Source organism: Lampetra fluviatilis, chromosome 5 (genome assembly GCF_964198595.1).
Source record: "Lampetra fluviatilis chromosome 5, kcLamFluv1.1, whole genome shotgun sequence".
Classification (NCBI taxonomy): Eukaryota; Metazoa; Chordata; class Hyperoartia; order Petromyzontiformes; family Petromyzontidae; genus Lampetra; species Lampetra fluviatilis.
This window is the reverse complement of record NC_136279.1, coordinates 15,845,933-16,056,736: the sequence shown is the minus strand read 5'-3', so window position 1 is coordinate 16,056,736 and position 210,804 is coordinate 15,845,933. Positions and strand designations below refer to the sequence as shown.

At 47.3% G+C, this 210,804-nt stretch overlaps 10 protein-coding genes across 19 annotated transcripts in view; 4 read left to right on the top strand and 6 right to left on the bottom strand.

Moving 5' to 3' along the window:
* Positions 1-8,310, bottom strand: part of LOC144932268 (bestrophin-2-like) — a 21,421-nt gene extending 13,111 nt beyond the window's left edge. Inside the window, exon 1 of the mRNA XM_078856212.1 lies at positions 7,523-8,310. The gene's annotated coding sequence lies outside the window, so the exon portion shown is untranslated. The remainder of the gene's footprint in view (positions 1-7,522) is intronic.
* Positions 8,311-14,326: 6,016 nt separating this feature from the next.
* On the top strand, positions 14,327-71,889 carry RRAS2 (RAS related 2). The gene is made up of 6 exons (XM_078856972.1): positions 14,327-15,042; positions 50,576-50,663; positions 54,798-54,900; positions 64,687-64,795; positions 68,425-68,543; positions 69,942-71,889. Exons 1-6 carry the CDS (start codon positions 14,944-14,946, stop codon positions 70,027-70,029), a joined length of 606 nt encoding a protein of 201 aa, XP_078713098.1. The 5' UTR covers positions 14,327-14,943; the 3' UTR covers positions 70,030-71,889.
* Positions 71,890-73,313: 1,424 nt separating this feature from the next.
* COPB1 (coat protein complex I subunit beta 1) lies at positions 73,314-93,087 on the bottom strand. Of its 5 annotated transcripts, none has more exons than XM_078856967.1 (22): positions 92,963-93,087; positions 90,654-90,789; positions 89,734-89,963; positions 88,880-89,049; positions 87,986-88,100; positions 87,598-87,690; positions 87,020-87,157; positions 86,187-86,306; positions 85,454-85,561; positions 84,825-84,971; positions 84,347-84,492; positions 83,448-83,544; positions 82,851-83,011; positions 81,442-81,562; positions 80,581-80,808; positions 79,726-79,905; positions 78,651-78,795; positions 77,626-77,745; positions 77,169-77,314; positions 76,544-76,633; positions 75,146-75,313; positions 73,314-73,675 (listed from the first exon to the last, which is right to left on the bottom strand). In XM_078856967.1, exons 2-22 carry the CDS (start codon positions 90,742-90,744, stop codon positions 73,616-73,618), a joined length of 2,874 nt encoding a protein of 957 aa, XP_078713093.1. In that variant the 5' UTR covers positions 90,745-90,789; positions 92,963-93,087; the 3' UTR covers positions 73,314-73,615. The 5 variants fall into 5 exon arrangements, with proteins under 5 accessions (XP_078713093.1, XP_078713097.1, XP_078713095.1 ...); XM_078856971.1 differs by having other exon boundaries at positions 75,146-75,301; XM_078856969.1 differs by having other exon boundaries at positions 90,654-90,771; positions 92,963-93,080.
* A 2,457-nt stretch (positions 93,088-95,544) lies between these two features.
* LOC144932662 (uncharacterized) lies at positions 95,545-113,959 on the top strand. 3 transcript variants are annotated; one of them, XM_078856962.1, is made up of 16 exons: positions 95,545-95,623; positions 96,176-96,342; positions 97,024-97,110; positions 97,739-98,127; positions 98,665-98,749; positions 99,568-99,622; positions 100,404-100,593; positions 101,698-101,734; positions 102,314-102,416; positions 103,337-103,486; positions 105,248-105,360; positions 107,522-107,612; positions 107,822-107,892; positions 108,383-108,440; positions 109,508-109,676; positions 110,396-113,959. In XM_078856962.1, exons 2-16 carry the CDS (start codon positions 96,194-96,196, stop codon positions 110,590-110,592), a joined length of 1,944 nt encoding a protein of 647 aa, XP_078713088.1. In that variant the 5' UTR covers positions 95,545-95,623; positions 96,176-96,193; the 3' UTR covers positions 110,593-113,959. The 3 variants fall into 3 exon arrangements, with proteins under 3 accessions (XP_078713088.1, XP_078713089.1, XP_078713092.1); XM_078856963.1 differs by lacking the exon at positions 95,545-95,623 and having other exon boundaries at positions 96,112-96,342; positions 100,407-100,593; XM_078856966.1 differs by lacking the exon at positions 95,545-95,623 and having other exon boundaries at positions 96,112-96,342; positions 109,511-109,676.
* Positions 113,960-117,376: 3,417 nt separating this feature from the next.
* On the bottom strand, positions 117,377-128,456 carry LOC144932267 (bestrophin-2a-like). The gene is made up of 9 exons (XM_078856211.1): positions 128,305-128,456; positions 127,363-127,457; positions 126,116-126,349; positions 124,293-124,447; positions 122,340-122,417; positions 120,610-120,762; positions 119,872-119,952; positions 119,447-119,598; positions 117,377-118,571 (listed from the first exon to the last, which is right to left on the bottom strand). The coding sequence occupies exons 1-9, from the start codon at positions 128,454-128,456 to the stop codon at positions 118,085-118,087; spliced, it is 1,587 nt and encodes a 528-aa protein (XP_078712337.1). The 3' UTR covers positions 117,377-118,084.
* A 1,034-nt stretch (positions 128,457-129,490) lies between these two features.
* On the bottom strand, positions 129,491-133,731 carry LOC144932661 (DBH-like monooxygenase protein 1 homolog). Its single transcript, XM_078856961.1, has 2 exons — positions 133,349-133,731; positions 129,491-133,119 (listed from the first exon to the last, which is right to left on the bottom strand). The coding sequence occupies exon 2, from the start codon at positions 133,074-133,076 to the stop codon at positions 131,277-131,279; it is 1,800 nt and encodes a 599-aa protein (XP_078713087.1). The 5' UTR covers positions 133,077-133,119; positions 133,349-133,731; the 3' UTR covers positions 129,491-131,276.
* A 4,746-nt stretch (positions 133,732-138,477) lies between these two features.
* Positions 138,478-166,892, top strand: LOC144932659 (guanine nucleotide exchange factor for Rab-3A-like). 4 transcript variants are annotated; one of them, XM_078856956.1, is made up of 12 exons: positions 138,478-138,568; positions 143,743-144,140; positions 152,938-153,460; positions 153,773-153,868; positions 155,482-155,559; positions 156,133-156,360; positions 157,622-157,750; positions 160,663-160,775; positions 162,287-162,310; positions 163,349-163,451; positions 164,039-164,105; positions 165,061-166,892. In XM_078856956.1, the coding sequence occupies exons 2-12, from the start codon at positions 143,752-143,754 to the stop codon at positions 165,141-165,143; spliced, it is 1,833 nt and encodes a 610-aa protein (XP_078713082.1). In that variant the 5' UTR covers positions 138,478-138,568; positions 143,743-143,751; the 3' UTR covers positions 165,144-166,892. The 4 variants fall into 4 exon arrangements, with proteins under 4 accessions (XP_078713082.1, XP_078713083.1, XP_078713084.1 ...); XM_078856957.1 differs by lacking the exon at positions 162,287-162,310; XM_078856958.1 differs by lacking the exon at positions 164,039-164,105.
* TMEM258 (transmembrane protein 258) lies at positions 166,868-170,128 on the bottom strand. The gene is made up of 4 exons (XM_078856960.1): positions 170,062-170,128; positions 168,111-168,220; positions 167,489-167,643; positions 166,868-167,150 (listed from the first exon to the last, which is right to left on the bottom strand). The coding sequence occupies exons 1-3, from the start codon at positions 170,062-170,064 to the stop codon at positions 167,517-167,519; spliced, it is 240 nt and encodes a 79-aa protein (XP_078713086.1). The 5' UTR covers positions 170,065-170,128; the 3' UTR covers positions 166,868-167,150; positions 167,489-167,516.
* Positions 170,129-176,763: 6,635 nt separating this feature from the next.
* Positions 176,764-179,319, top strand: LOC144932332 (calcium-activated potassium channel subunit beta-4-like). The gene is made up of 3 exons (XM_078856272.1): positions 176,764-177,223; positions 178,272-178,488; positions 179,099-179,319. Exons 1-3 carry the CDS (start codon positions 176,839-176,841, stop codon positions 179,268-179,270), a joined length of 774 nt encoding a protein of 257 aa, XP_078712398.1. The 5' UTR covers positions 176,764-176,838; the 3' UTR covers positions 179,271-179,319.
* Positions 179,320-182,438: 3,119 nt separating this feature from the next.
* SPTY2D1 (SPT2 chromatin protein domain containing 1) lies at positions 182,439-205,443 on the bottom strand. Its single transcript, XM_078856954.1, has 6 exons — positions 205,241-205,443; positions 199,950-200,064; positions 197,198-198,841; positions 195,732-195,894; positions 187,526-187,603; positions 182,439-186,803 (listed from the first exon to the last, which is right to left on the bottom strand). The coding sequence occupies exons 1-6, from the start codon at positions 205,298-205,300 to the stop codon at positions 186,698-186,700; spliced, it is 2,166 nt and encodes a 721-aa protein (XP_078713080.1). The 5' UTR covers positions 205,301-205,443; the 3' UTR covers positions 182,439-186,697.
* Between the last annotated feature and the right edge of the window lie 5,361 nt (positions 205,444-210,804).

Sequence of the window (210,804 nt, the reverse complement as noted above, 5' to 3'; positions counted from 1 at the left end):
GCGGCTAAAATGCAGAGATAGCACGGTTGGGAGCACAGGTGGTGCATCTGCCAGTCTTTTCAGCCAGTCAACCCATGGCACCTGGGTCTGTTCCGTGACCTGCCAGTGGGCCTTCGACACTTCACGTGGCTCAAGTGCACCTAGCATGGCACAAACGCCAAGGTCATGTCACCGCCACTTAGTGGTGAACGGCGGTTGTTGTTGTAAGTGCATGTTAGTGACTGAATGTGGGTGTTTGTATGTTCGATCGCTGCTCACAGCCAACATCAGTGGTGAATATCTGAACCAGTCCTGGGCCTCTCCTAGGTCGACTCAGCTTGAAACGAGTAGCTGCTGCAGTGTGTAAACATTAGCACTGGAGAAACAAAGGTGGTTCTGGCCACACCACCACCTCGTGCTGGCCTTCATAGGTGCTCGCTAGCAATCTTGTGTAGGTCACATGAGACCTTTGTCTTGTTCGTGACTTGGTATGTCGTGTGTTGGCTAATTTGTATTCGTGAGTATTATAATATATGTTAGAAAATGTGTGTTAGTATTATTATGAGTGTATTTTTGCAACTTAGTGACTGTTAGTACGAGTGAATATTAGTGACTGTGTAAGTTAGCGAGTATGTGACTGTGTGTAAGAGAGAGGCAATTCATCGTGGAATGTGAGTGCACGTGTTGGAAAGAGCACGCGTTTGTTAGTTATCGGCTGCGGTATGCTTGTGTGAGCCTTTTTATTGTGCTTGCTTGTGTGTGGGGAAACAAAGGCGTTCGGGCGTGCCTCTGGCTACACCACATCCTCACAGCGTGTGCGTGTTGTACCCTACACACTCTCAAGGCCATCCCACAAACAGGCAAATCAGTCCGTGAATAATAATGGGAACCATTTCCTGGGCTGGGTGACGATGGCATCACCACGACAATTAAAGTTCAAAACGGGAGCTTAATTGGGATTGAAGTGGCTTTCCTGCGCTAATCCTGGGTGTGAGGTCACAACACTGGCCGATAAAGCTTTTGTAACGCACGACGGCATACACGTGCACAGGTCTGTTCTCCTGTCACGGCGTGTTTTCATAACGAAAATTGGATGTAATGCGATTAATGTATTCGGGAACACGTTTTCTATAACGTGGATGCGAATTGGATATAACGCGATTGAGTGAACAGAACTACGTCGTGCGACAAGGAATATGCGGTTGTGCGGCTGCCTCGGCGTAGCATCACACAAGGCGGGATGCTGCTGGATACTTCCAGATGCTACCCACGCAGCTCGGTCTATGTTCAGCCTTCGTACGCTTCTCACGTGTTATCGTGGACTGTGCTTTACCCCCTATATTATAACGCGCTTTTTCCATAACGCGGTGTTCTTCAGGAACGCAACTGCCGCGTTATAGGAGAACAAACTGGACTGTATACACGAACATCCCTATTGTCAATCCACTGCTGGATGAGGGCCGATACACACGCCGTGGGGTTATTTGACCATACTTCGCCGCGCTGGTCAGTGCAGGCGGTGCAAACTCCACCGGGGCCCCAAGGCCAGGGCCCATACCAACAACGTTACAGAATGAGAATACTGTTTGTATTCATACTGGAAGAATCTGATGAGCTATAAAGCTCTTTTTCACAGATGTGAACAACAAACAATAACAAAAACACGATAGGAGTGCAAAGTATAGAAAAAGCAAGCAAATAGATTGTTTTTATACGATGAAATGTAACTTTGTATTTTACCAGGTAAAGCCCACTGAGATATTCGCTTCTTTTTCAAAAGCCACCTGGCCACAAATCATATCTCAACGAAGTGGATCATTGATGTGCAGCGTTGTGGGATGCTGTTGCATAAATTACGCTATATAAAATGAAATTGTTATTATTATTATGTAGGAGGATATAAGTGGGAGCATAGAAGCAACTATTAACTACGGATTTTACTTTGGCCACGTAGTCGCACAGCAGACTACATAGCACCTGGTAAACATGGTGGTTGTAAATCCAAACACTATCTAGGCTCAAAGCTGCCGAGCTTCCAAGATCTGACGAGATCGGGCCCATTCGAGGTCCCAGGGCAATACAGGGAAGCATTCACAGCGAATCACTTGGTGATGATGCTGCTGCTTTGGCAGTTGTGCACAAGCGCAATAAACAATACACACTCGTTAATAACATTGTGGCCTTTTAAATATCATTTATCGTAGGTGACGTTTTGGGCAATGGCCCTTCACAGCACGTGATTTTGTTGTTGTTATCCATAACAGTGTTGACATGGATCTCTGCTGCGAGACGGGAGAGGTGGCACTGCCCGGGTTGGTTCATGATGGCCGTGTCACTGTCAGAAACAGCTAGCAACCACTGAGAACCTGAGTTCCAATCCTGGTTTCAGCCGCCCGCGATGAAACCGGATTTTCCAGTGTTGCGATTTGATGGTCTCATCACAGTCACTCGCGACTGCACACAAAATAAATCCGCATTTGTATATTTTTTTTATTATTACGACTGTGAACTTTGTTTTTAACCCGTGGTTACGCCACGGTAAGGGGAACAGAGTCGAGGTTATAATGAATGGATATACAAGCATGAGGAACGCGAAAGGGAAGAGAGAGGATGTGAAATATTTTTTATTACATTTTTGTAAGTAAGGAGAAAGAGGATGGAAGGGCACGGAGATGTGGGTGAAAAGGGTCAGGCGAGATGACAGAGAGGAAGATGCCGGCCTCGACGCTGCTGCACAGATGAGCAGCGTCTGTTTTCACAGAGGGCAGGGGGAGAGCAGTGCTGTTTAGAGTGCGAGTGGCCACACAGCAGTGGGTTACGGGAAAGCTTGAGCAGATTGTTTTTGATAAAAGATTACTCGACCCCCCTCCCATACTCAATGGCTGAATTCATCAGGCCCAATCTCAGCACTGGAGCATCGGAGTTACAAGCTCAGAGACAAGGAAGAGGAATGCACCACGTGCATGTGGGGTCAATTCCGAAACCTTAGAGCAGTCTTAAATACCTGAGTCGAGAACGGCAATAATCTGGCCAACCCCCCTTCCCCTAACAAAATCCTTTCCTCGCCTCCTCCGATGAGTCCGGTATGCCTAATACAGTCGATGTCCCTGTGAATACCGTCCAGAACTTCAGGATGTTGCAATGTAATGACTGTATGATGCGAGGGAGGATGTGGAATAAAACATATTTTATCTACATAAAAAAAAGATTACTCGAGGTCTGACATTTCAAAATGTTCGGTTTGACTGGCATGCGACGAACACTCTCTGCAAGGCATGCAAGAATGTGTGCTCCGAGTGAGCTTCAGGGACCAATGGAGCAAACAGCTTGATGAGCTCTCGACATGTGTGACACACTGTGGTGTACTGCTCGCCACGAGAACTGCGAACGCGAATGGGTTCGTCTCGCGAAAGCGTGACGTCAATGGATTGGAATCTAATTGGAGAACAAAATCAGACCCCGAGTTGTAACACGAGCATTGCGTGAGATTTATTAGCAGCGGTGTGAGGCCAGACTGAGGCAATACAGTACTATACTGTGCAGGCTAGTTTCTGAATAATATAATATGAAGGTAGACCTAACGACGACATGAGATTGGTGCAAGAAAGATGTTGGCACGAGACAGAGGAAAGTGGAAACAAATGACGAAATGTGCAGTGGACACCTACGAGCTGTCTACCCATGGATCGTGATGATGATGATGACATCAAGTAAATAACTATATCGTTCGTCACGCTCGTGACATGCGATAGGCAGGTGGCCGACGCGTCAGACTTAGAGCTCGGTGATGCCGGAACGAGTCAGTGTCTCCCTCCTCGAAGGAGCGGTGCTCATGTATGTTGAACTTCTTTCTCACCGAACGTTGCCAACCATGCTAATCAGAGGTGCGGGGGTGGGGGAAGAAGAATAAAATAAACACAAAAAGCAGTTCTAAAAGAAATTAGTTTTCAGTCTAGATTTTAAAGTGGATAGCTCCAGTGGCTTCCTAATATCGGAAGAGCGTTCCAGACGGCCGCAGAAAACGCATCTGAAAGCACGCGATGCAGTGGCCGTCTTTGTTCGATGGTTATCCAAAAGCCACGACGAGAATGACCGGAGTTCGCGTGATCGTTTATCCTCCTTGACAATATCATCAAGGTATTGTGGTTCATTTGTGGTAATTACTTTGTGTCGTCCTCCATTGGCCCACGGCGGAAATTCCACATTGTCATGATAGGGGCAATGCCATCCAGAGAACGTCCGTTGTTGACTTTCCACAATTTGGTACTCGTTTTGTCTACCCCATTGCGGATGATACTGCAATACATATTGTCTTATTACGTGTTTGCGTTTGTGATTGTGTGAACATGGGTGAATGTATGTCTGTGTATGCTGACATGCATGTCCGAGTGCCTATATATACTGAATTTGCGCGTGTGCTCTGCGCGTTCAATTCCTCGCCACGACTAAGATCAATTGTGAGTAGTGTCATATCTAAACCTACCAAGGGGGGTCCTTACACTCGGTGTGCGGTGCCGACAAGAAAAAAGAAAAGCTTTGGCGAGATGCAAGGCCGTAGCCATGGAGTCAACATTGGGGGGGACCAAATCTTCCGGCGGGTCTGGGGTCCCCCCTCAGAAAAAAAAAATCTGAATTTGAAAACGAATTTCCTGCCTAAAATATTTGAAAAATTCACTAACACATAGGATGGACTTTATTTATTATTTTTTTACAATAATGTCTAGCAGTGTATTGTATTACATTGCTCTGTTTTTTTTTACCTTTTCTTGTGTCATTGTATGTAATGGCAGAGATTAGGGATTAATAAAGTACAACCATAACCACAATCATATAAACAGAAATCTATAGCAATATATCGGGGGGGGGGGTCATTTTTAGCATATTTGAATATTATATTATAATTACGGCCTCGGCAAGATGACAGGGTGGGCTGAGCGTTATTTTCTCACAACCGGCATTTGCCTCGCTGCAGCACTTGCTGCAGCAGTGATCGCGCAGGGCTAGACGGCCACGACGCTTGGTCGGGGGTCTTTGTCGTCAAGTGAGCGAGCCCCATCCTGATCCAACCAGCCTCGACTCGCCAACTCCGGGCCGGAGCGGTGGAAGAAGCTTGCCCCGCGAATGCAGTGGATTCGCCATCCCTGCGTTCGACTAAGAGCTTCTGGCAAATGATTGCTGTGATTAACACTGTGGGGTTTCGTTGGCTTTAGAGTGTGCGCATTAAAACAAAAAGTGATTGACGCTCAAACTTGGTGTTGACTGGTTTAAGACAATAGCATGACAATGGGGCGCGTGCGTTTGAAAGTGGAGTGCGCGTGCGTGCTGTGTGTGATCTCGGCAAGAGCACTTAACGCAAACGGCACGTGTTGGCTACACGCGGGGATCTTTGTCTTTGTGTGTGTTGTGGGGAGCGGTAAGTGTAGTGGTTAGCGCTACGCCGCGCTAGGAACCCCAGCGAACCCAAGTTCGAGACCCGCTCACGGCCAACATCAGTGACGATTATCTGAACCGGTCCTGGGCCTCCCCTAGGTCGACTCAGCCTCAAATAGTACCTGGTGCAATGTGTAAACATCGCCACTAGGGAGACAAAGGCGGCCGGGCGTGGTGTTGGCTACCCACCCCCTCGTGTGCCGTGCCTGCCTTTATAGGGGCTAGCTAACAGCACTTGTCCTAAAAGTAGACTCGGTCTAATACGGGGGATATTTGTCCTTGTATGTGTAATAGGGCTGACCGATTAATCGATTTCAAATCGAAATCGCAATTTGAAACAATGCGATTAGCAAATTGCAAAGGCTGCGATTTTATGCGCGTCTTAATTTATTTAACTTAACAATTGTTCTATGTTTGATTGTTCTATTGCAATTAACATATTTGAATATATACATGTTGGAAGCAATTAATATATTTTAAGTTATCATCCTTGCATTAGAATATATAGAGGAGTTCATATTTTTCATGGTATCGTGTGGTAATGCTCCATCACATGTTTGAAATCTATTACACAGTGAATATTGAACTGAAGCTTGAATAAAAAAAAATTAATCGCAAATCAAATCGCAATATCTGTCAGAAAAAAAGCAATTAGCTATTTCCCCAAAATAGTTCAGCCCTAATGTGTAATAGGTGTTCGCAAACAGTCTTAAAAGCTATGGGGGGGGGGTATGTTTTTTTGTTTGTTCGAGTGTTAAACCCAGCGACCTGAGTTCGATTCCCGGAACACGGCTACCATCAGTGGCGAGTTGATAACCCCAACTCAGCTCAACATCAGGAGCAGTCGCTATGCAAGGGCCAAGCACGGGGAGACAAAGGCGGCCTGGCGTGAAGCTAATTGACCAACATCAGCCCCGTTGTGCGCGCCGTGCTGCCTTAAGAGGTGCTCGCTAACTGTGGTTGCCCGAACTTGCTGTGCAATGATTTTTTTCTTTTGTTAACGCTTCGCGGTGGCCCTTGCTTCTTGTGTCGGTACGAAATGAAGTTGTCAACGACAGAACATGCTGAGAATAGATTAGACTCACAAAGACAAAGATCCCCCGTGTAGCCTTAAACTTGTTGGGGCAAGGCCAGCACCACGCCCGACCGCCTTCGTCTCCCCCCGGTGACGATGTTTATACACCGCACCAGTAACTCGTTTGAGGCTGAGCCGACCTAGGGGAGGGCCCTGGGACCGGTTCAAGATATTCGCCGCTGGTGTTGGTGGCCGTGAGATAAGAAATCGAACTCGGGGTAACCGCTTACACCACCGCGCCACACAAAGACAAAGATCCCCCGTATAGCCTTAGCAGACTGGAGGGGCAAGTGCTGTTAGCGAGCCCCTATAAAGGTCGGCACGGCACACGAGGGGGTGGGTAGCCAACACCACGCCCGGCCGCCTTTGTCTCCCTAGTGGCGATGTTTACACATAGCACCAGGTACTAATTTGAGGCTGAGTCGACCTAGGGGAGGCCTAGGACCGGTTCAGATAATCGTCACTGATGTTGGCCGTGAGCGGGAATCGAACCCGGGTCTCCAGGTTCGTAGCGCAGCGTAGCGCTAACCACTACACCACCGCTCCCCACCGCCCCCACAACTAACACGCTCTCAAACTCCATACAAACTCCAAACTAAAAACTCCCCCACATAACCTTCACAGCCTGTTGTTGGCGGTAAGTAGTCAGCGAGCACCTATTTAGACAGCCGGTACGGTACACGAGAAGGTGGTGGATCAGGCCGCACCAACCACCCAGCCCGGCCACCTTTGTCTCCCCACGTGCACGTACAGTCTAACACGACACCACATCCCGGCATTTTCAAACTCCCCACGAAGACGGAGAAGCTCGCAATTATGGAACTTTGGTGGGGGTTCTTTTTTTCGAAACCGATACAAATCTGTAGTTACATTACAGAACTCTGTACCCCCGTGTAGGCTTCCACCACGGGTCAAAAGACAACAAATCGTTCAACGTCCCCCCCCCTCTGCCTCTCGCATGACTCAGAAGCACGCGAAATCCGCGGTCACCGCATGGAAGCTGTGATGATGACGATGATGATCGCGGGAGCGGCTCACCTGTCCGTTGTCTTTGTCTCTCCTTCGGGTACGAGGAAACATCCGCACGTGTGGTGTGGCTCCTTGCCCTGTGTGTGTGTGTGTGGTTGAGACTGGATGGAGCGAGGCTGGTGAGATCAGGTATACTCGGGAGACACGTGGCTCTTACTCCGGGGTAGGCTGGGGGATGGTGCGATTAGTGATGCGACGTAATATTGGGTAAACGCACAGACATTTCGATAAACACGAGACAAAAGTGGCTTAGCGCCACGCCCGACCCGCACCTCGGTACAGATTTAAGGCCGAGTCGATCTAGGGGAGGACCGGTGCAGATAATCGTTACCGGTTGTTGGCCGTGAGCGGGGATTTAAACTCGGGTAGCTGAGTACGTGGGCACGTAGCGCAACGCGCCACCCACTCACCCACTACATATGCATACACCGACACACGTACAACTATACTCCTACACACATACAGATAGATATACACATGGAGACGCATACAGCCACAGTACACGCACAAACGATTACAAATTCCCACACACGAGAGAGAGAGCAATGCTCGCAATACGCCAAACAACCCTGCTAAAAATCTGCTGGCTCACAAACACATTGGATTTGGTAGACAAAGACAAACACACACACACACGCGCATGATCCCACAGACCGCCAGACAGACACTCTCATATAGCGTATACTCTCACACACACAAAGATCCCCGGTATAACCTTAACAGACTGTCGGAGCAAGTGCTGTTTAGCGAACACCTATGAAGGTCGGCACGGCACACGAGGGGTGGGTGGCCAGCACCCACGCTCGACCGCCTTTGTCTCCCTAGTGGCAATGTTTACACACCGCACTCGGTACTCATTTGAGGCTGAGTCGACCTAGGGGAGGCCCAGGACCGGTTCAGATAATCATCACTGGTGTTGGGAATCGAACTCGGGTGGTCGGTTCCGTGGCGCAGCGCGCGAACAACTACACTACGGCTCCCCAACAATACTTACACATACAGTACACTGTCACATACAATCTAACACACATGCATACCGACACATAGACTCGCGCACACGCACCTCTGGAGAGACAAAGCGAAAACAAGACCGGCGAGTGATCCAGCCAAGCCAGACTGCGGCTGTTATTTCAATGCAACCACTCAACCATCCACTCAAACCCACCCATTCACCAACTAATTCACCCACCCACTCACCCACCTATTCACAGAAACATCCACACCCCCCTACCTTTAATACACACACACACACATCCCTATTCATCCACGAATTCAAGCACAATTGACAACAACTCAACAAGTTCGCCTTAAAAGGGAAGTTATATAATCGACGTTTCGGGAAATTGCCCTTTTGTGTTGAGTTTTTATTTTATTTTCGCGTATTCACCACTGCCAACGCAGGGTACCCGATAATGAAGTCACCCACCAACTCCCCCACTAATTCATTCACGCAACATTTAATTCGCCTATCCACCCACTCACGCACCCATCATACTCCGTACGCCGTCCACACAGCTCCATTGTTGGGATTCGTGTGATTTGTGGTGGGGCGTAGGTTGATTTACGTGATTGTATAATCCACAAAAGTTTGGGTGTGTGCTGTAGTCGAGTCGTGTCATGTGATGGCAGTACTGTATAGTAATGTATCGGACAGTGTTGCAGCTTGATGTTTTTTTTAAAACGATCATGGCTTGACAAAGTTTTATTTATTTTTTTGGTTTGGTATTCGAGGAAGCCGCAAAGTCAGGAGAAAACCCCTCACCACAAACAAAGGAGATAAACCACTTAAAATCAGCAGCCCCGACAGCTTCGCCACCTATTTTCTCTCCTGCCTATTCGCTGTGCTGTGCCCTGTGGGGCTGAGGTTGTAGTTCACACACAGAGACGGAGATTCCCATTATGCTGATATGCAAAGTGAGATAGACACCTGGCGTTCTGGTAAAGATACGCCACCTCTAGATTACAGGACAGAGAAAGTGGGATGTTGACTTTTATGCGTGAATTTTAAGTAGTGACCCCTCTTATTGTGTAGGGTTTTTGCAAGACACCGGTTTCCTCGAGAATGTCGGGACAAAGGATACTCGACAAGGAATTGCCCAAACATTTCAATGGACCCTCGTTAAACAGTCTTCAGATTAAGCGAGGCTTTTCTTGATAAATAATTAACCTTTTATCTTAGTTTGTCATTTATCCCCAAGTTTATCCCCATTGTCTAATTTCAAGGGAGGAAGTGCCCATTTAATTATCGCACAGAGCAATGGATCCTTTTGTGTTAAAAATGGACCATGGAAGCGGATATCACAGAGGTACATTTGAGGATCCCACATTTGTATTTCTTGTGTAAGGCTGTGCCCCACTCGGCACGCGGTCTTGAGTCATTGGTGGAAATTGCACATTCCTATGACGGAGCCAAGTTCGTCCAAGTCCGTAGAAAGTCAACGACCACTTTGACCGTTTCACCCAACGTTTGCGGGTTCTGCGCGTGTTCACCTTGCCCTCCCTGTGAAACGGAGCTGTTCTCGTATCTGATTGGAAATCTGAAGAGAGAAGTTGGAATTGAAATAAGTGAGGAGCTATGGAGCGTGGCAGTGTAGGGCGTGGCATGGGGTGACGAGTTCATAGTTGGGTAAACAACAACAACAACCACCATCATCATAATCAACCGTGATCGATCCACTGCGATACGAAGGTCTCCACATGGCACCGCCACCGTTCATGGTCTCGTGGTGCAACAATTCATCAAGCTCCTGCAGCTTAGTCGATTGAAAACGTAAACAATTTTTAAAAAATAAAGCCTAAATCATGTGAGATGACCTCCTGTAGGTCACCTCAGCCTGAAATTAGTTCCAGGTGAATGGGTCCTCCTGTAGGTCACTTAAGATTTAAATAATTATCGTAAGGCCCTTTGGCTATTTCTTTGTTTAATGTTTACCACTCACATTCATGTCGAACGAGGGTAATGTAATGAGTAACGAGTATCGCGAGCGAGCACCGATTACAGAACACATACCAATTGTAGAAACTCTTTTGCACTACAGTATCTGTATGTTAGTTAAACTTGGTGAATGGGTCTCCAGGACGTCAACGCAGAATAAAATGTGTACCTGAAGGTGAGCTCTGCCTTGAATGTGTATCCGGTTCATGGGGCTCTCGTAGGCCAGCTCACACGAATTTTTTTTTTATATAAATGACCTGTAGGTCCACTGAGGCAAACATTAGTACAGTACTCGGTGACCGGACGTCTTTCAGGCAATGTTTAGGAAAATACCATGAAAATTAGACAAAATATACCTCAATGGGTCGTGACCTGGTGACATTCGGGACAATGTAATGATTTGTATGTGAAGTTGGTGGATCATGCACAGATCTTCAGACACCAAACTTGCAGGGTTAATAATGTAATTAGGGCCCGTGAATGGTAGGATTTTTTTAAATATGTTACATGCTGTCTGTACAGATTTCATGAGTGTCCATGCCTCATATCCATGGAGTTTCTCTTAGCGCCCCACTTTCTTCCCACAACTCATTAATTGCTCAATAAGGAAATTGCCAAAGTCATTCCAATGCTAAGACCCTCCTGCAAATGTCCTTGAGTCTCGGTGAGGCTTTCCGACCCTCATTGTTATCCCTGTTTTAGGCAGTGGGTAGCGACATACCTCTCCGTTCATATGAACTAAGATGATATAAATCTAATACATAAAATGCATTTATTACTATGTAACCCTTTCTAACACGCGTTTGTCCTTGGGAGTATTTAATTCGCAGCACATAAGTCGACGGGCAGCTGATAGGGCAAAATGCACTTGCATATTTGGCATGAGCAGGCCACAAAAAAAACCTCGGCACATTCATCAATAACACTCCTTTAAATGAAAAGATATATATTATGCGACGTTTCAGGCAATGAATATTTTGTGGTAAAGTTCCAATGAAAACAGATGCTTGTAGGAGTTGACACCCGAGAGCAGTGGTTCTCATCCAGGGGTACATGAGTTGATTTATAAATGTGTGAAATTATACAATTACGCCATGTAGGAATGTTGAACTTCTTTCGCACCGCACGTAGCCAACCGTGCTAATAGTTGTTTTTTTAAATATATTCGCTTGCAGTTACTAGCTTGGTAGGATACCTCACAAAATGGACAATTGGTTAAAATATCGATGTTCATTGTGAATACATTTATTTCTCAGAACCATGTTGCGTCAGACAAGGGGGTTACTCGGTTGAAACTAAATTCAACAAAGGGTTCAAGTAGCCAAAAAATGTTGAGAACTACCGTCCTAGAGAGTAGGATTTCTACCTTTTTCACAGACCAAACTCGAACATGTTTCTTAGTCAGAATTAGGTTTATCACACCTATACAGTACTGTATGCTCTAGTCAAGTTTAACACAATGCCATGTTATAGATCTTGGTATAGATCAATCTCTGCCACAAACAAAAAAACATGTCAATTCCTGGATCCTGGATTGTCTGAGCCGGTGGCAAGCCGAATGGTAGAGCCACTATTTAGTGTTTAGAGAAATTGTGCCACGGTTGGACATGGTGAAGAATTTTATGATGACAAAAAGATAAAGATTTAATTTGAACTGCATTAATATTTTTCGAAGGGATAAAGTATTATCAAAATCTATTGGCAGTTTTGTTTTGGACTTCATCCACAGGGAAGGCAGGTATGTATAACATCACATCGTCAGCAGAGAAGGGGATTTGCAAGTGGGTTAACGTTGAGCCGACATTGATCCTGCCGATGGAGAACAGCAGCATGCTGACACCGAACCTTGTGCGAGTGCTTTTGAGATGAGGGAGAGGTCTCATAAATATTTCAGATAGATAGCTTGCCACTAACTCGATTAAGTTGTGATTAACATATGGTTAAGTTGTGTTATTTCTTGAAGCTATGATATCCATATTAAGGCATATTTGAGATTCTTCGGGTTGTGTGTTAATACCCCAGGCTCGTAGAGCCAGACCAATACACATTTAGGAATGTTAGGGTTCAATGATAATTCTCAAGGCTCATAAGAACTAGACCAGGGATCAGCCACCTTTAGCTCTTTAAGGATTGCTTAGTGACATTATTTATTAAGGACCGTCTCGTATTCACATGCATTGCGGCTCTTGAAATAGAGTTTTGGAATGGCTGTGGCTAGTAGTGTGGTTAGTGGTTGTGTGGTTGGTGAATTATCTCGGAGGTGGATTTTCCCACACACCGTGCAATGAGATTGTTTGATGACCGGCAAACCAAGATGTATATTTGCATATACTGTATAATTCTCAGAGCCAATATTTATTGAAGTCAAGTGAAAACCCCAATGTAACATCGCTTTGTGTTCGTATTGGAACCCAGACTTTCAGCGCTGCTGGCTCAATGTCTCTGGCCAGTGGGCCAACAAGGGCAGCAGCAGCAGTGGGGCTCTGTGCCGGTTGCCAGAGTTGATTCAAGCCCGACTCCCGATGAGACACTGACTGTCAAAACCGGTAACAATGCTGCTGAAATGATTCACCCCTGGAAGGCCATGCGGTTGATAGGTTGTGTAAGAAATACATATATTTTATTTTGTAAGTGGAACGACGGATATATGAAGAAGACAACTGCTTATTTATTTTGTTAATGATGTATTCTCTATATCGACGCTAATGCTTATTTTGTGGTTATGTCCAGGGGCCTCTCTGATGCAGTGCCCTTGTGACAGACCCAACGCAGAAGATCTCAGATTTTGATCTTCCACAAAGCTCATGGTCCACCCTAAACCGCATCCGAACCATGGAAGTAGATGCGGATACCTGATGCACAAATGGAACATTTAAATCTCTCCAGTGTGCGACTGTGGTAATCCAGAACAAACTATACAACGTAGAACGACGCAATTACCGATCCGCAAATACAAATGAGACATCACAGTGATACACTCAGCTACTCCTGTGATGCAGTGTTAAGGCTTGACCACCTGAATGTGAAATTGTAGTTGTTGCCCTACATCAGTGGTTCTTAACCTGGGGTGCAAGCACTCCAGGTTACCCTTTCTGGGGGTGCGAGACACGGCCAGATCTTTTGTTAGATGGTAAATAATCGAAAACACAAACTAAGCACTAGCACGTAAGCACAATTACTTTGTTTCATCAAACCCTCTATGTATTTATTAACATTATACATTTGTTTAACGATTGAGAACCAACGGGATACAAGGTTACACAGTTTAAGGTTTAAGAACCTTAAAGGTTTAAGAACCACTGGGCTAAATCTACATCAGCAGCCGTACGGAAGAAGACCATCAGAGGGCGCGCAAGGCCCTTGCGGGATTCGTGAACTCCTGGGGCCTCCCGCCCACACAGCCCCGCCCCTCACTTTCCCTGCAGACCACGCCCCTTAACCCCGCCCTTCTTGACCCCACCCCTCTTGACCCCACCCTTCCTCGGCCCCTTCTCCTCACAGCCCCCCCCCCCGGCTCTCGACACCGCCCCCTCATCCCCCTCCGCCTTACCCCTCTCTCCTTCTAGACCCCGCCCAAGTGCCCACCCCCGCCGCCAGCGCCCCTCACCCCCCCACCTTAATAAGCCCCGCCCCTCTATTTCTTTTATCCCGCCCCATCCGATTTCCCTCCCTCCCCAGCCTGCCCCTCACCTCCCCTCTCCCGCCCCGCTGATCACCGCTCCAAGCCCCGCCCCTTACTTCCCCCTAACCCCGCCCCTCGTCTCCCCCCATCCCCGCCGCTCGCTTCCCCCTAACCCCGCCCCTCACATCCCCCCTAACCCCGCCCCTGGCTTCCACCTAGCCCCGCCCCTCGATTCCCCCCTAGCCCCGCCCCTCGCCGTGGTCTCCCCCGCGACGGAGTCGTGCTCGGTTCGGCTCGTAGCGGGGAGAGAGATCGCAGAGGTCCCCGAGATCCTTGCAAGGGACTCGTCGCAACACGGAGACGTCAACTACAACAACGTCCAGAGAAGCGGCAGAGACACGGCGGTGAAGAGAGACCCCCACGGCGACTCGTGGAGACTCGGAGAAACTAACGGAGACGCGGGGAGCGGGGCGAGGGAGCGCGGGCCTGCTCGCTCCGCGCGGAGCCTGACGTCTTGCCTGAGCGGGCGGCCCGGCAGGGACACGCAGAGGCCCCCTTGTGCGCGGGGGCGGAGACTGCGGGGGAGGAGGTTAAAAGGAAAGGGGGTGAAGGGAGAGGTGGAGTAAGGAGGTGAATACGGGGGGAGGAGTAAGCCTCAAGAGGAGAGCGAGGCGGAGGAGGAGGAAAGAGGAAGTGCGAAAGACGAGAAAGAAGAAAGGTGAGAGAGCTGAAAGACAATAAATAGCGGTAGCCGTGAGAAGGACGAGGTGAAAGCGGAGGAAACGGAAAAAAGAAGTGAGGAGGTGAAGGAGGATTTAGGAGGCATAGGAAAGAGCAGGAGAAGGAGCAGGAGGAGGAAGAAGAGGAGTGACCATGGCGGCTAAGGACGGGGCGACGCAAGACAAACACAAGATCGTGGTGGTCGGCGGTGGCGGCGTGGGCAAGAGCGCGCTCACCATCCAGTTCATACAGGTGAGGGGCATGGCCAGGTACCCTCACGCCTGATGCGTGAGTCTCATCCTCGAGTCTCATCCTTCACGACGACATCCTGTCTCTTCATTCTCCCCATCACCCTGTAACATGCTGCTGTATACTCCTCGGCTCTCACGCCGCCGTTCGTCAATCTCACGAAAACTCGCTAGGACCTCTCACGAATTAGCCGCCTTGTGTGTTTTTTTACGTTTTAAGAGTTTTTAGTCGGTCGTGGTGCATAGGGGAGGGGGGTAGCCGAGGCGTGGTTGAGTGCGGTCAGGTTTTGTTCAGTGTGGCTGGGTGCACCTAGCCTGGCACGGGGCGTCGCGTTGACATGACCGCTATGTGCAGTAGTAGCGGGACTGGCGGAGAGTGCTTGTGTTGTGGTTGCGTGACGGATACCGAAGATTGTTTTGGTAGTAGAGGTGGTTGTATGATGTATATACATTCCTATGCTGTGTGTTCTGGGCTGTCCACACTTGAAGTTTTGTTTAGGATTTAAAAAACATAGTCACGTTCAGGAAGCCGTTATTCAACTTTTACGTTTACAATTACAACACTGCTATGCAGTTTAATACCACACTGCATCGAGGTTGCTCAAGCGCCTGATTTTTTTTTGTTTTACGAAAGACAAGCCCACAGCACGCAACCTCGGCTCTCGTCCACAAGATCGCAGCTGTTTGTTTTGAGTGGCGTCTTTAAGGCATGGAGAGTTAGCGGATTTGGAGGAAAGCGGATACTAGGGAAGTCGAGAGCCGGGGAGACACGTCTTCCTCGGCATCTGGGAGCTATACAGCCCTTCCTCCTCTTGCCCTTTCCAACCATCGCGTTTAAATCCACACACCTCTCTCTTGAAGATGTTTTGCTACTGTGGTCAGAGGTCGACATTCACAAAGTTGCGAGTTCAAAAGGCGGGCGGTGAGGGGAGGGGGGTCTCTTTCTCGTCATCATCATCATCACCTATCCAGGGTTGCAACTACTTTGTAAGAGGTCAACAGTGTTCTTATCTATGGACAGACCTGCCCTTGCCATGTGAATGTGGAATTTCCTCAATCAGCGTAGGGTTGCAATTAGTGAACATCGCTCAAGCGAGGAGACATTTTAATTGTTGAATCAATAAAAAAAGATGTGTTATGTTGTAATGGTTATGCGGTGGGTGGGGGGTTCGTGCCTTGCATTGCACTACGAATCTCTGAGTACCTGAGTTTGATTCCTGGCCAGTGACATCAGTGGCGAGTAGCATCCGAACCAATCGTGGTCCCCTCTTCATTAATCCCCACTGACCTGGTATCTATCTTTTCTTGTCTACCATGCAGCCCATGCAGATTATACACACGTAAAAATGCACAAAAACCTAACACTTTTTGAATCAAAATACAGTATTACCGAATCTCAACGAATCAAATAGCGAGATGTGCAAGGTCGTTACGAGCCGAGTGTGCATCACGACTCAATGCTAAGCAGTGACCCGTTTCCGACCCAGCAGATACTTTTAAAATAAAAGGACGTTGCTCTTTGCGTTGCACCTGAAGCTGAACGCTTCACCATACCCCACATTCCTTGCTCTAATCTCAGCCCAGAACCATAACACTCGAGTCAATGCTTGTTGCCGATTCACGAACCCTGACCTACATCTCTAATTTCAGTCTTACCTTGGTCAATGTTCATTTTTTAATTAAATAAAATCTATAATGCATACAACTGATTTCATTCCCCCATTGCCTCGTTTTAAGTCCTCTTGGATGCTTTTCCTTGGCTGTCAGGATTGGAAAATGCTGGCTGCTTGGGGTGGCTTTCATCCAGCAGTGGATTGACCACGGCTGCTGATGATTGATTCTTTAGTGTCTTATTTTTTCACTTTCCTTTTTCCCACTAACCTGGGGGTCTGGATTATTTGTATTCTCTCTCCACTCAATCTTGTTCTGAGCCATCACCTCTATTCCACAGTTTTTCATATCCTGGCTCGTCACAACCACTTATTTCTCGAGGTGTGCGTCTCGGTCTGTGCCTTGCGGCTTTCGTGTTCAACACTCTATACCGTGTAACTTGGAAAAACAACAGTAGTAATAGGAAGAGGATTAATACAGTAACCTTTATTTTGTCAAGTGAAAGCCTGTATCGACAATGTCACTTGCAAAGGAGACTTTGAATACATTTGAAGGGCAATCGGGGATGAAGAACAAGTGTTATATTTTAAAACGAGAGATGCAAATGTTGCGGGAATTCTACTTTCCCATGGCCGAATCCAGTCTCTCCATTAGGATGACCAGTGTTTTGGTCCAAACCAAAGAGTATCACGTTGTCGACCCCAGAAGGACGAGGATAGAGTGGGTTACTCCCATGCCCACTGACCCAGGATTTGAATTCACAACTTCCTGACTGCGGAGTCGAGCGCTCCAAAACACACGCTAAACGGGGGGGTGGGGGGGGCTTTACACGGGAGACCTGTAAACTCATGGACGCTCAGTTCGGCCGTACCTTTTACACTCCGCCCTGTTTGTTAACGTGACTCATTCACAGCAGGAGAGGCTTGAAGCAGGCACGTCTCCTGGGAGCTGTGATCCGAGATGTTACCAATGCCTATTAACCTCCATTAACCCAGATTATACGCAAAAGGACGTTCCTATTGATTTTGAGATTTACCGAGTCAACGCCCCGCTATGTGCGAGCTGCTTGAGTGGGTCCCTTTCTTCTGTCTTGACGCGCTGGGCGATCATCGTTATTACCGGAGTAGATTCTTTACCAACCGTAAAAGTGCGTCGTACATTTGCTGAGCTTCTGACGTTGACAGTGGTGTGCGCGCACACAAGTACAAATGACTCGCCACCTCTGTCATTACTAATTAATGTGGAATGATTCCTGCTGCCCACCAACAATGAGAATTGTAAAGATTCGCGGTTCCGGTTGGATGCAAGCGTCTCTTTGTCTTGCTTGGGACTGCCTCTTTGTTATTTTTTTTCATTTGTGCCATCTCGTTTGTTCTTTTATCCTAAATATAACTTTACGAAGTACATTTGCATATGTTATGATTGATCATATGTTGTCCAGATGCTTCATTGCATGTATCACGAGATTAAGATTATAATAATGAAATTGTAACATGTCTGCTTACAACAGCAACATTGAAAGTATATGTTATGTTTATAAAATCGATTCCTCTGCAGAATCAATCTTTTTTTATCAATGTTTTTTTGTGATATGAAAAAAAAATCTCAAATCATGACAGTTAATCATGGTAATTCATAAAATCATAGATGAAATTTATTTACAAATCTATTACATATTTCTAGGCTGATATTTTGGAAATGGCTATTCTTCAGAGCAGAGTGAGAGCTCAAAGATTGAGTAATAATAATGTAGTTCCCTCTCAAAGAGATTGACTGAATTATAATTGGAGATGACACTTTATGAATTGTGTTGATTCACTCAGGTATACAAACCATACATTATTACAGATGCATACTTATTGAATGGGTACGTAATAAACCATTTTTACGGCAACTGTCTACAAATTACTCAGGTCTACGGCACCGCATCTCCTTCTGTAAGTCGGTTCATGTCTCTGCCCCTCTCAATCTGCTCTCAAGAAGGGGTGTGGCTCCAGACGTCAGCCTACCACTGTGCAAATATTTAAAGTCCTTTCCACCAGTCCACTGCTGGATGATGCTTTATCTGTCGTGGAGGTTTTTGATAATTTCACCGTGCTGATCATTGTGGATTGGTGAAAGGAAGAAGACTCAGAACCAGATTTCAGATATCACTATCCACTGGTGTTAGCCGTGACCAAGAAATAGAACTGAGATCATTTAGTTCATGGTGCTGTGCACTAACCAATGCTCCACCCACTGCTCCACCCAGGTCAATTCACTGAATCTACGGTCCAATGTATTCGATCTTTACAAGCCTCGTTATACGGTAGCGTTAGTCACAGGAGGCGGTGCCATGTGATTAACAACTCCACCGCTTCGGACGCTGTCGTTTGGCGCTCGACCTCTGTGTCGGAGCTGGCGCTGGCCGGCACTGGGGTGTGAGGTCCCATGGGACGCGCAGCGAGATGATGCACGCGATGCTGGCCGCGGCGCTGTCGATCGGAGGGGGCGGCCGAACGGACACGTGCACTGCGGCATGCGTGCATTTATCCCCGCAGGCCTCCGCATACCTCTGCTTTTTATTGTTATTATAACTTGTGCTTTATTTCTCTCTTCTCTATCCCAAGTACATTCCAGTTGTGTTGTTGGTGTCATGTTGCCATGAGACAGTAGAGAATGGTGCCCAGATGATGCTTCTCCATTATTTCTCATTGAAACCGTTGCATTAAAACACTCTGCGAAATGGAATTGGTCAAACATCCCATGGTAAGAACCTCAATCGTTATTTTACGTGGCAATATCGCCCTCAATAAAGAAGGCATCAGTGCATATTACAGCATAACGGGAACGGTAGAGGGGCATAGAGCAACAGGAATAAAAAAAAACTGTTATGCCCTCAGCAGCTAACACTGACTGATTTGTTGTTATCTTTAATATAACTAATATAACTGCCCTCTGACACGACTAATAACGTGTTAGAACACTGAGCTGGCACAGCTGAGGACCTGGGTTCAAATCCACGTTTCAGCAACCCATGATTTAACAGGATTCTCAAGAGTAGAGCGTTGATGGTCTGAACCAATTCAGCAATAACTGCACAAAACACTTAATTACATTCAGTGTTTTGCTTAATTTGGGAACTGGGAATGTTATTGCAAGGGCATGTAATGATTCCCCCCCCTTCCCCCCCGATTCAGTGAATTGTCACGATTAAATATTTCTGGTTTTATTAACATGAAACAAACATTCTTTGGAGGATGTAAAAAAGTCTTTGCTTGCATGGATAAATATGCCTATTTAAGGTATCTTGGAAGTAGTAATCATCTCATTACCTGATGCTGAAAGCACAGCTGAAACCTAACCGGGGACAAAAAGCAACAAAGGGAAATGATGTAGGGGAATATATTTTACGTTGTATATCGCACAAATTAATTAACGTTGCCGGACTGTTGTGGCGTGATGCTGTAACAAATTTTCAGCCAGCAACAGCAACATTCAAATCCCGCAAAGCATGCCAAGACCTTTCAAAGTATTATATAAACACAGCAATGAAACTTTTTATTTTTAATAGAAACAGCCGAAACATTCTCTCGCACAGTAACACTGCCTGGAAAGAGGTGGCGGAACCTTTTCCTAGAGGCCGGGCCTGGCTGGCAATGTTGCCAGAGCACCTCAACTCGACAGTTGGAAGTTTGCAAAGTTCAAATCCTGGCTATGGGTCATTTCAATCGTTCGCCCGGGAATAATAAATTCAATACCACTTAACTATTTATTAACTTTTTTTTATTATACCAGGTAAGGTCCACTGAGCTCTATATAGCTCTTTTTCAGAAGCGGCCTGGCCACAAATGATAGCTCAAGGAAGTGGTTTATCATGTGGAAATTTATTGCAGCCAAATACTCTAAATGCATGTTTCTAAATGTGCAGGGAAAAATCGCAACACCCAGAGAAAAATCCACACGACCTCAGGGAGAACATGCAAACTCGAAATATAAAGACATCAGGGTCGGGCACGAACCCACGACCTCCTGTATACCTGGCGAGGTAGTTAACATCTCACAACGTTGGCGCCCTTTGTGGAATGTCCACAGCTGTAGTCTTACAGAGCGACTGATGTCTAAATAAGAGACCCAACAGACCTGGGGTCAAGTACAATTGTACAATTGTACAATTTTACTTGACCTTGTGATTGCAATTTACACAAGTACGTGTACTTGTGTAAATTTAAATCACAATGTCATTGTAAATTCGGCAGTGTTTTTGTAAATGTTATAATTGACCGCAGGTCTTAGGTGGACAGATGCTCGGACATCCCCACCTCTCTGCCCACATTCTCATGGCAACCGAGCCCACTCCAACCGGCCCGGCTGATCCAATACCACGGAGTCGCTGACCCTGGTGTCGACTCTCAGTTATTGACCCACGGTGCATGCCGAAGAGCTGGACCGTCTCCATTACCAGCCATGACATCACAGGGTCAGCGTCAAAGTGAGACCTGCTTGTGTGCCATGATGTCACTCACTTAGTTTAGCTTCTCGGCTGTGTTCGTGTTAACATCATTGTCATCACCATCACCAGCTGTGATCTATCCACAGCTGAATGGATCGAACATTGAATGAAAGACCGATAGGAACAAAAGTGATGTGTTGCAGTTGTGCTGAACAAGTTAAAATATGTTGATGGAGGTGGTGGTGGTGTAGGATGATGAATTCAAACGAGGAATTCTAGCGATGTGTTTGCACAAGGCCTGAGGTAGGAGTGGCCTCTGTTTTCCCAGAGTTGGGGACGGCAATGATAATTATCCGCCTGCTTGAGATAAAGGCATGTTTGTGGTTTTGTGATTAAAACCCAGATCATTTGTTTTAGCCACAGCTCAAGAAGTTTATGAATTAATTAAAAATGAAGGAACTTTAAAGTGTATTTAAAATATAGTTTTAATGGCATAAAGAGCAAGTCTGTTTGTGTAAACTCAATGTATTTATAAAAATGATTATTCATTATTAATATATACTGTACACATGACTGCAGTCATTCGTTCATAACTGAACAAATGAAGTAAATACTTATAATGTTCTAACAGGCCTTAAAAGTTGACATTTTCCATGAATATAACGAAATGTACGCTTCATCAACATCATGGCTGATGACGAGAATGAGTACCACTCTGTGGGAAGACAATGGAATCTGCCATAGTGGCGTGCAATTTACAGCACTGACTCAGAGCCAATCATAGAAGATGAGTGTCACTGAATTGTTTTATTGAGCAGGGGGAAGCACTTTGATGCGATTTCCATTTCGGGGAAATATATTCCGAGTCTGTGACAAATCAAAGTGTAGTAATGTTATGATCAGGTATTCTATGGGTCTTTCGGTAAAGCCACGTATAATAGAAAACTAATAAAAATATCACGATGTTTCTATCGCAACACAAGCAAGTCTTGGGGGCTTTAGAGGCCAATTGCCAAATAACAGTAAGCTGGTCGTAGGTCTTGCATTATGATTAGCTGGTTGTCACCCACCCCCTGCAAATGGCATGGTAAGAGTGGCCTTTGGCCCCAAGGTGCGATTGGTGCCGAGGTGGGTCAGCACTGGGGGGGGGGCGGTTCCTTGCAGCTCATTTCCTCGACTTCGCCGGTAGGGTTGCGCAGTGGGAACGCTCATGCCTCTCAGCAAAAGGGGGCAAAGGTTCGATTCCTAATGCAGACGCCTTTCTGTGAGGAGTTTGGATGTTCTCCCATGTTCTCTCCATTGGTTTCATCAGGGTTTTCCGGTTTCCTTCCAAAGCTAAAAAAAAACCCTCATACAATGCAACTGGTATTGGGAAAATTTCCCAATTCTGAAATATGCAAATTATGAAATTATCACGACAGCAACATCGCCCCCTTCTGCAAAAGAACTTGGCAGGACCCTCCTGACTCTGTGCTGAGACTCGGCGAGGCTTTCCAGTGTAAAAAAGTGACGCAAATTCATCGGTACATGGCTGCAGGATGTGGTGAAACTTAACGGCAGTTGCCATCTGTTGTGTGGCCCAAGCTGCCTTTACCTGGCCCGTGCTTTATCTAACTGCAAAGTAAATTTTCCACAACTCTCACTTGTAAAAAAAAAGCAAATATGCACACCCACGCAGTGACCCACACACAGTGTGGTGTATTGAATAAGCACGTAATACTTCACGTGCCTCCATCTGCCGCGATTCAACGCATTTTCACTATTCAATTACGGTAATCGATGAATTTCAAGTCTTATTTGGATTGTCTTTCACCTCTGGACTGTCTCGTTTGTATTGTTTTTTTAGTTAGCATGCTTATTTGTACTGCCCCTTCTGTTCTTGCTCGTTCGTTTCATTATCTTAAAAGTTTGCAAATAATATTAAAACTTATATAATATATTTTCATACGCACAATTCGGTGTTTGTATTGTGAGTGCGAAGAATCAATGTTAGTGGATGAATCGTTATCTTCTAATTGAAGGTAAATACCCTGCTAGAGTCACTCGATCTCGCAATTTGTATTGGAGTGCTCACGTTCTCGGTGATGGCTGTTGATGGCGTTGTCCCAAATACATTGTTGTAACCTCGTATAGCAAACCGTCTCATCGCATCCTGGCATATCAGCAGTCCAAAAAATCAACAGCTCCTATCTTTTTATTCCTACATAGTAGAGCTATTCAAGGTGTTTAGATTCATCGATTTAACGTCGATTATCTTGCACACAATACATAAATGCGTTGACGTGTATGTATGTTGAACTTCTTTTGCACCGCACGTCAACAACCGTGCTAATCAGAGGCGTGAGAAAGGGGAATGTTTTAATTTATTTATATTCTTTGGGTCTTTCGGTCATGTCACGTAGTAGTAGATAGGTTCAAAGAAAATCACCGAAAATCACCGAAAGACCCAAAGAATATGATGAATTCCTGCAGTCACGAAAGCTTTGAGTCGAGATGTATTCATATTGTATGTAATGGGGGTGTCACGCTTGCAGCTATTACTGGCTGCTACGTTCACCAATGTTTAAAAAAAAAATCTGGTCGCTGTTGCTGTGACTCATAGCTTGTCTCGCTTCACTGGTACTCGTACCATGATGACGTTTAACAACGTGCGCTTTGATGAACTTGACAGGCACCTTGTCAACGTGACTGCTGTATTGAGTGGGTCTTTCTGGCATTGTGCAAAATGATCGTTAGGCTTTTGACACAACATTTAGCCATGGACCACACTCTGTGTAAAAAATGCACAACTTTTTTTCTTCCTCGTGTTCCCCCAATGATCAATCGACATAACTTAACTCGGGACATAACTATCCACTAGTCTAATCCTTAAAATCAACCTTTATGCTCACAGTACAGTCATACCTCGATATGGGAATATTCGATATATGAAGTTTCGGTATACCAAACTTCGGGTTTATTATCATTATAATAATCTAAAAAATTTAGTAAAATAAAAAAATAAGTACGCTGGAATGTATGTAACAAAAACATCAGTCTATTGTACTATAGGAAATAAGAGTGAAAGTATAATAAGATCTGTGTCTTAAGCGTTGCGCATCGCGATAGGTCATAGAATGTTTGTTTACATTCGTTTCGGTCAATCAGTGCACAGCAACGCGCACGGTGTTATGGAGCTACGTGGTGTTTGGAGGGTAATGCAACGTTATGACTGCACCGACGGCTACACTGAGTGAAGATATTTGACAGTACACAATGCTTCTTTTATACATGTAAGTTTAACATTTTAATCCTGTACACTATACACTTTTTTACGTAAATTGTCCTTGTTTACAATATGAATGCTAATGTATGAAGCGTTTATAGTATTAAATTTCGATTTAAAGCTTTCGTGACTGCAGGGATTCATTTTCTTGGTTCTTTCGGTAAAGTCACGTAGAAGGGAGGTAATAAAATAATAAAAATAAAACATAATAAAATAATCTTCACGACGTTTCGGCCACAACGCAAGCAGCCGTCCTCAGGTGAAGACCAGGTCTTCTACGTGACTTTACCGAAAGAACCAAGAAGACGTTTATAGTATGATATGGTAAGTTACGAAGGTTATGAATGCATCCTTCACAGTAGTCATGTTAGAAGTTATTCAATAAACAAAGTTTTGATATACGACTGAAGCTCCTGGAACGCATCTACTTAGTATATATATTGAGTTATTACTGTACACGCATTAAAGTGTGCGCGTAAAGAATGCCTTATTTATGGCTTGAGAAAATTCGGTAGAAACAATATTCTAACGTTACATTTAGGCTAATGACGATACAAATGAGATGGAACAGGAAACCATACAACAAACAAATCTATTATTGCATTGGACCATGACCCTCGCATCGTGACTGAAACTCTAAAAAAACGTCAAGATTCTTGCAAAAACATTTATTTGCTGTAATGTCGTTAACGCTGTTTGCTGAAATACCACCCCGGGCTTGTAAGTGGCATTACATTCCTTTCTGCTCTCCTCTTTAACCTGGTGGAGGGGGGGGAGTTGCTTGGTGTGCAATGTTTATGCACCGTGGCCACCAGCTCCAGCTGATCTCAGACCCGGCAATGCTCACCCCTCAGCCAAACATGGAACCTCAGTGGCCCGGGGTTCAATAGCAATGACTCTTAATAAAAAAATGAAAACGCATTGTACAACAATAAACAAACGGCGTTGTGAATAACCGCATCCGTTGTGAATAACCGGTGTGCAATGTGAGGAATCCAGCCGCGTTCTTTTTTTATCTCTCCCGATGTATCGCGGCACGTGCTACGCCGGCACAAGATGAATCGCTGCATCGTTTAAAACGTCTACGCGTCAGCGCGCTACAATGTGGAGTTACGCTTCGGCCAAATGTCACTGCATCTCAAGGCACCCTTTGCTTGCGTCGTAATGGGAGCTCAGGATAGAGGTTTCTACGGGCTATGAGGTAGGTGAGTAATGATTCACTCCCCGTCTCTGCACACCTCCCCACGTTATTATATAAATTGTCACAATTCAGGATTGTGATTTGGTTCTAGATTGGATTCCTTTTCTTTGGTTTATTTCAGTTTCTTTTGCATTTTTTCTGTACAACGTGGTTTGTTCTCTTCGCCTCTGTTTAATATTAGCAAGTCATTTAATAGATTCAATGTCACAGCCCTTGTAGGAAGCGACAACGCACCGTGGGAAAAGAGATCGTCGTAAGTAGATTGAGGCGAGGAGCACCATTGTAAGGCGATACTTAACGGGGAAGAGTTACCAACAGCGTGGACAACATATGAAAAGGAGCAACACCAAGGCCTTGGTGAAGTATAGAGTGTAAGGAGGGTACTAGAGGGAGATGAGAGGGGGTGGATAGTAGCGTGTGTGGAGTAGAGTGAGATGAGAGGGGGAGAAGTAGATTAGAGCAAGTATATTTCGGATCTTGAAGAAGATTTGGGTGATCTTGTAGTTGTGTTCAGATCCGTTTGGCAGCCGGTTGGGGGATCAGATGATCAGGGGTGATGCAGTCTTGTTTGCAAGTACAAGTGAGGAGTTTTTTTTTACTTTCAGAATCCTTCACTTGTAGCTGGGTTTACACATGAACAACCTTGCCGTTGTTCTTGAGCTCGTTACCGTGTTAATGGAGAAGGGGCGCAGGCTCGGATGGGAAGCAGTTGTTGCCACGCACGTGGGATTTCCGCCTGGATTTGTGTCGGAGCAGGACCTTCCCTGTTGGAGGTGCAGGGGTGGGCGTTGCGCGTTGGGCGTGTTGTGTTGCATTGGGCGGGTGGGATGTGTTAGGGATGCTCGTTTGGGGATGGTGGGAGTTTGGGTGCCTGCTGTGGGCTGCCCAAAGCAAATAAAAGTTCAGGAGTTGGCGGCGGTGGTGTTGAACTCGAACAAGTCGAGGCAATCTCCGTCTTTAAACGAGCAACGGTGCGTCAATCCTCTTCATTGGTGGACCTGAGCCAGTGATGGAAATAGGAAATTCAATATTTTCATGGCTTTGGTGAGGATGGCCACTGACTGCTGGCTTCCAGCATAATGCGGTGCTCGTTTCATTAGCCTCTTAACACAACCACTGTTGAATGTCCCAACAAATTGGTACAACATTTGTCCAACCCTGGAGAGATGATGGGCTCGGCCGCTGCTTCCTCACAGAGATTTAAACTCCATACCTCTCACGTTTGTGAGTCAAGCAATTTAATTGCAGCGCCGCTGGACTGAGCAAATATTTTACTGTCACTGGCATCATCATCTCACCGCAGTGCAAAAACGTTGGCACCCACGTAGAAGTTAGAATCTGCCGGAATTCCAGCCCCATGCACTATGACAAAGGCCCATCACCCGGAACGTTACCTCACCACGCAGCCCGCAATCTCGGTTTGCATTTCTGACAAGGGCAGCCGAAGTATTTTCAGCCTGTGCCCAAAACAGTTGTTTCACAGCGAGCGAAAGGAGAGAGAGCTGAGCGAGCGGGGGCCCAGTGGGGTGGGTGAGCGGCTGGGAAAAGAATTTGCCGCGGCCTCCCTGCTCGTGCCTCCTCCTGCCCCCCCCCCACCCGCTTCGGTATGCACGGCATCCTACTCCCATGTGGGGGGCGGAAAAGGGCCCATTGCACAAGGGAGCCACAACGTCCTATTAATGATAGTACTTCTAATTTGTGCTGGGCTTATCCGGTGGCTCAAGTAATCGATTACTCGACAAATGATCAGTTCAATCACTTCACTAATTGGTGTGCACCGAAGGAGTTGGGAAGAAAACAAGTCTACCTCTGTTCCCATGTGTGCTGCTGGATGGGAGGTGATGATGGACGCATAGGGCTTGGTGACATCGCTCATCGGTAACACCATAATAAAAACTGTAATATTCATGAAAGCCTCGCTCTTCAAGGAGGGTCCTACATTGTGATGTTTGACCAATTCCTTGCACATTGGGAGATATCGGAGGACCTTGAGAAAACCAACTAACACAAGAATAACACTCAAACATCTATATGGGCAAGTCAGCCCAAGTACTATACTTGGCCCTCACCTTAACACCTCCTCTAGTTCTGCACTGGCCACTTTAAATAAGATATAAACAAGTATATTTGCCGCTTGCGCCATTTTCATAGTGCAAAGGCTACGGCGGCAGCGCAATAGTTAGCCTTTGAAGTTTTACAAAACATTTCCTGTCTTGAGTCTTATTGCAGAACAGGCCGAACTTTATTGACAAATAGCGGACAGTGAACGTGTACCGCCAGGGAGAGAGAGAGCAGGGTTAATTATCTTAAACCTTAGTCCAGGCTGTGCTTTACGAGTGCACGGAGCTGCTAAGGAGAGCGGAGTGGGCATGTGACGCGCTGGCGGTGGCTGTTCTGCTGGGATTTGGCACCTTGCGCCGATGGTTAGCTGTTATTTTCTTTACAATGAATCATTTTACGCATTCAGCCAGTCTCTTCCTTTTAAAAAAAATGTTACCTTTGGGTTTGTAGCACTTTCTTGTTGGACTTGTAATGCTTAATCTCGTCCAGGGTTATGTATGTGATGTGTAACTATTCAGAACCACGATTCAGCAGAATAACTTATTTGTTTTTTTCAACGGTTTTACTTAACTTGAAAGCTGTGTCATGGTCAAATCTTGTAATCAAAAGTTCGTCTATTTCCTGTTGTCCAATCAATTCCACATTTTGCACACGTACTCAGATCCGGTGACAATGCACGCCTGTATGAAAATCGGCATCAAAACTTCAATTAATTGCATCCTTTCAAGCAATTACAATTTTTGTATGGACGGCATATTAATTATATCTTTTTGTAGGTCAAAAACGCCGTGGTCCCTAAACTGTGGAATCGGCTCACGCAAAAAGCAGGCGCTCCATGTCTCGATTTCACACTTCCCGTTGTACAATCGAGTTATTTACTTTTTAGTGCACTTCAAAATAAAACCGTTGTTTTAAAAAAAAACTTTTTAAAGGAGTTTTTGTCCTTGTGATGCATAGTGAATCTTTAATGGCCGCCGTGATTTCGCGAACCAATCGCAATACAGTATATCAGCATCGTCAGCCATGATCTATCCCCTGGTAGATGAAGGCCTTCCCAAGCTGTCGGCATCTCCCAATAGCCAAATACAACACATGTATACGAATCGTACATTTTTTTCACACATGGTTCCATGCATGTATCATGAGCTGATTTATTTATTTAAATTAATGGATGTGTCCTTTATTTTTATTCTAGTTGTATGACTGTTATTGGCATATTCTTGGCATACAGTGCAGGATTTTTTTTGTTTTTATCTCTCCTGGGTGTCTGTATAGGCAGGTAATGAACAGAAAGAGACGAAAGATTTTGCCTTAAATCCCTCAAGGGTCTCTTACCCATTATCTGTTCGGCTAAGCGATTGAGCAAAGTAGTCCTCTGTTTTTTTTTTCTATAACTGCAATCGCAGTCTTAACTTCTTACTTAAATTAAAACCACAAAACTTACTGCACATGGGAACGTGGTGCATTGGTCACGTAGCTTGAAGCTGGGTATAAATCCAGATGGTGGTAATGATTCTTTAGAAGCAGAATTTGGAGTTTGGGTGTTGACTGCAACAGCTGGTGGGTCTGGCAGAAGGAAGGAAGTGATGGCCAAGTGTGGTGTTATTAGCAGAATGTGCCACTGACTTTGAACGAAGGTTCTCATATACTTTTGGCTTGACATGGCCATTATGAGCCAAATGGGCAACTGTCTGTGTTTCAAGCCCTACTGTGGAGCAATCAGTCATGAGAGGCCCCCTGCAGTGACTAATCACTGGGTGTGGAATTCGAGTCCAGCTTGCCAGACTTTCACAAGCTTAAACTTTCATGAGACTCATCGACTAAGTGAGCCGCACTTCACATTTTGAGGAACTGATTCAATTAAAAGCGCATGAATTTTGTTGTCGTTGCAAAGTTGTGATATTCCCCCCCCCCCCCCCCCGATGTATTAATGGTACCATCAGCTTTCTGTCTCCTCCGAACTCCATGCTGCTAAACTCTGGAACTCTTCACCCTTCTACCTAACCCTTTACTGCTAAACTCTGGAATCCATTGCCCCCTTCCTTGCCTTCATACCCGATTACAGGTTTGCCGGTTTATTTTAAATCTAATTTTAACCACCTACCACACTCGGATCCACCAATGCCGACTGTAATTAGGTTCACAATCAATAGCCGCAGACATTTCATCAGCAACTTTCAATTACAAAGCGTCTGAGCCGTTTGGCTGGCCACCGAGCCCCGTGTGGAATCGTTCCATCCTTGCCGAGGCACCGCTATTGAGTGGTGGGAGGGCTCAGCGCTAGATCCCGTTCGCTGCTTCCTGCAGAGGTTCGTGGTTCCATCCCAGCGACCGCCATGGTTATTACTGTGGGGCTATTAACCAGAGAGACAGCACGCCATCTGCTTCGCAGCAGACGTTTAAAAAAAAAACATAACGTTATTTGAGTTTTTGTAAAGGTTTAGCACGTGGAAACAATACCTGCAAATTACTGAATTTTGTTAATTATCACAACATCGCCCCCTGCAGGCAAACGATAATTCTCCTGTGGCACTTAGTGTCTTTGTGATCGCCTTGTGCTATATTAGAATCGAGCGAATATAGGCTCTAACAATTGAGATGTTGGTAAACTCACATTCTACCCTGGTCTTTTAACGGTGGCTGATTCTGATGCATGAGGTATCCCTACACAAACGTAATTGGGGCTCTCTTGCAGGCATCACTGTCATTGTTGGCTTGATCTTTTTACTCCAGTGTGTTCTTCACTTATCACTCATTTTCTTTCTTCTCTTTCTTTTTTTCTCGTCTCCTTTCTCTCTTTTCCCAGCAACTCTTCCCTGCCTTAGATCACAGCTAGGTTCTTCACTCCAAGACCCATTTTTCCGTACCAACCGCGGCGCTCCTCTATCCTGGTTCTGTTTTTCGAACGTTACCTTGGTGAAAACATGAATGAAATCAAAACAAGCGAAAAGAATTAAGCGAATACCAAACGACCTCGCTAACATTGCGGGAGCGCAAGCCCTTAGCTCTTCCCCCGTGTGTGCAGCACGGCTCTGCCTGTCACGGCGCGTTATTATATAACGATGTTTCCTGCTGTCCTGCATGTGTGCCTTGTCTGTGTGGGCGGCAGGTATGAGATTGGTTCTTGTGAAAAAAAAACCTTCACTGTACATATGTGCCGTGTTATGAGCACATTCCTAGCAAGTCGACTGGAGAGGCTTTACACTTTTTTGGAAATCTCATTCTCCACCCGCTTACGCTCAGGCCACGTGGAGCCTCGGCCTCTATGCGTGGCGCTAATCATTTAAATCGGTTGCTTCTCAAATTTTTGGCCCGCGGACCACTCAGCCGATATAAACATTTGCACAGACCACCCAGCCCCCCCCCCCCTTCGTGACAAAATACATTCACTTTTTTTCTGCACCTCCGATTGGCACGGTTGGCTATATACGGTGTGAAAGAGGACCACCTTGAGGACCGTTGTGGACCACTGTTGGTCCGTGGACCACACTTTGAGAACCACTCATTTAAATGATTGTGGTTTTGAAGAGCAGTTTTTTTATTTATTTTAACCATTGCCATCACTGCCTCTGCCATCGGTACTGTCAGTGCCACGATCGCCACCACCACTCCAACCACTATCAGCACTGTCGTCACTACATCCGCCACCACTACTGCCGCCTCTGTGGCTGTTCCATTGCCAGAGTACAAGTGCTATCTCGGTCACGACTCTTTATCGAGTTGCATGCACACACGATCACACGGTCAGATTTTCCACTCCTCCGCGCCGTCTGCAGACTCTACCTCCGAGCCATGCCTGCAGGGCCGTTCACCCGAGCATCCGTCCATATATCCATTTGATAATTTCTCCCGTTTCAACTTCCGTTTGGTCTTCTGTCCGTCTAGTCCCATAGGCTGCTCGTGGAGAGTCGATCTGCATGTGGTGATGCCTGTGCAGACGTCGTTTGCAGAACCCGGAGAGCATCGTTAATTTCATTTTTTTTGGCAAAAGCCTTCCATCCATCTCTCACTGAATCTGTCTGTCTGTCTTTGTTCATTCATCCATCTATCCAATACTTGCTTTGTCCTTGTGTCCATCTGTATCTTGTTCTCCTATCTATTCATCTGTATGTCCATTCACCTTTCTCTCTGTCATTCATCCATGTTGTGTTCATACTTTGTCAGTGTTGCCAGTGCATTGTGCACCTCAACAAGCAAAAGTTGTATCCCTTCACAAATGAGCAGTGGGTAAGCATTAATCTCCATTAGTGACCCTAAGCCAGCAGTGGAATTTCCAAATTCGAACGGTGGGGACCAATTATTCAACAACATGGAACAACTGTCAAGTTTCTTTTTAAACCTTGTCTTATCTCAGAAGTAACACTGTAATATTTGCTTCTGTGGGCCGTTTTGTAACATGGAAATAGGAGAAAATAAAATGCTGCCCGAATTTCTTGTTCCCTGACATCGTAGAAGAAACTCGGGAGGTGAGAGACCTTTCATCTGTCGACAACGAGCGTGTGTGCGTGTGTGCAAGTGTCAGCTGGTGCTGACTAACCCACTGCGTTGGGCACTGGCACGTGATGACTCACCGCTCGCACGGCGTGGGGCTCACCGAGAGGGTGAGTCAGCGGGCCCAGAACCATCAGCAGCGCGGCGCAAGCCAATCTCGCTGGTGATTATTGATACCGGCAACGCAGAATGGAAATTGGTCAATATGTCCTTCCGGCCAAATGCTACAAGATGTCGACGGCTATATAATTTGTTTTAAATATTTGCCACTCGTCATTAATTAACGGTGGCACTGTTTACTTGAAAGGATATAATCAGGTTCAGTGCTACCGGTTTAACCAAAAAGTATCAAACACAACCTGCCTTGTTCAAGTGCGTTGTAATTTTCAACATTTTGAAAGGCATCTCATTTTAACATCACACAGTCAATAAGCGCCATCCAGGAAGATCACAGGTAATAGAAATGTGGCGGTGGTTGAGCTACACCTGTTACACTGGCCTGGTTGATTTTATTGTCTCTAGACATTCCACAGCACATCGGGTTTGATATTTTAACAAATATTTCAAAATCCACAAAAACCCAACATCCAATTTATGGAGCATACGAAGAATATAACACCCACTATATACCCGAACTCTTCGTCCAACAGATATATGAAAATGGAATTTTCACCACCGACTCAGGGCTGCCAACACATATGTGTGTCGAACTGGGAGTCACTTTGACTCCAAGCGCATCTGGCACTGAGCGATGCATGGAGGACGATGAATGGAGAGGGGCTGCTCTTTTTAAATATCCGGCTGCTCTGAAGCGTGCCACGCCTCTGGAAAGCCCCCTCACCCTATCGATCAAACAAATGTATGTATGTGTGTATTCAAGGTCCCCTGATCCAAGAATGTACTCGATGAATCAACATTTCGTTTACTCGAGATTGTGGGGGAAACAGATGTCTGTTAATGGTTAATCGCATGGTAAAGGTGACTAAAACAGAACAAATAAACCATGATATTGACGTGTAATTCAAAGGTATACGGCACTTACGTGTACGCCACGGTGGCGAGATGTTAACCACCTCGCCTGGTATACAGGAGGTTGTGGGTTCAATCCCAACCTGACTCTTGTATATTTACATGTCTCTCCCTGTGTTCGTGGGGATTTTTTGTCCAGACCCTCCTGTTTTTCCCTCCACATTTAGACACTTGTGTTTAAAGTATTTGGCTGCTATAAATTTCCACATGATAAGCAACTTTGTTGAGTGATCATTTGTGGCCAAGGTCGCTTCTGAAAAAGAGCTTTATAGCTCAATGGGCCTTACCTGTTGAAATAAAAATAGTTTATAGTATAATATGGAATCCTGAGTTTAAATACACACGCACATATAAGGCATGGAAGATCACAGAGTGAGTTTATTCAATCCTAGCATTGATGTGAAACTTTTATCGTCAAGTAGAACCCAATATTGTAATAGTATGCTTAAATGGGTACCTCCATATGGCTTTCAGTGTCGTAATTGGTTGCGTGATGAAAGTGGATCAGGGTATGGGATAGATTGGGGTTAGGTTTAGGGCTGGTCAGGGGTAAGGTGGATATCATTTAGATGATGCATGCCTGTGTTAAAGACAGGCCCTTTGTGGAAGTGTGCTTTCAGAAAGACAAATGTGCTATTAGCATTCAGACGAAAAGCGCATTTAAGAAGACTAATCGGTGATAATGTTTCATGCTAGGTGGCGCTATGTGCAGAGTGCTTGTTTAAGTCACAAGCTTGTGAGTTGAAATACCGGTCAGAGGTTGACTCAGTCTATCATGTTCAAGCGGGTAATAAAATCCGTATCACTTTGTTGGAGGGGTCAATTGTAGTCAAACAATGGAGATGCTGGCTGGATAGGTGGGTAGGTGATTGGTCAGGTGGTTGGGTGGGTGAGTGACTGGGTAAATGTGTGGGTGATTGTCTAGGATAGCGGTCCCCAACCTTTTTGGCACCAGGGACCGGTTTCGTGGAAGACAATTTTTTCATTCACGGCCGGGGGGGGGGGTCATCATTGGGTCTTTCCCCCTTTTCAAAGAAGCTCTCCAGCGACGTTTGTTTTTAACTCATTCTGGCTAGGGTTTGCTTGTGGGCTTACCAAAACTGTGACTGAGACAAGTGCGCAGTGTGGGAAAGAGGCGTGGACGGAAGCGGTAAATACAATAATGGGGGCGGGCCACGTGCAGACTCACCGCTCACCTCCTGCTGTGCGGCCCGGTTCCTTACAGGCCACGGACCGGTACCGTTCCGCTTCCTGGGGGTTGGGGACCCCTGGTCTAGGTGGCAGTCCTGCACGGATGCCATTTTCTCTGTCCATATGGTACAGCAGAGGTGTAGAGAATTTCAACAGGATGTGCATCTCTACTTTATTCACCTGGTCAAGGCCTATGATACCATCAATAGGCCAGGACTCGAAGTTATTATTATGCTTTTGGAGTCACAGACATTAAGGATTTTCATAATGCTGGGCCAGCATGGGTAAAGTTTCAGGGGTGGGTGTTGGAGCCATTTTCTGTTATTTTTGGGATGCGACAGGGATATCCTCTGGCCGATACACTATTTAACATCATCTTTGACCATGTAGTTCAAGAAGCTTTGCATGAATGTACCAGTGGAATTTCCATCTGGTATAGTTACGATGGAAGGCTGATCGATGCCCGGGTGCAGTCAAAGTATGGCTCTCTATTAGTCAACCATATTATGTATGCGGATGATCTAGTGATTTATGCCCACTCTGATAAGGAGTTGGAGATGCTACTGCTTAACCTGGAGCATGCTACCAAGAGGTTGCTCCTGATCATTGGCCCCACAAAAAAGCCCCTGTCATCAGTCGCTCCCTCCCTGAACTCTCTACGAGTAATGGGGCATTTGTGGAAAGAGGGGAGAAGTTTCCGTACTTGAGCAGTGTGTTTATGACCAGCACTAGTTGAGCAGCCGAGGTCTCATTCTGAATAAGCAGAGCAGCATTATATTTTCATTCGCTGCATAACGCTGTGTGGAAGCTACCTGGCCAATCGCTCTTTACAAAGCTCTGGGTCTTCTCGGCCACAGTTATGCCCTCCATTTTTTATGCTTGTGAAACATTGTGCCCTCTAAAGGAACATCTGCGCCGGTTTGAAATATTAAGGCTAGTCTGTGTACGATCCATCCTTGGTTTAACCAGACTTAATTGTGTAAGGAGTTCACAGGTTCTTGAATGGTTTGGACACAGTCCCATCAGTGAGCTCCTTCGGCATGTTGCCCTTATGCCCAGCCACCGCATGCCCAAGCAGTTTCTGTTGGGCCTAATAGATGGGGCTAAACGGGTGTGGCACGGGCTCGAGAAGAGATGGGCTGATGTGGCAGTGTCAAGATTGTCCTCTGTAGAGGAGGTTCATAAAGGAGACTGCTGGGGAGGTAGTCACCCTCCAACAACAACGGAGGGCAGAGGCACGACGCTCACAAACAGCAAGCTGAGCGCTGGGCAGCTAAAACGCATATAGTTGACACAGTTGGGAGCACAATTGGTGCATCTGCCATTCATCTCAGTCGGTCAACCCATGGCACCTGGGTCTGTTCCGTGACCTCCAGCCAGCAGGCCTTCAACACTTCGCGTGGCCTCAAAGTGCACCGAGCATGGCACAAGTGCCGTGGTGACGTCACCGCCACTTAGTGGTGAACGGCGGTTGTTGTTGGCTGGGTGGCTGGGTGGGTGGGTGGCTCGGTGGGTGCAGGTCACACATTGCTGCGGCATGTGACGCTCAGTATTTATAGTCACGTCTGGGGCCATTGCACTGGTTTTGGAGTCCATGCCACGTGCCTGCTGCTGCTGCTGCTTTTGTCGTGGTTTATAATTGAGTGGCACATGATGCTGCGACCCCCACACTCTGGCTAGGTGCCCTTCGACCTGTGACCTAGCGCCTAGTGTCAGGAGCCCTTCAGATGATGGCCGCGGTCATTGTGTTTCTAAACAGCGTTGTGAACAGAACCATGTGTGGACATTGCGATGGATTCATTCACATGTATGCACATGCAGCGCTTGGTGGGCATCACTGCTGGTAATGACAGATATTGTTGTTGTCTACCTATGCGCAGAGCCTGTTCCCATGAGCCTCCCTCATTGATTCCTCCACCCATGTTGAGGACTTGGTCTTCCAAACTGACTGTTTCATCTCATGCACACTGTTCAACCACCACACTTGCAGGCCACATCACTGCTCTTGCTGCTGCTTTGCTTGCACCGCACCTATTTGGAATTCCCTCTCATTTTTGCCCCCCCGAAGTTATTAACAATAACCGTGCGCAATTCAAGAAATGTAGAGACTGACCTATTACACTTTCAACCGTGCTGCTTCTTGCTGGCTGTTGTGGCAGTTTTAGTTTATTTGCTCAGCAACTGTGATTTAAAAAAAGGATGCCTCTGCCTCACGCTCATATGGAATATCCACCACGTAACAACGTCTGTAATCCTCAATCATGTGAGGTTGTTACTCGGTGCATCTCCTCCCCCGTGAGCCGAGGAAATGCTCCTCCAACCACGGCTCTTGTGGCCCTTCACACCCCATTGGTCCGCCCCCGTCACTCAATTTTCCTCCCCCTCTCCACTTGTTGACTCTCTGGGAGTGGAGGATGTGTGATGTGCACTTGACAAATCAATGAATTGTCACGTTTGGACCTTTGTACTGTACTTGTCGTTCGTTGGTCCATGACTTGCAGTGAAATAAAAACCTTCTCGACCTGAAGGTAAACACTCTGATCTGGTAACCGTGAACGTTGGTGAGGAGAGGACATGCGGGCGCTGAGGAATGTCCCTGCGAGCGACGGGCTCGCTGTGTTGGAATTAGTGGCACTTCGCGAGTGCCTTGGGCCCATCTTTGTGTTTACCAGCCGCCGGTGGGATGAAATAGAGCTAGGGTGGCTCTATTGTGTGGGAGTATTTGAGATGTTAAATACCTCGCCTGGTATGCGGGAGGTTGTGGGTTTCATCCCGACCCTTACACCTATATTTGGAGTCTGCATGTTCTTCTCCCCGCGGTCGCGTGGATTTTTCTCTGGGTCCTCCGGTTTTTCGCTCCACATTTAGAATGATTGCGTTTAGAGTATTTGGTGGCTATACATTTCCACGTAATAAGACACTCCGCTGAGATATCAGTTGTGGCCGGGTCACTTCTGAAAAATATCTATTTAATTCACTTGACCATATGTGGTAAAATAAAAAGTTTACTCGAGTTTGTACATATACAAGTGTGTGTTCTCACAGTGGGGAGCGGTATTGCCGTAGTTAACGTGATATACAATGAACCAAGTGATGTGCACTTGATTCCCGCTCATGGCTAACATTAGTGGAGTAGATCTGAACTGGTCCTAGGTCTTACCTATGTGGACTCAGCCTAAAACGAGTATCTGGTAAAGTGCGAAAACATTGCCATGGATAAGAAAAAGGTGTCTGCATGCGTTGCTGACCACACCACCACCACCTTCTCGTGTGCGGCGCTAACCTTAATTCGGTGCTCTAACAGCACCTGCCCCAAAAAGTATGTAAAGGCCATATGGGGGATCTTTGTCTTCGTTTACGTGAGCATGAGAGTATATGGGCGTGTGTGTACTTGTGCGAGTGTGTAGCTGTGCCTTTGTTTACGTGAGCGGGAGGGTACGTGTGTGGACGAGGAGTGGCGTTGTATTGGTTTTCACACTGCGCTCCCCCCCATCTCTGTGACTAGTGAAAATCCTGAACTGTGGCCATTCGGGATGAGCGGGAATTGCTTTGTGAACTTGTCTTTGGACTTCTTTAGGTGGGTTCCACCCAAACCTCGGGGTGACCAACACCAGCGCTTGGACTTCAGGGCGTGGTGCTTACTGCACCACTCCCCTCACGGGCCGTGCCTGCCCCTAAATCGGTGCTTTCTAACTTCCCCTAACATTTTGTCCATATTGAAAGGAAGTGCTTTGTCTTGAGTGGGCGTGAGAATGTGATATTGTGCTTATGTGAGAGAAGCTGGGTTGTTTGAGTGTGTGAGAGAGAGACTGGGTGGCTGAGCGTGGGAGAGAATGGCGAGGTGAGTGTATGAGAGAGAAACTGGGTGGCTGGATGGGTGAGCGACACTGGCTGCGTGTGGGAGAGGGACTGTTCCCCGTGCATGTGTGTGAATGAGACTGGGCGTGGGCATGTGTGGGAATGAGACTGCGTGGGTGAATGTATACCCATCCATGTGTGCGCATGCCAGCGCACGTGCACACCAGCACGGGGGAGAAGCAAGGAAAGTTCCGACAAATGAATGGCTGGGTGTTGGCTGGGTGTTGGCTGGTCGTGCCGAATGATGTAATGTCAACAGACCGCGGGCCCTCTCCCCTCCGGGCAGCGCTGCTGCTCTTGTATAACTTCCCGACAGTAACGGAGCGACACAGCAGCCCCTGGCGCGCCGGGATGTTCATTTGGAATCGTGACACTTTAAGTGGCTCAGCACTCTTTGGACACGGCGGCAGTGTCTGAGCGCTGGCAATCCTGGGTTTATACTGGTAGGAACCTCCTGGTTACACCAGCCCACAGGGGATTGTTGTGTCCGTCCGTCGTGCAGGGAGGGGCTGGGTGGGGAGGGTGGGGAGGGTGGGGAGGGGCTGGGTGGGGAGGGTGGGGAGGGGCTGGGTGGGGCTGGGTGGGGCTGGGTGGGGAGGGGCTGGTCACCCCGTGGTGCCCTTATAAAACTCAACGTTTAACCTACTCACGCAGGCTTGTGCCCCCCCTCACAGTCGGGCATATTTGCGGAATACACCACGCCGCCGTTGACCCTGGCCATTGACCGAGCAACCCAACGTTCCTACCAGCTCCCTCTGCAGGAATGTGTTTCTAGGTGACACTTCCGTCATGCAGACTTCGACTGAGCGCACAGTTGTGCAGGTGCCTTTCCTCGAGCACACAGGCAGCTACCCACGTTGGGTGCTCTTTGTGTGCGCCTATTAAGTAGTAGGATAGTACAAAGGGATGGTTAGGCCAGTACTGCACAAGCCCAGCGAGATCTATATGATTACCTCCGACCTGTTGAATTTGAGTGAACTTCCCAATTGCATTGTTTCTGAAATGTATTGGTATCCAACACTTAACAGGGATGCTATCGGTTTTACTAGTCCTCATTGCCTAACGTGTTTTTATTTATTTGTTCTGGTCACGGGTGTTTGCTCGTGTTCCTAAATAATGTTACACCTCCTCCATGGAATATTTGAAGACGCTTTTTTCTTCAAAGTGAGTAGCAAGTGTTCTTTGAAAGGTGTACAATCTTCCTGGACTTAGCGGGTTACAGTTGCTTTTACAGTAGTACTTACGACCGCATCACGTGTGTATATGTAAACTGCCTTGACATGGGGGGAAAAAATCCCAGGCAGTTTGTTTGCACGTGGGCAAGCTTCTGCTGCTCATTATTTCCGATGATGGCCTGTAGCGAGACAACAACACACGATTGCTGCATGCTTGTTGTTTTAAGTCAGTCTCTGCGAGTCCTAGTTACATCTCGGCACAGTCCTAAAAAGTTATAAAGTGGCTAGGGTTCGGCGTTATCCTGCCTGTCTAAATACTTTCTCTGCAGATGGTTTAAGCCAGTCCGAAGGCAACGCATTTTCGTACAGCTTTAAAATGCTGTGGGTGCTGAAAGTAAGAAAAATAACTGGCCTTCACCTGGTCGAGAATCTTTTTCAACAACAGGACTGCCGCCGGTGTGAGGTGGCACACCCCACCTTTTTTCTTTAATATGCTCGCTCGCATTTGAGAGTTGGAGTTAGAGGTGTAGAGATGCATAGATTCACATCAATTCTTCGGCTCGTGACACATGCATCAAATCGCGGGTGTGAGAAAAATAATTTTTATATTCATGTGTGTCGGATGGAACTGGTTCACATGTGTGACCGCTACATCCACCTCATTGTGGTAATGTAACAGCAGAAATGTAAGTGGCTCTTGCATCGAATCATCACCCTGAATTGTAACAATTCATAAAATTGTCAGCAGAAGGGGTGAATCATCACACCTCCGGTTATGGTCACAGTTGTGGTCGGATAATTTGCTTGGGCCAGTGCAGGGCTATGTGGGGCAGAGCAGAGAAGGCAGGGCCTGGCTACACTGTGACACGTCTTCATGCTTCGCCTGTGATTTCCCCCTACGCTTCGTTCCGGAGTGCGGTTATTGGTGCTGTGTGCACGTGTGTGTGTGTGCCGACTTTGAATGCTTTTGGGAAAAAAAAAACAATTCCGTTGGCAGGAGGAAGTCCACTGGTCCTGTTTGAGCTCCGTCGCCTAATTTCTGTTTGCGAGCAACCCTGTGACATTTTGTTTTTGCTTTTTTGGGGAGATACGTGTCTGCCGTGAGGAAGGAAGAACCTCTTAAATTGCTCTTGAGTGGACACTTTAGCCTGTGGTGGTGGTGGTGATGATTGTTTTAGTCAACCATGAAGAACATGAATTAGAATATAATTACTTCAAAACAATGAATTATATTCACACTTTTAGAGGCTTTGAAACGAGTTTATGGTCTCGGCACATTCAAGAATAATTATACAAACACATACACAATACAACGACAGATATCCCCCATATAGACTTGTAGACTCTTGGAGAAAGAGCTATTAGCGAGCACCTACAAATCATGGTATGGTACAAGTGGGGGTGGTGTGGCCAGGTTGAAGCCCAGAAACCTTGGTTTCCCTCATTTCTGATATTACCATCCCACACCAGATACTCATTGATGGCTGAGTGGACCTAAGTGAGGCCCAAAACTGGTTCATATACACATGTATGGCCAGGAATCGAACCAATTTTGCCATAATCAGCTTAGTTCACCACACACTGCACCACCACATCCCACACAAAACACAGACACCAGCGCACTCGTACACGTGCTCTTACCGACTGTGCTTTTTTCACATTACTGTGCTATGCAATAAAACAATGATGCCCCGTATAGCCTAAATAGACTGTTGGGGCAAGTGATATTCACGAGCACCTATGAAGGTCGGCACGGCACATGAGGGGGTGGGGTGGCCAGCACTACGCCCGGCCGCCTTTGTCTCCCTAGTGGCGATGTTCATACACACAAACACGTGTACACACTGCAGCCACAATTTGCCGCTAAGTGGAATATGACGTCACTATGGTCCTTGTGACATGCTTAGGTGCACTTTGAGCCCACATTAACAGGTGAAGGTTTGCTGATTAGCGTCATGGGATCGACGCAGTTTTTTATCACTTAACCGGCAAGGTTGTGTGGTAGATGCTTAACCAACTCTTCATACTGTGCTAACTCCAGCCAGCCCCTCTGCTCGTTGTTGCTGAAGGGCGGCTACCACCAGCTGCCCAGTAGTATCTTTCACAAATCCCCTCCATAGAGGCCGATCTTGACACCACTGGTACCAATTTTTTGGCAAGTCCAATAAGCTGGAAGTCTTCCTGTAACACAGCAGCCAATCTTTTGAATAGCCCATGTGCCATGCCCATTTAGCTCTCTGTATCAGAGTAAATAGATGTGTGGGCATGTGGTGCCCTGGGCATGCGGGTTACATGACCCACCCCATTCAGCATTGCCTCCCAGAAGAGATTTCTGATGGAACTGTCCAGAACTCTTAGGTATCTGTGAGCTCAGATATTCACAAATGAACGCAGACATCCAGACAGACACAGATCAAACGACAACTACTTTGAGGTCACATGGAGTGTTGTGAAGGCTGGTTCGCGGGTCACAGGCTTTATCCAGTTGTTGTGGTTGAATTCGTACATATGTGAAATACATACACTGCTGTGGTGACCGCACCAAACAAACAATTACAACCCTTATAATACATATTTCGCAAACTGCGGTCATCCTCGCAGCGGCTTTTGGCTAACCATCGAACAAAGGCGGTCACTGCATCGTGCGCTTTCAGATGCAGTTCTGCGACTGTCTGGAATGCTCTTCCTTCCAATATTAGGCAGCCACTGGAGCTATGCACATTTAAATCTCGATTGAAAACTGATTTCATTAAAACTGCTTTTTGTGTATAGTTTGTTGTCCTTTTCCTGCAACTCCTATAAGGATGGTTGCCTATGTTTGGTGCTAAAGTAGCTCAACATACATACATACATGCACCACCTGTGCTCTCCACTGTGCTAACAGAGACCCCATACACTGATACAGACACTTACACACCTCGACACACACATTCAACACACACTTGCATATACAGACACAGATACCTCCAGACTGACCCCAAAGACATGCACACATACTCTAGACAGACTCGCACTCCCCTGCACACAGAGCTCCCATACATACACACACACAAGAGAAAGATTCCCCATATAGCCTTAACAGACTGGGGGCAAGTGCTGTTAGCGAGCACTTATGAAGGCCGGCATGGTCCACGAGGGGGTGGGTGGCCGGCACCACACCCGACCCCAGTGGCGATTATTTTTACACACCACACCAGGTACTTATTTGAGGCTGAATTGACCTAGGGGAGTCCCAGGACCAATTAAAATAATCGGCACTGGTGTTGTTCGTGAATGGAAATCGAACTCGGGTCACCAGGTTTGTAGCACAGTACGCGAACCGCTACTTTACCGCCACACACATGCACACACACTCACAGAGACAAAGATACAGACACCTCCCTCTTCCCCCACATTCACTCAAGCATAAATTCACACGCACCCACACCAGACACATACCCACACTCTCCCCACGCCTATACACACATTCCCCTACACACCCACACAGACACCTCCCCCTCCCCACACCCAGACACACTCCGACACTCCTCCCCACTCTTGTGCACGCATGCACACGGTCGCCCATAACTGTGCCCCTCATCTGGAGACGCGATAGCACCCGCACGCCTCACAGAACCCCCCATCGGTTTCACGGCACCCATCGCTGCTGCGTTCACTTCACCTCCATCCGTCGCCGCGCCAAACGGCTCCGTGCTGACCTCATCGTCGGTAACTCTGGCGCTCATCGCAATGCAGGCTGCATTTTTGCGATTCCAGATGGCTAGCCTGATTTGGGCGCGTGCCTTTGTGTAACGGCTGATGAGACCTGCTCGGCGGAGAGACTGGGAAGGAGAGAGGAGGGTTCCTTGGTTAGCTCTGGAGGTAGTCGTGGCGAGATGTTAGCATGGGTTCGATCCCAACCTGATATGCGTTTAGAGTATTTGGCTACTATAAATTTCCATGACAAGCTACTTGGTTGAGCTATCATTTGTGGCCAGGTCTCTTATGAAAAAGAGCTATGTAGCTCAGTGGGCCTTACCTGGTAAAATAAAAAAAAACCCGACGTCTCTTTCGCATGTGGGTTTGGCACGGTTAAAGGAAGAAATAATCTGGCAACAAAGAGCTGATATCTTGTGGATATATGTCCGGCCTGTGTGGCTATCTGGCACAAGTATGTTTGATGCTTTGTAGCTGTCCGATGTGTTGTCTGGATGTACCGAGCGATGTCCGATGTTTCTATCAACGTTTTAGGGGTTTCATTAAAGAAACAAAATTCCTGCCACGTGGAGCAAATTTAATTATTACGATACTAGAGTAAAAAAAAATACTTGTATGAATGAGACAGAAAAAAAACACGTATGAGATGTTAAAAATTATATGACAACTAATTAATTATGAAGTCATATCGTGACCCTGAATCATGACAATCAAATTGCCGATACCTAGCTACTTGATGGACAATGTATATAAAGCAATGTCAACATCCATGTTCTGTGATCCATCTGTCCTAGCTGGCTATACGCACCGATTTAAACCGTTCTTCTTACATTTTATTGACACCTAAAGCTTCGGTATTGCCAGCGTGTAATGCATTCCTGTGAATGTGTCGACAACATACGTGGGTGACTGGCTCGTGAGTGTGGGCGGCAGGTGTCTCCTTTTGTCCATCGCACGCCCACGGGGCCTCATCTCTGTCAGCGTGTCATCGCTAACCTTCCGGTCGGTCGCTTTCCTTTGAAAAATCCGAGCGACTTTCCCTCCGCCTCGCTCCGCTTGTCGGAAGGCCTTACACGGTTCACGGGAAACTCGCCACCGTTGGCGAGATGTTAACGCCCTCATCTGGTATACAGGAGATCGTAGGTTCGATCCTGACCCTGATATGCCTGTATATTTGGAGTTTTCATGTTCTCCTCGTGGTCGCGTGGATTTTTCTCTGGGTCCTCCGGTTTTCCCTCCATTTAGTAACATGCATTTAGAGTATTTGGCTGATATAAATTTCCACATGATAAGCCACTTCGTTGGGCTATCATTTGTGGCTAGGTCGCTTCTGAAAAAGAGCTATATAGCTCAGTGGGCCTTACCTGGTAAAATAATAATAGTTTATATGTTGATTTAGCTCAACCGGCAACTTCTAAGCCACCCGTGGTGTCGGTGGCTTATGGGGTGGAACTTAAGGGATTTGCTGTGGGGCCCATCCAGCTCTGTAACTCGCAGGTCGACTAGAGAGAGGGCGGTGACGGGGAATGGAGATTGCGCCCACGTATGGGTGGAATGCTGCCATCAGGGTCAAAGGGTAGGATTGTCGGCGCTGATGGTGATATGTGCTGACTTAACGATTGCTCACCTGTCAGTATTGGATAGGGTAGTAGATTTTTAATATTTCTAGGTATATAACAATTCATCCTCTCTTGCAGCGATTAATCTCATGACTCTAGGGTCATGATTTTGATTCAAGAATAGATTGTTGTTGTCTCATTTGTATTGTCGCTCTCGTATGTTCTGTATTGTTCATTCCATTAACCCAATAATACTTTGGATCACCATTTGCATAATATTTGTAGAGATAGTAAATAGTGCATTGTTAGATGCTCAAATTGATGCGTTGAGCACAAGTGCAAGAATGGTAGTTAGTTGATGAATCGTTACATGCGTAGACACGGTTGCGCTAAATTAAAAGTTAATTCTCCAAGATATGGAGTCAAACAGCAAATAGATGTACTTACATATGATCGTGTACCGAGCATCTGATCGGGATTCATAGCTCCAGAGTGATTGTGAGCTCTACCACTGGGTGTGTTGCAGAGACATGCACGAAAGTCGTGTGTCATTGAGAGACTGGTTCCAACCAAAATTCATTGAATTTTCTAAACTGGCCCCAGGGACTGCCAATGGACATCAACACAGGCGAACTCTTGTGTGACCTTTGCCTCCACTCGGAGTTTTCTGGGAGTTTTCTGAGATCGGTCACGAGCTGCTTGCATTGCACTTTAAGCACTGAAGTTCAAGTGCACGTTTCCCCAGAGTCGTGTCCTGGAATCTGATTGCGTCGCGCGTGAAGATGCCAATGCTGTAAACGCTCCGAGTCCTTTCCCTGCCACGGCGTTGCCAATGCATCCCTCCCAGCGTTGACGTCGGCAGCACCGCACGACCACTTTCCCTGCACAGGCTTGTCTTAAAAAATACAAAAAAAATTGTAAAAAATAATTAAATGCTGCGAGCAGGTGCACCATGCGCATTTATGCTGCTGACAATTATCTCTTTGTGGTCCGGGCAAGCGTGAACGTGGCTCCCGCGTGCCTCGCGGATTCTTGCGGTCGCAAGGACGACGCTCGCGATTGCGTTCTCAGTAGACGTGCGTTGGCACTCGGCGTGTCTGCGTGAGTCCGTATGCATTCATGCATCGTGCCCAGATACGGGAGCTGTGCCCCCTCCCCCCCCCAACCTTCACTGCTGTTGGGGTAAGATGTTAACTTTCTCGCCTTGTATACAGCAGGTTGTGGTTTCTATCCCCAACCCTGGCGCCGGTATTTTTAAAGTTTGAATGTCTCTCTCCCTGTGGCCACGTGGATTTTTCTCCGGTTCTTCTGGTTTTCCCCTCCGCATATAAAATCAACATGCGTTTAGAGTATTTGGCTGCTCGCAATTTCCACATGATAAGCCACTTGGTTGAGCTATCGTCTGTGGCCAGGTCATTTCTGAAAAAAAGCCATATAGCTCAGTGGGCCTTACCTGGTAAAAAAAAACAATGCTTTAGTTTTAGCTCTAACGTCTTGTTCCTCCCCACAATCTCATATCCCACCCCTTCTAAACATCCCCTTCCCCACCATCTCCTCCCACTGTCGCTTCACGCTAACGCATGCCTCTCCGGTAGGTACTATGTAGTGATTCATCACCCCCCCTCCCCCACTACCCATTCCCCTAGCGGTTTGATGAAGTATCAGTTTGGGGTTGCCATTCAGTTTTCAAGAATCTCCCCAAAAAATTTGTCTCGATTTCACAGCCTCGTCATGCCAGGATCTCTCGACTCTTGATGTCCTTCCCACGCCACATTGGTCACGGAGATTCTTTGACGATATTTAACCATGCTGGTCAATGTGAGTTGGTTGAAGGTTGGGGAGGGGGGGATGCCTGGCCCGTACAGATATCACTTGCTACTGACATTAGCCGCAGCCTGGTATCTAACTTGGGTCTCTGTAGAACACAGCGCAGTGTGTTAGCCACTGGGCCACTGCTACACCCCCCATATGTCGAATCTAGAGAGTGGTGAAAATACAAAAAATCCTGTCCAAGTCGTAAATAATAATTTTATTTGCCCAACTAAAGTAATGTACTGTGAGCGACAGAATATATTCTTTATGTTCGTGAATCAATGAGTCGTTACTTGCCTGTCCCGACAGTGATCAAAACCACTACCAGTATCTATGCCGTTGACCTTTAAAGAAATGCTACATTTTGTGGTACGTTGCATTAAAAATGTGCAACCGCTGACTAAATTAGTGGCCGCGTGTTGCAGTGGGCAGGCTGCCCAACTCATAAATTAGAAGGTCACGGGTTCAAATCCTGTTTGGTGGTCAACTTACTCCATCATCCCTTCATCCCTTCATGGCTGATCCAATGTGTTTCACTTGATTGAAACTCTACAGTGGTTGTCATATGGAAGAACTGGCCCTGACCATACAAAAGTGGAATTTACAACACTGCCTCGGGGCCACCACTGAAGATGATATGGGTTGTTTGAGCAGGGAAACACTTGAAGTTTTCTCTCCCAAGTGGCTGCTTCACCAGCACTTTGGCACTGCGCTTAGACTCTTATCATCACCCCACGAGTGGCCTGCTCGTGCAGGGGACCAATATGGTGTCAAACACACTAAGCCATCCCCACAGAAATACGGAGTTCAAATCCTGTGTTTGAATCCGGTTTGTTGCCATACTTAGGCAAGGAGACACAGGAAGATGGTGATTACACGGGAAGAGATTTTTACCAGTGCTGCCTCCTCACACTTGAAGACAGCTTGCGTTTGAGGCATTGGAGTTTTGCCCTCTGGAAGCGGGTTAGGTTTTACAGCGTACAGTCAACTTACAGCATCGACTCACTCATGGGGCTCATCATGATTATGTCATAGAGCTGAGCTGGCACTGCTGAGATCCAGGGTTCCTGTTAAGGTGTTCAGCGTGTAGTTACTCTCTGTGAGTTCTTGTTCAACATACATGTCAGGCGCACTCAGCCAGAATGGCTGATATTCTGAATTCAAACCTCAGGGCTGTGTGTGTGTGTCTTTCACTTATTGGATTCATAGTGGCCGTGTCAGAGACACTGAGGCAGCACCGCCTCGGTCCAGGGTTCTACTCCCAGGCAGCGGGATGTTGAAGTCATGGTCTTCTATGCAACACGTTTTATCTGAATTATAAATGCGTTTTATCATCCACTGACCTCTCAATTAAAGCATTGAAAATATTCACGATTTTTCCAAGAAGGCCGAAGTGATGGTATTTGTCTCACGATGAGGCACTTAACAGATGGGCCATGAGAAGGCTGCCATCTCCGACCCCAACATTGCTCCCCCCACGGCTTTGATCTGCCGAAGAAAACTGGTGCTCCATTAACTGCTTCAGAACAGCAACTGGGTCTCTGCACCACACCTCCTCCACAAGTGGAGAATTAGACAACCCACAGTGTGACTACGGCCACCCGAACCAGACAATGGGAGCATATCACGAACGACTGCATCCCTATGGGCCGCTCTCCGGCGGACTGAGCGGTATTAGTCGCATGGCTCACGGACTTCAACTTGGACGTGTGATTGGCATATACTTGCCATACACGCTAAAAGAAGAATGAAAGCATTTCGTGAATTATTCGGTGTCGCTATCCCCCGTACTCGGTTAATATCAAATTTCACAATTCCCTTCGGGCTTTGATTTTTTATTACTTCCCAAAGTGACGCTGCACATACATCGCAGCTGAGTTTTTAAGTTAGTGTGCTTTTTACAACGATGTTTATTGTGTCTGTAACCTTTCCGCATTATTGTGGAAAATGCCGTGATATCTGCATGTGCGGTTTCACGTGTAAGGTCATCAGCACCTTTACACTTTAACTCGGCACTTTTCAATAAACTTCACCCTTCGCACTTACAGCATCATTTCGCTGTATTTCCGCTTCATGGTATTTAACCTTCCCTTAGCGCCTGCGAGATCTTTAACAATGCATTGATTCATTGATTAATATTGATTGTTAAGCTAATGATAGATGCTTAAAATCACGGGGGTAAGAAGAAATGTTATTTAATGTGTACATGCCACGTGTAATAGCTTCACGTGACGCCTGCCGTAGCTGGTAGAGCATGCGCTACATTCACCACACTGCTAAAGAGATTATCGAAAGACTGTTCATTCTTATTGATGAATGCGTTAAGTGTATTGATTCTCAAATCAAATCGTAGTGTTTTGAATCAAATCGTCGGAGAGATGGGGAAAATTGCATAACCCCTATTATATACATCTCATTTCTTTATTAACAGGCATTTGACTTTCACCATCTTCCATAGGACTAAATTTGTACATAACTTAAATAGCACAAACAAACACGGCTTTGTCACTATTTCCATTAAACGTCATCAAACCTGTACAGCTTCGAATGACACGCCAAGTAAAATTTCACCTCTGTTGTTTTATGCGATCGGCCAATGGACTTTTCTCAAGTTGGCAGAAGAGCACAAAATGGGTTTTTTCCCGCTAAAAGTGGCGCTGCATTTGCTTGCGTGTACCTGAGTAAACACACTACATCTAATCCCGCACAGCTTATGAACATCACTTAGTGGATTTATTTACCTAAGAAAGCTTCAACTGGGCTTTAACTGGGTCTCCATACACTTTCACGAGGGTCCTGGTTGGGATATTTGAGCAATTTTTTGGACGAGCATTTTTGCTTTTGAGAGAAGACCGCAATGGTCATACGTATGTAGAGACAACACTGAAAAACAATCCAAGCAGATGGCTGGGCAACCTACTTCCCCTCATGCTTCCACAGGTCACCTTGTCTCCTCCGCAGAGTGGTGATCAAGGCCAGGCGTGTAGCACCATGTGTAGAAAATGATTTGCTTGTGCAGGACACTCCGCAGGTTACCAATTTGATTACTACGTAAAGCACGAAAAAAAATGTGTATTTACCAAAGGTGGAGTAATGAAGGTCAAAGTTTTAGTTCTCGGCAGCTGTTGAGAAATGCTTTTTGGCCACACTGGATACACACCGGGTCCACACTGGCATGCACGGGTTCACACCCAGGCCAGTCGGCACCACCTGGGTGATTTGGTTCTTGATAACGGTACCACTTGGTTACTTTTTAGAATCCTCATGTGCAGACCTTTTGAGCTTTAATTCACTTTTACGAGTCCCACGTGGGTTTACCCGGGTACTCTGGTTTCCTCAAAGGGGCCGTCCATAAATTACGTCGCGCCATTTTGGACGATTATTTTACAAATTTATTTAGAAGAAAAAGTCAGACCACCCTCAAATGCGACGTCACAAAGCTCTGCCTCCCCCCCCCAAAAATATTTCCATTTTGAAAATCTTTTTAAACTATTGTCATTGTAGTGCGTATTTAATGTGGCGCTGCACTCTGATGTTGTAGGAGTGTTGTTATAACAATTCTATATTTATTTAAAGTTGCGCATTTTTACGTGACGTCACATTACTCAAACCCCCCCCCTCGTCACACATCGTCACAAATGTCTGACCCCCCCCAGGTGCGTGACGTCATTTATGGATGGCCCCAAACATGCAAAACACTCATGAAAACAATGGAAGTGACCAAACATCCCGATTTAGCAGCCTCTGGTAAAAGTCATGTAACTCGCTGAGACTTCTAAGATCAACAAGTAGCTTTACTCATGTTAGTTTTGCAAAATTACTTATTAAATTGAAAGTGAAGAGTAAGTGATTTCCTGTTCAAACAAGTTACGTGGCTTCACTCATTTCTATTGATGACTTTGAACCAGTGGTGGATATTTCACAGTCACATGGCCGGGCACAGTCTATGGGACACCGCCTACCAAGCAGTACTTTATTGGGTCAGCTTCCGAAGGGATGAAGGCCTTGGAGACCGTCTCCGACTGGGCGTTAAACGCGCAACCTTCGTGTCGCAAGTCGCGCGTGTGCAAGTCGCAGCGCCGCCCGGCTAGATCGGCCATTCGGCGATCTGCATGCGAACGAGTGTATGACGTAACCCCACCCTTGTCGTTGGCAGTCGTACTTCGTCACGGACTACGACCCCACCATCGAGGACTCGTACACGAAGCAGTGCGTCATCGACGACCGGGCTGCACGCCTCGACAGTGAGTTCACCCCGCGGCATTGTCAGCTGCCGACGTCGGTGTCCACTGGACTCGTGAAGATCGACTTCCCTCGCTGTTTGTCCCGTTTGTGTACTCGCTGTCTCGTCTGTCTTGTCTGACTCGTCTGTGCTTTCAGTCTCATCTGTACCACCTACTGTGCGCCGTTTGTCTCGTCGGAACTGTTTGTACTGTCTGTCTTGTGCGTGCTGTCTGTGAAAATTGCCGGGAGGTGACAGTATGGCAGGCGAGTTTATGAACCCGTCTGAGCTGAACTTTTGTGTTATCACCTTGCATGCACGGTGCACTTTCTCCAGATACTTCCGTTCCCCCCCCCTCCCCACATACAAAACATTCGTAGAAACAGAATTGGCCAAACATTCCAATGCAAGACCCTCCTGATTTATTTACCTCGCTTCACGTGGTAAATAAATCCCCATTATTCTTATTGTACATTGTGACACCACACCCAGCATACCGAGCTTCCTGCCACCCGGGAGGGTCACGACCTGCTGTCACAGTGACTTTGTGCGAGGGCCGAAACTCCTAACTCGAAGGTCCCTCCCACAAGCCGTGACAAGCTGCAGATAGAACACTCTTTTTAGCTTGAATCACTTGACACCCCACGGTACACGAGACACATTTTCAGCGGACATAAGGGATACGATTGGCACTGCGTACGTTTATGCGAGACAAAACACTCTGTTCTCATGCGCACCAGTCAACGCGCGCATCCTGGGCATCCGTGAAGCCTCAGATACACGGGAGCATTGTGACTCGCTTGACGCTGTGCACGCGTGTCAAGTCGCACGCGCGTCAAGTGCGCATTCTCTCTGGGCTCGCGACTTCCCTCGGCAACGTCGCCGCTACACCGGCGCAGTTGCGCCGGGACACACACCGAGCGATTCAGCCTCCCGACCGAGAAACGAGCGTCGGCCCGTGCACCACACGCGTACGTGCGTGCGCCGGTGCACGCACGGCAAGTGCGTGCGCTGATGGTGTACGTGGGGGCGGCGTTCTCCGTCAACGTAATGAATGGGGTCTAGCAAACCTGCAACCTGCATACAGTACAAAAACCCCCCAGCGCTCGGAACCACACGGGCATTCCTCGGCTAACTCCATTCTGTGGCTGTGACTCAAAAGCTTAAATAACTTCGCTCGTTCCCACTAAGAGATATTTTTATTTTATTTCGTTACTAAGGCAACGTAGATTCATGGCAATGTGGCAAAAAACCCAATTCGCCTGTGAAATCCTTGAACGCCACTAATGCAGGCCCGCTGAGCTCCATAGGCCCATCGTGCACCGCGCGCCCATGATGTTAGCTGCGGTAATGGAATTCTCACCGTTCAGCATAACTTACAACGGGCCTGCAGAATTATACATAACGTAACAGCTCTCCGTATAGATTGTGAAGATCATCCCGTTACCAGAAAAAAATGTTACATGCACCAAACCCTTATTCACTTTTATTCCTTTACGCTGCATTCACATTGAACTTGTTTGAAGCCCACAACACCTGGCAAACTAGTGCCGTGTGAGAGAAATAACAAGTGGGGGGGGGGGGGCACGCCCAGCTCACCCTGTGTCGGTTAAGGAGCTTGTTTGACCACCATAGTGCACAAAGCTAACAGTCCGGGTTTGGTGAAGTCGGAAGACCCAGTACCAGTGCAAATATTGCTCGGCACTCGTGTTAATCGTGGCCGCTGGGAATCGAACTCGGCTCGTCAGGTTTATCGTGCATTGCGCTAACCACCACTCATTTGTTCGCACCTCTCCACCCACCCCACTCCTTCAAATTTTAACGAACACTTTCCGGGTTTTAACCTCGTCGGAAGCTCTGCCTAAAATGTCTCGTGGATGCTGCCCGCCATGGGAAAATGGTCATGCACCTTTGCTCTAAAGGGTCGTGCTACGTGTTCGCTGTCTGAAGCCCGTGGTATTACTGTAAACTTGATGGCGTTAGTGTCTCCGCAATGCCGGATGACTGGGTTAATTATTGCACAGGTGGAGGCTTTATTTGGTTGCAGTACAGAAAGTGTTCTGAATATGCTTTGCAAGAAAGTGCACACAGTGATGTCATTTAACGTTTTCCGTTTCATGGCCAAGTCAGGTGGAAAACTAAATAATAACTTTATGGGGGAAGGGAGACGGTCGTTCTCATGAAACATCAACGACCTTTCTTGTTTCGCACTGCTGCCTACGCTTGCGGTCTCGTATTCTCAGCCAGAGCTTCTGTGGATTTATATCGGTGGTGGAATCGCGTGACTCGATGGAGACGAGTGCAGTGGGTGAGGAGTTGGCTTCAAGGGTAAAGTCTGAAATAAAACACCTTTTGGGGTTCCTAAGCAGAAAATTGCCCATGCAAAACACGGAGACAAAAGTTAAAGAGAAGGCACTAATCTCCCATCAGCTACTCGAAGCCAGAGCTGGAACTTCCGTATTCCCATGATAGGATTGGTCTGTTCATGTGATGACCACACCGTTGACGTTTCATAAATTGATATTTGTATATTTTGTTGTGACCCCCTGATTTGGATGTTGAACTCACGACCTTCTGATTTCAAGTTGAGTAACTTCTACCACAGTGACATATGGCTCGATGGGTGATTAACAAAATCAATATGCTTCTTATTATTCTTTGGGTCTTTCGGTAAAGTCACATAGATAGGCTCAAATAACATAACAATGTTTGCCACATAGTTGTGTGCAGGGTGAAGGAGGGTAGACATGATAGTGGCACCCAAAAGTCGGCGACCGAAGGAGTGACCTGAAGCTCGAGGGTGGTGGTAATGAGACTAAGTCGTCATTTACTTAAAGCTTTCATGACTGCAGGATTTCATACTCTTTGGGTCTTTCGGTGAAGTCGGTAAAGTCACTTTACCGAAGACCCAAAGAGTATAAGTAGTCATTGAAGCACATGTGGCCTGTGTAACAAGTGGAGAAACAAAAGCCAGTGGTGCTGAGACTGTAAGATCCAACCTTGTGAGGTTGGGTGTCGACTGTCCAGCAGGTCCAAGGGGGTCCGACAGAGGGAAGGACGTGATAGCGAGGTGCATTGGTATCGGTGATATTGGCCATGATGCCCAACTGCACATTGGCCTCGTTAGTGAGATCCACCCCTAGTGGGTTTGACCAGCACCCAGCCATGAACAATCCACTGCCGGACGAAAGCCCCCTCCCCAAGCCGTCGCCATCTCTCATGATCCTGTGATGCTGAATTCGTCAAGGAGCGGAAACTATCACGTCAACTCCGGTCACTCTCGCAGCAGCTTTAGCTGGTCATCGAACAAAGACGGTCACCAAATCCTGCAATTTCAGATGCGCTTCTGCACTTTCAGATGCGCTTCTGCAACCATCTGGAACGCTCTTCCTTCCGATATTAGGAAACCAGTAGAGCTATGTACTTTTAAATCGAGGTTGAAAACGAATTTCTTTAGAACTGCTTTTTGAGTTTAGTTTCTCCTTTTGAGTTTAGCATCTCCGAGCACGGTTGTCGATGTATGGTGCGAAAGAAGTTCAACTTACATACAATTCAACTTTTCACCCACACACGAGCTGATTTCATTCCTCCATCTCTGCAGCGGACATCTGAGGCTTTGCATAATTCTTTAAGTCTGAGTCACAACCACCGTAATTTCCACCAATTGAGTTTGGCATGGTTTCCAATCGTTTTCCTTGCTGTAGCGAACATTATGTTTGTAATTATTCACCCCTTAGTAATTGAATGGACTGTTACAATTCATTCAGGAATTGGTTTTGCTTTTTCTCGTTTGTAATGTTATGATTGTACTGTTTGTCTTGTCTGTACCGTCTTGTCATGCTTGTACAGCCTGCACGACAGGGTGATTGTAAAGAGAGCACATATTGACGGACTTGTATCATCCGTATATAGTTCAATCTCACTGCTTGACCAAAGAGAGCACAATTCGTTTCCCGCCCAGGCTAACAACATCTCAAGTGGTCCTCTCAGCCATAAACGAACATCCTTTTGCTGGGCCAAGTGTGGTTCAAGTCACACTGTCCTGTCGTGTGTGCCTTACTGGCCTGAATAGGTGCTCGCTAACAGTGCTGGCTCCCACCCCCACAGTATACATGTATTAAACCGAACACTGGGTGTCTGTTGCTTTGTGGTGCAGTCCTCGACACGGCCGGTCAGGAGGAGTTTGGGGCCATGCGTGAGCAGTACATGCGGACAGGCGAGGGCTTCCTCCTCGTCTTCTCCATCACGGAGCGCGGCAGGTGAGCGGCGCGTGACATCTTGGGGAGAGACGACCTTGTCAAGCGTGAGAGCGTGCACAGAGGCAGCATGTAGCGTAAGCCACCCTCTGGCACCAGCCCCTAGTCCCTCCTGGCAAAGCCCCCAAGTGACCCCCTTCCTAGGGATCCCTCCTGGAAAAGCCCCCAAGTGATCTCCCATCCTAGGGGTCCTCCTAACAAAGCCCCCAAGCAACCCCCCTTCCCAGGGGTCCTTCCTGGCAAAGCCCCCAGGTGAGTCCTCCTCCTAGGAGCCCTCCCGGCAAAACCTCCAAAAGAGCCCTCCCTCTTCGGGGTCCCTCCTGGCAAAGCCTCCTTCCTATCCCCAAGTCTCGATAGCAACGGTTGACTTACAGCCGGCCCCTCAGCCTGCTCCTCCTCCACCCCACGATCTTCTCCAGCACAGAGAAGCTGGCAGGCAGCGTCAACCAATGGGAAGCGAAGAGCCATGTGCTCAAAGCCGTTCTCGCATCGTGCAGGTAGCGGGCCCCATCTTTGTGCCCCACGCATAGCCCATGGTTACACACGGTGTTGTGCGGGAGAAAAAAGTGAACCCACAGTGCCGTTCAAGTATCGCAGCCTGTGAGCGCGTGGGCGTACGTTTAAACATGCGGTGTGCACATGAGTGCTTTAGCGAGTGCGATTGTGTGCTAATGAGTAGGCGAGTAACAATTTATCGATTTAAAATTGATTCTCGCCTGACGCACGCATCAGGCCGATGAAACAAAATGGAGAGAACGCACAGGGAAGACAGCGTACGGGACGGAGTGAATGAGACAAAAAGAAACATATTCGTGACAAATCAAATCGTGGAGCGGTGGGGGTGAACGAAGGGGGGGGAGGTGAATCGTTACATGCCTATTAATGAGTATACTACAATCCCAGAAATATTGGTTAAGCTCCTGGCTATCGGTAACATTAGTGGCACATTGAGTTTGGGATGATCTTTTAAAGGCTTTAATTGATGCTGTGTTCATGGTCTGTGCACTGTGTGGGTTCAAATCTGCACCGAGCAAATGGGGTGGTGCTCCTCCCCATTGGCAGCCCCATCATTCCCATAATGGGGCTCACTGTGCCCATAGAACAAAAACTGTGGGCAGTACAATGAAGCGGTACTTGCTTTATTGATCCCGTAGGTATGAAGGCGCTGATTTGGATCCTTGCCCGGGATTTGAACTCGTAGCCTTCCAGTCGTGAGCCGGATGCTCTGACCACAGCATCTAAAATTTCAATATATAGTGAAGCAGTGTCTTGAGGAATGTATTCTCAGACAGATTAAAGTGGACACCACTTAGCTTGATGAGTACAGAGGGATTGCGGGTGGCTCTTGGCTTGGCTACTCGTCCCATGCCGCATAAAATTCTCGCGATGACGTCGGCTACCAAGGACGGGGAGACCTCGAGCCAGTGGTGCAATTATCATAAGAATGACATTCTCTACGTGGCAACGTTAATTCTGAGCAGAGTAATGCATGGATTAGAGAACGGACACAGGTTAAAGACATCGATCTGACGGTTTATAAAAGTTTAAGTGGGTTTTGGCAAGACACGTTCACCGGCAGGGATTGTGACCCATGAGTTAGAATAATGACAGGAGTGGTGGCCAAGAGAGGGAATGCAGCCAAGAGGACGTCACCGACCGTGGAGATGGAGTGATGAAACCAACTCTTGTACAGGTGACGAGTGGCTTGTTACATCGCAGGAGGGCGATAAGAGCTGCCCGATGGCTTGGGGAGACCTTCATCCAGCAGTGGATTAAGCATAGCTGATGGAGATGGATAAGTATTTTTTTGAACAGTAAATAGATAGTCGACTAACAGAGCCACAATTAATGGCTCTGTCCTAAGTGTAGGAATCCAACTGAATGGATGAACCATGACATGCCCCGATGGTGCCGGTGTTTATGATGCAGGGCGGTTAACATTGGTGATCGGTGAGAGAGCGGTGATTGGTGAGAGAGCGATGAGCAGTCCCAGGCAGCGCACTCATGGAAACTTTGACTCAGCGTCCAATTCGTGCTCAATGGGATTGGGAACATTTAAAAGAATGAGATTAATGCTGACTGTTTCTTTAATTCTTAGAAACTGTGGCATGCTTGCGGAAAGCGTGGCCACGACAATCACAAAGGAATCAGTGGCCGAACTGCATGTGGCACGTACAGTACACACACACCACGTGACTCGTGCAGTGGCTCGCTGCTGATGAGGACCGTGACGATTTGTCGATCATAATCGATGCTGGTTCACATTTCCTGCTTGCAGCTCAGCCAGTAGTGGAAATTCCACATTTCCTCTGGTCGGGCAAGTCTATCCATAGGACCACCGTTGACAAAATTGTATTAATTTCATCGACCTCCGAGAAGTTATGGGCTGAGTCAATCCCAGAGCCAAGATTTGAACTCGCAACTTTCTGTTTGTGATCGCCGCTCACGATGCTGCTGAGCACAGAAGAACATGTTACACAAACCACTGGCCACACGTGTGTGTGTTACAGAGAACATGTAACACACACACACCACTGGCCAGACGTGTGTGTGTTACACGGAACATGTAACACACACCACTGGCCACACGTGTGTGTGTTACACAGAACATGTAACACACACCACTGGCCACACGTGTGTGTTACACCGAACATGTAACACACGTCTAAACACTAGTGTCGGTCACCTTTTATTCTTTCTCACAGCTAAACACATTGCAGGTTGATAATTGTTTTTTTACCCTTCTATCTGGCAACAAAACTGACACCTTTTTTTTACAAGGAGTCATGTTTGCATAGACCACAATACCTGCAGTCATAATGCAAACAAAAAAACATAACTCTGATAATGTATGCACTGTCCTTGAAGTTGATTGGTCCACACCCGAGACAGCAGGTATTGTGGTCTATGCAAATATGACTCTTTGTAAAAAAAGGTGTCAGTTTTGTTGCCAGATAGAAGGGTAAAAAAACAATTATCATATTTTTTTACTGGCAAATGAGGTTCCAATGGTGTAAACATTGCAGGTTGTGAAGTTTCCATTGAACTGTCGATTACCTAGTGCTGCGCACAGCTCAAACGTTCAACATTAAACATTTCCTTCCTGCCCCGCGATTAGATAGGGTTAGGGTTGAATGCTCTCACACACACACCTGTTCCACATAAACTCTGAGCAGCGTGTGTGTGTGTGTGCCTTGCTTCATATGTATGTAGGGAGGAGTACTGTAGCGTTAGCGAGCTGCGCTACGAACCCGGTGACTCGAGTTCAATTCTCACTCTCGGCCAACACCAGTGACGATTATCTGAACCGGTCCTAGGCTTTGCCTAGGTCGACTCAGCCTCAAATAAGTCCCTGATGCGGTGTGTAAACATCACCACTGGGGAGACAAAGACGACCGAGCATGGTTTTGCCTCCCCTCGTGTGCCGTGCCGATCTTCATAGGTGCTCACTAACGGCACTTGCCCCAACAGTCTGTTAAGGATGTGAAGGGACATCTGTATTGTGTTGGTTTGTATGTATGTGGGTGGGTAGGTCTCAATGTGCATGTCCCTGTGTATCCGTGTTTTTGTTATCCTTGTTTGTCTGTATCTGTGTATGTGTCTTTTGTTTATGAAAATGTTACGTTTCTTGTGATACTGCATTGGCAGTTGTGAATAAGCACACATAACATCAACTCAGCATATTTGTCATAACGCTGCTCTGAAAAGAAACATGTAATTAGCAGTATTTCTGGCAATGGCCCTTAGTGTGTGATAAAGAAGGGCCGTTGGCGAAACCCTCATGTCATATAATAATGAACAATTTATAATGCACACATTTCGCAAATCGGGCACAATGTTTGGTCGAGAACTCAGAGGTGTGGAGTCAGAGCTCAAAGTCCTTAATATATGTGGTTTTTCCTTTTCGGGTTACTGTAATTTTTAAGCGAGTTTTGTGTATCCGTTTACCTGTTTGTCTGTGTGTGTGCGTGCATGTTTCCTTTGCGTATGTGGCTCGTGTGTCTTTGTGTTTGCATCTTTTTAGCATTTTGAAAAGCGATCACATGTCGCTGCTGTCCAAAACCAAGTCGTGTTTGTGAGTGCGCGCATACTTTTGATTTTATGCGTGCGAAATGCAGCAGCGTGTCTCCAGAGCGAAGTGTGAGCAATTTCTTCCACACATGGGTAACATTCTTAAGTGGCACTCTCAGAGCAATAACACTCGCGTGTTTATGTTATATACAGTATATAAATTCTAATTTAATGGTAATTTTCCACTCGCACATCACGTGGACAGGACCCGGCAAACACGGGCCAAAATCTCTCTTTCGCACAGAAGTGTTTATTCATGAGCAGGTGAGCGAGAGTTTTCTTGATAATGAAGTTTTCCTTTTTTGCAAACGAGGTCTGGGATGAAAACAAACCAGTGGGACAAACATACTTCACTGCATAAGATAATGATAATAATAGGCGATTGTAAATAGAAAAGCACATTTGGCAGAGATCTGGAAAATATGGTGTGGAAAAATACCCCAAAATATAATTGAAAGCAATACATTAGTAATATTTTATCACTTTACTTCATCATCCATGGTCTCTCCAACGCTGGATGAAGTCCTTCCCATATATATTACACATACTATAAATAGTCTCTCACCAATACATGTCAATGCAAAGTTGCACTTTAACTTTGTAATCATAAAATATATTTTTTTCCCAAAAAATATATTTTGTCGTTGTTCATGCAACGTTCTAAATTAGGTAAATCGTAAGATCAGTCACATGCGTGGAATTTGAAACGTGCGCGCATGTGGGTGGCTTGGCGCCCGTAGGTCGAGGAGATGATTATACTGGTAGGAACCCACTGCTTACACCAGCCCACAAGGGATTATTGTGTCCGTCCATCGTGCAGGGAGGGGCTGGGTGGGGAGGGGCTGGGTGGGAAGGTGGGGCTGGGTGGGGAGGAGAGGGTGGGGAGGGGCTGGGTGGGGAGGGGCTGGGTGGGGGTGGGGCTGGGTGGGGGGTGGGGCTGGGTGGGGGGGTGGGAGGGGGGATGCTGGGTGGGGAGGGGCTGGTCACCCCGTGGTGCCCTTATAAAACTCAACGTTTAACCTACTCACGCCAGCTTGTGCCCGCCCTCACAGTCGGGCATATTTGCGGAATACACCACGCCGCCGTTGACCCTGGCCATTGACCGAGCAACCCAACCTTCCTACCAGCTCCCTCCGCAGGAATGTCTTTGTCCTACACGCGCGGTGACGTCGCCTTTGAGAATCCACGCTCGTTCATTTACATACAGATGCAGAACGCGCAGTACTCTGCCAACTTTAGTCAGATGAGCTGCGTTACGAGTGCGTCGTGAACCTCCGGTGTCACCGCCTCGTATTCGTGGGTTTTCTCCAGGCCACTCCGAATTCTTTCCACTTGCCAAAACTCCCATGAGTGGAATTTGCCAAATAATCTAAGTGCAGGACCCTCCTGAAAAAAAAGTGGGCCTGGAAGACCTCGAGGTTTTCGTGAATAACATGAAGCACATTGTAATTATTATTATAATATAAAATCCATGAGCAGACGAGAAACGCCTTCACATATCTGTTCCTCCATGTAAAATGTAAAAGTGTTCTTGTTTGTATACATCACATGAGTCACACGGCATTCTGGGAGTGCGTTAATTGAGCATAGTTGGCCCAACGCTAGCGCATTCGGCTGATTCTAGATTTGAAGTTTTCGTGACTGCAAGGATTCATACTCTTTGGCTTTTTCGGTAAAGTCACGTAGGCAAAAAATACATAAATGAAAAAACAACTAAATTAAATCACGACGTTTCGGAGGCAACACAAGCTTCCGCCTTCAGGTGGACCCGTTACAGCCAAATTCACTGTAATAGGTGAAAGCTTATTACAGCTTATTACAGAAAGCTTATTACAGCTTATTACAGTGAATTTGGCTGTAACGGTTCCACTTGAAGATGGAAGCTTGTGTTGCCTCCGAAACGTCGTGATTTAATTTAGTTGTTTTTTCATTTATTTGTTTTTTACCTACGTGACTTTACCGAAAGAACCAAAGAGTACGCACTCGGCTGGTTTCCATGTTCAGCGTCTCATCAGCAGTGGAACCAATGATGGTGATCTGCAAAGTGTATGTAGGCAAGGACCCTTTTTGTTCGATATTGGGCCTATATCGACGCAAAACTATATAACCCATAACCACAATATAATCGTGAGCATCACTGATAATTATTATTGTGTGTGTTTTTTATGCGGACTGGTACAGCACTATTCAAGGACAGTGCATACATTATCAGAGTTGTGTTTTTTGTTTGCATTCCGACCGCAGGTATTGTGGTCTATGCAAACATGACTCCTTGTAAAAAACAAGGTGTCAGTTTTGTTGCCAGATAAAAGGGTAAAAAAACAATGATCATGGTACAGCACCTTCAGTCTTGACTAAGATGTGAACTGACGCTGCGCCATCTCGTGGTGACGGACGAGAACAGCGCTTTTATTAAACAAATCACAAAGTCTTTTACGTACTTGGTTCGTAAAGGCTATCTTCGGCAGACAAAAGTTTTCAATAAATATAATAATTGACCTGATATGATTTTTTGTACAGTTTTCATCTACGATCAGACACTAACAACTCCAAAAATGTGTGTTTTTTCCGCTAAAAACAAATAAAATTGTTGACGACTTGATTAAACTTATTATATTTAAAGACGTGCCCATTGGAAACCGATCAACTTAAAGATTTCGTTTTTTTTGTTATTAGAAAGAACAAAAATGTATTAACTTTTTGAACATCATAAAATGCGTATTTTTTTTTTCAAAATCACTTGAATCGGAAATATCTCAAACAATAAGATAGAACAATGGTTCTCGCTTTAATTGTATTTTCTGTTTAGCATACTATCTAACGAACAAAAAACGCAATCTTACATTTTTAACGGTTTCTAAACGACACGCATATACATGTTTATGAGCACCTAAAATTGAGTTTTGGTGGCCTTAAGTAGAAAATTCTCAGTTTAATATTTTTCTCCCTGTCGCGTGTGTCCTAAAAGCTACCTGTGTAAAACAAGTTCAGCTTTTTACCTTGTCGGGAAATACCTTCGAGGTTTTTGAGACATACATACATACAGATTAAGGTGTTTATTTATATAGATGGTGGGTAATGTATATTCATTCTTTAGTCATATTTATTACGCCCAGGATACATGCAGCAAATGAAGCGTGCGTAATATTTACCTGCATCATTTATGATTCGCAGTGCTATGCAAGTGAAACTAAACTAAGCAGGCCTGCTGAGCTACATGGCTATTTTTCAGAAGCGACCTGGCCACAAATTATAAAAGCTCAACCAAGCGGCTTAAAATGTAGAAATGTATAGCAACCAAATACTCAAGGCATGTTGATTCTAAATGTGGAGGGAAAAACCGGAGGTCTAGGAAAAAATTCCGCACGACCACAGGGTGAACATTCAGACTGCAAATATACAGCAGGTGTCAGGGTTGGGAATGAAACCACGACCTCCTGTATACCAGGCGATGTAGTTAACATCTCGCCACCATGGCACGTGATTGCTTCATGGGTACCCTGCAGCCACTGTGGTTTCGACAACCACGACAATGTCAAAATAACGATTTGAATCTGGAAAATAACCCTGACACCATATCATGACAATTAGGTAGGCAGGTGTGTCGGGATACAGGTAGGTGGTGGGTAGATGGGAAGGTGTGGAGGTATCGTCTGTTGGAGTTGTGGAGAGTGGTAGCGCAGTGATTAATGTACTTGCACTATAAACCTGGTGGACTGATATTCGTTCCTGATAGCGGCTAACATCAGAGTGGTGAAGTATGGTCATACAACTCCCATGACTGACAAAGCAGGGGTGGAGGTCTCCATATAGCAGTGGATTGACAAAGGGTTGTAAAAACCTGCCCTTTATTTAAAGCAGGTGATAGTCTAATGCCATCTTGTTTATAATGATACAGACTCTTTTCTGTGTCCCCCTGCCACATGTCTGATGAACCTAGTCACGAGTTAATACTGGTAGGAACCTCCTGGTTACACCAGCCCACAGGGGATTATTGTGTCCGTCCGTCGTGCATCCAAAAATGGGACGGGTGGGGCTGGGTGGAGAGGGGAGGTTGGGGAGGGGCTGGGTGGGGAGGGTGGGGGGTGGGACGGGTGGGGCTGGGTGGGGAGGGGCTGGTCACCCCGTGGTGCCTTTATAAAACTCAACGTTTAACCTACTCACGCCGGCTTGTGCCCGCCCTCACAGTCGGGCATATTTGCGGAATACACCACGCCGCCGTTGACCCTGGCCATTGACCGAGCAACCCAACCTTCCTACCAGCTCCCTCCGCAGGAATGTGTTGGAGGGTTCAATCCATTGATCAAAACAACTGTTTAAAATATGTGCCTAGGCTGTGTGTTAGGGGCTGTTTGTCACAAGTTTGAGGCTGTGTGTTAGGGGCTGTTTGTCACAATAATGAGAACATTTTAATGTTCCGGTCAAACGTTTCAGTATTGCATGCTGATGACAGCACGAACATGCCTCTCGCACATTTTAGCATGTCAAAGCAGCAACGTCACTGTAGTGGTATGATGGAGCCACCTGACCATGATTTTAAAGTATTTTTCTTCTCATTACCGAAGCTTAAAACTTGCGTCAGCTGCCCAGAACACAGGCACCTTGGCAACAAGATGAGTGCTGATCATTTGTTTTGGTCGTGACTTTGTTTAGCAGGTGTGACACTCACCCCAGCAGGGTCATGCCTGCCTTCACCATTGCCTCTCTTACATTATGGGTTTTTTTTCACCGCGTAGCTCTGGGAAAATAAATTGAAATAACATAAAAGAGAAGAATATATATCGGGAACCCGTAGCTCCCTGCTTATTCGTGTGCACTCATCCGGCACACGTGCGATCAGGCGAGAGCGAGTTCATAGCTCCCCACCCCCTCTTTCGCTGGCCCTCACCCGCTCGCCCACCCTGTTGAGACAGACGTGACATCACACCATTCCTGTGCCATTAATCAGGTCTCATGGATGGGGCAGTAGGGGCCGGGGATGGCTGTGGGTGGTGGGAGGGGGCATTCGAGGTGTGGTGGCCACTGGGAGTTAAAACTATTTTTAAAAACTAAACTTTTTATTTTACCAGGTAATGCCCACTGAGCTATATAGCTCTTTTTCAGAAGCGACCTAGCCACAAATGATAGCTCAACAAAGCGGCTTATCATGTGGAAATCTATAGCAGGCAAATGTTAAAAACGCATGTTGATTCTAAATGTGGAGGAAAAAAACGGAGGACCCGGAGAACACTCGATTACAGGGAGAACATGCAAACTCCAAATATACAGCAGGTGTCAGGGTCGGGCCAAACCCACGACCTCCTGTATACCAGGCAAGGCAGTTTACATCTCGCCACTGTGGCGCCCAGGGTTGCGAGATGGTTAAGAGCCAGGTGTACGTGCCAGGTGTACGTGCCAGGTGTATAGAACAAGTGGAGGAAGGGGCAGCCAAGCGGGCAACAACTGAACGATTTGTAACCGGGACATTAAAGTAATGTTTTTACCAGTGGAGTTTGGGTAAAAATCATTATTAATAAAGTCTGCAAAATCGATTTGTGTATAACATGACTCGTGCAAAAAAATATTGATGTGCGTATCCATTTCATTATCTGATGTTATTTTTGTGCAATGTGCAGTTTTAATTGTGGTTAATAAAAAATGTTGTATTGACTTCCGTGTATACTTTTAAATTTCGACGTATATTTCACCCTATTATGAATGTGGTCCTTGTGCCTGCAGCTTTGATGAAATCTACAAATTCCACCGGCAAATCCTGCGCGTGAAAGACCGGGACGAGTTCCCCATGATCCTCGTCGGCAACAAAGCGGATCTCGATCACCAGCGCCAGGTAGCACACCGTACAATGACCCCCCCTGCCCTTCCTGGCTCCCCACCTCTGAACTCTGACCTATGTCTGCTCGTCCACTCCTTCCTCCACATGTTTTGTATGTACACCCACCTCTTAACCATCTCGCCACCATCGGCGCCATGGTGTCGAGATGTTAGCTACCTTGCCTGGTATACAGGAGGTCGTGGCTTCGATCCAGACCCTGACACCTGTATATTTAGAGTTTGCACGTTCTCCCCGTGGTCGTGAGGATTTTTCTTCGGGTCCTCCGGTTTTCCCACAATATTTAAAAACATGTGTTTAAGAGTATTTGGCTGACATACGTTTCCATGTAAACCACTTCATTGAGCTATCATTTGTGGCCAGGTCGTTTCTAAACAATATCTTTATAGCTCCGTCGGCCTTACCTGGTAAAATTTAAGTTTTGAGTTTTTTAGTAACCTCCATCCTGTACAGCTGTGTCATACGACGTCTGCTATATGCGCCTGTACCATTGCCAAATGTAATTGGTCAATTGTAAGTGTCTTCGAAAGAACATTGCACGGGTGATGTTATACTCGGTACACAAAGTGATGCAAAGTCCACGATGTGGTATGTGAGGTACATTGGTGTGGTAGCAGGGAGCGTATTGGTGCGGTGGTAAGAATATTGGAGTGGTGGTGGTGGCAGTAAGCACACTGGTGTGGTGACTTTCAGCACATTCGTGAGGTGGTGAGAACTATGGTGTGGTGGTGCGCAGTGGTGTGATGGCAGTGAAGGACGTTGGTGTGCTGGCGGTGAGCACGTTAGGGTGGCGTTGTGCACGCAAGTGCGGTGCACGTGCTTGCGCTCTGCGTCACCCCACCACATCCACGTCTCCTTGGTGATCATGTGCAGCTCGGCATTCTTGCGGTGTGAGCTGGTGCTGTGCCAGAAACGCCGGATATTTCCGGGGATCACCTTTCACTCGACACCACCGGAAAAGGCCCACAGAGAGCCGTAAGGCGGCGCGAGCAAAGCGGCCGGCAGCTGGAAGCCCCAAATCTGTCCTTTTCACAAATCTCACCCCCTCGTATTGTTTCCGTTTAGTTTGTTTTGGTCGTTTATTTAGCCCAGCTGCATCCCATTTGCTTTGGCAGACACTGGCCAGTCATTGTGGTGAGGCGGTCAACTCAGTCGTAAGGGTTCGGAGTTCAAATCGCAGTTGGTGGTTGAATCGGCAAATCATCTCTCTCTGATGGAGAAGATGAGCCTGACTTTGTAACAAATCATTTGTGTTTGTCTTTTGGGGTAGGCTGGCTTACATCATAGGAATGTGGAACTTACACCCAGTGTGGTGGCTCATGACTGCGATTGGTTGCTTTGGGCTCAAAAAATGGGTGGCTGGTTCGTGCCAGTTTGTGAAACAACCAAACCCCCTGCTGCTCTTGATGTGGCCATTCGATGGCAGTGGAGCAGGTGCATTTTTTAAATCCATCTGTGCATCTCTCTGGGTGTTATTCCCTTCATGCATGGATTTACTCCGGGTAACTCTGGTTGTGCCACAAACTAAAAAAACACATTCATATTTACTTTGCCAAACATATGAATGCAAGATCCTCCAGGAAGAGTTTGTCAAGAAGTTCCAGGCTCTGTGATTGTGATGGCCATTATGAGCTCCATGGTGTAAGTGGGCACCTCCCATCTCAATATGCTTTACAACCTCACTTCCGTAACGTTGCAGTCCTGACGGTAGTAGAACGTATCGATGTTAAACCTCTTTTGTATCGTACGTAGCCAACCGTGGTCATCGGAGGTGCGGGGCAAGGACAAGAAACTAAACTAAAAAATCAGCTCTAAACAAATTGAGTTTTCGATTTAGATTGTTTAAAAGTGCATAGCTCCAGTGGCTTCCTCATATCTGAAAGGAAGAGCTTTCCAGACGGCCGCAGAAGCGCATCTGAAAGCGCGTAATGCGGTAACCGTCTTTGTTCGACGGCTGCTTGCGAGGATGACCAGAGTTCGCGTGATGGTTTATGCTCCTTGATGAGATCAGAAAACACCGTACACACATTTTATTTTTGGAAAAACAGCACAAAACAACGTCAAGCGTACCACGTTGGACTGGACGGCTGCAAGTCCATGTTTGGAGGTGCTGTCTGAAAACCATTAACTCCCTTTCCTGCAATTACAGCTTTTTAGGTAGCTCGCAATTAGTCCTGCTCCACCAAGTTTTGTGTAGCGTTATTGTAAGGAAAAATTGGGCGCGTATAAATAAAACGCAGATGTACCTCAACGCCTCATCAGACAGGGAGGCATTGTGTTAAACCTTCGCAAGCCACGCTGCGAGGCACTCGCCCCTGGCTGGTCGAGCGGTCGCATTTCCTGCCCAGCTCTGTGGTGGAGGCGCGACATCGTTTCCCTCCACCGCCCCCATCCGTGTTGGCTCCGCGTCGGCGGTGCGGGAGCACGATGAGCAGTCGGTTCTGGCCGACTGTAATCCCAGACCCGTAAACTGAACTGGCACTGAGTGATTAAAGGACGCAACCTAATAAGGCCAACAACAAGTTTTAAGCTTCATTTACCAGAAAACAAAGAGCTTAATGAGATATTCGACTTTAAAGTTACAGGCGAGTGTGGTGTCTTGAGCACTCCTGATGTTTTGTGTTCAAATCTGGATTCCAGCCACCCAAACTGAACCCAGATCTTCAAGTTCACCGAGTTGACGGTTATAACTGTCAAGACCTAACTTAGATGCCCAACTGTTTTACACCATTTCTAGATTTGAAGCTTTCGTGACTGCAAGGAATCATACTTAGTTTTTTTTTCGGTAAAGTCACGTAGGTAAAACAAATAAAATAAATGAAAACAACTAAATTAAATTACGACGTTTTAGAGGCAATACAAGCTCCCTTCCATCAGGTGTTAAAAGGGCACAGCAAAATAACTGTAGTGAGAGTTATTTGTGATGAGACATTGTTATATAGGGTAAGAGGAGGGGGAGGAGCCAAGGAGGACGGGCGCAGGATGGGGGGGGGAAGCTTGTGTTGCCTCCGAAACGTCGAGATTTAATTGAGTTGTTTTCATTTATTTTATTTTATTTCATTTATTGTTTTACCTACGTGACTTTACCGAAAAAACCAAAGAGTATTTTACATTACTTTACGACCCATTGTTAGGCCAATTTCTGTTCAATGAGTGTGTTTTTGTCTGGAAGCCCGAAAACCCAGAGCAAACCCATACATATGATGGCAATGACGTTCAACATTTCACACAAGGGTGGATCACTGTACTCGTACTTACATCTCCTAGCCACCCTCGCAGCTTAACAGGTCTGTGTATTCACAAGTCTACGTGATCCGTCAACCCTCTCCTTCAAAGTACTAGGTGCGGACCACCATGCCGGCACAGCACATCAGCTTGTAAGCGTCATGTGCCTGTGCTTATCGAGTCTCTATTTGCCCAAGATAATTATTATATTCTTTGGATCTTTCGGTAAAGCCACGTAGAAAAAAAAATCAAGATATTACGAGGGAAAAGCAAGGAGACGCATCAGTTGGCAGGACGATGCGAGTAGTTGAATGGGGACTCTACACAAGAGAAGCTGAAGATCAGGAAAGGTGACCGACTTTTGGCTTCGGTGCCTCGCGTGTCGTGTGCTGCTGCTGCAGGTGACGCAGGAGGAGGGACAGCAGCTCGCTCGCTCCCTCAAGATCCCCTACATGGAGGCGTCGGCCAAGGTGCGACTCAACGTGGACCAGGCTTTCCACGAACTCGTCAGGGTCATACGGTGAGGGACACCGCATGCGCGTGCACACCGCCGTACACACATTCACGTTCGTACGTAAGCGTGGATGTGTTTAGTTGCACTGGGACTTTCAGTATGCACATGCACACACACGTGCACATCGCATGCAGACACGGTTGAACATGGGCACACGTGGTTATACAATCCTGCAGTCTTACGCCCGCATGGTCATACATGCGCTCACATGGTATTATAAACACATGCATGGTCATACATACACTTAGACGTCTTATACACACACACACGTGGCCTTACAGCTACACGTACAGTCCCATGTACACACACATGCGCTCAGTGCTCTGTTCACCCACACTTTTTTTTACCACACCCACATGACAAATTCTGCATCTCATGAGTTGCAGATAAACAAAGTACTGTAAGTTTATTTTTTAAGTTGCTACTTTAGCACCAAGTGCAATGGCCATGTGATCAATGTCTCTGGATGAAAACATGTGAATTACCAGGTGTTAGGATTGGGGATCCAGCGGTTGATATGGTGGCCAGAGAATGGGAAGTGACAGCATGGGAATACAAACCATTCTCTATGGGTTTGTGTAAGGATCCTAACAGCAGCATTCCACGTGTGACAGCTGGAGATGAATGACTGAGGAATTCCATGAAGGGAAGAGCGGGGTGAAGGAGGGATCCAGCAGTGCCGGAGTTGAGTTGTCATGAGCAAGGAGATGATGTGGAGGTCGTGGCAGGAGGATTAAGACCTGACAAGCAAGGGACAAAGAGAATCAGAGTGGAAAATGGCAGCATTTCAAATCTTCACACAGCATTTAGAGGTGGAATATTTGTACATAAATCAAGTTTAAGGTTTGCTGGGCTGCTGCAGAATGTTCGAGCTTCAGACAGGAAGAAGCTGCTACGAGAGCGGAAGAAGAGGGTGAACGTATGTGATCGAGGAATATGTAAAGCGGAATCAATGATGGGCTACTGTTTGTGCGTCTGTGACACAGCATTACATAGTCCATCATGGGTGAACTTAAATGGAGAAAAGGTTTAGAATATCTAGATGTTGAACTTTTTTCTCATCGTACGTAGCCAACTGCGTTAATCAGAGGTGTGAATGCATATACGGTCAAAAACTGACACCTGTGGGATATCTTTGCTTAGATGTGTTGTTCGAGGAAATCTCATTCGGCAAGGCAAGGGGAGACCGAGATGGAAGTCATCGATGGTTTTAGAATGTTGTCCGATTTTTACAAATGAGTCCAAATGAGGAGGGACGTGGGTACTGGTCATCCCTGCCTGTGTTTGAAGCAGTAGAGCAGGGTAGCCAATCACATATTTATGGGATTTAGAAGAGATAAGCGGATGTGTACATGCAATGAGAGGGGCAATAGTGAACAGTCGCGCACCATCTATGACCCACAGGAAGTTCCAGGTGGACGAGTGCCCGCCTTCCTCGGAGCCGCCCACGAAGGAGTCGACCGAGAACGGCTGCCGCTGCGTCATCCTCTAACGGCCGGGCGGAGCGCTCGTCCACTCGCCCACTCCTCGCCCAGCTGTCCTCTCACTCGCCCGCACCCCTTCCCAGACACCGACCCCGCCAGTCGACGACGCTGCCACCACTAAGCCGAGCTGCCCCGGCAGCGCCGTGATGGGAGTAGGGGGGGGGCTGGAAGAGTGAGCGGGTGTGGCGCGGGAGCGGGGAAGCGGTCTCTCTGTTTTATGCAATGCCTTAGAGTGAGGGCCAGGGCCCACATCATCCTGCTACCACCGCGCTCGTCGTTTTAATGAAAACTACTGGGAGTGCATGCTCCATTAGCCATGCCCACCGTGTCCCTAACACGTACCTTCACCACGCAGAGTAGACGTGTAAGACTTAGTGACCGTTGTATTAAGCCTATTGTGTAATGTCGACCATTTTGGGGGGGGTAGGGTAGAGGTGGGGGGGTGTAAAGAGAACCCAACACGGGTAACTGTCATTAAACATCCTCCTATGCCAAAGTTGTAATAACTTCTTAAGCCCGCGTACCAGAAGTGCCCGTTTGTGATGAGGTATATATGGTGATGTTAACCCACGACAGCATTTGCTTCCCCGCATTAGGGTGAAGCAGTGCTCGTGTGGTTCACACACGCACTGCGCTTTTCTCCCGGCGTCCCAGGTTCGACTCTAGATCGGATTTGTTGTCCATTTGGCCAAATGGTTATTTGAACGTATCTTGAGCCTCCTCCCTGGGTCAATCTGGCATAAAATTAACTGTTGCGGTGGTTGAGCTTCACTGGGGAGACAAAGGTGGCCGTGCATGTGTGAGTGGTACTGCTCTTACTGGCTCCTCAGCCGTGTTGCCATGGCAGCCTTAATAGCTAACAGCACGTGCCAACAAAGGCAGAGTGGAGGTGGGCTCCTTGTTTTACCCTTAAGCCGTGTACATCCCCCATATGGGCATCGTCGCGTGTACGGCGCGCTCGCCAACGATGTACGTGGTATTGAGACACAGTAGTCATTGAAGCGAGAAGTCGTACAAACTGAAGGTGACAGGCAACGTGTAGGCGAGACTGCCGGGTGATTTTGTGAAGAGGTGGCGGGGGGAGGGGGTTGTCAATCTCTCCCCCGCTGTGTAAAATATAACGAACAAAAAAATCAAAAATCGGTGGAAAAAAAATTTACGTCAAACTTAAAAAAAATTAAGTATATAGTTGTGACTGCTTGCTAATGTTAATTGCAATATATTACCAAATAGTGTGCCTGATTGCATGGTGGATTTTTTAAAATGTTTTTTTATTTTTACTGTTATCGGTTTTTTTCAAGACTTGCAAGTTCATTGTATCGGAACGAGTGGCGTTCGTTCTTAGTACAGAAGGCAGGGGTCGGATGGGCGCGGTATTTCATTATTTTCTTTTGTGCCTGAAATAATGCGACTAATTTAGCCATTAACGGTGTAAATCGACCGAAAGAGGTTGTGCGTTTCGGTTCAGATTCAAATGACAACGCAAAAAAGTTCAAGCATAATTCTGTTGCCAATGGTTTTATTTCATTTTCTTAACACTGTTTTAAGTCCAGCAACTACTGTAATGTCTTTCTGTTTTTAGAGTGTGTTGCCCGATTTTTACATTACCCTATAAATCTGTCCACCTGCTTCTGCTGTGCTTCCTTAATGTTGGTCATCATTGCCTGTTGTTATTTTAAGGTCGTCCACTGACCTGCCTTTTTAAAGCCGTTGAAAAAAAAAATCTGAAAAAAAAAATAATTGTAATCCTATTCCTTATTTTCATATATAGCCAACAAAACTGGTATTTTTATATGTTTATAAGTCCAATGCTTTCACAAGTATACGTTTGTGTATATGTACATAAAGGACGAGTAGTGTGTGCCTGCCATGCGTCGTTCAGTCTCGTGGGACGAGAACTGGGTGGATTCACCATTGGGAGTGAATGAACCCTTACCCTGCCATTTCACCGTAACTCGGTTGTCTGGTATCCCCCACCTCCCCACACTGTCCTGTTTGGGATAAGTCGCAATAGGCTACAACCATGGTGTTGGGTTGATGTCATGTGGCATGAAATTGTCTTGGCAAGGGTGCAACGAATTTTTATTTGGCAAATTATTTCATTAGGCTGGTGCCACAATTCACATTTCCGGACAGTGGATATATCCTTGTCGCAGTCTGGGCCATGTGACTATGATGAGGCACGTGTGGTCAGGGTCGTGACAGTAATGGCCAAGCTGCCAAACGTTGAAATGTGCTCCGAAACTGAGAATCGACTCCATAACTGATAACAATCCTACAAACTTTGTAGTCACCATGAACCATAAACACACGCTTGGGCAAAAGTTAACAATATTTTAATGCACAATTGGGGCATAACAAATTCCAGGCAGGTGGGACTGGTTAGAGCTCACCTCATTAAAATATCAATTGGGGATGGAGTCCATCAATGTGCCAGAGTTGTACTGGGAGTTTAACAGTTGTCTTCTGGAGAAACGAACTATTGCCATGGGAATATGGAATTTTCATCACTGGCTCAGAAACTTGATTGTGGGTATGGAATGGTTCTGCTCACTGCAACAGTGGAAGTGACTTAAAGCCCAGGTTGTCAAGGGTGGGCGGGGTGTGGTTTAGTCGGATGATTGAGGTGGTTGCTGTCAGCTGGTCCCATGAGGTCACATCACTGCTCCTCTGCTATTCCCCAATGCACCTCAGTTGCCGATTCTTCCTGTTTTAATTTAATCCATAGCTTCAAGGGATTGTCTGCAAGTCTTTGTGCATTGTCCCAAGTTATCCATAAGTACACTTGTTAAATACTAATAATAGTTAATGGGAAGATGGGGAGTTCGTTATATGAACCTTCCAAATAAACAAAGTATTAATGAAATGCATTGGCGGTGGTTTGCGATCGGAAACAGCACCACATTTGTCATCGACAGCCATAAGAACAAAGATGTATAATAGGCCAACTTTTAGACAATGGCCCTTACAACAGAGCCCCCCCTCTCCTTTCAGGCCGTGGCCCTTGCTTGAAACACCAGTAAGTTAATGACAAATGCACAATGATATTTGAAAGCCTTCCATTGTGAACCTTGAATTACTCTCAACAACCCCACTTTATACGAATGGAAATAAAATGGCTTCGTCAAATTTAATTTAGCAAAATGTAAAAAAAACGTGCAACAGACGTAGATCATTATTTGAGAATTCGATGAATGATAGTTTTAATGCACAAATTTATTTTCCCCGTTTATAAAGGGCTGTTATAACATTGCCGATTTACCAACAAAAAACCACAAGAAACAAAATATAATCGTTCAACAGATAAGTGTATTTCATAAAGTTACTCAAAGGATCGTTTGCCCTAATAATGCAAACCTGGAAAACAGTCACTTGTACAAATTCAAAAGCCACCATCTATGGGCAGAACTTCCGAACGGCGTTTAAAATGTCTACACCGCATTGGGCCAAGAGCCACGGTAATCCCGTTTTTAGCCAACAGCAGCCAATTCACGTGGTGCTAAGTACTCTATTGGTGGTGGTGTTAGCAGTGAATTGGCAAAACTCCGGCAGAGCAGTGTCATCCACTCCCTTTCTTCGTGCCCGTGCCAACTCTCACACAGCAGCTTTCTTCTGGGACAGGTTAATCTTGTCTCCCAGGCTGAGTGCCATGCCCTGTGAGGTGGAGGGGAGGTGGGAGGAGACAGATCTGCAAATTAACAACAAATATCGGCAGTGTTCCTTCAGACACACCCAGGGAAGACTTCGCTGGTAAGGATTATCCACAGCTGGACGGCCACCGACAGAATAAAAAAACCCAGCAAAGTGAGAACAAAGATTGTCGTGTTGCGGACCGATTGTATATTAAAGCGTGATCAGCATGTGCATACGCGAGGCTGTGTTGTGTTCGTGTTGAGTGGACCAATGTGAAACCCTGACAGGCATGCATGCGTGTGAAGAAATTATTGCGTGACCTAATGATATATATAGAGCGCCTTCATTTGCGGTGCTTGACATAGTTTAAAAAACATAATAGAATTAGTTACATGTCAGCGGAGTGCACGGATTGCAGAATGATTGACGACGAGAGAGTACTAATGGATCATAAGGATAGGGGAGGGGCGGGAAAGTGGAGGGATGAGAGAAGAGGAAGAGAATGAGCAATGGAGAATAGGTAAGCTTTAAGAGGAACCGAAGGAGGTTCATCATCGCATTCCAAGGATAACAAATCGATCGTGACTTCTATAAATTATTCTAAACTCGACACAAAGTACACAATTTGTGAATCAATTATTTACTAAAATGCATGACTGCGTTGTAACAATTCATTGAGCACACTCTTTTCGGATCGTCACCTCTACACGGCTTCATCAGCTTTTACTACTCTGGGAGTGCCGAAAGAAAATATGAATTGTAAATATTAACACTCAATACATGAGATCATTTTACCGTGCCTCTATTATAGAAATTATTTATCCACTAAAGCCTTCCTGAGTCCGAATATTTTTTCAGGAGGATCTTGGGTTTATGGCCATCGACATTGAGAGGAAACTGGAAAATCTGGAGAAAACCCACCCACACTGCCATCTCCTGGCCACACGCCTTCACTACTTGCCAAGCCCCGGTGGTCAGCCATCCAAGCACGAACCAGGCTCAACCTCACATATCTTCTGACAAAAGGTTCTGAGTTTAAGCTGCAGTTGTGGTAGAAAAACACTGCGGTGGCGACATGTTAACCACCCCGCATGGTATACAGGAGGTCGTGGGTTCGATCCCAACCATGATGCCTGTATATTGAGTTTGCATGTTCTCCCTGTGGTCGTGGATTTTTCTCCTGGTCCTCCGTTTTTCCTTCCACATTTATAAACATGCGTTTACAGTATTTGGCTGCAACAAATTTCCATGTTATAAGCCACTTCGTTGAACTATCAACCTGTGGCCAGGTTGCTCCTGAAAAAGCGCTATATGGCTCAGTGGACCTTACCTGGTAAAATAAAAAGTTTAGTTTAGTGTGCACATAACCAGGTGCTTGTTCTCACAGTGGGGAGCGGTAGTGTCATGGTCAATGCAATTAGCCTAGCGATGGGCCTTGCATAGGAAAATAAAAATAGTTTAGTGGTGCTTGTGGTGGTTGGGACGCCGTACCTGGCTTTTGGCACGGATGCGGATGTGTCCGGTGACGGAGGCGTCGGGGCCCAGGTGCGTGGGCTTCTCAATGCTCACGTTGGCGAGCGCGTCCTCCCCGAAGATGGAGCGTGCGTACAGGTTCGCCGCCATGAAGCCACAGTTCCCAAGCAGTGCCTGCGGCGAAAACTGCTCACTGTAAACACGGCTTTACCACCACCTTAAACTCACAAACACAATCCCCTAACGCCACTCGGGTACGACAAGATCCAACTACGTTTGGCCACGCCGGGAAGTATCTAAGGGGGACGTGACCGAAGGTTCGGGGCTGTCGTGGGGTCCCGGATCTTGGCTGCCATCGCAGTCTTCGCCGTCATCTCTCTTCAACGTCAGGTCGCATGGCCGATCCTCTGCACGGCTCCCATCGTCGTCATCACTATATTAGTTAGCCAACTATATAGTTTAGACTACGACGACGATGGGGCTGTGTAGATGAGTCGGCTATGCGTAGCCGTGTATATATATGTCGCCCGGTGATTATGCCAGAAGTGTGAGAATAAATAGGAAGCCCTCTAAACGTTGTGTCTCGGAAGTCACTCACTACACATGTACACAACTTTGTCAACCCACTGCTGAATGAGGGACCTCTACCATGCCATGAGGGTTATCAGAAGATAATATACCACACTTGTCGAAAGCCAGAAGTACAGACGTCAGGTCATAGAAACACAGTAACATCATGGATATTTCTGCACTGCTCTCTATTACCAACCATGTAGCCAGAGACCTTAGAAAAGCATGCTTTGTTCATGGGTGGTCACCCAACCAAGCACTATCCAGGCTCAAACCTACTTAGTGTCTCGGATCTGACAAGATCAGGCACATTGCCAATGATTGGGTCATGGATGAAACTGGAGTGCCCTGAGAAACCTCACACACGAGAGATGTAAACTCCAGCATGGTAAAGCAGCACGCACTGCCCCATGGCTACAGCATGGGCAGCAGAGGGCAGTGCAACAATAACCATTGTTGTAATCTACTTCTATGCTTAAATTTGGAGCTTTTCGTGACTGCAGGAATTACTCTTTGGTTCTTTCGGTAAAGTGACTTTACCGAAAGAATCAAAGAGTACTTCTATGCTCCCACATTTACACTTCCCCCCTTCAGTCACCCACACAGACCGGTGTGGTGTAGCATGGTCAAATAACCTAGACCAAATGCATGGTGTGGGGAGGCCCCTCATGCAGCAGTGGATAGACAAAGGAGAGAAAGTGTTTTAAGCTTAAGCTGTAGTAGCAGCGGTGGTGGTTGTTTCCGGTGTTGGACATTGCACCGAGCGTTTGCCGTGGCTTCAGCAGCCCATGTACCAAGACGTGTACCGCCCGGTTTCGCGTGTTGCCCCTAAATTGGTGGACTGACCTTTTCTGGAGTGAGGCATTTCATGTTGGTGGACTTGAGGATATGCTTCAGGTATTCCATGAGGTCGAGGATGTTGGTGCTCACGGTGACCTGCACGTTCGCAGAACGTGGGCGAAGACAAACGTGACCGAGTCGGCCAGAGACGCAGGCTCGCGATCCATTGCCGGTTACCAAATTTAGTGCTCGGTCACTTTACTTGACAGTGACCATTTCATATTCAGTCCCACTTTTAAAAAGGGAGACGGGTGTAACGGTAATGAGGAATGCAACGATGCATTGATCCATCGATTAAAAATCTATTCTTAATGCTCACCTTACGTGTCAAAATGTTAAAATATGTATTATTGTGCGTATAAAAAATCTTTCAAAATCGATTAACGTATGACTTGCTCGATGCCTATTTATTGCCCGTTTAATCAAGTATGGCCAGGATGCTTCGGGTAACCATCAAACAAATTGCTCATTCACTGGCCGACACTATGGCCAGAGATGCTCTGCGTTGCTCTGCAACCAAGCGCAGGCTGGGGCTCTATGTATTTTAAACTTCTTTCGCAACGTACACAGCCAACCATGCTAATCGGAGGTGCGGCACGGCGAGGTTCTGGAGTGGCGGTGACTGTGGTACCTTATTCTCCCACTCGAACTCTGCCCACATCTGCCGGAATTCGGCATCAGAGCAAGTGGCGGGCTGGATGTAGTCCATGATGTCGATGTGAATGTCGTTGAGGACGACGCAGTTCCTGTCACTCGCCGCGCCCGTCACGTCGTACACTGGGCACGTTGTGGGGGTGAAGAGGGGGTGGGGGGGGGATTTGTTTAACCAATGACCCATCACTCATTAAATGCATCAACAAAGACACTTCCGGTCCATCGTTATGTCAAGATGACATCACCAAATTACTTCTAAAGTCACTTCAACAGGCTCTAGGTCAGCAGTGGAAATTCCATATTCCTTTGGCAGAAGCCAAAACCCCAAAAACGAGCACTGCAGACTTCTCTAAAAGTGGTATTCATTTTACCAGCCTCTAATGGGATGATGATGATGGGACGAATCGACTCCCGACTCGCATTCCTCGCCTTACCAATGTTGCCGAAGATGATGCCGTTCTCGGTGGAGGCCACCTTCACGTTGGCCTTAATGTTGGCAAAGTCGTAGGGAGCCAGCGTGAGCGGCGACGGCTTCTCCACCAGCTTCAGGTCCCCTGTGAGTGCCGCCAAACAACGATATTAACATAGAGGCAACGACGACGACCAGCGGACCGGGAACAGACCTGCTTACAAGTCAAGCGCAGTGGCTGCATCACTGGACTATCAATCCTACTTTAGATGAGTGTGTACAGCCCTGGGCCAATCCACTGATAATACAGTCACTGCTGGATGATTGGATGAGGTTCTCCCATGCCACAGTCCACCTTTTGGTAATGACCGATATATAGACATTATGAGAATCAGAATCTTTATTTATACTGGAGGAATCTAATGAGCTATGAAGCTCTTTTTCACAGATATCCAGTCGGCGTGGGTCAGAAAGTTACAACAATACGAACACACGATAGGAGTGCATAGTATAGGAAAGGTAAGTAAATCAATAAACAAATAAAACGAAACTTTTTCTTTTACCAGGTAAAGCCTATAGAGCTATTAGCTTATTTTTCAGAAGCAACCTGGCCATAAATGATAGCTGAACAAAGCGGCTTACCGTGTGGAAATGTATGGCAGCCAAATACTCTCAATAATTTAAAAGCACGTTTCTAAATGTTGAGGGAAAAACCAGAGGACCCAGAGAAAAAATCCACACAACCACGGGGAGAACATGCAAACTCCAAATATATAGGCGTCAGGGTCAGAATCGAACCTCTGACCTCCTGCATACCAGGCGACCATGCAAGCTCCAAATGATGCCACTGCATACTGCAAGTGTACCTGATGGTTTGGTAATCGCAGAAAGCGGTACCGAATAGGGTCACGAGGACTGGAATTGAGAATCATTGCTGCAGGGCGTACATTATGAACAAGATGTGGGCACCTACATGATTTTAAAAGGAAGATTTTATTTAAGTGAAAAATCTATCTGGCCACAGCAGTCAACGCTGGCGGCGGGACGCACCGAGGGTGGCGAGTTCCAGCGTGCAGTTCTGCAGGGTGTCGCTCGTCTGGTTCACCACCAGCACGTCCAGCACGATGTCGTACTGGTTGATGTGGATGTACGCCTCGGCATACACAGGATCCGAGAAGCCCGTCAGCTGTGTCACCTTGTACCGTCACCACCGCAGCAGCAGCAGGCGTCATCGGACGGCGCGACGGGAGAACAGGGGTGAGGGAGGTGGTGCGGGGGGAGAGGGGGGAGATGCACGCGAGCATGACGATGGGCACACAGCAATGGGGAAAGCGTAACTGACGCGGTCGTGCTGTACAGCTCTGTTGGGTTGTGTCGCGCGTTGTTCAGGCTGGTGTCCGACGCTTCAAAGCTCCCGGAACGTGGAGAGAAACGTCGAACATCAAGCTGATCAACACAGTCTACAACCCCTGGAAACACGCCGGAGAGCTTTTGAGGAGTGCCATTTTGTGGGCGTTGTGCGTGACGAGTGAGTGAATTGGAACCGCGAGGTGGCAATCGGGTGGGGTCCAATTGGGGCCGGAGTTTAAATGGCATGAAATAAAAATGTGAATCAGGGAGGGGTTTCGTAAGAAGAAAAGTCAAAAGTACATTCCTGCTCCAATGAACACGAGGCACTTCTCCACTCCCCTGGCCCCGAGTGGAAAGTCCATTTTATATGCTCGGCAAATAACCGCATGTTAAACAACCCAAATGCTTCAATTTGGCTTGATTTGGAAAAGTATAAGAAGTTATAATATTCCATGTTAAGTTGAAAATTTTAATCTAACAATTTTTGTGTGTGCATTCATTGGTGACTGGGCCAAGACCATCAACTCGCTACACTTGAGAGCCTGGTTTAATCACGAGCAGCCGAAATCCAGATGCATTTCCAGGACGTTAACAGTGTACCGGCTCTGTGTCCGTGACCCCGCGTCTCTATGGCAGCATGAGCTCCCAGAACTCCCGCCACCTTCGATCCCCACCGGCACAACCGCTTTCCTGCCTGAAGCAAACTTCACCTCCGCCCTACACGTGTACGGTGCCCCCCCCCCCCCGCCCTCCCCCCTACACCCGAGCCGCTGACCTTGCTGAGCTTGGAGGAGAGGGGGTCGGCAGCCTCCTTCTTCTGCGAGTGGCCCGTGGCAGCCAGCAGGCTCAGTTGGAACTGGTCCTCCTTAGAGGAGTTCTCGCTCTTGGCCATGAGCTGCATGAATGTGATCGGGTCGTCGGCCTGCACGCTCACCGTGCGTTTCTCACTCTCCTTCTGTATGAACAAAGAGACACACGCACACAGCGTGAGATACGTGTGCACTCATACCAACAGACAAACCCACAGAGATGTGAATGCACATATAGAAACAGACACGCAGAGGAAAGAAAAGATGCACATACAGTGTGTGTGTAAGACGTATACACTCACACAAGCAGACAAAATAACACAGATATAAACACATACACAGGGACGAGACATTCACAAAGGGAGAGACACACAAAGCAAAGCATACACACAAGGAAAGACAACTTTAAAAGCAGAGGCAAATACATCGACAAAGACACAAGGAGATAGACACACCTGTAGAATGTGCAACTAGTGTGCAAACAACACTGACACACAGCGGCTTTTGTCTAACCATCGCAAAAAGATGGTCACTGCATCCTGTGCTTTCAAATGAGCTTCTATGGCCATCTGGAACACTCTTTCTTCTTATATTAGGAAGCCAGTGGAGCTATACACTTTCAGCTCTAAATTACGCAATTTATTTAGAACTGCTTTTGGTATTCAGTTTGTTCTCCTTCTCCCGCACCTCTAATGAGCAGTGTGGCGACAAACGGTGCGAAAGAAGTTCAACTTACCTACGTACACACGCGCACTCACAAACATCACATGCGACAGATACCGCGCGTTCGAGCAGGAGACTGCCACTGCCTGGCTTGGCACCTTGAGCGATCGCTTCTCCTCCTCCAGCTTGGCAGAGAGCATGTTGGAGAGCGAGCGACGGCACTCCTTGTTGAAGATGTCGGAGAGCAGCGGCGAGAGCTCGGACAGCACACGCAGGCACAGTGCAATGCGGTCCACGTCGTCCTCGGTGATCGGCTTCTTCGGCAGCGACGAGCGGCCCAGGTGCAGCACGCTTGACATGAGCAGCATCGCCTCTGCCACAAATGACTGAGGAGCAGCAACAAAAACACAACACACACGCAGCACAGGGTGAGACGTACGCAAAGGACCAGACGCACGCACACGCACACAATTTCAGACACACACACACACAGGGTGAGACACATATGCACACACACACAGGGCAAGACACCTGCACCGGGTGAGACACACAGAGCGAGGCGTGAGACACACACACTCACCCTTCCAGACACACAGTGCGGCATGCACACACAAACAGCGTGAGACACGCTCGCACAAGGAAAAACATAATTACGTATAAATGTAATGTATAGACACACGTAGAAAAACTAGCACACATGCACACAAGGAGTACACACGTGTAGGTTGGCACTGCACACTTGGAAACCCAGATAGGCTGCAGTGCCAGCTCAGTGCTCGAATGAAGCAACAGACCCTTGATCGAACCAACCCTCTGAAGCAATGAGCAGTGCACCACCCCGTGTCAGGTACAGAATCAGCCCCCTGAACCACCCGGTCACCCTCTGCTGTGTACCACTTTGAGCAACACAAGAACGTGCGAGTTTGTGGCTCGGAGCACACACGGGAAACGTGACGAAGGCCAGGGAGTGGTGAATTCAGGCAAGTGGGGGGGGGGGGTGTGGAGGTGGAAGCTCTCACATTCTGCTTGCGCTTGTCGTCCACCAGCGCGATGTAGCGCAGGGCCAGCTTGGTGAGGGTAGTGGCCATGGCTGCGCCCACGTAGAAATCTCCTTCCAAGAGGAACCCACGCAGGGGTGGCCTGAGGCACGGCACAGCAGAGCCACGGGGAAAAATATACACGCATAAATGTCGAAGATACAGACACACACACACTGCATATACAATTACATAAGTGCACACAAGAACACATGCAAAATTATGCAGCAGCTCGCATAGATACACAGATATACATACTATATATATATCACCGAGCACAACACAAGAAATAGTTCATATACAGATGCACACTCGTGGCACAGAACATACCACACAGGATGTGACAGCACAACACGCCACACGTACAACAAAACACGCAAAATCTATCACGCTCACCACAGTGCAACACACAACAGACTGCCCTACACCACAACACGTACAACACATTACACAACACAGCAGACACAAGACATAACAGCATGCACAGATCATAACAGCGATAAGGTCTGTGGTTTCAGCCCTCATGAGGTGTCAGGTTTCTATCCTGCATGATTTGTCTCAGCAGTCACCTCTGCTGACCTTTCCTTTCCTCTGTGTTTATCCTCAAAAGGCAAAAGCGGTTTCCATTTCTACTCTGGCCTCCACTTTCAAGCCACGGCTCAAATTAACAGCTTCCATTACTCATGGAATTAAAGGAATGCAGCTGTGCTTGGCAACAACCCATTGCAGCAGAGCGCCACTCATTCTGCAAGCATGCTCAGTTAAACCCAAATTTAGTCAAGGCCCATTTAATGGGAGCGCCGATTTGGCAGTGGGTCGCCTGGCCCTGGCAAGCATTGCGCCACATTTTTGCAGAGGCGCCGGCTAGCCGGCCCGGTTCATTTGACAAAGAGCTCAGTGACGTGCCGAGCGATTACGTGGTGAAACACAAGAAACATAAAGCAACCAGCAAATTCAAAGGCTGCTTCTGCAACAGGGAAGATGGGCAAGCAATTTGGAGTGGAGTACACTACCCTACAAAACAAACAATCCCTAATTCCAGGCCTAACCAACTAGCTACCCAGTCACTAATGTAGCCCTTTCACTGACCCTGACCAATTAGCAACCTAAACGTTAGTACAGCCGCTCCCACTGATCCTAGCACTACCACTAACCAACCAGCCAACAGTCACTGAGCTCTTTGTCAAATGAACCGGGCTATGCCTAACTATAACCATCACCTCGCTGCATGGGTGGCGAAAACCCGAATTCAAACCCAGGGTCACAGCAGTGTCGGCTCAGTGCTGTGACCCCTGAGCCACCCGTGAGTTCTCCTGCACCACGAGCTAACAGCAGAGCGTCGCCAGCGACAGCCTCCATAACCCGAGAGAGAGCAGTGAAGTTAACGCCACCTCTCCTCCTCCTTCTTGGAAGGACGAGCCGTGCTGAGAGCGCTCTGCGTGGCATAGGTGCCCATCTCGGTGACGAGCTTCTGCGCGGGCACCATCGACACCTCTTCATCAATCTTGTTTTCACCCGCGGCCTTCTTGATCTCCGTCTCCACAATGGGGATCTGCCACGAGTAAGAGACGAGGGGGGGGGCGACACCGAGATGAACGTTGAAGCGGGGAGGAACTGGAGGGTGCCATTGTACGCTGCGTGAATGTCTCACGGTCAGTGCCGCCGCAAACCCTGGTCCTCTCCAGTCGCTCTGCCGGTAGTGGGTTTTGGAGAAGGGTGGTTTTAAACGAGAGCTTTAGCCGTCATCCTAGCGGCATTGTGGGGGAAAAATGTAAGAGTAAGATGGTAATGCACCAGTATCTTCTCTGGATTCTCCATCTCCTCATCGTCCGGTGGGTGACAGGGCATGCATGCGAGTCGGTAGAGGTAGTGTCCGGGGTAGAGCTGTGTTCGGGTGCATTAGATCATGGGCGTGTGCCCACCACGCACTGCGATTGCGAGTGTCACGGTGCCAAGGCCTTCTTGAGGTTGCCAGTGGGGCGACTCACCTCTCCGATGGAGCGGCGCACCTCCGTCATGACACTCTGGATGTCTTCCTTGGAGTTGCAGTACTCGCCTAGGATCCACAGCGCCCCGCGCTGGATCCTGCACACAACAGCACCCCACACACAACAATTGACCTTCTCAGCCCTACCATTCAATCACAAAGTCTCATGAGCGTGGTCACAATTTGATTCAAGAGTTGCGTCGCGTTTGGTCTCATTCGTATCATCCGTCTCATTCTCAGTATTGTTTGTTTTATGACGCCATAGTTTAGAATCACATATAATTGGCACAAGTACATGTAGATTAATATTTTAACACATGTAGATTAATAAGCACATGTCCAATTGTTATTACTAGGTTAACAATTCACTTTCTTAAGTCCTGGATATTTTTGCTGAATAATGGTTTCAGAAAGTGAATAAGCCAAGCTAAAATTAGCTCTAAGTAATGGATTCCATCTAGATTTCGATTTAAAGCTTTCGTGACTGCAGGGATTCATCTTCTTGGTTCTTTCGGTAAAGTCACGTAGAAGGGAAGTAATAAAATAATAAAAATAAATGTGAGAATTGTTTTATTATGTTTTATTTTTATTATTTTATTACTTCCCTTCTACGTGACTTTACCGAAAGAACCAAGAAGATGATTCCATCTAGGTTTAGTTATGAGGAAGCTACTGGAAAAATTAAGTAATAATAAAAGTACAGAATGTCAGTATTTGCTGTTAAAAACACAATTTCATTTTGGAAAATGAGAAGTTACTCAACTCACTCGGCTTTTTGAAGGAGACCCAGCACACGTGTGTGCACGGCATTAAGCGGATATGTGCAGAGTATAAATCTGTCCAACGCGGGAGTGCGGTGCCTCTCCTGCCGTTCTTCCTGCCCTCGTCCCAGCCACTCACTTGACAGCCTTGATGGAGTGGAAGACCTCGAGCATCTTTTCGATGATGAGCGGCCGCAGGCTCTCGAAGAGCTGCACGGCCTCCCGCACGAACACCAGCACGTCGCCCGCCGCCAGCTCGTTAGTGTCGCTCAGGAACTCCATCAGCTGGCACGGGGAAGGTGGAGACGGGTCACCGTGGGGAAAAATAAAGTGGAAAGACATTTGAATGAAAACTATCAATTTCTATCTTTAAACAATTGCATTCTCCGAAAACTCGATTTATACAAAAACTTAAAAAGCAAATTCAACTCAAATGAACAATTGCTACCGATCTTAACCGATAAGGCTGTAATGTTTCACTCCTTCCATGACAACCTTTTTTCTTTCCCAACGCTCGCCCAACACCCGTGTTAGCCGAGTGACTACAAGACAAGCGGGGTCAAACGAGAGGTCATAGGGGCTACAGCAGAGTGGGGTCACAAGAAAGGCAGCCGCACCACGGGGATAATGCTGGCGGCCACGTCCGGGAAGCGCACGCTGCACGAGTGTAGTGTCCGCACGAGGAGCTGGCGGAACTTGTCCGTGTCCTCGTGCTCCGTCACGTTGTTGGTCTTGATCACCTCCTTCTTCAGCACGATCACCAGCTGCGTCGGCATGTGTCCCGGGTGGTGGCGGGGGGGGGCAAGGAGGACACGAGAGGATCAAAGGTGGTGGCTGTGAGCAGTAGCTTTGTTTCCATTTCGGTGTCCACACCGATGCCTGTCCATGTTCCCAAAGTTGGGATGCCCTATGCTGCAAAGGATATGCAGCGTGTTCTTGAATCCAGGGAGATGCCCCTCAAAAACAATGTTTGAACACTGGCTTGGGGCTTACAGCTGCAATCAATATCTCCAGACCTCCATAGCAGTTTAAATGCCCATTTGACTTCCCAAATCCCGGCTCCCAGATACAGGACTGTGAGTGTATGCAATTTAATTTCCCCTCCATGTGCCAGTCTTCCTAGGTTAACATGGAAAGGTTCTCAGCATGCACCACGTGCATCGCGATGGAGCTATTCATGGGCCTCCAGCGTGGCTGACATCACTGGTGGACGCTACTGCGGCACCGCTACCAAGGGAGCGCTCACCTCCTCGACGTTGCGCGAGGACACCAGGTCCAGCGCGAGCTGCAGAGTCTTCCTGCGCACCTCCAGGTCGGGAGTTCCCAGCACACGCAGGATGTCCATCACCAGGTCCTGCGTCGGGTCAAAGGGCACCCACCGATTAACCTTTACCTAGTCAATTATTACGTTGGTTTTTTTCTGTTTACAGTTTTTCTCCAAATGATATGCCAATCGTGTTGCTAAGAGCAGCAGATTGTCATGCACTCGTCTCAAACAGTGTTAAACCAGATGACGCCAAAAGGCGCCAAAAGGCGTCCTCTGGTCTAACACCGTTTGAGAAGAGGCTCAAAGAAAGCTGTCTCTGGTGTGGACCAATCAGTTTCAAAGACAATGCATATATTATCAGAGTATTTTTTTTTTTCATTTTGACCACAAGTATTGTGGTTAATGCAGACACGATTCCTTGTAAAAAGTTTCAGTTTGGTGTATTAACAACTTAACACCTATTTTGTTGCCAGATAAAAGGGAAAACCCTATTCTCACTCCAAAAATCTTCTATAAACTATTGATTCTCACAGAAAGTATCGAAAGTTTTACTGCCAAGTGACATAAAATAGGCTTCAAACGCCCTCGTTCTGCAAAGTGTATACTAGATGTTGGCTATACCGAGTGCCCTACAATGCATTTCGCTCCCCTACCCTCTACTGCCCTTCCCTTTCCCTCTGCTGCCCTTTCCCTCCCGTTCCCAGTTGTGCACCTGAAGCACTCGCTCGTGGCTCGGGTGGTCCTTCAGCTCGATGAGGCGATCGAGCACAATGAGCTTCACGTTGTTGTCACTCTCCTTGATGATGAGGTCAATGTAGCACTGGGCCGCCGCCTGCACACACACACACACAGACCATCCCTCATAGCATTAACAGACTGTTTGGGCAAGTGCCATTAGCAAGCACATATGAAGGCCGGCATGGCACACAAGGGGGTAGGTGGCCAACACCATGCCTGCCCACCTTTGTCTCCCTAGCGGCAATGTTACACACCACACCAGGTAATAATTTGAGGCTGAGTCGACCTAGGTGAGGCCCAGGGCAGCTTCAAATAATCATCACCGGTGGTGGCTGTGAGCGGGAATGGAACCCGGGTCGCCGGGTTTGTAGTGCAGCGCGCTATCCGCTACAGTAGGACAAACGTTTAGGCACGATGCGAGAACTTTGTTTGTGGTCAATTACTCTGAGCCCTTTAAAAAAGGTGGTCTCCCCCCACACTCTCTAAACTATGTTTGGGTTATCCGGTTAATCAAGTAACTCAAGCCAACACTTTGTAGTGTAATCCATTAGCTAATCGGATAGCCGAGCTCTACAAAGACAACTATTACTGAACATTTTTAAGAAGGATATTTGGATAATTACATTTTCTCAATCTATTACACAGACTTTGCTATCATTCATATCTGGAACGATATGGGTAACATTCCAAAAATATGTGTTGGTGCCATTTGCCAACCCAGGTGGTACCGACCAACGGGCTTGGCTCATGGGGGCCGCTTGACAACTGGTTTGCCGTGTTCCCGGCGAGAGGGGCCCGGCCCCGTACCTTGACGGCGGTGGGGGCGCTGGAGAGCGTGACGAGTGTCCCCGCCGCCTCGTACCGCACCGCGGGGCTCGACGACTGCAGCAGGTTGTAGATGCAGCGTATGAAGCGGGCGCGCTCTGTGGGGTTGGCGTGGCACACCTACGATGGGCAGCGGCCATCGGGGGGGGGGGAAAGGCGAGCAAGGTGAGCGAGCATCATCAAGCGGCCAGAGTGCAAACGAGATTGAGGCTTTTCTGCGGCACTTGTTCCTCAAGGCCATGATGCACAAGGACAATTGTTGCCGGAAATTGTCACGTGCAACACATTCACTTACTATGAACAATGGCATCATGTGGCAGAATTATGTATGGCCAGTGAAAACACATTGTTGAAAAGTGGCTTTGATAATTTAATCAATAATTGGTCTTAGGAATGTACAGTTGAGATTACAATCAAAGTGAACAGATTTGTCCATTTTGGAAACCATTTTGTTTTATTCAATAGAACATGGTATCACCACCACTGCTGGTGACAATTGCATGCAACAATAGCCCTAAAAGTGCCTGAATGCATCACAGCTTGGCGTGGCGGAGACTTACCTTGTAGATGAGCTCAACAATGACGAGTTGCAGGATGTCGCCAAACGTCTGCACTTGGTCGATGCAGGTGCTCAGATAGTCCAGGGCACGATCCTATAGTGGTGCAATAAACAGGCCCCGGTTAACGTGAAGAAAGTTAATGTAAAATTTAAAGACACACGGTGGGTGCGAGATATGCGCTGCAGTGCTTTATACAGCTGCTTTGAAAAATAGCGCTGCAGACGATCAGTAGCCATTAATTATCCCTCCCGCCAAACTCGACCCGTCCCCCTATTCCCCTATACGTGGGGGTATGTCACACGCAACCCCCCTGGGCTCCAAAACCAACAGCGATCGACGGTAGCGTTTCTTTCAGAGCAGTGCTTTGTTTATCTCCGTGGTGCCATGCCTGGTCGGCGTGGATGAGCATCATGAAGGCGTTACGCTTGCAGCTCGCATCCTTCTCGTTCACCAGGAAGTCGTGGATCAGCTCCGGGGCGTCCGGGATCAGGTGCTCGAAGTTTCTGATTTTGAAAAATGCATGAAAATATTTGACGCGTAATTACAAGGACTGTTTTTGTTGTTGTTTGTACTCGGAAAAGAGCGAATATTTAAATAAATTCACCCCACCCCTCTGTCTCCTATGAAAAGGTAAAATCCCACAAAATAAGGCCACTTGCTCAATTGACCTTGATGCACATAGCCCTTGTTAGGAGTCCTGAGATGCAGTCGCATTAGACACTGTAAAGACCAAAACTGTAATGTAATACATCGTAAACAGAGCATCAGGTCATCATTGAACTAAGGGTATATATATATCACAATGCCTCTCATCAAGACAAATAAAATGTGGGTGGCCAAAGTAGGTGCAGAGGGGCTTTGATTAGGGAATAGGGTTGGAGATAGTATGAGGGGCAGCATGGCTATTGTGTTTTGTTTGGGCTAGTGCTAGTACTAGTGTACGGAATGGCTAGTATGGTTAGGCTTTGGGGTAGGAACACATCTAGAGCAGATTGGCAGTAGTTAAAGCTTGTGTCTGGTTGGGTCGTGTATCAGAATTAAGGGTGCAACTGGTTGAATAATGTGGATAGGGGTATGGGTAGGAGAAGGGCCTGGTTGACCAATCTGAGTAATGCTAGCATTAGGGTCTGGTTTGCAAGTGTAACTAAGGACAAGTCTTAGAGTCTGGTTTGATGGTGTGCTTCACCTCTAAGGTTTTGCCCCGCACCTTGAACACCAACTAAATCCCTTATTCTGCTGTTTGGTTGTTGTTGCACTCGTGCTGCAGAGGGTGCAGCCTCACCGGTAAATGGTGTAGATGGCGAGCACGGCGTTGCGCCGCACGTAGTTGTGCCGGTGCTCCAGGCACGTGCGGATCGCCGGCATGAGCGGCTCCAGCAGCTCCGCCTCCTTCAGCTTGCACAGGAAACGCAGAGTGGAGCCACGGATGAACTCGTTGGGATGCTGCAGGTCCTGAGGGTGCAGGGAGCGAGGAGGGCGCAGCAGACGTCAGCACGAGTCCTTTAACGATTCGCCCGTCCCGGCCCAGAGATTTGATTCGACGCAGCGTGGAAATTTATGGATGGGATTCGATCAAAAATGTATTTGTTTCGTGTTGTTTGCACTGTCTTATTTGTATTGTTTCTCATTTTATTCTGTCTCGCTTTAACAGTTGTGTTAATTATATTTGCCTCAATAACATGAAAATATGAATAAATCGGAAAAAATGCATTCTTATATGTTGCATTCAATGGATGTAATATCAGTGTTGAAACCCATGTTAATAAATGCATCCATACAACCATGTATGTCGAGTCAGCACCTACACCTGTGCGCCTCTTGCCCCAATGGACAGCAAAGAACAGCTCACCACTGTCAATATTAACAACACTGCTTCAGAAAAAAAAATGTAAGAATTCAAGCAATGGACACGATTCCTTCCCAGAGATCCAAATATAAAGACATCTCACCCATGTCTACATCCAAAAGTCAAGATGAGCATATGAGTATGTGGGTGGGTGAGTAATAGACCATGCGCAGATGGCTAAACAGGTGAGTTGATGGACGAACTAGCAGGTGGGGTGGGCATGAATTTCAGTGATCTAGTGAATAGGTGATTAAGCAGTTACGTACGCATGCACAAACACATGCACGTACCTTCCTGTAGGCATCGCACACAAGGATCATCTCTTGCAGCAGCTTGCCATCGGGCGTCGTCTTGGGCACAATCTCCCAGAAGACAAGCAGCAGCTTCTTCAGTGTGTGGTCTTGCAGAGGCAGCACGAAGCGGATGATTGTCATGAGTAGCCCCGGCAACTTATCGCCACTCAGGATCATCACAATCACCTTCTTCAGCGCCTCTGTCTTGGCACGGATATCACCCTTCTCTGTAAGTCAAAGGAGTAAGGGGGAAAAAAATGTATTCCTTTTCGAACAAGAAAACTGCATCTGTTGTTACAAACCATTCACAATTTATAGATATTACATGGATTTCTAATAACCTTTTAACTTTCTTGCCAACAGGTGGTTGAATAATATGAAAGAGATGGCTCAAGACAGTAAAGACCATTTAAAGTTAATAAGCATAGTGAGGCTCATGGGAGACATGCCCAGGCTTAAAAATATAATTTAGTTTTCTCTATAATTTTTGCATTATTTTAGTGGGTTATTTTAGTGGGTTATCTATAAATCGATTACCCTGTATATTAAGTATATTTAAAAATATAAATGATAAACCATAAAGTAATGTGTCCCTTTGTATTTTCAAATTACAAGTTAAGCAAATTAAATATTGGCTTTTATGTGCAGTCATTAGTGACTGCTCAGACCATCAACTCACTACATTTGAGAACCTGGTTTTAACAACGGGGCGGCCGATACCTGGATTTGAACCCAGTACACATCAGCCGGTGCAAGCTCGGTGTCTGACACGGCCATTATGAAACCTACCCTCTACACCAGAACCACCGGGCAAACATACACAGGTCATTTTTGGGACTAAGATCTCAGCCGGTGCCAACTCGGTGTCTGACACGGCCATTATGAAACCTGCCCTCCTTTCTCCCCAGCCATCTTACCCAAGTCATTCTTGAGGCTGATCTCAGTGGGAGGCTCTGAGTCGCTGGGGATGTTGATGAGCGTGTAGCACACATTCTCGGCGGCCGTCATGTCTCGTGACGAGCCTGCAGCGCACGTCTGCGTGCCAGACACAACCTGAAGTTGGATGGGACACAAAATTCCTTATTACTGTGACAAAAACCCATTGACTTGATACACACTGGAAACTTCAATTGCAATTCGATAGATGGGTGGGAATTACAAATACATTTTAGATTAATAAAGTATGCAAATGTGACCTAAAGTCTCAAGATGCTGTATAAACAGGGCACACATGCCAAAATATTACATGGTTATTTACTGCTTATAGTTATCATTCACACAGAAAGAGTATTTATGGGTAAAATTCTACATGTCAGAAGGAAATTAGAGTGCATATGAAAAGATGTCATAGACAGAGTCATCGGTAAACGTACAAAGTCTTGATCATAAAATTGAAAAGTGGGAGTCTCAGGTTGTACAGTTAACAATGGGAAAGGTATTCAAAACAGTGGTCGAAGCAACAAAGTATGAGCAACTCCTCATGAAGTAAAGATTGACAGTGCAAATTAAAGTTAGCGAGCTTCTTTGCCGAAGTAGAACAGCCCTTCAGAAGCCAGAAGTCTCAGTGCACCTCCTCGTTCAAACATGCATGTGGTAGCGCACATCTCTGGCTGGTGGCTTTGAGTGGTGGAAATTCCATAATCCTCTGGCAAGATCCGTCTGTCCACAGTCCTACAACTGTGTGGTGATGTTCCTCGAAGTGGTACTCATTTTATCGACGTGAAAAGTCAGCCCCACACTGAATTATCAGCCCATTACAAGGACTCTGGGTAGTGGGTAGCAGGGCATGGCTCACTCATTAAGCCTAATATTTATGAAGACCAACCTATCACTCTTGGATATTCTGGACAGTTCTGTAAATGGGTATTGCGAGAACTGATGTAATAATGAGCTTTTACTGGCAGTCTTTAGCAGGGCATTGAATTGTTGACGAGACCTTCGGAAGGCGACATTTGCTTATTCTGGACTGTATATGCCAAAGTGTAGTATGGCCCTCAGCGGCTAGTCATAGCGATGTTCCTTGTTAATAATCGTTCAACGAAGAACGAGTTCAATAAGTGCAACACAGCAAGCTATAACTTGTATAAATATGGCCACTGCCAAACAGAATAAAGGAATGCATAGAAGCAATAAGAGACGCATTATATAAGGTTTCATTTGGAGGAAAAGGGGAGCGCTTGCAAAAGAAACGCAAAAAAAACGATAAATGTTAAACTCTTTCCGATGCGGTGGCATTTTAGCGAGCATGTGCCCGGCACGGCGTCGCCACGAGAACGAAAATGAGCGAGACTGGTGGTGGAATTGAAGCTAAAGGAGGGGAAACGAGCCCGACAATACTAGCCCCACACGGCGAAGGAATTCCACGGATTGAGAGGATTGTGGCATCGCAAGACTCCGAAAGATGGCAAAGGCGTGAGAAGGGACGATACGTCGCGACGATGGTGATGTAAAATGTGGTGGTGATGAAGACGATCACGGACGACTGCTGACACAAAGGTGATCACAAAACGACGATGGCGATACAGCTGTGGAGGTAATGACGTCCCGTTGTTAAAAGATTGTATGAAGACGGTGAAAAAGCTGACGATAATGGCTTTTTAACTTATTTCGCACCACCAACCGCGCTCACCGGAGGTGCGGCGGCGGGCGGGGCGGACAAGGCCACAACTTAAAACACAAAAATCTATTTATATAAAAATTAAGCTGCGACGACGTTTTAGTAGATGAAGACGACGATGAAGATGATGATGGGAACGACGACGACGAAGTGAAGGCGCACAGCGCCTCCGTGTGGAAATCTCGTGAAACCCGCTTCGCACACGACTGGCGAGCGGCGTCTTCCACGTTACACCTCCAGCCCCACCTCCATCGCGCCACGAACACCACCAACACCACCACGAACGTGACCCACACGATACACACGTTGGGTGCCTTCGCCGGGTGACAATCCCACCGCAGTGCGTGTGCCCGCTTTAAAGGCTCACGACGACGACGAAGATGATGATGAGAGTTGAGCGACGATAAGAAACGTCGTATCCGAGGGCCTAGCACCACCACCGCCACCTCGACTAGCCGCCCTCCCCCCCTCCTCTCGCTCGCTCCCTCCCCGCCAACGCGGAACGGACCCCGCGCCTCCGATCGCCGCACAAAAACGTCGGCGGCCACCGCGAAACGACAACGTCTCGGGCCACGTCTCTCCCGTGGGATGAGACGCGGCCACCCCCACCTGTTCGCGGCGCTTTCACCTCTCGCCCGAGTGGATTTCGGTGCTGCCCGAAGCGCCGCCAGCCGCTGCCGCCGCTTCCCGTGACGTGGAGGGTGCCCGACGGCTCGATTAGATTCCGCACTGCGCTTAGGCGCGGCGCGGCGTCTACGTGGGGCGCGGGGGTGGGGGGTGGGGGCGTGCACGCGCCGCGCCTATCCGCGCTAAGGAATTTGAAGGCGCGATCAGCTGACCTCCCTCCCCCCGATCCCCATTCGATTGATTCAGTGGCCACGCCCCTCGCTTGTCCTCATTTACATAACCACGCCCCCTTGTATTTACATAACCCCGCCTTCATGTATTAATCCCGCCCCCTTGTATTTACATAACCCCGCCTTCAGGTTTTAACCCCGTCCCCTAGTATTTACATAACCCCGCCTTGAGGTGTTAACCCCGCCCCTTGTATTTACATAACTCCGCCTTCAGGTCTTAACCCCGCCCCTTGTATTTCGTTAACCCCGCCCCTGGTATTTACATAACCCCGCCTCCTTACATGAAGCTGCTCAAATTTCGATTTAAAGCTTTCGTGACTGCAGGGATTCATCTTCTTGGTTCTTTCGGTAAAGTCACGTAGAAGGAAAGTAATAAAATAATAAAAATAAAACATAAAATAATTATCAGGTGTCTCCCCGACAGACCTGGTCTTCACCTGAGGACGGCTGCTTGCGTTGTGGCCGAAACGTCGTGAGAATTATTTTATTATGTTTTATTTTTACTATTTTATTACTTCCCTTCTACGTGACTTTACCGAAAGAACCAAGAAGATGAAGCTGCTCGTTTATTTGCAAAGCCTCCGCCTCTAAACTGCATCTTCCCCGTCGTTAATTTACAAACACAACCAATACCCGCCATTCGCCACTGAGTGACGGTGATTGTCAGGTCAGGTGCACATTGATGCCACGTGGTGCTGTTGGAAGGCTCGCTGACAGGGGAGGTCACGGGACAAAACGCAGGTTGCCCCAAGGGTCGACTGACTTGAGATGACTGGCAGGCGTGCAACCAGCTGTTGCCCCTCCCCCCCTTACTCTGCCAACTTACTGCGATTTAGCCGCCGGGCGCCTCCGCTCGTCCCCCCCCGTTGTTGTCGGAGGGCGACTGCCTCCAACTGACCACAGTAGTAGCAGCGTTCTAGATTTGAAGCTTTCGTGACTGCAAGCATTCAAATTCTTAGGTTTTTTTCGGTAAAGTCACGTAGGTAAAAAAATTAAATTAATAAAAGTAAAATAATAATAAAATATTAATTTTAATTTTTTACCTACGTGTCTTTACCGAAAAAACCTAAGAATATAGTAGCAGCGTTCTTCACGAGCCTCCGATTCATTTACATAGCCCCCGCCCCTAAACTTAATCTCCGCCTTCGCTAATTTATATAACCCCGCCCTCTTATGTTAATTACCCCCCTCCCGCTATAATGTACATACTCACCGCCCTCTTCCTTCCATGGCTTCTCCCTCTCACTTCGCTGCCCCCGCCCCTCCTCCTCTCCCCTATTTCTATTGGGTGATTGTGCTGCGTTGGCAGTGGTTGCCACTGGCACGCAATTAAGCTGAAGGACTATCGTGCTATGGATAAGGGGGGGCCATCGCCCGAAACTTCGCCGGTTATGTTTTTTTTTCGTTTAAAGTAGTTTTATTGACGAACGTGTTGAGTTTCATAATACAGTTCACCATTTTTTTGCGATACTGAATTCGCAGTCGTGCAAAAGCGCGGAGCAAAAATTCATGACATCCGTTCCTCTTCCGATGCCAATTTAAAATGCATTCATCAGGAAATGTAATTCTTATCAGGCCCTATGGTGTAAAGTTTCCAAGTTTTTCACAATGGCCAAAGTACTATGAACAAGGGTAATTGCCAGAAACGTCGCTTATTATACACTTCTCCCTTTAAGGCGGTGTTACTGACGAATATATTCAGTTGTATGTTAAAGTGAGTGGTCAAAAGTCTTTAAAAACCACCTATCGAACGAAAAACGAATGATACGGCCGAAAACAGGTCAACGCGACGATGACGTCACCACCGCCACGTCTCACCCAGCCGCGATGACATCACCCTCAACAACCCGTGTCAGCTCCATTAATGACGTCACCACCGCCACGTCTTACCCAGCCGCGATGACATCATCCCCAACCCATGTCAGCTCCATTAATGACGTCACCGCACAGCATTTCCACGTGATAAACCACTTCCTTGACCTTTCATACTTTGTAGCCAGGTAACTTCTGAAAAAGGAAGCTAATAGCTCAGTGGACCTTTACCTGGTAAGGTAAAAAATAGTTGGGTTTAATGGTTTTATATATGTCAAGTGATTTGTTTACTTTTCCTGCACTTTGCACTCCTATCAATTATTTTGTACTGTTGTAACGTTCTGAGCTGCCCCTACTGGACATCTGTGAGAAATACAAGCGAAAGATGACGTCACGGATGTGACCGTTGTGCGATTCGTTTTCCGCTCCGATGACGTCAACTATCAACTCTCGTGATGACGTTCGCTCGGCGCGGTGACGTCACGACCTTTCTACGTTCTCATTGGCTGAGCCGACCCAGCTGCTGAATTTAAACTTTTGTTGCCGTGAATAGTCGCTATCGACAATACGGCTCCCGCCTTCGGTCTACCTCAACATACAAGTTACGTTTTATATTTCGTTTATATTTCCATTACTTTTGTTTTGCGCCACCATCGCGTCCACCGCCAGCTCGTTGAGAGTTAAAGTAACGACACGATATCGAGCTCTCGTTTGAGTAAGGCCTGAGCTAGGCCTCACAAGTTTTAATGTATCGTACGTTCGAGTAAATTCGCATTATTAATGTTAATCTATTGCTGTACGTTGTAAGTGTTTGCCGATGCTTCATCTGCTTTGTTCAAAGTTCATTTGCCATGGTTAAATCTACATGTTTCTGAAAAAAATGTTTTAAGCACACGCTGGTGATTGTGAAATCGGTGAATGTGTTCGTTACGTGTTTACTTGTGGAAACGTGGAGTCGCTCTGCGATTTCGGGGGGAAAAATCACCGCTCCCACACTCGCCTGAGCAAATTCTTACAGTGGGAATTCACAATCGACTTGTGACCACACAACAAAGTTCAACGCGTGTACTTGCGGTTACGCAGGGGTCGATCGCGATGTGCATCGTCAGGTTTCGCTTTAACGCGTCGCTTTTTCGGGGCGGCGTGACTACAGGCGGAGGAGGAGCACGCGATGGACGCCGCGGCTTCGTTCGCGGAGTTGCTGACCTCTCTCAATGAGATGGTGGAGCAGCGGCTGCAGGAGATGGTGCGCGAGGTGGAAGAGAAGCACTTCGTCTGGCTCGATGAGATTCTGGGAGAGGCCAAAGGACGCTTCTGCTGGTGCGACCGTAATCCTGGGTTCTGTGTGTCACTGAGCTGCGTTATTTGTGATCCTAACACTAACCCCCTTAAAATCGGCACGCAATTGAAATGGTAAACATTCAAAAATAATTTTTATCAATTATGTAGATTGTAGTGGAGCGTGTAATTGCATTTGTTCACTGGAATCTTTCGATCGTGATTCAAGCTTTGCACTTGTAAATATTCGCAATGGTTTTTATTTTCAGAAAAACTAATTTGCCTTCTGAAAATCAAAGGTTGCCGCAATTTATCCAGGATGGTCTTTTTTGCGGCATCCATCTTTGATGTTGGTGGTGATGTTTGATTTTTTGGTGGCTAAGGTGTCGAATTTGATGAATGTATCACCATTTTGAACGAATTATGTTATCTGTTCCACTGGGAAGCCATCATTGTTTGCCGCTGAAGGCTTAGAGGATGCTTGGACTTCGAAGCAGCTAAGTGTTTTTATAGTATGGTCGAGTGACTGATGCGTGTGTTATTTTATTTTTTGTCGTGGGCATGTGTTGTATGTGTGTGTTTTTGTAGGATGTGTGCAATTTTTATGTTGTGTGATATGTGTATTAGATGTGTTTGTGAGGTTCTTGTGTATATAATGTGTATTTGTGATATGTTTGTGTACATTGTGTCTGTGTTATGCATTGGTGTGTGACACGACTACAGCGGAGAGCCTGAGTTATTGCCAAAGACACCGTCAGCCAAGAACCGCCAAAAGAAACGCAAGTCCCTTCTCGTTAAAGACCCCAGGAAGTACGTACCAATATCGTTTGTCTGCATTGCCAAAGCCTACATAAATGAGTAATTCCAGTTGTGTTTTGTTTGCCAACTACAATCCGCTCTGGTGCCATTGTGATCAGAATGCCCGACTCCCTCCGGGAGTCTCAAATGTAAATCCCAGTTGGGGAATGACTCTGCATATCTTTTCTCTGGGGCTGGCAAATTGAGTACAGCTTTGCTTCTTGGAAAGCCAGGACTAATTGTTCTGTGTTGTGATTGGCATGTATCAAAGAACGTGTAATTTTTTGGTCTGTATTGGATAGATTCACAGAGATTTATTCTTACCATCGAAATTAAGTAGATTAAATCATACACGTGAGAATAGATTTTTCAAATTGATGGTTTAAAATCATTGTATGTGGTATGTAGTAGATTCACGTGACACCTGCATTCACTTGAGGGCATTACAATTCAGAAAAAATAAATAATGTTTAAACCTTCACACTTGAAGAGGTGAGCTTTGCCCTACTCGTTGGAGCATGGACATATTTGCCGTTGACTGTACGAGCATAACTGCACGACACAATGCACTGCGTTGAGTGCACGTATGTGCATTTACATGTATGCACGTTTGCATGCTTCCGACTGTCCCTGCCTCCAGATGCTCGTGGGGGTCCGGCCGCAGAAGCAGTGCTCGCCGCTCACTCCTCAAGACACACCCTTACCCGGTGCTTGCGTCCCTCACAGAGAGTGGGACAGCAGCACCCTTGGTCAAAGCTGCCACACAGGCCACGCCGCTGGGCGAGCCGGTACTAGCCATTGTCACTGGCAAAGTCGAGTTGGCAGTGGCATCTGCGAAGGAGAAGTTTGTCTTACAGTGTAATGACGGTAGTGGCAGTAGTGACTTGGAGACGCAGGTGGGACCTGGAAAAGTCCACAAACCAGAGTCGAGTGAAGTCGCAGCGGTGGAGCCTGGCTTTGACAATATCTGCCGCACCCTGATGAAGGATTTCACCAGCCTGACTGATTCACCTACCCCTCAGCCCACAGGTGTGGCTGTTTGTACACATATCACTTGCAACTGCTGTTTATTATTTGCTTTTCGTTTACATTCTCCATATGTTATTCTGATTGTGATCTGCGATACCTTCAAGCGATCTTGGTCCATTGCGAAGGGGGTAACACTGTTGTTAGGTTGATGGCTCACACTTTTGATCTAGCACTTTGACAGTTACGGTTGGTGGATAACATGAAGATTTGTGAAATCCCCAAGCCTCCTGGGCTATGAGGTGGCCAGTAGATATCGGTACAAAGTGAGTTCGTTAACCTGCCTTTAGCTTTGAGTGATATGCTCTCATGCACATGGTTGGTTTGCTCTAGTTTCCTCCAAAAAGCAAAACAAAAGCTGTTAAATACAAATAAATAATGCAGCATCCTACTAAAGAGGTGTTTTGAAACTTTCCTAGATAGATAAATGGCATTTAATGTTATCTAAGCAATGGCCTATGCATTGCGTCGATGGATGCTGCTTTAATCACCAACCTTTCGCCCTATGTTGCTGTGTTGGTACTGTCATTTGTCATTTAGAAAATGCTGACAAGGTCCCAGAGCGACTGCAGGTGAAGAAAAATGAAGTGAAGCAGGAGGAGAGACCCCACTGCACCCTGACGAGGTAGGCAAGTGGGCTATGCACAGTGTCCATGCCAGCCAAACTCTGTAGAATGTCTTAATTAAACCTGGATAACAGGGTGAATCTGTCTGCACTGTTAGGTAACTATTATTCGTGAAAACGCTTGCATAATCACCTCTGGTGACCAACCACTTCAGGTAGTGGACAACATGAATTGGATCAGTTTGCCATGTGACTCATTCGTAAAACAGGTGAATACTAAGGGTTTTTATATTCATGAAGAGTCGTGTATATTTACTCAAGCCAGGTGTGATGGTGCACACCTGTAATCCAACGCTTAGAGGCAGGGATGTGGATTTCATGAGTTATCGTATGCTGCAATACTCAAACCCATGGGTTTCTAAAGTATGTAAGAAATGGAAATATACCAAATTGGTTCATGACCCATCTGTCAGCCTTTGAGTTACCTCCTCATGTGCACGGTAGGTATTCTCTCTGCACTGATTGGGTATTGATTTCTTCCCACATGAAGTAAAATATTCTATCTCATGTCAGACAGTCCTGGACAGCTGGGGGAAGGGAGTTCCAGACTGGTTCGCAGAGGAGATTGAGTGCCTTCCTACTGAACAAAGGTTGATTGGGGGCTATGTTGTTTGTGTTGTGCCTTCCAATAAAATGAATTGTCCAAACATCCTAATGTACAACCCAACTGCAATAGTCACGCAACTTCCTGGATAGACAAATAGCTGTAAGTGCTCTAATAATGTATTACATTAGTCAGTAGGGTATTTTCGTCTTTCAATGCTGTTGATCTGTGCTGTTGATTTATGATTGTGTGATCCGAATGTGTTACTGCACAGGTTGCAGAAGAAGAAATCGGAGAAGAGTACAGCAGAGAAAGAACAACCACAGAAGGTGCGTGCTTCTCAAATGTGTGGTGTGAAGCCTCCATTGAAATGACATCTTGCTATTAAAACCAAAGAGGCTCGTCAAATAAAGGACGCTCTTTCGATTATGATGTGCTTGTTAAATCGAGGACATTGAACTTGACACACTGGTTAGGAAAAGGTTATTGGTTTTGAACATTGGTTACATTTATTGAATGTATCGCCCTGGTTAAATGAAGGATTTAATTGAATGTAATGTTTAATACAAAGAAATTCAATGTGACACTGGTTAAATGAAGGACAAATAGAATCCGACTTTTGGATTAAATAAAGGACATGAAAGTCGATATGATCCAATAATCAAAATGGGAACACATTTTTATTAGATTGTATTGGTTATATAAGGTACATTACATTTTACAAATTGGAGAGGTGGTCGCATGTCCGAGAATTGAGCTTGAACTACTGAGATCCTTACTCTCCTGTATTAAAATCCAGGTTTCAGCAGCCCATCATTAAAATGGATCCTTAAATGTGGAGACGTTATGGTCTCAATGGCTCCACACAAACACCTTAAGTTTTAGGAATCCATTTGATAAATTTCTTCAGTTTTTTCTATAGAGTAAATACCATACAGCAACACAGTTTTATCCTAAAAAAGCATTTATATTTGATCATCTTTACCAAAATTAACATGACCCTATTTTACAGGCAGGCAGACGGACTCGACAAAGCTAATGGATTAATACTTTACATCTTTTTTGGAAAGCATTAATAAAAGTCACTGAACTGACTGTGTACGCCTTCAGAAGCTGGCCAAGGTTTTGCGGAACGCATCCATGCGGTCGATGCGCAGGAACCCCACGACCCCCACCGGCAAGGACATCGTTGCAACCCCCACGAAGACTCCACTAACGAGCACACGAAGCAGCCCTGCCGTGATGTCCACCACCCCTTCGGCCCACTGCTCTTCAACCCCCGTATGCTCGAGCGCGAGAGGTGAGAAAAGCACCAACCTACACTAGGGGCCACGGATGGGGAAATTGTGGGACGGGGTGTTTGGTGGTTGTTGTATGCACTCACTGCCCACGCCCTCTTGCTTACCAGCCTAATTCATTCTGGAGACCCATTCGTAAGTTGAACAGTTCGTAAATCAGAACACTAATGCACTGTATTTAAATGACAATATGGTCGGTGTTATTAAATGTGTTACGGTTCAACAAAATGGGAAATATTGTTAAACTTATTACATATTGTATATTTGCACGTAACACTAAAAAAAATACTGTATAGTAAATAAAACTAAATAAAGTAACAAATAAAAAAAAACTGTTTTATTTTCACTTAGCTTGAGTCCTGATGCTGGCTTGCATGTCGGAAGTGGGGTCAATGAGAGGTTACAATTGCACACATACAGGGCACGTGCACACTCACACATATACACAAATGGAAGCATGCACACACATCCCAACAACAACAATCCCCCTTATGGCCTTAACAGGCTGGTGAGGCAAGTGCTCTTAGCGAGCAGCACCAATGAAGGCCCGCACGGCACACAAGGGGTGAGTGGCCAGCGCCACGCCCGGCTGCCTTTGTCTCCCCAGTGGTGATGTTTACACACCGCACCATGTACTCATTTGAGGCTGAGTCGACCTAGGTAGACTCGGGAACAGTTCATATAATCGTCATTGGTGTTGGCCGTGAGCAAAACTCAAACTCAGTCGCTGCTTTCGAAGCACAGTGTGCTAACCACCACTACCGCTCCCCAAACACACGTTCACACTCATTTGCACACGCAAACACTCCCAGTGCGAGGCCACCTCGTTACATCTTCCGGAGGATCGCTCTTCTGAACAAAATAGTTCCACGGTTCAGTTTGCAAGTGTGAGTTGGCGTTTTAAGTCAATGTTATATTTTTATCTTTCATGGATGTTGGTTCGTAAGTATGGGTTTTAGTAAGTCGGTTGTTCATAAGTCAAGGATTGTCTTTATAATAATTGTGGATCACATGAATGTAGGTGTAACACGGTGAGCACGTCAAACTATCGTGGGGTTTTGTGTATGAAAGTTTTCATTTAAAGCAAAGCAATTTGTTTGTTACAGAGACTGGAAACGATGCAGATGCGATGCAAGTAGTAAGGTGAGTTTTCTTGCCAGGCAAGTGTGAGTTTCACATTTAAGGCTCAAGTTAAGAATCGGAACTAAAAACAAATATCAGGTGAGTGCTGTACGTGGTTAACATTTTACTACAACCAATGTACTTTGGTAAATTTGGTAATGAATGTTGTGATAATGGAAGTGATGGTGACTTCAAAGGTCATTGTAACAAGGGCCATTGTGTTGAGGATGGTAATAGCATTAAATAGTAATGTTGACAGTAACATTAAAAACGGTAATTTATATTCGTTTATTCAAGTAACACAGAGCAGCGGACATGCTGCGGCTTCATACATCAATTAAATAATAGAAAATAAAATAATATATAGGGGGAAAGTGGTGAGGGTAGCAATGCAGTGTTATAGAGGGGAGAGGGAAAGATTATGATGGTAGTGATTAATGGTGATGTGGTCAGGGTAATTCTGATAATGGTAAAGCTTATAAGTGGTGATGATAGTGATGGTAATGTTTGTGATGACATTGGTGGTGTTATTGGTGATGGGGGTAGTGATGGTATAATGAAGGTAGTAATGTTGCTGATGATATCCTCCCTATGATGCAGGAGACTCAGCCTCAAGCGAGCCCTGCTCATCGGCTTCAACACCACCCCGATGAAATCACCGCCCAGGAAGAGACTTCAGACCATCCCAGCCAAGGTGCTCAAGGTATAGCTCCTGCGCTTGATTGTGAAAGCACAGCAGTTGTCTTTGTATCGATTCAGTCATCACCATCATCAGCAATTATAAATTCTCTGCTGGATTCTTAAGGTCCCCACCCCCAAGTCCACCGCCACATCCCACAGTCCTGTGATGCCACAGTCCACCCAGCACTTGCACATGAGTTGATTTCATCACTCCTCTCGGGAGCGTTATCTACCTTCGCTACCACACCATAGTTATTTTCGACCACTGGTCATTATGCCTTCTAGAGACATTGTACCTAAGGTCACTTTTGTTAAGTCAATATATCTATGATTTTCATATGTGCTTTAAGCCCCATGTGTCCACCTTCAGGTCTTTTAATGTAAGATGATGATAAATTGCAGATGTCCAAATAACCCTTGATGCTCCTTTTCTCGGATCTTGGAAACTTATCAGGTTTTTAAACCTGAGTAGTGTTGTACAATAGGAATAACAGGCGCTGTAAGCTTGGGCTGTGACGTAGCCACGAAATGGCAGAGAATTTAATGAAGGGGGTATGCTGCATGCTGTATCATTCTGCATACTGTATCATTCTGCATACTGTATCTTACTGCTCAGCCGTGTAGCTCACGAAAGTAGCTTGTCGACCGCTCAGAAACCGCGTGATAATGGGCGCGTTCCAAGTTGTACAAAAACTGTTCCCGAATAGAATAACCATGTTATAGCAATAACGCGTTGTGCGAACACACATTAAGTGAGGACTTGCCATACTCCAGTTTCCTCCCACACAAAGTAAAACACGGATTGAAAAGGAATTGGTGAAACATACCAATGCATTACCTACCTAAAACAAAGGCATCTTAAGACTCATTAAGGCTTTTTAAATAAATGTGACCATTATTGTGATGACATCCCCTCCCTACCCCCCCCCCCACACCGTGAAGCGTGCAGTGACTTTTGCAGAGACCGGGCCACGCAGCTTCGTGAGCCAGATTTGCAAGGTTTTTTCACCAGGGAGGCCACTGCTGGTTGGGCATCCCGCAACCCCCAAGGCCATTGTCAAGCCCGACGCCCTGCGCAAGGCTGACTCCAAGGTTTGAGGATGCCGGCCCCCTCATGCGGGGGTGGTGGAGATAGGAGTTGTGGATTGAAATGAGGAAGCTGGCAGGATTTCCTGTTACAGATTGCTGTTGTTGATCGTCTATAACCAGTTCATTTGGATTGTGTCCAATCTCGGGAACGAAGCAGGGTTGAGCCCTTTGATAGGTGATGACCATGCATAAAACAGGTGCCATAGATGGTTACATTGACAGCAGAGTGGCATTGCAAAAACATGCAATATTTTACTGAACCATGCTGCAACGTCTACGCTGTCCGCCTTCACCAACCCACACTGACGAGTGGTGGTGAAGTATCGTCAAACAACCCTGACGATCCACATGGTGTGGGGGAGGTCCTCATCCAGCAGTGCAATGCCAAAAGGAGCTGTTGAGCATGTGACAAGAGTTTTAACAAACTGCAAGGTAAAACAAACTGAAATGTCAATTTCATCATGAGTAGACCGCTATAACGATGAACAACTAGATGTTTTGGGCAAAGTGGAACTCGCAATTGGAGAGTTGTGAGTTATGTCCTGGTGAGGGAAACTCGGTCTGTAATATTTAAAGTGCCAATAAAATGAGAACCATTTTAAACGAGAACCATAGAGTAGACAGCCATTTTGTTGGAATTGAATAGTTATCCTATGGATAGACTGACCCACACACCTTGCAAAGGTGGAATTCACATCACTCGCTCATGGCCATCAATGGAGACAATAACTACCTCGTTTCTCACATAAGCAGGGAGGGAGACACTTAGATGTTTCACTTGGATTTCCAGTTTTTTTTGTTATGAACAGAACCAGCCTGCCCTTAATCACTGTCATTCCACGTGTCTCTCCTTATCGTTTTTGGAGGAGTTTGTAAAAATGTTAATGAGTAACGTTGATGGATCTGAATGTAAATCGGGGGTATTTTCGTAAGTCATTAATTAATGCTCCTGGTATTCCATTGCTTGATGGAGGCCATCCCACAGTTAATCATTGGGATTATTTTGTCATGCTTCACCAAGCTGGTCAGTAGAGGCTTGCCCGACAATTGTTCATAAATCATTCACCACCGGTTGCCAGGTTCATAGTGCAATACGTTAACCACTGCACTACCGCTCCAACCCACTCTGGCTTGTGTGGGTTGCTTTGTCAGTATATCCTGCTTCGCTGTACACAATTAAACCCAGGTCTCTCTTTTTAAAAGAGACTTCCCATCTTGGTGAGCATTACTTGGTTATTACTCCAGTATTGTTTTTTCACGAAGTTATCCACGATTTTGGCTATCTGCGAATCGCATTTGGAACTCTACACAACTGCATCAAGAGAGATAAATAAAGTAATAAGATAATCTTGATTTGAAGCTTTCGTGACTGCAGGAATCCATACTCTTTGGTTCTTTCGGTTAAGTCACATAGGTAGAAAAAATAATAGATCACGACGTTTCGATCGCAACAAGCAATCGTCTTCAGGGGAAAAGAGAGCAATTGCTTGTGTTGCAATCGAAACGTCGTGATCTATTATTGTTTCTACCTACGTGATTTTACCGAAAGAACCAAAGAGTATAGTGATGAGAGAATGTGATGTGAGACAGTGATGGGACAAAGTGATGGCGTGTTATGATAATTTTCATGGATTTAATAGCTTATTTATGTGTTTAAGGTAATTAATTAATTATCCACAAATGTTCGATTCACGTGCATTTCTGGAACGTATCCCTCACGACAGGATACTGTAAACATCGTCTGTTTTGGTGGTTGTGGCGCAGGAGAGTGAGCGGCAAGCGTTGGCTGACCAGCTGAAAAAGAAGCAGGAGATGGATGAAGAGCGCAAACGCAAGGCCGAGGAGACCAAGAAGCAGAAGCTCGAGGAGATGAAGAAGTGAGACCTCAAGTGCTACGGCATTAATCATCATTAATCATCAAGAAACCCCCCGCCCACCTACGCATTTCCCATAAATATGGAATTCCTTCATTTCCCATAAATATGCTAAATTCCTTCTAGATTTGAAGCTTTCGTGACTGCAAGGATTCATATTCTTAGGTTTTTTCGGTAAAGTCACGTAGGTAAAACATTAAAATTAATAAAAGTAAAATAAAATAAAAATCACGAGGTTTCGGAGGCAACACAAGCTTCCGTCTTCAGGTGGAACCGTCACAGCTGTCGTGGCTGTGACGGTTCCACCTGAAGACGGAAGCTTGTGTTGCCTCCGAAACGTCGTGATTTTTATTTTTTATTTTACTTTTATTAATTTTAATGTTTTACCTACGTGACTTTACCGAAAAAACCTAAGAATATGCTAAATTCCTCTTGATATGCAAATTCTTTTGTCAAGGTGCTCTTCCCCCTCCAACCCAGCTTAAATATACGCTCCAAGCTTGGTGGTGTTTCATTCTTCACCTGAGGACGGCTGCTTGCGTTGTGCCCGAAACGTCGTGAGAAATATTTTATTATGTTTTATTTTTATTATTTTATTATTTCCCTTCTACATGACTTTACCGAAAGAACCAAGAAGATGAATCCCTGCAGTCACGAAAGCTTTAAATCGAAATTTAAAAGTTGCTCAGTATTCAATGCAATACACTTTGATTTGCACAAATCCTCAGAATTGCATTGCGATACTCGATCAGGAATTTCCCGCATCCAAATCAGAACCCTCCTAAAAAGTCTCCCCCTCAGGGTTGCTTTACTTGAATCAATAAAAGGTATCGGTATTATTTTTCCAAGGTCCCCGTGGAAAAATGTAATGTGTATACCGTGTTTGATTTCATGATTACATTGACTGTATACATTTGTACTCTTTGGTTCTTTCGGTAAAGTCACGTAGGTAGAAAAAAAAAATATGACGACGTTTCGATCGCAACACAAGCGGTCGTCCTCAGGCGGAAAAAAGAATCCAGCAGTGGAACTCTTGAACCAGTAAGAAACACAGCGAGAGAGCTGTTACAACAAGACGTTATTTATGTGGCGAAGGGCAAGAAGGTGGGGTCTGCTAATCTCCCTAATTTCTCTCTCCCTAATCTCCCCCATTAACACAACCGACGTGCTTTGCGTGCTTTCCAGCTCAGACCCCGCCTGCTTGCACTTCGCCACATAAATAACCTCTTGTTGTAACAGCTCTCTCGCTGTGTTTCTTCCTGGCTTAGCAGTTTCACTGCTGGATTATTTTTTCCGCCTGAGGACGACCGCTTGTGTTGCGAACGAAACGTCGTGATATTTTATTATTATATATTTTTTTCTGCCTACGTGACTTACACCCGAAAGAACCAAAGAGTATGGATTCCTGCAGTCACGAAAGCCTCCAATCAAGATTATACATTTGTAATTCAGAAATGTTGTCTTTTAGATGCTTTTTGCCACTCATTCCCACAAGGAAAGTTCATTTTTGTTTTGTATTATTATGAGTTAATACCAGGAGCCTGGTTCATTTAGAAAGTGGAGAGGTAAGATTCCACATTTTTGCCAGAATAACAAGGTTGGAGAAATGGAGCAGTATTTTGTTAATGTATCTGTCAAACGTCACTGCAAACTGTCTTTCCGTTAAAACCGTATCTATGTGGATCAATGTGGCTATGTATGTATGTATGTTAAGCTTTCACAATGCGCGTAGCCAACCATACAAATCGAAGGTGCGGGCAAGTACAAATTAAACACAAAAGCAGTTGTAAAGAAATATTTTTCAATTTATATTCCGAAGTGCATAGCTCCAGCAGCTTCCTAATAACGGAAGAGCGTTCGAGATGGCCGCAGAAGCGCATCTGAAAGTGCACAATGCGGGGTGACCATCTTTGTTTGATGGCTAGCGGCAAGAAAAATGCTATCATCATCATGAGGCGCAAACCGATCGACGTATCGGTCCCCCCCCACGAGACACCAAAGGGCGATCCTACCCTGCACTTGCCGCCACGCTGAGTAGACACGAAGGGCACGGTGGGGAAGATCGACCTCAATTGACAGTGCGGTATTGCGTGGCATTGCAGTGTATGGCAAGTTCGCCGCAGCAAGCGTTTTGCATGACGTGCCGGTGTCTGGGAGCGTGCAGGAAGCGTGAGGCGCGGCAGCAGAAGGCTCGTGAGAAGATGGAACAGCAGGAGCTCAATAAGAAGAGGAAGGCCGAGGAAAAAACGGAAAAGGTTCTCAACGCCACGCACGGCATCTGCATTGTTTAGTCTCTTGGCCACCGTATCCTGAGAGTTGCAACGATTCATCTCTGCGTCTCGATCACATTGGAATGTTGGAATGCAATTACAAAAACATTTTAAAAGGAATATATTAACTTCGGATGCTGCGCAAGTGAACGTTGTGTTTCAGTGCCGTCGTGACTTTGCTTCCACGTGCGCAGGAGGAGGAGGAGCGACTGCGCAAGGCAAACGAGGCGAAGAAGCTCCCCAAGACTCCCGTGCCCCTGCTCAGGTAACGGTGATCACATTGTCAACAGCACTGCTCCGATCTGTTTCCATCCTCTCGGTTTTGCCTTGGGAGAGTTTTCCTGTTCGATTGTTTTGTTTAGTGCCATACCATGCTAACCACTCATGCATCCGGTGACGCGAGTTTTATTCCCGGCCATGGCTAACATTAATTCCGAACGAGATCAGAACTGATCCAGGGCAACCCTCTTTCAGCGCACCGACTACATTGGAGAAGTACGGTTAAACAACCCCCTTGACCAACACGGCGTGGGAAGGTCTTTATCCAGCTGGTAGATTTACAGGAATGAAAATTGTTAACGTAAAATTAGGCAGCCCAGGCATGGTGCTAAACCCACAGCACCCCATCATGGGGCATGAGTTTCTTAGTAGGTGCTTTCTGATTGTAATTACCCTTACTGTCTGCAAAGCTAAACAAGGGCTGTTTGTCGTGTGTGTGTGTGTTGCCCAACTGTTTGTGATGCTGGGTTTAACAGGGCTGTCAAGATCACCTTAAATCCTGGATCCAAAATTCTTCTCAACCAATCGATAAAGGTGAATGCATAAGCAACCTCGTGGCATTGCGTACAAGGCTGTGCCCTTGTGTGCACGCACGTGTATGCGAGTGCATGTTTGTGTTCGTGAGGAGATGGGGTGGAGTGTTTGATACAAAACACCAAAAGCAGTTTGGTTTGTTGTCCTTCCCCACACCTCAGATTAGTACGGTTGGCTACATATTGTGCAAAAGAAGTTCTACATACATACAAAAGCACGTACAGTAAACCCTTCATATTAGCGGGGGATACTTTTCTGGAGAACAGTGCAAATATTACATCCGCGAATATTAATACTTGCAATTGTATTCATGTGTGTGCATGTGTACCTGAACGGAGAGCGGTAGTGTAGCAGTTAGTGCCGTGCGCTACGAACCCGGCAACCTGAGTTTGATTCCCACTCATGGACGACACCAGTGTGACGAATGTTTGTCACTGGTACGGTGTGTAAACATAGCCACTGGGGGAGAAAAAGGGGGCCGGGCGTGATGTTGACCATCCCCCCCCCCCCATGTGCCGTGCCGGCCTTCAGGTGCTCACTAACAGCACTTGCCCCAAAAGTCTTATGGCTATACAGGAGATCTTTGTCTTGTACCTGAATGTAAGTGCATGTTGGTGTGTGAATGTATGTCTTGCGTGTATGCAATTGTATGCATGTGTACGAGTGCACTTTCATTAATGCACGTTTGTGTACCTCTGCGCATGTGCTTGTGTGCACTTGTGTGCATGCGTGTGTGCGCACTTAGACCTCTGGTTCTCCTTACCACCTCTGCTACCCTCAGTCTGAAATGTTCTTCCCCCTGCCATCCATGCTGTCTACTCCCTGCCCCTTTTCAAGACCGTCCTATGAGTAGCTCCCTCCACCTATAAAATATGCCCAGTTTCTCTACAGAATCTTGAGATTGGTCTTCCTTAGACACTATATAAATGTTTTGCTTTGTATTATTGATTGCATTTCCCTGTTTAATTCATTCCCATATGTTGGCATGCAAGCTCATCATCGGCTAGCAAGGTCCTGCTTGTTAGGTTCTCGCTCACCCATGTCCCCCCCCCCCCATCTGGTGGCAGCAGCCGCAGATGGTGGACAGCCCACAGACGTACGAGATGACCCCACAGTCCGCCACGGTGCCCAAGCCGCCTCAGATAATAGGCGAAAACTACGGCATAGACCTGGAGAGCGGGGACTCGACAGATGACGAGCGCTCGCCCAAGAAGTCCATCCCACTCTGGGCCACAGGTAGGTGGGGCCGCAGGTCGGCCAGAGGGAATGGCAGGAATGTTCTGCACTAGGCAAGCAACTGGGGCAGCATGAGGATGCTAGTGGGGGGGTTACATTTCTTTGTACACAGTGGCCATCATGCATGCAACAATGCATTGATGGATTAAAATCGATTACCATTTATTTCCGTGCTCATGATACACACAGAAAATGATGCTCATTATAATTATTTGTTTTATGCAAATTATGAGCAATTTACATAATACATTTAATTTAGGCTAATATAGCTTAGAAAGCAATGTAAACAAGACAAATTAAGTAATAAATACAAACTACATTAACAAGGACATAAAAAATTACAGTATTGAATCTAATAGCAACCCCGAAATTCATTGAATCACCAGGAGGGGTAAATAGTTACTTACCTAGTGCATGCGTGCATGCATGAAAGTGTACACGTGCACCGCATGTGGAGTTGTAAAGTAGAGAAGCATGCACAATGAGCAATGCGCCGAGCGGATAAATTAGAGCAAGGCAGGACAGGTGGGTGCGTCAGCCGGTTATCTCAGCACTTGGCCAAAAACACTTGGGTCTTGTGACCTACCGACAAGCCTTGGACACTTCACATGGCTCTCAAAAGTGCACCCAGCTTTGACGATGCCACCATCACTTATGGCGGCGATAGTTATTGTTGTTTTGCGTGTATGCGTGCTTTTGGCGCTCCACGCCACCTACAGACAAGAACCTGGCGCATACCCTCCAGGAGCAGTACGCCACCCCGCCCAACCTCGACGAACTGTTTGATGTGATCGAAGTACCTGACCTGGAGGTGATCTTCAACAAGCGCAAGAAGTGTTACGTCAGTCGTTCCAGCTCGGCCAACTGGAACTCACCCCCGCTCAAGAATACCAGGCTTGGCATCCTGGGACACTAGTGGGGAGCGTGGGCTGTCAAAGCGCAGCACTGCGCTCGCGACAGCGGGGTGGTTGGGCTTAGGGATAGGGTTAGCAGTAGGGGGGCTGCTGATATCACGTCTGGTTGGCTGGCAGGCGCAGGGGTAGGGTCTGGTTTCGGCATGTGACAATTCACCCGCCGGTCATGATTAGATTTCAGAAATTATATTTTGACTGTTTGCCTAAGTGTAACACTGGCCTGTCAACTGCATATAATAAAAAAATGCTTTTTTTAAATCCTAAGCTTCATTTGTGAGCATAATAACATTTTAATTGATAAATCGGTGCATTGTTACTTGCATAGTCTGGATGGCCCTTTGGGTGTAGTTTATGACTTGGGATACTGCTAGGGTCTCGTTGACTATTATAACTGGGTTAGAAGTAAGGTTAGTGCTGTGGTTAGTGTTATGGTTATGGCTAGTGTTGGAGTTTGAAGGTCTAGTTGGATAGGATCAGATCCGCTGGTGTGCTCCGTTCCTGTAATAGGTTTCCCTACCTCCCCCTCCTGTTGCCAAGCGTGCACTTTTAACTTGTGTTCTCAGCACCTGCTAATTGTCCCATGTTACTGCTGCCCCCTTGGAGATCTCCTGATTTACACAATGAGACTCTCGTGTACATTCACGAACATTCGCCAATACACAGTCGCTACTTGGTGATTCACATTCGGGGGTTGTGCTGTTAAAACAATATAAATGTGTGATCGAGTTAAAACAATCTATTTCTATGATGAATTTTGCTGAAGCGACACGTGTGCACGTGCAATGCGTGAGCCCGGGGACTCAATTGCGACGGTTTTTGTGATGTTTTCCCCTCGTTTTGTGACACCAGGCCAGTGTCTGTCTTGCTTTAGAACTGCAAATGAAACATCGGACACTGTTGGCAGTTGCACAGGAGCCACTGCTTGAAAGTATACACCACTGTGATCCTGCTTTTACAGATTATTTTGGGTGATGCTCGTTCTTCAGAGCGGATGGTCGGAAATTGTAATTCTAAATGCAAGTCACAATCTTTTGCATGCCCTCTATACTTTGTTCAGAGGGGCCATTGAATGAAATGTTATCTGAATACAGATGTTTCACTTGTAAGCCAGTGTTAATAACAGTAATTTTAACAGCATCTTCACTCACACTGGTTCTTGCCAATTGATAGGCAGGCTTAAGGTTTGAGCAGTCACATGTAAGTAACTGCCTTAAATCACTTGTGCACAGAAATTAGTCATGGTCATGAAGGATTTTTGTTTATTAATGCTTATGCCAAAGTTAAATATAGAAGCTAGTCCAGTTTCCCAGCTAAAAATATTCCAAAATTTACCGTTTCACAATCACCATTGAGATAAATAGGGTTGTATTTTCATTGCAGACTCAACCCGTACCATTCTGTGCTGCCAAAATGCTTCCAATAGGCGTAATTGGCCTCTAGACTTTTAGACGCAACAAAAACTGCAGTTCTTTAGAGCAGGAGGTGGCAGTTTGTGTCCAACGTTGACGCACAATGCACTGCTGTTGTTTGACGTAGTTTTAACTTCTGTGCTGGCATCTTAAGGTTAGTTTGGCAATGCATATTTAGATGTATTCCACCTTGACCGGGTGCCTTATACGCAGGGTATCGGCAAAATCCAAAAAACCCTTGCTCGCTCTGAGCTTGGGCTTAGGCCCTGTGCACAACTAGACCGTTTATTGGCTAACAGTACCAGAAACTGATGCGCATTAACAAATAATGCCATTACTGCATGTCAGAATTGAGCATGTAATTAATGTTCTCGCTTTGCTTCATCTTTGGCAAAGTTCCTAAAACCCTTCTCCGCCCCCCCATCCACCCCCCATTATTGCAGGAAGGAATGCGATGTACTGTATTACTGTCGGTGTGCCTCTAAACGCTTGCTCAGGGCTTCCCAGACTGCACTGCTTGGTGCGAGACAAATTTTCAACAGTATTAAGGTCTGTAATGTGCAGGCTTACATCGCAGTGAAGGTTGGAGGACATTAAAGGTGAAGTGAGAACTGGAGTTTGGGCAGCCCTGTCTTAATCACTGCCTCTTATGCAGGATTGTGGTGAATATTTAGTTTGACGTTTTGTACAGAAATGCATAATGAATGTGTTGGTGTAATGCTTTGCTGCAATGCCTTGTATGGTACTTTATTTACCCCTAACCATGGATACGTTGATGTGCCATTGGTCACTTGGAAAACCTCTTGTCTGTAAAATTATTACTTTCAAAATATATATTCGCAATTGTAAATTGCATTCATAGCAGCCTCGTTGACAGGTGTGGTCGAAGCAGTCTACAATTCGAGATTTTTGTTAACCCACTCGTGTTCATATATCACCTCGCCATGAGAATTATGTCTGTCACAGAAACTGCTTTTGAATTTCTCTAACGCCGTGTGCCACTATGCTCAACCTAGATTGCATCACCCTTAATCCTTCACCCCCCCCGAGCTGCTAAACTCGCCACTCTCCGGCCTTGCCGCCTCACGACAACTCAGTCTTTCAAGTCTCCTCCCAATCGATTAATGTGAGCGGCATTGTCAAAACGTTTTAAAAGGAACCAGTGCCAAAGCAACAGAGGTGATGGCAACTGTTTGGGCATTGATCATCACAGCAGACTGAATTTGCATCTCTCATTCACAATGTGTGCCACGGTTTTTTTTTATTTAATTCCCCCACTTGCACCATTCGCAATCTTCGTTTGTATTTTTTATGTATCGTGATATTTAAAATCTCGACTGCCATGTATAGCGAGTTTAATAAAGATATCAAATTTTGTTTTTGCTAAAAGGAAAGCAATATGTTTTTTGGCCAAAAAGCCTCTTGAAAACTAATTTGTTTAACTGCTTTCTGTGTTTAGTTTGTCCTTCCCCTGCACCTCCGATTAGCATGGTTGGTTCCGTACGGTGCGAAAGAAGGTCAACATACATATGTAATGAGGGAGCGCCATCCGGGGGCTACCAGGGGGTAACGAGTACGGGCACGATGATGTCATCGGGGTCCAATCCGAGAGGGGGGGGATATGATTGGGGTGGTGAGGCGTTGGGAACCCTCGAGAAGGTTCCCTGAGGGGGTGTGGCCAGATGCGGGGCTTTGCTCCGCCAAGGGGGATAATGGAGAGCAGGGGAAGGTTCGGGGTCAGTGTGGAAGCCTGGGTTGCGTACGGTGGCGCTGCCTTCTCCTTGCCACGGGCCACGTGGCGGGTCTTCCCTCGGAGCTTGCCTCCGCTCCCAGCGCGCCGTCAGCCAGCGACGAGGCCGGAGAGTGGAGTGAGCCCCCCGGGAACGTGGAGAGAGAGAGGCGCCTCGTCCACGGGTTGGGAGAGTAAAACCATCGGGAGGGAAGTAAAGCTGTGTGTGGTACCGTTTTGAATAAAGAAGCATTCAACAAACTCCCGTTGTGGAAATACTTTATTACACGTACAAGAAGTTTAAAACAATCCTTCAAGTTTGGTAGAGAGGTTGGGTGGAGTCAGATTGATTTTGTGGATAGAGATTGGATATGGATTCATTGACATTGTATGTGTAATCGGTGTGAATTCATTTCTAAGTAAAATGACTAAATGTAATAATTAGGCATGGTGTATTGGGGAGAATTAAGAGCTGCTGGATGAAGTAGAAAAGATATCCCACCATTGAGGGATGATTAAAATGATGACGTCTTGTACAAAGTAGAAAAGGCAATAAAACGTCTGAAGGAAAACAAAAATCTAGGAGTGGGCGGTATAAGCGGAGAAATGATCAAGACTGGAGGGAAGTAACTTATAATGTATATCCATGAGCTATGCAAATTCCATCCTTGTGTAATGAGCGACTTCCACGCCACGTTGTGCAGAGGGTACTTTTATTTCTCACACTGGGCATAACACAGGCCAACACTATTCCTCACACCGAGTACAACACTCGATATTAACGTCTCTACTGGCGACACCACCGATCACTCGGCGTGGTCCCCTCGGCCACGCCGCTAGCTGACGACGACGGCGATGGAAACCACGCAGGAGATCTTCCACGTGGCCAGACGACGGAGAGATGTCGGCGAGCAGCGACACAGCCAGGACCCAAGACCCCACACACGAGCCCTGAGCTCTGGGTCCACTCCCTCTTATATCCCCCCAGGCGTGGCTCAGCCCCGCCTCCGGCCACGCCCTCTCGTGGAACCTTCGAGCAGGTTCTCGGAGTATCGCAGCTAATTCCACCTGTTACCTTTGCCCCAGATACACCTCCTTCCCTGATTGGTTGTTACTTCTGTGCCCGTACCCGTGAATCCCTTCCCAGGCCAGCAGGTGTCACCCTATCATTACACTTGTGACGATACCCCGATTGTAAAAAATACACAACCGTCGCATTAATGAGCCACATGGGGGAGATACGATAGTACTATTAAATCGATTAAAAGTGCATACTGAGGGTTATTTGGCAGATGAACAGAGAGAAATTTGGAAAGATAGAAACACAGTAAAGCAAATATTGATGTTAAGGCTTATAGTAGAGAAAGCAAAGAGAAATAATAGACTGATCTTCAACTGTTTCATGGATTTCCAGAAAGCATTTGGTGTTCGACTAAGCAAGCTAACGTCGGAAACATTAAGACCATAAAACACTGCAGGATATAGGTGAAATGTCAAGAGTTGACAGTAAAATTTGAACAAGAAATATGAGAATGGTTCCCAACAACAATAGATAGACAAGGAGATCCACAATCACCAAACAACTTCGTCACATGAAAAGAGTGATAGATGCCATTCAGGACAACAGCACGGCAACATCTCTGCAAGGAGAAGGAATAAGTAAGCATAGATTCGTGGACGACATAGATCTGATGGAAGAAAGCGGCGTAGTATTGCAGGAAAGTGCCCGTACACTGTCAGGAAAGGATGCAGGGCTGAAGATTAACGTGGAAAAGATTATGGTGTTCGGAAGGGAGGACATTGAAAAAGAAGTAATAATATTAGCAAGATTGTGAATGTAAAGGAAAGTCTTCTGACATGGGACGACTGCACAAAAGATGTAAGAGCGAGAATCGCAAAGGTAAAATCAGTAATGGCAGAATTCAATAACATCTGGAGAAGCAATAAAATCGGCTAAAAGATCAAACTGAACATCATAAGAACATGCGTGTTCAGTATAGCTTTATGCCTTTGAAGAATTAAAAAAGACTAACAGAGGTAAGATATTTCGATTTAAAGCTTTCGTGACTGCAGGGATTCATATTATTGGTTCTTTCGGTAAAGTCACGTCGAAGGGAAATAATAAAATAATAATGACTACCGAAAGAACCAAGAATAGGTAAGATATTGGCATCAATATTTCTACAAAATGATGCTGCATCTAAGCTGGACCCAAAGACCAATGTCTAAGTCAGAAAAAGGTTTCAAATCGAAGACATGTTGCAGGCAGTAATGAGAAGGAAACTGGAACTATTTGGACACTTAGGATGGGTAACAATAGGAAAATGTAAAGTGTGTTTGGAGAAAGGGGCCGTCCATAAATGACGTCACGCGATTTGGGACGATTTTGACCACCCCCCCTCGTCACATGGCATCACAAAAAGTCAGACCGCCCCTCAAATATGACGTCACAAAGCTCTGCCCCCCTCCCCCCAAACCATATTTCCATTTTGCAACATGCTTCAAATGGCTTTAAACTATTGTCATTGTAGTGCGTATTTAATGTGGCGCTACACTCTGATGTTGTAGGAGAAAACATTTATTAAAACGTCTATTTAATTAAGTAGAACGTGTTGTCTATATTTATTTAAAGTTGTGTATTTTAATGTGACGCCACATTTATCAACCCCCCCCCCCCCTCGTCACACATCGTCACAAATGTCTAACCCCCCCCCCACCCCCAGGTGCATAACGTCATTTATGGACGGCCCCAAATGTAAAGAGAGGAATACTTAACAGAATGGTGTGATGACGACAAGAGATTGGTACCAGAAAGATGTGCACTACTTGAGCATATTGGCACAAGACAAAATAAAAAGTTAAACCAATACCATCACTTTACCATACATAGCAGGGGTTACCAAAAAGATTTCCAAAACCTTAAAAAAAACACAAGATCCAAGTTCGTTTCAACACAGTACACAAAGTCTGTGATTTGTTCCCATCTGTAAAGGATGTGATTCCTGATATGCAATACCCTGATGTCTACAAACTGAGTTGTGGTTGTGGCAGCATTTACATTGGGGAAACGAAACGACATGTCTCGGACCGTGTTCGCAAACACAAGGCAGATCTGAAACACGGTGGGACTAATACCTCTGCCATTGCTGATAATTGTTTGAATGCAGTGGGCTCACACGAAATTTACTTTTCCAAGACGAAGGTACTTTGGAAACCCACCGGCTATTATCAGAGATTTGTTCATGAAGCCATCCAGATATTAAAACACAGACACAACTTCAACCGAGAAGATGGGTACAAATTGAGCAATCATTGGAAGGACGTTATTAACCAGGTAACGTCTTAACTGACAGTGATGTTTCCATCCTACCTGCCTATGTCAGCTGTTATTTCCGACTCTCTGTGTGTCTTTCTCTCTCTCTCTGTGCATCTCCCTCCGATCTCTACTCCAGTGACCCGGGTGCTGCCGCGGGCTCCACTTTTTGCCCCGCCTCCTCCCCCCCACCCCCCTTCTCTCTCCCCCCTACTGCCGAGGCCTATATAACCTCGTGCCACGGCAGATCTCTCAAGACAATGCATATATGATCAGTAGGCTACTTCAGCAGTTTTTTTCTTGCTGTGGTTGACCCACCTGATGACGATTGCTTGTGTTGCGATCAAAACGTCGTTATCTATTCTTTTTCTACCCACGTGACTTTACCGAAAGAACCAAAGAGGATGGCTAAATGTGCAGTGGACACCGACGGGCGATCTGCCCGTAGATCGTGATGATGTCGTATTGGGGACGCTTTTAATGCGAATTATTCTTTGAACATCAGAAGACAAGTTCTGCACGGGTGTTTCATATGCCTAATATATGACAATTGCACACTGAAGTAAGCTCATGCAATTAACCCGTATGTTTCATTGTGATTCGAAGCAGGTATGGGATGTATTCAAGTGGGTGGCTGGTTGGATGAAATCACCTTAAGTAAAAATGTAGTATCATTTAAAATATCTAGATAGAGAATTCATGTAATGTTTTAATTCATGAATCGACACCAGTCCTATTTGAGCACTGCTCTACGTGATGTGTTGAGCGGACGTCACTTTAAAGAGTGGACATGTCCACGTGGCAGCTCCCATTGACCTGCCATGGGGTAGAGCAGTGAAACGCACAGGGTTGTTAGATACGAGAGCATTCTGTAACATATGGGTTGTATTGTGATCGCAGGGGTCAGTTCAACATACTTGCTGTACTGCTAACTGGCCAACTTGTATCCCATAACGACCCCGAGTTCCGCAGATCAACGTGTTATCCGCCAGCGCACATAGCATTCGTCTCATTTAGATCAACCCATTCCGCTATAATGCAGATTACATCATATTAATGATGGTGTGTGAGCCACCAATCCTTGTCTCCATAGGTCTTGAACACGCATATATATCTACACTGTCCCACACCTGTGCGTCGTGCTTGCTCCGCTGCCCTGTGCGGAGCGGGACGACGAGGCCATCGGAGTGGCCGACGGCACACCCGCAGCGGCGGCCCCTGGGTGGCGGTGGCGGCGGCAGCGGCAGCAATGGCTGCGTGCGTCTCAGCACGGGCGTTTGTGGCGCGCTGCTCCAGCCGCGACGATCTGGCGCTGTCGGTGGCGGCAGGGTGGCCGCAGCCAGCATGGTGAGCAGCGAGCGGGAGCGCGACGGGCCTCCCCTCCCCGCTGGCGGCACTGCCGGTGGCGACAGCAGCAGCGGTGGTGTGAGGCTGCCATCGCTGGTGCCAGCAACGCTTGGAGACGAGCATCGCTCGGCTTCCTCCGAGATGTGATCCAGTCGCTGGAACTCCATCTCCTGTGCAGGAATGCTGGGGCGGACGGCAAGGGGGTTGCTGTGTGATGGCACATCTCGTCATGATGTGGTTAGGGGGGGGGTGTTGGGGGTGTTGCCCATGGGGCGTATGTATGTATGTTGAACTTCTTTCGCACCGTACGTAGCCAACCGTGCTAATTGGAAGTGCGGGAGGGAGGCTGGTGTGCAATTAGCAGCAATATTTTCTGACCATAATTTTCCAGGATTTAGTTGGGAGATGGTCATTTACAATGTGAGGAGTCAAGAAAATCCATAAGCGGCTCGTATGAAGTCAGTGTTTCTTTTCTCAAATAGACATTGAAGTGGTGCTCCTTTCCATTGACTTTCATAAGCCAATGATCGCAATTCCAAATTGCAATGTCAGAGATCACACTTGACATTACAACCACGACTAGAGGTAATGTTGATGTCGAGTAATTAACATTTTCAATCCTGCGTCTGACTCCGTGAGTAAAATAAACGCGAGCGACCGATCCACGCTTTGCAGTCGAGTTGAACTATAAACTTTGCTATTTTTTATTTTACTAGCTAAGACCCACTGAGCTATATAGGTCTTTTTCATAAGCGATCTGGCTATCACAAATTATAGCTCAACGAAGCCGCTTATGTGGAAATGTATAGCAGCCAAATACTCTAAACGCATTTTGGTTCTAAATGTGAAGGGAAAACCGGAGGACCCGAAGAAAAATCCACGTGACCAACCGGGAGAGAAAGAGATACATGCAAACTACAAATATACAGGTGTCAGGGATCGAACCCACGACTTCCTGCATACCAGGTGATGGAGATAACATCTCGCCACCATGGCGCTTTAGTTCTAGTTGCCAGTGCGAGCCCCTGGGGCACCTAATTCTAGATTTGAAGGGGCACCTGATGTCAAAGGTGGAGCCCTGGAAGGAGGCTTTGTGGTGGACCAAGCTGGCGCCGGTGTAGGGCGGGCACGGTGAGATGTCGTCCCAGTACACGTCGTGCTCCAGGGGCGGCAGGTCCCGGTACATCTCGTCCACGCCCATGAGCGAAACCTGCGGCCACCGCGTTGTGCCCGTTAGGGGAAAATGCAGCCCACAACAAACTTTCAGGCCAGCTCATGGGGAAACGTGCAACTGCGTGCACCCACATGTGCTTGCATTATTAAAACAAACTCGCTCACAGCCACCTAATAATCATGCTGGTGTGCAGCATAAGGTATTTACTTTAAATAATAAAAGATTTGATGTTTGCCAATCATGTCCAAAAAACTCAAGTGGACAGTTGTGCAGAACATTACAGGGGTCGTGGCGAGCGCTACTCCTTACCTGCAGATTCCTGTCCACGCACCAGTTGGCTTCAAAATCATCATCGTCCTCACCAAATGGGTTTATAAGCTGCTCTGCGACCTGCGGACAGAGGCCGTGATGGAGGGGAAATCATCATCACCATGAATTTCACAGCCAAGAATAAACATGAAAATAACCTTGCATAAATACATTGCAAAAACTAAAGAACTCCAACATTCCAAGCGGTTGATATGGTTGGCTGTAAAATAACTTAATCACGTCGAGGGAAGCCTCCTCAATCCCACGTTCCATGGCAGTTGAACCTTCACATCCCGTGTTCTCCCCCACTCGATACTTCTTCTTTCATATGGTTGATGTAGATGCAGAGCAACAACTACAATTTCACATTCAGGTGGTCAAACCAGACAACCACGTTAGAAGCAGCAGAGTGTATCGCTGTGATATTTCTGGATTGGGCATTGTATCGTTATATGTTGTATGCTCTGTTCTGGATGACCACAGTAGCACACTGTAGAGTTTTATCAGAAATTATTTATACACCAAGAGAGGAGCACCGCACTATTGCATTGTGGGAATATGGAATTCCCACCACTGGCTTAGTGTCATAATTGTCAAGGAGTACCGCACTATAGCTCGACTGAGCAAGGAGACACTTTGATTCTTGACTCATTGGACAAGGACAACTCGGCTGAACAACACGGCTCCTCAGCCGTGGGGTCGAGGGTTCAAATCCCGGGCAGCGTGCACCTCCCGAACCTTGAGCCAGCCGGCGTAGAAGAAGAACTGCAGGAGGGTGAAGACGGGGATGTAGAGGTCCAAGTCGTGGCCCGGGTAGCCCTGTGCTGGGTCCAGGAACTGGCGGCCGATGAGGCAGGCGAGGAAGAAGCTGTACACTGCCACCGTGACCACCTGCAGCACCACGCGCACCACACAGGCGAGTCAACTCGGCACCACACAGATGGTTCATTGTCGTGCCACCACACACATTGGCGGCACACACCGCACATGCCATGAGCACCATACAACTTCATGCACCATACTGCACAGGCAACATGCACGAGCCCACATGGTGTGGAACAGCATTGCACATGCTGAGCAAGGTATAGCATGACAGTACGACAGCACAGGGCAGCACGATCCGTCACAAGGACGATACGGGCATGCAAGTAATGATACACATTACCTAGCAGCCACCAGGGTTGGACTGGACCGCTGAGCAAATGGCACTTGCCCGTTAAGCAGGTCCTGGACTCGGGCCATGAAAGCTTTTAAACCAAATGTTAAATGCATCCACAGTCAGCTGGTGGAGATATAAGTTGGGCTGAGTGTGTGGTGGTCCCACCTCCAGGACAACTTAAACGACACATTATTGGTTGATCGATGTGAAATTGTAGTTGTTGCTCTGCATCTATATCAGCCATACGAAAAATGAAGTGCGGTGCAACCGATGTGCCGTTAACACGTCTAGGTGTGCTGCAGTATTTTCTTTTGAATTGATCGGCAGAAACACGGACAATGAAGTAAATGAATGAACAAGCACGTAAACACACAGGCATCAACAGCAAGCAATACGCACACGGTCATTGAGACGAGCACAGTAGATCAGACGCAGAGATCCAGATGGACGAACAAAGGCCAGCGTATTACTTGAGAAAGCAGCGTGCACACACACACACAATGACCATCATCGTCATCAGCCACGATCAATCTACTGATGGATGAGGGGCCCACTGTGATGTGTGTGGTTGACTTTACCGCGTGAAGATCGAGCAAGCACGAGAGGTGTGTGTGCGCTGTGGAATGTTGAACTTCTTTCGCACCGTACGCATCTAACTGTGCTAATCGTAGGTGTGGGGGGAAAGACAACAAACTAAACACAAAAAGCAGTCCTAAAGAAGTTAGTTTTAAATCTAGATTTAAAAGTGCATAGCTCCAGTGGGCTTTCTAATATGGGAAGGAAGAGCGTTCCAGACGGCCGCAGAAGCGCAATGGCTCGCCAAAAGCCGCTGCGAAAAGTTAACCTTGGCCGTTGCGAATACTACCGGTATACTGTCATGGCCACACAGGTCGAGGCAGACGGGGCAATAGCGTTTGTGAATGTGAGTGAAGCGCAAGGCACGTGGCAGCCTTTGCGTGGCGAGGAAGAGCACGGGGGGAAGGGTGCAGGTGAGAACGGTTTGCGGCAGGTGACATTACCTGCGTACAGTAGTAGGTTTTTACCCTTTTAAACTGGTACAAAACTGACACCTTTATTCAAGGAATCATGTTTGCAATAACCACAACACAAGTAGTCAAAAAAGCAACTCTGATAATGATAATAATATGCACTGTCAGAGTTGCTTCTTTTTGTTTGCTTTTTTGACTACTTGTGTTGTGGTTATTGCAAACATGATTCCTTGAATAAAGGTGTCAGTTTTGTACCAGTTTAAAAGGGTAAAAACCTACTACTATATTTTGCCACTGGTAAAAGAGATCTCATAGTGTACCTGCGTGTACACCAGGGGAATGCTGACCCAGTCGTAGCTGTACAGCATGCTGCAGCAACTCCTGAAGTTGTTCAGGTCCTGGAAATCGGCAAATAGCCTATGTTTAGGCTATTTTGTTCACTTTTATTGCAATCTTCAACTTGTTCGAACTGTTTTTTTGGGATTATCTTGCACGGTAATGTTTTTCAGATGCAAATAAAATCGTGGCCAATGCCTATTTGCCACCACGACGCCCACACACTGATACCACAACAATCCCCCGTCACCGTTTCTTCCTTCTGCCGTATCCTGCCATATCCTGCTATTGTTGCAGAGTTTACAGAGTCGACACCCAATCTCCTGGGTACGCTCTAACAGCCGCCCCCTTGGTTACTGACCTCTGGGTGACATTCCAACGCCAGTCTCAACGACCTGTCATCCTAAAACAAAGATCCCCCGTGTAGCCTTGAGCACACTTTTGGGGCGAGTGCCTTTAGCGGGACAGTGTCGATGAAGGCCGGAACGGCACGCCAGAGGATGGGTGGCCAGCACCACGTCTGGCCGCCTTTGTCTCCCTCCCTAGTGGCGATGTTTACACACCACACTTAGTACTCATTTGAGGCTGAGTCGACCAAGGGTTCAGAAAATCGTCACTGGTATTGGCCGTCAGCGTGAATCGAACTCGGGTCGCTGGGTTCGTAGTGTAGCGTGCTAACCGCTACACCACCGCTCCCCTGCACCCTCCCTCCACACGCACATCGTTCATCACAACCTCCTCCACATTCTCTTCCTGATTACATTTACAGTATAAACACATTCCAGCCATGTTCTACTCTGAGCCTCCAGTTGTTTACCCTATCTTTCCATTGCTTTCCGTGTTTTAACCGTACGTAACTTATCATAAATAGCCAATAGTTCATTATCTTATTGCTTTGTTATCGTCCAGAATAGTAACATAGATATTGGTCCTGCCTCATTCATCCATCTCTTAACACAAAAGTTGACCTCTCTGCTTTTCCAAAGTGGTTAACGTCGACCATTAGAGGTGATCTTTATCAGAGGCTACATTCTTTTCCGAATGAGCGACCCAGAAAATATTCCCACACCCGGCCACCACATCCAGTATACCATTCGGTATGGACATTGCTGCAGGACACGTGCCTACTGCAGTCTTACCAGCGACCCAGAAACTATTGGTGAAAAAATTAAGACCCTGGTAGCAGCGGTTTTCATTCACTGTTTGGGGTGCCGTGGTGGCGAGATGATAGCTCCCTTGCCTGATATGCAAGAGGTCATGGATTCAATCCCGACCTGACGCCTGTCTCTCTACCCTTGGCCGCGTGGATTTTTATCTGGGTCCCCGGGTTTTCACCTCCACATTTAGAATCAATACACGTTTAGCTTCATTGGCTGCTATAAATGTCCACCGCTAGTGTGACCCCAAGTAAGGCCCACTGAGCTACGTAGCTATTTTTCAGAAGCCGATGTGGCCACACATTTGTGATAGCAAGGTCACTTCTGAAAAAGAGCGAATAACTCAGTGGGATTTACCTGGTGAAATAAAATAGTTTAGTTTAACACGGAGGCTTTCACGACCAATATCCAAATGGGTTAGACTACGTATATATAAATGTGTCGTTAAACCTGCCACCACCCGACACAGCCAATTAGTTAGGTTTTTAACGTAAATAAAACATTCAATTCTTTACTAGTTTAGCGCACTGGTGTGTTGGGCAGTAACCCCACTCGAATGTACTCGAATGGTAAATGTTGTGGGTTTACTCTCCAACACATCGGGTGTGTGCCGAACTAGTAACGAATTGGCACGTTTTATTTACATGACAAACCTTGCTAATTGGCTGTGTCGGGTGGTGGCGGGTTTAATGGCACATTCGTATCTAACCCCAAAAACCCCTATTGTGGATCAAATCGTTTTTTTTCAGTTTTTCTTAGTTTGTTGTCCCCGTCACTCACGTTGAGGATGAGCTGCAGCGACACGTTGTCGAGAATGCGTCCCTCGGCCTTGGCCTGCGCCGCCAGGTTCGCGAACCACACGCACGGCACCCAGAACTTGTTGTGCGGAGAGCGGAGGCCGTCGAACTTGCGGCGCTCCGCGGGCGTCATGAAGCCTGCGGGTGGTGGCACCTCGCGCGCCTAAAGTCCGCGTCTCTCGCCCTCTTCACTCAGTTAGTTGGTCATTGCGGATGCTTTGGCAGTGCTGCCTTATAAAGGTATGGGCATTGCTGCCTTATAAAGGCAACACTGCCAACGCAACAAAAAATACTGTGTGTGTGTATATATAATAATAAGATGAAGGGCCATTGCCTGAAACGTCAAATGTTATATATTTTCCCATCGAAGGCCACCGTGAGATTGACGAGTGTGTCGAGTTTTTCGTGTCTTTAACTGGGATCTGTGGACTCCGCCCGCGCCAGCAGCTGCAGACTCAGCCCCCATTCTTAATTAATATTGCCAATTAGGCGATGAGAGGTCACATGGCCTTTCCTGGGAGTGAGAGCAGTGCAGGATGCACTGGGAGACAAATGTAGATGGTTATCGGCACTCATTTGTTTGGCGTTTAACAATTGTTTAGAGTTTATCTGGGAGAGTGAGAGCTAAAGGCCGATGGTATGATGGAGAGAGAGGTAATCAAAGGCTTGTCTTGCAAAGTGCCTCACGGCACTTGACAACACAGTCCCATATTCTTGGTTATTTCGGTAAAGTCACGTATTTTTCCTTCTACGTGACTTTACCGAAAGAACCAAGAATATGAATCCCTGCAGTCACGAAAGCTTTAAATAAAAAAACACAGTCCCAGTAAAAAATAAACCCTTAACATTAAAACTATGAGGGGAAAACAATAAACCCTTAACATTAAAACGATGAGGGAAAAACAACCCTATACAGACGGATATACGCAAGAATGTATTTTAAGACGAGCCCTTAAAAGGTGGATTGACAGAGCGACCCTGACGGACTAAGAGGTAAGACGTTCCACAAACGAGGTGCCCGACTACTGGAAGCTCTGTCACACAGATTTCTCCTCGGTACGCTCAGGTGCAGAGGAGTATAAGCCGTGTACATTTGCAAGCTTCAACTTTATTTTGTTTTACCAGATGAAAGCTCAAAAGACCAGGATGTTCCTCATTTGCAAGAGTAAGCTGGGTCATCACGATGACAACTAAAGTGCAGGAATCAACTAAATATAAATCATAACAAACACAAAACACTATCCCATGAGGAATCAACATGATTTCAAACTTAAATAAATTAAAAAATATGTATTTCCCTCCAGCACATGTCGGCTAAGGTACATTACCTCCAGACTGATCACATCACAATTTACAAAAATAAGCTATAACAACATTTAACATTAAACAAATATATGATGATGATTATATACTGTCATACGGATGTGTAAACAGATGACGATATTTGCCGAAATTCAGACAACTAAATGAGTTTCAGACAGAGGAACAGCAGAAGAGAAGAAGCAACCGCCCAAGGGAAGAAAGCAGACGACCACCCTTTCGAGCAGAGGTGGACGTGTGGGTGTCCACTCAATGTGGGCAAGCAGAGGAGATGAAGCGGTCACCCACCGAGAGAGAAAGTCTCGTGATAGTACGATGGAGAGACGAGTGTAAGCTCTCGTTCAAGGACTTGACTAAAGCCAGAAATGCAGACAACCACATGAGTTCTAGACCCGGGACCTGCAGAAGACGAGAAGCAACCGCCCGAGGGCAGAGAGCGGACGACCAGCCTCTCGAGCAGAGGTGGACGCGAGGGAGTCCACCCACCGGCTTCAACGACGTGGTCCATGGTGGGGAACCGCTTGTAGACGGCCGTGCTGACGGAGCGCAGGATGAGCAGCGCCGATTGGTTGGCGTAGCGCATGAGCGTGCGGCGCAGCAGGCGGCCGCGTTCGTCCGCGCCGTGCACGTTGCACGCGACCAGGTGCATGAGACGGTCGGGCCACGGCAGGCTCTCGTACTGGCTCCACCAGCGCGACACCACCAGCGTCACGTAGAAGCCTGCACCGACAGCGAGACGCACGGGGGGACCCGCGTGTGGGCAGTGAGCGGGCCACCAATCTGTTGAAACGATTCAACTGTCTTCTTGGTTCTTTCGGTAAAGTCACGTAGAAGGGAAATAATAAAATAATAAAATAATAAAACGAAATCAAATATTTTTTCACGACGTTTCGGCCACAACGCAAGCAGCCGTCCGTTGTGGCCGAAACTTCGTGAGAATTATTTTATTATGTTTCATTTTTATTTATTTTTTCCCTTCTACGTGACTTTACCAAAAGAGTGATTTAATTGAGTTATTTTCATTTATTATTATTTTTTATTATTATTTTACCTACGTGACTTTACCGAAAAAAAACCTAAGATTATGAATCCTTGCAGTCACGAAAGCTTCAAAATCTAGAATTTACCGACAGATCCAAAGAATATGAATTCCTGCAGTCACATCAAGATTTATCTCTCGAGCTCCTGAACACGAGCCAATCGCATCGCTCCACATGCACGGTGGACATCCTCACTGGCACGTGTCCCTCCTGTGGCTGCCTCAACGTCGCTCGCCTCGACGACCAGCCATCAGCAGCCCTTCTTGCGACGTGATCTATCCAATCCCACTTACTCTTCCTAACAGTCATTCCTCTTTCTCTCAGTGCAGTAGCATAACTATCGTGGGGGCAGGGGTGCCTTGCTCCCATCCTGGTGGCTAAAGCTATTTGGAGCCGCCTTGACAACCACCATGAGATGTGTTTTCAGCGACAGTGTAAAAGAACAAAAACTTACGTCATAATGTTATTAGACAAGAGGAGTCGTGATATGCAGCCTGGCTGCGAACGTGTGAGACAAATACAAATTTGAGGCCCCACTTGACCGATTTCCACACCCCCTGAGTTGATAACGTAGTTACTACGCCACTGTCTCAGTGTAATTCCAAGTGTGCATCCATCTCTCAGACACGTATTTGCACTCTCAACTTTGATAACAGACTCTGCACTGACAGCCGTGGTCACTGAGACACCTACCCAACACGAATGAGACAGGAATGAGCTCCGCGTATTTGTTGCAGTACATCGCGAGCTTCTCGAAATATCTTTTCTGATTTTCCGGAAGCATGTACCTAAAAAATATGAAACCAAATGTCAGCATTATCATTATCATCAAAACAGACATCATTCCTGGTCTTATGCTGCTCTCCCTCCCCAGTTAAATCGGCAGGGAAGTCTCTGGATTATCTATTGCGCAGGGCTGATATTGGTACCTACATCTAATGGAATTAAATCAGTTTTATAGCCACAAGTCACTGGCCTTTAATCAAGTGATAGCTAAATAATACGATGTAGTGACCAGCTGGAATTGACTTGAATTTGATTTTTGTTTTTGCTCTCAGGACAATACTGTATTTCTAACAGGCTTCAGACAAAATACTGATCTCTGATGAGGTCTTCACGCCGTCGACCAGAAGATTAACATTAAGTACTCGAATGAAGTCTTAACACCAGTCTTTAATGGGGTGTCTATACAATACACAGACTTATCTCTGATGAGGTATTCAGACAACAGACTGATAAACCAGTTTCTAATTGTGTCTCTAAAGCATACAATTTGATAGACCAGTCTCTGATGAGGTCTACTGGATAACAATATACTGACAAATCTATGTTTGGTGAGATCGTCAGACTATTATACACACACAGCCGCCAATGGTATCTAAACCCAATACTATACTGACAGGCTAACCCGCAAAACTATCATGCTGCCCAGACTTTGAATGATTTCTAGACAATAAAAAGTCAAACCAGTGGCTGATAGGGCCGTTTTTTCAATACATAGATTGGTCTCTGTTGGAGTCTTTACACAGACTGACAAACCAGTATGTGATGTTCCGCAGTGAATACACCAACACCGCATTCTCCGAACGATTCACAGCATCTATCCCCCATCTTCGGACCGCATCACCCGAGCACCTGTAGATGCTGCTGAGCGTGAAGAACAAGGCGAGGAAGATGCAGAACTCCTTGTAGAGAAGCTTGTAGATGGACCCCTTCCATCTCAGGAGCAGCTGTGAGAAGCCCCCGAGTCTTGCATTGGCCACCTTGTTGGAGTAGGTAACCGTCATGCCGTGATCTTACCTAACCCTCACCTGACTCCGACGTGGCCTTTGCTTAACCCGACACCTGGCTCAACATGGTCCAAGTCTGACCTGACCTTGATCTGGAACAAAAATATGACCTGACCCTGACCCAGATGAGCTTGATTGGACACAATGTGATTTGGCCCGGACCTCACCCTCACCTGACCCGCTTACACCTGACAACACTTGACCTTCATGTCGAAATGGAATTGCAAAATAAATCGGACAATTTATATTTGGATTCCTTTTTTAAAGCTTGTGGAATAATTTGCACATGATCCCAAGCTTTATCAACAAATATACTCACCTTTGGATTGTTTTATTGTATGTTTTTACACTTGACTACCTCAGGAAAATGTAGTTAACTTCCTTTAAAACGTATAAGATACAAAAAAGCAATTGTCTGTAGAAAGAAATATCCTACAATGATACAAAAAAGGCTGGCTTTTCGTACAATGTCAGTCAAACAAAAATAATAACACGAGCTATGTTCAAATGGCTTACGCACAAAAAAATCCACCACTTTTTCACGCACAATTCACTCCCCTTTACTAAGCGGAGACGACAAATAAAAAGCAATTGCGAATTGTGTTCATTAGAAATACGCTGATGGCAGCCCTGACTGCCGCCAGTAAAACGATTCGCCTCGACTGCCTGTGGTCAGTTTTGTCGTTTCTTCTACTTGCGAATGTTTGGGTGGTGGGATCAGGCCACGAGGGCACAATGGGTGGCATTGTGCCGTCCACACAACGGGCACGTGGCGTGAATTTTTGGAGTGTAAATCCGGAATTATGTTGAGCGCAAGAGCTTCGCGCAATTGTGAAGGTGGTGGCGATGACGACTTGAGGTTTGGTGATGTTGGGAAAATGGCACGATTGAAAAGTACATCTTAATTGCAATGTTACATTGAACTACGGTTCAAAAAGTGCTTAGTGCTGCTGTGCATAATTGCTCTTACAAAAGCCGAGTTTTTAAAAATAAAATATAAAAAAACAAATAACTCTTTATGTATTAAAAAGCTTAATTTTATTACAAAAGCAACACATTGTTGCGGTTTAGCGTTCGCTTGCTATATAACGCCCAAAAGATCACGTGACCACTCCTTCAGCAGTTTTTTTTCCGGTATGCAAAGTCTACCTGCGTATAATTTTGCAATAACGTGTAAATATAACGTACGGTAATCGATATACAGTAATGTATTATTAATACGTAGTATTCTGAATAGGCATCTTATTTGGAGAGCAAGCTAGACCCGACATTTACAGAAGTTTAATGTGAGTTATGAATTAACATTACAAATCGCGTTGCCCAAAATATAAATTGAAGGCGGTGTATCTGCAATCCACCAACTCCCAAACCAAAAGCAATGTAATCGCTATATGACTGAGAATAATAGTTGCGAGTATTGGTTGCCATTATTGGCCATGCATAATCACCGTCAATGTCGTGAACATTGTAGATTGTAGTGAACAATGTATAATATGCCCATCTAGCCCTTTTGTAATTCCAATGATGGATGAGGGCCTCCCTACGCCGTGTGAGTCTCAGTGGTCCTTTGACCATACTTTACCACAATGGCTAAGTGAACTCGTAAACTATAGCATCGTAAAAGATTAACTATTATGGGATAATTTTTTTACACAATTTCTGGGTACGGGCCCGTGAATTGAGCAAGTTTATGAGAGCTTGTGGAAAAACAGACGAGGGGAGGGAATTACAAAGTGGAATCAAAGCAGAAAAACACGTTGTAATCTGCGGTGTTTGTGGGGTAACACAGCAAGGATGGCACACACGTCTGGTAGACCGAGCCCTCGACATGGTGGACGAATCGATGAGTGAAGTTGACAGGAACAGTAACCGCGATTGTAGCGATGGAATAGTGATAAGAAGGCGACTGACTGCCGGTGAACGAGTGAGTGCAGCGAATCAGTGAGTGCTGGATCTTCCATGAACCTGATTCACGTAGACTTATAATAAGTGTCGTGAGGAATAAACTAGACAAAGTGGAGGTGCTCCACTTTGTCGAGTTTGTGCTTCGTGTACAGAAAAAAAGACAAGCTTCCTTCCAGTACTGGCTGGCAATCGCAACCAGGCATAAGCAGGGTGGTGGAGCCCGTTCATAATACCTACAGTATGATCTGGTGGTACAGCACTTCCCCGGTGATGTATAAACACACCGATGTTTCAAGACACCTACCACTTAATCTGAAGAAAACGTGTCGAGTGACTGACTGTCTGTGGAGTGATTCTGTGTGGAGTGAATCTGTAGTGACCGTGATGACCGACTGCTGAGTACATCTGTGCGCAGTGATCTCGGAGCTGTGCCTCTGCGTCGTTAACCGAGTGAATATTACGAGAAGAAGAAACTGAAGTGAATGTTCCGAGTGAATCTCCGCAGATTGCATTCGTACGGCGCATGTGGCGAGTGAACGTGTCTCGGAATGAGTGTGACGAGTGATTCCGAACACAGCCGATCCCGTAAATCTGCCCAGAACAAATATTCGTAGGTTACGAGCAGGAACGGATTAAGGCACCACGGGGGCTTTAGGGGCTGCAGCCCAGGGGCCTCCACCAGCTGGAGGGGCCTCCAGAAATTGAAGCGAAAAGTGATTTCGTTTGTGAATGCTGAATTTTATTTGTTGTTAGCCTTGTAAACAAATTAAAATGTAATTTTTCTTTACTGGGGGCCTCACAGAACCTGTAGCCCATGGGACCTACATAATCTTAATCCGGCCCTGGGTGCGAGATGCTGCGGGGACCGATCGGGGGTGGCCGCAGGGGGAAGAGGGAGGACGAGGTGGGGCTTCACAGGTGGAGGAGGACGGCGACGGCGGTGGTCACGATGATTTCCCACCCGCACCACAGCCACGGGTCCAGGCGGCCAACGCGACCCACGCTGCCCGTTGCCGGCAGCCGTGCGGTCTCATACAGCCACGTGTCGGTGGTCAGCAGGTATTGTCTCACGTCGTAGTCTGCGCTCCGCAGGAGCCGCGAGTACTCCTTGACGCGCTCCTCGCTCCACTCGTACTCGGCCATCACCGACTCCAGGGGCCTCCCCTCGTACTTCTTCGGCGCCGAGACCACGTATCTGTACTTGTCGCTCGCCGTCACCTCGCAGCCGAGCAGGTCGCGAGCGAGCGTCGGCACGTGGACGGTGCTGCGGCAGCGCGCGAGGCCGACGCGCGGGTAGTGGTGCAGGTACGCCAGGCACATCTCCTGCCGCATCTCGAAGCCTCCCGTGGTGATATCACTCCTCCCCTCCGTCGCGTAGGTGCACTCCACCACCAGCATGTCACCCGCCATCACCTCTACGCTCCGCGGGAAGTGTTTGTATTTGTGAGAGTTGACGTCGTAGACGTCGTCTTGACCGAGATGTCCGATTTCCTTGCCATCTCGGAATTGGCGCACGTGGATCTGTCGCCCGGCCACGTGCGCGTGCAGCAGCGCGTCGAACACCCGAACACTCGACACGGGGCCCTTCCGCAGCACCTCCGTGCTGCACAGGCCGTAGGTGACGAAGCCGGACACGTTCGGAGGGATCATGTGGTAGGGGCTCGGGTCCGTTCCCACTTCCAAGATACCCGCGTCGTACCTCCGGAGCTTATTGGTGCAGAAGAGCCGGAAGCCAGAGTTATCCACGACGCCCTTATCCAATTTAGGGTTGTTGTAATGGATCTGCAGCAGGACATACTTGGGGTCGTCCTTCATCCCCAGCGAGTAGCCGACGTCCTCGGGGTACTCGAACGGCTCGCCACCGATGGCCCAAGCCGCCACGATGCCCTGACAGTGCCCGAACGCCAGCGGCGCGTTGGCTTGGTAGCACTGGCTCTGCTGATTGTGCGCCCCCTCGATGTCACCCGTGCAGCTGTAGAGCATCATGTGCTGCACGTACGACTTGCTGACATCCGCCAGCACTGCCTCCACCTTGATGAGATGATGCTTCTCCGGCAGCTCGGGCAACTTGAACATCGTGCACGAGTAAAAGGTGTCTCGATCGGATGGGATTGTGAAGTTGCTGGTGAGAAGCTCGACGGTCTCAAGAGAGTCGGGTGGTGGCGGCGGCGGCAGCAGTAGCACAATCGCACTCGTGCCGCGTTTATCTCCGTGGTACGAGATCACCTCGTCAATCCCGAACGCAAACGTCAAGTTCACCGTGCCGCGCGTGATGTCCACGTCGCGTGCGTCTCCGGTGCTGAGCTGCCGTCCAAACCTGACGACGCGGGTGTCGTCGACGACGTCGACAGCGAAGAGGTGGATGTCCTGAGAGTCGTCCTTCACGGGGGTCGTGTCGTTCACCGAGTAGCGGTCCGTGCACAAGTAAGGGTCACCGGCACGGTCGGCCCCGCACACCAGCATGTCCGTGTCCTGCATGCCGCCGTGCCTCGACACGCCGAACCCCACGTAGCCGCGGGTCTGCACTTCCAGCTTGAACACGATGTAGGAGCTGTTCCAGTTCCACGACACCACAAACATATCGTGCAGCTTGGCCCGATGCTGGAATTCCTCCAAAGACAGGTCCGTAGCCCCGCTGGGGTCCGTCAGGGCCACCACGACCACCGCCGCTATTTGGACCACGAGGCACAGCCGAGCAGGAGAGGTCATCATGATGCACCTTCACTCCGACCGGTCCACGGGGAACTGGATACCTCTGGCTCCGGAGAATGGTCAGTAGTTTAATTTGACTGAACGATTGCGACTATGGTTGCGCGAAAAATCACCTATGGTTAACCACCAAATACCAAAAACCTGACGATGATGAGACCTATTTAACGAGCCTGAATGAATACGCAGCCTAAGATAAGCGAGTAACGTGCACTGCGAAATGCAATGTTAAGTCACGTGTATTTTCTATTTACTGAGTGCAGTGATTAGCTGACCTCAAATTTGTCGAGTAACAAATCGCGCTTCCTCTCACTCCAACTTGCGTTCACTCCGAGGGTATTTGGCTCAACTTGTGACGGCTTTAGTCGGCTAGACTAAGCGAATGACCACGCGAAATCCACAGACCGAGACTCGCCTCACAAGCCACAGGTTTTCGCCCACCCCACTAAGACTGTATGTAGCTGGAGACAATTAATGGTGCCTGAGCTGACGGAACAAGCCCGGCTCCTCGTCCGCTAAACCCCGGGCGCACAGAGCACAGAGCGGGGCTGGCGCTATTAAAAACAGCGTTCCCGACAAAGTGAAACGGGGGCCCGGTCAAGTTATCAAAAAAAGAGGGCTTGGTCCAATTACCAAGGGAGCCTCCAGATAAGAGTCAGGCAGCGGCGTGCGAGCGGTGCACGCACAACTGGGGTGCAGCGGAGGGGCGGGCTGCTGGCAGTCACTCAAGGGAGCGGTGGCGCAGTGGTTAGCACGCTGTGTTACGAGACCCGGAGATTCTCGCTCACGGCCAACATCAGTGACGAATATCCGAACCGGTCCTGGGCCTCCGGAGCAATGTGTAAAACATCGTCACGGGGGAGATAAAGGCGGCCGGGCATAAAGTTGGCCACCCACCCCCTCGTGTGCTGTTCCGGCCTTCATAGGTCCTCCTCGCTAACAGCACTTGCCCCAACAGTCTGTGAAGGCTATATGGGGGTTTCGATTTAAAGCATTCGTGACTGCAGTGATTCATCTTCTTGGTTCTTTCGGTAAAGTCACGTAGAAGGGAAGTAATAAAATAATAACAAGTAAACCCGTAAAAACAAAGTTTTTCACTATAAATCCTTTATATGCGTGGCGGCTAGAGTCTTCTCGTCCTCTGGCTTGAGATGGCTGCCACCTATGGGTCAGATGATTGTCTGCCAGTATTAAATAATTGCTAATGAAATATTTAATTTGTTTTCCCTAAACAGTGTAAAATTTTGGAAAAAAAATTTCACGAAAATTAATTGTCACACACAACGAGTCTGTGTGGAAAATGTCAGTTCGATTGGATCACGGGAAGTGGGTTAAAAAACGAGCGAAAGATTTGCACGGTCCTAAGCAAGCAAGTGAACTTAATATAAAGGATTTAAAAATATATTCGCCTGTGGAGGACGCGGGGATCGATCCCGCGACATTTGGCATGGGAAGCGAGGGTGCTACCAACTGCGCTACTCCGCCAGGGCCTGTGGAGGGGTTACGCTATGGGCTCCTACACTGTGACGTTCAGCCAAAGCCATGAATGAGTTGTATTTGAATAAATGTAAAATATTTTTTTTTGCCTAAAAAGTGTAAAATTTTTGAAACATTTTTTCACGAACATTAATTGTCTCGCACAACGAGTCTGTGTGGAAAATGTCAGCTCGATTGGATCACGGGAAGTGGGTTAAAAAAGGACCGAAAGATTTGCACGGTCGTAAGCAAGCAAGCACGCAAGCACGCAAGCAAGCGAACTTAATATAAAGGATTTAAAAATAAAACATAATAAAATAATTCTCACGACGTTTCGGCCACAACGCAAGCAGCCGTCCTCAGGTGAAAACCAGGTCTGTCGAGGCGACAGCGTCTGAATGAAACAGCACCATGCTTGGAGCATATATTTAAGCTGCGTTGGAAGGGGGGGGGAAGGGCGCCTTGACAAAATAATTTGCATATCAAGAGGAATTTAGCATATTTATGGGAAATGCAGGTTTGTGATTAGTACTACTTATGCCCGTGCATTATGCAGGATTAGCAGCATCAAAGGGAGGGGATATGGGAAATGCAGGTATGTGATTAGTACTACTTATGCCTGTGCATTATGCAGGATTAGCAGCATCAAAGGGAGGGGATAGGGGTAGCATTAATAAAGGGAAGGAGTGTTAATAGTATGTAGCTGCAGTAACTAAAACAACCACGTAAACAACTAAAGTATAAACTACATAGTATCATCAGTATACTAAATATACTCTACAATAAGCTGAGTTACTAACAGTAAGTAATACATTACAATTCTACGTCGTAAAAAATATAATATGCTTCCATCTAAACTTTATTCTGTTACATCACACGAGTCTACACCGTACTACTACCTCAGCCGTGGCAGATCACTGTTATAATTCAGTGGGCTCACTCAACATCCTGGCACCAGACAAACTCCACTCTACATCCTGGCACCAGAAAAACTCCACTCTACATCCTGGAACCAGACAAACTCCACTCTACATCCTGGCACCAGACAAACTCCACTCTACATCCTGGCACCAGACAAACTCCACTCTACATCCTGGCACCAGACAAACTCCACTCTACATCCTGGCACCAGACAAACTCCACTCTACATCCTGGCACCAGACAAACTCCACTCTACATCCTGGCACCAGACAAACTCCACTCAACATCCTGGTACCAGACAAACTCCACTCTACATCCTGGCACCAGACAAACTCCACTTTACATCCTGGCACCAGACAAACTCCACTTTACATCCTGGCACCAGACAAACTCCACTCAATATCCTGGCACCAGACAAACTCCACTCTACATCCTGGCAGAAGACAAACCCCACTCTACATCCTGGCACCAGACAAACTCCACTCTACATCCTGGCACCAGACAAATTCCACTCTACATCCTGGCACCAGACAAACTCCACTCTACATCCTGGCACCAGACAAACTCCACTCTACATCCTGGCACCAGACAAACTCCACTCTACATCCTGGCACCAGACAAACTCCGCTCTACATCCTGGCACCAGACAAACTCCACTCTACATCCTGGAACCAGACAAACTCCACTCTACATCCTGGCACCAGACAAACTCCACTCTACATCCTGGCACCAGACAAACTCCACTCTAAATCCTGGCACCAGACAAACTCCACTCTACATCCTGGCACCAGACAAACTCCACTCTACATCCTGGCACCAGACAAACTCCACTCAACATCCTGGTACCAGACAAACTCCACTAAACATCCTGGTACCAGACAAACTCCACTAAACATCCTGGTACCAGACAAACTCCACTCTACATCCTGGCACCAGACAAACTCCACTTTACATCCTGGCACCAGACAAACTCCACTTTACATCTTGGCACCAGACAAACTCCACTCTACATACTGGCACCAGACAAACTCCACTCTACATCCTGGCACCAGACAAACTCCACTCAATATCCTGGCACCAGACAAACTCCACTCTACATCCTGGCAGAAGACAAACCCCACTCTACATCCTGGCACCAGACAAACTCCACTCTACATCCTGGCACCAGACAAATTCCACTCTACATCCTGGCACCAGACAAACTCCACTCTACATCCTGGCACCAGACAAACTCCACTCTATATCCTGGCACCAGACAAACTCCACTCTACATCCTGGCACCAGACAAAGTGGGCTCACATGATTTTGACTTCTCCAAGACAGACGTTCTCTGCAAGCCATCTGGCTACCATGAGAGATTCGTTCATGAGGCGATCCACATATACAAACACAGAGACAATTTCAACCGAGAAGATGGATTCTGTCTTAGCAATCATTGGACGGACGTAATAAACCATTTCGGATCTTAAATGATTGTGTTCACGTTTACAGTGACTTTCAGACCGCGTTCTACTCACTGGCATTGCATTCTCCGCAGGGAATGGATTCTTTGCTCCGCTGCAAGTTTCTTTACCTCTACTCTCCCATTGACATATTTCGTTGCTTCCTCTTAGTATCTTTCACACGACGGTCAATGGTACAGTGTATAATGACAAATAGTATAAAATGTATATGCTTAATACAATGTACAAAGTAATATATAGTATCGTAATTGCATGGTGAATATACATCAGTGTGATATATATTAGGGTGGGTAGAATAATACATATTACAATGTATAGCAATACAGTATGTAATTAAATGTTGGGTTTGTCTATGGCAGTATATAGTACGGTGTGATGTAAGAGAATAAAGTTTAAATGGAAGCATATTATATTTTTACGACGTAGAATTGTAATGTATTACTTACTGTTAGTAACTCAGCTTATTGTAGAGTATATTTAGTATACTGATGATACTATGTAGTTTATACTTTAGTTGTTTACGTGGTGGTTTTAGTTACTGCAGCTACATACTATTAACACTCCTTCCCTTTATTAATGCTACCCCTATCCCCTCCCTTTGATGCTGCTAATCCTGCATAATTCACGGGCCTAAGTAGCACTAATCACATACCTGCATTTCCCATATCCCCTCCCTTTGATGCTGCTAATCCTGCATAATGCACGGGCATAAGTAGTACTAATCACATACCTGCATTTCTCATAAATATGCTAAATTCTTCTTGATATGTAAATTATTTTGTCAAGGCGCCCTTTCCCCCCCTTCCAACCCAGCTTAAATATATGCTCCAAGCATGGTGCTGTTTCATTTAGACGCTGTCGCCTCGACAGACCTGGTTTTCACCTGAGGACGGCTGCTTGCGTTGTGGCCGAAACGTCGTGACAATTATTTTATTATGTTTTATTTTTATTATTTTATTACTTCCCTTCTACGTGACTTTACCGAAAGAACCAAGAAGATATATGGGGGTTCTTTGTTATTTGCTCAAACACGGGGGTGGCATTGTGACGCAGGGTGACGGATCTGACCGTTTGCAATGCGTCGTTCTGGGTAAAGGCCAAGAGATCTCAGCCTTGATCACGCATTCACACGGAACAAAGCGACACGCTGTGGGTTTGCAATACTTTTGAGCGTTTGGCTCCGCTTGAATTTCCTGCAAAAAAACGAGTTCATCGCATAATGCGATGACATCACGCATAATGCGTTCACTCCGCCGCATAATGACATCACGTCACGCATAATGAGGTGACCCCAAGCGGAACGCGATGACGTAATGCACAATTAGATGACGCCACCCATAACACGAAGACCGGTCATGCTAAGGCAAACGTCATGTCACGCGTAACATGACGTTCGACGGGGTAGTGACGTCAGTTGACGCCCGGAAGAACGGATGCAAATTTACGCGGTGACATCACGCAGCAGCCAAAAAAAAAGGGGGAGGGGGGCACGTCACCTTTTTGCGCAATGACGTCAAGTGACCGTAATGACGTCAGCAAGGGCAGTGACGTCAAGACGTCGGCAAAGGCGGCTGATGCCGCTCGTTGGGAATGAGCGGCTGGCTTCGTTGAACAGCGCGGGATTAATCACCCCCGGTGAGACGCGTCACTCGCACCTTCAGAGCTGCTCTGCTTTAAAATGTCGCAAGCGCGGACGGGAATAAGCCCCTGTGCCAATTAACATACATTTAAAAATAAAATTTTAGACCGACCCGTCGAGGCCTAGTCGCCCAACCGGGTGAGGTGCGCCCTTCCCGGTGAAAAAACTATCCGAGCAGTGGTCGGGGCGTAAGGACCCCGAACTCCCGTCGCTCGGGTTCAGAATCAGAATATTTATCCTGGAGAATTCCGACGAGCTACGTTTTCACAGACGTCCAGGGTTAAACACCGGGCTCTGCTTTGAGTGTCGCTTGTTGTTGCGGTCTTTTTTTCCCCTAAGCGACAGACGCCTCGGCGGCTTGGTCATTGACGGTCCAGTATAGGTCTCAGGCGAGAGTGAATGAACGTAAGGCTACCCCAACAGTTGTCAATGATGTGTCGGTGTGGTTGACGTGAAGGAAGGGTGCCGGTTGTACGGGGAGCAGGGGAGGGTTATGTTAAGTTCGCGTCGGATGGTTACATTTCTGTGAGTGATAATTTATCGTTGGTGTACGCGTGAGTTGTTTGGTGAGCTTGTGTGATGTGGGACGGTTGATGGGCCTCTGCCATGAGCTGGGGTTGCTGGTGTGCTTGTCATGACTCATGAGTAGCAGCGGTTGTTGGTGTGCCTTTGAGATGGTTAAGGATTTCTTCATCATCATTGTCAGATGTTGAATTGCGGTTGAGAGACTGGTTCACGCCACATAAATGAGGACATTCCATTTGTGGTTGAGTCAACAGTCGCCACTTATTTAGGTGTGTACGGGATCTTTTTTTTTTATAAATAAGTGGAATTTCCACAAAATCCAATTCATAACTGCATTGAAGATAGAAACTGCCCAATGAAAGGTATTGACACGCCTTGAATTGTACATTAATGTTATTTAGAGTTGGCAGAGTGGCATTATATGTGCCTCTATATAGCATATGCATTTGTGGGGTTGTGAGTGTTTTTTTACTGTGCATGAATGTTTTTTACTGGGTAGGGTTCGGTATACAGTATATGAATAATAGTTGCTTCGGGGCACTTTATAATTCTATTTTAGTGCACGTTACTGCGTATACTTGTGCATTGTCTGTTAATGTGCTGATGTATGGTTTTATGCTTTTTTTACTGTGCAAGAGTGTGGTGGCAAGTATGTGTTACTCAATAAATAGCTGATGCTGTACCTAAGAGCATGTGGTCCTGTGAATGTGTGACTGGCTTTTAAACGCTTGTATATGAATATAAGCTGCAGTGTTGAGAATGCCACTCTTAATTGTGTAGTGCACTGCGCATAACTGGAGGAATAGATGGTGTTCTTTGTTATGTATGTGTCGGTGTATGAACATCGATATATGTTTTTACAGAACTATATATACTGATGAAACAAAATGCCAGTAGTATAAATGCACACGCAATTCGCATGTGCATTACTCACACTGCTAATGCGCATCGTTGAGAGCTTATCGCTCTACATGACCTTGACTAGTGATCGTAGCCACGTCTGTTATTGGTGTTGTGCAGTGTGCAGCCCGTTCAGTATCCACACCCTTGCAAACGAGTTGGCCAGCCACTGGTCTGTGTTCTACCAACTCGGAGGAAATTATAACTAATGTTCTTCAGCAAAGGAAATCACGTTAGTCACGACTTGTAATAACGTTCACATCTAGGGCATTCGCTTTTAAATTGTTTGGTTGCAATTTGATTTATTTCGCCCATTTTTCCTAGAAGTTTATTGTTGTTTGAATTCTTGTTCTTGAATAGCACAGTTGCTTTATCAAATCATTTTTTTAAACATCTTGTTCTTTAGCACCTGTTATGTACATGTTAAGCAAGTAGCCTGATTGCCTATGACCAATACCCTGAATGTACCCGATCTCATGACATCTCGAAATTAGTGGTTTAGCGCTTGGAATGGATTTGGGATATTTCTATGGAAGATTTGAGTGTTATTTCCTACAATTACTCCAGTTTACTTTCATGTGTCAATCAATCAAATGGAATTGACCAAGCAGGACCCTTCTAAAAAAAGACCTGAGTCTATGAAGTTTTCCTGAGTAAAGGTTATTATTTAAAACCGATTGCCAATTATTATTAAATATATACCTACGGAGGTAACACATCTTGCCTAAAATAAGCATAAGATGAATGTAACAGTTGGGGGCCATTACAACATAATATAGAAATAGTAACTGCAGTATTAATTATTCTTAACCATGATCAATCAGCTATTTGTTATGACCAATGGTATGGCAGACCACAAGCCACCACGGTGCAGTTGCATATACTTAGCTTCATGTCTTAGCAGTGCGTTCTTAATTACAGCGATATGAATGATATATATTGGTGTTGTTATATCTACACAATTGGAAGGAAATTAGTCGAAGCATAATGCGTTGCCATGAATTATCACGATCTGGGGTGATGATTTTCACTTCTAAATATTCCTGTTGTAATAGTGCAGTGGATCGTAGCGCAGCCAGTGGTCTCAGGAGTCGTGTATATGTGACATCTAAAAATTGAAAAACATCGATTCTTACACCCGCAAATATATGGATGCATATTGATCTTGACAATCAATGTTAATTAACGGATGCATCATTCTACCCTAAATAAAGATGATATAATCATCCCACCAACATTCCTCGGAGATCAATGAAATGAGGAGCACTTTGTGGAACGTCAACTGCATTTCCTATTGAACACCTAGTCTCTGCCATACAAATGTGTAATTGTCATATTGGTTTGTGACCTGCAGAGACAATAATCGCTGACCCATGCTTGTCTAAGTAGGGAGACACTGTTGATTATTCGCAATTGGTGTTTAAGGTCCACATTTGTTTTACAGATAAACTAAGCCCCGAGGGCTTTATGAATGATACTACTTTGAAGCGTTAGAGTTTAACAGATTTTTCAGGTTAAACTTTAATAAAGGAGTGCTAGAACAAACACTGTAAAGGCAATACTCATAATGATTGCTAAGCAAAATATCATCTGGGCTATAAAGGTTAAGATTCCTTTTTTATAACAAAACTTGTGTTGACTTTGCACATTGGTCCCTTAGCGATTTTCAGAGAAGGCTTCTGTTTTGAAGACTAAATACATTCAAAGTATTCACGAATGAGCCTTCCGAACCAATGCTTTTCAGCAGCATTTGTTTAAATACACAGTTGAGAACTGGCACTTTCGAGGCAAGGGTTGGTGGATCACACAGACTTGTGAAGCTCCAAAACTTTAGGGCCTGAGATATTAGTACAGCAAATAGGTTGTACATGCTCGTCAAAACGCACATTATCATGTACAGCAAGTGCTGTTGGAACTCTGACCTGCATCTATGTTTCTCTGAGGTTAACTGTAACTAAAATGATTACCCACGGTGCTTTTGGAGTCTTGAATAGCGTATGTGTCTCGTGTGTCATGCCAGCTTTCGTAGGTGTGTGCTCACCAACAACTTTGCTCCATAGTTTACAAAAATTAAATGGAGGTTCTTTGTCTCTGTGTGCATGTGAAGCAAGCCGTTCTGAGTTCATTCGGAAGCCAAGGATTTCATTCTACATTCAGTGTGCTTAGCCTCTTTATCTTCTGTCAGACTTCAGCCTTGGAGAGAAAAAAAATACCTGACAGAGTTGTAATTTCACCTACTCTTCTCATTGCCGGGGTTGGGTTTGCTTGGTTTCATTCCTGATTTTCCTACTGACTTTTTTTTTTATATCTCAGTTGATCCCTTCACTCCGAGCTCTTAAAATAAAATTTGACTTGGGTTTGGTTGGGAAGGGTGGTTGAGGGTTCTCTGTGCCTTGGCGGTTATTTGTCAAACATTTACCTTTGCATTGTGCCCTTGGGAACATTTAATGCTCTGGTGGTTTTTGTTCACCCGGTACAGCCCGTCAATGGAGAAGTGTGTGCCAGGCATCATAGGATTAAGCCTTCCTTGTTTGTGGAATGTGGCTTGCGTGTATGGATGCTTTGTGTCTGGTCACATGAGTGCCATGCTCACCATGCTCGCTGTAGTGGAAACCTCGTTTCGTTGCCATTGACCTGTGTCACACACTGTGTCAAAAGTGAAGTCGTTTTGTATTTTTGTTGTCATGGGTTGTTTTTTCCCCCCACCAAACCAGTTGTTTTTGGGTTAAACGTTTTGACAGACGTTGTTGTTGTACATCAGTACAGAATTGCTCTTGGTGGCACGAATACAAACGGGTGCATTTGTGCTCAGTAAGAGGTTTTATTTTGGCAGTCGCGAGGTTTTTCCGGATTGTTTGCCTTCCACTTGCGGGATGCAATTGTTTCCATGTAGAAAAGCAACGTTTTCCTGTTTAGATATTGCGCACGTCACGTCAAATCGATTTAAAGTAGATTCTTCAACTCACATAGATTGAATCATATGTGTGGGAATGTATTAATGCGGTGTTGGTAAAATATTTGATAATTAGTTGCTTATGTTATATTGAGGCTAATGATTAGGACAAAGATGTACAAACGAGACATTTTCAAGTAAAAACGTAAAAAAGTGATGTCATTTCTGGATTAATTCGAGGCTCAAAATTTTGACAATTCATTAGATCGCTCGGGAGGTTTTTTTCTTATATCCCTACATACAGTACAATACAGTTTGAGTATATTTAGCCTAAAATATGAATGCATCTCAAGACGCTGTTCATATGGTGGCATATATAGGCTGTGTTTACACCGATAGCATTGAACATGATGAGCCCTTGATCGTGTTCATATTGATGGTTGATAGTGTTCATATTGATGGTTCACCAGTTCCACTGCTGGATTCTATTTTTTACGCCTGAGGACGACCGCTTGTGTTGCGATCGAAACGTCGTGATTTATTTTATTTTATACCTACGTGACTTTACCTAAAGCTTCAAATCAAGATTGATGGTTATGATTTTAGTTATATTTAACGGGGATACAAATACTTTTATAGCAGTGATAGTCACGAGTAATAACACACGTACTGAAGCTGATCGATAAGCCAATAATGCCATTTTAATTTTAAAACGTTAGTTCACTCGAATTATTTTCATTTAGTCTGTGTACGGCGAGAACATTTGTGTCGTTAACAACAGCCTCTGCCCTCTCTATCTCTATCCCTCCTCTTCCTCCCCCTCTCCCCGTGCCACTCGTGTGCCCCCACCAGGTGTGGCGCATGGCGAGGAACGCCCTGGAGGGCTTCCACGAGGTCAACCTCTCCTCGCCCACCACCCCGGAGGAGGCGGTGGACGAGGCGGAGGGGGTTGGCCCGCGCCGGGCGGCACAGCTGACCCGGCGTAACGCCGCCGGCATCGCCGTCTACGTACCGACCATCGCACACGCCCGCCGTGCGCCCCCACGCACCTCGCCAGGCCCTGGCTCTGGCCCAGGCAACGCTACCGCCGCTAACACCTACGTCGTCTCGTCCGCGTCGCCCCGTCCCGCGAGCCTCGCCACCACCGCTGCTGCTGTGCCGGGCACGTGGCACACGGGCGCAGGGCTCAGTCCAAAGCCGGCGTACAGAGCCCTCAAGTCGACCCCAAACGGGGTCGCTCGGCCCGCGAGGTGAGGGGGAGGCTGATGGACATGATTTGTGTAGCTATGCAAATGCAGATAACTGCGATCTGGATTACACAGATCAGAGGAGACTGACGAAGAGGACCGTGCAAACTAACTTATGTTGTCTATATTTGCCTGGCAAGCTTTTAGTACTGGGGTTCTGGGTTTGGTATGAACTGGAGGTGGAACAGAATGCTTGTTACACTGTGCACTGTTTATTTGTGATGTATTAGCACCGTATTCTTTGAGCCAAGCGCTTCGGGGAAGCCACTGTTCGCGCAGTCCCTCTGCGTGCACAAGCAGGAAATGCGCCCAAGAGGGGGGTCCCCAAACTCAAGGCTTAATTTCTGGTCACCGTCAGCACTAATGAGCATGCGTTGCCTCCCTGTGACGGCGGTGTGAAAGTCACGGTCGGTGTCCTGTGTCCAGATACAGGTGGAGCAGCTTCTGGAGTAAGTCGGAGAGCACACGTGCAGTTGCTGCCTCGGCGAGATGTCGAGTTTTGCCAACGTTTGGATGGCTCGGGGATGTGCTTTTGAGCAGGGTGTCGTGACAAGTGTGTGATCCAACACTTTTGAGGCAAGGGTTGATTGATTGCATTTAGTTTGGTGAAATTCCAACACGAGGATTTCCTTTCTAATCATGTGCAAAGCTTTTCCACTGTCAATGGTTGTGGCATATTGTCACCGTTATCATAAACATCATATTGGTTTGATCATCATCTATTCTTATGGTCATTTATCTATCATGATAACGATGATATATATTTTTTACTATCATCATCCATCATTGCATCAAACTAATGTAAATTTGTTGTTGTTTAAACAACGTCAGCATCAACGGTAATGTCGTGGTTTTCGTGCCACGAGGTATCCCAAAGCTTTGTGTTGTTTGTTTTGTGATCGAAGAAGAAGGCAAGATAGAAGCGGGGTAATATCCGCAAGCGAAGCAAACAAATTATAACACAGACGAATGGCCCACGAAGCAAAAGCTCCTTTGGCACTCGAAGGAAATCGTTACTCAATCGCTAACGGCGACTGTGTGCTACCCGATGGTACTGCTGTTCATGAGAAAGTGCGTTGTCCAAGGATATTGCCGAGCTGAGGAGGCATCTGCCGCTAATTAATCAGTCGAAGCACACGGGGGATAGCAGCACACAACAAACCCGCCAGCTCTCTCCCGTTCTCTCGGTGGACCACCTTGGCTGATGAATGCTTCTTGTGTGAAGCAGTGCCTGCAGTTGCCTGCGTTGATTTATTTCTCCAGCCGCGGCACTCGCGCTTCACCATCTGCTTTGCAATCGCTCCCATCAGCATCCGGTGCCGTATTTCTCGGAACTGGAGCTGGAGGAACTGAGCGGGGAGAGGCGAGCGCTGGCCACGCAGGAGGGAGCGCTGTCCTTCGGGAGCGCATACATGTGTAGTGCGCGTGAACTTTTAATCTGTAACACGTGAGGGCACGCGGAGGAGAAAGTTGCGTTTTTGATAGGGAGACCTGGGTCATGAGCAGACATGGCTCGAACTTTCTCGGTGCAGAAAAAACAAAACAATGCAGCTATCAATGTCTTGGCATAATACATGTAAAAATAAGATGCAGTATAAATAATAGGCAATCATAAGTGTAGTGGTTCACCATCATGGCGATTCAAGGCCTCGATTCCATCTAAGAATCGATTATTTTTTCATTGGGATGAATGTAGCAGCAACTTGTGACTGCAGACATTCATATTGACCCCATTGCTGATAACAGAAAAGATTTCAAAATATAAATTCTTACACATGCCATTCAATGGTCATGTTTCAAGAACATCCAATGGCCTGGGGTGGAGGCCTTCATTCAGCACTGGATTGAACAAGGCAGATGATGTAGTAGTAGTGGAGAGTTGTCGCACGTCTATTAAGAAGTGAATCGTCGCTTGTGGCATAGGAAGTGAATTGTCACATGGGCAGTAGAGAGTGGCGAGTCACAAGGCTCATTGGCGTGTGCCTGCGCTGGCTGCGCGTGGTTGCGGTGGCGCGTGTGGTTGCGGTGGCGCGCGTGGTTGCGGTGGCGTTTCTTGAAGCTCGTGCGTTATGCTCAGAGCTGCAGAAAAGCATCTCAAGAGATCTGCACCCCCCACCTCCGAGTTTAATGAAAACAGAGAGAGAGAGAGCGAGCATTCCAGATTTCGAGAATGTGTTTTAAATAACAATAACACATTTTTTTTAAGAAAAATATATAAAACAATCAAAGCCAAATAGGGCGATTGACCATAGAACGTTCACGTTTTTGTGTATTTTTGCAATTTATTTTTGTGCTGTTGACTTTTACAAATTGTATTTGCCCAGTCACATAAAACATTTGGAAGGTTTTTTTCGTTTGACCTTTACTGCTTCACGTGACGTTGAGGAAATTATACGAAAGGTATTTTCATGCAAGTGGCCACACGTTGCGAAAATGGCCTTGAGCTGAATGGGATATTACCTGGTTCTAAATTAAGATCATTGATTTGCATAACGTGTGAGATAGAGAGGAATGTGGACAGAACAAACAGACCCAAATACACAGTGGAGAGCGAGAGAGATTGGGTGGAAATAAGAGGCAGAGAAACGGCACCAGCAAGACAGTGAGAGTGCCAGAAACAATGGGGAAAAGTAAGCAAGGCAGCGTGACAGAATCAGAGACAGAGTGACAGAGCAAGAGAGAGGGTGATATGGAGAGGAGGGGGAGGCTTGTAGAAAGGCGCAGAGACGCGGAGAGGAGGGATATGGTGGGCAACGCGAGACACTTGGCCCCGTTGTCTGGACCCGAAGCGAGAGGAAGTGTCGACGCCGTTATTGCAGTGTGCTGACGGCCTCGGCCCTTGCTCTGCACGTGGCAGCCTCCTCCTCCGCCCCCTCCTTCCTGTGAGGATGCGGGACTGCGTGTCGTGTTTCTGCCCTGGCAGGGAAGTGGGGGGTGCAGGGGCAGAGCGGTAGAGTGGGGGGGACCGACCAGCTGTGTTTTCTTCCGCGCCGAGATTCGTGGCACCCACAAAGTTTTCTTGGCTCGCTTAGTTTCCGAATCTTAAAATCTGCCCAGCCTAGGAGGCAGAGTCGTTTATCGCCATCCCATTTCATTTCTCTGCACCGACGTTTTGCCGTGGCGGCGGGTAGCGTAATTTTGTCGTCTCGGCCTGGAGTGCCGACCAGCCAGAGAGGTGATCCGGGCCCCCGGCGAGGTCGTGGTGACTTGAGAAGTGGGAGCAGCGTCGGTGAGTGGGACAGATCGCACGGCTGTGCCCGGTGCAGCGTTTCCATCGAACCGTGACGCAGCGATCGCTCGCTCGCTCGCTCGCTCATGGACGACCCCAATATCAGGTACGGTGGACGCACGGCTGCCTTTGGCGGTGAAGCCGTGTGCAGTGCATTCAAGCAGTCAACAAATTATTATTATTATTGAAGTTGTAATATTGCCAAGTTGTAATTAATAGAAGGAGATAATAAGCCAGAGTTTTGGACAATGTGCCTTTCTCTGAACAGAGGGGGCACAGATTAACAGGCATGTTGATTGGCTGACTTATAGTTAGAAATGATCAATCAGTCAGGCATTGGCTCCGAGTCGGTCAATCTCTTCATAAGTCGAACGTTTTCTGTGATGTTTGTCACTCCTCTGAATAAAGAAGGGACATTTTCCGAAAGCTACATTTTGCATATCTCTTTCTATTTTAATGTTCAGTTTCATTGATGAACGTGGTGCCTTTTTACGTTGTGCCTGTTCGTCACTGAGCCAGATTGATTTGGTTGGCTTGGGGGATAGGCTTAGCCCGTTGTTGTCTTAAATAAGGAACTTATCAATAAGATGTGACCAACGCTCAAGACACTGTACACGCAGTGGGGAGGGGAGAGGGACGTGCATCTGAATAATTTGGAGTGTTTTAAAGGTGTAATGATGCATTCATTATAATCTGTTCTTAAGCTCGCGATACTAGCATCGAATCACGTTTTTTTAAAATCAAATATGGTGAATGTAATGCGCACATCAACACCTGAATGCACGAGAGGCCGCTCTACACTCACCACAACAATGTTTTAGAGAGAGAATTGATGATTGGATCAAATCGTAACCCTGAATTGTGACGATTCAACGAATCGCCGGGGTGGTTGTGGAATTGGTGTGTAGGCGAGAACGCCACCCTGCAGGATGGGGAAATGAGACACCAGTTTGATGAAGGGAGAAGTCACTTCGTGTGAGAGAGAGAGAGAGGAAGTCGGTCATAGGCAGAGAAAGAGGAAAGTTTTTAGACTTTACTTGAACGCGACTCGGTACAAGGAAAGAATGTGCTCTGCGCAAAAATACAAGCGTGCATTATTATAAATCCCAGACGTCCCTCGGACATTTCTGGTTGTGAACAACAATGCATTCCGTCTGTCTGGCCCGGGACAGTGTGAGAAGGATGCTGGAAAACTATGAGCATCTTCCACGAACTAACACTACGATGTTATATAACAATTTTTATAAACCAGACTGTTAGGAAGCAATGCTTCTTCCTGGTTCAGCAGTTCTACTGCTGGATTATTTTTTCCGCCTGAAGACGATCGCTTGTGTTGTGATCGAAACGTCGTGATATATATTTGTATCTTTTTTTTTCTACTTACGTGACTTTTCCTGAAAGAACCAAAGAGTATAGAAGCAATGCTTGTTTTCATAAAAACGCACTGTTTTATATATCCTGTAATAATACTTGAAATAATTTATGTAAATATTTTGAGCTTCTTCTGCACCGTACGTATCCAACCGTTCTAATTGGAAGTGCAGGGGAAGGACAACAAACTAAACATAAAAACAAGTTCTAAAGAAATTAGTTTTCAATCTAGATATAAAAGTGCATAGTTCCAGTGCCTTCCTAACATCGGAAGGAAGAGCGTTCCAGGCGGCCAGAGAAAGCATCTGAAAGCACGCGATGCAATGACCGTCTTTGTTCGATGGCTAGCCAAAAGCTGCTGCTGTGAGGATGACCGGAGTTTGCGTGATGGTTTATGCTCCTTCACAAAATCAGCAAGGTATTGGTGCTTCATTTGTAGCAAGCACTTTGTGTGTAATGAGTGCGACTATATAATGAATTGGTTCTGCAATCGGAAGCCAATGCACTTTGGCAAACACTGGACGGACATGGTCAGATCTTGCAGTACGTTTCTATTTTGAACATTTCGCACCGTATGTAACCAACCGTGTTAATTGGAGGTGAGGGGACGACACGTATCACGACACGTGCCAAAGAATGTCGTACATGCTGCAGCTTGGTAATTTTAGAAAACCATTTCAGTTAAACGTTCAAATAGTGCAGTACTATTATGTAAACAATATTACAAAATCGCACCATTTTATAAAATTGTTTTTATAAAGTAGTACTGTACAAAGAACCATTTCACCAGATGAGGGAACCAAAAAACACAACAATCTTAAGTAGGAAACGAAGCCAAGGAATGGAATGCACTTGAGAGGCGTCCCTTGATGAGATGGAGCAATGGAATCGGCGTGCAGGTGCTTAACCATACATAGTTACATCACAGGATCGTGAGAGGTGGTGTAGCGGCTTGGGGGGGGGGGGGGGGCTTCATCCAGCAGTGGATTGACCACGGCTGATGATGACTGTGATGATGAAAGAAAACACAAATTGTCGCTCTCCTGTCAATGCAACTGAAATCTGGAAGCAATTTTGAAGACGTCAAAACAGTGGTTTCCCTGGACCCGCTCGTGAAATGTAACCCAGATGTGCTGGGCTTTGAACATGTATGTTGAGCTTCTTTCACACCGTACATAGCCAACCGTGCTAATCGACGGTGCGGGGGAAGAGACCACAAACTAAACACAAAAAGCACTTCTAAAGAAATTCGTTTTCAATCTTGATTTAGAAGTGCATAGCTCCAGTGGATTCCTAATATCGGAAGGAAGAGCGTTCCAGACGGCCGCAGAAGCACATCTGAAAGCGCGCAATGCAGTGACCATCTTTGTTCTATGGTTAGCCAGAAGCCGCTGCTCTGAGGATGTTGCGTGATGGTTTATGCTCCTAAAGCCGAGAGCATAGGAGGTGGGAGCCCCCGGGACTGTGGATGGACCGCAGAGGTCGCAATCGGATACCCGTACCCTACCCGATACCCGGGTACCCGTACCCGGCCGGGTACCCGTTTGCGACCCTGGTGCGGCTGGGTACGGGTAGGCCGTGAGTCACTGGTGAGTAACCGTTTGTCACTCATTTCCCAACCTCTTGTCTCTTCTCACAATTCAAGTTCCTAGAATCAACCCACCCGCGCCTGCAACATGGCTTCATCTCAGAGGTCGCAATCGGGTAGCCTTACCCTACACGATACCTGGCCGGGTACGGGTAGCCTGGTAGGGTATCGGGTACGGGTACCCGTTTGCGACCCTGGTACGGCCGGGTACGGGTAAGGAATCAAAACCCGTTTGCGACCTCTGATGGACCGGCAGCGGTGGCATGCGCGTATTTTACTTTCCTGCACGTGGCCGTGAAGCCTGGGCGAGGAGACTCGCGGGTCGAAAGCCTTGGTTCCTGTGGCTCCCTCCGTCTCCGATGTTGAGTGATCTTCCGTGACTGGCTGCACGTATGTGAAGTAGAATTAAATTAGATTTTACGCGACCGATTTGACAAAAAGTGCCCCTGCGAAATTAGATTATTGTGATTCTCTTATCAAAATTGTTGTTGATTGCAACCTGCCCCACGGAGGACGATGATCTTGTTTTGTTAATGGGTTAGGTTTACAGTGGCTGCACTCGGGCAGTTTTTTTTTCTAAATCTGTTCATGACGAGAAAACCTCACTACAATAGAAAGATTAGCGGAGGCTGGAAATCAAATAGGCTTAATAACCAACGCACTAAGATGTGCAATGCATGCACAGATGCCTTGTGCAGACCACCAGCTCCAAGCGACTGCATGTTTGGCCATTTTGTCTTTCTAGAGCACAGTAGTGTACCTCACAGGCTAACACTGGGCCCATAGACTACCTTGGAGATTCCAGGGGTATAATTGATCTGTAGATATTAGCTCCCTTTGACCAACATTCGACTCACAGTTAACATTAAACCCATAGGCAAACACTGGGCTCATAGGCTTATTTAATCTCGAAATGCTAATGCTAGGTCCATAGATTGAGATATAATGCACAGACTGTGCACACAATCGCAAACAATGGACCACATTGTACAACGTTCCCACTTCAATCATGTTCTCGCAGCATCCTATTTACAGCAAGCCACTTGCAAAGCTGTTGATAGTGAGCCATGATTCCTCCACTGCTGAATCTAGGGATTCCCAAATACAAATTCTCACGACGTTTCGGCCACAACACAAGCAGCCGTCTTGCTTGTGTTGTTATTATTTACCTTCTACGTAACGTTACCGAAATAACCAAGAAGATGAATCCCTGCAGTCACGAAAGCTTTAAATCGAAATCGTGAAGCAAACATTTATCTAGCTCCTAAACAGGAGCTGATTTAATTGATCCACCTGCAAGGTAGACATCCTCTCAGTATTATTCTGTTAAGTATTCCACACGTGGCTATTTTAATATTGATGATCACCTCTTGCTATACGAGAGAAGAATAAGAAGGTCTATCGATTAACACTGGGCTCTGAGACTACCATAGAGATCATAGATTAACATGGGACCTAGTGACTTGCACAAGACCCATAGATTTACACTGGCCCCAAAAACGTACGTATCATTCGTAGACTTTCATAGGGCACATTGCCTTGCATGTAGCGCCCACAGATTCACATAGGGCCCATAGTCTCGTATAGAGAGCATAAACTATAACAGATGTCACATAGTTTCACATGAGTCCAATAAGGGGATCTCTGTGTTAGTCGGCTATGCTTTTTTTATTTGCGTGAGTGAGACGTTTAAAACAAACACACGGAGCATGTGTGTCTCAGTCGTGTCATGTTGCACGTACAATTGAGACACACACACACACGAAGCGTGTGTGTGTGTGTCTCCGTCGTTTCGCGTTGCGCGCACTTTTACCAGCAGCCGTGTGTCAGCTGTTGTCAGCGGCCACTGTCAGCTGCGTTCTCCTCCGCGAGGCACGCGATCTCGCACTGGTGCTGAGCGTGCGTATTTCATTGTTGCGATGTCGCAGCAGCATGTTTTTTTCCCTGTTTTCCAATTTTTACTGAAAGTCATTTTGTCACGTTTTAAGAGCGCTCGGTCGGAAATTGCTTAGCAACGTCGGCAGCACAAGTGTAAGCGTTTGCGCCAATGTAATGAGGCCTCTGGTGATTAAAGTATTGGTTATAATCCACATAATGTGATTCAACCGTGAAGTAGTAACATGTACTGAAATAAATGTGCATGTGATGGTCTTGAACGATCCCAGTAATTCTGTCGGTGTTGATTATTGTTGGTGATTGTTATAATGATGACGATAATGATAAGGGCTAGTGTAGTTTTGCACGGTTATGCATTTTACTTGTCAATTCTGATTATATCGATATTAGAAAGCCACTCGAGCTATGCACTTTTAAATCTAGATTAAAAACCCATTTCTTAATAACTGTTTTGTGTGTTTCATTTGTGGTCCTTCCCTCGCACCTCCGATTTAGCACGGTTCGCTATGTACTGTGTGAAAGAAGTTCAACATACATATCGATGATGATCATTGTGATACTAATGTTACGCTGCTGATGATGATTGCAGTGACGATAATGATGATGCGTATTCCGGTGCAGTGATGTCCAGTCAAGTCATTATACTCATCACCAAGTGGATGAGCACTCTACTAACATCCGACCTCCGCGTGCGCGTCCTCCCCTCCCCCCAACAGCGCCCCGGCCTCCACCAGCGCAGCTCAGGGCCTCATGAGGGCACGCGTCCCCGGGCAGCGCGGAGCGGCCGACGGGGCGAGGGGACCGGCGCGGAGCCCCCCGCTGCGGCGCTGTGCCGGTGGCGGTGACTGGGCGTCGGGGTCGCCCTCCCCCCACCGCTCGTCCCCCCACCGCTCGTCCCCAGACTCGGCCGACAGCGACGACTGCAAGCCCGTGCGGCCGTGCAACCCTGTGAGGGTGGATGACGGCGACGACGATGATGACGACGATGAGGATGACGGGGACGACGAGGGGGGCGATGACGATGAAAGGGACGGTGTCGGCGGCGGTGGCGGTGGCGGTGGCGATCGCCCGGCGGCGGGGGCAAGGGCTGCACCGGCTCATCCGGGCAGGGCGGGCGGGAACGAGGATGCTAGCGAGAGCTTCACGTCGGGAATCTCACAACTGCGGAGCCCGTCCGTCAAGGAGGTGAAGGAGAAGGGCTACGAGAGGCTCAAGGAGGAGCTTGCTAAGGCACAGGAGGTGGGGGAAGCGCACACACACCGCTCGCAAATCAAAATCTGTATTCATCCTGGAGAAATCCGATGAGCTAAGAAGCTCTTTTGCACAGATGTCCAGTAGGACAAATGCCGAGATGCTCTGTGGGAGGTTTTGGGGCAATGGTTGCCGCACGACCAAGTCCCTCTGAATGCACCAGGCGCTGGGACTGGTTAGTGCTCGGGTAGAAGATCGCCGGGGCATAATTGGCGTTGTGTCTGTCCCCCTTTGCTTCTCCGTCTGCTCCGGCTTTGTGTGTCCCCCCATGTTGCTCTCTCTCACCCTCCCGCTGAGCAGGACCTGAAGCTGAAGGATGAGGAGTGCGAGCGTCTGTCCAAGGTGCGCGATCAGCTGGGCCAGGAGCTGGAGGAGCTCACAGCCAGCCTCTTTGAGGTGCGATTGCAGAGACTGCATGCATGCCTGCACCAACGCACGTGACCGTGATTAATTAGTGACGTCTAGGGGGGGGAAGGAAGCCTTCATCCAGCAGTGGATAGAGCACTGCTGTTGGAGATGGTGTGGAATATTCACGAGTTACGTGCCAGCTCAAGTCTGCCAACAAACGACGAGGCCCCTCCCCTGTGCTCATTTCAGTGTGATGCCACGAGACATTGGCACAAATCCTCTGGGTCACATTCGCATCTCAATGAAAACAGGTGAAACACAGCGCCTTGGCGTTTTGTATCACTGTTGGTCACGGAGGCACCGGGCACTTCTTCACCAAAAGATGGAGTGAAGGAGCATTTGCCAGCAATGTGTGAATTGGGCACTGTTTGTTATCCACTTAATGCAGGTAGTCAGCAAATACAAAACTTAAATAGCGGCTCAAAGTCCTTGCGACGCTCCATTGCTCATCACTCGTGCCCGCCCGCACGGCTCACTGTGTTGACTCGAGGTTGCTTAGTAGCCCATACCAGTGCATATATATTGCGTTGTATTAATATGGCGTGTGGGAGAGATATAGGAGTACCCGGAAAGTATTTACACAGAACACTCACAGTTCCACACAGATGGATTCAATTAAATTGCTGCATGGCTAACTCCTGGCCTCCTCGGAACCCAACCTACAGCAGATTGTCCTGGCTGGACAGGTTTTCCTGGCTGGACAGGTTGTCCTGACTGAGTGACCTTTCTCCGTGGCTGCCCCCGACAGACATCTGGAACTTTTTCCCACAGCACATATGAAGCATTCAAACTTCGTCTGCCTTCATGAGTGGGCTGAAGGCACCGCACTTGTTCATGCTAGCACAAGCTGAATCACATGTTTAGGTCAACACGCGCTGAACAACTTGTTCAGGCTGGCATTCTGTGAACCACGGGCCTGTGGTCCGCACCTCCGATTTCACGATCACACAGTTAATTGTCTGTTGTGTAAAGTTTTTACACCTTACAAATAGTTTTTACTTATTATAAGTATTATTTCCTGGAGGTGCAGGGGAAGCACATCAAACTAAATGCAAAAAGTATAAACCAGGTTCAAGCACGCTTCTAAGCTTCCAAGACGTGATGATACCAACGCATCCAGGGTGATGTGTTCGTAGGCAATGCACGGTGATTGGCCATCACTCTCTGAACATCGCTGAGACATAGAAGAGCACCATCTCTACTACCTTGTGACAAAGGTGGCCGGGAGGTGAAGCACAACAACTGATACCAGTTGGGAGAAGCGAGCGTGAGGCCAGCCTGTGTTGGCGACTGCACCTAGATTTATTTTCACACATTGTATTCACACATTGTATGCAAGTGTGGAGCGCGTCCGGTATGTGTACACGCAGTGGGCCCCAAACATTATTTTACCGAGGCCGATGTTGAAGTACGAAGTGACACTTGGTCTTGGTAAATTCGTGCTCGGACCTCCACCTATGTTTGGGGCCGACCGGAAGTGTGGGGGGCGCGACCTTATAACAGAATGCCAAGGGTCACCAGGTCAGCCAGCCCCACGCGGTGATGATGTCGATGGTGACAGCTGTTGTTTTGACGCCCGTCGTTTTGGCCCATGTGTGCAGGAAGCGCACAAGATGGTGCGGGAAGCAAACGTGAAGCAGGCAACAGCGGAGAAGCAGCTGAACGAGGCGCAGGGCAAAGTACGTCGTGGGGTGGGGGGTGGGGGGAAAGGGGGTGGGAGGGGTGGTGGCATATGAACCAGAGAAGCGGGGACTCGTAATGTTTGTAATCATTATGATAACGATAATGATTACATTATCGTCGTCATCATCATCTGTAATGACGGTAATCTTTGTAATCATGATTGTCGTTCGGAATCATTTTCATTATCTTCCTCACAAACATTGTAATATTGTAAATCCATCATCGTCTTTGTAATAATCATTATCGTTGTCTGCATCGTCATCAGAATCTTTGTCATCCTGGTCATTTTCGTACTAATAATTTTAACAGCTGTTTATTTTGTAATCATCCTTGCATGTAGTCGTCATCTTTATTGATGAAATGCAGTCACATTTAGACATTGTCAAAAAAACCTAATCGTATTGTATCTACACTGCAGCATTTGCGACCGTCACAATCGCCCCCCTATTTGTAATCATTAGCATCGCTGTCATCTTTGCGACCTGCGTGTGTGATGCGCGCGCACGTGTGCCCCTCGCCACACAAAATGTGGCCTCCGCGTTCCTCACCGGCGTCTGCGTGGCCCCCAGATCGACGTGCTTCAGGCCGAAGTGACGGCGCTCAAGACTCTGGTCATCACCTCCACGCCCAGCTCTCCCAACAAGGAGCTGCACCCTCAGCTGCAGCCGTCCGGCAAGGCGGCGCCCTTCAAGAAGGGACACATCCGAAACAAGAGCACGAGCAGCGCCATACTGGCGCCCAACAGCTTCGCCGAGGCCCCCGACGTGCTCTACGCCTTCGCTCGCGAGTGCAGAGAGGTCAGGGGTCGGGAGGGGGGTGGGGTTGGGGTGGGTGGTGAGAGGCGGCTCGCTGTGGTGTTTCTTCAGTCTTTCGCTCACCTGTTTGCTTTGAAATGCGCGCTTGCTCGTTTATTTGCTCGCTCACTCGCTCGCTCACTCGTTTTGTTGTGTCTAGCTTTTAAAATTACCTCGGACAAATCCCACTTGTAGATATGTGTATGTCAGCTGTGACCTAGGCTGAATGGCAAGAGTTTGTGTTGTCGTTATTGAGAAAAAAAGTTGCGTTCAAGCACGTCGTTATGGCACACCAGTCTTCTTCTTTCGTATGGCTGCTGATGTAGATGCAGAGCAACAACTACAATTTCACATTCAGGTGGTCAAGCCAGGAGCAGTGGAGTTTATCGCTGTAATGTCTCCTTCGTATTTGTGAAGCGAGCATTGCATCATTATATGCGATATGGTTTTTTTTCTGGATGACTACAGTCGCATGCTGCAGAGTTTTTAAATTTCCATTTGTGCATCGGGTATTCGCATCTGCCATTGCTTGTGCGGATGCAGTTTTAAGGTGGACCATGAGCTTCATGGAAAATCAAAACCAGGGATCTTCTGTGTTGGGTCTTTCCCAATGTGTTTGTGAGTTCTTTTGAACTCTATTTAGCTTTCCAAGCTTCATCGGGGTTAAATTCACATTGTTTTCGGTTCAGCACATAGATCCAAAAGGACTTCTGTGACTTCACCCGATGACGAGGGACGTTATTGAGATGCTGATGAATCGGAAGGCGACCGTCACTCCTCGATTTGCAAGATTTTTTGGAGGGTTGCAGTTTCGTGGCAGATGGGGGGGGGGAGACTTGTGACAGCACGGGGAGCCCCAGGGTGTTGGAGTCGACTTGAGGGTTCCGGTAGTTCACCGTATTGCAGTGTTCAGTTGGACATTAACAAGTCGAGTGTCACTACTTCTGGTGTGGCACACCAGTGACAATGGTCCTAAGTCATTTCTGCATATTTACATCTTTGAGCCTGGTCTCACTCGAGTGCGATTGTGGCAAACTTGACTTAAATTTTAATTATTTTTTTTCATCATGAGCAAAGCTTCAAACTTTTGTCGGAGAGCCCAGGTCACAGCCTAGACGTGTATCTCCAAAGTGCTGCTATTTTATTTCCCCGGTGTCGCGTAACATGATCGTGAGAGATGGCGGCAGCCTGGAAAGACCTTCATCCAGCAGTGAAATGATAATTGCTGATGATGATGACGACAGCTGCCCGTGTATCGCCCCAGGTGGATATGCTGGCATTTGCGGAGTTCAAGGCATGGAAGGATGCACCGACGCTGGAGCACACGTGCCCCTTTCTGGAGAGGATCTACCGCGAGGACATCACGCCCTGCCTCTGCTTCCCCAAGGGCGAGGTTCGCTAACGAGCCGAATGCCGGAAAATCCGCACGCTCGCACATCGCATACGCCTCGCTCGCTCACAATCGCTCACTCCCATGCACTCGCGCGCGCGCATGCTTACACACAGTGCTGCTACTCACAATCATGGGTGCGTCCGTGCACTCGCAACATTGCCTCGTGTAACGGCAATATGGGTTACATCAAGTAAACTTGCATACACACGCAAAGACAAAGACCGTGTAGCCTTAACAGACTTGATTTAATTAGCGAGCACCTATGAAGGCTGGCACAACACACGAGGGGGGGGGGGGGGGTGGTGGTTGGCCAGCACCACGCCCGGTCGCCTTTGTCTCCCCAGTGGCGATGTTTACACACCTCACTGTACACATTTGAGGCCGAGTCGACCTAAGCGAGGCCCAGGACTGGTTCATATAATCGTCACTGGTGTTGACTGTGAGCGGAAATTGAACTCGGGTCGCTGGGTTCATAGTGCAGGGCGCGAACCGCTACACTACCGCTCCCCACTACACACATGCGCAGTTTCACAGGCACTCGCATGCACAGACAAGCTAGCGTACAACATATATACAGCCATTGACGTGCATACTAACATGTGCTCGCACGTGTACACATTTGTACCAACACTCACACGTGGTCTCAAACACTTACATGCATATGCATACACGCCACCACACATTCATTTACACATGCTCCCACCAACTTATACACTCACGCACACTCTCACCCGCTCACAAACTTGCATACACACACATGCACTTGTATCTCGCACACGGTAAAATCAGCTCCATGTTGCTTGTGTTCTTAACACATGAAAGTTCGTTCTTAATGAGCTCCCCGGTGTAAATGCGGCTGATGGGGGGAGATCAAAACGCTGTGAAACTTGACACTGAGAGGCCACACGAGACCAGCAATTACAGCTTCATTTCCCATTGCAGCCATTGCCGACACTGACACATTCACTTTGTGCTTGGATTATCACGAGAGGATAGGAATTCAAAATAACCGTAACAGTACATGGTGAGAGCATGGTTTAATTTAAGATATCCATCTCATTCTCACAACCTTTTTGACTTCCTACTAGAACAATGTGTCCAGTGCCCCTCTGGGTTTGTGTAGTGTGTTGCAATATAGATTGCATGTAATACAGTGTGTGTATGTATGTGGGGAGCGGTAGTGTAGCGGTTAGCATGCTGGACTACGAACCCGGAAACCCGAGTTAGATTCCCACTCACGGCCAACGCCAGTGACGATTATCTAAACTGGTCCTGGGCCTCCCCTCGGTCAACTCAACCTTAAATGAGTACCTGGTGCAGTGTAAAAATTGCCGCGAGGGAGACAAAGGCCGCCGGGCATGGTGTTGGCCACGCACCCCCTCTTAGGTGCTTGCTAACAGTAGAGGTGCTCCCTAACAACAGAGGTGCTCCCTAACAACAGAGGTGCTCCCTAACAACACTTGCGCCAACAGTCTGCTAATGCTTTACAGGGAATCTTTGTCTTTGTTAGGGGAGTGGTGGCGCAGTGGTTCGATTCCTGCTCACGGCCAACACCAATGACAATTATATTAACGAGTCCTGGGCCTTCCTTAGGTCGACTCAGCCTAAAATGAGTACATGCAAATAGTAATACTGGGGAAACAAATGTGACCGCCCTTGGTGCCGGCCACCCACCCCCTCATGTGCTGTGTTGGCCTTAGGTGGTCGCAAACGGCACTTTCCTCAACAGTTTATTAATGCCTAAAACAGTCTATTAAGGGGGGATATTTGTATGTATATGTTTGCAAATGCGATATAGAAGTCAGTGTCTACCTGCTAAAGTAACTTGGGGCCAAGTGGTGGAAATTCCATATTCTTATGGTGGGGGGGACAGTCTACATATACCATTTTCACTCTTGACTTATAACATCGTAGTGCTCATATTAGAGAACCGGCTCGCAATTTGAACTCGTAACCTTCCGACTGCAAGTTGAGTGGCCGAATATTAAACAATAAACTCGCACAGCGAGCTCATCATTGGGATGACGACAAATGAATATAAATGATATTATTAGAAATGACAGAATCAATCATATTATTTAAGTCACTATCCTGCACAACCTGCTTCTCACAGTTGTAACAGCTAAAGCAGTGGTTCTTAACCTACGGTGCATGCACCCCCTGGGAGTGCGAGATGCCCTTTCTGAGAACCAAAGCGGTGCAGGCTACAGTAAAGATTAGGAACCACTGAGCTAGAGAAAGGTTCTTTGTTACGTGTGTATGGGGTTTGTTTGTTAGTGCCTTCTTAGGTGCTCGCCCCAAAAGTATTTTGTGAATATACGAGGGATCTTTGTCTTTTTTTTGTGTGCATGTTGGGATGTTGTATGCCTGTGTTGGGTGGTGTACATGTGTGTGTGTATGCGGCAAGAGGTGGTTTATGCTGTAAATCCAGTGAACTGGATTTGATTCCCAACATCAGTGACCCCTCATGTCTGAACCTGTTTTGGGCCTCACCTTGGTCAATGCTGCCTTAAATGAGTAGCTGGTACGGTGTGTGCACACCAACTCTGCGGAGACGGAGCTTGCACGGTCCTGGCTACACCAACCCCCTCTCGTGTGTCGCGTCAGCATGAACCCTTTTTCATTCTAAGACGTCTGCAATTTGCAGGCTGGTTCGTGTTCACTAATGAATCTCGGAATGGGCAAGCGGTAAGTTTTAATTTTATTTAGAGAGGCATAGCGCCGATAAAGTTATTTTATGACGTACATGTACGTCATTGGAACGGAACCGGAATAAAAGCTGATGACGTACACACATGTTGTCGGAATGGGAAAGGGTTCATAGGCGCTCGCTAACATTGCTCGCCCCTAGAGTTTGTTAGGTGAATTGGGTGCCTTGTGTGCTTGTACATCCGTGCCTGCTGCACGCACAGCTGGGCCAGGCCATCCAGATGGCGGTGGAGAACAACACTTTGAGCATGGAGCCGGTCGGGGTGCAGTCGCTGCCCGTGGTCAAGGCATCAGCGATCGAGTGCGGAGGCCCCAAGTGAGTGTCCGGGGATGGGCAGGCGGGATGGCGGTAACATTTGCTCGTCGCACTCACTCGAGCCTCAATGCGCACGTGCGTGCACACGCGTGCACATCATTGGAATATGGCAGGCTCTGCCTCCCCTGCCATACTCCAATAAAAATAGCTGTTACGAAATGTAAAAAAAATTAAGACTTTTCCACTGATCTGTGTTATCTAATATCTGTATGATTCCAATCATTTTTGTCGTCAAAATCCCAAATTTTGCGGAGTTCCGCTGAAAATACAGGGAGAGACAAGAGGTGAGGCAGCGACGAGCTCAGCCTCCCCTCTGATTGCACAACCCCTCACAAACTGGATGGAGTGTGGGCAATAAGCACGTGCCTGTTACTATCTCTCTGTAATGATTGGAATCATACAGAAATGACATTTATAACACAGATCAGTGGAAAAATCTAAATCTATAATTATTATTTGCTTTACTTTTCGGGAACAGCTATTTTCATTGGAGTATGAGAGGTGAGGCTCTGCCTCCCCTGCCCGCACGTCCCTGGTGCACCCACACACTCACATGCTGCTGTAAAAATCGAGTCTCAAAGTAAACTATTTTATTTACCAGGTAAAGGCAACCGAGATATTAGCTATTTTTCAGAAGCGACCTGGCTACAAATGATAGCTCAACAAAGTGGCTTATCTGGAAATTTATATCAGCCAAATAATCTAAACGCGTGTTTCTAAATGTGGAGGGAAAAACCGGAGGACCCGGAGAAAAATCCACACGACCACTGGGAGAACATGCAAACTCTATATATACGGATGTCAGGGTGGGGATCCAACCCAGGACCTCCTGCATACCAGGCGAGGGAGATAACATCCCACCACAGCAAGATGTTATCACTGCTCACTTGCTCTGCTCAGTGGTGTTATGGGTACAATAACCATGCCGGGCCACCACTCACATCCTGTATTTAAATCAAGGTTTTTTACGGAACCCATGATTGGTGTCGTTATTTAATGGTACTTAGCCTGATCACCACAGACTGCACAGTGCGTGAAATTGAAATTTATTTTGGCTTATTCCATCACTGAAAATGAAAACTGTCTGCTCGAATGCCACTATGTGAAGGGTTTCTTCACTGAAGAGCAGAATTTTCTGTGCGGGATTGGTCGTTACAGCCGCGTGTAGAGACGTCGATCGATTTTACGTGACATTTTCTCGACAAACGCCTACACATGCTCAACACATCACAAGACTTCCAGGTTAAATGATTAACGCTGCACTCACAAACATTTGCCTTTTCTTTTATAGCTTCGTGGTCTTAAATGTCGTTGTCCTTTGCTTTTAGAAATCTTTCTTCAAGTTACCTTAAACACTCACCTTTTTTTGTTATTTTAAGTGTTTTGTTATTGTTGCTGTTGGGAACTTGCTGCTGCTGCTGCTGTTCTTTTTGATTTTGGTGCTTGTTGTCTTTGTTTTGCTAATTTGTGTTCTTTTTTTTCATTGATTTCGGTGTCTGTCCCTGTCGTAGCGGTCGGCGGGCTCAAATAGTTACGTAAGTGACTTCACTCTCGGTCCGTTTTCCTGAATCTCTCCACCCTGGATACCCACTAATCCCGCTCGCATTGCTGAAACCTGTCTCTCTCCCCGTCCCACTGCGAGGCATCATGTTGTGCGGAGCCGTTCCGGATAACCACGTCACGAGAGAGTGATCGCTTGGAGGTGTCCAGGTGGGGTCAAGTGGACATCTGTGAGAAAGAGCGTTATAGCTCATCTGGATTCCTCCAGGATAAATACATATTGAGATTTTGATATTCTGATTCTCGATCAGGAGGTTAAATCCCGTGTCAGAGATGCTGAGCTTGGCACTGCAGAGAATCCTGGCTTCCAATTCGAGTTTCAGCCATGAATGAGTAAACCCGGGTTCGCGGATGCAATGAGTTGCTAGTCCCAGCTCGGTGACCATAAATGACTGCACAAAAAAATGCAAATGGTTAAAAACTTGGGTTTACTGCTTATTATATTTAATACCAGCTCTGAGAATGTAAATTTTCCTTTGATTGCGACATACAACACTTTTGCGGACATCATATAAAAGTTGTTGTCCCGGTCGAAGAGAAAACAGAAGTAGTTCTGACATCTTTCAGAAATGTTAGTTACCAGAACTTGTGAACGGAACTGGCCTGACAATCACAGCACCAGATAAGCAATCTTTTTTACTGGCTCAGCAATTATGGAACTCCAAGCCCCATCACTTCTCCGTAACCCCATTAGCCGGAATGCCTCCGCTTCTCGTGTGCCGTGACATGCGTGCATTTGTATACGTGCGTGCGTGTGATAACCTTCCCTTGACAGACAATGCTGATAACTTTCTGTGCATCGATCCACTTTCTAATTAACCCTCTAACACTGTCCCTGCGATCGACATCCCAAACGCTGCTCACGGACGTGTCCGCCGACATGTCGTCGCATTATCGTGGTGGAAATGCGGTGGTTGAGCGGCCGGGGGGGAGCGGGGACGAGGGGGGGCAAGGGTTGCGGCGGTGCCACCAGTGGCTTGTGCTAAGATGCGTGACGCTGCATGTGGACGCAGGAAGTGCGCGCTGAGCGGGCAGTCGCGGTCCTGCCGTCACCGCGTGAAGCTGGGAGAGGCGAGCAGCCACTACTACTACGTGTCGCCATCGTGCCGCGCGCGGGTACGCGCACGCACCTCGCCCACGTTCTCCATCCGCGCGAGCGGCCTAGCCGATGAGTTGTGTTCACTCGCGTGGCCAACAAAGGACTCGCTTAACTACTTAACTATTCACTGCTAAAGGACCCCAGCCGACACATCCAGTCACTTGCAAACTCACTCACCTAACCCCTGACCCGAGTGTTCATTTGCAGCTGACAAATCCACTCGTCCACATACTCACCCAAACACAACACACATCCAGCCGACACATCCACTCACAAGCCTGCTCACCTACCCACTGGCCCATGTGTTCACACCCAGCCAATGCATCCACTCACTAATTTACCCACTATTAACACCCCCAATCACGAACTCGCTTGCCTACCTCTGACAAATGTATTAACACCAACAAATCAAATGGTCAACAAATCTAGCCTTCATGCTAATTCACACCCACCGACCTATCTGTTCACCCTTTCACCCGTCTTGCCCCCTACCCATGAGCCACTCACCCTCCTACCTGTTCCTGCACCTATACTGCCTTCCACGTGTGACTGATGCTAGCAGTAGACAGCGTGCTGAATGTGTCACATCATTTTATTGTTTCAGATAACGGCCGTCTGCAATTTTTTCACCTACATCCGCTACATCCAGCAGGGGCTTGTCAAGCAGGATGGTGAGCGATTGTGCTCTATGAACTTTGAACTCAGTAACCGGATACTGTTGTTCTGTTGGTGCGCACACTCTGGCCGGTATCGAGCAGGAGTCGCACACGAAAAACTTGCAGATGCACACCCTTAAAAGACCAACATGAAAAGCTGCCATTCACCACTAAGTGGCTGTGACATCACCGCAGAAATTTTACCAGGCTGTGAAGTGCCACGTGAAGTGGAAAACCTCGCTGGCAGATCATAGGACAAAACCAAATGTGTTATTGGTTAACTGACTCGGGTGACTGGGAGATGAACCACCCATATAACACACAGCTCCACTTTACCCACATCCACACACAGTCACCTTCCCACATCTACACAGACACACCCACATAGATGCACACTTTCCATACACAGCCGCACTTCCACACACACCTTCATAGTGACACGTCCAGAAAGATCTACATACATACCCGGACAAATACAGGTAAACATAACACGCACACACAAACAGGTTAGGCGACTCCCGGTGGAACCTGACCTCACCGATCAGGCCTAAATAAAACACATGCCTCCTTTTTTGTTTTGTCGGGGGAGCGGAGATGAATAGCTATGACGCGTCACCATGTTCTGTGGGTCAGCCTGATGCCAGGGCTCCGAGGTCAAACAGTGCCGTTTCTCCTCTCAGCCAGATGAGGTGGGAGAGAGCACGTCTCCACGCATCTTCATGTCTCCCTGAATGTCTCATTCTAGGTCAATATCTCCCATATGACCATGCCTTCGTGTTTCCCTTGGTCTTCCAGCTTCTCTCCATGTCTCAGGTCATCCCTGCATTCTCCGTGTCTTCCTTTGCTCTGCTTCTTCCATGTTTTCCCCACCTTTCCTCGTATCTCCCCACGTTTCCCTTTAACTCTCTATTCCCACTCCCCCTCCCCATCCCTCGTATCTCCCCGAAACTTGTCCGTGTCTCCCGCACAGCCGAGCAGATGTTCTGGGAGTTGATGAAGCTGCGCAGGGAGATGTCGGTGGCCAAGCTGGGCTTCTTCAAGGACGAGCTGTGACAGCCACGAGGACTCCCTCCACCTCCTCCGCTCACCTTCCACACCCCTTCAGCCAGGCCCCAGGGAACAACCCCTTCTCCCTGCTAGCCATCCAGTGAAGCGAGGCTTACCAAAGGAGTAGCGCTCCAATGGGCGATTGCCGGTACTTAACGTGAATATAACAGCATTAAAATGTACGATTGGCCATTTAAAGGTTTTGTTTTTGAGAGGCGTGCAGAGTGAAAATGAATATATTTGAAATTCATTTCCAGTGAAGCAGGGTGTTTGGTGGGTGTGGAGGGGTTTTGATTGGTGGAAAACTGACCAAAGTGTTTATTTTATTTCTAGCAGATTGAAACATTAAAAACATAACTATTTAAAATACCCGTGTTCTGGGCTGTCCAACACTTTAAGGCGCTTTTGGGAACGCTGTCATGGAAACATCTTATGAGCAGGTGATGCTGAAGCTACATCATTGAAGCACTTGTAAAAGTCACTTAAGTTTTTGTTTGCACGAATGAAGATTGAAACTCATGTTGGAACAGCCCAATAAGCACACCTTGGCTGCACAGCTGCCACCAAGAGAAGTTGTGGTCAGGTGCATCATTATAGCTCTCTACAGTGACATCAAACCTGACACACTTAACACGCTCAGAAGTGATTATCACGAGAGCACCATGTTGTGCCTGACCATGATTTAAGATTCTTATTTGATGCATCACAACCGAAAACTCAAATTTGCAGTGAACAACCCAGGAGAAAGCCTTGGTGTGCAGCTAACCACGACCCTCTGTGCTTGGGGTTATCTTGTGTGAAGATGCTCAGATTATTGGTACATGGTTTTTTCATGAAGAGCTGCTGTGTTGATAGCCACCCCCCTCCCCCCAGACAGACCCATGGAGTGCTCAAGTGTGAGTGGTCATTAATTCACATGAAGGAAGTTTGCGACGGGTGCAATCGTTTTTTATAAGTTTTCTTTGGAAATTATATTTGATAGTGGTCAGCCAAGTAGAAAACTGGAACGAGGCTCGTACAATCTTGATGAAACCGTGTTATATATGAACGTGACAGGACAACCGTGTCCTTTGTACAGTATATAAAGGCCAATGACAAAACGTGAATACTTTATACGATCAGCTCTGGAACGCTTAATACGATGATGCACTTTATTGCGGAGTGCAGTCATTAACAAAAGATAAACCTCTACACCTGGTGACACGCACAAGTGAGAGGTTCACTTCGGCGTCTCGGTTTACAACTACGTCCTACCAAGATCATATATACGGGATATATTTTTTAAGCATCGCCACTTTCTCTATGCAAAAAAATGATTAAACTTCAGTAACGGCTTGGCAGATGCACCTTCGTTATTTTCACCGCTGCGGGGGAAATGTTAAAACGCTTTCAGGGGCCACAATTCACGCGTCGGCGAATATCTCGTTTTGTCTGTTTTTTTGGCGAAGATGCCCAAAGTCTCGATCATCAACAATGGGACCAAGTGCCATGGCGAAGGGTTTTGGTCACTTTGTTAAGACGTCAATCTGGCCCTTAATGAGCTGTTTAAAAACATGGTCGGCCACTGTGGGGGACGGGCATGGAGAGGTGATTGTACGACGTTTAACGCAGGTGCCACGGCCGATCCCTTTGTGAGCAGTGGCCTGCAGGAGTGGTGCCTTCTCCGGCAACTTCATGGCCAATTCCCACCCCTGATGAGACTCCTTATGTATTTACTGTAAAATAACAAAAATAAACAGCGTGTTGTATGTTCAACTGGCCTGGTGCGAGGTTGTAATCTGTGTTCATGTGACGTCAGCAACATCCACCACTGGGAATGTCACTATGATAGTTATGCCACGCGAGGTGCACATGGGGAGGTCTTCGTAAGGCAGCAGACCACAGTGCAAGGTGCACAAGTCAAAGAAATATTTTTTTATATACAAATTTTATTCCTTGTGATGAAGTGACAAATTAATGGTTCAGTCGGTCCACAAAATCGCAGTGAAAACCCCTTTCCATCTCCCCTCGACCCTGAAAGGAATAAAACAGCAGTGTGAACATAATTTATCGACCAAGAGCAGAAATCAGCAAAGTACAGAACAGACAACTTTTATCCACTGCCTCTGCTGTAAAGAGGCATTGCCCAAAACATCACCTATCACATACTTTTCCTTTTAAGGCAGTGTTATTTAATGCGTTGAGTTATTTGTGCTTATGCACCGCCAACCCAGTATTGCCGTATAATTAGTTCAAGAGGCAACAAGACAAATGAAATGATCGAATATGAAATTATCACAAGAGAAGTTTCAAGGAAGATTCAACAAAAACGGTGCGATTCAACGTTCCGGCAGTATCACTGCACCGCGTACCAAGCGCCGCCGTCATCGTCCTCCCCAGCTACACGTAGATCCCGACCCAGAGTAGCAGGAAGAGGACCCCAAAGCCCATGAACAGCGACGCCACCAGCGAGATGAGAAGCTCCTTGTAGATGTCGCGTGTGTACTTGGTGGACGTCACCTCGTATCTGCACCATCGTTTCCACCACAGGCATCTTCAGTCAAGGCCCAAAGCAGCAACGAGAAACGGCACTTTCCTGGTGCATACCATCATTAGCCACGATCAATCGACTGCCGGGTCAGGGCCTTCCCCATCCCCCGCACTGTTCTGAAACGTAACAATCCGTCTAGTGCCTGCACATCGCTGATTTCATCACTCCATCTCTATGGTGAATGTACTTAGGGCACGTTTCGTCCTTTGGCTACCACTTCGTCGTTAATCTCATCGACCCTCTTTCTAGCAAGCGACGTGTTCTGCCCAAGCCAACTTTACTCCAGTGACAACACCAGTACTTGTGATTTTAAGATTGAACCTGATTGTATGCTCAAGCTTGGTAGAGCGACGACAAAGATCAAAACTCCACCTTTCCTCGCTCAAAAAGCCGACAAAACAGCTCAAGCGTCATCAACTTGACGGTGGTAGTGTTAAGGATACACGAAGAACCACGCGGTGAAGAAGACGCCGATGGCGAGCAGCACGACGGTGAGGTGCGGGAACACAGCCGGATTCACCGGGCTGCTGTAGCGGCTCATCGACTCCAGCTCCTGCGTCACAACACACAACACGGACACGCAGGGGTCACGGTATTGGGAGATGCACATTAAACGTAACATTGTGCTAATGTAGTGAGATTATCAAAGGCAAATACTGGTAATTAATATTACAGCGTTGCTATTGTGCAATCGTATTATTGGTAATTAGCATTTCACCAGAGATGTCACAATTCGAGGGCACGATTTTAATGGCAAATAATTTAGATTTTTGACCTCCTTTGCACGTGAAACTATGGTGTGTAAATTTGTAGAATATAGTATTTTAAAAATACATGTCAATTGGAAACAATTATGCACATGCTTCGATGTGCTTATCCTGCCGTCCAAATACATTTTAAGAATCATTAGATATTTAATGTACAAAATGGTGTAATAATTGTTTTCATTATTACCATTGTAAACATCCCAAATGCAGTGTTTCACCGTAATAACATGAAGCCTGCCACCTTCACCAAAGACGTGGAACCACGCATTTTCAATGACTTGCGTATACATACCCAGTTAAATATACTCTATTAGAACACCGATTAGGCGAGGCATTGAAAATTCACGAAGCTCCTTCAATAAATTGTTCGTTTTCCCAATTGCATCCCGAATTGTCTCATAGGCGTCATGTCATGGAATGAAGAACACAGTCGGATCTCTTGCAGCAGAGCAGTGTCACCTTTCATGCCAGAGAATGACTCGCGGAAGGAGACATTACAGAACTATGAGTGAGATTCCTTCAAGTAACCTCTGGTCCACACAGGAGCGAGCAACACTTACCCACCTGCTCTGACAGCAAAACTTATATATTAATCGTCTACGGTAGTGTATCTAAAGTAAGAGCAAAAACTACATTTAATTAAGGTGGGTTTTTTGCGCGGTCATTTGAGAACCCGAATTAGTCAAGAGGCGGAAGAAACCCGAATTCAGAACCCACGATCTCAGCGGTGCCGGATCAATCAGCGTCTCTGGACTCCTGCACGACCCGGCCACTTTGACCCCAAATCGAACACAAGAGTCGTCAATCCCAATCACTCCACAGGAAATTCCCTGATCCATGAAGTAATTCCCATATTCCACGCTATTGTGCCGGGGCACGGTCGCTCCTTGTCTCCAATTAAAACTGTAACCACCGCCTCATTAAAAACGTCCTTGGCTGCAACAATGAACATTAAATGCCACGTTGCTACAGCCAATTCCAATCGATCCTCAATAAACACTTCAGTGTTTCCATTCAGCAAATACACGGTCACCTCCACGTTATCATGGCCGGATCAAGCAGGACTTCGTAATGAGACATATCCCTGTAACAAATTAAACACGAAGTATCTCCAATGCAACGAGGCATTCAAGCCTCCGCTATGCGATGGCCCATGCCCGTGTCTCCTCATGCAACTCGACTGCCTCCCTCCCTGGCAAACGAAGCGAGCAACTTCCACGTTCCTGTGATGGGATCCCGTCCCCAACCTCAACGACCACAGCGCCACTCATCCTCCATTGGCGTCAGGGCCACGCGTGTGCAGTCACTTCGTCGTTGTCCTTGCAGGATTGTCGACGACAGTGTTGCAATCGACGATAGCCAAGACCGATTTGTTTGATCAAATCCGCATCCTCTCCACGCCACTGGCGTTGTTAATGAATGGGGGGTGGAGGCCTAAGCAGCGCTCAGCGAGGCAAACCCCGCGCTCGCCCATCAACCACAAACCCGAAGCGTTGTGGACTTCGCCGCGACGCCACGCGACTGACGCAAGTTACTCGACATTAAACAACAACAACAAAGACGACAACTGGAGACGGATTGTCGCCTCTGAGAGGCTGTGGGGAGGGAAGCCGTCGCCTGCCCTCACCATGGCGAGTTGCTTGCTCGGACTCGGGACACGTCGACCAGAGAGGAACTGAATTTCCCACACCGGATAAACGCCACCGCTGAGGTGGGGGGCGGGGCGCCGCGTCACGGGAGCCCCGCGCGGCCAATGAGCGACCCGCGTTCGTTGACGTGTGCCGCGCCGCGCCAATGCGATGTGGTAAATACAATCGCGCGCCTCCACCAATCAGTGGCCTCGTTACTTCGAGCCCGTGGGGGGAGGAGGGGTGGGGGGGAGGGAGGTGGGGGGGGAGGAGGGGTGGGGGGGAGGAGGTGGGTGGAGGAGGGGTGGGGGGGAGTAGGGGTGGGGGGGAGGAGGGGTGGGGGGGAGGAGGGGTGGGGGGAGGAGGGGTGGGGTGGGGGAAAGTAGGGGTGGGGGGGAGGAGGGGTGAGGGGAGGAGGGGTGGGGTGGGGGGAAGCAGGGGTGGGGGGGGAGGAGGGGGGGGGGTCACGCGCAAGCGTTGGAGAGCTCTGATTGGACGTTTGGTTTTTCCTTCCGCGTTGCCATGGTAATGCCCAGCCCGCCCCTCGTGTGTTGCTTTAAAACTTAAATCTCGTTTTGCAAGGCACCGAGCGGCCAGCAACAAACAGCACCGACGACCTTTCTTGTGAAGAAGAAACAAACAAAACAATAAGAGAGAGAGAGAGAGACGATGCCGGGAGGGAATTTCATAGTGGAGTAGTGCGAGTGAAGAAGCATCCGTGACAACTACTTTAGAGGACTGGACGTCAGTGTTAGAAAAAAAAAGTTTCATAGCTCATCGGATTCCTCCAGTCTGAATACAGATTCTGATTCTGAAAGGGGAAGAGTTGTGGCCCGCGGTGCGGTGGTTGAACAGTGTGGTGGGTGAGACGAGAGTTCGGACCGATTTAGAGGCGACGAGCCATCGTTTCCTTCCCTTCCCCAAAAGATGTGGCAACATCACAACATCACGCTTTCATGACGAGGCAACAGTGCTCCACTATTCACCAAGACCATCACTGCTCCGCTCCCACTAAGTAACGCAAATTCCCTAATCCCATGGCAAGACCTTCACGGGAAGAAGGTGCGACCCTGAAAGTGCTCACTCACGACAATGCTTGGTGGAAGAAGCTCCCTATTTCACGGAGCTCTAAAGCAGTGGTTCTAGAGCCAAACTACAATGTTTGTTCTAGTAGCCAAACTAACCTTGTTTGGCTACTAGAACAAGAAGTAGCTTCTAGTAGCCAAACAAGGCGACTTGTTCTAGTAGCCAAACAATGTTAGTTTGGCTACTCCAAACAAGGTTAGTTTGGCTACTAGAACAAGTAGCCAGAACAAGTAGCTCAACAACTTTATTGGCTACTAGAACAAGTAGCCAGAACAATACTCTTTGGTTCTTTCGGTAAAGTCACGTAGGTATAAAATAAAATAAATCACGACGTTTCGGGCGCAACACAAGCGTCCATCATCAGGTGGGAAAGCGTGGTCTGCTGCTGAGGCAGACTGTTTATAGTAGCCAGAACAAGTAGCCAAACAACTTTTTTGGCGACTAGAACAAGTAGCTTAACTTCTTTTTAAATCCTTTATATTAAGTTCACTTGCTTGTTTGCTTGCGCGCTTACGACCGTGCAAATCTTTCGGTCGTTTTTTTAACCCACTTCCCGTGATCCAATCGAGCTGACATTTTGCACATAGACTCGTTGTGCGTGACAATTTATTTTCGTGAAAAAAATTTCCATAACTTTACACTTTTTAGGAATTTTTTTTATATTTAATTACCAATTGCTTAATGGTGGCAGGCAATCATCTGACCCATAGGTGGCAGCCATCTCAAGCCAGAGGACGAGAGGACTCTAGCCGCCACGCATATAAAGGATTTATAGTGAAAAACTTTGTTTTTACGGGTTAATTTTTTTACTACGAGAACAAGTAGCCAGAACAAGTAGCCGAACAACTTTTTTTGGCTACAACCTTGTTTGGCTAATTGTTGAATTTTGTTTCAACCGAATCGTAACCCCCCTTGCCCGACCCAACATGGTTCTGAGAAACAAACTTATGAATAATGAGCATCAATAGTTTAACCAAATGCCCATTTTGTGAGGTATGCTCACTAGCTGGTAACTGAAAGCGAATAAAACTAAATCAATGGACGTTTTGGATGCGTGCCGTCATCTGTTCCTGCTCGCTTGTTACACTTTGTTAATGATCATTAACAAGGTGGAAACCACCTTGTTAATGATCAATGAGTCTAAACATATATTTTATATTGTTCTAGGTTACCATACGGATTAAAAAAATGATCGTAGTTGTTTTATATTGGCAAATTCGTACATGATTGTTCACCCAAAGGCCCTCGTGTATGATATAAATTCGCACATTTATAAATCATCTCACGTCACCCCCAGGGATCCACGTACTCCCAATTGTGAACCACTGCTCTAAAGTGTAGAGAGCCGTCCTCCCCCCATAGACTCATAGAGGGTATTTGGCCTACTTTTCAACGCTGGTCACTTTAACCCACCCCACGCCACCAGTAACATCCTTAACTCACCACCCCTGTCTCTCAACAACACTTGGTGGACATGACACAACCATGACACGACCAACTCAGTACACCCCGAGTTAGAGGCATCATTCCTACACCAGATAATGGGAAATGTTTTTGTTTGTTTGTTGAACTTCTTGCACATCGTACGTAGCCAATCGTGCTAATCGGAAGTGCGGGGGAACGGACAACAAATTGAGCACAAAAAAAAGTTATAAATACACGGAACCAAGCCCTTGGTAAATAACTCAAGAAATGAGTGCACAAGGAGATCGGGGATTGGGGGGCAACCCCACAAGATACGTTAGCGAGAAAGTAGTGGTGGGAGGGGATATAAAGTACTACTGTTACTGCTATTTTTTTTATTTGTACCAGATAAGGCCCGCCGAGCTACATAGCTCGTTTTAAGAAGCGACCAGGCCACAAGTAAAATTGGCTCATTGAAAATCCACATTCCTATGGAAAGAGCAAGTCTGCTTCTGACTAAAACAACCTTTGTCGACTTCTCTACTCCAATATGGTGGAAATTACACATTTATATGACGGTGCCAAACATAACGCGTAAATAAACCCACCGCTATTTCTCCCAAACTCCAATCACTACTCATTGTAAAACCATAGGACAGCAGGTCTCCCTTAAAAAGAGACTACACTCATCTCTATTAATCCAGTGGTGAATTCCACATTCCCATGACGCGTCTTCTACACATATCTCTAAACAAAGCAATGTCTTGTTATATACATCTTCACGTGTCAAGCAAGGTTAAAAAACAACAACCATTGACGAGAAACTCCGGCAGACGTTGAGGAGGGGACATTTGCGTGAGGCAGCCACTGGAGGGCGTGAGAAACACGTGGATACCCAAACCCGGGGGCAACGTAGTCACGTGGGGAGAGGTTTACAGACAGATGGCGAAGGGGCGAGGGGATTTATTTCTTTTGTTGGTGACATTTCCCCGCATCTGGCGGTTGATCCACCCAACATTGTTGGTTCGAGCAATCCTTACTGTTGATGAGACACTGAATCATCATGGGACCTCCTTTGCCAGTACAAAAATATGAGAATAGGGTTTCCCCTTTTTTCTGGCAACAAAACAGGTGTTAAGATGTTAAAACGCCAAACTGAAACCTTTTAGAAAGGAATCATGTCTGCAGTAACCATAATACTTGTGGTCAGAATGCAAACAAAAAACTTACTCCGATAATATATGCATTGTCTTTGAAACTGATTGGGCCACACCAGAGACAGTTTTCTTTTGGTGTCCTCTGGTCTAACACCATTTTGAGACTAGGCTAAAAAGAAAGCTGTTTCTGGTGTGTGGAAGCTACCTGGTCTGTCGCTCCACACGAAGCTATGGGTCTTCTCGGCCACGGTCATGCCCTCCCTTCCGTATGCTTGCGCAACGTGGACCCACCTAAAGGGACATCTTCACCGGTTAGAAATATTTCGGCTGGCCTGCCTGGATTGTGTGAGGAACTCACAAATCCTTGAAAAATCTGGACAAAATCCCATCGATGAGCTCCTCCGGCAGGCCAGGCTGTGTTGGCTGGGTAATGTAGCTCGCATGGCCAGCCACCGCATGCCCAAGCAGTTTGGCTGGATTAATTGGGCTAAACGGGCACGACACGAACTGAAAAAAGGTGGACTGATGCGGAACAGGGGGATGTGGAGCTCGGTGGACTTGTTGACGACTGGTACTAGCGGTCTCAAGATCGGCCTCTATGGAGGAACCTCTTGAGGGACGCTAATAGTCAGTTAGAGGCAGTCGCCTTCCAACAACAGTGGAGGGCAGAGTAGCGACGCTCACAATAACGAGCAGAGCGCGGGTTGGATTAAATGCGAGGTGACACAGTAGGGAACACAAGTGGTGCATCTGCCAGTCATCTCAGTCAGTCAATCTATGGCACCTGGGTCTGTCCCGTGACCTCCTGTCAGTGAGCCTTCGACACTTCACGTGACCTCAAAGTGCACCTGACCTGGCACAGGCGCCGTGGTGAGGTCACCATCACTTCGTGGCGAATGACGGCTGTTGTTGTATGAGAGTTGGTGAGTCTAAGTACATGTTATGTACATGTGTGTTGGATAGATAACATGTCTGTGTGTATATTTCTATGCCTGTGTCCCCCTCGGTATTAATCCGGCTCAAGGATGTGAGGTGAGCCAGAATGTGGCTTTGGAATTAATCCCTTCGTTTTGGGCCAGGCATCACGCGGATCATGGCTATTCTGAGATATTTGGCTGATGCTGTAATCCTGCCGCTCAATTCCCAGGCTGGCCGACCAAGTAGCACAAACCTCCCCAGGGTCCACCCACCACGCAAAACAAAAACACCCACCATTCGCCACTAAGTAAAAACTAAACAAAAAATATATTTTTTTTACCAGGTAAAGCCCACTGAGCTGAATAGTTTTTTTCAGAAGTCGACCTGGCCACAAAGGAGAACCGAACGAAGGTGGCTTATCACGTGGAGATGCATAGCAGCCAAATACTCTTAACGCACGATGTTGATTCTAAATGTGGAGGGAAAAATCGAAGGACCCAGAGAAAAATCCACACGACTACAGGAAGAACATGCAAAATCCAAATATACAGCCGTCAGGGTCGAGATCGAACCCACAACCTCCTGTATACCAGGCGAAGTAGTCAACATCTCGCCACCGTGGCGTCATGGCAATGACGCCTATGCAAAACCCATCTTCGAGCACAAACCACGCCGAAATAACCATAGGCGGATCTAGAAGCTTCCCAAAGGGTAGGGCGACCCCAAATTTTCAATCTTAAATAAGAATTTTAAAAATGCAATGTGTTTTCTCAAATAAATTTCGGTAACATTGCAATATTCGGGGTCTCAGGAGTGTAACCAATCCTATAGCACCAACCACATAACATCAATGACGAAGTATCAGCTAACACTACATCAACTGAAAAACATAAACCGCCAAGTAGGAGCCAAGCCTATAACCACAATATGAACCCTACAACACCAACCAACGAAGTCCACCAACCGCATTACATAAACCTTACACCACCAAGATCAATCCACGCCAAATTCTCCATTAAGCCACAATTATATTTCTACGTGCTCTCCGTGGAGTGGATTGTACGAAGTCCATTATCATTGCTGTCCACGGGCTTTCACTCCGCCCTTTAAGAACTCTTTGTCTCACCCCTCAAATCACTCAGAGGTCACAGCTCACGTCGCTTCATCATCACCATAAAGTCGCTCTCCTCTCCGCGTTTGATGCTTGAGCTGTAGAGACATTTGGAAGGCACTAAGAGCCACCTTTGATTGGTAAGTACGGGTTTCGTTTTACAGATCCTTATGGATTTACTGGGCTATGATTTTGCTCGAGATATTTCTGGACTTTTCACATTATTTCTGCACGCACTTTAGATATCTATACATTTTTCTGGTAACATGAAGCAAGCTGATTTTTTTAAACGTGAGCACGTGTCAGGGTTAATCTATTGCTACAAAATCTAGTAGTAGAAATATACAAATAAATGGTTGTCCCACTCACTCTCCTTATGGCAGATCAGGAAGCATTTAAATCAACCCTCGAATGCATTAAATCTCCAACACGAAATCATAATCGCTGCAATCTCCCAACAAATCTCTTAACAGCATCAGCCAGCATGGTCTAAATCTCCAGTTGGCATAATTCGTGAGCTCTGCCTGGCATCTCGGCTAAGGGCATTTATGTAATATTTTACCAAATGCTTTGTTGGTTTATATTTATCGCTCATTCATTCACAACGTTTACATGTTTAGGTTGAGCATTGTCACTTTTGGGGAAATTTGTTCTCAATGCTGAGTATTAGTTTGGTGACTAGGCGAGTGGATGGACGTGAGTGGTGCACTGGTCGAGTGAGCGAGTGACTGAGTAGATGCGTGAGCAGGTGAATGCATGAACGAATGAGTGGCCGAGTGAGTGAGGTTATGATTACGGTCTGTGAGTAAATGAGCACGTGGCTGAGTGAGTCGGTGGTCGAGTAAGTAGGTTGATCGAGTCGACGATTGAGTAGGTGGGTGAGTGGGTGCGATAGTGAGTGGTCGAGTGAATCAGGTGGGCGGGAGAGTGCCGGGCGAGTGAGTGCGCGAACGAATCGGCGACTGAGCGAACGAACGCGCGGTTGACTGATCACACAGGTAATCGAGTACTGTGACCGAACGATCTATCGGCCGAATTAGAACAACCGACTTCCGAACCCAACCTTCGACCACCATCACCGCCAGTCAATTCCTCGGCCGATGGGGCGACACGCGCGCGGCGCCCCCACGTTCGCGTCGGAGGGCGAGGACCGCGCCATCCGCCTCGGCGTGGTCCTCGTCCTCTTCGCCTTCGCCTCCTTCTCCACGCTCGCCTTGTGCTGGATGCGCCCCGCGCTGCAGCTGCGCGCCCGCACCCGGGAGGACAACTGCTCCGTGACGAGGGTGGACGCCGGGGACGGCGGCGCTTCGGGACCCGCCGGGGAGCCGTGCGCCTTCTCGTGCGGCCCCGCGTGTCGCGGCGACTCCCGCTACCCGTGCGTGCGCGTGTTCGCGCGCCTCGCGCACTCCTCTGGCAGGGTCGCGCTGCTCCACCAGGACCTGCTGCAGCTCTCGCTCAACCCCAGGGTGCGTGCCGGTGGACAAGGTGGGTGGGTGGGTGGGTGATGAGTGGGTGGAGAGGTGGGCGAATGGGTGGGTCGTTGGACGGGTATGGTGGATAGGTGACTAGGGCAGGTAGGCGGATGGATAGGTGTGTGGACAGGTGGATGGATGGATGGGTGGACAGGTTTGTTGGTGGGTTGAAGACGTGAGTGGGTGACTGGGTAGATAGGTAGGTGGGTTATTTTAGAAGTAGATGGGCGGATACATGGTAGGTGGGTAGACAAGTTGCCTTATTTAAAGTGTGGTGACAGAGAAGGGGGGACAAGACAGAATGAAACAACTGTTACCTAGACGATAGACAAACACAGCAACACGGGAGATATATAGACATACACACGGATAAACAAAAGCTAAACAGATAGATACATCCAGACAGAGACAAATACACTGTAGGGAGACAGAGACTACAGACACATATACAGGGAGACATAGAGACACAGAAAGACACAGACTGAGATAAAGTTAAGGAGAAACAGACATAAGGACCCAGACACATGGACACAGACAAACAGATGAAGGAAGATAACTAAATACAAGGAGACAAACTGAGACACAGATACACGGCATCACAGAGACGCAGACAGTAACACACACATGTACATAGACACAGAGATACACAGAGACAGACACATCCATGGTGATACACCCAGTGATAGAGACACACACGGTAACGATACAGAGACTTACACAGATATAGAAACACAGTCACAGAGATGAACAAACACGCAGACACTGAGACAAAGACACACACGGAAACACTGTAGGGGGAAAGTGTTATTAACGAGCACCGATGAAGACCGGAACAGCACACGAGGGGGTGGGTGGCCTGCACCACGCCCGGCCGCCTTTGTCTCCCTCGTGGAAATTTTTACATATCGCACCACGTACTCATTTGAGGCGGACTCGACCTAGGGGAGGCCAATAACCGGTTAAGTAAATCGTCACCGGTGGAATAAAAAAATCGGGGCCGGCGGTTTTAGGGAACGCAGCGCGCTACCCTTCGCTAACCCTCCCGCTCCCCACACCGAGAGAGATAACGCACACGGCACGATGCCTCCTCTCCCTGCCCCCTCCTCCTCCTCGTCGGGATCCCTCTCTTGGCGGCGCCCCGCAGTGCTCCTACGTGCCGCCTTCGTGCCACCGGGACCCCTCCGAGAACGCGCGCAACGTGAGCGGCTGGGCGGCGCGCTGGCGGCGCAGTCTGGAGCTCTCCGCTTCCTTCCCCTGCTACTTCGACGGGCAGCTCAGGTGAGGATGATGATAACCTGCAAATCCCCCACCCGCACCCCGCCCCCATCCTTCCTCCCGGTATTAATGAGTTAATTCGTGATCATCAGCATCTCGAGCTCGGAACACCGGGACGCACGCCGTCCGCACTTGCGGTACGAAGCGCGTTTCCACGCTGACACGTGGCGCTTATTTTGCCTCCCATGCCCACCGTGAGCCATGTTCTATGGAGACTCTGGAAAGCAAGACTCATCCTATTCCTGTAGAGAGATTGGGAAGTAAGCGGAGACTGTGGAAAATAATTGTGGACATTATCTGCAGGCAAGATTAGTCTTGTCGGCTATGGAAACCCATTAATTTTCCGATAGCATTTGAGTGGCCCAGCAGCCATCGTTTCGATACAACAGCCATCGTCATCCATTAATTGTCTCCCAATGCCGTCACCATTCTCACGGATCAGTGCTGCTACCACCCATGCCGCTCGTGCACGTAAACTCATCTCTCCATCTCGCTTCCCCTCTCTGTTGGAATTGTCACTTACAGACCGGCCCACCTGTGAAGAAAGAGCGTCAACGCATCGGATTCCTCCAGTCTCTCAATAAAGATTCTGATTCCCTCCCCACCTCCCCAGGCCAGACGATGTCATCCTGGATCGAGACGACAGCCGGGCGGTCGTGTTCCACTGCGTTTTCTGGCCGTTTCTCACCCTGCTCGTCGGCCTGCTCCTCATCGGCCTGGCCACGTGCGCAAAGAGCCTGTCCGTGCGCGCAGAGGCCATGCGCAAGCTCAAGAAGTTGCGGTGACTGCGACGAAGAGGGCAGTGGCGACGACGCCGAGGTTGATGAGGGTACTCACGGCCGTGGCCGGGCCCTAACAAGCAGGAATATGCTGCACACAAAACGTTAAGAATGAATAAACCTAGCCGTGTAAAGTTGTTGGGACGGCTTGTTAATTATGTGGGCATTCTTTACATTTATATGAGGCCGTACGACAGTGGCTCAGATAGCCGTTCAGTAAAATGTATTTTAAAGAAACACGCACACAAAAAATGCATCTAAGTTTATCAAACATATAGGGAAAAAGGCTTTTAAGTTTCTTTCTAAAATGGAAGAATCTCAGCGGTCAGGCGCAATTCTTCAGCCATTGTATAATACTGGTAGGAACCTCCTGGTTACACCAGCCCACAGGGGATTATTGTGTCCGTCCGTCTGGGTGGGGAGGGGAAGGTGGGGAGGGGTTAGGTGGGGAGGAGAGGGTGGGGAGGGGCTGGGTGGGGAGGGTGGGAGGGGTGGGGCTGGTTGGGAAAAGCTGGTTACCCCGTGGTGCCCTTATAAAACTCAACGTTTAACCTACTCACGCCGGCTTGTGCCCGCCCTCACAGTCGGGCATATTTGCGGAATACACCACGCCGCCGTTGACCCTGGCCATTGACCCGAGCAACCCAACGTTCCTACCAGCTCCCTCCGCAGTAATGTGCTTGTACTATTGTGCGCAGAGGCAAGAGAGCACCCTCTGTACTTAACGCGACATGCTCTCTCCAAGAGGCACTCCACTGATAAACTCGCTCACTCACCTGCACACGCTCACCGCAACATTCTATATTCGAAAAATTGCGTTTTCCATCGTATATTTAAGCTCCCAGTCGTCCATATCTGCCGAGTCGAGTGCTGTGCTCTTGCCTCTGCTATTTAGCATGGCCCGAAATCAAATGTATCATTCCGGATGACCGCTGCAAAGTATGATCTTGAGTTTTGATTGTGGTGTGCTGATCTTTAAAGGTGTATTGCGAAATTTGGATTCTGCTACTGATGCTCCTGCTGTTGTGGAGTGACTCATGTAGCCAGCTGTGGCTGCGGGGTTTGGTCGTACATGTTATGTATATCGTTTGTTGTTGGATTTTAATCACAGTTCATATGATCACTGTTACATTGTTTTGTGGCTTTATTTTGGTGATTTTGAGGACGGTTTGGTCTGGCCATGTTTGTTTGTTGTAGTACAGAGTTGGCCTGATAACTTTAATCTACATTGTCTTATGGTTGTTATTGTTTGACTTGCATCTCACTGGGATTTTTGCACAGCGTTGATATTCGGTGTTTTTTTGTGAAAGGCTTTGCTGTTTTTTCCAGGATTTTTCTTTTGCTTGTAGTCACTTTAAGATGTTTCTTGTTCATGTTTTTGTTTCGTTGCGGTTGCACCCGAGTCAAGAGCCGCATGGCTCACAGAGTTATACCTAATAAATGAAACTGAAAAAAAATTCTACTGAAAAAAAATGAAACTGCTGTGTGTGAAGCGATTTGTCTGGTCACAGTTGCCATCCCAAAGCACGACCGTGGGTACACGTGTATTACTGGTAGAAACCACCTGGTTCCACCAGCGCACAGGGGATTATTGTGTCCGTCCGTCCGTCGTGCATCTAAAAATGGGAGGGGTGGGGCTGGGTGGAGAGGGGAGGGTGAGGAGGGGCTGGGTGGGGAGGGTCTGGCTGGGGAGGGAAGGGGCTGGGTGGGGGTGGGAGGGGTGGGGCTGGGTGGGGAGGGGCTGGTCACCCCGTGGTGCCTTTATAAAACTCAACGTTTAACCTACTCACGCCGGCTTGTGCCCGCCCTCACAGTCGGCCATATTTGCGGAATACACCACGCCGCCGTTGACCCTGGCCATTGACCGAGCAACCCAACGTTCCTACCAGCTCCTTCCGCAGTAATGTGTTATGCTGTTGATATTATACTGTTGGTGGACGACCGTGGGTAATAAAAACAAGCGAATAAACAGAAGCGCTCGTATTTACCCACCCAAAACTAAACAAAAAACCCATTCAGGTCCGAAAGCAGTGATTTTCTTTTAGAACTCTTTGGCGGATGGATTTAAACGGTAATTTTGTTTGGGCGGTGAAACATCCCTTTCTGTGTTAATCAGTTTATTTACATGTGAATATATTTAGCCTACAAAACGTGATTTGTATTCAGTGATGGGTTTCATTACCTGCCTTTCATGTTTATGCAATCACACACGAACGCGACCCTAAAGTACGTAATGAGCACGAATGTGCACGTGCTGCATCAACCTATGCACGAAGGGGCGTAATTATTGCATTGGCCGAGGCATTTTCAGTGACAGTTGGCAGAAAATGCCGTTTCCACCGATGTCTGGGCATGATGAAATGTTCAAATCGATACTTTGGCATCTGCCAACTTGGCCATTGCACAACGAAAGTTGACAAACGGCAAATTCCACGTGAATCAGCATTCATACATTTCAAATTGTCATAGATCAAAGTTCCTGTGTTTTTCACTTTAATTCACCAAATAAATCTGTACAAAAAATGTTACGGACTTTGTTTTCAGCGTAATACTGGTATTTCTAATACAAACGCTAAGTCTAACCGTATTTAGTTTCAATGTATAGAACACTTTCGTAATTTCAACGTATCGGGAATTTGAACAGCCTAGGCTAGACACGCATTCCCTACAGATTGAACTGCACCTGCTCGGACAAACCACAAATCATGCGGAATGTCATGTTTAAAGCCTGGTGTCTGAATCTATGCTGGACGTCTTTCCCACCGTACGGAATCAACCGTGCAAACCAGAAGTGCGAAACTCGCGCTCATGGTAGAAATTTGACATTCAGATTAAATTGGCTAGGCTTTTCAGAGAAAAACAGCTGTTGACTTCCATCAGCGGTTTTCAACGACCTGAAGAGAGGTGTGTTATGAAGGGCCATTTCCCGAAACGTTACCGATTGTTTTTTTTCAGGCAGTGTTATTGACGAATGTGTTTAGTTTGTGTATGTTAATTGTGCTTGTTCACCACTGGCAACGCAGCAGCATCATCACCAAATAATTTGTCTAATTCAAAAGGTTGATGACCGAGTGGTATGGAGAAAACCAATGTGGTGAAACGGCATCATGCATGAAAGCTCTTTCCCGACAAACCACACAGACTGCAAGCACACACAGGCACAAAACATGCTCAATTGTACTGTACAATAGATTTACTCTTTCGTTTTACGATAAAATAAATAAATGTCGCGGCATATGCATTTATGTCAAGCAGCATAGCATTGCAAGCATTGCACCCACTCACCCCAACACAATGTCACTTTTTGGATGGGGACGCGACTGGCTGGCAGATTATTTCCAATCATCACAGAACAAAGCACATCGCATTGCATCATCTTAAGTCAAAGACTCAACGCATCTGCCTGCTCAACTAAGCATAGGGTAGTGCTCATCTCCACTCGGGGGCTCGGAGACATTGGTGGAAATTCCACAGTGCCAGGATGGGGGCCCACTCTCTTCCTTGGATGACCACTCTTGACTTTCATACAAATGTTTTCAGCCCCAAAGAGATGATTATGAGGCAAGCACAAACCAGGACATGAACTTGCGCTTTTGAATAAACCACGACGCACGGCACCAACCAGTCACTTAATGCTACTTTGTAAATCACTTAACTCTGTTTCAAGTAAACATAATCACTCAACTCTTATTTTTGTAAAGTAGAATCTTAAATAAAATAAGTTTCCCTTTCTAGGTACGTGAATACAGCGAATGACTGCAGTCTTTGGTGTCGGAGGGGGAAATCCGGCCAGATCCACCAATTCGTATCAATTGAGAACAATCTTCAGCTCGTTTACCTTCCTTATCTCACGACTCCAGAACTTTGTCCAAGTTGCTACCGCGTTGAAGCCTGATGGCCACGATAATACAGCCATGAATGGCAAAAGTGCCAGCAGCACCACATCCAACACCAGCAACTATGGCAACACAGTATGGCACTGGCATGTTATGCCAAGAGTTGTGTTTAGCCAGTGAAAAGTGTTAGTTGCAAATTGGGTTTAAGGAATAATTCGTTTACAGAGCATACAGCCTCTATCATGTGACTTGCCTGTGTGTAAGTTGTCAACCTAGTTGCCCAGTTGGGGAAACGGTTCAATACAATTGGTACCGAGTTGAGCAACTAAAACTTGTAAAGCCAAAACTGGCTTAGCAACAATTGCTGGTGACGATTGCCCTCTGGGTCGCCCAAATTCATCGTGGCCTTCAGGAATCACACGCGGCTCCAAACTACTTCCCATCATCAAGACGCTTCCTATTTACATCAGCTTGACAAGATCATTGCATTGTATAGGTTCCATAACACAACAGAAAGGGGGTGGGGGGACACACATTATTTTGTAACAGTTTTAATTATGTTTGAAGGCCACACGGAGTTTTTCAAGACTCCGTTTTGAGAGGGTCTCAATTTGAGATGATTTGGCCAATTCCTTTTTTGAGAAATTCTACTTCCAGTAGGAAAAAAACCCCCCAGAAAAAGCAGTGCATGGAGAAACCCGACACATAGAAAGGGAAAACACAGAACCCCTAAGAAACAAACTTGCTGTACTGCCCTTTAAAAACAAGCTAGTCTCGCTATATATGTATACTATACGGTAGCAAGGCAGGTCAGTCGCTGTCACGCCTATGCAGTTCTACTGAAATTAAGACAATATCGAGATGCCCTGTGTACACAACAGCTCCTGCTAAAGACATCCAGAGCTTTGGCTTTAGGCGATAGCGGGGTAAATAATAGCAAAACCTACACAGAAACAGAGCTTTAGGCACTTGGTCGATCATCTTATGCAGCAGTAGTCTCCACTTGTAGAGACTGGTCCACGTGTTGATATTAATAACATTATGGTTGAGTGATTATCATTAAGTCCACAGCTCGGTTGCTACCGTCGGAATTGCGCAGCACTGTGTCTTACCATTTCAAGTGCAGATGACGCAATAAAGCAGAGACCTTGACAGCAGCCATCAGATAAGCACATTACTTAAATTCTAATTCGATAACTCACCCATAGTCAAGGTCTTATTCCATCGGGAAGTGAAGTTACAGGAAACGACAAAGGAAATTGTCATCACATCGTTCACTGCCCAATAACAGTCTAGGCTAGAAACAGCACTTCCTACGGAAATGAGAGCACATCGCTAGTTCAAAGCAATGACAATTCTTGTTTCGGGAAAGAAAAATCACCGCATGTAAGTTTGAGTTAGTGCCACAAACTCCAAGGCTCTGCTCTCTCTCATAGCTCCACTGACTGGAACGTAACGAATAAAAAACTCCTCAAACCAAATGGCATGATGAATGCGATCCAATAATCAACTATTTTGTCCCATTTCTTGTCGTTTTTCAGTGTCCCGTTTGTAAAATTAGCCGAAACGTTCATGATGCATATCCTTGGCAAGAATCGTAATATTACTACTTTCATGTTTTGTAAGAGAAACCGTTACGTGCCCAGACTGACACGAAGTTGGGCTCGGGCAATCCGTGTTGCCAGGCACCACAAACCATCCGTCGCTATCACAATGTCAGCAAAGCAAGTTCACACACAGACACACACGGGTGTCATGCTTATTCCACTGACGTTTTCACCACTTAATCAGTTTGATACAAACTGGAACTATTTGGAACAGGTGATGATTAAGGTACTTGTACACAGATGAATCACACATTGACCTCATCAAAGGATAAACCAGACTTCACAGTAACATCCATGGACTAAAGAAAACATTTCTACCACTTAGAAGTACTGAAACTTCACTCCCAATCTCTTTACATGGCCAGTAAAAGAGAATAAATAAAAACATATTCACTGGCCAACACATCTCAGTATAATATACGTTACAGACCTTCATAACACAACTACATTTTCCACTTTCAATGAAATATCTGATCTGGGTCCGAGTCGTGCTGATGCGTGATTGCATTACTCAGTGTTACATGGGAATTCATGTAACCGATGCCACTGCCATTAGAATTAATTAAAATGACTAAATAATGGAATCTTGATTAACTGTACTGAGGGTGCTTGAGGAACAAGATGTAGTTGAAGTGTGCCAGGACACGCAGGGATGGTATCTGGCTTAGCGAGCATTCTTTATTTCAAAATTAGCTATGAGCAATTTGAATTAAAAACCATTTGTTCGCAAAACGAGCAAAATGTGCGCTTATCAAGTGAGAGACCAATCGATAAATATGCGTCCCATGGCGGCAGGGGGCGCACGCACCGTGGCCCGCAGCTATTTGTTTACCAGCTGGGCTGTGTGTTCCTTGTGTTCCGTGTCGGGGAGAGGGGGCCTCGTGGTGGTTATGTAATGGGTGGATGGCGGGAGAGGAGTGGTGGTGTAACGGTTAGCACGCCGACGCTACAAACCCAGCGAGCAGTTTGACTCGCGCTGACGGCCAACACCAGTGACCATTAGTTGAACTGGTCCTGGGCCTCCCTTAGGTCGATTCAACCTCAAATGAGTACCTGATAGTGTGTAAACATCGCCACGAGGGAGACAAAGGTGAGTGGGAGTGGTGCTGGCCACCCACCCCAATTTTCGCGGAAGGTATCTCGCTCGTTAAGCAAGACACGCTTGTATTGCTCTGTATTTGATGACATTTGTCCAAATATTTCAATGAGTCTCAGTATTATTTTTTAGGAGGGTATGGCATTGGGTCGTTTGGCCAATTCCATGAATGAACGTTTGGCATGTGGGAGGAAACCAGAATACCTGGGAGAAAATCCACAAAGCATATGAGGGGGAGAGACTAAGCACTGCCATCTCCTAGCCCCCACGCAGCCCCACAATCTACATACAACACGTGGCAGGCCAACCCTACTTACACGAAAGATTGGGTGAATTTAGGGTTATTTTGTTTGCAGGAAAAAAATAGGAACATATATTGAGCTCACTGACTAATGTAGTCTTAGATTTGTTTGAGTCTCTGTTAATTCTAGGTCGAATTTCTTTGCGCAGGAAAGCCTCTCCAAGTTAAGAATTTTTCAGGGAGATCCTATTTGGGCATCTGGTATGAAACTAGACTTACTGGGAAAAAAACAGGTGCATGAGAGAATACAACTCCCCTACTGTAAAGAGCGCCAACTAGAAACTATTCCAGTTTCATTCGAGTGGGACCACAACTCCCTGCCAGGCAAGGGGGCATCCTTGTGCGTAACGTTATCAGGACTCACCGACCCACAAAACTCAACCAACACGTCACTGGCTTCGACAAAGGTGAGCTTCGCCATACATCGCATCACGCTGCACTGTCTGCATAGAAGGTTCACGCCACACGTCCGTCCAAAGCCTGAGAACACCACAGCGCCTGGCAAACCTCTTGACGATTTTGCAGGTACCGTGTTTTGCATGGAAGGGCAGTGTTTGCATTTGGGCTTTTGTTTAGAAAACTTCTCGTGTCCTTCATTTTAACTTTTTGTTCTTCATATCTTTAAGCATTTTCCTCCTCTTCTCTTCCTCCTCCTCCTTCTTGATATCTTCCTGATCTTCCATGACTCCCAGCCTCAAGCTACATACACGTAGAGCGGGGGGGGGGGAGAACAGCATTCGTCGGCATGCCACCATGGGGAAGCAATAATTTGTTTGCGATTCCCAGCACTTAACATTCAGTGTCATCTAGTAAGATAATAGTAATACAGGTATAATAACAATATGCGGTCATAATTGTGGATGAATTAGAAATTTTTGATTTTACCTAAAAGGTTGATAGTTTACAAGTTTAAATCCGAGTCTAGGCCAAATCTGCCTATCTTCCCCTACAGGTTTAATAAAATAACCACCAGATTGTGAGAAGACAGAGGTCCCCCAACAGAGAGATTGGTTCCCACCAGGGAATAATGTGGAATTTCCAACACTGGTTAATGGCTAGAAATTGCCCCAAGCACTGCCATAATGATCATTTGCACAGGGAGGCACTAACTTTAAATTCAATGCCCTTAGGCAACCCACTGCTGGATGAAGACCTCCACACACCATGTCAGTCATGGGGGTTGTTTGACCCAACTTCATATCATTGGACAGTGCAGGTTGAAGGTGGGGGTGTACAGGACCGGTTCAAATATCACTCGCCACTGATATTAACTGCAGCAGGGAATTGAACTCAGGCTTCATGGCGCGGTTGCCAACCACTGCGCCACCGCTCCACCCAACTCTGGCTCTACGTGGCGCTACGATTTCCCCCGGCCTCCACCTATATGGCAATAAGCCTCCTGTGTGGGGGGTTGTGGGTACCTTCTCGCCTCCTCCTTCTGCTGTTCTCTCCAGCTCGTCTCCATGGAACGCAGTACGGAGTCGCTCTCGTACTTGTACCTTCACAGCAAGCGGGAAAGAGAGACAGGAAATAAACCCAGACAGCTTAAAAACTAAACTAGAAACTCATTTTTATTTTATCAGGTAAGGCCCATTGAGCTATATGGCCACAAATGATAGCGCAACGAAGTGGCTCATCACGTGGAAATGTATAGTGGCCAAATACTCTAAAGGCATGTTGATTCTAAATGTGGAGGGAAAAACGGGAGGGACCAGGAGAAAAACCCATGCAACCACAGGGAAAACACGCAAACTCCAAATATACAACAGGTGTCAGGGGGCGGGATCAATCTCACGACCTCCTGCACACCAGGCAAGGGAGTTAACATCTTGCCAACGAGAACCACTGGGTGTCAATACAGCTCACAGATAGTCTGTTCTCCTATAAAGCGGTGGTTGCGTTCCTGAACAAGACCAAGCTCTGGAAAAATAGCATTATAGTAATATAGGGTAAAGCATAGTCCGCGATAACACATGAGATGCATATGTAATATCTTAAATACGGCGGGAGACGAGTTGACGGGGCAGCACTTGTTTATTAACACTAACACAACAGTAACAGATACAGCCGAGATACAGCCTACGCTACGCGTGCCTAACTCGGCTACGCTCTCAGGCCCTCCGGCTACGTGCTTCCTAGGGGAGGCTATCTGACCCGTCCTAGCCAGGGTACGGGTCTCGACCCCTGGGTCACACAGCTCGGCCCTTATAAGGGCGTCAGGCCGTGATCCCCAAGGTCTTGCCACTGAGCCGCACAGAGTCCCGGCCCTTACAAGGGCAGCGGGGCTAGGGGTCTCAGGGCCCTATCTCTTGCTCCGTCTTCTTTCTTCACTGGTTGACGACTCCCCGAGCGCTGCTGCGCATCGCCTTACATAGCCCTCCGCGCCAGGGGGCGGGGCCTATGCGGACCGCGATGTGGACACCTGCCTGCGGACCGTGATGTAGCCACCCACTACGCGCTGTCTCACGATCCTCCCCCCCAGCACGTACCACGTCTACATCACCCCCTTCCACATAGCTCGCAGCCGGCTCGGCTGCAAAAAAAAACTCTCCGCGTGTGCGCCCCGTAACACCAAAACTAACAATCACAACCCAACCACAACGAGAACCCCGCGAACCCCGCAATAAATAACCGAACCCTTAACTGTAATAACAAGAATATATGTACACACCGACGAGTAAAACCAATAAATTATATACAAGAACGACCTGTACAGCGTCCCCTCGACCCCTGCTCGCCCCTTGACACGGAACATTAGAACGGACGGAAGGGGAACGCTGTGACGAGGTGACCCGGCGGGACTGCCTCCCCCCCCCCCCAGTCAGGAAAAGCGGCGCGAGTTAGCACGGGTCCTTCTGGCCGGCCCGTTGTACGGCACAGGACGTGTTTGACCGTCAGGCGGCTCCGGCAGTCCAGGAAGGCACGGAGCAGGCTTCGGAGATCCGCGCGTGCCTCGGGGATCCGGTTGCCGACGGTCAGCAGCCGTCAGTTCCGAGACACCTGGGAGCGGATCAGGTGGAGACATGTGAGGATCAGGCGGTGACATTTCCCTCCCCGAATCAACGGCCACATCACATGCTCGGTCATTACGACATGAAGGAAGGCCATGTGGCGCCGCGAAAGGTTTCAGCCGGGAGGGGTGAACGTACCAACGGCGTTTTCCCCACTTTATCTGAATGCACTGGGGTCGTGCAACACGCACGACTTCAACGGGTCCCCGCCATGGCCTCAGCAGTTTCGGGGACGTAGCCAACGGCGCATGCGGGCAGTGCAGCCAGGCCCTATCGCCCGGTTTCCATTCGTGCATGTACACCCTCCGTGCACGCAACCGCTCGTTAGCAATCTGGCGAGACCTCGAATTCAGCCTCGCAGCTTCCCGCGCCTCGGCTAGCTGAGCAGTGTTAAATTTGATATGGTCGGCCAATTTAGATTTAGCACGGGGTTCGGAAATCCCCAGCTGGGCATCCATGGGCGGATCGGCCTCCCGACCGTACATAAGATAAAATGGGGAAAACCCTGTCGCCGCGTGGGGGGCCATCCTGTACGCGGCGAGGACACCAGGGACCTGCAAGTCCCAATCAACCTGAGCCTCGCACACCTGTTGGCATAACATGGATGTAATCGTTCTGTGGAGCCGCTCCACCATCCCATCAGTCTGTGGGTGGTACGGAGAGGTACGCACTTTTTTGGTACCCAAAAGATCGCACACCTCTCGTAACAAAACGCCCGAAAAATTCTTTCCCTGGTCAGTCAGCAAGCGTTCGGGGGCACCCTTGTCCAAGACATAGCCCTGGACAAAGGCGTCCGCCACGGCCGCCGCCGACTGGTTGGCGAGCGGCCACGCCATGGGCCATCGAGTGAAGTATTCCACGCCAACCAGCAGGTACTTGTTACCCCGAGGCGTTACCGGAAAGGGCTCCAAGATATCCAGTGCAACGAGTTCGTTTATGTGCGAGACTTGAATAGACTGTAGCGGTGGATTGGCCGCAATGGGCGGCGATTTTCGTTGGGTGCACCCCACACTCCCCTTGAGTATGTTCGCCACATCACTCCCCATACCCGGCCAATAGTAGTCCCGCTGGAGCAGGGCAAGCGTTTGATGAACTCCCAAATGCAAGAGCCGTTCGTGAGCGGCCAGAACGACCCTACCCCGCATAGCAGACGGCACGACAAGCGCATGTCGCCGGGACATACCGTCCCACCTCATAAAGAGGCCCTGTTTGACCATCCAGGAGCAGACCCCCTTTTCCCCTCCCTCGGGACCCTTTGCCTTACGACGCAATGTGAAAAGGGAGCTGTCGGCCATTTGGAGTCGGCCCCACTCAATAAGAGGCAATGCGAGTAACGAGTCCCCGCCCGTCGGAGCAGCGGGAATGTCGACCCGTGGCGCGTCGGCGGCGGCGAACAAAATTCCCGTGGGGACGGCGACAGGGGGTTTACAACGCGCCGATCCCAGAAGACATGCACATTCCGAGCGAGGCGACAACCGCGACAGGGCATCAGCGTTGGTGTGGCGCAATCCCTTACGGTAAGTGGTCATGAATTGGTAGTCCTGGAGGACCTCCAACCACCGTGACAACTGACCCGAGGGTTGGGCAACACGCAACGCGTATTGCAGCGCCGCGTAGTCCGTACGGACAGTAAAATGACGGCTGTAGAGATACGGTCTGAATTGCTGGATAAAAAAGACGATAGCTAGTAACTCGCGACGGGTCACACAGTAGCGCTGTTCCGCCGGCGATAAAACCCTGCTACTGTAGGCGACCACACGTTCGACTCCCCCGATCACCTGTGAGAGCACCCCCCCAATACCCGTGTTACTGGCATCCGTGTCAAGCAGGAATGATTTGGTGAAATCAGGGTAACACAAGGGTGGAGCACTCACCAAGGCATCCCGAAGGGAGCAAAACGCGGCCTCCTCCTCCGGCCCCCAGCGAAACTTCACCCCTTTCGCTGTCAAAGCATGCAGGGGTTTGGCTATGGTGGCAAAGTGCTCAACGAAGCAGCGGTAGTAGGAGGCAAATCCAATGAAACTGCGGACCTCAGTAACTGAAGTGGGCGTCGGCCATGAACTGACAGAGTGTCTTAGCGGGATCGGTGGAGATCCCCGAGCGGCCCACAATGTGCCCCAAGTACCGTACCGATTCCCGAAGTAGGTGGCATTTTCCCAGTTTAAACTTTAATTTAGCAGATCGCATTCTGAGGAACACCCCCCTCAAGCGTTGGAGGTGCTCCTCGAAAGTTCGACTGAAAACGATGAGGTCATTAAGGTAAATCAAGCAGGTATCCCATTGGAGGCCCGACAAAACCAATTCCATTAGCCTCTGGAACGTCGCGGGAGCGGAATGAAGTCCCATGGGCAACCGATTAAACTGAAATAGGCCTACCGGTGTTCGGAAGGCGGTCCTTTGGTTTCGACTCCTCATCGAGGGGCAATTGCCAGAATCCCGATAGCAGGTCTAACGTCGAAAAAAAACGTGCCCCCGCTAAAGCATCCAGGGATTCGTCCATTCTGGGGAGCGGATACGCGTCAGCCACCGAGATCTTATTAAGGCGGCGGAAATCAACACAAAACCGCAAGGATCCGTCGTGTTTCTTAACAAGCACGATGGGAGCTCCCCATGGACTGGATGAGGGCGAAATGATGTCGGCGGACAGCATGTCAGTAACAGCCGATTGCACATGTTCCTTCTCGGCTGGGCTTAACCGGAAAGGATTTTGCCGAATTGGGGCCGCATCACCCGTCTCAATGTGGTGGCGTAACAGGTCAGTGCACCCAATATCATATTTATGTTTGCTGAACACGTCAGAAAATTCGAGTAGCAGGGCGCGCAGCGCCCCCAATTGCACACTGGACAGGTTTCTGGAGCCAGCACACAATGAGTCCAACCACTGTTGATCTTCCCCCGATTGAAGATGCGGACCCGGAGTGGAATCAACGTGCGCAATGAGCTGCTCATCCACGGGCACCGGCGCCGCGTGAGCAAGCACGGTGCCCTGTGGAATGACGGCTGGCCGCGACCCCGCGTTCAAAACCATGACGAATGGGTCCCTGTCCGCCCATACCATCGTCTGAGCCACCGCCAAGTCCAAACCCCCAACAGCTTTGTTCGACGGACCCAACAGCACGCCCTGCCCCGCCGTATCCACCCCCAAGGGTTTCCGTAACCGAAGGGGTACCAGCATCTGCGATCCCGGGGGTACGCGCACTGTCTGGGTTTCCAGCGCTTGGACCGTCGCACAAACCGTGCGTAGTTTGGTAGGGGTCGATAAAAATGTTATACGGCGACCCGATGGGAGCTCGATACACCCTTGATTGACGAGAATTTTAATCGGCATTTTAGCCAAAAAGTCTGTGCCCAATAAACATAGAACCGCCAGGGAAGAAGAGACAAAAACAGGTCCCGCCAATTTAATATCCCCGATGCAAATGGTCGCCCGAATCTGCCCGACAATACCCAAGGAGCCCCCGTTCGCCGCATAACATGGCACGTCTACCGGGAGCAGGGGTCGACATTGGACGGGGAGAATGTTATAAATAAGGTCTGAAATGATAGTTGCCGACGCGCCCGTGTCAACCAGCACCCGGACCTCAACTCCGTCTATAAACCCCGTAACTAAGGACGACCCGGCCGACGCAGCCACTACCCTGTGGGCCAGCTCGGATCATTGGGCCGCTCCCAGCCCCTGTACGAACCCCCCTCGCCGAACTGAACCCGCGGCCCCCATGCGTGTTCCCTCCGCCGCGAAGCGGCGACCCATGTGCGACGTGTATGTGGACCGAGCATGTGTAGTGCCGCAACTTACCGGGGGTAGCTGGGATGACTTTGGGCCTTGGTCGTCGTCCAGACGAGGTCCCGTGGCGCGCTGACGCGGAGCCCGGCACCCGGATGCAACGTGGCCGCGAAGGCCGCAGTTGTAACACATGACGAGAGACGTCGCAGGTTTCGGTTGCTCCAGCTTGCGGCCCGATCGCAGGGGCGAACGACCTCCAGACCCCCGGTCTCACCGTGGCGAAGGCCTCTTCCCGAGGTAGAACGACTTGGGGGTCGCCGTCTGCCGAGGTAGGTGTTGAAACCGCGGCTGATGCACAGACGACCGTCCGCTTCCGTTTCAGGACCTCGTGTGCATGGATACTCGTAGCAACCCGCAAGGAACAAATGTCTACCTCGTCCACCACGTTGATAGGGACCCCCAGGTCCTGCGCCAACGCCAGCAGTTGTTCCGTCACCATCGCGTCCTTCCCCTCCTCATCCATGCGGGGAAAGGCGGCGTCCGCGAGGGCAAGCAGCGCTGTGCGGTAGGCGAGTGGAGTTTCCGTGTCACCTTTCCGTCGATCGTAGAATTGGTGGCGGCAGGCCGAGGGTGGCCCATAGACCCTGGCCATGAGGCGTAGCGCGGCTTGGAGTGTGGAGCGGCCCGATCTTGGGGTGGATCTGAAGGCGGCGAGTGCGTCGTCGTCCAGCGTCGCTGGTAACGCACGTAGCGCCGTTGCATCAGACCACCCTGACATTTCCTGATGGGCGAGGAATCTCCGCTGGAAGGCTCCCCAGTCACCCCCTCAGCTTTGAAGGCCGTCAACGCAGGAAGTCGTTGTTGAAACACCTGGTCGTCTTCCGATAGATGACTTTCCCGCGCTGCGCCGTCGCTGTGAGAAATGGCGGCCCCATCTATGGGTTGTTCGTGGCGACTTTTGGCGCGCGCCGATGACGCGGGCGGCGAAGAGTGGAGTTCCTCGGTCACATGGTGGTCGCGGTTCCCGCCAATCGACGGACGATCCGTAAAAATGCCGCCATTTTCAATATTCGAGGCGCGAAGCGTAGTTTGGCGGGAATCTTCGGCGTGCGGCGCGGTGCTGGAGCGAGCCCGCGCCCGGTCTTGCTCCTCCACGCTCGCCATCGTCCTTCCTCCTCCAGATGCCGTGATTTCCGCCAAAATGGAAGCCGCGGCGAGTAGCAGCTCCGCCAGGCGAGAGTGCGCATCCTGGAGTCCGGTGTCGGACCCGAGTGGAGCGTCGGGCGTCCCCGAAAGGTGCTGCGGTGTCGGCAGCTCCTCCTCCTCTCCTCCCGAAGCTTGCTGGCCCGGCACTTCGTGGTCGTCTTCCCGGTCTCGCTCGTGAGTACGATTAGTCTTCCTAGTATCCATATTTTGAAGACAGTTTCACTTCTGACACCAGTTGTAATATCTTACATACGGCGGGAGACGAGTTGACGGGGCAGCACTTGTTTATTAACACTAACACAACAGTAACAGATACAGCCGAGATACAGCCTACGCTACGCGTGCCTAACTCGGCTACGCTCTCAGGCCCTCCGGCTACGTGCTTCCTAGGGGAGGCTATCTGACCCGTCCTAGCCAGGGTACGGGTCTCGACCCCTGGGTCACACAGCTCGGCCCTTATAAGGGCGTCAGGCCGTGATCCCCAAGGTCTTGCCACTGAGCCGCACAGAGTCCCGGCCCTTACAAGGGCAGCGGGGCTAGGGGTCTCAGGGCCCTATCTCTTGCTCCGTCTTCTTTCTTCACTGGTTGACGACTCCCCGAGCGCTGCTGCGCATCGCCTTACATAGCCCTCCGCGCCAGGGGGCGGGGCCTATGCGGACCGCGATGTGGACACCTGCCTGCGGACCGTGATGTAGCCACCCACTACGCGCTGTCTCACGATCCTCCCCCCCAGCACGTACCACCTCTACACATATATAGGCTGAACAAAGACTGAGGCGCGTCGGTAGCAACCAGCAGTATCCCGCCTTGTGTGATGCTGCTTATTCCTACTCTCACGACGTAATTCTGTTCACTCAATCGCGTTATATCCAATTCGCATTCGTGTTATAAAAAGATATGTTCCCTAATACATTCATCACAGTATATCTAATTTGCGTTATGAAAACACACATAATAAAACGGATTGAAAAGACAAATGCTTACACACACGGACATGCATACAAACTCCACTTATTTCAGGGTAAACAGGGGGCATGGGTACCCCAGTGACAAATATCTGGGGTCCCAACTGGGGAATCACTCATTTATTCAGGTGTGACCACGAATAACCCCAGATATTGAGCAGAATTTCCCAAACTCTGTTTATCCGTGGGGCTCCGGCCCACCTGTGACAAGTGACACAAAACGTTACCAAATGACACGTGGCCAGCAGGTAAAGGCGTTCTATGATGAAGTTTAAATCATCAGCCCATCATGTTAGGGGTCTCTCCTAACATGACATGCAAGCAAAGCTCTTTTCCCCCAAAGCCTCAGAAGCAAATTGCCCCAACTGCAGCAGCAATTGCATTGCATAGAGCCAGCACCACACACCCTTCCGTCTCCCAGTTGCTGGTGTAAACACTACAACAGGTACTAATTTGAGGCTCAGTCAACCTCGAGGGGGCCCAGGACAGGTTCAGATATTTGTCATCACGACACGACCACTCCCAACATACAAATATACAAAACCACACGCATACATACAAACACACAAAATAAGCATGCACAAACAAGGGTTTTCATGATCTGAAAAAAACTGCAATATATCGCCTGACATAAGCACCACAAAAATCTTATGGTATGTATTGCAAATAATCGTTACATCATAGCAGTTGGCTTTTTTCTTAAGCGTGTGCGTACACCTACTTTCTGCGGTCATAGCCAAAGATCTCCTTGATATGTCGCGAGATGTCGTCCTGAGGCACGTCTTCGTCGTCGATGAAGTCGTCCATCTCCGAGTCATATTCCTCCTCCTCCTCGTCATCCTCAATCCGCCGCCGATGAGGGGGTGCCATCCCAGGAGGGGGCCCTAATGAAATACATTCACACACGCTTGTGGTCAAATCACCAGGAATAAACTAAAAACTAATTTAACTTTTTATTTTAAAAGGTAAGGCGCCACTGAGCTATATAGCTCTTTTTTCAGAAGCGAACTGGCCACAAATAATAACTCAACAAAGTGGCTTATTACGTGCAAATGTATAACAGCCAAATGCTCTAAAACGTGGAGGGAAAAACTGGAGCATCCGGAGATAAAACCACGCGAAGACGGGGAGAGAGACACCGCAAACTCTAAATATACAGGCATCAAGGGTTGGGATCGAACCCACGACCTCCTGTATACCAGCCGAGGTAGTTTATATCTCACCACTTCATCAGATTATGAAATCTAAGCAAACTTGAGCCTGGATAGCGCTTGGATCTGCTACTGCCATGCACAAAACAGGTGTTATAGACTGCTGCGGGCCTACGTGGGTGGCACTGAACCAAAACAATGGAGTACTGCACTGTGCTCTCCACTCTCACCAATCCACACCGACCAGCAAACGAACATGTGTTTACTACCACAATCGACATGGAATGAGTATTTAAATCCACTGCTGGATGAGGATTCCCCACACCATGACTCACTAGTTACAGCGCCTGATTGACGATCTCAAGGTTACGAGTTCCAATTTTGTCTAACCTATTATCCTCATGATGTTAATACAAATGTGTATCGCTTTGTCAGAAGTAGTTTCCAATCAGATATACTGGCTCTGCCATAGGAAGGTGGGATATATACTACTGGGTCAGGGCCACCAAAAGAGGTCAAAAACACCCCATGCGCACACTATTTTTCACGAGGGTCTTGAATTTCCATTTTCATGTTTGGATAATGCTCTTTTATGAGTCCTTCGCATGGGGAGAAAAGCATTTTCCTCCAGGGTATCCAGAGCAGACCAACTCTGGAATAAGTGGGAACACTTTAAGGGTCTAAACAAATTAGTTCAAAGTTTATCAGCTGACTCCTGGCCATCAGGCATTACTAAACCTGCTGGCCCAGCAAATCAAAAATCGACAACCTATGAATCAGAGATGGGAAAAGCCATTTAAATTACATACTGGAATAATATAGAGTAGACAAATGATCCATCATCCATATTCAGTATAATTTAAATACAAACGGCCAATTACTTTGAGGTGTGAAATGTAATTAACAATTACAAAGGAAATGAAATTACACATTTAAATTACATCACTTACACTGCTCATCTCTGCCATCAACCCTTGAATCCACAGCTCAGCCTCTTAACACGTAACTAGCATAACAATCTTGCTGGGGAGCTCACCTCGATAGGCCATGGGTGGTCCAGGCTTTCTGCCCATGGGCCCTCCTGGCGGTGGCCCTCTCGAGGGCATGGTCGCGCCTTGCTGTGGCCCCCGCGAGAGGCTCCGGCCCGCCAGCGCGGCCGCTCTCTCCTGCTGCTTCTGCGCCAAGTCTCTGGTGGACACGGTCTCCGACACCACGGTGCACCGTGGCTGGCTCCCTACAACTCCTCCCGAGCCCTCGTGGGGCCCAGATAGCCGCACTCCCAGCCTGGGTCCAGTATCGAACCTCCGTGGCTCTGCCTGCTTTGGTGCCTGAGCCGGACCGGCTGCTTTTCTGGGTCCCTGGGCAGGCCTCGGTAGTCCCTGGGAAGGCCTCGGTAGTCCTTGGGAAGGCCTCGCTGGTCCCTGGGCAGGCCTCGGTGGTCCCTGGCTGGACCCCGGTTGTCCATGGCTGGATCCCGGCTTTATTCCCTGGCGCTCAACACTCGGTCTTGCTGACGAATTGCTGATGGGCTTACTGCTGCCATGGGGAGGTTTACTCGAAATTCTGGGTAGTTGTTGGGTCTTGGAACGTGGTTCCTGATCAATGCTCTGCTTGGACAGACCTAAAATCCCGCTCTCTTTGTCTGGTGTCTGCTTCACAATCACAGGTTTGCTGGACCCTTTAAGGCTTGCTGATGATGCCAACGATGGTGACGATGATGACGAGGGCCGGCTCACCTTGGCACCAGCAGATGATGAGCCATTAAGTCTTACCGGCAGGGCAGCCTTACCCTCTGGTGCAGGTTTCCCTGCAGAGGCATGCCCCCGGCTGCCCTCTTTGCCACTGCTGTCCCTGCTGTCCCTATCATCCCTGCCATTCCTGTCGTCCCTGGTGTCCCTACCGTCCCTACCATTCTTGATGTCCCTACCGTTCCTACCATCCCTGGTGTCCCTACCATCCCTGGTGTCCCTACCATCCCTGGTGTCCCTACCATCCCTGGTGTCCCTACCATCCCTGCCGTCCCTGCCATCCCTGCCATCCCTGCCGTCCCTGCCGTCCCTGCTGTCCTCTTTGGTTTCTTTCTTGTCACTAGGCTGTCCCTTTTCCCTCTTTTTGAGGACAGTATCCAGGTACTCCCGCTGCCGGACCTCCAGCTGTGTGAGTCCGTTGATATCGACCTCCTTCTTGACAGGCGGCGCCTTCGGTACAAGCGGCACGGGCTCATGCTGCTTCTTCTCCGCCAACTTCAGAAGCTCCATGAAGCTCAGCGATGGCGCCGCCTTAGACTGTGCCTTTGCCACCTTTTTCGTCTTATCCCTGGACGTTTCCACACCCCCCGGAACCCGCTCCTGGCTCCGTGCTGGTGCGCCGGAGTCATATCGCGGTCGTTTGGCAGGAATGGAGGTGGTGGCCGATTCCTGCACCGAGTGCTTGATAAGCACGTTGCGTCTGTCGCCGTCACTCGAGTCGCTAGCGCAGTGCTTTTCGTGATCTTTGTTCTTCTGGTGCTGCTCCCCTTCCCGCTGCTGTCGAGTGGGCTTTTCTTTCTCGATGACGGGGATGCCATTGTAGCCATGGAAGTTGTCCTTGGTTCGTGATGCCATCGCCCGGGCCTTGCGCGTGGTATTAAGCTCGCTGCGCTTAGCCAGCAGCTCCGCCTTACGCTTCTCATCCTCCACGGCTGGGCGCACAAACGAGTTAGTTCCATGGCAGCATTAATATAAATAACACAATATATATAAAACTTATTTACACAGGATAACCAAGATTATTATAAAAACTTTTTACATGGAAATGCACTATGTTAGTGTGGCACCATCTGCTTTGCTTTGGGTTATTTTTTTACTTAGTGTTATGTTGATTTAGGAAGCTAACCAGAATTTTAACCTGGATAGTGCATGGATGTATGCCCACCGAGAATAAAGCAGGTGTTATAGGCTGCTGCGTGGATACAATGTAGGCCAAAAGCAGAGCAGTAAAATCCATTGTTATACTATACTATGCTCCTCATCTTTTGGCCAGTGTGGTCAAGTATAGTGAAACAACTCCCATGGCCCACACGGGGTGGGAAGACATTCATCCAGCAGTGGATTGTCAAGAGAACTAATCCTTTATACATTCTGCACTAAACTGTACTGGGAACTTCCATATAATTTGATATGGTTGAAGTGCATTCATCGGAATTGTAAGATTACGTGTTCAAATACCAGTCAGGTATCTGACCCAGCCCCTTCACCCCTCGGAGGTGATTCAAATGAGGACCACTTTGTGAAAATGCAATCGTGGTAGACTGACTTTTTGGTCTGCACTGCAAGACAGCTGTCATTTCCGTGTACTCTCAACAATCTTAAATATATTAAAGGGTCAATGCAAACAAAGGCTACCTACACCTACCTTACAAACATAACTTTCATAACGTAAGAATGCAGTGTTTGATTTGTTTTAAAAAAACATAATAATGTATTGCATCATGCATAATTAATAGAGTGAAAATGGCCTCCCCATTTAATTGTGCACGAGTGGTCCCCTCACTTCCATTGGTGAGCCTGAGTTGGCTATAGGAATTCCACAATCTCATGGCAAAAGCCAGTCTATCCATGACAACCACTGTTGGCTTCTCACAAAGAAACTAATTTAATTGATCCTGCAAAGAGTAAGGGATGGAGTCAACCCCTGACCAGCATTGTAACTCATACCCTTCCAAATCGTGAGTCACATGCTCCAACCTTGGTGCCATCTACTGGAAAATGTACCCATGTATTTCAGTAACCATTGTCTCGTACACTCACCTTTTTTACGTTCGTCCTCCTCTCTTCGACGGAGGAAGGCCTGCACAGCTGCAGACTGCACCCCCTTCACTTTGGGGTCTCTCTTTGGGGGGCCCACAGCCAGGCTATACCTCTTCTTCTCACACAAACAAACAAACACACACAGATGCCATGTTTAGTTTCATACAGTGTAGGGGGGGGTGCTTGAGGAGAGCACCTACTAAGATTGCACAAGCTTGCAATCCAACAGTTTGGAGATAAGCGTCGGCCGCCGATAATGCACACTTGTGAAACTCTCAAACCATGTTGAATGGGAATGTGGCCAGGCAATGATAGTACAGCAAGTCCGTTCGTGAACCTGTCTGTAGGAAGCTTTGTAAATTACATGTTTATTGTTTTTATTGTAAGGCTGAAATGGCACACAAGAGGGAAATGTGGCCAGCATGTTTATCTTCCCAGTGCCAATGTTCACATATAACATCAGATACTTAATGAAGGCTGAAATGTCTTATGGGAGGCCCAGGTTAAAATTGTATACCGCCGATGCTGGAATCGTGGCCAAGATTTGTACCCGGGACAACTTGATGTTGGTATGGCGTCTTAACCACGAGACCCCACTAGCCATGAATACAATTACCTCTTTGCATGCACATGTTCCTCAGACTGCTAGAACACTATTGGAGGCAATGCATCACAATGTGATTCTATAGAGGCAATAAATACATTTATAGATACCTCAAAAATATGCTCAACAAATGTTGGAAAAACAAAAACTGTGAAAGGAGACTCCGTAATTTTGTATAAGGAAAGCTATCTTCGTACAAAAGCACTAAATATAGATATTGGTCACAGCAATAGGAATTTTAAAAAAACAGGAGGCAAGCCCTGGTCAATGCTTATTTTAGCAAAACGTTTTTTGCAACCGATTATGCAACGCTCAAAGCATCCAAGGCATGCTAATCCTTCTTGTCATTCAAGTAGGTGCAGCTGCTGCAGTTTGGCAATGCCCCACTTAACATGTAAACGACCCATTTTTCATTTTTAAACTACTTTACACGAGACAAAGGATAGCCACAGCCTAATCTATGTTGTCAGAACAGATAACTACATAAAGACACCATAGCAGAATAATGAAAACACAGGTAATAGTATTGACATCCGTTGATAACGGTATAATAGGATTAGATGAGTGTAACTTCATTCTTTGGTTATTTCGGTAAAGTCACGTAGATAGAAAAATTATAAAATGATAAAAAATCACGACGTTTCGATCGCAACACAAGCAATCGTCCTCAGGTGAACAAATACAGCAGGCGGACTGCTGAGGTAGGAATACAGTAAAACCTTGGATTGCGAGTAACTTGGTCTGCCAATGTTTTGCAAGACGAGCAAAATTTTTTAATAAATATTAATTTGATAAACGAGCGAGGTGTTGAAATACGAGTTGAACGTGTATACGCTTTGTCTGCCGAGCGTCACGTGATCACAACTGATATGCGAGTGCTTTGATATACGAGTGCTTTGGATTACATACACGTTTCCGGAGCGAATTATGCTCGCAATCCACGGTTTTACTGTATAGCGAGAGCTACTGCAGCCCAAGGCAGAGCCACTGCAGCTTAGTGAGAATTGTATTTTATTATGTTTTATTTTTATTATTTCCCTTCTACATGACTTTACCGAAAGAACCAAGAAGATGAATCCCTGCAGTCACGAAAGCTTTAAATCGAAAGCATTAAATAATTCTTATTGTATTACAGATCAGCAGATCAAAGTGTTACAGTAGTAATTGAAGATAAAGCCCATATTTTGGGTTGTCACTCACGCTTCAGTTAACTATATGGTTGAGTAATGGGGTTAGGTTAGTTAAGACTAAATGTTGGACTAATGAACAATAGGTTACATTTTGAGTGAAGGATTAAGGTTAAGATTTGTAAGCTCGGGAAGATGTTACATCTGTGGCATTCCACTGGCTCATTTTGGTCAAGAGACGTCAAATAACAAATCTTTGATTATTGCGTGGATGTTTCCGCTTGTGCTGTGTAGCTCTCTGATGCGTGTACAGTGGTCCCTCGGTTAACCATATTAATTGGTTCCATGAAAACCATCGTTAATTAAAATTAATGTTCATCGAATGTAGGAAATACATGTTAAAGGCTTAATTTGTTCCAACACGATCGGAAGCAGACCTTTTTCACCCTAAAAACAAAGTTTATCAAACTTAAATACGTAATTTTAATAAATAAACGTTATTAGAACATGAAAGCATTATTTTTAATAGAAACATGGATAAATAATGCATAAACGGAGCGTACAAATGTGCATAAATAGAGCACAAATTAAAAATGTTTTACCTTAGGCTAAGAAGATGGGATGGCTTAAGGGGTAAATGGAGAAGTTTAAAAGCGAGCCAGTTGCTCTCAAACCGCTTATAGAAGGGCGTCGATGATTGCTGAGTCCACTTAGGAGCGCTCCGATTGGTCGAAAACATATCGTTAACCGAAAAGGTATCATTAATAGAAACAATGGGACCCAATAAGATGCGGATCGTTAACCGAAATATCATAAATCGATGGCATCATAAACCAAGGGACCACTGTACAATCCGAATATACATTGAGATGTTCCATAACATTTGAAAATCCCTACAGTGCAATTTTCAGCACACGTGGCACCGCAGGAGCAGCTTGCCATTGTAGCGTCTGTTGCAAATGTCCAAACCAAATGCTAATGGGGGAACAATCTGCTGGCAAATGCAGTGGGGGGAAAAAAATCACTTCATGTTGTCACCTTTTTCGGGGCCAATTTCTAATACAGAAAGCAGAACTGCTTCCGTGTTTTTGTTGAAATGCACAGAAAAACTAAATTGTACGTAACGGTGATTAAGATCAGACTGACATTAAGGCAGGAAGTCTTCCTCTTATAATGTGCTCAATATTCCAAGCGTGTTTCTAGAAATTAATCACAAGCTTTGCAAAATTACGTGGCGAGGAGAAAGGGGTGGTCTAGTGATAGAATTAAATGTACTTTTAATAAAATTAACAAACATCCCCAGACACCCGAACAGTATTGGAGCCTCGGTATAAATTCGACGCATATATCGTATTTTTTTGGCAAAGTACATGCCAGATAAGTGATCTGTTCATGACTGCCACCCTTTCACACAAGTACACAGGTTGGAGCCATTAACAGCCCTTAATATTGACTTTTAAGCGAGTTTATCTTAAAAGAAATGCATACAGCAATAGTAAGCTGCCTCGAGTGCCACGTCCACTAAAAAATGCTCCATAGAGAATGTTTTTTTTACTTGACGGAAGGTATGATACGTTTTATTGCTTTTTGACTGACATCAACCAGTGTAAACCACACATAATAAAAAGCAAATGTCACAAACCTAGAAATGTAACTCTTTATGCCAACCCTGCTTATGTGGACAGATCGCTAAAATGGACAATGGCCAATAGATAATACTAGTGACGGAATGCCGACCAAAGGAACAGAATACCTGATATGATCATGGTGGAAACGCAGCCATGCAGACAGATTCATGTGCAGGAGTGAGATGGACTGGCATCACGGCCTCATGAGGGATGATTATGGCATGGAAAGGTTTCATCCAGCAGTAATAAGAACAGAGCTTATGGCGACTAAGTGGGCAAACCATACATCCATGACCTCCTGAGGACAATAACTGCGTGGTCCATGCCGACAGCCCACTGTTTCCTGGGTCATAGCCGAAACTTCAGTAGAATTTGGCCATGGGGTGGTGGTTCATAATGAAATGGACATAGCGAGACATCCTGCTGAGTAATGGGAGGGACTGTAGTAGGTAGAACAGCAAGTTGCTTTTTGTTAAACTGGCTATTTACTTAGCAGTTTCAGTGTTCTCGCCTGTAGGGTTTCTCATAGTTTCCTTCCACTCGTAAAAAAAAAGTATTTAGCGGAAAAGGCGACAAAAATTCCTCCGGTCCATCGTATCATGGCGCTGCAGTGATGTTAGTTGATGTGGAATGACATCACTACCATATGTTTCATTACGTGATTCAGGGCGTGATCGCAATTGAAAAGTTTTTGTTCTTTTCAACGAAGCTTAATACCGATGTCTGCAGCCAGCGAAGCATTTTAAAAAATAAGAAAAATAATCTGATTTAATGAGGCTTGTGTTCCCGCGCGTTATCCAAAAGGACACGTGAAACAATTTGCTGTACTGTAACTCCACTGCTGGATGAGGGCCTCACCCCACGCGGTGTTGGTCACGGGCAGGGGTCGGTAAGCAAAATAACCAGAGAAGTCATTTCCTTTTGAATTCGTTAAAAAAAATGAAAATTTCAAGAGCCGCAATTAATGTGAACACGAGACGGTCCACCCAGGTCTAAGTTGCGCTCTTTTGGTGATCGTGCTTTTGTTAGCGTGGCACCCAAACTATGTAACGCCTTTCCACTTGAAATCAGGCAGAGTAGGGAGATGTATGCCTGCTTTGAAAACCCCATCTCTTTAAACTGAGCCTTCCCTCTTTAGTTTGGTCGGTTGCCCTGGTTCTGTTTAGTTTCCTGCTTTTCATGCATTGCGCATTCGGATCATTGGATGGAATGCGCATTATACATTGGAATTGTTAATAAATAACCTCACGAAGTAATCCTTAAACAGCCGCATGCTGCTCCGGAGCCGTCGGCTGCCGACCCCTGGTCATGGGGGTGGTTGAACCGTATTCAACCACGCTGGTCAGTCTCAATTAAAGGTAAAGTCCATCTATCACTCGCCACTGAGGTTTGCCGTGGACGGTAAATTAACTCGGGCGGATGTTCATAGCGCGGTGCCACCAACCACGACGCCACCGTGTCTATACTATTTGATTTCACCAGGTAAGGCCCACTGAGTTATATATATTTTTTTCAGAAGCGACCTGGCCATAAAGACATCTCAACCGAGTGGCTTATCATATGGAAATGTATAGCAGGCAAATACTCGGAACGCACGTTTTTAAAATGTGGAGTAAAAAACTGGAGTATCCGCAGAAAAATCCACGCCAACACCAGTCGAGGTATTTAACATATCGCCACCGTGGCACCCTAAAAAGGCATTAAAATTTAAATAAAATTTAAGTTTTTTTGCTGACTTGGGCGCTTCAAAAACTATAACATTTCTCAGTCTAACGCGGGTAAGAGCCACAAAAACCGACGTTGAACCACGAGGCCTGGTTCGGGCGGTCGTACCCCGCGCCTTGCCCGAAACCTCCGCAGGATCTGGTGCGAGGCGAGCGGCAGGGGGAGTTGGGGACGACGGGGACAACGCGGGTCCCCTTAACAACATACCTCGGTGCGGACGGACTCTTTGTTTTTAGAGGCTTCCGAAATCAGTCTGTTGAAGTCCATCTTGTCGACGCTATCCCGCGTCGCGTGCTCTTGGTGTCGTTATTGGTGGTGTCTAACAAGCGACGCGAAAGCGAGGACCTTTAAACCGCACAGCAATGGCAGCCGCCGCCGCCGGCTGGGTGGGGAGAATGACGCCTTCTCGTCGCGATGACGCTTTGCCCCGATGACGTCAATCGCCGCGTGACGTCATCGTGCAGTTACGTTTTCGTCGCGTGACGTCATCGCGCAGTTACGTTTCCGTCGCGTGACATCATCGCGCAGATACGTTTTCGTCGCGGGACGTCATCGCGCAGTTACGTTCTCGTCGCGTGACGTCGCTGCGTACCCGGCGCCTCCAGGAGTCTGTTGAAGTGCCATCTTTTTTTCTCGACGGCATTTGCCGCCGCCGCCTGACGTCATGACGTTCGGAAACGTTGTCACGCGGTGACGTCGGTACCGCGTGACGTCATCGCGCACGCCGCGTTTTACTTTCGCTTGGGCAAAAAAAAACTAAACGCATTCGTCAATAACCACCGTGGGTGTGTGTGGCCTTAACAAAAATTAATGCCGTATATTGTATGCAATTGGCGACGTTTCAGGCAATGGTCCTTCTTCATAGCATCTATATCCGCTATGAAATGACGTGGGGCCGTTGCCCGAAACGTCACCTGACCTATAACATTTTCCTTTTACTGGTAGGAACGAAGTGGACCAGCCACCAATAGATTATACTGGTACTGGTAGGAACGAAGTGGACCAGACCACCAATAGATTAATGTGTCCGTCCGTCCGTCAGTCCGTCCGTCTGTCCGACAAGATGACCGCTCGCTCCCCCTGCGATCTGTGAACTAAACAAGATGGCCGTCGCTTCCGGCGCCTCACGGCGAAACTTTAAACTTCGCTTCAAATTTACTTTACTGAAACGCAGCACGTTTTTTTAACACAGAGACAAGATACATTTATTAACACGGAGACGAGATACATTTAATCGCCTTATTTGTGCACGAAAAGCACGGCGCGAGGCCTAGTGCGGCAGGCTTAGCGAGGCCTAGTGCGGCAGGCTTTACGAGGCCTACTGCGGAGAAGGCATCGCGAGGCCTACTGCAGAGAAGGCGTCGCGAGGCCTACTGCAGGGAAGGCTTCGCGAGGCCTACTGCAGAGAAGGCTTCGCAAGGCCTAGTGCAGAAGGCTTCGCTAGGTCTACTGCAGAGAAGGCTTCGCGAGGCCTAGTGCAGCAGGCTTCGCGAGGCCTAGTGCGGCAGGCTTCGCGAGGCCTACTGCAGAGAAGGCATCGCGAGGCCTACTGCAGAGAAGGCTTCGCGAGGCCTGCAGAGAAGGCTTCGCGAGGCCTAGTGCAGAAGGCTTCGCGAGACCTACTGCAGGAGGCTTCGCGAGGCCTAGTGCAGGAAGCTTCGCGAGGCCTACTGCGACAGGCTTCGCGAGACCGTCCGTCTGTCCGACAAGATGGCCGCCCGCTCCCCCTGCGATCCGTGAACTAAATGAACTAAACAAGATGGCCGTCGCATCCGGCGCAGCCAATGACATCGCCTGTTGCAATCCTTGCTCTGTGGGCGCGCGAGTCAGTGGGGAGGGGGGTGTGGACGTCATCGCTCTGTGGGCTCGCGGGTCAGTGGGGAGGGGGGTGTTGACGTCATCGCTCTGTGGGCGCGCGGGTCAGTGGGGAGGGGGGTGTAGACATCATCGCTCACCCCCCATGCACAATAATTTTCTTTTTAACTCCTCTATACCCGGTCGATATCCCTGTACCAGTATTAGTATTATTCCTACCAGCCCACCCCGCAGGGTCCTGTTAGGAACGAAGTGGACCAGACCACCAATAGATTAATGTGTCCGTCCGTCTGTCCGACAAGATGGCCGCCCGCTCCCCCTGCGATCTGTGAACTAAACAAGATGGCCGTCGATTCCGGCGCCTCACGGCGAAACTTTAAACTTCGCTTCAAATTTATTTTACTGAAACGCAGCACGTTTTTTTTTTAACACAGAGACAAGATACATTTATTAACACAGAGACGAGATACATTTAATCGCCTTATTTGTGCACGAAAAGCACGGCGCGAGGCCTAGTGCGGCAGCCTTCGCGAGGCCTAGTGCGGCAGCCTTTGCGAGGCCTACTGCAGAAAAGGCATCGCGAGGCCTACTGCAGAGAAGGCTTCGCGAGGCCTACTGCAGGGAAGGCTTCGCGAGGCCTACTGCAGAGAAGGCTTCGCGAGGCCTAGTGCGGCAGGCTTCGCGAGGCCTACTGCAGAGAAGGCATCGCGAGGCCTACTGCAGAGAAGGCTTCGCGAAGCCTACTGCAGAGAAGGCTTCGCGAGGCCTAGTGCAGAAGGCTTCGCGAGGCCTACTGCAGGAGGCTTCGCGAGGCCTAGTGCTGGAGGCTTCGCGAGGCCTACTGCGACAGGCTTCGCGAGGCCTACTGCGACAGGCTTCGCGAGGCCGTCGTCTGTCCGACAAGATGGCCGCCCGCTCCCCCTGCGATCCGTGAACTAAATGAACTAAACAAGATGGCCGCCGCATCCGGTGTAGCCAATGACATCGCCTGTTGCAATCCTTGCTCTGTGGGCGCGCGAGTCAGTGGGGAGGGGAGTGTGGACATCATCGCTCTGTGGGCGCGCGGGTCAGTGGGGAGGGGGGTGTGGACGTCATTGCTCTGTGGGCGCGCGAGTCAGTGGGGAGGGGGGTGTTGACGTCATTGCTCTGTGGGCGTGCGAGTCAGTGGGGAGGGGGGTGTGGACGTCATTGCCCTGTGGGCGCGCGGGTCAGTGGGGAGGGGGGTGTGGACGTCATTGCTCTGTGGGCTCGCGGTTCAGTGGGGAGGGGGGTGTGGACGTCATTGCTCTGTGGGCGCGCGAGTCAGTGGGGAGGGGGGTGTTGACGTCATTGCTCTGTGGGCTCGCGGGTCAGTGGGGAGGGGGGTGTTGACGTCATTGCTCTGTGGGCGCGCGGGTCAGTGGGGAGGGGGGTGTGGACGTCATCGCTCACCCCCCATGCACAAATAATTTTCTTTTTAACTCCTCTATACCCGGTCGATATCCCTGTACCGGTATTAGTATTATTCCTACCAGCCCACCCCGCAGGGTCCTGTTTTTGTCCGTCCGTCCGTCCGTCCGTGTAGCAACATCGCCCCCTACTGCAAACACTTGGCATGACCCTACCAAAACCTTTAGACTCAGTGAGGCTTTCCTGGCTAAACAAGTGTAACATTCCCTTACAATTCCCTGAGATAGGTTTTAATTAAAACATTTAAATTAATGAGGCTTTCCTGGCTAAACAAGTGTAACATTCCATTATAATTCCCTGAGATAGCTTTTAATTAAAACTTTGAAATTCAAATTTTACTCACAGCGCCCTAAAGCCTACAGTTAGGCCTAAAGCCTAGAACTAGGCCTGAAACTCTCCCTTCGTATCCTACCCCCGCGTGTGTGAAAGGGAGTTAATGTTTAACAATGTTACATTCCCTCATGTTTTTCAATAGAAACATTTACATTTGAAGCTTTTACATTAATAATTAAAACATTTCAATTAAAAATTAACTCACGGCGCCCTAAAGCCTACAGCTAGGCCTAAAGCCTAGAACTAGGCCTGAAACTCTCCCTTCGTATCGTACCCCCGCGTGTGTGAAAGGGAGTTAATGTTTAACAATGTAACATTCCCTCATGTTTTTAAATAGAAACATTTAAATTTAAAGCTTTTACATAAATAATTAAAACATTTAAATTAAAAATTAACTCAGCGCCCTAAAGCCTACAGCTAGGCCTAAAGCCTAGAACTAGGCCTCAATCTCTCCCTTCGTATGGTCCGATTAGGTGTAGCAACATCGCCCCCTACTGCAAACACTTGGCAGGACCCTACAAAAACCTTTTCACTCAGTGGGGCTTTCCTGGCTAAACAAGTGTAATAATACATTATGTTTATATTCTTTGGATATTCGTTCCTACCAGCCCACCCCGCAGGGTCCTGTTAAGGCCACCGTGTTAATAATGCACAGAGTTTGTTGTCATTGTTTGTGCTTTGTACTCCACCAGAGCAGTGTGTCTCTGTCTCTTATGGGGGTCAACGCTCAGGTCCCCCCACCCCCCGTCAGTAAGGGGCCGTCCATAAATGACGTCACGCACCTAGGGGGGGGGAGGGGTCAGACATTTGTGACGAGGGGCGGGGGTGAGAAATGTGACGTCACATCAAAATTCACAACTTTAAATAAATACTAGCAGGAAGTATCCGGCGTTGCCCGGGTTTTAAAAATATTTCAAAACTACTCTTAATAATGTAACTGCAGTGCGTACTGACTGTGGTGGTACCTGCTTTCACTGCAGCAGTGCATACTGTGGTGGTACCTGCTATGATTACAGCAGTACATGCTGACTCTATAGCAGTATTTATCGACTGTATAGCACAAAGTACTCACCTGTCAGAGTGGCGTGGTGAGGCCTAGTACCGTGCAGAGCCTCCGGCCTCGCCTAGATTGCCCACCCGGTTGAGGCTGGGTACTGGGGCCGTTACCCCCCCCCCCCCGCGCTACAATAATACTGTCTAATCGCTATAATTTTATTATCTACCGACCCTATAATAGTAATTGCCAGAGGTGTGGACTCGAGTCATGTGACTTGGACTCGAGTCAGACTCGAGTCATGAATTTGATGACTTGCGACTCGACTTGGACTTGCATAACAATGACTTTGTCCCACCTATGAGATGTGGACTCGAGTCATGTGACTTGGACTCGAGTCAGACTCGAGTCATGAATTTGATGACTTGCGACTCGACTTGGACTTGCATAACAATGACTTTGTCCCACCTCTGGTAATTGCACACATTGGGGTGGGGGGAGGAGTGAAGAGGACGTGAAACTTTGATGAATTTACCTCAGAGTCGCGTGTTAATGCGTGCGCATATTTTTAACGGGAATTAAAAATGGCGTCCACCCCGCAGCGAATGCGTCGCTACCCGTTGCCAGGGGCAACCGCCGTCCAATGAAACTGCGTATGGTCCGGCGACACACAGACAAACAGACACACACACAGACAGACAGACACACACACAGACAGACAGACGGACAGACAGATTTGCGATTTTATATATATAGATAGACAACACGTTCTACTTAATTAAATAGACTTTTTAATAAATGTTTTCTTCTACAACATCAGAGTGCAGCGCCACATTAAATACGCGCTACACAATGACAATAGTTCAAAGCGATTTGAAGCATGTTTTATTATTGGGGGGGTGGGGCAGAGCTTTGTGACGTCATATTTGAGGGGGAGGGGTCTGAGAATGATAATTGCTTTTTTTACCCTTCTATCTGGCAACAAAACTGACACCTTTTTTTTACAAGAAGTAATGTTTGCATTGACCACAATACCTGCAGTCGGAATGCAAACAAAAAACACAACTCTGATAATGTATGCACTGTCCTTGAAATTGATTGGTCCACACCCGAGACAGCTTTTCTTTGAGCCTAGTCTCACATGGTGTTGGACCAGATGACGCCAAAAGGCGCACAACTC

What these genes read in the sequence shown, in the direction of transcription:
- RRAS2 (XM_078856972.1), top strand. Translation starts at nt 14,944, where the DNA reads ATGGCGGCTAAGGACGGGGCGACGCAAGACAAACACAAGATCGTGGTG. An exon ending in CCGGGCTGCACGCCTCGACA is followed by an intron (nt 50,664 to 54,797) that starts GTGAGTTCACCC and finishes TTTGTGGTGCAG; the next exon opens with TCCTCGACACGGCCGGTCAG. An exon ending in GAACTCGTCAGGGTCATACG is followed by an intron (nt 68,544 to 69,941) that starts GTGAGGGACACC and finishes TATGACCCACAG; the next exon opens with GAAGTTCCAGGTGGACGAGT.
- COPB1 (XM_078856967.1), bottom strand. Translation starts at nt 90,744, where the DNA reads ATGACGGCCGCCGAGAATGTGTGCTACACGCTCATCAACATCCCCAGC. An exon ending in GCGCCCCCACCGCCGTCAAG is followed by an intron (nt 86,307 to 87,019) that starts GTACGGGGCCGG and finishes GTGTGTGTGCAG; the next exon opens with GCGGCGGCCCAGTGCTACAT. An exon ending in GCATCCGTGCCAAAAGCCAG is followed by an intron (nt 73,676 to 75,145) that starts GTACGGCGTCCC and finishes TCCACCTCACAG; the next exon opens with GGCATGGCACTCAGCCTGGG.
- LOC144932662 (XM_078856962.1), top strand. Translation starts at nt 96,194, where the DNA reads ATGGACGCCGCGGCTTCGTTCGCGGAGTTGCTGACCTCTCTCAATGAG. An exon ending in AAGCTCGAGGAGATGAAGAA is followed by an intron (nt 105,361 to 107,521) that starts GTGAGACCTCAA and finishes GGGAGCGTGCAG; the next exon opens with GAAGCGTGAGGCGCGGCAGC. An exon ending in CCGAGGAAAAAACGGAAAAG is followed by an intron (nt 107,613 to 107,821) that starts GTTCTCAACGCC and finishes CCACGTGCGCAG; the next exon opens with GAGGAGGAGGAGCGACTGCG.
- LOC144932267 (XM_078856211.1), bottom strand. Translation starts at nt 128,456, where the DNA reads ATGACGGTTACCTACTCCAACAAGGTGGCCAATGCAAGACTCGGGGGC. An exon ending in TCCTGTCTCATTCGTGTTGG is followed by an intron (nt 126,350 to 127,362) that starts GTAGGTGTCTCA and finishes CTGTCGGTGCAG; the next exon opens with GCTTCTACGTGACGCTGGTG. An exon ending in GGCTCCACCTTTGACATCAG is followed by an intron (nt 118,572 to 119,446) that starts GTGCCCCTTCAA and finishes CGTCCGCCCCAG; the next exon opens with CATTCCTGCACAGGAGATGG.
- LOC144932661 (XM_078856961.1), bottom strand. Translation starts at nt 133,076, where the DNA reads ATGATGACCTCTCCTGCTCGGCTGTGCCTCGTGGTCCAAATAGCGGCG.
- LOC144932659 (XM_078856956.1), top strand. Translation starts at nt 143,752, where the DNA reads ATGGCGAGGAACGCCCTGGAGGGCTTCCACGAGGTCAACCTCTCCTCG. An exon ending in TCACAGCCAGCCTCTTTGAG is followed by an intron (nt 153,869 to 155,481) that starts GTGCGATTGCAG and finishes CCATGTGTGCAG; the next exon opens with GAAGCGCACAAGATGGTGCG. An exon ending in CGCCATCGTGCCGCGCGCGG is followed by an intron (nt 163,452 to 164,038) that starts GTACGCGCACGC and finishes TTATTGTTTCAG; the next exon opens with ATAACGGCCGTCTGCAATTT.
- TMEM258 (XM_078856960.1), bottom strand. An exon ending in TTCACCGCGTGGTTCTTCGT is followed by an intron (nt 167,644 to 168,110) that starts GTATCCTTAACA and finishes ACGATGGTGCAG; the next exon opens with ATACGAGGTGACGTCCACCA.
- LOC144932332 (XM_078856272.1), top strand. Translation starts at nt 176,839, where the DNA reads ATGGGGCGACACGCGCGCGGCGCCCCCACGTTCGCGTCGGAGGGCGAG. An exon ending in GGTGCGTGCCGGTGGACAAG is followed by an intron (nt 177,224 to 178,271) that starts GTGGGTGGGTGG and finishes CCACACCGAGAG; the next exon opens with AGATAACGCACACGGCACGA. An exon ending in TACTTCGACGGGCAGCTCAG is followed by an intron (nt 178,489 to 179,098) that starts GTGAGGATGATG and finishes CCACCTCCCCAG; the next exon opens with GCCAGACGATGTCATCCTGG.
- SPTY2D1 (XM_078856954.1), bottom strand. Translation starts at nt 205,300, where the DNA reads ATGGACTTCAACAGACTGATTTCGGAAGCCTCTAAAAACAAAGAGTCC. An exon ending in AAGAGTCCGTCCGCACCGAG is followed by an intron (nt 200,065 to 205,240) that starts GTATGTTGTTAA and finishes TTGTGTGAGAAG; the next exon opens with AAGAGGTATAGCCTGGCTGT. An exon ending in ACCACCCATGGCCTATCGAG is followed by an intron (nt 195,895 to 197,197) that starts GTGAGCTCCCCA and finishes GTATTTCATTAG; the next exon opens with GGCCCCCTCCTGGGATGGCA.